Source organism: Corvus moneduloides, chromosome 3 (assembly GCF_009650955.1).
Source record: "Corvus moneduloides isolate bCorMon1 chromosome 3, bCorMon1.pri, whole genome shotgun sequence".
NCBI classification, from domain to species: Eukaryota; Metazoa; Chordata; class Aves; order Passeriformes; family Corvidae; genus Corvus; species Corvus moneduloides.
This window is the reverse complement of record NC_045478.1, coordinates 11,305,408-11,593,765: the sequence shown is the minus strand read 5'-3', so window position 1 is coordinate 11,593,765 and position 288,358 is coordinate 11,305,408. Positions and strand designations below refer to the sequence as shown.

The 288,358-nt window shown below is 39.6% G+C and overlaps 7 protein-coding genes across 16 annotated transcripts; 4 read left to right on the top strand and 3 right to left on the bottom strand.

The window, feature by feature from the left end:
- Window positions 1–28,088: 28,088 nt before the first annotated feature.
- RAD51AP2 (RAD51 associated protein 2) lies at window positions 28,089–37,801 on the bottom strand. The gene is given in 3 exon segments (XM_032104119.1): window positions 28,089–28,830; window positions 31,523–31,603; window positions 33,150–37,801. Coding segments are annotated over 3 exon segments (4,317 nt in total). The 5' UTR covers window positions 37,267–37,801; the 3' UTR covers window positions 28,089–28,711.
- Window positions 37,802–59,277: 21,476 nt separating this feature from the next.
- On the top strand, window positions 59,278–146,213 carry VSNL1 (visinin like 1). Of its 2 annotated transcripts, none has more exons than XM_032104117.1 (4): window positions 59,278–59,457; window positions 99,128–99,294; window positions 144,064–144,279; window positions 145,172–146,213. In XM_032104117.1, the coding sequence occupies exons 2-4, from the start codon at window positions 99,133–99,135 to the stop codon at window positions 145,367–145,369; spliced, it is 576 nt and encodes a 191-aa protein (XP_031960008.1). In that variant the 5' UTR covers window positions 59,278–59,457; window positions 99,128–99,132; the 3' UTR covers window positions 145,370–146,213. The 2 variants fall into 2 exon arrangements, with proteins under 2 accessions (XP_031960008.1, XP_031960009.1); XM_032104118.1 differs by lacking the exon at window positions 59,278–59,457 and adding an exon at window positions 60,338–60,356.
- A 5,416-nt stretch (window positions 146,214–151,629) lies between these two features.
- SMC6 (structural maintenance of chromosomes 6) lies at window positions 151,630–191,626 on the bottom strand. 3 transcript variants are annotated; one of them, XM_032104109.1, is made up of 28 exons: window positions 191,543–191,626; window positions 188,405–188,557; window positions 185,753–185,901; window positions 182,807–182,924; window positions 180,768–180,873; window positions 177,085–177,221; window positions 176,467–176,528; window positions 175,528–175,608; window positions 173,709–173,810; window positions 173,399–173,518; window positions 173,214–173,309; window positions 171,930–172,076; window positions 171,477–171,565; window positions 170,818–170,982; window positions 169,928–170,106; window positions 168,725–168,926; window positions 168,492–168,606; window positions 166,985–167,145; window positions 165,858–165,993; window positions 164,874–164,954; window positions 164,030–164,200; window positions 161,269–161,406; window positions 160,374–160,519; window positions 159,558–159,683; window positions 157,158–157,263; window positions 155,167–155,319; window positions 153,394–153,491; window positions 151,630–152,071 (listed from the first exon to the last, which is right to left on the bottom strand). In XM_032104109.1, the coding sequence occupies exons 3-28, from the start codon at window positions 185,894–185,896 to the stop codon at window positions 151,963–151,965; spliced, it is 3,288 nt and encodes a 1,095-aa protein (XP_031960000.1). In that variant the 5' UTR covers window positions 185,897–185,901; window positions 188,405–188,557; window positions 191,543–191,626; the 3' UTR covers window positions 151,630–151,962. The 3 variants fall into 3 exon arrangements, with proteins under 3 accessions (XP_031960000.1, XP_031960002.1, XP_031960001.1); XM_032104111.1 differs by lacking the exon at window positions 191,543–191,626 and adding an exon at window positions 191,093–191,343; XM_032104110.1 differs by lacking the exon at window positions 191,543–191,626 and adding an exon at window positions 189,761–191,061.
- A 58-nt stretch (window positions 191,627–191,684) lies between these two features.
- On the top strand, window positions 191,685–211,524 carry GEN1 (GEN1 Holliday junction 5' flap endonuclease). 5 transcript variants are annotated; one of them, XM_032104113.1, is made up of 15 exons: window positions 191,685–192,016; window positions 194,699–194,820; window positions 194,908–195,105; window positions 196,264–196,450; window positions 197,826–198,002; window positions 199,141–199,251; window positions 201,201–201,274; window positions 201,765–201,856; window positions 202,678–202,828; window positions 202,946–202,982; window positions 203,079–203,159; window positions 203,949–204,079; window positions 206,922–206,983; window positions 207,513–207,656; window positions 207,881–211,524. In XM_032104113.1, the coding sequence occupies exons 3-15, from the start codon at window positions 194,945–194,947 to the stop codon at window positions 209,278–209,280; spliced, it is 2,808 nt and encodes a 935-aa protein (XP_031960004.1). In that variant the 5' UTR covers window positions 191,685–192,016; window positions 194,699–194,820; window positions 194,908–194,944; the 3' UTR covers window positions 209,281–211,524. The 5 variants fall into 5 exon arrangements, with proteins under 5 accessions (XP_031960004.1, XP_031960005.1, XP_031960006.1 ...); XM_032104114.1 differs by lacking the exon at window positions 194,699–194,820; XM_032104115.1 differs by lacking the exon at window positions 194,699–194,820 and having other exon boundaries at window positions 191,685–192,078.
- Window positions 211,525–226,394: 14,870 nt separating this feature from the next.
- On the top strand, window positions 226,395–228,054 carry MSGN1 (mesogenin 1). The gene has a single exon (XM_032104133.1). It carries the CDS (start codon window positions 226,664–226,666, stop codon window positions 227,177–227,179), a length of 516 nt encoding a protein of 171 aa, XP_031960024.1. The 5' UTR covers window positions 226,395–226,663; the 3' UTR covers window positions 227,180–228,054.
- Window positions 228,055–235,195: 7,141 nt separating this feature from the next.
- On the bottom strand, window positions 235,196–245,547 carry LOC116442266. Its single transcript, XM_032105094.1, has 20 exons — window positions 245,460–245,547; window positions 244,053–244,180; window positions 243,226–243,369; window positions 242,548–242,631; window positions 241,841–242,008; window positions 241,676–241,772; window positions 241,361–241,584; window positions 240,475–240,628; window positions 240,193–240,401; window positions 239,988–240,105; window positions 239,636–239,841; window positions 239,057–239,174; window positions 238,370–238,539; window positions 237,523–237,596; window positions 237,317–237,444; window positions 236,724–236,913; window positions 236,185–236,326; window positions 235,534–235,627; window positions 235,340–235,412; window positions 235,196–235,247 (listed from the first exon to the last, which is right to left on the bottom strand). Exons 1-20 carry the CDS (start codon window positions 245,545–245,547, stop codon window positions 235,196–235,198), a joined length of 2,661 nt encoding a protein of 886 aa, XP_031960985.1.
- Window positions 245,548–265,280: 19,733 nt separating this feature from the next.
- Window positions 265,281–287,547, top strand: KCNS3 (potassium voltage-gated channel modifier subfamily S member 3). 3 transcript variants are annotated; one of them, XM_032104500.1, is made up of 2 exons: window positions 265,281–265,559; window positions 283,531–287,547. In XM_032104500.1, exon 2 carries the CDS (start codon window positions 283,580–283,582, stop codon window positions 285,059–285,061), a length of 1,482 nt encoding a protein of 493 aa, XP_031960391.1. In that variant the 5' UTR covers window positions 265,281–265,559; window positions 283,531–283,579; the 3' UTR covers window positions 285,062–287,547. The 3 variants fall into 3 exon arrangements, with proteins under 3 accessions (XP_031960391.1, XP_031960392.1, XP_031960393.1); XM_032104501.1 differs by lacking the exon at window positions 265,281–265,559 and adding an exon at window positions 266,092–266,114; XM_032104502.1 differs by lacking the exon at window positions 265,281–265,559 and adding an exon at window positions 269,103–269,274.
- Window positions 287,548–288,358: the final 811 nt, after the last annotated feature.

Below are 288,358 nucleotides of genomic sequence, written 5' to 3'. Positions count from 1 at the left end.
GTCAACCTTCCACAAACACAGATAATGCCTTTAAGGATAAAAAACTGAATTATATCATTTCAGATAATGCAATCAATAGCAATGCCCTAGTTCCAATCTTTCATCCTAAAATCCAAGTAATTTTTTTTGTAGTAAAAGACAATGAAAAAACCCCAAGTTGACTGTAAGAATTTTTTAGTCTTGTGGTTTGTTTTCTGACATTATTGACAGAAGAGAATGCCTTAGAAATACCACTGTAGCTGCTGGGCCTGCAGTTGTTTTCCAGATCACCTGGAAAATCAGTAATTGCAGAGCAAACTTCACAGAGAATTAATGGAGATGCTGGCGGTGATGGTGAGGCAGCTGCCAGATATCCACTGTAACCATAACATATGTAAGTGAAACTATTACTGATTATCTATTAATGTGCATAACTGGCAACCAGTTTATTAGATTCAAATATCATAGATAGGAAAAAAAATTTGATAGCCAGGTACAAATTTTTACTAGTTTCTTTCTCTAAAAGTTTGAAAATCTGTAAGATGCTAGCTAAAGAGCTTCTTACTATGATCTATTGTAGTAAAAAGTTTGCAAAAACTTGTGGACAACTTATGGCCATTTTAAGTACATGTTTTCTAAAAAAAAAGGGAATCTGTAGTATCTTTTGCATTTCTATGCCCATCTTGCTCGGTAATATTTTTTGCAATTTCCATGGGAAAAAAAAGAAGAGAAAGCATTATCAGATAAAGCTGAGACCTTCATATCATGCTGGCATAGGGCAAACCAATATCCAAGAAAAAAATCAGAACTAGAGGTAAAGCTGGTAGGTTAACCTAGTTCACCCTTTTTCCTGTGCTACAGGGCAGGAGAAAGGAGAACGGGTGTGGGGGATGAGAGGGAATAGAAAGGAATGTTGCAAAAGCCAGGCAAAGGACTGTATATGCCAAGCACCTGGATCTCAAACATGGATGCAAATAAACAATGTTGTGGGTCTTTTACAGCCTTCCTGAGCTCTAGTTAACAAAACCTTAAAAGCAAACCAAGAAGAGTTTTGACATTCCCAGTGCTTTTCCCTGATGTTAAACTGGAAGAGTTCTTTGAAAAGCTGAAATTTTATGAGGCAGGATCTTTTGAGTTTACACCATGGATGAGGAATTAGCACCTGGCTGTGTTTTTCACTTTTTAACATGCAATGATCAACATATCATTTCTGCTTTAGTACAAGTGCAAATATATGATGAGTATAAACTGAGGTTTCAGAGCAGGAAACTACTACTTACAGCAAAACTGGAGTGAGGGAGTAAGGTGATTCAAAAGCTTCAAATGATAACTCTACGGAAATTAAGAATGGGTATAAAACATAGCCTTTATAAAATCTCCCTGGTTTCACATCTTTTCATGATGTTTAAGAAGTAGTGAATATTTACATATATCTTCACCAAACTGGATTCCAGTATATAGATAACCAGAATGTATCACCATAATTTATTTAGCTGAATCAGTCTTTCTCAAATCACTCTTATCCAACTGCAAATCCCTAAGGACAGGGGCTGTGGTTTCTGCTCCTCATTTACTTCTGCAAGACATAAAATATAGTCCACACACACAATTCTACTACATTTCCCTTCTATTTAGTCTTTTCAGAGGACCACCAAGGTTTTCTTTCCCACTTGTGGTGGCTGTGCACTAATGTTATTTCCCTGGAGTTTGGTGAGTTCTGGGTTGCAGTGGAGTTAGCCAAAAGCCAGACCGTTAATCCCAATGAACTGTTTGAGGGAATCATTTCTCATACGCTCAGACAGTTCCTTCCATTTTTAAAAGACACATTTTAAATGTCTCATGTAATATTTTATTTTCATGCAAAAGATGAAATTTCAGCAAATATAGAGGATCTAATGAAAACCTGCTCTAATTTAACTTAATACACCAAAAGCTCACTAAAAGTTAATTTACTTTTTATCTTAAAGTACTTAGAAGATTTTGGTGTGATTACATAGACTTACATAATGGAAAAAAAAAATCAAATTATATAAGTAAATTACATGTTTATTCTTGCATTTTAGCATACATTGAATCAAAAAAGCAGTTTAAAAGTTTTGGGCTTTTTTTCCAGAAAATACTGGTTTATTTGAAAAGAAACTTTTTTTGCTGGGTTTTTTTCAGCCCTTTCTTTAGGACAATTTTCACAAACAAAAATTTTCATTACACAGCTCACAACATAAAAACCTATACAACACTTAAATTTTTATTTAGTTGAACACTTTTTGGAAATGTTAGAAAATCCACCTTAAGTCAACTGATGTTACATCTACATGAAAGAGGATTTGGGCATGGTGTCTCTTTTTTCCCTTTAGCACAAAATGAAAATAACCTGGATTTAATCATAGTGAGGAACAGGACTCTTTTTGAAACACAAATATTTTGCCAGATGACTTTCCACTGAGACCAATAAGCAACATGAAAAGTTTTAAAGAGGAAATTAATGATATTACAAAAATACACGTATCAATATGTGGAGTGTTTATACTGGGGGAGGATAAGTTTCTCATTCCCTTCACCCATGTAGTGTATTTGTTGTCCATGGAGGATAGTAAGCCAATTGGGATCTCACCACTCTTGCTGACTAGAGATTTTTCCCTTTTAGCCAAAGTTTAAAATGTATCATGGGAGCAAAAGCCTTAGACTTGGGAGTCTACATTTTTCATATATTCACAGTAAAATGGAAAACACTGTATACCTTCAGCTTGAGACAGGCAAATACTGATCAGGTTCTTCCTGTGTCTTTGAGTCAGAGAAGATTTCCACCTGTGCAACATGGAAGTTTCTTGCACTAGGAATGTCACCTCAGAATTTAAATACCCATGACATTGGTATAAATGTTTGAAGAACGTCAGCCAAAAAATTTTATTTCCCATTTTCAGGCTTCTAAAATACAAGTGATTATAGTAGACAGACAACTGAATAATTATTTTACAAACTTTTTGTGCACCTGGGATGCCTAACTACAGAAATTAAATGTATAGCTAAATCAAAGGGAAAATATGGGTTTGGTTTAAGGCTGTTTTCATCCTAACAGCATCAGTATATATCTTTTCTGTGCATTTTATTTACTGAACTGGGCAAAGAATTACCATGTAATGGTTGCTGGGCCATGCAGTCTCATACATACAGATCCATATATACTCTCCCACCTGCAATGGCCAGACCCAGGGCATTGCTTGATTTGCTTGCACAGACATGTCCCAGTCATTCTCAGGATCTCTGTTAGTGGTGAAAATAAAAGCCCAGTAGGTAGCTGTTCTATGCCAATAAGCGGTCTTTGACAGTCAGCACTGCTTTTGTTTAGAAAGATTCTACTCCAAAACTCTGTAGGGGAATAGAAGAGAAACAAATTTGAGCAGAAGCCAGGAGAGGGAACAGACTTCTGCCACCTACGGACACATTAACCTTGTTACAACTCTCTTCTGACTCACTGATGATTGACATATCTTATATTCTAGGATTCCTTTATTACATGGAAATGCATGTCAGAGAAGTTTTTGGAAACAGAGGTCCAGCAAAAGTGCTGCTTTTATGTGTCTGTCCCTCTAGGGCCTCACTCAATACCCGCCTGATTACATTACACATCACATTAGCATGGCAGGTCCTTTCAGGTGAATTGGGATTCTTGCTGTTTACAAATAATTGCAGGAAACCAGGTAGTTCTTAACTTCAGAAGGAAAATAAAATCATCTATCTACCTCGAACACTTACTAATATTTTGCAGCCTCTTCAGAAATTACCTGATTAAAAACCAGGGTATGATAGATATGCCTTTCACCTTTTCATCAAAGTAATGTTCATTCATCCCTTTGAAATCTTCCAGCAGTCCCCTGAGTACAGTACTAGAAAATGAAGGATAGCAGCATGAATCACAGTCAATGTAATCTGAAAAAGACAGCACGGCAAGCTTAGGAATTTTCCTTTTGTTTCAAGCATTTGAACTTCATTTATCCAAAACACAAGGTGACGGACTTGCTGATTTCTTTCAAGGTCTCTTTCAAGGACAAAAGCAAAAGTAAGGGCTTTGGCCTTTAGAAAGGTGTTTATAGTGATACCCCCACCTACTTCTGGTGACCTTTTCAGGAAATTTTTAATCCTGCCTGACACTGATCATGCCGTAATCAAATCTCTCCTGGTGGGAGAGGGTTTTCAAAGTCCTTGCCAGGAGTTCCAGAGACAAACGAGGACTCTCAGCCTTCGCTGCTTCTTGATAGTTGTTTATTAAGTCTTATTAGAGAAAAAGAGTCACTAGCGTGATCCAGACATAGTGCAAAGCAGAGAATGCAGGAGAAAGCCCCCTTATCAAGATTTACACAGCCTTTTAAAGATAAATTAACCAATGGTTACTAAAAATGTACATTATTTTTACTTTTCTACCAATTATTTAGCAACACAGCCAGGAACTGCGGAATTCTTCGTCCAATCATACCAAACTACTTTTACTGCAGAATATGGAGAAGTAGAAGAAGAAGAAGAAGGTTTGGAGAACAACAACAATCCTCCATTTTGATGTTTTTTGCTTTTATCTATTTACTACATTAAAAAACCCAAAACCTCTAAATTTTTCACCCTGTGACAATCTTACATAGTAGTCTATCACCTAATTTACACTAGTGTAGTTTCTAGTTCTTTTCTAAGAGTTGGCAGTTTTTTCCATGGACAGAGGTCAAAAGCTGTGTTGTTCAGGGGGGTGAAACCCCTCAAAACAGGCAGAGAAATATTCTCTGCACTCTGGGTTCCTACACTGCCCAGCCAGGAACTGCTGTGTTTTACATTCACTACCTGGACTTTCTACTTCTTTTTTGCACTGGAGGAATCAGAGCTTTTCTAGGAAGAGTGAGTTGCCACATTTCCATTTCTTTGATGATCATTTGGATGTTTTTCCTTCTCAATTTTCAATTATCTTTCCAGAACATTATTTTAAAAACAAAAGCAGCTTTGTGTGTCTGAAACAAGGGCATTCAAAACTTAAAACTTACTAATTTCTCAGAAGGAAAAATTATTATTAAAAAAATTATCTATTCAAGATTCTGGGTTTGAAGCAATTCTTTGAATAACCATGATATTTTGTTTGGTACCAAATTCACAATAAAAGTGTATGCTTAGATATCAAGGGCATCATGTAAAATGAGAGGGCTTAATTGCTGCACCTTAGTGAAAGTGCATAATATGATGTACCCCAGGACATATGAAAACAAAAATTTCATTATTAAAGAGTGAATCACTTTTCATCTCAGACATTTCCCATCCTTAAAAATAATCATTTGACCTATTTGCTCTAATGCTCATCTCTAGCAACTTCATTTGGCATCCCATTGTATTCATTGCCTTTTTCTACAGGACCTCTATGGCTCTTTTTTCTCTGGCCCATTTTGCTCTGTCTCTAATGTAGTAGATAAAAAAGTAGTAAATAAAGATGGTAGGTTTTATTTTCTTGTTGCCTCTTCTGCCCCTTACTTCCATGCTATGCTCTATTCCTGGGAATAATGATCAATGGTAGTGAGACAGGCTCTCCATTCAAACCCTGGCAATAATGTTTTGTTTATAGCAAAGCTTGCCAAACCCTAATTCATATAAATATCACCTCATCAATTACAATGTTTTCAACTAAGCCCTATAACTCTTCTCCAAGAGCTTTTCTAGTCCCTGATATAGGCAATGAATCTATATGTGTGCTCATGGTGTTATGCAGCTCGCTGCCATTGCTTAAGAAATCCAAGTAATTGATAAAATGGATGAGTTAGACATTATATTTATCTCAGCTGGCTTTAGGCACTTGCAGTGGTTTAGTCAGGAGTTTGGATGCTATACATATCTCCTGAAGTCAACCAGGAAATATAGACATCACTGGAAGCAAATCAACTCAACTACAATTTGAATTATCCTCTGGAAACTCATTTCTGATTCAATGTCTAAATAAGGTTGGATGGATCTGGATTTGTGAGACTATTTGATATATTAATTGGCAAGTTTATTGGGAAAATAAATAAATGAAAGACTAGAGTTCCTCTGTCTCAGTTCTTGAATCACCTTACTTTTTCTGAACGGGATGAGCAAACCCTCCGTGTCAGTGCTTGGGACTCAATGGAAACCTTCCTGACTTAATAAGCAAGAGGCACAGTTTAAAAAAAGAAAAAAGACAAGTTAGCAGCTAATTCTTGTGACAAATAACTTGCAAGGACATAAAAATCACTGAATTATTTATATAAATAATACAGATACATGATTTCACTATTGGATTGATGATTTCAAATACAGAAATAGTTTTATGTCTAGAAAATTCAGTGGGGGGATAATATGTCTAACATATTTTGCATTCAAAATAAATTGTATCTAATTGAAATATTTCACCAGACTTTATCAATTGCAGCCTAAACAAAACTAGACATAGAATATAGTAGACATCCTGCTTTTAGGTTAGAGTTATCTACAGTTTTGCACATATCCAGAACAGAAGTCTAAGGAAGTCCTGTTTCCCACCCAGGGTTGATTCAGAATTAGATTTGGTCCTGCCCTGCTGTAATGCAGCAGACATGATTATGTCCTGTTTAGAGCACATTCAACACATCTGCTCAATATTTAGGGTCTCAAAAATGAATGTATGGCCACTTAGCAAATAAAATCCAAAGAAAAAAACAGTCTGACTTTTTTTATAATGACTTCATTGTATTTGGAGCACTCATGTAAGATAAGCTCAGTTGCCACTTTATCCTAGGAATCTGAATCTCTCACACAACTCAGGCTCTGCTCATTCCTGGAGTCAAGAATGTGACTCTATGCAGAAGAACCTGGACCAAAAAAAGTGCTTGTGAGCAGCAATATCACAGCACTCAACACAGAGTGTGATTTGGCTCCGATCCCAAATCAGGATACATTTCTCAAGTGAGCTCCTAATTCCCCAGCTGAGAGAATTTTTTCTTTATTTTTTTTCCTGCTCTGTTAAAGTGCAATTCGTTTCACTTAAAATCACAGCGGTTTCAGCAAGTAGCACCAATACCTGTCATTCCCAACAGAGTTTGTTCTGCAAATATGCATTTCTTCTAGTGGTGGAAGTCAAATAGGTTGCAGCTGTAGAAGAGTGAAAAAGGAGAAACCCAGTTAGCAGGTCTTTCCTGAGAGTCAGGAGGACTCATCATCTCTGCTGCCACCACCAAGCCAATAGTGGTGTGTGGCAGCAGGAACACTTTTCTTCCTCTGCTCTACTTCAATTTAAACATATAAATATATAAACCAGCTATATGAAACATAATGACATAACACAGAAATCCAACATTGACTCCATCTGTACCCAGTTATGGTTTCAACACCCCACCTATAAAGAGACACCATTTTACAAGTTTAGAATGCTATCTGTGCAAGGGCATGAGAAGTTGTATCATCCAACTTGGACCCAGGGAAATGTATGGTGTAAGTGTCCCTGGGGTCTGTTGGCTGACTGCAAAGAGCTAGAAGGCTGTTCTGTGTGCTCAAAAGATATAAATACAGTTTATACATTCATAAGCAGAAAGATAAATTGTCCTGATGCTACAAACTCTGTGTTGGTTCTATCCCAACACCACCACTTATAAAATCCAATGAGAGTGATGACAGGATTGAATTCAGACTCAAGAGTTTAAAGGATGAAGTTGTGGTTTGGAAATAAAGGTTCCCTTATGTGGCAGAGCTGAGGACACCTGAGAGCAATTAACTCTTCTGAGCCAACTTTAATGTCAGAATGAACACATACCTTGGTATTTACTATGCCAGCACCTAAACGGGTCCCTGGTGGTGAGATAGCATTTACAGGAATCATAAAATGAAGTTTAATGATTCTCAACACTTCCAAGTTAACTGGATCACCTAAAAAAATTAATCTATTTGCAATACATATAACAATGCGATTTTAAAAAATTTCCTTGTATCTTTATGAGCCACGTATAATAAAGTAGGGGAGAGGGAGGAATTCAAGGTCTTTCCTTGCTCTCACAGCAAGGAAGAGTGACCAGCAGCTTATTAGCTCTCCTCACAAGTTCATTAATCCTCACTTGTAACTTCCTGAAGAGAAGGAAGATACACTGTTTTGGTGATGGGAAGCTACTGTCTTTACCATGTTCTTGAATATGAAGTATTGTGCTGCAGCCCACAGAACAACCTCAATTCAAAGATAATCCCTGTTAGAATTGGTCCAGAGGAGGCCACAAAAGTGATCAGAAGGGTAGAACACCTCTCCTGGGAAGACAGGCTGGGAGAGTGGTTCAGCATAAGGAGATGGCTGCAGGGAGACTTTATTGCAGATTTTCACTATACAAAGAGGCTTATAAGAAAGACAGAGACTTTACTTTTTAACAGAGTCTGTAGTGACAGGACAAGGGGCAACATTTTAAAACTGAAAGAAGTTAGATTTAGGTTGGACATAAAGAAGACATTTTTTTGTGATGAGGTTGTTGAAGCACTGGAACATGTTGCCCAGGGAAGTTGTGGATGCCCCATCCCTGGAGTTGTTCAAGGCCAGATTGGATGGGGCCCTGAGCAACCCTAGCTAATAAAAGATAAAAAATAATTATGACAGGGCATTACACTGGATGATCTTTAAGTACCCAAACCATTCTGTGATTCTATGGAAGATCACTGATGTTTATGCAAGTTATACTAGCCTTAGTACTCTTGGAGTGAAGTGTGTATTGCTACTCTGCACGATGGCCTGGAAAACTGCCCTCCTGCAGGGACAGGGATTGCAACACTCCCTCACACGCTGTCCTCTGTACCCCCTACAGGGAGGCCATCTCAGCTAACAGGGAGAAGATACACTTTAGTGGATGGAGTTTGTTCTCTGCTCTGCATGCTAAAACCACACCTTGTAGAGGGAAGATACTGAGGAAAGGCAACAAACACTTCCATCAGATCCATGGACTTGGTGCTTCTCTTCTGTCCCGAAGAAATTTCTTCTAAGGCTATGTGCTGCATCTGTTAAATATTTTTGATGTTTGCAAAGGGGCAAAGTCACTGTTAAGTGCCAAATGAGTGGGTTTGGGTCCTTTTGTTATGTGGTTCTTCCTTCTTCTGTTCAATTCATTTGCCTAATGAATTCCCACCTGTAACTGCTCAAACCTCTCTCTGATGATGTACATCTGGTTGGAATTTGACCTGTGCTAACAGTTTCTTTTCGAACCAGGCAGTGAAATGTGAAACTCTCTTGGCAACTGAATACAAAACCCTGGATGTACAGCCTGGTAATAGGGGTGAAATGAGCCCCTCCCAGACCCATCATCCTGCCACAAAATGAGAGGTGCACCTGTCTTCCTCAGAGCATTTCTTTCAAATTTACCTGGATAAATACTCAAAACACAGGAGCAGCATTGTCTATACAAAATTTTTGCATTTAAAAAGGTATTTTGGTTACATTAACTAAATTAGAAATTTTTCCTGCAGTCAGCTGAGGAAAGTGAGGGACTCCTGCTCTGATTCAGTTTTCAGACCAGTAAAAAACCAGGAGTAATGTAATTCTGCTTATCTTTTGGGCATCAGAAGAGTGGTGATACAATGGCTGAGCCCAGTGAAGTCAGAAGTGATCCTAGAAACCATTTGGTCTATTGATTTTAAATGGGCTTAAAATATCTTTTTAAAAGGGCCTTCTGGATCACTTTCTAAGCAGAGCCAAATTGGAGAGGCCTGCCTGTGCTATTACTTGCAGCAGTCTTGAAGTCTAGTGCCAGGCATTTCAATTCTATCAGTTAAATAACACAGTATGTGCCTGAAATATGTCACTGAACTTATACAGGATGCCAAATAATTTGTGATCTTAAGCATCATCACATTACTACACTACTAATTACACGCTACTATTGCTTTGGTGCATGGCAGTACTTTCCATAAATATAGCTGAAAGCCAGAGCTCTGAAGTACTCAGCTCAATGAGAACAAAAATTGCAAAATCAAAGATCAAACAAAGGTGTTGTTTGCCTGGACTGAAGAGTGAGGTTTCTGGCTAATTTCGAGGCAGTTAAAAAAAATTATATACCTTAATCATATCATGAATAAGGTTAGATATCTGAAGAATTGTTCAGATCTGTACTGAATCTAAGTAGCTTCTAGGTTAATCTGCAGTTCTCCAGCTCATAAGTTCTCAACAGAAGTCCCCAAAATAAGAATATAAAAACTCTGCTCAGAAGCGGGAGGAGCTATCACTCACAGCTCGTAACTAAGTCAAGAGTGGTATTGGCCAAAAAGTCAGACCAAGTTATGGGCCTGATTTTTATTTATTTTTCTTAAAACTTGCCAGTAGTGTCATCATCTGAATAATGATGAATAGGATTGTTTTATCTAAGAGCTGTATCACCTGTGAGCAACCCTACCACTCCAGTGCAGCCTATGTCTGATTTTCTTACCATGGTGTTACCTAGAACATTCCTTGGACCATGGCTCCAGTTCTGTGACAGTCTGGGAATTCAATACTTGTTATTTCCCAGACATGAATTGGATACTTAAGAATATTAATAAGTGCTATACGAGAAGTACCTTAGTTCAGCCACTCTTCTTTCATGTCAGGAATAAAATGTTATAGTAAATCTGCAGATTCAATAAAGAAAGGATAACTTAAATTCCATACATCATAAAATTCATTTATGCTCTCCAGATATGTTTGGGATGATTTAAATAGTAACGACTTTACAATCTTAAAATACTCAGAGGTTTCACTTTGAATTCTGAGATCAATAAAAATTAACGATGTATGGTGCCCCTATAGCCCAGAAGCTTTTGAGACATAATCATCATTAAAAAAGGAAGTCAGAAGTTTACTGAAGGAACTTTAGTAAAACTACCATATCTTACTAACGCAATCTGCTTATCAGCTTCTCACCAAGATTTTAATTTTCTAGAACAAACAAATATATCAATTGCACAATTAATTTCATTTTGGTGATTTTAAATGGCAAGATTAAAACCCAGGCTCAAAGAGAAATCATTTGCAAATTTAACTGCAGAGAGTGAGTGTATCATTAGAGTGTCCTCTAGGCAAAAGAGTCTATCTCGTATCAGCATGATATATGATGCTAAATTGTTGGATTTCAGTTCACAGAAGGTATTCCTCACTTCATTGATGGGTCCTGAGACAAACAGGAGTTCAGTGCATGTTTCATTTTTAATTCTTCCTAGTAAGGATGTGAAACAAATAAAATAAAACTCAATTATAACTGGTAGAATGGGATCTTCCTTTTAAATTACCCCTTCCCACATTAACTGGAGGAGAAACAAGATAACATGATGACTTCATTTAGAAGTACTTTTTGCTATCCAAAGCTTGTCTAGTCGCTGCCAATTCATGGTTGTTTCTGGAGTGACACTTGGTCACTGCTCTCTGCTATATGTTGAAAATGCGTACTCTGTGAGGATGACTTTGGCCTACGTGGGGCTTATGTTTGGGGTTTTTTTCCTTTTTAAATCTGTATCCAGGCACCAGTGTAAAATTTTCTTTACCCCCTGATGTTCTTAAATGCACATCCTTGTATCCTCTGCATTGCAGATGATTGCTGTAGGTATTATTGATTTTAGCTGATGCTGGTGGATTGGTCTGCCTTAGTTCCCAGTACAAGTTAGAGAAATGTCACCCACACCCTGAAAAATACTTGTCATAACATCTCTACATGCATAAATACAGGAAGAACAACTTTTATATCAGCAGTAGTATCAGAAAACACATTCTTCCTCCTCTTTTTTGTATTTTTTTTTGTTGCCTCAGTTTTTGTTATCCTTCTTACCCAGTTTCACATATAACAGTTTCTTAATATGATAAGCCATGCCTAGCATTGAAGAAGTCTGCATTTCAATTAGTCTGCTGTTTAAAATGTTAACACTTTCAGCCTTTTGATTAGATTGGCTTTAGCAATTTTCTTGTGAGCCTGCTGCAACTGCTCATATCTTCAATTAGGAAAACCACTGATAACAGCTATAGCAAAGTGTCTTTTAAAAACTCAGCCAACTTTTCTCAAGGTAGAGGTACTATATATACTTGTGCTGGACATCTGCTTTACCTTGAATTACACTCAAAAGCACAGTTTCGTTTATTGACAGTCTTCATTTTAGATGCTGCTTATCCTTGAAAGAACGAGCAATGTGGGAAGTATGATGTCTCTCAGCATGTGAAACTGAATCAGACTGATCAGCCATTTCTTTCCATAAGAGCAGACACATACATTTTAATTTTCTTTCCCAGCAGACCATGCCAAATGCATTATTATTTTCAGATACATCTAACTCTTAAGCGACCACAAAAATCTCTGCCACACTCAATGTAACTAGCACCTGACTCATGGCAGATATATGGGGCAGAATGCACTTTTCAAAATCCATTCTAAGAAGCTGGCTAAATCTAATCTCTTTTCTTTCTTTTTTTTTTTTCTTTTCCCTCTAAGTGCTAAAAAAAGTACCTCTGTGCATGTCAAGCCACCCTACTGTGAGTAAGTGGATATCAGCTCAGGCCCAAGGTCTCAGAATGAACACACATAGCCCTGGGGGGCCTCTGGGATTTGATCAGCAAAGTTTCTCAGACCATATCGGATGCTGACAGAAGCAAACATCCTGCAAGACACATTTGTTACAGTACTATCTACCTTTTACTCTGCCTTTTCTGTTTAAAGTGGGATGAATTCTCTTTTCAGTAAGAGGTCAAATCTCCATCTCCTAACCACAACAGGTAGCTGTTCCTGAAGTTGAATGAGGATGGAGGATGATATCCTAGTCTTCCCCACTGAAACAGTCTCACCATGAGAAATCCACTCAGATTTCTATAGACCACAGTGTTAATAACATTAAGTAAAATTATGTCTAGGGGATTTGTTTGAAAGCAGACTTTTGTCCTGGTTTACCATCTTACAATTATTTGTGTATTTTTTAATTAAATATGAATCAATTCTAGGAACAAAAACTAGACGCAAAACCATCAGTGGGTCGCTTTGAGTTGAGTGCCTACTTATCAAATTACTTTAAAAATGATAATAACCATTATAAAACCTTCCTTTCTGACCCAGCGAGCTCTGAGAGGAACCTGTCTTCCTACACATAAAAAGGAGCTCCTCAAGGCTGGGAAATCCTCACTGTTACAGTATTTTCAAGCAAGATGAGAAAAGCTGGTTTAAATCTAAGGCAAAAAACCAAATGGGAATGTTCTCATTATCTCAGTTCTGTATTTATGCAGGTGTATATATGCAAAGCTATGTGGCACCACATTTCAATTTACATTTATTGAGCTGGGAGGAAGGTAAGGGTTGGTCTCTGGGATCCTGTCAATGTACCATGACAGTGGTCATGAGCTGTACCTTTCCTCCTTCAGCCCTGCTGCCTACTTTGTGTGGATAAAATATCTGCTGCACGGCTGATTCCAGAAAAAAACTGTGAGAACCTTTTCCCAGGAATGGAACAAAATGGACAATGGTGGTCTGTAAAGCCATGTGAGACATGTGAAACCAAAAAAGAGGGCCAAGACCTTGTCAGCTTTTACTCGCCAGCTCCAGGTGGTTTTGCTTAGCATCATAACTGTTTTGAGTTTGTTCTAATGTAACATTTGACAGGAAACCAGATTTTCTCTGAAAAAAAGAATAACTAATTCTCTTTTGGGGGGAGTTTTTTTGAGGAACCAGGGCATTTGCAAGCCCAAAAAAACAGTTCTGACAAAAGAATATGATGATTCTCTGTAACTGTTAAGTTTCAAAACCTTTTACCTACCTGTCTTAAATTTCTTTCATTATGAGAGAGAATGGATTCAGCAGCACCCAGTGTCCCTGTGACACAGTGAGATTTCAGGCATCATTGCCAGTTCAGCCAGCAGCTCCTGGCATTTGACTAGCTTGGTTAGCAATTCCACAGCACTTACAGAAAAAAGGTAAGTCTGAATAAGCTGATTTGCAAACTTCAAGTCAGCCACCAAAGATATCAAGAAGTTCTGAATCTCAGATGCTGTTTGATTCAAATGAAAATGATCACAAAATCACTTTCTAGATCCAGGACATTGCTCTGCCCAGTGAGAGTGATTAAAATAATAGCAAATTTTTCTCCTGTTCTTTTTGTCTTTCCTATCATTGTTCTTCGTGAATTGGGCATGACAAAACCCTCTGCAGTCTTAGGAAAATCTTCCTGCCAGAACCTTGAAGCCTGATCATGTGCCTGCTCTGCTAAGGAATCTCCCATCTTCTCCCCCTGTGGCAGAATTTCTCCCAGTGTGGTCTCTGCCCCTTCCTCCCTCACCTTCAGAAGTTTTTCCCATCCACAAACCCTCACTATCTCCCCAGGAAAGAGCAACCTCACCCGTCTAGGGAGCTCATTTTGAGGGTGAGAACCATGAAAAGATGAGCTGGAGTCTCCCCTTATATATATATACCAGAGCAAATTATAAATAATGCCTAGGACAAAACGCCAACAAAAAGTAAAATACTATCCATTGCTCTTGGGGTGAAATAGTGATGATACACAAGCTTGAGTTAGCAATCCTTAATCGTCCCCTAGGGTTCAGCTTGAACTTTTAAGAAAAGCTTAAAAACAGCAAGTTGTTCACCATAAATAATAATTTTCTCTTATTTTGAGCCTGAGTTGAAGCCATTCCTCATTATATAATGCTGACATACCCTTTGTGTGCAGAGGTTTCATTTTTTGGCTGAAATGTGAAGTCAGCACAACTTTCTTCCCCAATACTCTTCAATTCCTTGGTTCATTCATTAATTCCTTAATGTTCAAGTGCTACTCCTTTAAATGTAAGGAGTTTGCTGCAGTCTCCTGGCCAAACACCAATTTGGTGCTTGGAAAATTTTTCCCAACTCCACTGGAGTTTCTCTGTGACACAATTCCTTGCTGCCTCCAGCTGCGGCATGGTGCTCTCCACTGCGGCTCACAGTGGGCTGCTCTCCAGGTGTGCTGGTAATTCCTCACAGAAACATAAATTTACAACACTCTGGTGGGAATGTGGATGTGTGTCTGCAGAAGATACAAAGGTTCTAAAAGGTTGTCTTGAAATAAGAGATCTGACAGAGCCAGTAAATCCTACTGCAAATAAGTTTTACAGAAGTAGAAGAAAAAAAATTGGCTTTAATATGTACAGAAAGTTCAGAGGAAAGGTATTCAGTCTTGACACAATTACCTTTTGGCTGACCTTTGCTAGATTTTGGAGAATGAATATTAATGAACCTCCAGCACAAAAGTAATTTAATAAGAAGAACTTATTTAACACAGTCTTTTATTTAACATTGGAAAGCTACTTCCTAGTTACCTCATAAACCTATTTGCTACATTTTAGAGGAAGACCACAAAAGTACATTTAAGGTTAAAATTATAGTGGGGTTTTTGTTTCAGATTATGATAAATTGGGAGCTTCAAATAGAAACAGACTTAAAAGAAATTAAAAATATTTCATTCAAACCCCAATATAGATTTTCATTAAGTTTGGTTTACAAATATTGTACCCTGTGGTCTTTGTAATTTCTAATATTAGTTTCATTTTCTCACTCAAAAAACCAAAATCATAGTATCCCCAAATAATTTTCCACTCAAGATATAATTAGGTGATTCTATTGTTTAAATAGGAATTATCATTAAAAACTTCTGTCATTGTTTCATTATATATTTTTTGTTTTAATTAAAAGAAGAACTAAGAGTTTATAGTTTAATTGCAGCTAATGCTGATTTCAGTCTGTTACAAAATCAGTGAGTGAAGAACATGATGTCTAGAAAGAGGCATCAGTTATTCTGATTAAACATCAGAACAGATGCAAAGCACACAAACTAAACTAGTGGTGTCCTATTGACTTCAAGAGGCCTTGAGAAGACAATCAATAGTATCAATCAGAATTGGGAAGGAATAGCCAAATTAGTTGCTGAATCAAGAAATAGCATTTAAAATGTGTTTAGATGGTTACAGAAAAGTCAAACAATGCCAAGGAATTTGGTAGGTTAACATTTTGATGAGTTGTGTTCCTGTGCTAGAAAAAAACCCTTCTGGTTGTTTTATTTTGTTGATTTTAGAAAAAAAAAATCTTTAAAATTGGAATAAATTTGTCTTCACTACATGGAGAAAGTGTAGAATTTAAAAGACACTTTACAAGAAATGTGTTGGAATTTCTATGGGTTTAAAAACAGTGGATACATTGTCGTACTGCAGACAAAATGATGATTTATACTGACTGTACTGATAAGATCCTTTTTCCTGGCATTTGCTTGTGTGTCCTCACATACTCTCAGAACAATTTCAGGTTCTCAACCTCCATATTACTTTTCAGGAGCAAAACTGAATTTATTCTTATCAAGTAGATTGCATTAGAGTATTAAAGCTGAAAACAAAAACAAGCTTTTTAATCTGCTGTAAAATAACATGTAAGCCACTCATTATCTATATGAAATTGAAAAAAAATTACTTTCATCTTAAATTCAAGACTATTATATGACATAACAGGTGAAAATTTTGGTACAATAACCTGCTGGATGATACCAGCTACCTTCATCTGCTCAATACTATTCATTTCTTATTTTAAACATATGATTTCATGTGGCTGACATCTGCAGATTGCAGATCTGAGAAGAGTGCAGATCTGTGAACAGATGAATAGTTGCAGAATATTCCTCTGTTTTTCTGGGTTTCAATGTTATGCAAAAAAATATTCCAAACACCGTAAGCAGCTTCACATCTGCTCTCAGTTGGGAAGCACAGCCTGACAGGCAGGCAGGACAGCACACTGCTCTCTTTGGCCAAAGAGTACACCCACAGAAAGCACATATCTTTTGGAAGTTTGGCAAATATGTTGAGTTTTACTCTTCAGGAAAGATTAATAAGAGCCTGCTTTTGAAATCATATTTGCCTGGTATTTGTTTTGCCCCCCTTCCTTTTTTTCAGACTAATTGTATGATTCCCTATTCCCAAATCTGTATTGAACAATCTCATCATCTTGTTATTCACAATTTTCAGACAATGTCATTTTTCATGGCAGCAATCCTGTAACTGATATGAAGAAACAGATAAAAATACAGGGAATTCAGTACCCTAAGAAATACAAGTAAGAGCGCGTATTCTGAAAGTTCGCCTTGGTGTGGGTGCCTGAGATAATGTTATGTAAATGTTATCACTATCATATTGTGTTGTGTTTCTCCCAAAGGAAGGATGATCCTCATTCAGAACACAGCCTTGGAGGGTGCCAACATTTCTGGGGCAAAGTCCAGAATTATCCACCTCAGCCTTCTTCAACAGGAGACTGAGGTCATCAGTACAAATAACCACTGTCAGTGATTTGGAGATCATTAAATAGACATCATTAATTCCTTGCTTTTATAGAAAAGAACACTTTCTCCTGGGGTGTCTTAGATTCTTAGATTCAGGAAATTAGCAGAAACATATGCTCTACATGACAAATAAATGAGAGAATAAATAAACCAGTCCATCTCCCTCAGTTTCTAAGGAAGGGTCCAGACTATGAAAGTGCTTATCAAGACATTCCAGCACAGCTAGGAAGTGCTGCAGGAACTGCAGTTGCTGACCCTTTCACCTGGATCACAGCCTGGCAGCTCTCCTAAAACTGGCTTATTAAACTGAGAAAATGACAGAGAAGTTTACAAGTTGTTGATAAAATTGACAGTAGGGATCTTGACAATCAGATCACTTTAATCCCAGTCTTCATAACAAAAAGAATGGTCTAAGACATGACCTTCTGTCTGAAAATAAACAAATTATAATAATTTCAGCAATTTCCAAAAGACCAGTTCAAAATCAGTACAGCTTTCAGCTGTGGATACAAAAACATTTAATACAGGCAAAAGAATAAAAAAGAGTTTAAAAATGTTTTAGTAAAAGTGAAATGAAAAGATAACATCCTTCTGGACAAAAATGATAACAGAGTAAGAAATACAAGGAAGGGAAAAGAGAAGTTGAAGCCAATTTTCTAAATTAATTAAATATAAAGGCAGTGTGAGGGAGAAAGCTTATAATAGACTCAGTTAGTATGATTTCATAGAGGGATATAATCCCAAATGCTGTGGTTTATCACCTGATATTGCTGGACTAAATATAAAAAAGAGGACCTTTACTTCTTTAGACAGCTCAGCTCACGAGAGGGGCAGCTTAAAGGAGAATTCTGCTTCAAAAGACTCTTGACTAGAGGACTTACCTATCAATGCTAAATTTTTTTCCTGTCACTGAAAGGAAAAATAATGCTTCATAATGAGATTTGTTCAGCTGACCCTTCATCACCTTAGTCTAACCATTTGGGTGGGTAAGATGGTGCTGGAAGAAAGCTGTGGTTTGAGCAGTGAAAAAGTGTTGCCTGTGAAAATGGGTTGGACCCCAAATTTCCCCACAGCTTGGGTTGTCAGAAGAGGCAGTTTGGGCAAATAACCTCAAGCAACAAATATCAGAGCATCATGACAGTGAGCAGAAATAGCATGGCTCAGAATATCATCCCCAGTTTAGTTATGGCTAAGCTTAAGAGTTTTTATTCATTTTTTCTACTATCAGACTGAAACAAGGAGAAAGTTTTGGAGACTCTCATTAGTTAAGCACCTATTGCAAACTTTCCAAAATGTTATGTGTCATTATGACACCAAAATCATAACTTTTCTAAGCATATACACTTGGATTTGATTTCTCTGTGGGGTGGATTTCAGTGAAACTGAGACTGAGTACTTAGTTTCACATACTTCACTTACAATTGTCTAAGAACTGATCAGTCAGTAAGGAGTCAATTTTTTATTCAGGAGTCACAACTCATTACTAATATCATCATGTCAGAAACTAATCCTCCTTCAAGAACTGATGCTAACCTGAGATAAAGATGGAGAACAAATTCTCTTGGTACATGCACAGCTCCTGCTCCAGGGGTCACTGTACTCTCTGCACAGTCTGGAACTCAGTGACACAGGAATATAAAAACTACTTTATTACAAACAAAACTGTTTGGAATTATGTTCAACAAGGTCACATGGAGATAACAGCAGTTTCACAAATGTGCACTTAAGAATAGGGATCTCAGAAACTGTATCTCAGAGCAAGGTATGTGACCGCTGCAGTGGCTGTAAAGTTTTCTCATGCAAGTGGTTCCAGTTTCTTCTTCTGCAGCTCTTTCATCTTGTGCAAATATTCATGAAGGAGGAGAATTCATAAGCTGAGAGTGATGTAACAGGTTACACACACACTTATTGAGAAGATAGAACAAGCAGCTGTCAGTTCCTATTAAAATAATTACACAAAGTGGAATGTCTGCAGTCAAATGACTGAGTAAAGATACACCCACACAATGTGACATCTAGAACATGCATCAGGCAGACAGAAGGTGAAGAAGTGATGTTTCTTGAGGGAGGATTTGAATGTAAGCCCTTCATATTCTGTGTAAATGTCCTGATTACTCACTGAGGACAATATTCCTGGCCAGTTTTGCAACTGGTGCTTAACTTTTAGTGACATACTTCTGTTGTTTACTTTTGTTAGCACAATCTCCACTGGAAACAAAATGTTATTCTTGACATTGAATTAAATGTTTCCTTTATCCAGAATGGCTATTTTTCAGTCTTTCATTGCTATGAGAAAAACCTTAAAAATAAATAAATCTACTACAAAAAGAAAATCTTATAAAAACCCCAAAACAACAAAAATCCCTACAATACATACTTTTCAGGTTTGGCTCAGCCACCAATCAAAAAAATAACCTATTGCACAGTCTTAAGAGAGATCACTTTTCCTATAAGGAACCAGTATGACATAAACTGTCAGTAACTCACAGAAGCACTGTAAGAACTGCAACAGTACAAAGGGAGACAAGTGTGGGAGCAACAGATCCAGCATCCTGCCACGGATCCAAAGTCAGTGCCACAACAGACAGCCTGATAGTGTCAGGAGGCAATGGCAGGGTCAGCTTGACAAGCCAGCAGCAGCCCAGCAGCAGCAATGAGCACAGCAAGGATAGATGAGTGAGCAGGAAACAGAAAAAAATAGTAGTTTAAACTTTTAAAAACCCACTGGTTTTTTCCAAAGTAAAGCCAGAAGACAGCAAGCTGCTTACTAACATGGCAATCAAGGGGAATATTTGCAAGGTCATCACCTCCCTGAATTGCAGATGTTAGTGTCAGTGAAACAATATCAACTGTTATCAAATTGGGAAGCCAAGTCTCACCTCCTTTGGTAGTACAGACTAACTGATGATGATAGAAAACCTCTGATACCACAACTTTCCTGAACAAGTTGTTAAGATTTATGACAGATGTCTACACCAGTATTGTCCAATAGTGTCCATCTGCTGTTACGGAGACATTCTTGAGCTGTTTGGAAGAGACTGCCAAGGGCAAAGCCACAAATGGCTCTGTACAGATTCTGGTGCAAACACTGACAGACTCCTACTACTCCTGCTTGTGATTGCCCAGGAAGCATCACATACTTCCCTGTCATATAGACAAGTATCTCCAGGAATCCATAAAGACCATGCCTAGGAATCAGGTTGATTTAGATTTTTTCCCAATATTTTCTTAGCTAGAGAAAAACAGCGTGATACAAAAATATACTAAAGATTTGGCCCTAAAATCGCTCAATAGCCAAACAACCTCCCATTTGACTTCACAATTTAAGAAATCATATTGAAGAGGGACTGTTTTCTCTCTCTTTGGCCCTGTTTTCCTCTCTCTCTTTCCTTGGAAGCTTCAGAAAAATAGGAGCTGTAATAAAATAAGTGGGACTGCATGAAGTATTGCTGTACTTGGGATTACTTTGTGCCCTTAATAACATAGTTCATGCAGGTAAAGATTCACTCTAGAGATAAAAGCAATTAAAATACAATTCCATGTTCAATATTATTAGTTCAGCATTTTAGTAAATGTTAAGATTCCCATAATGAGTCCTAACATTGAACTATTTTTATTCCCTGCATAATCTAATTCCATTAACTTATCTGGAAAATGCAGGAAATACATTATGCTGTTGCTATTGAATGTGAAAATACATTCAGCAGTGCGCAGATGGAAACTTGTTTGTATATATTTCTGGGGCAAAATGAAAGGTAGGTGGAGAATGAATATAGTGAAAGACCTGATACAAGATTGGACTGCTGATTTTTTTAATGGAAATTTTTTAATAGAAGAGCACAAACATGTATTTTTAAAAGCTGGATGAACAAATAGGAATAGCTCTGGGCAGATCTAATCTGCATGGCTTACACTTACAGTATGCATTAGAGTATTCAAGCTGACATTGACCTTGGCAGCACTTACAAAGGAAGAATTTTCACAAGGATGAACATGTTGTGCACTGTCTTCAGTTTTGTGAAGTCTTGAAATTTTTTTCAAATGTTCATTTCTCATGGTTCCAATCTTTGTACCCTATAATTATTTTCAAGCAATAACATACTAAATATATGGGATAAAAGAAGAGCAGTGTAGTGTGGCATGCAAGCGTAATTCAAGCTTTCATCATCTTTTAAAAAAGATCCTCTTCTGAAAAATGTCAATAGAGATCCTCTTCTGAAAATATGTCAAAACATATTTTTCTACAGCTTTCCCCCATCCCCCCAAAAAATTTTTTACATATATATTGATAATGGCAGGGATTTTTAAAAACAAATAATAAAATATACATGTAAAACAGAAACATACATGCAAAAAAGAAAATGAGCATAGAAATATTCACAGACACTTACTTTATAGGAAGCAAAAGCAGAGCTATATTTTAATTCTCATTGCACTTGTCTTATGACTATGGCTGCAAAATCAATATCTTGTTCAAATTCCCTTGGCCATCACACCCCACAGGTCCTTGGGAAATGAAGATTTCTAACACTACTGTTTTTAAGAACCATTCCTGCTCACCATCTCAAAGTTGGGCAACTCAGCACCGCCAGTGTTAGCACAGGCTGACAGAAGCGTTGTGAGGGAAGCACAGTGAGACCATTCCACACCCATCCATGGCCAAGGAATCTCTGTCACAATGGAAGTATTGGACAAGACCAGTAGTTCATGACAGCTGCTCAGTTATAGTGCACGTCTGTGGCACAAGCAAGGTAAGTTCACAGCTTTGGCAAGCACAAGCAGGTAAGTTTTGCTGGAACTAGACTGATTGTGGGGAAGCCCAGCTCTATTTGCTTTCTACTGTAGCGGCAGAACCTCAGAAAATTCCAGCATAAAGAAAGTTATGGAGAGGGAAGAAGTGAGGGGGGAAGAAAGTGAGGCACAAAGAACAAGCTGATATGTTGGATAAGGAACACAAAGAGCTGGCTCAAATGGCACATAAAACATTATTCATTTTCTCAATGAAAGGGTTTCTCCAAAAAGTGTGAGAATGTTTGGAATGGATGAGAAGAATCAAACTCAAGATCCATCACCACACTAATCTATAGGACACTGCATTTGCCATGGACAGTTCTCTGCCTGCTGCATCTCTTCACTCGTGAATCCATCAACATCCTCCTCCAAATAAGCAGAAATATTTTAAAATTGAAAGATTCCTTCATCTATCATGTAGAAATAAACCAAAGATTGCTCTCTTTAAAAACATTTTATTTTAATTTTGCTTCCTTTAAATATCATAGTTACAGGCAATAACTAAAGGTACATTTACAAAATTAAAAAAATTAATTGTAAAACCTCTGGGACAGAAACCAAGTCTTTGTTGCAAGATTTTGCAGCAAACAGTGAGTTGTGAGCAGAGATCCTGGATGCTGTTTGAATACAAACCTAAGAATAACAGAATTTCAGTGCTAGAGAGCACTTTAAACAGCCAGCTCTTCCACCCTTAGCTCCAAGTAACAGATAAAAGAGATTTTTCAACCCTTGCAGTCTGTTGAGAACACTGACTGTGGCACAAGCTTCCCCTCAGTCTCCTCACTGATCAATGGAGAAAGACAGTTCTGTCCCAAAGGCAATTCAAGTTGCCTTAGGGCCTACCTTACTTTACTCACTGGGGTTTCCCAAGTCAATTCAATCTGTTTCCCATCTCTCCACACACATTCATAACCTCTGTTACAATTTCTGAAATCTATCATTGACATTATGGTAAGTTACAGGCTCCAAAATGTCATTGGTAATAAGAATATATTTTGATTGTACTTTAAACATGGTAGGTTATAAATGTGTATATACATACACATACACACATATATATATATTTCCATGCTGATGAACTTATTTTTCACATTTATTTGGTAAGCTTTGCATATTTTTGTATATTTAAGCTTTGACAGAAAGTGCTTTAACAGAGCATTATTCTATGCATCTTTCTTAGTGCATACACTGAATTAATATTGAATTTTCACTATAGCTCCTGGCTAAAAATATTTTCATAATTGAAGGGGCCTTGTAGTGGGAAAATTTTAAATCCTGGAGGACACACTTCCGTGGTGGCATTGGCTCAGATCAAATACCAAATGGTAGCATATATTTTATAAAATAATCGTCTCCTTAATTTTATTACCTCATCAGATCATGATAAACTAATTTTGCTCATGAAATTAACTATGTCAAATTATGTGAATGAATTAATTATGTGAAATTAACTCATTTGTCAATGGACAAATGTTGAAACTAGAGCCATTATTTACATTTTCACCTGAACCATTCTTGACAGAAATAATTTTGAACAAAATTAACTTCATATTCCCAGATATTTTTAAAATGTACTTCTACTTTACCTGAGACTCTGTTTAGAAATGCTCTGGCTCAGCAGGAATACAGCATGTAAAGCGTCCTCAGTGGCTTGGCTAGGTGACAACAGCAGGTACATTCTCCAGTATTCTGTGGGAATAACATGATGGCATGTCTGTGCTGAGAGCAGAGAATTAAAATCCAAACCTAATGTGAACTGTAAGAGCAAAAGTGGAGCTCCTTCCTGACCACATGAAGCTTCTTGGTAAAGTATATTCACAAAGTGTCATGGCACCATCTTCCTTAATGCAGAGCCTTTTGATAGAAACAGTCATTCAAACCCTTTCTCCAAAGCCTTCCCTGAAATTTGGCATCTATTTTGGTTTTGAAACTGTCTTCCAACAGTAAAAGGAGTAGCAGGACTTAATTACCTGTTTCAATTCAATTCCCTGATAGAGAAAATAGCTATACTTCTATATACAGGTGCTGTAATTAAACTGGATTTTAACAATCTTGCATTTGTTCACTCATTAATCGCCCACATTTATCCAAAATACATTGAGAAGAGCAGTTTTAGTTTTGCATCCAGTCATTTGAAAGGCAGACGAAAAAAATTCATTCAATTACTATTTATTAAAAAATCACATGTATTGGTAGATATAATGGAATTCAAGGCTTTCAGTAGGCTATAATAGAATCCTTTTGTATTAAACAAGCCCAAGCTATATCTATTGTTCTAGCAGCTGACATACAATGATTCAGAAATTATATTTAAGCTTTTCTGCATAATTATTAAAGTATAATGACATTTAACATCTGCATTTCTGTTACAGTCAGCATTTGCAAGCTTAGCTAACTCAAAAAACATCACCAGATACCGTGTCTGCAATGGAAAAATTCAAAATCTATACATATTGCTTCGATCAGATATGCAAAGACATATGGCAGGATCTTTGCTTAGCATTTTCCCTTGCACATCCCAAAATCTATGGAATGGTGCCAGCTTCCATTGCTGCTCTGCACAGCTGAGTGCTCTTGTGCTGCTTCCCAGGAGAATGATGTACCTGAGCTTTTCCAGTTGATGGTAGATGAGGAAGCTGAAGCTGGCAGAAGGCCAGGCAGCATTCCCAGTGCCAACCCTTCCTCTGTTATTTAAGATGAGGGCATGTTGTTAGCAGCTCTCTCCAGCTGAATGAGCGTCAGACATAAAGTTTACACAATATCTCAGCTGGACTATTCTACTTCTCTGCATGGTCCAATTTTTGTTGCTCTTTTTGACTTATTGGCTGGTTTTTTGTATTTGGATATTTTCCAGTATCTTTTCCAGGATATTTGGGGACATTCTTGCACAAACTACACCATTAAACACAAGAAGTTTGCTATTGAGTATAAATTCAGTGAATTAAGACTTTATCTCTTGTCCTGAAAAAGTAACCTGTGTACCTGTCTTCTGCAGACAAGAATATTGTAGTATTTTCTTATAAAAGCATCAGATAAAGAGGCATATTTTAAAAACAGGTGAGTTCATTGACTCAAAAATAGGCAAAAATATTCTTCAGTGGATAATGCACTGCATGTGTGTTTGTGAAGGGTTCAGCTTTGCTTTTCCCTGAAATGTCGCTGGCAAGGAATCATTCCAGTGGGTGCAGTATAGCACTCTGGCAAGCTTACTCCTTTCGCCCGCGTGGCTGTTTAGGTGCAGATCTCACACACACACACTCAAGCCAGACAGCTCAGCATTACCAGAGGCAAAGAGTCAGGAGGGCTCTCCTGCATGGCATTTCCACGGACGAGCTCTATTGCACCCCGCCCCGAAGGGAGGCCAGAGACAAAAAAGAGCAGACCATCCACGGTCCAGGGTTTTTATGCAGGAGCGGGGAGCGTATCAGAACCAATGGTCTGAGGGCATGGGAGCTCTGGGGGTATGTAAGGAGACAAGTCAATCAAACAGACCAAGTCTGCACACCACCACAAAGCATGACAGGAGAAGCTTTTCCTTTCTCACCATGAGGTCAGGGGGATTTTCTCAAACCTCAGAATCGGTCCACCAGCAGGCCCTTGCTATTTTGGGGCTCTTTGGCCCCTCTGCCATCATAGCTGCTGGCTCAGTGACCTCAAAAAGTGGAAGGATGATTTGCTGTATAAATAATGTTGGGGTCATTTAATGGAATCTTTCCATGGTATAAGTTCCTGCAGATTTGAGACTAATCTGAGTTTCCAGGCATCCTAAAGTGTAGTGTCAGGCAGAATAAAGTTGCGTAGGTATTTCAAGGAAAAGTTTATTCTTCGGTTTCAGAATTACTTATGTGAATGTTCATTACAGGTACGCATTGGTGGGGTCACATCATCTCCATGCACGACTTTGTATTGATGTAACCAATGTCAGAATGACAAAGGCCATTTTCATGGGCCTGTTGGACATTATTAACTAGGAATCTGAGTTATGAAGCCTCCATACTGGGCATTTAAGGCCTTGACCCCTGGACACTACAAATTTGGATCAGTCTGTGGTGTGGAAGCTGGTGGTAGACACACATGCTCTGGTTGCCATCCTTGCCCTGATCTCTAAAGTTCTGTGTTTAGTGGCTTTTTAAGGTGGTTGAGACCTGGTAACACTGTGCTCTGAACAGTGGGAGCACAGAAGTGCTAGGACAGAAATGATATACCTATTTCCAAGCCATGGACACCAGAGCTGCCCCAGAATTATTAAAAATGCAATGTTTTAAATCTGTTCCCTACGTCATTAATGATCACAGGCCAATTTCAGAAGAGGATATAGGAAAATCACTCTATGGGATAAAGATTGCTCTCTGTGGGGAATGACACAGAGAGCTTTCCCAAAGAATTCATAGAATGTGTTGTAAATGCAGAATTATTACTCCCAAACTGTAAGAAATCCTCCTACTTTAAACATCAGCCTTTACAAATATGAGCTTAAGAAGCTATTGATGAGACATCGTGCCTGACAGCCAGTTCTCGTCTGGCAGCACTCAAGAACTGTTCAGCCAACTGTGAGGACAGAACTCCAGGGGGGCATTCCAATGCCTATAGACCAGGTCTCCTTGCTCTGTCCCAGTACACAATAAACAACACTCAGCTAAAGGATTGTGATCAGTTGCTTCTTGCTGGGATCCAGAGAAACTTTAGCTGATGCTTCTTGCAGAGCACTGAGAAACCAGCATCCCTCTACTGACCCTCAGCTAACATTTAGGGGTTGCTATCATCCATAGGTCCTCAAGCTGCTCCAAAGTGTCACCCTGACCTGTGATGCTGTTACCCTGTCTGAGACAGAGACGTCTGCTACTGATGGTGAAGGTGCAACAAAGTCATCCATCCATGCATCCATGCATCCATGCATCCATGCATGCATGCAACCATGCACCCGTGCATCCATTCATCCATCCATCCATCCATCCATCCATCCTTCCATCCAGTACTGTTCAGCTGCTGTCTCATTTGCATACTCCCAAGGGAGTTGACTAATGGCTCTGCCCTCCTAGGAGCTGCTTCTGAATTTCTGTTCTAGTTATCCATTTTCTTAGCCCTTTAAAATTTTTCCATAAATTAGGTGTACTGATAAAGGAAGGATAATGTCTTGTCCAGAACTATGTTTTCCATTAGTATGGACAGTTTTACACTTGTGTCATCAAATTTTTAGTGGGAAAGTTAGCAACTTTTATTGATTAAAATTATTTTTAAACCAGGTGCACAGAATTTACTATAACTTTCAGACAACCTATGGTCAACAGATCAGTTTAGAAACTCTTATTTTAGAAGCAGCTGTGCCTAGAAACAAATTTTCATCTGAAATTCTTACTCTTTCATGCAAAAGGAATTATGAACCCAATTATAACTCTTTTTTTAGATTTTATTGTTTCATTGATTTCTCTTGATACTGTGGACTGAATTTGCTTCTCTTATTTAGATCCTTATAACATAAACATACTGAGATGCTTGCTATTACATATGATATATTCTGAATGTCACTGATAAAGAACTGAAACAGTGCAATTACTTAGTCTTTGCACTGTTGCCATAGATTCTATGGAATAATTTGTCTGCAGATAAATTCCCCATCAGTTCAGCTTGCTCAGTTTCCTTGTGTCAGCTGCAATCATGTATTATTATTTGTATTGGGGTTTATCATTATTCCATCACTGTTCTGTAACACTTTTTATACTGGAATTCTCATATCCACTGCAGGGTGAAATATGCTCTTTCTAAAAAGCTCTGTGCAATCACAGAGGGCTTAAAGCTTTCTTCTGTATACCTGTTATTAGATTACTCTTGTTCTGACACTTCAGGATTTTTTTTCAGACTTCACTCTGGTTTGTATCTTGCTGTGCTTTTATTCGGTTGAAACTGTCTCTATTCTTTACAACAAAAATATCAGTATAATAACAACTAAGAGATGTTCCTAACCAAGATCTGTATGCTCCAGAGCAGCCCAAGTGTCCCCATTTCTTGAGATACATAATCTCCAGAATTTATGTACTGTTATTTTGCATCCACTTATATACAATGGAATCACTACCCTCAGAATGAGACAATCTGTCTGTAGCCTTTATAGCTTTATTCCTTTCCAACTCTTTGTCTAATGGGACAAGTACATGGAACTGAAAGTACCTCAGAGGAAACAACCTCTGAAGCCGAAAACATAATCTTCTTTTAGCAATCTAAACTTAGCTTCCTGAAATTCTCTTGTACATCACTCTAAACGTTTGTAACAAATCTCTTTAAAAATACTTACTGAGTTTTTAAAACTACACAAACACACAGAGGATTCTAAGGATGTGTGGATGTGACAGAAAATTTCAACTGTATATTTTAATAGATGAAAAATACATGAGAGATTTTATTAATATTACATAAACTTTAGAAGGAATTCACCCTTCCATTAAAACTTCTACTAGTAAACATTGATTATAAATCCCTTTGCTATCAAGTATTCGCAGGAGTATTCCTAAATAAATCACTAGCAAATACTGCAATATTAATATCTAAAAACCCCTTAAACCACAGAGATCAAAGTACCAAAAAAAAAAAAAAAAAATTAACATTAAAACATTTCAACAGTTTTCAAGTAGAGTGATCCCAGATGTGAAGGCTAGTAAAAGAATCCAGTAAGTCATTTCAGATAAGGATGAAGCTTCTTTGGCCGAGCCTTTCTTGACAGCCCAATCCTGATGGGGCCCTTGCACGTTTTCAGAGGCTGTACTCTTATGACATCACGAGACAGAAAGTATCCTATATTTAAAAGAAAGAATAAAAAATGAAAGCAGACCCATAATTCTGTATCATATAGACAAGAATTACATCCTGACAAGATAAAAAAGTTAGACCAATATTCATTAAGCAATCCTTTACTACATCCTATCCCACCGCCATTTTGCTGCAGAGCATCTAATAGATTCTTCTGGGCTGAAAAGGAAATGCTCATGGCTCGGTCATATGCAGATTCCTTCTGATTCCTTCTGAATCCTCAACCCGAGACACTTTCCTAACAGACTGGCAAAGGCATACAAATTAATATTTCAGGACGGAGGGGACTTGGTGAGGTAGATACACTTTAATACTTACAGTTAGTATGAGCAGTTTAGATGCAAAAATCAAAATTTTAGAGCCAGGCACCACTCTACTGGTGATAATAATCATGACGCCTTGCCCTGTGCCATTCATTTTACATAAAGCAGGATAAGAGGATGTCTATTTTCTGATTCACATTCTATTAGGTAAGGTATGCATCATGTAGTGATCTGAAGCATAATTCAGTTATCCTTTAGAAGCTGTTCTGTTTTGCATAAAATAATACTCACTGGGGCAGAATAGAAGACCATGACCTTGTTAACTAGAGATTAGGACAACGACTCATCTGGAAGAAGAGGGGGTCAAATTTCTCAAGATCTTTTCCAGTTCTATTTTGCATTATTCTATAAAATGATGATGCACTGAGCAATTAGCCAGGACATCAAATAGTGAGTGTATAAAAGTGTTATGTATTCAGCTGGTATCCTATGAAAGGGAGAGAAAAAAATTCTCTAAGACTTTTACAAGAATTTTAAACCATGGGATGAGAAAAAAATCCCAAAGTTCTGTTCTTAAGCCAATGATGAGACAGCTGTGCTGCTATGTCTTTTCTAAGACTCCTAAGAGCTAACTGGAAGAGGAATGGCATGCACTGAAAGTCAGTCAAGTGTTATGGGTTTATACATAGCTAGGAAAGCATGGTTGTTAGTCATGGTAAATTGTAAAGCTACTGGAGTATAAATTGTCTTGTCCCATCTAGGTACCTCCTTTCCAAAGCAGTCACAGATTCTGTGACAAGATGTGATGGCCCAGAATCCTACTGAAAAATAGAGAGAGACAGTCACATACCCGCAAAACATCTGACATTAACTCCTATCAGTACAGAAAGTATGGTATTTCCACTGACAAAACCTGGTTTCACAATAACCTCCAAGGCAACATTCAGTGTAAATGGAAGAGAACTGTCTCTGCCAATGTACCTCCTCAAGGAAACACGATACTCAACAGTTTCCTATTCGCTATCAACTGAGAAGGATGATGAGGGGAACATCCAATTTTTTCAGCTTCTTCTACTGTAAGAATATTAGGTTCCTGTTGATTCTGCCAATACTCTGGAAATGAGGTATAAAATGCCCTAGAAATATGCCATTGTCCTAACAACCTGCAAAATTCCTCAGCAATCGTGGGGGGAAAAAAGGAGTCTCACATTGCTAAGGTCTCTTCCCAAACATTTCTGGAAAAGCTCAGATGGGAATATAGAGAACACAGTGTAAGGAAGCAGTGTAAAGGAAATAGAGATAACAGCAATGGAGAAAACATCTGATTTCCTTTGCCCTTGGCCCTGCAGCCCAAAACAGCAAGGTAAAGAAGAAAGGGAAAATGATCCAGGTTCAGTCATAGGAGGAACAATGTTCTACTTAGCAAGCTTCAATTTCATCTGAATAAAATTTCCAAGAAGATGTTAATATTAACCACTGTGGTCTGTTATGCACAGTACAGCATTCTGGAATCTGAATTTCCCTAAGCAATAACATTGTCTACTATGTAAGTCAGAAACTAGAATCCACGTCACAAAAAAATATAAAACAGAGTAATGAAAAAGAGAAAAGAAGTAGAGCAGAATTTTCTGCAACACTTTTGCATTTGGTATATGAAATATTATGACAAGATGACTTAACTTCAGTAAATCGTAGGTGAAAAGAAAGCAGAGGTCATTTGTAACTGAGTATTTCAGTCTCATTATTTCCCAGAATGGCCTGAATGAAGGAAACAATTTTCTGAATTCTGAAACCAGAAAATTGTGTGACAGTTTTAAGAGATGCATTGGGGAATAAAAGTTGAAACATCAGTACATGATTTCACTAAGCAAAACAGAAGTTTATCAACAGACTTTTCATGACAAATTTTTATTATTTCATTTCAGAATAAACGAAATGCCTTGTTTTACTAAGCGTTTCCATATTTTGGAAAAAGTGCCAAAACGTGCTTTTTGAAATCCAATAGATCACTTCACAATATCCTTCTGAATTTCCTTCCACAATGTGTACAAAACTGCAAACCTTCAAAAAAAGTATAACGAATCATGTTCTCCCTGTAGTATAGCTTGGCTATATCACAATGATTGGAGGCGCAAAGATGTTTGTTCCAAATGGCTCCAAAAGAAGCAACAAAGGAAACTCCATGCTGTTAAAGTTCTTTTCTTCTCTCCAAAGAACAAAAATGCTCATCAGCATGACTTGTTCTGTGAACCAAGCTGAAGACAGGACACTTTTCTGGCAAGCTACAATTAAACCAAATGTGATTTCTATAGAGATAGAAATAAAAAAGGAAGAAAACAAATACAAATGTTTGAAAAATAAGTCTATTAGCACTGGGATTTGTGGTATAAATTGCAGAATAATATAAATATTACCTCCTTCTTTCTGTAAATTATAGCTTTGTTCCTTAAAAAGACTGCCTGGATCCCATGTGTATGGATTTCTATAGGCTGCACCTAAATAGTGTTAAAACAAAAACATAAATACAACATTTAAATTTTTTATTTGATTGCTATAAACAAATAACTAAGTTTGTTTCATCTAGTTATTAATTTGTCGTTCTTGTGATTAAAACACGTATGTGCACACTAAAGGTAATATTAACAAAGCTACAAAGTCTCATTCTCAGGGGCTTATCAAAAGCTATTTCTACATCTCATGAAGTTCTCCTTTGCATAGGTGCAATAATGCAGGCTTTAATCCTCTGGCGACATATCAGTTGCTCCACTAGGATCTTCTTATTCCAGACTTAGGCAGATAAGTGATCACTTGCTGAGCCATTTACCCAGTATCTGTTAGGTTTTCATCCTCTGCAAGGCATTCAGGTGTAACTTGCAGCATGTTATATTGTTAAAGCTCTACTGAACAGAATTCCTTCTGGCGTTTTTCTGTGACACTTTAATAATATCTTCCCAAGCACTACTTACCTTCATAACCCCTCTGAAATGTTCACTTTATAAATTTAGAGCCAAATCACTGAGAAATTTAGCTCTGATGACAATTTTGAGATGGCTGTATTTTCATCAGATAATTTACCAAATGTGACCAAAGCATATCCCTTACCAATTTTATTTGCAGCTGTGAGAACTCATTACTTCTGCAAATTGAATTTCAGGTCCAAAATCTGACAAATACACTGTTTGAAGGGTGTCTTAATAATTTACTTATCACATTTGAGCAATTAATAAAAGAAGGTACACCATTCAACTGGTTTTCTTCCCAGTGCCCTTCCTCTACTCATTAAATACCTCTTGATTATGCAGCAAATGGGGTAGGAGACAGAGTTTACAAATCAGATTTCCTCACATACTGTTTGAAGTGAGGATTGGGGTTCTCTAGGGAAAAATTTTAAAAGTGTTAAAACCAGCAGCATCTAAACTTTGAACAAACATAAATATAGTTATATAAGTTATATGGCTTATATAGTTATATTTAAGATCAGGTTGGACAGGGCTCTGAGCAACCTGATCTACTTGCAAATGACCCTGCTCACTGCAGGGGGTTGAATTTGATGACCTGTGAAGATCCCTTCCAACCCAAACTATTCCATGACTCTGAGCTCATTACATCAATTGAAAGGAAACAGTAGTCTCCTTTGGAAACACTGTATTGAGTTTTAATTCTGGCTTTTTCAATGCAATGCATTGGTTCTTCGTTATGTTTTTGACTCTTTTAGGGAATTTAGGGCTCATTATGATGAAATCAAAGACAACATTAATAATCTGTAACAGAATGTGCATTAATACATGTTTGAGCAATCCTGCAGCTGACCAGCTGAATTCTGAGCTACATCTGCTACAGCACAATGTGCAGGTGGCTGCAGTAGTGTGGGGGGGTTTTGCATCTGGCTGCTCACAGGCAAGTACATTTGTCCAACAAAATTTGAACTCCATGAAAACATGGGATTATTTGAGTTGAGAAATACAGCTTTAAATCAAATAAAATATTGCCTAAAATTTAAATTTTCTTAATTCATAAGACAAAGTAATTCCATGTGATTACCTTCTGCAGGTGAATGCAACAATTCTTCCCTTGACCATCCTGAAGTAGAATATTCCTTAGATTCTTTCTGGTCTTCATTTTCATTTAATATCTTTTCATTTAATGAACTTTCATTAATGTCACTTATGTGTTTTCCTTTTGTGGTACCACAGATTGGAGAAGAAATACATATCTTCCTTTGAGAACCCCCTGCCACATTTTCATCTATTCCCTCAGCGTTATTTAATTCCGAGTAAATGTTGGACAAGTTTGTTTCCAAACTAGATACGTTGTTTACATTTTCTTTGCTAATTTCATGAAACATATGTAGCTCTTCTAGTACTAAATCAAATTTTCTCTTCAGTTTGAATTCATCTGTGATTTTATCTTCTAAGGGTAAATACTTATCTTTTACATCTTCAAGGCATCCATTGTTCGTAGTGGATAAAGGCATTTTTAATTCCTCTTCTTCAGCAATGAATGTTTTAGCTTTATCTTCTGAATATGACATAATCAAGTAATTCATCACAGTCTCACATTGACTTTCATTAGTTACATGCATTTGTTCATAATTTCTCTCCTCCTGTTCTTTTACATATTCAAGATGTTTCAAAGTTCCTGGCTCTGAGCTGCCTGTCTTATTTGTCTGTTCATGTCGTCGCAAAGAAAACTGTGCTGTTTCTTTAGCCTGAAATTGCAAGTATGTATCTGTCATGGCAGGACTTCCCGTGGATGGATACTGTACCACGGCAGGAATTGTTTCACTTGCCTTTTGTTTGTCTGCACTTGAGGAACTCCTGCAGTGCCCATCTTCACTTATTTCTCTGTTGACAAAAGAGCTGCTGTCCAATGGCAAAGTGACAGACTGATAAATATTTGAGGAACTAGGAAATAAATTTTCAGAATTTAAATAAGTGTCTTGGTCTTCTACTTTTTTATTTGCTAAATGTGGGCTACAAGTATTTAAATCTTTGCAATTCTCATGTTTGTTTGTTTGTCTATCTAGCAACAGGAGAGAATTATATTTTTCTGTGGTTGCTTTTGGCTGCTCAGACAGGACTAAGACATTGTTTGATTTAATAGGCAAACACTGAATCTCTTTTGAACCAGTGACTGCACTTTCGTCACGAAACTTTTTTCTGATACAACTGTCTTGCTTTACAACTGGGATCTGGTCAAAGTCTTCAGGATCAGTAGCTAGGGGAATTTTTTCATATGTGTCAAAAATGGAAAAGGATCTTTTAGAAAGAAAATTACGATGATTTATTTGCCACTCTTTTGTATTAACACATTTTTCATCAGCATTTATATAACTAAAGCTACCCAAATATTTTTTCATGTTATATGTTACTTCATTAGTGACTTCATTTGTAGAAGTTATGCAAGTTCTATATCGAGTTGGTTTGTGTTTCTTATTTTCATATAAAAAAAAAGGGAAATCTTTATTTAATTCTATATGAAAAAAACTATTAAGACTTATGCTTGGCTTATTCTTCTCCTGCTTTACAGAAGTTACTGATATTTCCTGACTTGTACTTTCCTTATTCACCTTTTCAGATTCCAGTTGGGAATGAGCAGGAAAGTAACTCTGATATCTAAGATTGGCTCCTATCAGATACTGTACTTTTGTGACATTGTAGCAGTAGATCTTGTGTAGTGAAGAACAGTTAGAAAAGCCCTGCAGCAAGATCAGGCATTTAGCAGCTAAAATTTGCTTTTTCATACTGTTTTTGTGACTGATTGACCTCAAACCAGTGCTAAACCCTTCACTCATTCTGGGTAAGAGATGATGTTTCCTGACAAGTCTTCTCTTACATAATCTGCTTTTTTGGTTATGAAAGAGGGCACCTCTTTGTAGGAAAGTGTACTCTTCTTCACCTAAAGTTCTAGAAAAGCATCTTCTCTTGCATCCATTATGTAACTCAAAATCAATGCTTTCCACAAATTTAGAACTTAAAAAGCCTGGATAAGTTTCATTTTCATTAAGAAATCCTGTGGTTTGCCTCAAAGACTCATCCGTGCATGAGTTTAACTGATTTTGCTTTCTGCCACATAAATACCATTTCTCCTCTTGCACAGACTTTCCCTCAGTTGTGAGTAAAGTATTTGTGCTACTGAAAAAGGAAGCAAGAATTGTCTCTAGTACCTCTACCTTCATATGCTTTGAAGTAACAGCCAACAAACACATGAATATTTTATTGTCGTGGTTCCTATTTATAGTGCTCTTTACCAACTCTTGAGCATCACACTGCTCATTTAATATGTCACGGCAATGAGACCAAGGTGTAACACTGTCCTCCTGATATGTGGGCATATCTTCATGGAAAGACTCAGTCCACATCCTGACCCATCCAAACAACATATTTTGAAATGAAAACTTCAATTCGAACATTTTCTTCCCCCTAAATATATTGCAACTCTCTCTCTTATCTGGAAAATCCTGCACAACCTTGCAAGGACAATTACTTTCAAATGCAATATTTTTTGTTACATAACTTCGGAAATCAAGTATTTCCTTTGTGGAGAGTTTTGATTCTGCCTCATACAAACTAATATCTCTGTTGGAATCATGCACACCACAGTGTAGGTTTAACTTATTTTTCTCTAATGCTTCTGTTGTTACTGGAATACTCATCTGTACATTAAATGTTTCCGCATTCTCATTAGTGCTCTTCCTCCCCCTTCTCTGCAAAAGATCATTAGAGCTGACACATTTCTCATTCTGAGCATTTTTAGCACTAATGTAAATGTAAATCTTTGACTTCTGGTCATCATCACCCTCTGAATTCTCCAGCATTTTATCTTTGAAGTCATTTTCAGCAAATATTTTATTACATTCAATGTCAGTGCTGTTGCATCTGAAATAAGTTCCAGATATTTCTCCTTTTGCAAAAGCACTGTGCTCCTGTTTCTTATTTGCTGGGCTATTCTTTTCTTTAAATTCAGAACCAACAGTTGAAGCTCTTACACTTCTTTTATCATTTTTCCTTTTTTGTTTCCCTATCTCAGACATTTTTTGCACACCATGTGTCTGTTTAGATTGCATTAAAGATGGTGTGCTTTCAAAATTCTTCCAATCTGTCTCCCTAAAGTTAGTTGATGATTGTTTACTATTTATTTTATTTGAAATCCTAGGAAATTGAAAATTGGGGATTTCCAGTGGTTGTATACTTTTAAAAGGTTTCAATGCTGGAATAATATACAATGAATTATTTTTTTCTTTATTGTCTCTTTCTGCCGTAGTTTCCTTGTCGCTACTGGAATAATTTTTATCCTCTGCAGAACATACATTTTCCAGAAAATTATTTTTTTTATTTTCTATGCATGGAAACACAGAATTGGTACCACTCAAAAATGGAATTTGAAAAAGCTGGTATTGTTGCCACCTTTTCTTGGAGACTGACTTTTGACTTAACAATTCAGTCTGAAACAAGTGTCTGTTTAAGGATGTACCTGAAGAATTTTGTTTGAGTTCATTATCCCCATTTCTTTTATTATTTTGTTCTGTACTGTTGTTCTGCTGCTCTTGGGGTCGGTTTAGTCCCTGTAGATTTTGACATGTGTCAGCAGCACTCATCACACTGAGCAGCTCTGTTTCAAGGGGCTGTCCACTTACATTCAGAGAAATGCCATCTTCTATAGGACTTTGGTGTTCATTTTCAGGATTCCATTTTTTGGTGGACGGTTCATTTTCTGATACTCTACATGCCAAGCCTTCCTTACTACAAGATTTAGAACAGAAAAACTTTCTCATACAAGTTTTTCTTGCTGTATCACAACTCTGCTTTTCTAATGCCCGGTTGTTTTGTCTTTCTGATAAATAGAGGAGTTCATGTGGTGATGTTTGGTAAATGCTTCCACAGTGTATGCTTTGTTCTAGCTTTTGTTGCTCCTCTTTCTCTCTGCTTTTGTGATCACTTTCTGCTTTAACTCGCTTTGCATACAGGTAATACTCAGTTTCATCTGGTGATGAGGATAAAAATCTTTCGGAATACGTACTTTTCATGGTCACAAAAAATAAGTACTATATTTGCTGAGACAGTCCTGAAAGTTAAAGAAATATTAAAGTTTTAAGCATAAATGATCTCTTAATGATTTCCAAACTGTGTAAGGAAAAGAAAATCAGTAATTCTATCATCTATACATTACCACATTGATATTTGATCTGTATACATTACAGACCTGAGATAAAGGCAGGATCACTAAACAACGTTTAAAGCCAAGATCAAGAACTTAAGATAGAAGTGGTTTACCAAAGTTGTAGATATTTGCAAACATAGAATGGACGATATTTTTGATGTGTTAAAAAGTTAAGTAAATAATTACATTTTTAAATGCATTTGTTACAGAGTATTTTTGCCAAAACCCCCCGAATACTGAGAACAAATGTCAAGAAAGTAATGCCCACTGGTGAACTCCTATAAATCTGAGAACGAATCCTTTAAATTGTTAAAATTTTAATTGTTAGAAGGAATTGCCAGTCTTGTCTTCACTCTCTGATAAGTTGTAAAGTGCAACTGTAGGAAAGTTTATCGAAAGCCCTCAGGTGTGCCAAAACATTGTATCAGGTTTTATCCTCGTATACAAAGAGGCAGTGGTGTTGCAGGCACGAATCTAGGCTGTTACATGTCCTGGTGCTGGTGATGTTTAACGCATGTTTCTTCAAGCTAAGTGCACTCATCAGCTTCATTTTAAAAGTGATCTACCTCGTGTGAATAACATAATTTGAATAAAATTAAATTCTATATAGTGTTTGAGAGGATTTATCACACTTGTAGCAGCCCGGCTCACCAGTGTCTCTAAATAACCCAGTCGCAGCGCAGAGCTGATATCTGACAGCCGACAGGAACATGTTCAAAACCTTTCATTAAGTACATAATTAAGACAATTAATTTTCTTAACCAGGATAATTAATTTTCTTAACCGTGATTCAGCAATCAAGTACTGTTCCTAACTTAACAGGTTTACTTTTTTAATGGCAGAGGAAAATCCACTTTGGCAATGAACACTCCTGTGATTGCGGGAAATACCTGTAAAATTAATCCTCGCGTTCGGGGCTTTTCCGCCTCTCTCAAGGCTTCTCTGACCCTGCCTGAGGTGTTCCCCCCTCGCTGCAGGTGACAGGACTCCCCTGTCCTGTCGCCGAGGTGATTTCTCTCTTGGCAGACACCCACTCTCCTCCCTCTTCTGGGAATTACATGTGAGGGCAGCAGCCTCTCCCTCTCGGTTTGTGCAACCTCTTGTAAGTTTTCCTTTCAAGCCTTCCACAGTGATTGTTTATCCGAGAACCCCGATCCCGTACTGTGGCACTTCCTGGCGGAGTATCCCTCAGGGGCGAGGGGCTCCCCCGCAGCCAAGCTGCCTCCCCCCGCCTCCTCCGCCCTCTCCGGGGGTTGTCTTCTCCCGGGGGTCGGAGTGCCCAGCGTTCCCCTGCCTTCAGAGCACGGGGCGCTGGACTGACCCAGCTGGAAGCCGGGAGGCGCGGGGCAGGATCCTCCCGCCGCCCTCAGGGGGCTCCCGCCGCTGCCGCCGCCCCAGGGCGGGAACAGCCTCGGAGGCGGGAAAATCCCGCCCGTCGTGAGGGGCGGCCCTGTCCCTCTGTCCCTGCGCCCGGGGAAGAGGCCGGCAGCTTCTCCTCGCCCCCGGGCAGCGAGCGGCCAGCTGGGATTCGTGTGCCAAAGGCCGCGAGTCGAGGCGCCTGGCTGCCAAGAGGCTGTGGTTTGGTTGGAAAATCTTTTATTTGTTACCTAAGCAAGGCGTGCCACAGAGAGGAGCGGAGCATCCCGCCGCCGATTATTTCCACAAGCGAGATGTGTTTTTCCAAACTCCCTAATTCCAAAAGTATGAGATCTTGCGTGAGTAAAAGGTTATGCCTGCGTTCCTTTCCAGGGCAGCCATTGCTTCCCTGACCTTCCTTTTCACCGCAGCAAACGCTGATCCAGCCAAGGACTTTATTCCCAAAATAAACAGTATCCATATAGCTCCGGGCCTTTGAAACAGACATTTCCTCTCCAAACACTGGAATGCCCAAAACGTTATTTTTCAAAGTTTGTGCTAAACTAGCAGGTCACTGTAATACCATTACAGATGGGCAATAAAAATAGAAACATCCTGAGGGCCTGTTGCTGCAAATATATGGGGTTTTTTTAAGGTTTGTCATCCATACTACAGTGAACAAATCTACTGAAGCCCAACAGATCCATTGTTCCTGGAAGTGAATGTTACACACAGGAATTGTATAGAACTGAGCCTTAAAATAGCTTTCTCTTCAATATTGCTGCTTTTATAAGCAAAGATAGCCAAATAGCTGCTTCTAATACTTAAAAATATTACTAATTAATCAATCTTTAGTTAACAAGATATAGTTCCTACTAAATCAAGATTACATACAAATCTTAAAATACTCAAAATCCCATATGGAATGAAGGTCATCATACAAACCAGAAATAGGATTTTAGGGTACGTAAGAGAAATTCACCCTGCCACTTATGTTTTCTACTCCTCAGCACTGGATTAGCATCTAGGAACTATTCCTGACGCAAAGTATTGTATTTCTCTGAACAGAAATCCTTTAGGTTTCACCACTGTTTCTAACATATTCTGAACTATTTCCCCCTCTCCCATCTGCCTACAGTCCCTTAGTACATTTGGTGGGTTGCAAGTTAACAGCAGCCAGTCTAAAATTACTCAAGTGTTTGACCAGTTAAACCAACCAGAATCACATGAAAATAAAGAAAACTGCCTTTTCTTGCATCTACACAGCTATTAATCAAGATTGTTTATTAAACCCAATCCAGCTGTTCCACATCCATGGCTTACTTTGTAGTATATAACTTAGACATCCAGCATAAACTGACAGACTTCCACTGGAGCATATCCTACATGCTCTGCACTTTCCAATTTGCAACTCATGAAGATTTATTTGTAACACTTGTTTACTGATAATACAAATTGGATGCAGCATATTTTTGGTAATGGAGTAGAAAAAAGGACATAATTGCTTTCCCCACTACTTGGTTCGATAATATATTAATAGGATGTAAACACCATGTTTTCATTGTAGAATTTTGCTATTTTCCAACTGTTAGTTTCTTTCAACTCTTATACTGCGTTTGCAAGTTGATGAAATGGGTTGTAGAGCAGTCTCTTGACAAAGTCATCAAAGAAGTTTTGGATACTGATGCAGCAACCAATTCTCAGAACTATTCCTCCTCTTCAACCCATAATTTAAAACTCTTACAAAAGGTTTTGCAGCTCTCATTATTTTTTTTATTCTTTTTTCTTTTTATTGAAAACTAGAAGAGAAAAAACATTGCAAAATAGTTAAAAAGAAAGGTCAGGAATAAATTTTGTTAAATTAATTTAAATATCCACAAAGACAGCACCAAAATGAATTATGGTATTCAATGTGACCCATAAGACACTAAAATCTGACAATCTTGATTTGTCAAGTGAAACAGTGCAATTTGGCTCAAGTCCTTTGTCTCAGTTTAGCTGTGCTGGCTTAATGACTGCAGCCTTGTGCTTAGAATTCCTTGTGAGTAAACTGCCTTTTCAGAACCTGAAATTTCAAGGCTGAAGGACTGTTGTAATCCATCATGTTTGTATCCTGCACTGTAATGCTAATATTTCCACCCTGAAAGTAGCTCACCTCATAACACTGATTCGTCAAAGGTCATAATTAATATTCTAAAGAGAATTTACTGTTTGACTAGGAAAAGTTTCAATTTGATACTAGTCTTATGAACAGGATATTGGTCATTAACCATATGAAGTTGCATTTCACAAATTACCTTTTTGGTCGTCTTACTGATATGTCACATAACCACCACTATTATTAAGTAATTATTAAAAGTATTCATTAAAAAGTTGGGGTGTGAAAATACTTTCAATCCTTTCTGTCACAACTGCTCTGTCTGCAGCCTTAATGCACATATTTCCTATGTATCCGTGTAATTTTGAAATAGCTTAAATAAAAGCTTCAGTCCTTCCTTTTGTCCCAGAGTATTCCACATTGTCCCCAACAACTAATAGTGACAAACTTATTTATTGCTAATAAGCTTTTTATTTGGTATAGTAAAGGTAAAACCTCAACTTTACCCAATGTACTTTAAATCATAAGGGAGCTAATTTTTTTCTGTATGAATTGCATGTATTAATTGCATATTCCCAACAGAGTACCCATACTGATTAAGAAAGAAAAAACATCACGCAGAAGGTACTCAGTGTTATGATCAGCTTCTATGTGTATGCAAGAAACAGTCCTGGAGTGAGTCAGTGATAAGTTAATCTTTCCAAGCTGGGCCTGGAATAAAACTGCCCTGAGAATCACAGACTCTCTGAAAAGTTATTTAGTACAAGATTACTAAGAGCTCAGTAGCATTTCTCGAGATGCTATTATTTTAATATTTCGTCCCCTTTTCGTTTTTGCTCCTGCCTTTATAAACTCTTTTATGACCAACACAAAGTAGCTCTCATGAAAGAAGGAAGCTGCTCCATAAATCTTTTTTTTTCTTGTAGCCCCATACAGAGCTAAATTGAAAGAAAAATACTGTTGTAAAACAAAGAGGTTTTAAAATTATGTAAAATATGATTTAAAAGGTGAAGATAGGACGAGATTTTCCCCCATGCAGCATTTTACATTATTCCATTTGAATTTTAACTTCCAATTTATTGTCCTATCTCACAAGATCTTCCTACAGTTTTTCTGTTGTTGTTTTTCTTCCTGTAGTTCTCATTTTTACTCCTCTCAGTAAGTCCGTATCATCAGCAAACTTTGTGGTCTTGCTATGAATTCCCCTATCCAAATAATTTTTGGATGCGTTGAATTCCCTTCTGGACTAGAACTGGGACATACAAATAAAATTACTCTTCCAGAAGCTTGACACAACCAAAGTACAGTACTTTTTCTATATAATTGAATTATGGAACAAAGGGTATGAAGAGATTCAGAAGGCGCTGTGTCTAAAGCTGAGAGTAACAGGGAAGTACAAGACAAAGCCCCCTCTTCAACTTTCCAGAAAGGGGCCAGCACCTTCTTCTCCCTGCACTGGTCTTCACTGTTGCCTGACTACCACGATGACCAGCTCTGATTTCCACTGGGAACAGACTTTTGTGTTGCTTTCAAAGGGAGTTCTTTTACATCTTAATAGATATGAAAAGAACATGTTTAAAAGGTGTTTAGGAACTTAAGCCAGTTCTATTTAACTGTAGAGTGAATCATACCCCTCCATGACCCCTTTATTTTGTCCACTGCAGTGAAGTCACTGCTTGACTGCCTTGTCCTACTCATTTGACAGCTGACAAGTTGAATAAAAACTGCTGTTTATTGAACTTGATATTTTGGACACATTGTCTTTCACCTGATACACTGCTTGATCATACCACTCCATTGCTGTCACCATATCATTCTCTGTTATATTGAGTCCCTGTACATCTCAAAGTTGTTTTCATTTTCCAGCTGAAATACCTTGTTTGTAGTTTAGTTACAAAACAGAAGAAGCAAAAAAAGGCTATTTGTATACAGAGCACTAAACAGAGAGATACAAATGTTCTGCATCAAATTTTATCTGTTACTATCCATCTTCTTCATAAAGGGCAGTGAAAATAGTTCTGCCTGCCAGACAGTTCAAAACCTCTTTGTTGAAAATCTGCAGTGCTGCTGAATTCAGGTCACACACATCTAAAGGCACTGAGATGTAGTGTTCTTTTTTTCATGCTAGCAGGGCAATTAACTCAGTCCATATGATTCCTAATCCTATTTTACTTTTGCTCTAGATACTGCATAGAACATACAGGCTTTGGAAAGGACCTCTGGAGATCATCTGGACCCCTCTGCTCAGAGCAGAGCCAGGTTTCAAGTTGCATCTTACTTCAGTCCTTCATCAGGCTGCTCGAGCCTTTTCTAGTCAAGATCTGAATATTTCTAGGGTTAGAGATTCCTCAGTGCCTCTGGAGTGCTTGCTAGAAAAAGCTGGTTATACTGATAAATTTTAAGTAATCTGTCTTCCCTTTTCTACTGTTGCTGTCTTCTTTTACTCTATGCTGATCACATATAGACTAACTAAACGATGTGTAATACGAGTGACACACATAGTTCTTCACTCAGGCTTATAGAATTACATATTTCTGATAAAAAAGTTTCAGAATAACAGATTGCATTTTAAAAATAGCTCCTTTTCTTTAAACATGTCATGAAGATGTAAAATATCTGGACTTCTTATTTTTCTCTTCAATACTCTTTACAGCTAAGAAGTTATGTTTCAGAATGAAATAGTAAAGCTCAGTGTTAGCCATATCTGCTTATCAGTAGTTTTTCATCCCCTTGGAAATAAGCCTGGTTAACAACAAACACAGTGCCGCTTCCACCATTGCTAACCCGGGTGTACTGTAGAAGTTGTAGGGCTTAGCTGCTCAAGCAACTTCTCAGACAAGTGGAAGCATTTAAGAGGCGATACAGTAATGCAGAAACTCTCAGGAAGTACAGTTTATGTTGAGAGGTCTGCAGTGTAAAAGCTAAGTATGAGCTGTACCCACAAAACGTTCCTCCAAGGCATATAATCACAGTGCAAAATATCCATGGGACAGCGGAGTAGTTTCACAAAGTACTCTTCCTCACATCCATCGACCTCAGTTTCTGTATAAGAAAAGGACAATGAACATAGATACTCTACTGCCTTAAGGCAGTAAAAGCATTGCAGGTTAATGACTTGGGTCCCCGAACTCTCACAAAAAGGTATTTGGCAAAAGTGTATTATGTATCATTTCATGCTAGTTTGGGGCTGTATCAAAAGCAGGAAAATAATAAACTCTTCTAGTTCTCTTATCAGGGGAATTCTGAAGTCTTGTTCAGCCACTTCCCATCTAGCTTCTTAAAATTATCCAGATTATAATACCTGCTTTGTTGGCAAGAACAGATGAAAATTAAGTGTGCAAGATGAAAGTGCCTTTTGAAGGAGAATATAAAAAAATGAAGTGCACTTTTGAGGTGTGTGTATTTAGTTTACCTTTGAGCATCAAACTTCATATGAAAACAAACTGATGAGCTTGACAAAGCCTTTATCTGTTCTCTCACTGGCGTTACAAACTCAATGCCCATTATACAGGTTGAATATCAACCCTTCTTTAAATCTTTTAAAGATTTTTGAATGAGTTCTTCCTGGCCTTTTTGATCACTCCTGTTTGAAATTTCCTCAAAAATTTCTCTCTTCAGTGACAAAAAGAAGATATGTCGATCTTTCAGCAGACAGAACAGCACAATGGTACATTTTGTTCTCATGATAGAAAGTTTTGACTTTCAAAACAATTGGCTGGAATTTGAAGAGCATGCTACTCCCTGGAAATGTTTCAGTGGGAGCTTCCATTACATATTAGCATCCCACAAGTTCTTCAAAATTAAAATCTCTTATTTGGACTACAGAAACTGTTTCCTGTAATGGGATTACAATTGAAGAAATTGTATTTCTTACCAAAATCTCTACTCCCATTTATTCACATCCATAGTCCATGGCTAAAGCTCTCCTCCAGACACATGTTCCTTTGTTCCTATATATTAGCAATGACAAATATGTTCTGAATTCTTTAATTTGGTGCTTACACTGTAAGGGAACAGGCACACTTTAACTGATAGATGCATTATTTTTCTTTTTTATTTTCCCACAGCTTCCTGATATAATACAGAGTATTAGTTGTGGGCATAAAATGTGAGCATAAAACACATTCAGTAAAGTACATCTTTTAATGAATTTAATATGGAACCATTGGAAATATATTATGGCCTGCTGGAATAAATTATCTACTGCATTTAAAATTATGACTAAAAGATGAATGATGCAAATGAAATTGACAAAGTTGAAACTCCCTTAACTTCCATAAGCAGGAATACTGTTGATAGTATTTGAGGAAACTGTAGGTTATAATGATGAAATACTCTAAATGGCTCAAAATCAAAATCCAAATATTTTTCCCTGTGAAAGCACAATTCAAAAATAATCTGTCAATAATAAAATTTTGACCCCTTGTGCAGGATTAGTAAGGTGAAACCAAATGACTTGAAACATTTTTTCCAGATCAATTTTAGACATAGTGAATGGCACTTTTCTCTTAGCATCTTTTAAAGTTATCTTGATATGAATAAGATTGTCTGATTATAATAACATATATAAAAATATTTTAGATCAAAATGCATATTTTAATTTGTTAGTATGCAAGACTGAAAAGTCTAGGTGTCTTTGGGTGACACCAGAACACTAGGAAAAATTAATAACATGGTACATTAAAGAATGGGAATGATGATAAAGATTGCTATGTGACCATTAATATGAGAAATCGTTTACCTGTTGAAAACAAATACAAAATAAATAAAAATAAATAAAATCTATTTTCATTTTTAGGAAGTGAATAGTGTAAAATACCGGTGATACAACATAAAAAAAATCCATGATTCTTTGGTTTTATTTCTTTAAAGCAATCTTTTCAACAACCAGACAATAGGTTGTTATAAAAAAAAAATCACTGCCTCTTTCTCATTATCTTGAAAAAATAGAAGCCCTTTGTTCTTGTGTTTTCATGTAGAAGATGCTTTCCTATATATATACCATGAAATCACAGCGCAGCTACAGTGTTAATTTATACACATCTCTTTATTTACAAAGATCTTCTCCACAAACACAGAAAAACACTGGAAGACAGAAAAAGTTGCTGAACTAGACAAAGACAGGGATAAAATGTCCAGTCATCACCACTCAGTTCTGCTCATCTGTTGAGCAGGCTGGTTAGGAGTATAGTTTCCAATGGGAGTATACTTTCCTGTGATCCCAGGCATTCCTGGCACTGCTGTAAATTGCCAGAGCATTGTGTCTCTCTTCAGCAAGTCCCAGGAATCAGGTGGCACGTACAGGTAGGTAGGCTGCTCCTCTCCACTCTTTCACAGCATGCAGTGATTTGATATAGCTGAAGGTCAACACTATAAATGAGACATCCTAGCAACCGGTAAATGGCTTCCACACTGACTGCCTGCTAAAACAACTGCTACACTGCTTTGATTTAATAAGCAGTTCACTTTTAAATTCAGCAATTATTCTTTCTAATCTATTTTAATCTATTCAGGTGCAGCTAGTTTGAAAGAGACAAAATTTCATTAATACTCATGGTATGAATAGAGATCTGTTAATTATGTAAAATAGAATCTCCCTTTTAAATGTTTTTCATGGTCTCAGGAAAAAAAAATGGGTGGAGGAAACACAGGAAGAATTTAATGTTCTTTTTTCAAGTATATGAATCAGAAATGTATTTGTTGAATAAAAGCGTTAGGGGGATAAAATGCTTTAAGAACATGGAACTTTTTCTCGGGGTTCATACTGAACAACTGCAAAATGAAATAGCTTCTGGCTCCTGCTTGGCTCAGTCTTAAACATGGTCAACTATTAACATCAGAAAGACTGTAGGCATTTTTTCTAAAGTATCTTGTAAACTGATCATCACTGGTCTCACATAAAAGATTGACCAATTACATATCTGCTGGCTTTATACCTGTATGAAATTATCATATCTATTTTTGTATATCACAGTCATGTACATTTATACAATTTTATATGAGGCATTCTTATGTGTAAACACAGGTATACATTAAAAATGACACTTCAGTAAGTCTTTAAAAAACCTCCATTTCAACCGTGGATAGAAATTAAGAAGACTCAACATGAGGAAAGAAAGCTGATTAAATATCTATGAAATAGCTCAAATGTCCTTTAAAGCATCTGTGAAACAGCTCAGATATTTTGTTAAACATCAACAAATTGGTAAAAGAGACCAATCCACAGGAAAGCTAATTCCTAGGAAGGCCTATTCCAAATACTCAGCTGCCTAAGAACAACTAAGAGGCAGGTAAGTAGTCAATTAAAAAATTTCTAAACAAATTTTGTAAAGAAGACAAATCATTTAACACATTAAATTTGGCAGTAAATAATGTAGCTTTAATGTGTATGTGTGTGTGTGTGTGTAGTTGCATATACACACAAAAATTATGTATATACATTAACCCACATTTAAACAGCTTGGCATATTTTGTGATTCCACGATTCTCTGAACTCATGAGACAAATTTCTCAAGAGAAGCAACAGAATCTCAGTTACAGTACTGCTCATATTAAATCAAATGGGACAAAACACTTCCTAGGACTTTCATTAGTTTGAAATGGCATCAGAGTTAAGGATCATGAATGCATTTGCTTTGTAAAGACAAATAATCTAGAACACCATATGACATTAAAACCTAACCCACCACTTTCTTACGACATTGCCACTGAAAGGGATCATTCTGGTACTAAGCAAAGCTGTAAACTCTGGGCCCTTTCACTGTGTAGCTAATTATCACCTCACTTCTGTAATTTAAAAGTTAAATGTCCAATGTGGGAGATTCTCATCTCGGTGGTGATTCCTCTAAGACTCTGAGACTGAAAAGATACATTGACTTGTGGTGATATGTCCCCAGCTACAGAGAAAATGTAAAATGACTTGCAATAATGGCAATCTCTTTATAATAAAGATTAAATTAAGTACAATTATATTCACCTAAACTTCTGAAATATCAACATGCTGTAGGTCCAATAGGTAAAACTTCATTTCAACTATTATCCATTTCTTACTAAGTTTATCTAAAATTTAAGATTAAAACCAGAGTACTGATTAAGAGATTATTAGATTCAAATGTTGGCACATGGACTGGATCTCCCTATGTGTTCTAAAATACATTATGGCTGCAGAAGATGAAATATAATCTAAATTAATGCAAATCCAACAGTGAAACAACTGGGTCAGTGGTGTAGGTCCCACAGATTTGAGCACCAGGACTGCCATTTTTACAATTAACAATATTTCTTGTCAGTCTGAAAACTACAGGGTGCTTTTCATGTAACCTAATTTAGGACATCTGCATCTGAGCTAACCACTCAAGGTTCCCTTTATAGCCAGTGGGAAAAAATAAGCAGTTCTGGGCTGACATTAAATATCAAGTGATTTAAATATTAAGACTGAGATAAAAGATTAAAAATGCCTGTTTGTTTCAACTGACTATACTGGCAAGACAGTGTGTCTAAATGAAAATACAGAGGGCTACTCCAATGTCTAAATGTCTAAATTCAGCTAAGTGAATCTTAGCCAAGGTACCTGCAATTAGATGGTAATCATTCAAGAAATTGGTAAACTTGCTTCAGAAAAGGCTGAAGAGAAAATAATGTGAGAAAAGATGGTGCAATGAACTGCATTGCAGAATTCGAGGTCATGAACTTTTAAAAAATTTGCATATAGGAAGCTGTTGGATCAGGCGCTAAATAAATTTGGACTCAGGCATGCATTAGCATGACTATACTATTGCTGGAACCTAAGTAAACTCATTCAGGATGAGGTGTCTGTCTGGAATAACATTATGGAGCACAGACATGTCTTCATACAACAATAGAATGGTTTGTGTTGGAAAACACATAAAAGGTCACCTAGTTCCAATCCGTCTGCCATGAGTGGGGACACCTTCTATTAGACGAGGTTGCTCAGAGCTGCATCCAACCTGGCCTTGAACAGTTCCAGGGATGGGGAACTCACAGCTTCTCCGGCAATATCTACCAGTGCCTCAACACCCTCATAGTATAGTATCTCTTCTTAATTTAAATCAAAACCGAAATCAAAATCAAAATCAAAATCGAAATCAAAATCTTTCCTCTTTTAGTTTAAAAACTGTTCTTGCCTGTCCTTTCACTATTTGCCTGTGTAAAAAGTCACTCTCCCTCTTTTTTATAAGTCCCCTTTAAGTACTAGAAGCCCACAGTGAGGTGTCCCTGGAGCCGAGCCTCGCCTCGCCTCCCCTCCCCTCCCCTCCCCTCCCCATTCATTTATTGACTGCTAACCAAAAGTTAAGCTGTCACTTTTCCAGTACGCAAGCTCAGCAGGATCACAAGGGGAAACGTTATCTTCACTGAGACTAACGCTTCCAACAAACCTTTAGGCTGAGCCACCCAGGCTTCCTCTTGAGTTTCCAGATTGTGTATGCCTGCAGAATCACTCAACTCAGAAATGAGAGCAGAACATGCTCTGCATTTATTAGTGGACAGCTCTTCAGAGCAAAAGGAATGAGGAACTGCATCCCTCCTCTATCTTGTGCCTTCTTAAGACTAGTTAGGAGCTCAGGAATTGTACGTTGCAATCAGCTTCTGGAAAGCTCATGATTAAGATACTGAAGAAAGGTGAAGATGGGATCTCTTACCGTGAGTGCCACATGAGCACATACACATCCATGTGTGTGTGCATACAGCCTAACAATTTATTGCAAACTACAGTAAAATAAAAAGAACAGATTTAAATTGCTTTGCTGTGTTTACAGATCTACTCAGTTCTTCTTGTCTAGTTATTTCAAAATTATTTGCACTCTCAGATTATTAACTGGGAAGATACTAGCTCTTCTAACTTAGAACAGCATTCCAGGTAAACCATTCTGTTTATCAAATTATTTTTTAAATTACCCAAGGTGAGGGATGACAAGCTTATTATAAAGATATTTTTCAGCTACTCATCCAATACTTCTGATCTGGAGAGACAAATTACTGCTCAAAAACTCAGGACTGTTGAGTCTAAGGAACCTGAAGGTACCCAAGTCCATAAAATCTGATGAGATGCATCCACAGATCTGGAGAGAACTGGTGGCTGAAGTGGCTAAGCATCTTATTTGAGAAGTGGTGACAGTCCAGTGAAGTTCCCACTGACTGGGAAAGGGAAAGCCATAAACCCCTTTTCTAAAGAGCAGGGGGAAAGGAAGGGACAGGCAAAATCAAAGCATTTGACTCTTTCCTGCATGATATTGTGTCTCTAAATTGGGCACACGTGGATTTTATAGATAGACCACTTGGTAGAACTGGATGAATGGTCACACTATAAGAGCTGTCATCAATGGCTCAGTGTCCAAGCGGACACCAATGGAGGAGAGGAACAAGTGGTGTTCCCAAGGGATCAGTATTGGGACCACTGCTCTTTAATGTTTTTGTCAGCAAGATGGACAGTGGGATTGAGTGCAGCCTCAGCCAGTTTGCCAATGACACCAGGATGTGTGGTGTGATCGACACATTGGAGGGAAGGGATGCCATCCAGAGGGGCCCTGACATGCTTGAGAACTGGGCCTGTGCAAAACATATGAAGTTCAACAAGGCCAAGTGCAAGGTCCTGTATCTGGTTTGGGGCAATCCCAAGCACAAATATGGGCTGAGTGGAGAATGGATTTAGAGCAGCCTTGAGGAGAAGGACTTGAGGGTGTTAGTGGATGAGAAGTTTGACATGATGCAAGAATGTGCACTTGCAGCCCAGAAAGCCAAATGTGTCTTGGGCTGCATCAAAACATCGCAGGCAGCAGGGTGAGGAGGTGATTCTCACCCTGTATTCTGCTATTGTGAGATCCCACCTGGAGTACCATGTCCAGTTCTGGGGCATAAGAAGGACATAGATCTGTTGAAGTGAGTCCAGAGGAGACCATGAAGATGCTCAGAGGAGCACCTCTTCTATGGAGACAGGTTGAGAGAGTTGGGGCTGTTCAACTTGGAGAAGAGAAGGCTCTGGAGTGAACTTAGGGCACCTTCCAGTACCCAAAGGATGCTCCCTACAAGGGAGTTGAAGAGGTACTTTTTACCAGGGCATGTAGTGATAGGACAAGGGGGAGTAGCTTTAAACTGAAAGAGAACAGGTTTGCATTAGTTAAAAGCAAGAAATTCTTTGCTCTGTTGGTGGTGAGGCACTGGAACAGGTTGCCCAGAGAGGTTGTGGACTCTTCCCATCCCTGGAAGTGTTCAAGGCCAGGCTGGATGGGGCTTTGAGCAACCTCATCTAGTGGAAGGTGTCCTCCCATGGCAGAGGTGAGATCCCTTCCAGTCCACACCTTTCTCTGATTCTATGATTACCTGAAGTAAAGTACACTCAACATTTCCCAAGACCCTGTTATATCTGATTAAAAGACATTGTAAATAATGGTAAATTAAAATACCTAGTCTAAGGCCTTTATTAGTTTCTAGATTTTTTAAAATTCATCCAACTCAACATGCTTTCAATTTTTTGCTGTTCCTGCTGTGATACAGTGTTGTGTTACAATGTACTTCCCAGTTAGCGGCAGCCTGCAATCATATAATAGAGAACTAGGGGCAATCTTATTTTCACAGTGAGTTGATTTCAAACTAATGTAACTAACTCAATGATTTTTGGTTCACTTCTGTCCTGGGGTGACGTTATGAAGCCGCTGTATTCCTTAACCGTCTGCTCAATGCCCAAGGATGCTGTGCCTTTCGGATGGACCTGGGGGGCGGAGCCACGGCACTGAGTGCGGGGCAGCTGAACGGCTCAGCCCAAGGGCTCGGGGGCTCTGGGGGGTCTGGGCAGGGCTCGGGAGGGAGTGTGCCAGGAGCGCTGTGCTGCTTTTCTGGGTTTCTTTTGTGTTCCAGCTAGCTGGGAAAAGGTTCTGTTGGGGTTTTTTTGTTGTTCTTTTTTCCCTTCCATTCCCCTTGCCTCACTGCCTCCCTTCCCTCCTCGCTGGTCCGGGGAGCCTGCGGGGGCAGCCCCGGCGGGCCCGCGGAATGGCCCCGGCTGGTCCGAGCCTGGGGGTCTGTTCCCTCTCTGGGAAGCTGTTGTATTTTGAGGGGTTCTTTTTATCCTGTTCTACCCTGTTTTGTTTGCGTTAATAAACAGTTTGGTTTCTTTTTCCCACTTTCACTTCTTGTGATCCGTTTGTCTCATTGACGGAGGAAAAGGGGAAGCCCTTTTCCCTTCGGAGGAGACTCTCACTCTGGAGTGTTTCCTCCTGAAGTTTTGCCTCAAAAATGAGACAACTTCCCAAAATACAGACACTGATGGGCTCATTATTGAACAAAACAGCACCTGAGAATGACTTGAAGTATGATGACCAGAACATTAGATACAACATAGAAAATAATTATGGCGACAAAAATCATGATCATTCAGAGTCTGAAAATTGGAGGAAAATTATTCATACAGTGTACAGTGCTATAAAACATGAAATAAACTACCAATTTTTTAAAAAAAATAAGTAAATAGCCATGTTGAAAATTAAAGAAAAATACGCACACAGCAAACATTTATTATTGCTATATTATACCTAATTTGGATAACCTAGCAAGTATGTGAATATTTTTCAATAACCTCCAGAGACACAGATATCTCAGACAGCCACAGACTAATAAATATAACTAGAGGAGTTTAGAATGCTTATTTGAGACAGCAGTTTTGTAAAGTATCTGCTACATTTGTTTAAAATGTTCTGTCTTGCTACATATTTATTTGTTTATGACAGCCACACCAGACTGTTCCTCCTTTCGCTTTGTTTACTTTTCCATCAGTGCTGAACAAGTCACAAGAGCAAGTAAAAATATTAAAATTCTCTTTCTCTTACATGATAAGATACATACATAAGACAATAATCCATATATTAAATTTAAAATATAATGTGTACGCAGCTACCCTTTCTTACTTTTTGGTAGAACCATCCTCTGGGAGTTAGCAGCTGTTCTGGAAGAGGGTAAGTACCCCTGGTAAGGGGCTGCTCAGTGCAGCAGAGAGCATGGGACATTCCAGGGATGAAGCAGTAAATAGTCATGCAGGATGGTCAGACAGGGACCCGAGGCAAATATCAGAATGGATGGAAATGTAACAATAAGGGCTACCCACAGGGCTTCAAAAGGGAATAGGAGTTATTCAGGAAGGCCCAGGGAAGAAGAAACACTTCAGACAGAGTCTGATGTTTGGCTAAACCATCTAGGATGGTTCTCACAGGTAAATGATCTTCAAGCACATCAAGCTTTAGGAGGTTGGTTCTGAGAACACCAACACTCCTCATCTTCCCCTCTTCATCCTCCCACATCAAATAAATAAACCAATACCCAGGTGCTCCCTGAGGTCTGACTTTGGGGAAAGGCCCATGAATTCTGTAACAAGTATACATGGTGACAGGATATGCTACAGAACACTTGTTTTTAAGCTTAACTTTTTTTTTTCATCCAATAGAAAAGAATTAGTACAGTTAGCTCAGTATTAATATCTTATATTTTTTATATTATGTATTTTAATAAATATTTATAAATTATCATTTTCAATGTTACTTCAAATTAATATGCTGATATTACACAGCTCTGTTTTAGTGTGGCAGTACATTTTTCACCACTGAATGTGAAAAATGGGTTCTAGACAAATGATATGGGTAAATATTTTTTTCACATATCTAAAACTTAGTTAAATGTAGAACTCACTTCAACAGGAAGTTACAGAAATCACAGATATAAATTCCTTAATAATGACAAACTCATTACTAAGTAATTCATCGGTACCTGTTAAGCGTCATGATCCAAACGTGTACTCCAGCTCTGCATGTTCCTTAACTTGAAACTACTACAAAGAGAGGGGTTCTTGTAAAAGAAACATTGTGTAACTGCTTTGCTTTTGATAAGATTTTCTTAAGCTGATATCTCTGATACCTGCTACAAGACTGGAGGCTGTATTTTGGGGAGACAAGCAGCAGCAGGATTTTGACAAATAGAGATGTTGGCAATTAGAAAGGTGTGGGCAGAGGACTTATGTTAGGGGTTAACAGATGCAGAAAAAGATGCCCTAGCATTAGAGATGGAGAGATTTCATTGCAACGGGAATTATGAAATAAGTTTTCAATGTTTTGTTTAACATCTATTTTCTCTGATGGTTCTTTTCTGTCTGTTGGTTCTGAACTGATTTTATGTCCAGTAGCCCACTTTCTGAGATGCATCTCCACTCTTAGCAGTACATCCTGCTCTTGCGATTATGGTCCAAGAGTGCTGATTCACTGCTGTTTTCTCAAACCAAATCATATTAAAAAGTATTACCTCTGAAATAAAGACTATTATACAAAGTCATCATGTCTCACAGTGCAGTTTAATTACACAAACTACTTATGTATCCACCAAGTTGTGAGTATATTTTGTCCATAAGCAAGTAAACAGTCTGCTTATTCTCCATCTACCCTTCCCACCATTTTTTCGTAGAAAATACACTCATACCACAGCACTGAAGTGTATTATTAATCATACAGATCTGTATGACAAACATTAATAATAAAAATAATAACACAAATGACAAGCTGAGTAAAATAATCAAAAAAGAAAGGTTAGGTAGCATCTTGTTTGCTTTGATATGTGCTGCTTAAACTAAGAATTCCATTATTAATAAATCTGCTAACCTAGCTGCAATTTGTGGCTTTTTCCTCTGTTTTTATTTCATGATTTGCTATTATTTCTACAGTTGTGTTCCAATTTTTCCATGTCAACATTATAATATTTTAGCTAAGAACAATTACTCGCAGATCAAATAAGCAAACGAAGCCCTGTTGGAACATCTCAAGAGCACATGACCAGCGTGACTTCACAGGAATTATTTTGTGTATGTATAAGTTCTGCCTTGAGCTAAATGGCAGAGGAAGGCTATGTTTAGGACATTTGCAGAAAATGAAATGCTTCTAAGTTTTGTCATTCCTATCCTTCTAAACACCCATTATTTACTCGAAGCTTATATTTCTCAGGTCCAGAAGATCAACCTTTTATTTCTGCTTGAGCAAATGCCTCACTTAAGAAGAACAACTGGAACAGCTTCTGTGGGAAGCAGCCTACTAGAATGAAACTTGGCCTCATGCCATTTAGCTTTAGACATTTCATTTAGGTGCCTGAACTTACATATTTCTTTTCTTGACTCTTGCTAGCCAGGTTCCCAGCCTGAATCACCCTATAACAGCTTCTTTGTATTTTCATTGACATGAAAGGAAATGCAAGCAAATAGACAAGTATTTAGCTATCAAATGTAGGATCTAAAGTTAGGCATTGCACACACTCCCCAGTTGTGACTGTATTATACAACATTGGAGATGATGTTACATAAATGGTATTTTCTTTGCATTTCATTCCATGAGCCTAAGAAATTGAAGAGTAATAAATGCTCCCATTAATGAAAAGACTGAATTATAATTTATTTGGTTTGACACAAACAAAGGTGATCTCCACATAAGAAATCAATACATTTCATAAAGAAGAAAAATTGCATTTTTTAGTAAAGTACATTTTGTTTTATCTATATTCTTAGGGGCATTATTTTAAAAATGAATGAGAGATGAAAGTGGAAGATAATACACATATAAAAATGTCATTTTCATATAATTATATATAGCACATTAAAGAAGCAAGACAATCTATAGTCATTTTGAAAGTGATAAAATCATCCATGCTCATTGTTTGCTGTTGAGCATCAAGAATCTCACCCTTTTCTAACTGCAGTGTGTTGCAGCAGCTTCGTTTAATCACAGAGCCTTGAAGCAGCTCCCTTCTGCCAATCCCTGCAGCCGCATTGCTGCTTTCAGCTCCCCATCTAACAGACAAGTACATCTCAGTGTGCAAAAACTGTACCAGGGGAACACAGAAGGGAAAAAGGAAATCATTCCTTCAAAAGGCCTGGCAGAACATAAAGCATACAGCTAGAGATATAGATATAGACTCAAATTCCTTCTAATTATATTTTTTCTGCTGTTGATTCTCGTAAAATATATACATAAGTATATTCTTAGCAAGTATTGAGCATAAGAGAGGGGAAAATGCAAACCCCAGAATGGTATTCTGCATTTAAACTGGTGTCTGCAAAACAGGAGATCATGCTAAATTAAAAAAAAACCAAAAGCAACAACTCATTACCAGTAAGCCACCTGCTGAGATAGTGAGTCCTCTCAGAGACTACTGTATCTTTTATTATTGAATTTTCTACTCTGAAGCAAAGAAGGGAGAGAAAAAAGGAGATGAGGATCCTCAGTTTCATTAGATTTTGAATTTCCCTCTGGAGATGCCTATCTATCTCCCTTGACAAGATCAGAGTCTTAGGGCCTCACTTGGCTTCTTTCAAAGGTATAAGCAGAACGTTTAGGAGATTCAAAGCCTAAAGGAGACCCATGCAAGCCATGGAAGACTGTAAAAGGAGCAACCACCCACATTGTTATGCTATTCATTCATAAGCTAAGAATTCTTATATTTACACTGTTCATTCTGATGGTAAAATAAAAGATATACACTTTCAATAGAAAACTTTGGGTCAGACCTCAACTTGTTTTACATTGCTGTAGCTTCATTATGAGCATCATGTTATTTAGATTAAAAAATCATCTGAAGTCGTAACAATTAGTTGGCAACAATTAGTTTCATTGGAAGAATCCAAAGAACTGTATAGCAAGAAAATGGAAAATTCTACCATTATCTATCTTGAGAAGCAAGTGTAGTGAATGTAATTTTCCACAGTCTAAAATACAATATCATTTGCATAGATAAAAAGTGAATGCTAAGAGGCTGAAAATGCCAGTGATCTGAACTGGTAAACTTTTACACCCAGCTTACAAAAGCCCTCAGGAATTGCATGCAGTGTAGCACAGCACAGTGTAAGATGTTATAATAGCACACTCACTGGTAATGTCATTACCTTTCCAGTGATAACCTCATGAATGGAATCAGAGGTAACTCTTATTAAATTGTTGATCTACACCAGGGCCATTTTTGACAAAGCACTAATAATACAAGTGGAGAGGTTTTATATGTATATAAACTTTTCAAATGGGATTTTGTATTGCATTGTTTCTGTGTTGTAGTACATGTAAAATTTAGTCAGTTTTCTAGAATAATACTGTAGAGTACCTCTTTTTTTGGATGAACATCATGTTTTCAAATGCCTTTGAAAACACAGTCTAAGTAAGCTGATTTGAGATGGAATTACCTAAATGTAGACAGGGGAAGTCTTACATGAAAACACACTACATACTATCTTCTGCTTAATCTACACCTTTTTTGTAGCTGATGGGAATTATGCCACTGAATTAGATAAAACATACTATGACATAGAAAGTCCTATTTAAATGTGTTTTAGCCACTTTTTAAAAAATTCAACCTATAATTTCTGCTTTTTGAGGGTAAGCAAATGTTCAGCTTTTTGCCAAAGATGACCCTGAATGAATGACAAGGAAAGGGGTATCATCTCTAAGTCCCAGTCAGCCAGCAGAAATTCAAGCCTAAGGTAGCTTTCTACCAGCTGCCTGAGATATTGCTACCTGGGCAGCTGTGGAAGATAGCAAAACCCAACTAAGACACCAAGTAAATACCTGGGTTTAGAGCCACCATAGAGCTCTGCACTCCCATAGCTATGCTGCTGCCACTAGAAGAGTTACAAAGATGAGATGAAGTCATGCAGTAACTGCAATATGGACAAAATCAAAATAGGTCACACAGAATTAATGTTGGATTGTGATGGTAAGAGACAAACTTACAAAGAACTGAGCAAGAGACAGAAAATATGAGGGAACAATGTGGTTAAAACTTAGAAGCAGATGTTACAGCACTCTAACTTTCATGCTAGAGATGATTATTAATGATCTGGCAGGCCAAGAAAGCAATGAGGTAGCAAAATAGGAAGATGACAGAAAATAATTTAAATTAATCAGAACAAATAAAACATGAATTTCAGAGATACCCAGTGAAGTGTATCACGTCATGTTTCTTTCTGCTAAGCCTGGAATGTAACTAAATTTTTAGCATTTTCAGGCTGTATTTTTACACATCTAGAAAATAAAAACATGAACTGAAAACAGGGGCGCACTGAGAAATTTAAAAAAAAAAAAAAAAGCATAAAATCATAAAATTGCTGCCTTACACAAAAAAAGTAATTCTGGGAGAAAAATTGGTCCATATTTCCAATCACACGAAGACAACTTATGAATTCAGTTGTCTACATTAGCAAACTGAAAATACTGTCACTTCCTGTACATTTGTACACATCAGCCTGTGTTATAATTTCATTCTTTGGGCATTTCAACAGTAAACGAAGAATTATTTTCATCTATCACTTATTACACAACCTTCATGCTTTTATCTTTCCTTCTGAAATAATGAGCAGATAGTTAAAAACAGGCACGGCGTAATTTACTCTTTTTTATATATGTCATTATTTTGCCTTCCTTTCACCTCCTTGCTGTATCCATCTGCTTTCTGCAATGTTGTGTTTAGGACATGCTAAATATGCTTAATTTATGTAAACAGTCAGTGACAGAACTTGCCATGCATGAAAGTAAACACTAATGTATGTCTCTGCCTTAAAAAGGACCTACAGTTAGTTACATGCTGTGCAGTATCTTGTGAAGGAGCCCTGATCTTTTACTCCTACCACAACAGCAACTACTACAGAGACAGTGACAAAAGCGAGGGCACGGCAGCATCAGCTGGGTGTTATATCGAAGGGCAAGATGAGTTGAATTTCACATGGAAGGGTTGAACGATGTTTTAAATCTAAACTATATAGCATTAACTTCCACGATAGTATGAGAAGCTTGTGGACAAGAGCCACGGTGGAAGCGTGGCTTGCAATGGAAGGTGACGCCTACGCACACGTGTGACAGCTACAGGAGGCTCCGTGCATGGGGCACCAGTGCCATCAACTTGTGCATGAAGGGAGCCATGGGGATCAGCCTCTCCTCCCAGGCAACTGGACATGGGACGACATAGTGTTAAGCTGTGCTAGGGGATGTTTAGGTTGGGCATTAGGAAGAAAATCTTCACAGAAAGGGTGATCAGATATCCGAATGGACTGCTCAGGGAGGTGGTGGAGTCACCATCCCTGGAGGTGTTAAAGAAAAGACGACGTGGCGCTCAGTGCCATGGTCTGGTTGACAAGGTGGTGTTGGGTCAAAGGTTGGACTCTATGATCTCAGAGGTCTTTTCCAACCTAACTGCTTCTGTGATCGCCCCGCGCCGCCCGCACTGCCGGCGCTATCCCCGCACGCAGGGCGCACCATGGTTCCACCAGTGGAGCGAAGGAGCCGCCGAGCGAAGCGCAGCCCGCCGGGCAAGGCACGGACGACGCCGGGCACAGGGAGCCTGCGCTCCACTGCGAGTGTGGCCGAGGCGGCCGCGGTGCCAGCGCCGACCCCCGCCGGGCTCTGCCCCTCTGCCCGCGCCCCCCGCGGGTCCCGGCCCCGCGCCCCGCCCGCCCCGGGGCTTCCCCCGCTCCCGCCCGCGCTCCCCGGCCCCGCGCGCATGCTCGGAGCGCGGGGCGGCGCGCGGGGCGGCGGTCCTGCAGTGCGGGGCGGCGGCGGGCGGCGCGCGGGGCGGAGCGGGGGCGCGCACAGGAGCTGCGGCGCGAGCGGCGGCGGGCGCGCACCGAGGCGGCGCCGCGTGTCCCTCCGGCCCCAGCACCGCGGCGGGACCCCGGGCCCTGCGCCCTCCTCCGCACCGCGGACAGACCCCGCGCCCGCAGTAAGTGCGGGGAGGGACCGGAGGGGGAAGGGGGGGGGGGGGGTTCTGGGCTCCGCACCCGCGAGGTGCGGGCGAGAACCGTCTGCCGGGCTGCCCCGCGCGGAGCTTTTGCTCCAGGGAAGGCGGCGGGATAGAGGCGCAGCGGGGCTGAGGCGAGGGCTGCGCGGCCTCGGCGCTGCTCAGCGCTCGGGGGTCATCCTCACCGGGAAAGTTGGTGTGCGCGGTCCGTGTGCGGGAGTTGTTCCACTGGCGAGATGGAGGGAAATCGTACCCGGAGCGATTTGCGGTTAACTCTTGAGAGATGAGAGACCGAATCCCCCACCGATCCGGATATAAACACTGACAGCATCCAAAGGAAGAGCTGAGCTGTCGCGTAACAATTTGCGCTTGGAAACGCTTTGGTGGAAGCGGTAGTCTTTGGCGTTCGTGTTCCTCTGAAAAGCGATAGCGAAAAGGGCGTGATTTTTTTTCCAGTAGGGAAAGGGGAGGAAAAAAAAAAAAGGGGGGGGGGGGGGGAAAAAAGACCGTCCGAAACCAAGCGCCAGACCAGCTCTCGCAAGGTCATCATCACACCACGGGGGAGGCAAAAGTGCTCCCGATCCATGCGGTCGCTTTATCGCTTTTCTTAATGCCTGTAAGGGATGTTTTTATTTTATCATTTAATTTATTTAACACGCGAGGTGTTTGCAGGTGGGAGCGAGGTAGGTGCGGGGCGGAGGTGCCGCGCTCCTGTTATTTACTAGGGCATCAATCGGAGTGAAGATGGAGGTGGGAGGAGATAACAAAAGCTGGTGTGCGATCCTGGGCATCTCCCACACGAAGGCGTGAGAAGGAGGAGGGAAAGGAGACGGCAGGAGAGAGAATTTCATTTCCAAAGATCAAAACAAAAGGAGGAGCAGGTTGAGGCAGATCGTGAGCAGCCGGGGCGGAAAGCGAGGGAGGAGATTTCCGCGCTGACCCGAGCGGAGCGGAGTGCGGGGGCTCTGCGGGGGCCGGGATGTGCGCGGCCGCGGAGGGAGGGAGGGAGGGAGCGCGGGCGGGGGCTGCCCGACCGGCGCAACTTTGCGCGCCAGCATCGCTTGGAAATGAGCTGCACGCTCCCGGAGAGACGTGCTGTGTGTGTGGGGCGAGGGGAGGAACGCCTGCCGGTATGCTGAGCGCTTCTTCGCCCTCCTTTTCCAGCCCCCCGCCGGGAAGGACTGGATCCTGGCCGCGGGGTGTGGGGGCAGCGCGGTGCCCAGAGCTGCGGCGGGGACGCCCGGGGTGCCGCCCCGGGACACGGCGGCTCAGCGCCGTGCGGGCCGCTGCGGGTTTCCCTGCGGCGGCTGCCAGGAGGGTCCCCAGCACTGCCGCCCTCCCGCACAGCCCGGTCCCCGGGCACCGCGAGTCCCTCGGTCCCCGCCGCTCGTTGCCCTTCGCGGGGCTGCCCGTGCCGCCGGCTCCCCCGGTGCGAGGCTTCCCCCCGCCCGCCCGGGGGTGTCCCCACCCCCCGGAGTCCCCCGCTCTCCCCACTGCCCCCACAAGGGAACGCCTCCCTCCTCCCACCCCAGCCGGGCGGTCCCCTTCCTGCATGAAGCCACTTTCAAGGTTCCCCCCACCCCAGCTTCGCATCCTGTCCCCAATGCCATTAGCCTTTCCTCTGCTGGGTGATCCCCCGGCACCTCCCTGACTTGCCCCAGCCCGGGCTGGCTGCTCCGGGCTCTGGCGTGCGGAGAAACCGTCGGAGATTGGGAGGGGAAGGGGGGGGTTCATCTTACGCAACTGCAGACCCTCCACTTCCCCGCCCCTGGAGGAGCCTGTTCAGGGGCTTTTCGGAGGTGGGACGGGGCTCTCCGCCTTCCTCGGGCGAGGGGCAGCTGGAGCCGGAGCGGGCGGAGCTCCCGCCGCTGCTCAGGTACCGCGCTCCCGAGTCCCGCGCGACCCGGAGCAGTGCAGCAAGGCGGGGAGGGGCCTTACCTGCACCGCCGGGCTTTTCGGCTGACAAGGAAACGTGCAGATAACAGGGCGATGAAAACACCTGCCCTTTTCATTAAAATTGAAAGGTGATTACTTGGGCATTTGAGCTGTAGCTAATTATTAAAAGGCCAAATATATGAATAAATTCCGTGTTCTTGTACAGAAGATGTTAATGTAACAGATGGGTTTAAGAGATACAGGTACTTCTCCCAACAATTCTGCTGGCAAAATATTTTTAGCAATTTTTTATTAGTGTGCCTGTGGATAGCCATTCTCTTCCTTTATACATTGGAAAGTTCAGATCTCAGAGGTATCACCATCTCTTTATGAAGAGTGAAAAGGTGTACATATTTTATAACCAGAATATGATATGCAACAGATTAATCACAGAGAAAAATAAGTGTATATGGAAGCTCAGTCTTTGTAAATATGTAATCACTGTCCCTTTCAGAATGTGTGCTTACTAGTGATTGTTTTTGTGACATGTTTTCGGAGTCATTAGTTTTCACTACTACCCTATTACTTGACAGAGTGCCTTTCCTTTTTAAAGAACATAGTTCATTTAAGAACATCAGTTCGCTTGAAAGATCTTCTGGTACAGTATTCAAGCAGCACAATCCATTTCAGGTTTGTGGACTGTAATCAATTCTAATTAAAACTTTAATTATGTTTTTCTCCATTCAAACAAAGCGTGAAGTAGTCTGGGCTAATGTTGCTGTCAAGGAAAAGTAAGGAAACGTGTTCTTCATCTTGGTTATGTGTTATCCCTGCATTTTAATTAAGGACTGAATCCTTAATCTTGTTATTTAGCCACAAACTTTTATGACATAGGGCTGCAATATTGTACCAGTTTTCTAGGTTTACCTGTCTTCTTGCCCCATACAAAAGTATACTTGCACACAGAATTACACCACTGATTTTTCAACGTGCTCCCTGTTCTGGAACATCCAGCTATTGCCAGCACATCAGCTGTGTCATCAGGCAACATCTACTTTGGAGTATCACAGCGTTATGTAACCCACAACACAGAGCAAATGCCACAGATGTCTCCGCTGCTCTTGGTCCCGTTGTGCGGTTCCCTGTGTGCCTTCCCCTGGTGTATTGTGCCAGAAGAGTCATAGCTGATACAACCCCCCACAGCACCAGCTGGAAAGAAAACTGTGCTCTGGCCAGAATGATGAGGCCAAGTCCACCCGGGATGTGATGGGGCAGGGTAGGGCAGAGCAGAGCAGAGGAAATTAGGCTGGCTGTGCAGGATGGAAGCGGTGCAATGCTGCTGGCTTTAGTGCTGTTTGGAAAGGGCGCCACGTGTCCCAGGGTGCAACATCCTGCTGACTGCAGCATGTCTGGGATCTGGGGGGATCCCGACGTGCCTTCCAGTAGGGTCCTGCTTGGAGATTGCAGCACGATTGTGGTGCTACAGGCCTCTTGACTTTTCTTTCCATATATACACTCATTATAGCTGCAGGAAGGCTCTAAATCTAAGAATATATATTCCCTTAACAAACACATGAACATGGTGAACTTTGTTGTGGGTGGTTCTGTAATTGTTTACATTTCAAGCTGTTGTCCTGCTTCTGTTTTTCAGATTTGGAATTGTAATGTTATGTCTGTCTGCAAAATGGATTCCTAAACTTTTTTGTATTGTATCTGTGCCTGATGCTCCCATTTTAGGTATTCAGTTCTGTCAACTTTTGCAGATTACCGTGGATTTCCAGAACTTTATGTCACTTGGCCAAAAAGTGCTGGCTCATCCTCTAATTGTGAATCAAGCAGCAATGTACACTAATTGAAGATAGAGTTAGAAAATTTAAAATATGGGAGACATATTTGGTTTTAAAGTCCTAGGAATTGAAACACAAAGAACTTACCCTGAGCAGCTGTGCTCCTTGTCTGTGATGTTAAACATTGTCAGCACCGGTCTTCCTCCTTTTGTTTTCAATACGTATAGTTTAACAGTGTGCTTTGGGGCTAAATACTCATTGGAGTGGTCTGTAAAGAAGCTTGTTTCCAGGTGGGTTTGATTGCCCATGGATTCTTTGTTTTCCTTTAATTTTGTCTTATATTAATAGGGAAAAGCAACTGTGTGATCTTCCTGTGTTATTTCTCATGCCTAATTTTGATTCAGACTACTCTGTATTGAGCCTAGACCATTTCATCTGTCTCCATTTTCTTTTGGGTCACTATTACCTGCATTTGCACACCTTTTGCCGTTCTCTACATGTTTGGGATATTTTTTCTTCCTTCGGAGTGTAGTTTTGTTCCGTGTTTTTGTGTGTGTCTTCGGCCTTACCAATTATCTTCTTTGCGGTTTATTTCTTTCTTGGGAAAGACCATGGTTTGCTCCATATCTTCTCTCCATGGCACTGCTGAAAGCACTGTGTGGTACAGGAATGCAGGACCAACAGGGAAGGCTGTGAGCGTTTGCTGTGCTGGAAGATGTAAGGATCCACATGGGCTCCCATCACAGGGCGGCGCTTTCTTACCTCAGCTCCAGCTACTTGTCTTTATTCATAGAGAGAGAATCTTATCTTTTGAATTTTATGCTATTGGTCTGAGAGTAATAGCTATACACCTTTTCAAAGGAAACTAAACAGATGATAAAAGGATACTTGTTCATGGAATACAAAATCTCGGGGTAGTGCTGCAAATCCATATTGCTTTTTAAGTTATAAAGTGTGAAGAATATATATGTGTTCTTTCTTTTTTAACTATGTGGATGTTATCCACAGGGTCTCTGCTTTCAAGAGCTTTTCCACATTTGGATGTGAATGTGACTCAAAGGACAATAATACACATGTAGGAAATTAGGGCAGATTATTAGAAATGGTCTCATAGATGAAAGTTGAAAAAAGTAAGTAGTTTCAAGGAGACAGTTGAAGGAGAAAAAGATAAAAATCACTTGATAGACAAATTCACTGATGTGTTTATAAAAATATCAAGCTGTTTTTCTTTGTGATTATTCCCCTGAGGAAAATAAGGAACAGAATATGTTCTGTAAAATAACTTGTAAAACCACAGCTAATTGAAATAAATAGTGCTCCTTGGGAGTGAAAGGACAACTGCGCTTTTGTTGGACTAAGCATGATGTGTTCTAAAATTATGATATCAAGGACAAAGGAATAAGCGTTACAGATACTATTGAAGATTTTCTCCCTGAAATAAACCCCATGAAGTCATATTTTCAATCCCAGACTGTAAAAATGTAATGGAATGTATTATAACTTTCTCGGTTTCACTCTTCTGAAAAAGCAGGAGTTTGCTATGAGTTTGTCAACAACCTACAAGCTTTGAAGTAATGAGAAGTGATAATTTGAGATTACCAAGTGAATCTTTTAAGATAATTATAATAAAATAATTTGTTAATAGGAAGATAAAGAATTTTAAATTCTTTATCATCACAAAACCATTTGAGGAAGACTGTCTATACAATCCACATTAAAAATGTCTGAATTGATGTGCAGGAAAAAAGATGTAATGGTGATTCTTATAGCTTTTACACTAATGTATATATGAGATACTAAACTTTTTTGTTAAAATGACCTTTAATCACTTTTGGCTTAAAGTAGTTTTAATTTTAAATAATTGATGATTTCAGAGAAGCATCATTGTTTTTATGCAGCACTATTTAATACCAGAAAAAATAATTTTTCTTATTTCTTGTTCACTAACTTAGACTTTCTTGAAGTTCATTTATGAAAAGATTTCAAAACTGACATCCATAATGCTAAGACTTACAAGTGGTGTTGAAATTTTTTTTTGGTCCTGTCAAGGTATTTTCATACAGTACTTAGGCATAAAAAATAGCATAGTTTTGTTTTAACTCCTAATGAGTCAAATTGACCAATATAATAACCAATGGGATTACTTTGGTTGTTCAGACTTTGACTGTACGAGTCAAAATGTGTACTCAGGAAGAAAAGAAGTTGTGACAGTAATTTATAGAGTTTTTAGACTAATAAATATAAGGCTTTAAAATTTTTGATGAAAATTACTTTTATTAGTTTTAACTTCTAGATAAATAGAAAGTTGTATGTTAGAGATGAAAGCCCTTAGATTCATAAATGTTTAAATCTGCAAGGGAGATTAATGAACATTTTAATCATGTCTAGTAGAGGCCATAGCGTTTGACTCAGCGATGCCTCTACTCTCCTGTTCACGAAACACATACAAATTTTGGAGGGGAAAAGAAAATCAGTCTTGATTTAAAGACCATGGAGAATGGAAAATGTAGCTCTGTTCTCTCTGTGCTTTTTAGTAATTAGTTATCCTTGGTCTTAAAATGTCTTGGTTCTGGACTTCACTACAAGTTCTTGAACCAATCAATCCCCAAAGTAGTTGAAAAAAAAAAATCTTAACTAGATCAACTGTTCAGCCAGGTGTGTGTAGAGTACCTATGACTAGATTTTAATATCTAAAAATAATTTCACAAAGATAATATATCACTGATTTTTTTAAATTAAAGTTTAGTGTTCTACTTCATATAAAACATTTTTACTCAAAAGTAGATATTAAATCATTCACTGGAAGATGGAATCAAATAGCAGTGAGGAGACGTGAATATGATCCTTTTTGTGGACTACATTTGAGAGTATATGTGATTTAATTAGACTTTATTCAGAATGGAGTAGTCTAAAATTAGAAAATCTTGTTTATAAAAGCTCTTACAATACAGCATATTTCTCTGTACTCTTATCTGCTATATTTAGAAATACGAAGTAACTAAAGAGTCTTAGAGAATGAAATCTGAGACATTAGTTAGTAGTTAGAATTAAAATGCTTTTGTTTTTTAGTAGAAGTTGGTATATGTAGAGGAAAAAGTTAAGATTTTCTAAAGTTAGTGAAAGTGAACTTTTAACAAGTTTTTAGCACTGAAAATAAAATCAGCTTATATAATGAATAATGCTGCAAAACGTTATTTGTGCAAGTATTAACATCCAGCACATATCCAGTAAATTTCATTATAGTCGATGTTCTTTCATTACACCAGAATATATACTGTATTTTTTAAGCAGTTATTTTTCCTTTCAAGTATACATTTTTTTAAATCATTCAAATGAATACCAACATTAATGAATGTTCTTGAAATTCATGTTTTGAATGGCATAGAAGGCTTTCTGTTTGGAAGTTTGATAGCCTGAAAAGGGATTTTAGTTTGATGCATGAAACATGTGATGATACTAATGACTTTTGCAAACCAGACTGACTTATACAAAAGAACTGCATCTTCAAATGTCCAGCAAAGTTTGACCTTGTATTTTCTGCCTCTTTTATTTATTTTTTTTTTTTTTGATTGGGCCTTTGTTGTCGTGTTGGGGGTTTTTTGTTTGTTGTTTTAATCTGGCTTGGATATGTCTCGTCAACCACAAGTAAGGTTGAACAATGCTCTACAAAGAGCTCCAGTGGACTTGGAATCTGGTCCCTGCCATCCATGCAGAATGAGAAAATTTAGAAGAATAGTATGAAATCAGTATGTTACGTGTTTAACATTGTTAAAACTTTATATCATACATCGTTAAATAAAGAGTCAAATAATCACAAACTGTTTTTTCCATATGCATAAATATTCTTGCCTCCTTCTGTCTGTGAAATCCTAACAATACACCAGTATTATTGAAATGCTGAAGTACTTAACAGAAGTAGCTTCTAAGACTCCATTTTCCTCCTCAGTTATGGTAAGAAGACCACAAAGTAGCCTTGATCATTCTTCATAAATAGGTTTTGTTTGCAAGAGTTGTCCCCCACACTGGGTGAGTTCTTAGCTATTTAGTTCAATGGCTATTGTTTGCTCATTTTAATTCCTGTTTCGGAAAATAGGATGGTTGGAAGGGGCTATGATGTTTTTACATTTTTCTCAAGTGTCTGCCACAAAGAGGTGCTACTGGAACACAGATCAGTAAGTAACACTTTTTTCTACGTGGTTTAAGAGGTGAACATTACTCAGTCAGGCTTCCCACTCTGTTATATGAGAATGTAATCCTGAAGTGTCAACAGGTACTAACTGCCTCATGTCTTATCCTTAGCTTTTACTGATCCCTTTTTTCTTCCCTCTCTGGCTCTGCTTCCTGTCTTTGATTCTTCTCCAGAGGTCTCCTGTTGCCTGAGAGCCTCCCTCTCCCTGATGATACTGGCTATGTGTGTTTAACCATGGTGGATGCCTCCTTCATCTTGCATTTTAGCTGTGGTTTTGTTTTGTTTTTTAAACTGTGAGCTTTATAAAACAAGGATCTGGCCTTTGTATGTGTTCTAGAAAGTACAGCTGTATGTACAGTGCTATAAGGGTAAATACTTTAATTAAAATTCTAACAACATACAAGATATATACTGTACCTACAACCTGTGCAAAAAGATGAGGTGCATGTACAGGGATTTCATAGAGGGGCCAATCCATGTCTGATAGCAGCCACTGGGTTTGCCTCCTGCAGAGCTAATTAGGATACATTCATACACGTTCTGCTTCTGCCCAGTGGGGCTGTTCACAGTGGCAAAGCCAGAGAGTTGGAAGCTGGCTGAAGCACACACTGTTCTCCAGCTGTTGGGCTGTAGTGTAGATACGTCCTAGAATATGTCCTGAACAGCTGGGTTTGTATCTGGATATCTCTAGATATGTACCAGGTGTCTGGTATTTTCAAAAAGAAGTCTATAAGAAGTCACAGCACAATGTAAACAGATGTTGAGTACAGCTGTGTTCTTTCTGTGTGTCTGTCTGCTTTTTTTGTTGAGTTGCTCCCTTCAGTGCCTTAACGCTGTATCGTATTGCAAGACCCAAGATGTTCTTGTGAATCTGTAGAGTAGAAACACAGCTAATGTATTTCTTTTTCTTTTTTTTTTGTTTTTTTCCTGGGTTGTGGAATGTTGGGGTAGGAAGATTCAATATAGGAGACTGAAAATGTTACAATAATTTAGCAAAACATGCTCTGTGGTTTTTATTCCTGCACAGTGCTGTAAATAGTTCTATTGTATATACCTGTCATCTAATGCCATAACATCTACGTTGTCAATTTGCTTAACAAAATCTATCAGTGCAAGTCCTTCAGTTACAAAGCAGTTTGCTTTCTTTAGATGAAAATGAGCTAGAGAACTGTTGGTAAGTTACTTCTGTTGTTCGTGAGATACATTATTTTAGATTATTACCTCCTTCAAATATTTGTAACCAACTGTAGATTTTTTAATAATGTGCAACTATAAATAAATGAAAGCAATGTAACAAGGTTCTGAATTGTTGCATGAGAAATCCATGGTAAATATAAAATTCAAGAGTAATTTTTATTTCAGTGTCAAACAGTCCTATCATTACTTTGTAATGCTGTTTTACTGTTGGTGAAATGCAGCTAGTCAATTTAAATAAAAAAATAACCCTGGAACTTTGTGTGCTTCAAATATATGCAAAATAACTGTCTGACTATGACTTGAGTTTTAGTGGGTGTCTTGCATTGCACAGTCGGCTGAGGAGGAGACAGAGATATTTTTAAAATTGCTCTTTCTTCCATATAAATTGCAAGGTCTTGCAATATGTGACTCATTTCAGCTGCTAACATCTCCCTGTTGCCAACAGGAGTGTATTAGTGAAAACCAATAACAATATATCAATGTCAGCTCATCTCCAGATAAAAGAAAGAGTTCATGAAATGTTCAAGGTTGTTCTGGTGTTATATATAACAGAGATAGCTGGAGATTGTAATTCTTGTATTGCCCAGTAAACCCCACCATTTACTGTTGACAGCATTGATACATTCAGAAGGTCATCAACATCTGAAGCTATGTGAGACAACTAACATATTCCCTTATTTTTGCAACTCTGCATTTTGTCACTCAGTAACTTACAAGGTTCTCAATTCTACAAAGACCTACACAGCAGCTTGCAGCCATTTCAGTCTTGTACTTCTGTTTTCCTTTGAAAATACCTTCAAGAAGACTGCAGAAATTAGCATTTTTTGTTTGTTCTGAAGGAACAGAGTTAGTGGTATTGCTCTGGACACTTGACTAATGAGGTACTCTTGCATAAACAATGAATCTGTGAGAAAGAAACAAACAAAAGCTATCAAATTCATTCAGCTTATAGGAGCAAAGTCACTGTCTGACAATTGTGCTATGCTAGCTTGCCATGCTTCAAAAATTAAATTACAGTAAAAGTGGTTAGACGTGGTTGTACAGTGAAATGTGTGCCATCAGTGGGCAGTGGTGATGCCATGATGATTTTTTGCCTTTTCTTTTATACTCCTGTTACACCTTTTTAGAACTTCTGTATTCTTAGTGCTTTTTGCTCCAAGCCTACATTCTTGGACTTGTTTGTTCAGCTAAGAGACTAAACATTTTAGAACTTCGTAGGTAAGGATCAGTGTGCCCCAGACCCCAAAGTCCTCTCCAGAACATATTCTGTAAACCAAGATAGAACCGTCCAGGGGAAGGTTCCTTGGGGAGGGGGGGGACTCATTCAAGCCTCTCATTGGGGAATCTTTGATAGATATGCTAAGTAGTAAGACCTCTAATGTTAGACCAGATGTATTGTGGGTGTGCATTGTGGTGTGCATTAAGGTGCATTCGACCTGGATGTAGTGCACCTAAGGATCCTTAAAATAAATACCAAGGTAAAATCCTTTTTCCCCTTCTAACCATGTTTGACTCTTGATTTTAAGACCAGGAAAAGGCATCAGTGGCATTAGCAGAGCTGTTGACAAACACTGACATCAGGAAATCTTTAGGAACACATGGAAGGATGGCTTGATGGTCATTATTAAAAATTCCCATTGAGTTAAATGTGAAATGGCGATTTCTGGATCAATCCCATCCTGAAGTAGCTGGACCAAAGTCCAAGGCCATACAAATGTAAGGACTCATTCTGTGAGCTGATCACTGTGATCCCTACTGGAAAAAATTGGATCAAGGAATGGATTTGAATAGTACAAAGTACATACTGAACCACCAAAACACGTCTGTGAGTGACTAGATTTAAATACATGGGGAAATCTGTTGCTTTGAACACGCAGAGTTGACTAGAAATGTAGGTGTTAGTGTTTAGTAAGCTCATAGTCTAAGGAAGATGAGACTCAGGGAAAAGGAGAAGGTGTGATCATGAATCATGTCAAATGCAGGCAAGATCAGATCTGTGAGGATTTCAGTGCTAGGGAGATTAAATTAATCAGGAAGAGGGGAGCGAGGAAAAGGAGTAGGATAACACTTGAAGATAGCAGAAGGCAAAGGTGTCAACATCTAGGAAAGAATGAGGAGTGGAGTCTCACAAAAAGGGTGATTAATATGAAAAGTACTAACAGATTCACCACTTTTTGTGATTTTTTTTAGGTGTTGTGAGAAAACTTTGCAGGGAAAATTTGAATTTGCAGGAAATATTAAATTTAACGATAAATCCATCTGATTCTTGCCACTTTTCTCTGAACTGCTTCTTCAGATGCAATGACAGACAAGCTGTATCAGAACTGTACTAGGGCAGCAGCATCTGAGTTAGGTGCTCAGAGGAAGCCCCTACTGAGCTGCCAGTGACCACCTGAGCTCAGATAACTTACATTGTGTGTCAGATGGGTGGTAGATGTAACTGTTGGAGAAGGGGGAAGAGAATTGAGATGATTTTAAGTCACATACAAGTCCTAAAAATGACCACAGAAACACCCCCAATGCAGGCTCTCTCTGGCAGTGAGCTCTGTGTGGGTGCAGGGGAATTTGCTCATCCGAAGGCATTTGTGACATGAAACTAAGTGGGGAGAAGGATTCAAAAATAAAATGTGAAGTATTTGCATAAGACTTTATATGTTCTTTCATCATATGATTCATTGATCTTATGACTGAACAGCTGCTCTTAAAAATTCTGCTTTTCTGAAGTAAAAACCTGTTTGGAGAGCTGATTTTGAAGTATTTATGTGGTAAGTTGCTCATTGTTTTGCATTTGTATTTATGTGCCATGTAATTTTTCACTGCTGATGTCAGTTTTGAATGGGATCTGACAACTACAGTACTGGCAGATTTATAGAATTTAAGATTATTTCATTCACTTAGTATTACATGATGATGCAGAAGGCAGAAACATACCTTGTCCAAGAGCTTTTAGAGAGTTGATGGCAAAGCAGAGGATGGAATCCCAAACCCTTATTCTCAGAGAACTGTAGACCCTTTTTTACCCATGTGCTTGACCACAGTGCTACAAATGAAGTTCCTATCATGGGAGGAGCTCAGCACAGATAAATTGAAAGTTGTTGTACAAAGCCTCACAAACTTTGTAGTTGTTACAAGCCAAAGTAAAAAACATTTCGCAAATGTGTACATTTTTCACCTCCAAGTATTTCAGTGCCAGACATCGGTTAACACCAGTCTCTGCCTCAAAAGAGTTGTCCATACACTTCTGATATCATTCCCATATTGATGATTGTCTTCGGTCAGAGAGACAAGAAGTTCAAGGCTTGCTGGGAGAGTGACCACATCTGGGGTTTTGAAAGAATGAAGATGCAGGACTAGAAATTTGGATGAAAGCAGTGTCTCATTGGACTTCTGGTGTGGCACTGGTCTACCTTGAGTGAAATATGATGTCTGATTGCCCCAGCACCAGGTGATCTACATTCCTGGCAGCAGGAAGGGGACCATGGCACCATCTTGATCTGAGCTCGCCATCCAGCCCTTCCCAGCCTTTCCTGGCAGGGCTCTATGGTCACATCTGCTAGAAAGGGACGTTTTCGCTGCTGCCTCACTTTCCTATTACCCTTCCTTTTTTTTTTTTTTTTTTGTGGTTTACCTCACCCAAATGACCCTTTTTTCTTTTTCTGGGTGAAGAGGCAAGACCAGCTTTTGATTATCTACCTTGCACGTGGCCACACAAATCCCGGGATATACACAAGACATTAGGCAAGGAGTTCTTTCCAAAAATGAATGTGGCTCTTTGGAGAGTGTAACCTTTTTTGGCAGCAGAACTGGATGGTGTCAGATTAAAATCAGTGTGTAATCATCCCATGGTGCAATGGGAGCAATACAGAGCTGTGATCGTTGTCTGCGTGTGACCTGTTCCTGAGGCTTGTCTTTCCTCTTGGCTCTCTGAGGTACTTGGTAGGAAGTTAAACATTGCAGTTTAGCAATATTGGCAAACCTTATAAATTCTTACAGGAGAAAGTGATTGTGTGTTGTTGATGAAATAAAAATTTAACAACAGTATTAAATCATTAATAATAGGTAATAAAAGTAATAAATATGTATAACTTAAATTTAAATCTTTAGTATCAGCACCAGTTTAACTTTGGAATATTTATGAAGTGGAAATAAGAAGGTATTTACATGTCTCCCAGTTTCCCATGCTTTTGCTGGTGAGATCTGTTGTGTGGTGGTGTGATAATGATGATCCACTTGGACTAAAGCTGATGAGGAATGAACTGCAGAGCATGGACTGGGCTCATTAAGTAGATAGTGAGGAGGTGCACCTCTCTATTATCTCTGGGTTTTAATTACATTGGATTAATTATATTGTATTATTGTATTTACATACATTTGTATGTATTTACATACAGTTCTTATGTCAGTTTTAATTATTAGTTTAGTCATAGTCCTTGAACTATTTTTCCTTTTTAGGTTTTTGCATTAAAAAGTGCAGGTGTCAGCATGCTCATTGCACATGCACACAGGGTTGTCAAAGTAGTATGAACAAAAAGTCCGACCAGTTTCTCACTTGGATTTGAAGTTATCCTTTAGAAAGAGGCATGAGACTGACCCCTGTGCTTTGCACCATACTAAATGGCAAAGCTCTCCTATAATGTACAGCCAAATTCCATTTTAGACAGGCTTTGTAGCTTTTCCCCTTGGACATGTGAAGCATTACCTGGAAATCACTTTGAGTATGAATGAACAGGAATGTGAAGATTTCTCAGTCCAGTGCAGAGAACAGGCATAACTGGTTACATTCTGCTAATCCACGGGCTGTGCCTGAGATTTGTCGCTGCAGTAAGCGTTGGCAGGAGTGGCTGTTACCTGCTCTTGCTTGTTTCAGAGGGGCATGGGTGTGACAATGTAAAGACCAAGACCTGGTAAAAATAGTGTTTTTAGAAGTACTAGAGCAGAAGAAAATAAAAGGTATGTATTTTGTGTGGAATGGTCCATAAGCTGTGTGCTTCCTGTTTTTCCTTTGAAAAATCCCTTATTTCTTTGGTCAACTGTAGGTGATCATTACTTCCCATTTATGATTATGGCAAAATATTTAAAAATGGAGTCACTTGAGCACCAGTCATGCTGGATATAAGCCAATTCAACTCCATCAGGCTCCATCAAGTTGTTAGTAAGTGCTGTCAGCCAAGTCCACATTATGGAAGACAAGAGAAGAAAATCTGCCATGTGTAAGAGTTGGTTGTGCAATTTTTTTTCAGCACATCAAGACTCAGGAGCTCGTACAGCAAATTTTCCACCCTAGGTGTGTAGTCTAGAAGTAGAACTGAAAATTCTGGTTATTTTTCAACAAACTAACTTGCCAGTTTTATTCTGCTCCTGTACCTTCAGACTGTTCAATGGGACTTCTTATCACTCTAAATGAAAAATTTAAATGTATGCTTCAGCTGTGGTGGGACTTTGCTTTGGCTGGAACAGCCCTGCATCCCATGGCTAGCTGAAAGGGCTCAGTCACTTGATACTTCACTTATTTTTTCTGCCAGAAGCACTTTGACAGCACATGCCTTAATGTGTCACTGCAGTATAACTTGTTCCCAGGGGAGCAGATGAACAAGCAGGGAGGAAATGATCATCCTGCCTCTCTTCCCAGGCAGCTTACATCGATTAGTAGGCAAGGCTGCTCCCTGCACTCTGCCATTCCTGCAAGGATTTTCCATATCTATCTTCCACTCAGCCAAAATCAAAACAAGCTGCAAGTAGTGGAGAGGCAGAGTACGGCTGGTGGGAAGCGGCAAGCAGCCCTTCCTATGGTGAGCAGATGAAGTAGCTTTTAAAAAAGATTATGATAGGAATATATTCACTAGCATGAAGCTTACCCAACCTGTCTCAGTTTTTTCTCTTATCAGATGGTTTCTTCTAGTTTTGTGTCAGGTATAATCTCCTGTGCATCTGCATTGCATATATTACCTTATGTCTAGACTGCTTTCGACTGGAATAAATATTTTCTTGGCTGGGGAGTAGGTGGTGTGGAGTGAAGCACAGAGGATGCTGCTGAGGTCCTGTTTCTGCATCTGGTGTGGGCACAGCCAGCCAGCATCAGGTGTCTGCCTTGGGCAGGCAGGAGAGGGCTGTCCTGGGGACAAGCCCAGGAGCTGGGGCAGTCCCAAAATCCAGTGCACAGCTCACCTCAGCACCCACCATTTAGTGACAACTGGCACCTGCCATGAAGATACTCCAAGAGAATGGAAACTTGAAGACAGCACAGACAGGTTGAATGATGACCCATTTTTTTCTAAGATATAAACAACCCACATCGGTCACAAATTATGCCCAGGTCACAAATTTAACCTTGCATTTCCCCAAGGTCTTTGTGAACCTTGGAGGGAAAGTTTCGTGCTCCTCTGAGTCATACACAGGCTATTGTGCCATTACCTCTTCTCTGTAAGTTGGCTCTGGGAGAGCCTAATGTACATTTACCTACTCTATTCATGAAGGAATTTGCAAATCTACCTCCTACATCTGTGCTGAACTTCCATATGGTATAGTATGGAGTATATAAGTTTATGAAGTATTCAGCACCAGTGTGCATAGCTTGTGCGGGGATTTAGGGATCTGTGGGGATTCTTTTAAAGTAGATTTAATTTAATTTAATTTAAATATTTTTTAAAGGATTCTACAGCTCACTGCAGAATCTTTAACTCTTTTCATTATTTTTATGTGGAAATTCTCCTTCCAGTGTGGAATGGTTTGGAGTGGAGCAGACTTTTCCACTAGACCAGGTTTCTCAAAGTCCCATGCAGCCTGGTCTTGAATTCTTCTAGGGATGGGACATCCACAACTTCTATGAGCAACCTGTTTCAGTGCTTCACCACCCTCACGGTAAAGAATTCTGCTACTGGTTATCCATTATAAGAATTAATAAATAATATGAATTTTATTACTGTTAGAATCTAGGTCCATGTATCTTATACCTTCTATAAGGGAGACCTTACAGCAGCCTTCCAGTACCAAAAGGGGTAAAGCTGGAGAAGGAAGTTTTTACAAGGCATGGGGTGATAGGACAAAGGGTAATACTTTAAACTGAAGGAGGGCAGATTTAGATTAGATATTAGCAAGAAATTTTTCACTGTGAGCATGGTAAGAAGATGTAACGTGTTGCCCAGAGAAGTTGTAGATGCCGCCTCCCAGGAAATGTTCAAGGCCAATCTGGATGGGGCTTTGAGCAACCTGATCTAGTGAAGGTTGTCCCTGCCTGTGGCAGGGGTGGGAACTGGATAATCTTTAAGGTCCTTTCCAAGCCAAATTATATGATTCCATGAAAAATGAGAGCCCCCATTTTTGTAGTAAAGTAAATAGCAAAGAGAAGTTCTTCTGTTCCTGATGTTCTTTGGGAAATGCTATTCCAAAATAGTTCTATGTATAAGTACTCTTAGTCGAGGGAATTAACTGGAAACATAACTGTATTAACAGGATGCTTTTCTGAAGAATAAGGAAGGAATGAGAAAGTTATCACCTTGAATTTCTCAGGAATGCCTTTTGTAATTCATATCCACTACCGATTATAATTTGAACTATTGTTCAAGTATAGGCATGTTCATAATGATTGAATCATTTGATGTTGGGGGGAATTACAGAATTACAGAAACTTGAAAAATGCCAGTTACTAAGGCAGTAAAAGTAGTTCTCTATATGTAAGAATAGAAAGCTAAGCATGAGACTGAAACCACAGCTCCATAAATGGTCTTGCTGCACATCATGTTCCTACCCACAAAATCCAGGATGCAATTACCTGGCTTTATTAGGCACAAAAGAAGGGCTGTCCCAGGAAGAAATTACCTCATCCTGAGGCTGGAACTAGGACAAAACTCCCCGATCCTGAGAAAGGTGTATTTACCTTTCTCAGGGTTTCCTTGCTGCTCCTGAGGCAATTGGTGGTTAATTGGTGGTTAACATCTCCATTTTGTCTCAGTGGCGCAATCAGCCTCCGTTCTTTTTCCAAAAGCTCAGCTTTGTCTGAAATGCCACCGTGTGACCCATGGAGCTTGCTGCTGGTAAGCGAAGCTTGATGGACAGCCTACGCTGTTTCCAGGGTGTAGGAAACATTAGGAAATACTGACAACATCAGTGTGATGAAGTAAATAGTATTCTCCAGCTGCTCTTCGTCTTTGAAAACATTACTTTTTATGGCCACAGATTTTTCAGTGGGAAACACTGAATACAGTTCAGGACCAGGCTTTATCTAGGCTTCCACTGGTCCTAACTCCAATAAACTATTTGTTTCTGACAGAAAATCACCCCGGAGTTAGTGCCTAAGTCTCCTGCATTAGAGATCCACATCAGCATTTTTGGTGCAAAAATGACTGTTGCATTACATCTGTATCTAATATCCTATCTCAAGCATAGCATTTGTGGCACATTTAATGGTATTTGGTTATCTAAAAAGTGCTCTGTCAGAGCATACCACAGGTATCTAGGTGGTGGATGTAGTGTTGCTATTTATATCATAGCGCTCTACAAATATTAATAACACTGTGCTTCAGAGTGAGCTATAGCCATAAACCTGTAAAATAGCTCCCCACAGTTCATCTTGATAGTCTGTTGAAATTGGGCTGCTCTGACTATACCCCCTTCAGGCTGACTGCCAATCTCATATTTTATCCTGAAATTCCTCAAGGAGACACTCAAAATAAACACAACACTAGCAACTGCTTGAATTATACTTAAGGCAATAGCAAGCATCGTTTCATAGGTTTCACTTTAGCCTCTCTGTGGCTTTCTTGAAAATCCTTGAAGTTTGACCTTTTGAATACATTTTGCTCTTATTTATCCCCCTGTTGACTACAGTAGGAACTGAATGAGCATAGCTGAGAAGGGAATGGGTATCTCATAGATGCTAACCTGTTAGGACTAAATTATCCCTGTTAGTCCCACATTGCCCGGCACCAGGAGCTTTATACAGTGCATATCTCCTCACTAGCTTGCTTTCAGCAAAAATACAGCTATTAGATTTGCTTTTGAGTTTCCATAGGAGTGGGGGGAAAAAAAAAAAAGCAAGCTAGAAATTACAGTATTATTCCAGGCACCATTTCAGAGATGTTCAGCTTTTTGTTCTGCAAATGCTTTTTCTTTGCTTCTTTTGAAAATAGCTGATCTTGTAATTCACTCTTAAGGACTAAAGGTGATCAAAATAGCCCATCACCAAGGTCAGTGTACCCTTGAATCAGACAGGTTTGCTAATTTTAAACTTCAGTGTTTTTCAGAATGTAGAATGTTTAGCAAGAATAAAAGAGGTAGAATGTGGGATTGGGACAATATGAATGTTCACACACCGCTGCCAATGAAAGCAAAGCTTACAGGTCTAATTTTAGGCTTTTCAGCCTTGGTATTGTTCCTTACAGCACAGTTATTTTCCATATGATACAAAGCACTCCTTTTTTTACAAGTTTTATAAACTGCTTTAGAGAACAAAAGCAAGGACAAAGTGAGTATATGTCATGGTTGAAAGCAAATCAAAGAAGCTTAAGTAAGGCTGAAGTTAGCGATGGTTGTATGCCAGTTCTATATTCAGAGGACAATTCTTTAAGAAAAACAAGAATCTAGAGAAACATGTCGCAAAACCTGGAAGTAGAGGTACACGGTATCTGAACTGGGACCCTTGGCTGTGACTGGATGTGCTTCAACCCATTTGTTTAATTTACACTGTGCTCAGATGCCTAGTAAGTTAGTCCTCTTAAAAAATGTCAAAATGACCTGTGCTGTTTGGAGAAATAGGACTTTCAGGATACTTACCTATCTCTCAGTGCTCCAAACTACACATTGTAGATGCAGTGAGGATGCTACAACTAATTCTTTATGCAACACCAGATAGATAGTGTTTTCTATAGTTAACTTTTACTGATGCATTAGTACAAAACTATTTTATAGAATTATAGAAATAAATTACTGTAGAAATGGTTGTATTCTTTCCTGTAAATTAATTACCAAGGACTGGAACCAGTTGATATTAAGTCATTCCCCATGGAAGTGTCGTCAGCAATGGTATTAACCTGTCAAAAAGACCTTTAAAAATAATTAGGTTAACAAAGTCCCCATTTTTCATCTAAGAGAAGCTTATTAATGGAATGAATATATGACATGGTTCAGAGAAATCGGAGAACATAAAACTCTGTCATTTTTGTTAGTTAATCTGCTGTTTGAAACTGGTTGATAACTGTCCATATTGGCAGAAAGAGTTCCTTGGGAATAGTCTGTGCAGGGGCTGCTGTAATGCTGAGCAGGTATTTTGTCCCAGAAGTTCAGCAAAGGTCCACTGCCTCCTTACTGGGTTTCACCAGGCAGGCAGTGCTGAGGCTGGGGTCATGAGGCTTGGAGCACAGTTTGGCTGAAGGCTCTGCAGTTGTCCCCGAACTGGGAGAGTCATCTCAGTCTGAGCTCTGGGGGTAGAATACTTCTTCATGCCATTCTAGCTGTCTAGGAGTTAAATGTTTAGTCTAAACTAATTGTGTTGACTTTTTTTCTTAATCAAAAAAGAGTAGGCATTTCCAGAGAGCAATTAATCCCAGCCACCTTTTATATATACTTTTAGCATGGAATGAATTACCTCTTGCTGAATTGGGTGCCTGTTTCTCTCCATTGCACACTGGAGCCTTGATGACTAGTTTAGATTAGATATCCAGCTTCTAGTGGCTACCACCCAGGTAGAAATAACCTGGATTAATCAAGTTCCCTGCTACTGACTATAATAACTTCCCTGTTATTATTCTGTGTATGATTTATGGATGCTGTGTTAGAGGAGAAGAATCTTCTCTTGTTTTTCTTTGCAGTAATTTCAAATGGTTTGTAATTAATAGTACGGTTGCTCAGTTTTCTGTTGTTCCTGGTCATATGAATGTTTTAAAAATTGTGGCATTTTTTTTATTTACTGTAATCATTAATAATATTTAAAAAAGCACTTTAATTGATTTTCGTGATGGAACAGGTTAAATTAAAGGCTGGCAGTTGGTTGGTTTTCTGGATTCTGGCCAGCTTCTTGGAGTCGTAAATCAATGTAACTCTTTTCAAGTTAAAGAAAAAAATGCTTCTAAGAAAGTTGGAACACAGATACTGGAATAGGGTGGGAGTGTGACATTAGTGAAGAATAAGCTGATTGTCAAATGGCTTTATTTGGAGGCAGGCACTAATTTGATGGAAACTTCAAGATGGTAATTATTGCTCAGGACTTTCCCATGCATGTCAGATCTAAGATTTTTTTCCCCTTTTTTTTTTTTTTTTTTTTTTTTGGAACCACACCTATATGGCAAGCAGAGCAGAGGAATAAATTGATAAATTGATTGCTCCTCTTAACACTAAAAAAGGTTTTTCCTAGATATTCTGAAAGTGATTTTTTGAGAAGTATAGCTAGCTTTTAAAAGAGAGAGTACAAATGCTAGTGACATGACATCTCTGGCCTCAATGCGTTTTCCGTTTTCATTACATCCTTTGGTCAGGGGTGGACTGGCATCAGCAACAGTCAGGTTCATTTCTGCATTTGTTCCGGGAAAAACAACCAAAACCAGTAAAAGCCTCTACCTCGGCTCTCTCCTTGAGTGTTTTCTCCTCTGACCAGTCTGTGGGGCTTTGGGGTAGTTGGGGATTGCCTGAGTGTGAGGGCAACATTTGTATCAGTCTTGTCCTCCCTGTTGCATCTGCGCCCCCCACCTGTCAATCATGGTGTTCCTTTCATGGCTGTCTTGGGTTTCTTAGGCTTTACACAACATAATTATAAGCTGCATAATTCACTTAGCTTTACAATCTGTTTTTTAACATAAAATGCTCTCCAATATCTTACAGTTTTCAGCATCGTTTAAACATGCTGTGTCCTGCTGCCATGCCTCCCATTCAGCCTCTGCCTCTCTGAATGATGCTGACAGCCCTGCTGGCAGCCTGGGCATGCATCCCTCTCTGTCCTTTGGGAGTGGCTGTGTTATCTTTGTGCCTGGAGATGCCAAGACTGTTTAAATGTCAACAAGATGTTGCCCAGATGAATTCCTCTGTAGTTTAAACAAGCATACCTCTGGTTTTTTTCCATTGTGTATCCACCTTGCATGCTATGAACATCACTGCTCTCGTTGCTTTTGCTGATGAAAAGTCAGATAAGGAAAAGACAGGGTACAGACAAAACACTAGGGGTGATGACAATTGGCATTGGGTGGGGAGTAAGAACCAGATAGGAAGGAAGGAGGAAAGGGAAGTGGGAGAAAGAGTCAGGAGAAACTGGTACAGATTTAGTGGGACTGGCTTGGCAAGCCAGGGAGCCAAAAGTACGGGTAAAGATGGACAAGGTAGAAAGAAGAGAGACAACATGGGCCTGAGATTTACAATCGATTTGCTGTTACCTAAGTGTCTGTCTCCCAGCAGAGCCATGGTAATTCTGTGTAGACATTCTTAATGCTAAGCACGTCTGCATAATAAAACCAGCTTAACCTATATTTATTGTGTGTGTACATATCTATATGTGGTGTTGTTTCTTAGCAACACGTATATTATGAGCCGTACCCTACTCTGTTAATGTGCACTCACAGCTTGGCACTCACAGTCACCCAGGACTAACACTGATATAATACAGGATCATTCACAGTCCTGGCTTTTCTTATGAAGAATCAAATGCCAACCTGAATTTTCACAGGTTCACAGTGGCAGTGTGCAAGAAATTGGGACCTTCAGAATATTAAGAAGTGGTACCACATGAGACAAGGCATGCATTCACAGCCTTATGAAGTTCAGTATGTGGCCTGCTTTGTATGCTGGTGTTGTATTCTTAGAAAGTAAAGGTGACAGAGTTTAAGTTGCATTTTGAGCAGGGAATGCAGCAACTAAATACTTGAGATGAGATTTGCATAGCTATTTAGGTACCTGGTGAGAGTTCTGAAGAGCACTCAAGCTGCCAGAGGGATGCTTGATACATTTACACTGAATATCACCTTGATTTACTTGAACAGAAATGAACCAAGGCAATTAGACAACAGTACCTACATTAGCCAGTAGTCCATACCCATAGAAGCACTTACATGTTTTTGTAAAGCTGGCTCCTTATACCACTTGCCTTGAAGTCTGCATTTTTCCTTTCCAAGATATGCACATTTCTCACCAAAAAAAAAAAAGAATCTCAGATTTTTGTCAGATTTTTGTCAGATTTTTCTAAGTGAGAAAAGAGATTTTTGTTCCCTTTTCTTGAATCTATTTCTTAACACACACCCACTCTCCTCCCTCTTTGCTTGGTCGTAGTAACAGGGCTACTCTGATCAGGAAAGATAAAGATTGTTTTTCACCATGAAAAAGCTGAATACCTGAATACCATTTGTTCTGTACTCTCTTTTGCCTTGGAGATTGAAAAATATTGCTATCAGAAGCCCATCATTTGGAGCCTTGTTCACTTCCAGAGGGCATTCTGTAACAGGTTCTTTTCATACTAAGTCTTTTGGAAGTAGTTCAGGAGAAAAAAAAAAGAAAGGAAAAGAAAAGAAACCCCAAACCCTTCTACAAGTATAACCAGCTCAAACAGTTCTTTGCCTTCTGGCAGGGAATATTTCTTATATCATGTCCTCTGATTTGATTTAGTAGGTGTCCCAAACTCCTGGAAAGTGCCACAATAATTTTTAACATTACTTTGTTTTGTGATGCTGGATTCTGGGGATTTGGGGATTTTTTTGTTACTATTATCTTTTATTCTGATGTTTATCTTTTACCTAAACTGCAGCCTTAATTTCCTTTAACTTTTCTCCTGTGTTGTCACACCAGACAGAATTAACAGCTCTACCAGCACAGCATTTAATGTAAGCAGGGCCTGATCCAACTGCAAACCTGGTAGATTATCTCTTGCTTTCAAACTTTGAATCAAGACCAGGTGCCTATCCAAAAACTGTATTTTTGTTCAATGACAAATATCAGAGATTAATAAGGAATTTGTGTGTGAAATCGTACTTTTTCTACCCTAAATGATCGCTACACTTCTTCCTAAGTTGTTAAAATATGGGACTCTATGAAATATTTATCAAGTTTTTAGCCTTTAATGATAACAACGTTTAAGGCATTTTCTGTCTAGTTTTGAATTTTCCAAGTTATTTGTAGTACTTACATACCCATAATATGGTAAAAGGTAATAGACTTAAAAACAGTTATCATACCTTTTTGCACGTGATGGAGAATGGGAAAAAAAATGAAAAGTATTCATAAATGATTTGTGGAATTGATTAGTGAAGTGAGAAGGTTTGTGTATGATTTGAGATTACCCATAACAATTGGATTTGAATCTGACTATAAATTGCTGCAGCATGATTATGTAATACTAAATATCGGGAATATAAAACATCAGGTGGATTTACTGGCAATAAGAGGAAGGCAATGCCTGTGGGACATTGATGACTATACTCTAACTAGTAGAAAGTGGGAGAGGAAATGGAAATTAATGATGATAGATCTCTGAAATTACCAATTCATATCAAATAGCAGCTAAAATATCTAGGGACTAGTAGGACAGTAGAAACATATTCTGTTTTATAAGTGTGTGGAGCATTCCATCTGTAATTATAGTCACTTGCATGATAAAGAATTAGTAAATTTGTAAAAAGCCTAGAAATAGGGAGTAAAGTTGTTTAGAAATGTGGCGCATAGGCTGGGCAGAGTCTGGCTATTTCGTGCCTGATGAGGAGCAGGTGAATAAGAAATAGTCACTGTTTCTCACAGTGCCAGAAAGAGGGTCACCAATGAAATTATTGTATAACGTTTAATTAAATTATGAAACTGGTTTACACAGGATGTTGTGGAGACCAAGATATAAATGTGGCCAAAAAGGGATCAGACAAATTCAGGAAAGCTTATTTGATCAGTGATTATTAGACATGATAGTCTGGAGAATCAGTGGAGAGAGAACAGCACCTCCAAAGTATGACTCATCCCATCCTAGAAGTATCTTAAATGAACTTGCTGAGTCTCTACCTGGAGATGACTGTGTCTCTGTTGGTCTAAATTACTAGCTTAGTACATACACCAAAATTTGAGAGCATTAAAGCAAGCTGATTTAAATCCCACTGTAGAGGTTATTTTCCTATACTAAAGATATGGGGCATTTTTGCAATTAAAAAAGCTGTGGATGCAATTCAGTGGTGAAAAGGGTGTTTGATTATAAAGAAGTTATTTTCCTATTTGTCAGACATATTTTTGTTCTTTCTTAGCATCAGTTTAATTTGTGTGCTTTATTGCAGAAGTATAATAAATATGAAAGAGATTATATCATCCCCAAAGAGACTATGTCATTCCCAGCCTCTGGAATCATTAGAGAGCACAACCATTTTTATCTTAAACCTTTTTGCCTCCACATTCTCCAGTGATGAGTGAAGTAATCATGAGGTAATGCCAAGGAAGGCAGTGTTTGATATTTCTAGCTTTCCAGATTCTACTGATTTAAATAGTCCAGGGTAGCTGCCAGTGCAGTTCCTGCTTAGTATCATGGTTGGGAATAAAAATATTTCACCCACTGCTGTCTCCTGTCACCTGGGAGTTGCAGCTGCTGTGAAAGGCACAGCCATGTGAAGGCTGTCCAGGCTCTTTGCACTTGCCTGTTACCTCCAACAATTCCCCCTCAATCTGGAGAAATCCTCCTTGATTTGCTTTGGCAAGAGCCTCGAAGTTGTGTCTGCAAATGCAGCTCTGCTATAAAATGAAAGTGTCTTTTTATGGTTACTTTTCCTTTTTTATCCAGCACCTTTGTAGTTCAGTTCCACAGACCTCAACTATTCCCATGGACAATTCAGTGACAGACAGCCCTAAGTTAGGAAAAAACATCCGGTTCCTTGAGAATTAGAGTTATATGTCATGCTTTCCAGGATTTGTAGCCTACAATAATGTCTTTTTCTTGCTAGGTTTTCTAATATAGTTTCTTCAGTGGGTCCTTATCTACCATAGGTGGACAGTGAATCAGAACAAAATTATATTTTCCTAGACAATTTAATGGAACTGTAGGCTCATATTTTAGATTTGCAATTTTGAGACCTTTGGAAAGATTTCTGAGTCAGCTTGTCTGTGCTTAGCAACTTTGATCAATTGCTTTATCCTGGTGGTTGCTAACCTGAAGGAATTCAGGCAACGTTTTTTGTGAATTTCATAATAATTTAAGTATTTATATAGCTTTCATTTGTTTTCCTCCATATTTTTATCTGACTCACCATTGCTTTTTTTTCTGTTTTGTCGAATTTATTACTATGGCCTGTCCCAGAGCTGTTCCTTTGTAGCAGCTTTACAAGTACTTTGCTGAAGGAGTTCTGCATGCACTGATACATCCAAATCAAAAATGTTGCTTGCCTTTTTATGTCATCACTAAAAATATAACTCCTGAACTGTGTGTCCTAGAAAAATAAGCATTTTAGAAAGTGGTCTGAAAAGTAGGCATCTCTTTAAACTAAAAAAGCCCAAAATACAATAAACTTGCTGTCCTTTGCAGGATGAGGCATGGAAGTTGTGTGAAGATGGACAATGTTGTACTACAAATGTGTGGTGTGTTGTATTGGTCTCTTCTCCTCTTTCTTCAGTATAGATTTTATAATTCTTGGCCATGGTAAATGTTACTGAAATTTAGACTGTGTCTCTCTCTCTTTTTTCTTTTTGTATACATTTTATTATTTCACCAGAAAAAAGCATGTTTGCACACACATGTATTCAGCTGAACAATTTATCAGTTTTATTAGCACAGTGACAGCAACCTGTTTTTATAAAAATTTATTCCAGTAGAGCTTTCATTGAAAAACAGTTGGAAGAAATTTTTCCAATTACTTTTAATGTATGAAATGATGAAACTGTGCTGTCCTTTAGCATGGAGGCTTTCTCTCTCTCCCTCTGGCATCTTTTAATAGAAAGACCATATGCTGTGATTCATATTTGAGACCCATGGAATGTTGTATGTTTTACCTTGCTGTCTCGCAGAACTGTTGTCCTGTATAAATGAAGGCAAAACTAGAAGAAACAGCTAACAGCTTTCAGTTGCTGCATAGCTGAGATTTACTGGGTTGTGTTTGTAATTAGTCTTTAGTTATGAAGGACGTACACGAGGCTCAGGGGCTTGCCATTAAGGTCATGAAATAATAATGAGGTTCCTGTACTGGGGACATAGAGTCTCCTCTGAGACAGCCAGCATTCCTTTTGCTTTGTCCTTTTTGCTCATTTTGCAGTTTCTATCAATATTAATGTCAGTGCATTCTTTTTTCCTTTCAATAACCTTGCTAGTAACTCTGTCATCTGTAAAATTACTTACATTTTTCCAGAAAGAAGGGTTTGTGAGGCTCATCTATATTATCTATGAGTGATTTCAAAATGTTGCTACCATTAATTAATGGGGAAAGACCAGGTAATGGTTATATGCATTATTGCTTTTTGATGCTGGGCTTGCCCATGTAATAGAGTCAGTCTGCACTAAAGAACTCATGTTCTCAGTCTGCATTAAAGTCATATTAAAAGTTTAATCAATTTTGTGCTTTATGACAGAAGTTGGATTGGCAGCTCTGGAAAGGGGATCTCCTAGAGGAGGAAGCACAGTTGTCAGTGAATACTCCTAAATTCAGTCCTGGTAGGACCAGTTCAGTTTCACACATTCCCAGCTTTGACCTTTTTGCTCCAATATCCATTAAGGATACCAGTCAAGGTTGAAAAATGAGTTCAGCTGTGATTTGAACCTCTTGTGCATTATTCTATGAAATAGCAGAGGGGACTTGGCAGTGCTGGGTTAATGGCTGGACTCAATGTTCTTAAAGATCTTTTCCAACCTGAATGATTCCGTGGTTCTGCAGTTGGACCTATGCACAGGCACAAAGAGCAGGTGAGTTGGCAGCTCTGTTTTGGGCACTGCTGACACAGCAGCTGGCTGCAGGTGCCCTCTTTGCTGGTTGCAAGTGTGCTTGCTTGAGTGGGCAGGGAGGCTCACAGCTTGTTGTGTCACACAGCAGGGCACAGCAGAGTCAGTGTTAAGCGACATCAGAGACACCTTATTTCCCTCCCAACTTTCAGGTGCTGCCTGCATAGCATAAGTGGGGATTAAGGGAAGGCAGGCATTTTTCATGGACTCAGAGGGACACCCTACAAATAGAAGCTTGATGAATTCATTTCAGTGAGGAAGGTTTCTCTGCAATGATTTTCTCTGCTATAGAAGCAGGGCACTGCGGCCTTCAACTGGTTTGTTAGGTTCACGTTGGTGGTGGGAGTCGGTCCCTTCTCCCAGGTAACAAGTGACAGGGTGAGAGGAAATGGCCTCAAGTTGCATTAGAAGTTTAGATTGGATATGAAGAAAAGTTTCTTCACTCAAAGGGCATCAGACATTGGAATAGGCTGTTCAGGGAAGTAGTGGTGTCACCATTCCTGTAGGTATTCTAAAGGCACAGGGATATGTCACTTGGGGATATGGTTTAGTGGTGAACACAGTGGTGCTGGGGTAACAGTTGGAATTGATCTTAGAGGTTTTTTCCAAGCTAAAGATTCTATGATTCTAAGTTAGCTGCTGAAAGTCTGGATGGTAAAATCTCATTTGGCTGATCCATCTGCTTAAGCAGAGGTGTCTAGTGCCACCTGAAAGGACCTAAGCTCTCTGAGACACCCACATGGGACACCCTGTGTCTCAGCAGCTGAGTCGACTGGAGTGGCTTAAGTCATACCAGTGGGTACTTATTAGGGCATCTCATCCTTGTTACCAACCTGCCTGTTTATAGAGCTAGATTGAAGAAACCAAAATATTATTTCAAATGAGCCATTCAACCGATCTAAGTAAATTTTTTACATTTATTCTAAACATAATATCAAAAGTGATGGAAAAACCTTTCATTTCATAGCAGTGCAAAGAATTTTTATTTGAAAGTTCTACCTTAGGAAGGCATTTTCAGGTTTTCTTCTGTCTTTCTTTCATAGTCAGTGGTACTTCTGATCGAATTTTAAGTACATTTTCCCTGTTCAAGCTGTGTACGTGATTCATCTGTTCACTCGTTTGTATGAGTAACATTTTTGATCAACCCTCAGTGTCCAACTCAAAGGTGTAAAGCCATTGATTTCATTCTGCAGAATTATGATTCATCTTCTCAGTAATATATTTCCTCTGCATTAAATCAGGCTCCATCTGAAGCAGTCACAAGGGACAGTTCTGACGATTCATTTATAATGAATTTGGGGCGAGCGTTGCGCCAATGGATCACTAGCCACAATGATACAAACACTTTATTTTGACTTTGAAAGGTTTTTAGTAAAATAAAAAGCTGTAATCTGCTTTCCTGCTAACCACTCCTGTTAACGTTGGCCATAAGAGAGACGTGGTTTTTAGTAAAGTAGTGTTTAGCCCATAGGTCAAAATGATCTGTTGAAATTAGCTCATGCACAATAGTCAGGGGTGTGCAAAAGCCAGCTAACACTGGAGTCTGGGGTGCTCCTTTTCATGCAGAAGTGGAGTGGAAACAAAGGTTTAAGGTGTGCCTGTATGTGTTAGCTTATATTTATTTCAGTTATCACAACACTATTTATAGACCATGTGCTGATATCACTGCTCAGAGTTTTACTCCATCCTTTGCGAGTCTCAGTTGTCATCACAGGACACAGGAGAATGAACTAGAAGAAGAAGAGACCCTCTCACTGCTGTGTGAGTTGAGAACAGAGAGAAAGCAGTCTGAGCACTGATCTTGGCTGCTGTTATTCCCAGTAGAGACTGGAGGAGGGCCACACCGTGCTCACCATACCTGCTTCTCCCTGAGAATCCAGAGCAGTGAGACAGGGCCTTGCACCCCTGGACATGGCTGCTAAAGGGACTCTGTTGGGTAAATAGGGAGCTGGACATTAGAGATGAGTTGGAGAAATTAATATAGCATTTAGATGGTCAGAGTGAAATTTGTTGCAAAAGAATATTGTATTTAATAATAATAAAAAATATTTTTCTTAGAGACCAGGACTTTACTTGGTTAAGAACTGTAATGAGGGAAAATCAGGAAATGACAAGGGCATAATGAAACAATCCTGAACAGTTTGGTCTCTGCAGTTCAGCTATTTAAAACCATTTTCGTTTGTGGGGGCCTGGAAAAGAGTGGGAAAGAGTTTTTCCACTGCTTTGATGGAAGTAAATAGCATTTTAGGAAGGACTGCATTTGGTACACCAGCATGTTGCACTTGTAATGACATTAATCACACCTGAGTAAGTGTTGTGATGCATAGGAATAACAATCAACTTTGGCAAATGTATGTTTTTCCTAGCGAGTTCAGGAACAATGTTAGGTTATCCACTGCCAATGGGCAAGGTGGGATTTTTCTTGCATCACTTTAAGCATTTAGAAATGCAGTTTCACATCTAAGGAAGTTTACAGGGCTGCCTCTACAAGTGGCAGAAAGAAGGAGATGCTTGCTGATTCATTTTGTCTTAAAATATGCATGCATATATTCATACTGCCTCTTTCAGACATCTCTCTCTGCACGGGGTGATTCACTGACATTTCTGACCATCTCCATTGACTGCAGAGGGACCAAAGAAAACTGACTTTTTAAAAAGCAAAGATTTGATTAATCTACCTTGGCAGAAGGCAGGGCAGTAATTGTTTAAGAGTTGTGATGAGGAATATGGATATAAATGTACTATTAAGTAAAGCCAATGACTTATGAGTTAGAAATGCGATCCTAAAAAGGCACCTGATGGATCCAAACTCAAATTAAAATGAGGCTGGAAGGTGAACAGTGAAAATACTTCTTGGTAAGCATGCTGGCTTAGGGAATTGGGCTTTGCACATATCAAACAGAGGAGTACAGTGACATTTCAAACTAACAATAAAAAAAGTGATAGCAAATAAGAAGACATCCTGTAATTCAAGGGGAGAGAAAGCACACATTAATTTTTTATAGCATTATGAAAGAATAAATGAATATTTATTTACAAACAAATGGAAACTAAGAAAAAGAAATTGCACATATATGTAAATGAAGTCAAGGCAACAGCTAAAGTCTAAAAAACCTTATCCCCAAGCGTGAACATTCAATAATCTTTATCTCAAAGAAAAGCAGCATTTTAGTTGACGCTAGAATTGACACTAGTCTCTACAAATTGACAAAAAAAGCCTGTATCTCAGGCAGAGGAAATGTTGATACAGTTTGGCATAACAAAACTAGATGGATGTTTGCAGTCTACACAAATGCTGTCCCATGGTTCCAGAACACTGGAACATGCTCAGGCAAGCTATAATGTTCAGGCATGCCTTGTCAGTCTTCCCCCCAGAAAGAGATATTTCCAGCAACTATCCCAGAAAAGGTGCAGTACTGAATATTGGATAGATCTCTGAAATACCTAAAATTGTATAAACCACTGTTTCGAAATCCAAGGCTCAGAAAGTGACCTTTGTATAATGCTGATGTGTAATTTGTTCCAGGGGCCACTTTGAAGTAGTAATGTCCAGGAGGTTACAGATTTCTCATCTCCTGAGGGAAAGCCTATTGGAAACCATATTCTAGAATAAAACCTCAGAGAAAGCAATCAAAAACTCTTATATTTCATATAAGGTACAAAACAAATTTGTCACAGCAATCAAGGCTCTGATGTTGGAGCATTCTAGATAATTAGGTGATTGCAATGGTGTTCATCATATGAATTATTAGAGAAAGGTAAATGTTTTGCAGGTATTTTAAGATCATTATTTACAAGGACAAAATTTACTGGACAACAGTCCAGTGAAGAAAATACTCATTCCACTGCTGAAAAACGAGTCTTCCTCCTCAAATCACACCTCCTTGTTACTTACTGATCACCACTGTCAATAGACACTGGACCAATAGCAAAATGAAACTATGGCAACAGATGTACTCACGTATGTGTCTGACATTCAGCATTAATAAACTGATTATTCTCATCAGAAATTAATCACTAAATTCTCTAGAACATATAAATCACAAAATTCTATTGAAATACTGGAAAATAAGTGGGCTTGGAAAAAAATAAACCACAAACAAGTTTGAGTTATGACATATCAAAGCAAAATAACGGAGATAAGGAGGAAGCAAAAATTTTCTCAAGGACAGCTGATCATTCAGAACCTAAGCTTTCTCCAGAAATATGGACACTCCTCCATGTGATCTAAAAGAGCCTGAGAGAAAGAACAAGCAAAGGAAGGATTTTGTCCCTGTCTTTCCAAGTCTAAAACTAGGTGGTAGAGCCTGGAAGCTCTTCTGAGCACTTGTGTCTTGTTGAACAACTCAAGTAAGTCTCAGCTTTACACTATGTCTTCTCATCTGTGTCTGCTTGCAAAGGAGTAAAGGCAGCTATGGCTTTTTGTAAGCAACTTCCCAATCCAAATGAGAAAAGGGGGCAGAAATAAGACCCTGCCATGTCGTTCAGAGCATGTGTCTCCAGGTTTGTTTCTACCAAAGCTGCTGGCTTCAGCACTGGGCTTTGAATAGAGCCCTAGTGTGACTCACAGGGCTGCATCAATGGTGGAGCTACTTGTGGGTCTGGTATTGCCCTTGATTTTCATGTCGAAAATGTAGAGAACACCCTTTTGCTTTATTCCAGACTTACCAGAAAACTAGCACATACTTTTAATGAAATAAACCCAATGTTAACTTTCTAGTCACCTAGAGAAAAAAACCCCTATATATCAGCCATTGTTATGTTAGAGCATCTTCCTGCAAAGGTTTTACCCTTTCAAATGTTTTTTTTATTGCTGGAATCTAATTGAATATCCATCTCATTTCAAATAAAATATAAAAATATATCTCCCTTCTTCTGCTTAAACGTCTTTTCTCCATTTATTATTCAATTTGGTTTGATAATTGCATTCCTTAATGCCATTACTCTCATTTTCCTCCATTTCTTTTACACAGAGAGATTACAGGCCTGAATCTGATATTTGGTAAAGCTAGTAAAGTAATCTGAAATCACTGGATTTATTCCAGTTTTTGTTGTAGTGCCACATAAATCAGAACCTAGCCTATTTTTTTCATCCATAGTTCGAGGTTTATGTTACCAGCAGTAAATCATGACTGCTTCTAATTTCAGTATGGTGTTACACAAATACAGAATCACAGAATGGGTCAGTTTGGAAGGGACCACAGTGGGTTACCTGGTCCTGCTCAAGCAGGGTCATCCCAGAGCACATGGCACAGGATTGTGTCCAGATGGTTCTTGAATATCTCCAGTGAGGGATACTCCACAGCCTCTGGGCAGTCTGTTCCAGTGCTTGGTCACCTGTACAATAAAGAAGTTCTCCTCATACACACATATATGTAAATCCTTATTTTTTGGTCATGGCTGGTTAAAAACCTAGAATAGACCCCTAAGTTTTGTGTGAAGGAGGAAGCATATTAGCTTAGGGTCAGTTTTGTTTCTGGGTAAAGGGAACAACATGGTCCTGAGGTCACTGATGGGCAATATAATAATATGAAACTATATTAACTCTACCTATACCTGATGATCAATTTTCTCCCACAATTACTACTGAAAAGATGCCTGCGTTCATGAATCTCAGAACTGTGGAGGTTGGCAGGGACCTCTGAAGACTGTGTAGTGCTCAGCCCTGCTTAGCAGGGTCAGCTAGAGCAGGGCTGCAGTGCTTGGCATTGCCCAGCCCCGTTTGGCTGTCACTGTTTTGGGTACCTTCAGCCCCTGGTACCTCTGCCAGTGTCTGGCATGCTGCTCTTTGCCTGGCCTTTCTGTCCTGACAGCAGACACCTGGAGGTGGATTGCTTTCATCTTCCACTCCTACAGGTTGTTGTTGCAGCCCTTCTTTCTTGTGGGCAAAGTGCAGGTGTGGAGCTGCTCTGTGTGTGGATGCAGGGGTTCTGAGAAAGGAGTCAGAAGATGGGACTGAGCTGAGTGAGGGAGTTCTTGTCCTGCAGGAGTTTGGAGATCTGCAGATGCCATGACATCATGAAGTAAAGGCCACTGAGGAGGATCAAGTTGGCTGGCCTACAGGAGAGATAATGAAGGGAGAAAGTCCCTTCTAAGCTGACTGACCCTTTTTTCAGAAGGTTTAATCATAGTGTAGGACTTACATCTTGTCAGAATCTTAAGAGCTGGTATCATGCCACAGTGCCAGAACCTCCTCTAAATATCTTCATCTTTTGCATGTATTGGGAGAAAAAAAGGCTTTCCCGAGTAGTTCTACTATGCAAGGTATAGGACAGGTCTCAGCACCATCCCTGTTTCATTGCAAGCTGACTTAAAAATTGTGTTGACAACTGATGTGAAGAAGTGCTTCACTAATTGACTAAGGAAAATATAATTGTATAACAATTTGGGGTGGAAGGGAACTTAAAGGTCATCCAGTCCCAGGCCCCTGCCATGGTCAAGGAACCTTCCCTAGAACAGGTTGCCCACAGCCCCATCAAACCTGGCTTTGAACGCTTTCAGGGACGGGATGTCCACAACTTCTCTGAACAACCTGTTCCAGTGCCCCACCACCATTACTGTAAAAAATGTCTTCCTTATATCCAGGGTAAATCTACCTTCTTTGAATTGAAAACCATTGCCCCTTGTCATGTCATTACAGCCCCTGGTAAAGAGTCCCTCACCATGGGGATGGGAAAATTCCTCTTATTTTCCACACATATAGTTCCTTGGATACTTATTTCCATGGGGCTTTGGGTATGAGGCTGTTGTTTGTTTTGTGCATGAAAGACAGACTTTAGCTCTAAATAACTTCTTCTGTGAAATGATAAATGTATTTGAAGGAAAGAGGCATCTGTGTGGCTTGATAGCCTTTCTATCTATCCTTCATGCTGACATTAGTAGAGAAAAGGCAGTATCTGAAATAGCCTGAAGAGAAAGTAACAATGCTGGGAGTTGTTAGGAGTTATAGTTATCAGCACAAGGCTGGAAATTTGATAAACAGCCTGCTTAAAAATCATGTGAAAATTATTCTGCTATTATAGATTATAGACATAGGTCTCTGCTTTCCCCAGCATTAATTGTTTGGGGTTTTGTTACCTCTATATACATGTGTATGTTGGAGTCTAAACACTGATGTGCCGTTTATAGATTTGCATGGTGTCAAAGATTGCAAAGACGCCCACCACGCTTGCTTGCTCAACGCCTGGATTTCACATGTCATCCCCAGGAGTCAGCACGTTCCTGTGGGAGATTGTGGGCTGGAAGTGGGCAGAGGGGTGGGGATGAACCACAGTTTTCCTTCCAGCCTAATGAATGCCTGCCAGCACAGCTGAGCTGGCAAAGTGAATGTTGTCATTTGCTTCTGGCATAGTCCACACGAGTCATTCCCACTTCCCAAAGCCAGGGAAGACCAAGAAAAACATGTACCATAATAAAAGGTAATTCATTTCATAATAAAGGGAATTCATTTAATGCCCAGACTTCATAAGGCTGCAGAGGTATTGGTTGACTACCAGCTACTTCAGCTCCTGCAGAAATCCTGGGACAGGGAGCCTGTGAACATGGGCAGGTATCAAAGCAGCCAGAGTGCATGGGAATAAGCTGGGGTAGCCCAAATCACTTTGGTGCTTGTGCCCGGTGAATCTTTCTGCACTTCTGGAATAAGTGAGGGGAGGGAGGTGGCTTCAGTCACCAGTACCTCTTCTCCAAATGTTCCCTTGGAGGAGCACTTTTTCTCTCAGCTACACATGGGGGAATTTAGTGGAATTAGGCAGCTACTGTGGATATCAAAAATAGGTGGTGTGACTGCCCCATTTCCCCATGCTTCACAGAATGACAGAATCACCAAGACTGGAGGGGGCCTCCAAAGATGTTCAAGTCCAAGTCCCTTCTCAAGCATGGTCAACTACAGATGATTGCTCAGAGCTGTGTCCAGTTGGGTTTTAAATATCTTCAAGTACAGAGACTCCACAACCTTTCTAGGTAACGTTTCAGTGTTAGATCATCTGCACAGTAAAGAAGTGTTCTCTTACATCAAGACAGAATTTCCTGAATTTGCATTTGTGCCCATTGCCTCTTGTCTCTCTGGGCATCTCTGAGAGGAATCTGGCTCTACCATCTTTGCTCCCCTCGTTGAGTATTTAGACCCACATCGATAAGACCCATGAGGCTTCTCTTCTCCAGGCTGAACAGCCCAGCCCTCTCAGACTTCCTTTGTATGACCTTTGTGGCCCTTTGCTGGACTCCAGTAGGTCCATGTCTGTCTGGCACGGGAGGCCCAGCACTGGGCACAGTGATATGGGGACGGGTGAGAGAGAGGTGTCTCAGCAATGCTGAGCAGAGGGGAAGGGTCACCTCCCTCAATCTGCTGGCAACACTTTTCCTAATGCAACTTGGAAAGAGAATGGGTTTATGTAACTGGGGAAAGTAAGCAAAACAACACAGAGCTGTGTTTTAGGGATGTTGTTGAGCATTGTTGGTGCAGTCTTCTCAGTGGAATTTGGGTCCCTTTTCAGCCCAAATAGGAGATCTTTGGCAGCACTCAGTATACTCTTCCTTAGGAGCAGCCAGAGTTCCATTTGTTTGCACTTGGTCCCATTGAACACTGAGCACATGCCAAGGAGGCTGAAGGGGAATGAGAGGAGGGGAAAGAAGAAGGCTGGGAATGGAGCTGTGTAAGCAACAGTTTGGGGACTCTTTTGAAATCATTAAACAGCAAACAAGATTCAGTAAGTCATGTTTTGCTATTGAAATCAAACTTTTTTTTCTTAGGTCTTTAAATTTTGTTTTGTAAAACTGTGTTTATACTGGCAGTTTACTACTGGCAAGCCAATTTGGAGAGGCAGACCTGATAAACCTGTATGGGAATTGCTGTGAAATATTCTAGGGAAAAAACCTTGCCATTGGCCAGGAGGTTTGGATGATGATCGAGTAGAGAGTGGAGAGCTTTTGAAACAGGACAAACCTGTGGAACACATGATAGCATTGCAGGAAATATATGAAACAAACAATACCAAGTCTTAAAACGAGGAGCTGTCTGGCGTGGGCCTCCTGAGGTCCAGCAGGGCAAAGAGCAGTCAGATCCATCCTCATATTGCCCCTGCCTGCTGCTGGCATATCCTGGACTCCTTCAGGTTGGGGATTGGCTGTTTAATAAAATTCCATCTTTTAAATCTGACTTTCCTATGGACCTGTAAAAGCAGCAATTAAGGTGTTAATTAGTGAAGTATTGGAATAGCCCTAATAAGTATTTCTGAAAAGCAATTTTCTCTGGATAGCTGAGGCCTTTTCAGGCGTTTCAGAAAAGGAATGTGTTTTTAAACTCAGCCTTCATTGCTCTTGCTACTAGTTGCACAACAATAGAGTTTTAGTGCTTTTCTTGATCTCTAATTTGGATTGTGTTGCCCTTGCTAGTGTTAATAAGCATTCTCCTGCCAGAGCAACTCACTGGGAACAGATACCTTATTGATGCTATGTGGCACCCATATACCTGGTTCCTTGGATCATGAATCTCTCCCCCACAATGGTTTGGAATTGAAGCCTGTTGCCTTTTTTTTTTCCTTTCATTATTTTTTTGCCAGAAAACATAACCAAATATGAATAGCAGTGCTTGGATTGTCACATTGCATGATTGGAAATATGGCAGTTGGCAAATTTATAGTTGAAAATGATAAAATTTACTAAACAAAAAAATGCTTGCAAAGTGATCTTTCCTCCTCTTGAAACTTAGTGATTGTGCATCTGTTCTCTCCTGTCTTTTCCTAAGGCATATTTGTAGATTTTCACAAGGAAAAAGCATGCTTGGGAAACTGTGATTGTAAGTTAATTAAAATAGTTTTCATTTTAGAAAACAAAATGTGTTGTCAATAGCATACTCATTGCTAATGAGTGATTGTACTTTTTCAACAATAATAAGAGAGTCAATGAAGCTCTAGAAGATGTTAGGATATGATTAACTAGATAATCTATGTATTTAAGTTTTTATTCCCAAATATGATGGATCTCCCAGAGCCAGAAGTGTGAGTTTATATTTGATAAATATATGAGACTCTTGAGCTTTCTTGCAGATTGTAATTCAATTCCATAAGAAAAGAGCTTTAAAACATGAAGAAAGAATGAGTGCTTCTAATTCCAGGAAAGAAAGCATTGTGACCAGCTTGGTCAGTCTGCTCACTCTGTCCCAAACAGAACCCAGCAGATTATGGATCATGCTGTGCTGGAGCAGCAAATAAGAGTACAGAACCCAGCAGTCACAAATTATACCTTTCTCAAATTCTGGTTTGGTTCTGTGGAAAAAATAGTTTCTGAGAGTGTTTATCAAAATGTCAGCTGTGGTTTCCTTTACTAGAGGTTATTCTGTGGTGAGGTACATCAGAAACGGATGAAAAGTGTTTGGCACGTACTGGACAACCTGTGGCAGACAAGCAACTGCCCAAAATTAGGGATCTGGACCACAGAGGCAAAAAGGTGGTGACTTGTTTCTCTGATTCTGATGACGGGTTATGTGTGGATATGTGTGTCTTTATTCATGTATTCTTACACACATGCAGACCCACTCCATGCTCTGTAGATGTGCTACAGTGGATTATGTTCACATTACTGAAAACAACATAGGCAACTTTGGCAGATAGGGCAGAGATTCACAGTTCTGTACCACCTCTCTGTAGAGGCAGGTCCAAGGGCTGTAAAGCTAACATGGATAAAGATTAAAAAGCTGCTATAACAGAAAAATGCTCAGTCAAAATCACCTGATTTTTGCATATTGAGAATGCTTTTTTTTAATCTGTAAATGTTGTTATGGAGATAGGAATACAGGTGAAGAGTCAAGTAAAAGCATATTTGGCTAAATTAGGAGAGAAAAAATATACCTTTTGAATCTACCTAGGATAGTTACTATAACTGCTGAGTATCTTTAGGGTTTTCTGGGTCCTAAGCAAAGCACCTTATTACTGCAAAAGGTAACAGAATGTAAATAAAAAAGAAAAAAGGGGAAGTAAACATGCCCCATAAAGAATAAAATAAATTTTAAAAAGCATTGTTTCTTGTAAAAGCTGAGTTGGAGCTAACTGCATTCGTATACTTTAGTCTCCATGGGATTTAAATTCAGATTATGCCAAACTGGATCAGTGTCATACGTGAAAAGATGGGGACTTCAGGGATAAGGCTGGGGTAGCTGTTCAGAATACCATAAATCACAAACTCATCATTGAGTCAAAGCAGCAGATTTATGGACATTTGCGTGCACAGTTTCACCTGTGGCAATTAACTGGAAGATTAAACTCTCACGTATTTGTGCTAAGTTTTCCAAAATGTGTGGATGGGAGCTTGGCAGAGCCTCCAAGTAAGTTTAGAGCATGGAGTAAGTTTAGATCAGGGAGGACCATGGCCAAGAGGGAGGGGAGCCATGAGGTGTTTTAGGAACAGACCTGCTGCTGCTGGCAGTACAGCACCAGCGAACGTGTTGGCCACACACAGAGACCAAGAAGAATTTTTAACTTGCACCTGCTCAAGGAATGTTCCCATAAAGGAAATTATATAAATATATTGATTTATTGGAACAGAACAAAGTATGTCCTTCTGAGGAGAAAGAAACTTCTGCTTTGAAATAGGGGAAGATGCCAAAAGCAATAAATTAAAAGGAGGAATGGGTGGTGATATGGACTAGAAATCAATGCATTCAGTGTGGTGCAATCATTAGACACAGATGCTATACTGGAGATAAAAATAAAAATGCAAAACTAGGCTCAGGAAAGAAATTATTCATCGCTTTGCAGTTCTCTACAGGACAGTTAAGTGCTGTCTGTCATCTGATTAAAAAGTAACTGAAAGACATCTGTCATGAAAGAAACTGTAGCAAAATGGGAAAAAGTTAAAGATTAGGTTTTCTCTAAAGTTCTCTCAAAGGATGTCTTTGGTCAAATGTCAAAGAACCTGAAAGTATCTCAAAGGGCCAACATGAGTAGTACTGAAATTACTATTTATCTATACATGCACGCAAATTTTGTGTTTCTGTCTGGTTTATATTTAATACGTTTAAGTGTATACCAAATGTATATAACAAATGCAGTGAATATCTTCAGAGCTAACAGTGATGAAATGTAAGCAGTGATGAAATGTAAACCATCTAATGTTTATCAGCTGTGAATTAAATATATAAATATGCATCTATTTATACATATGTCTGTGTATACATGCATATGTACAAATATATAAGAATTAAATTTATTTTTCCAGTTTGGTTTCATCATTTTTTGTGATCAAGTTTGTGGACTCTTGCATTGCTTCCTCCCAGTGGAATACCTAGCGCTGTATGTTACCAGCCTGTCTGTCCACAGCCTTGGACATGTGAGGAGTAGCTGCTAATGTGGCTGTCATATCAGAAGATATTTTCAAGATGAAGATAAGGAAGAATTCTGTGGACATCCCTGAATCTGTGAATTTTTTTTGTTACATTCAAATAAAATAAAAGTAATCTTTTTCAATCTTACTGTAAAGAAAAGCTGTAAAGTGCCTAATTTTAAGGCAAATGAGTAGTCTGTCTCCAGGCCTTAAGATTCCTAAATGAAAGAAGAATCTTGCCTTTTTGACTATTTTCAGCCTCCAATATTCAAGCATAACTTAGGTGCATGTTCACCAGCGAATCTGTGAAGTTGTGTTTGACTGAAAGCAGCAGTGAATACAAAACAAGTGTTAAGTTCCAGTTACATGGCTAATTCCAGTTTAAAATGTTCACATGTGGCTAATTGTATTCATTTATTTCTTCTTAAGGCAAAATGGGGAAACAAAATAGTAAGCTGGCCCCTGAGGTGATGGAGGATCTGGTGAAGAGCACGGAGTTCAATGAACACGAGCTAAAACAGTGGTACAAAGGATTTCTAAAGGACTGTCCAAGTGGTAGACTGAACCTTGAGGAGTTTCAGCAGCTCTACGTAAAAGTAAGTTGTTTACATTTACTAAGTTATTTGTTAACTTAAAAGTAAGTTATTTGGCTGTAGAAAAAGTTATGAAGTAATATAAAGCAAATATATGGTCCAGAGCTGCTGGTCATTTAGACAAAGGAATAACTTTGCTGGGAGAAGCAATGGTGAAGATGAGGAGATGAGTGGGAAGTGTTACCCTCATCACACCAGTGATTCATGTAACTATAGTGACCAGAACCAAAAGTTTAGAAAAAAAGATGTGATTTATTCACAAGAAATATAATATATTCTCTGCACTCTGAAATTCATGGACCTCGTTCACCTTCAAAGGATGGCCATGGTCCTGTTCAATAAACCATGATTGCTGGACACAATTACAAAAGTGGTGAAGTTTCATGATAGTATGACCTGCAGATAAATTATGCACTGTGCACAAAGGATTTCTTCCATAAATTGTAGGTATTGCCTTTATTTTTTTCCCTGCTGTCACTTCATTCCGGTTTTATTGGGAAAGTAGGCTGATCAGTTTATTTTCTTCTTATTTTTCATTACTTTACCAAGTTCAATGCAGTCTTTTCCTTACATTTATTATGTATCTATTCTGTAACAAGAAGGACATGGGGTAGCATAAAAAGTGTATTCATGTGACAAAGATAATTATATTTTAATTCAAAATTGAGTGTCTGCCTAAAGGTCAGAGACTTCAAAGTAATGTTAATTAGGAGAAATATTGAATGGCAATGATGAGCTGTAGGATCAGAACAGCTTGTAAATACAATGTGAGGTTGAATAAAAATAAAGCAGCCTTTCAAATGTAAGTAATTAATATTGAGCACAATGACAATTTTTGCAGATGAGTGGGACTGTCATTTCCCTCATGTATGCTACTGTTCTTTCCTAAATTTCTTCAGCCTTGAACCAGATCACTTTGCAAATTATTACCTAGACCCTTTTTCTTTCTAATGAACAATTCTAGCAAAAACGTCTAACTGAGCTTACATAAATAAGTTTCTGTCTTCATATTTTAATATTTATTGCTGAAGATGTTGCCTAGCAATCATTCTCTTAAGAAACAAATGAGTTTGTAATGAATTATATTTTCAGATGAAAGAATTTGTAGAGCCTCAGGTATTGTGGTTGTTATTGACTGATAATTTATAAGTCCCATTTTAAACGGTACTCACTGCGCATTTGGCAAGAGCAGACATCCTGTCATTTCTCATACATGTTTCTGGGAAAAGTAAAAGGTCTTTACAAAATTTGTAATAAAGTATGTCAACTCTTCAGAAATCATTGTTTCTTTTTGGAAAATCAGAGTAAAGGTTTTTTTGTTTGCTTATTTTTTGGGGGTTTTTTGTTTGGTTTTTTTTGGTTGATTGGTTTCTTTGTGGTTTTTTTTGTTTGGTTTTTTATTTGGGGTGTTTTTTCTGGGTTGTGGTTTTTTGTTTGTTTGGTTTGGGGTTTGTTTGTTTGTTTGTTTGTTGTTGGGGTTTTTTAATGAATTTTTGTGCTGTGAGAAAAAACATCTTCTGAAAACACGCCAGAACTGCCAGGACTTCCTTCCTTCAAAGGGATGTTTGAAGCGTTCATAGATATTTTACAAGATACTTTACTCATGAAGACATATCAGAGAGTAAATTCAGTATCATGTTTGCAGAGATGGTAGTGCAAAAAATAACATGAAGAGTGCAAGCAGTATTTTGCTCTTGAAATTTGAAGACAGCTTTGTAATCTTACTGAGCTGCAGTATCCGGCTTTTAGCTTTACAGCCTCGTGTATCTTTAGATACGGACATCGAAAATGATTCTGTCCCTTGCTTTGGTAGTTGTGGGGTTTCATTTTTGCGCTGTAATGGCACCACCATATATTTAGTCCCGTTTATTGTCATCCTATATTTAATGTTTATACAGGGCAAAATACTTATTTTGCAGAGGAGAAATATGATTAGCTGTTGTAAATCCAGAGCTTTACTTCTCTCTGTGTCACAGAAATGCTTGTAAAATAATGTCTCTGAGGAGCTCATAGTCTGAGTGTTGGCCTGGTGGCGGCTTCTCTTGTTTAGGACATTCTGTCTGCCCCAGCTGCTGGCTGCAGATAAACCCCCAGATGTGAATTTGATGTTTCCAGGATGAGCCACCAGCAGGAGACCTAAATCATTATGATTACATTTATAGCATTTCAGTTCCCTTAAAGTATATTCAGGGTGAAAATACATGAAGCATGTGTTGATTCATAATTCCTCTGCATGAACTTATTTGGAATGATGACATTTATCTGTTGTTCTGAACTGGATTTTATTGAAGAAGATTTCCATAGATCAATATATTTTGAAAAAAAATACAAGACTTTCCTTCATTTCCAATTTACATTGACCTAAGATGACACTGTTTCTTTGTTCATGAGAGCTGTGTGGTGCATTTTCGTGTGTGTTGATAAAAAGGTGTTGGTCACCTAACTTAGAGGCAAAGAAAACTTTTCTTTTTACTTGCACCCAGTAGAAAATATCCTCAGCTTAAAGATCCAAAACATCTTATATTAGCAAGACTTTGAGGTGAATTTCCTGGTTATCTCCACTTCTCTTCCATCAGAATTGCAGAGTGGGGTGCACAATCTTAGGGCATAGAAACTGTTTGGGTTTTTTTTAATGAAACGTAACTAGATATGTCCTGGGATCACACCTAATGTGTTACTGTATCTAATGCCTGCTAAAAAGCTTGAGTTGGTCTGAAATGGAACCTCCAGAACATATGTGATGTGGATGTCAGGTCCTCAACATGAACCCTTCCAACTCTACATATTTGCATCAATTGTGCTGTGCTGTTTACTGATGTAGATGAAGACTGTATTGACTAAAGGGGGAGTTACTCTAGTTTGGCTTGGAAACATTTGCTATTGAAATTTCCATTATGAATATTAATCATCCAGTGCTTAAAATAAATAGCAGTTACACAAATGGACTTTACAGAAAAATTATTTGCAACACTTTTAGTGGAAGTGTCTATAAAAATATTTAGTCAAGAACACCCCTTTTAAATAAGCATCTAATAGGCAGAAATATACTTTATACTATTGCATATTTAATGATTTCTGCAATATTATAGGTTCATTAAAAATACTGGTCCATTTTTGGGTAGATAGATTCTTCTTGGGATACAAAATATGTGGCAAACTGTTAGGGCTTATGTTTCCCTCCATGGTGCTGAATGAAGTGAATGCTTCAGCAGTTTTTGGAGTAGTTTATTGAAGAGTTGGTTATATACTGCAAGCCCAGAGCCACAAAGAGACCTAAGTACTGAAACACTGAGTTAGCTGTCCTGACAGTCTGCACAGAGCATGGGAGGGGGACAAATCTGTGGATAACCTTCTGAGGAAGCTAAAACTCAAGCCAACATTTTGTAAACAAATGTGCAAAACCACAAGGTATTGCTCAGCATAGCAGCTGGTGCTAAATTCTAAGTTTCTCTGGGGTATATGCATCTATTTTCATATGAGAGTTGCATCTTTCCACTGCAGAAAACTATGTAGAACAGTAGAAAAGGCAAAATCAACTGACTGGAGTCCTTTAACTTTCTCTCTTAAGCGACAAAAATAATGTAATTGTCTTACCTTTATCACAGAAGTTTAAGTACTCCTTAAGCCGTAGAAAACGGAATCAATTAGAGGAAGAGCATTGCCAGCAGGTCGAGGGAGGTGACTGTACCCCTCTTCTCAGCCCTGGTAAGGTGCATCTGGAGAGCTGTGTCCATTTCTGGGCTCCTCAGGACAAGAGAGAGCTGGAGCTCCTGAAGAGGGTCCAGCAGAGGGTGACAAAGATGATGAAGGGACTGAAGCATCTCTGTTATGAGGAAAGGCTGAGGGAGCTGGGCCTGTTCAGCTTTGAGAAGAAATAACTGAGAGGGGACCTCATCAATGTCTATCAGTATCTGAGGGGATGTGTCATGAGGTTGGACCAGGCTCTGCTTCCTGGTACCCAGAAACAGGACAAGAGGCAGAAACTGATGCACAGGAAGTTCCACCTGAATATGAGGAAGAAATTCCTTACTGTGCAGTGACCACACACTGGAACAGATTTCCCAGAGAGGCTGGGGAGTCTCCCTCACCGGAGATATTCCAGAACTCTCTGGATGCAGTTCTGTGCCATGTGCTCTGGGGTGACCCTGCTTGAGTGGAGAGGTTGGACCAGATGACCTACTGGTGTCTTCCAACTTTACCCATTCTGTGAATTATCATGTCTCTGTTTGAATCTGCACTGCCTGCCCTCTCATTTATCTACCTGTGATGAGATATGACCTTCTGGGCTGCTGGAAATATCCCAATTAACCTCTTTTTCTGTAGGAAATAGCATCAGACAAGCTGGAACCTAGAATTTCCTTCTTCAAAGAGAATATCCTAACTGTTAAGCTTAATCCTTACTGGCTGTCTTAATTTTCCTTTTTTCTCTCCTAAAAAGTCCTTAATTCTTTTATCTTGCGTAAAGCTACATTAGCATTGTGGGCAGAGAGCTAAGGAATTAATATACAAAACTGTCATTAAAATAAAATATACCAATAAAAAACTCGTGAGTGTTCCTATCATTCTTCAGGTTTTCTTGCAGTCTAGAGGGCCAAACACATTTTCCTTCAGATCTTTTGAATTCCCTGGGTTTAGATGAATATTCCCTAGAGTGTGTAAGCGTGCATAATCAGTGCTAATATTCACAGGAATTATGCATGTTTATTAAGTGGAAAATAGGCTTCTATATTGTGATACTTCTTGGAACTGGGTCACTGAACATGAGAAGCATATCTCTGCATTAATAGAAACAAGCACCAATGGTCCTTTAACTGGAAGGGTACGGTTAGGAGTGATCGTGATATAATGCTAACATTAAATGAAGTAACTTACTTTGTGAATTTATTGCACCTATATTATTTAGCTATGTTTTGGTGTCTTATAGACAACTTTTAAATGAAGAAAAAAAATAATAAAAAAAATAATGCTATTTCATTAATTAGAATCAAATGTTTTGTCATATTTTTTGCTTCTATCTCACATTTCCGGCCTTGAAGGGAATTGATTTCTAGTCCTTCATTTTAATATGTGTAGAACAAAAGAATCTCAAAAATGTATTGAAATTTAAGTGGGTGTGTTTGCAGCCTCTTTCAAGACAGATTAGCATCTTTCTGAAGATGGCACAGAGCTCCTCAAAATATCAGGTTAGAGCTGGATTTCAGGCTTTCAGTGGCTGTAAAAAAGTAGGATTCCAGAATGGCACAGCTGTGTTTACAGATGTCCCAAACACAGATGCTGCTGTACTGGCAGAAACTGATGTTTCCTGGGATCATTTCTTAACTTGGTGGAGCTGTGCTGGTTTTGTGAGTATGCTTTGGCCACTTAAGCTCTCCCTATAAAAGGAATATTTCTAAGGTATGTTATACCAGTGTTAGGTATATGATGCCAAATATAATGAATATGTTTAGCATATTATACCAATCCTGTGTTACTGTGGAACTACAGTGTGTCTTGAAATAATGTATAAATATGATATATAATTATAAAAAATACTTATCTACCCACACAATGACTTTAGCCTTGTTTCTACCTTCCAGATCACATCTGGTATGCCAGCAGTATTTCTGGACAGTATGACAGGATATTTTCTGGATGTATGACCTGAATTTAACTGCAAAGAAAACATCATATGTATTTATTTATAAAAATGACTCTAAAATTTTTTAAAGTTGGTTAATATTACTGCTGTGTTTCTGAATCTTTCAAACTGATACAGAATAATAAAACTAATACTGTTATTTTAGAAATGTTTGATGCAAACAAATAGAGCAACAAATAGCACTGGTCTGGGGACATCACAATGTGGCTCTGTAAGTGCATATCTAGATAGGGAAATAGGGGCTGGACAGGAATGACAGTAATGTTACTGGCCTCAGTAGAAGTTTTGCTTGTGGGGATTGTAAAACAGTTGATGAGGTAGAGATTCTTAATGTATTCCTTAAGCACTTCATACAAATCTGCACATCTGATACAATTACTGTAAATCATTAGAAAGAAATTCTCTTTTTCATGAGAAGTTCAATGAAGTTCCTATGAAAAGAAAATTAATATAGCAGAATCTAAACAGCAGTGTGCTGAAAAGCAACTGTGCTTGTGGTCCAGCACTATCACTGGGGTGTGCTTTTCAGGATGAGCAATGTGCTTGGTGCTCCAAAGCTGTATTAAAACTGGGCTCTGATAACTTTAAAACCAAAAGAGATTGTAATTGCTTTTCAAACAGAACTTGGCTAAAAAAAAAAGGGCATGGTCTCGTTGCCTGGATGTTTTCCATACAAAACTGCTTTTGGCATTATTCATTTTCTTCTCCTTATAGATATGAATAAGCAGGTGCTGTGCCAAAATGCAGGTCTACTCCTAAACCACATAAAAGGCTTATTATATATTTCAAACAGAAGCTGAGATTGTGCTCCATGAATTTTAAAACAAAGGGCCAGAATGCTTCTCACTTTTAAAACCAAAATCAAACAAACCCCCAAGGCAGTGTTAACTTTGAAGCTGACTGAGCAATTCAGGGAAGGGGAGGATACTGGTAATGTTCCTTTCTGCTGCATTTCTGTCTCTGTGCTTATCCCAGGAAAAATAATGTCTGGACTTAATATCATTTTGTGGAACAGATTTTAAAATCTGTCTTTAGTAAACAGAGCTTTAAAGATCAGCAACCATATTGAAAAACAAAATAGAGTAAATAAACACGGATTCTCATTTAAGCTGCAAAGCAAATTGAAAACAGTAATTTCCAGAAGAGAACCAGCATGCTGGGTAGCAAACAGTTCTGAAAATATGGCTGTAAATCACAACACTGGATACTAGGAGCCTTTAACAATGTGGAATGGAGTCAGTTTAGATTGAAACACTAATCTCAGTGAAGCTAATGGGAATTTTCATTCCTGATCCTTACTTAAGCTCTTAGGACTGTACTGAGCTCCCAAAATTGTTTATCGTTGTGACACCCGAGTGCAGTGAAGTCTGGTGCAAGCTCCATTAACCATTAGTATCCAGTCCTACAAGCTGGATCTGGAGTCTGGAGAGCTCCTCTCATCACGTGCGAAGAATGTGCACACTGGGACCTCTCATTTAAAGGCAACAGTGGTTTAAAAACTAAGTCTGGGGTGGGGGGAAGGGATGAAAGTAAGGGTCCTGAAGCTGGTCAAAAAAGTTTCAAAAGCAAAGAAGGACAAGTCCTTTTCTACTCGCAGTATTATGGCTAGTGGCTAATTTTAAAGGCTAAAATACTTTTTCTTTTTTTTTTTTTTTGCTTCTGTTGCAGAGCATATAATGGCCCATATCCTCCAGACAATCTCCTCTGGAGACTGTAAATCTGGAAAATGAGGAAATCAGACAAATTTAAGAGATGAAATCTAAACAGCTACATCTTAATTGCTCCAAATAGTAGCTTGTGTAGTATCCTGGCTAGTGGAAAGAATCTTCCTAATGCTTGAACAAATCAGTAACATATGCTGACACTGTGTCTGGAAGAGGCAGGAATCATGGTCACATGAATCCAAAAAGCAGTCCAACTGTCTAATGGCATCTCCAGGGCTTACAGAGTTAGCAGATGTGTGGGAATGCAAAGGTTTAGTCCAAACCTCTGATTATTACCAAGTATTGAATCTAACTGTAACTCTGTGGCTATATGTGGTTCTTAGAGGCACTCAAAACTGCCTTGCAATGCATTGAAGAGAGTACATCCAGACAGGACAGGATGATCCAGCCTGGAATGCTTAAAAATATCACCATGTACATGCATGCCCTAGTTTCCACCATAGTCTGATAAAAGAATGCAGGCTGGGTAAGGTTTCCAACAATAACATGCAAATTACTTTCACTTTATCTTTTGTTTTGAAGGAAGATCACCAGTTTCCAAAACTGTCATGCATTTTTATAAGAGACCTTGTTCCTTTACAGCTCACCTTTGATCTATGTTGTACTCCTCCGAGAAATCAAAACAATGAATTTGGGATACTGTGATTATTTCTGAAGCAAAACACTGAATTTATTAATAAGGTTATCTGAAGGGTAGTAAAGGAGTGCTGCAGCTTGGATGGAGAGAGCCACTGCTAACACAAAGAACGAAAGTGCTCCAAGAAAAAAAACTGAACTGTCAGCACCAAGTCCCATAGCTGTTATCGTGTTCAGACCTACTATTTGTTGTAACAATGCTTATTTTACCACTGTTACATAGTCCTCACAGCAGCTATCAAGACTGATCAGAGGTTCGCAACCTCTATACAATCCATTGCAAAAGTCAAGTGTTTCAGACATTTTTCATCCTGAAACTTCTGCTTCCTACCTCCCTTCATCCCGTCTCAGTGCTTTCCTTCTCATTACAAGGAAGAGTATTCACAAAATCAGTGAAAAATCCTTGAGGATGTGCAGGAGAGAGAGAGAATATTGACTGTCTTCTTTCAGAGATCTTCCCTTCTCTTGCAATCAAATAAGATCATCATGAATGGAGCACATAAAATCTCTATATTATGTATGAACAGTTGAAGTGCAAAAAGGTTAAACTTTTTGCTTGATGTTTTTTGCAAAGTCAGGGTTGAAATTACTTCATGGATCAAAATATAAATGTCCTTTACTTCAATTCTTTGTTCTTTTTTCCTACAGAATGTCTTGTCAATGCCTTCCTGGAGTCATACACACACATATCAGTATGGCACTTCTGGCCAGATGTTAAATATCTACTCTAGATCTACACAGGTTTCTGTGCTCTACAGTTAAACTGTGACCATGTCTTAGTGGAAACCTGTATTTTAGATAAAGGATTTTGGATTTTGAGATGGAGATCATCCTTTTAGGATGATACCAGCCTTATTCTGAAGGCTAGTAAGCATGTGTTTTTGTTACTTGAGAGAAAGTGAACTAGGGTCTTTCAGGGATTTCTTCTTGTCACATTTCTTGAACTATAAACATTTCTGTTGGTTTAATATATTAAAAAAAAAGCTGTTTAGTATTACAGGGTTCCTGAAGGAAGCATTAAACCAGGGCACTTCATTTCAGCACTGGAGTGAATTATTGTGATGTAAAGTTTTTTGGTTTTAAATATTGAAGTGCTTTCCTCTAGTATCAAAGTGTGTTTTCAATATCTCACTTGTGCACAAGGCCTGGAGCTGAAAAGAGCATTCTTATTTCATAAGGTATGGGCAGGAACTTGGTGCTCTGAACCGCATTCCTTCACCCCACTGCACCGTCTCTGACTCCATGCCTCACCTTCTCCTTCCTCTTCCCTCACAGGAAACTCATCGGTCCTGCAGAAAGTTAATTTACCTTACTAATATGTACTTGGTGGACAGCTGTGGGTCACTGTAGCTGGGTATGAATCTCTCAAAAATTAAAGGGATGCATTAGAGTGAACCACGGCACTCACAGCCAGGCATTGCTTGTGTCAGCCTGCTCCATCTGCCTGTGGTGTGCTGAGATGGCAAATCACTGTTACCACTGCAACACATGCTGCTGTGGGAAGCTATAGCTGTGCAGGCAATGAAACATCAAGTGCTTTTTCAGGGTACTGTGATATGGAAAAGTCTTTGGGAGCTCAGTGAGTTACCAAGTTAAACACAGTTTTTATTAGCATGTAGACATTAGTTGACATTACAGTCAGATTTCTACTACTAGTAGCCTGAATGTTTCCAGTACCTTGGGATATCAACTTTCTTTTTCTTCAATGAGAGTAAATTTCCATCTTTTCATGTTTAATTAAGGCTCACAGGAATAGACTGTTTGCACTGACAAACCCAATGATTGCTGAATTGAGATGACTTACTGCTACCTGGCATGAGAATTAGGTAGCTATCCTATTTTTATATTCAATCACAAACAAAGCAAAATGAGAAAAACATATGGCTTGGAAGATAAAGTAATAAACACAAGGAAAATCAGACAGGAGAAGATTTTGCCATTTTACTAAAATACATATGAAACATTCTCAGAGAAGTGTGGTGTGAAATCCACCAGGTTAAGGAGTTGTGAAGGTTGGCTGTCTGGTTGCATGTATAGCCCAGAACTTACCATGCAGCTCTAAATAAAATCTCCCTGTAGTCCAGTGAAAGAGCAGTATATACAAAAGTGTAAATCAATACTGCAGTTCACCTCAAAGTGACTATCAATTGGAGATTATTTCCATGTTAACGAAAAAAGGAATTAAAGTTCTTACGTCATTAATTGAAATAAAATTGTATATGGACCTTATCAGCAGCTTTCAGAGGAAATATATTGTTGTAATGCTAGGTTTAGTTTAGCAAGCTGCAGCTTTCCCTGAGCTCAGTGGAGCTGCTTAGGGCAGTGTGAGCATTGTTGCACTCCCGTAGCCCATTCCGGACGGCCCCGCACTCTTGCTCCGGTAGCTCTCAGCCTTACAGCACAGTGACGGCGAAGGAGGCGAGACGGGTCCCTCCCTGAGGGTTTCAGAGGACTTTTAAACACATCTTGTCCCGGTGATCCCCAGAGGCAGAGAGACCTTGTGGTCCCTGCACAGGGGGGTTTTCTCAGGGGCTCAGGGGCGATACATGGGTGGAGTTGGGGTACAGGAACCGATAGGGAGAACCCGAGGGAGTGGCCAGAGCTAGGGGCAGGGGAATGTGGGGAGGAACAATGTGAAAGGCATTTAATAAATGAATCAGTGGGAAATACAACACCACAGTATATTAAATTATGAAGTTATTTCTAGATGGCTCTAGAGGTCCCCTTTCTATCTAGAGGTAGGATATACCCTAGGACTGCTGTTATCCCTTACTAGGAGATTACACACCTCTGAGCGTTCTTATGACTCTTCACAGCTTTCTTTGACAGGTACTGTCTAGTTTGCTCCTCCCTGTCAAACCCATTAGGAGATGGATGAAGCCCTATTCCAAGATATATGAATTCTGGCTGTGTGATTCCTGTCCCTGGTGCTAACACCAGATGCACAGGGACTGATCAAAAGGAACAGTCCTTGAATTTGCTTTTGTGTTTGCAGGCTCCAGCTACTACTACTACTCATGTCCATGTTGGCTGTATCTGTGTCCCTCTTCTAAATACCTTTTCAGTTCTGAAAAACTTTGATTGTGTTGGTGTTTATTACTGCAGCAATTACAGTGCCTAAATTTATGTGTCAGTGCAGGTAATTACAGCTTATATCATTTAACTGAAATGATGGAGTTGTTTAAGAATGGATCAACTAAAACAAGAAATTGTGTTGTGAAAGCCTCACAGGCCATCACAGGTCTGCAGATGAATTTAGGGGATGTACTTCCTCCTAGCATGGATCTGTTTTCACCAGAATAAACTCCAGCCGGCTGTTTTTCATCCAGCTGCTCAGTGCTGGTCTCTGGAAGGTGATGCTGTTTGGATGTGGTCCTGGTGAACTGCAGATGTCCTTAGCTTCCTTCTGAGTCCTTCTATCCACACACACATGCCTTTGCCCTGGCAGGAAAGGATGGAGCTGTTTCTTCTTTGAAATCGCTGCTTCCCACCTACCCTCTGCTTCCCACTTACCTCTCACCCACACCTTGGCAGGTCAGGTGCTGTTCCCTGTGCTCAGTTAGCAATCCTAATTTCATTCAGGAGGAAAACACAAATCCTTCCCTCAGGGTCCAATTTCTACATTTCAGTACAAAGCATCTTCAGCACATTGAGTCATACATTACGTGTGGGTCGGTACACTCGGAACAAACATTATGTACACACATTAAACTTCTTGAGTAGGACAAGTGATTTAGGTGGCAATCACTTCTGAGCTCACAGTTGCTTAGTGGTGACCAAATCCCACAGTTTTCTTGGAGGAATACAGTCACACCATCTCATGTGTATCTAGAGCCACAGAAAGGTACAGCTGAGCATCAGCTTCACAGTAATGATATTGCACAATTGTTTTCATCTCATCTCTTCTGTTGCACATTTGTACAGAACAAGGGATGTCTTAATACTCTATTTATTACTCTTAGAAGTCAAACTTCCCAATATTTTATATTTAAATATTTTAGATATTTATTTATTTTAAAATATAATTTCCATGCATGACATTTGTTTGGTTGTTTGTGTTTTTTGAAAACAAGATAATACTTCAGATAACACCTGGCCTGGGAAAGGTACATTTTCTGGGTTCTGCTACACTGTGGTTCTTAAGAGCCCAGCAAGAAAACTGGGGTTAAAGCCTAGAACATGGTGCTGAAAATTGCAGTTTATAATAGTAATAGTAATATTTAATTGTAAAGTTGCTATATTAGTCCTGGCTTGAAGAAGCAATTATTTATCTGTCGATTAGTTCTTGCTACAATTAAATACAGTATATGACAAGGGAAACCCAACAAATTAGTGGCCTTGAGTTAGAATTGCTTTCTCTGTGCCGCAAATTAGCCCCTGTGGTGTATTAGTCTATCCACTCATTTATTTTTAAGATTCTTTTCCCCAGGAGTTTTTCTGTATAGCAGGAAAATAATGTTTAATGGACCTGAGGTTATTTTCCCAGAGACATAAATTCTGGGATTATTCTAATGCACGGCCAAGAATTGTAGGAGTAAAGATATTTCTGCTTCCTGTATCTACTATCCTGGGGTGTCTTTGAAACATGAAAAATCATGAGAAAGAGCACATGCTCTGAAACAACCTGAAAGGAGACCCTATTTTCTTTCTCAGAAAATTTAGTTTCTCATACAGAAAATTACCAGCAGGTCCACAGAAATATAACTGAGTAATAAAATACTGCTAACAAAAGGTAAATGCTGGTCTTTGTACCCAGCAGTTTCTTTTAAAGCGATGTACCTCGTCGTTACTTGTCTGTAAGAATAATGACATTTTGCCAAAGAAATGAAATCTCTTTCCAAAGGATGGATTGAACACATTCAGTATAAAAATTACATTAACTGGTAGCAAAATTTATTAAAGATACAAGATTCAAAATCACTAATTTGGCACACAAGCTTCTAATAATCCTATAGAAGTGGACTATCTCTGGGAAATTAGCTCTTGAGCTCTATCCATCAGGCAATTATCAGTGGGAGAGAAAAAAACAGCTGTATTCTGGCTCTCCAAGGTTGGAATTTTTTTCTTCACAGGCACAATAAATAGTTTTTGCTAGAAATAAAGAGACTGCCAAATCAACCTATCTGAATAAAAAGTATGTCGTGCTTTACACATGGGAAAAGTGCTCCAGAACAGTTAATCCCTATGAAAACATTATCCCTGGATTATCACCAGTGGTACTTGCCTTCAGGCAGTTTTCAGTTATTTGTTTCCATTTTCTATACATGTACCCAGTGTTTTTATTTCCACGTGACTGTTCATCTCAATCATTTTCTTTGCTCTCATCTATTCTGGGCTCATGCGTGTGCATTTTACATGTTGCCAGAGTACTTTGGGCTATATTTATGTTTCCAGATTCATAGAAGTATTGTTCCACATATAATGCTGTGAAAGCCAGTTTGTATTCCTAAGAGGACCACTGATTTCTGTGGAGTGGCCCATGTCACTGCAAAGTACATCAGTGGATGAGAATATTTTGTGTCTTTTCTCCTTCCCTTTTATGTAGACACGATATAAAAATTCCGTGGTAGTCCTGTATGAGGGTGGTGTGAGTGAGTTCACGTAGCTTGCTGGCTGAAGAAGCCTCACACAGGTTTTATTGCCAGCGTGTTGGTGTAATAGCTGGGTCAAGGGACAGCTGAAGTCGTGTTGCTATGCAGACAGGATGTCTTGGAGCCAAAAGAAAAACAAAGGGAGAAAGAAACTCTTTACAAGAAATGCAGTCCATAGTTACTGTGTGGATCACTTACTGTATAACCAAAGAGAGTGGTAACAGTGCATGTCACACACTGAAGTGGAAACACTATGGTGGAGGGTAAGAGTTTGACCAAAGGGAGGATAGTTCTTTGATATAATCTATAATGGATTAAAAATGTACTTTTTTAAATTACCAGAACTCATTTATTGCATTAAAGCCTCAATTCTTGCTGTCTTGCTATCCTAAATTCAAGAAATGCAATATAATGAAAAAATGTTTTCCTCCTCAAGGAACAAAGTGCCCTCCTTCTTCCAGAAGATGCAGCCTTGTCATCTCCAAACTCCTATACAATCCTGGCTGTCAGGCATGTGGAATCTTCAGATACATCCCCATTTTTTCTTAACCAAAATGTCCTTTTCTTTCCTTCTCAGCCAGCTCCTATCCTCCTTCCCTAGGGCCCTGGCTAGATGAGTGGTGAAGCCTGGTGAGATGTCTGTATCTCTGTCCTTTTCTTCTCCAGCTTTTGAGCTTCTGCAGACTCGGCTTTGTGTCTTCAGCATAATGAGAAGCTTGCTGTTAGTTGTGCTCATTCAGCCTATGATTGGGGCTTGGTCATTTTATTTTAATTTGTCTCTCTCCTTACTTCAAGACAATATCAATCCAATATCAGAAGGCCAACCCAATCCTTTATGCAAAGGAGAACCTTATAGCTGGAAACTTTTCTAACATATAAGTTTACAGACACTGGCAAGATACTGCAGAGCAAGGCAAAATGAATGGGCATAATTAAGTGTTTGTTATTCATTGTTAATGGTGCTGAGAAACACTTCAAGAAAAGGAACTATACAGACTTTTTACTTGACCTAAAATGAAATGTCTCCAGAAAGATTTTTGAAATGCCTTCCTTTTAATCTTTAAACATATAAATTTCTAATTTATAATTCCATAGGTTGGGGGGGGGGGGAATCCTTTGTAAATTTTTAATTTTTTAAACTTTTTTTGCAGTAATGCAAGTTATATACATGGTGATATCAAACAGTACAGGCTTGAGAAATGAAAGTAAATTTAAAAGAGAACAAATTGAGGTTGGGTAAGTGTAAACTTGCTGTAGACTTTGGAAGATTTAAAATTACATTTATTTTTATAAACCGAAGGGTCTTAAAAATTAAGACAGGTGCTGAAGATAATGTTGGCAGGGGGACATTATATAGACAAGCCATTCCATGTTTAAGGTTATACATCTATAATAAAACACATAGTTGTGAGAAGACCTGCACTGCAGAGTTTAGATAAGGTTGTAAATAAACAGATTGAATAACCAATGGTTCTTTTCAAATCCATGAGAGACCTGACACCTGTGGACTAAGGTTTGGCTTGCATTTTACCAGTTTCTTGTTTTATAACAGGTGAAACACTGCAAAAGAATGACAGATGGCCTTATGACTATTTTTTTTTGTGATGAAAATATGGTCACCTCTTTTTGTCTCTTGTATGGAAATTTCTTCTCTCTTGGTAACTCTCACAAGCAAATAATCCATTATCAAGCTGTTCCTGAAGTGATAAACATGGTATCTGGAAGCACAGAGGAGAAGATGCTGGATTGGGCACTCCTGGGAACTCCCATTCAAGCCATTGTGGGTTTTTCAGCTCATTGGCCAAACAAATCAGATTACCACATCTGTTTAGCCAGATGGTCTTTCTAGTGTCATGAAGCAAGTGCAATCAAAATATTATCTATAACTAGCACAAGGATTGTATTGGCAACTTGATGCAGAAAAGGAGTTGCATTGCAGAAAACCCCTATTGGTGGCATTTGATGACAATTTCCTTTTCTAACAGGCAAATGATCTGAGCACCATCTCCAGCCATGGTTTGGGTAGGTGGAAGCCTATCAGGCTGAGTAGAGCTATGGTTGGTTTCTAGATTGCAAGGTGGGAACACTAATCTATTAATATTAGAACCATAGAATCATGGAACTGGTTGAGTTGGAAGGAATCTTGAAGATCATGCAGTTCCAACCTGCCTGCCATGGGTAGGGATGCCATTCACTAGACCAGCTTGCTCAAAGCCTCATCCAACCTGTCCTTGAACACTGCCAGCGATGAGACATCCACAGCTTCTCTGGGCAGCCTGTGCCAGTGCCTCACCACCCTCACAGTAAAGAATTTTTTCCTAACATCTAATCTAAATCTGTTCTTTTTCAGCTTAAAACCATTGTGCCTGTCCTGTCACTATCTGCCCATATAAAAAGTCCTTCTCCCTCCTTTCTATAAGCCTCCTTTAAGGTACTGAAAGGCTGCTATAAGGTCTCCCCAGCATCTTCTCTTCTTCAGGCTGAACAACCCCAATTCTCTCAGCTTGTCCAGCACTCTGAGAACCTTTGTGGCCTCCTGTGGACTTGCTGTTAACACATCCACGTCCTTCCTGTGCTGGAGACCCCAGAGCTGGATGCAGCACTGCAGGTGGGGTCTCATGAGAGCAGAGCAGAGGGGCAGAATCCCCTCCCTTGCCCTGCTGCCCATGGGGCTTTGGATGCAGCCCAGGACACAACTGGCTTTCTGGGCTGTGGAGTCATGTCCAGCTTTTCACATACAAGAACCCCTAAGTTCTTCTCCACAGGGCTGCTCTCAAGGAGTTCTTCTCCTAATCTCTATTCATATCGAGGATTGCCCCAACCCATGTGCAGCACCTTGCACTTGACCTTAATGAACTTCGTGATGTTCTTTTGGGCCCACTTCTCAAGTTTGTCCAGCCCCCTCTGGATAGCATCCCATCCCTCTGTTGTGTCTTCTATTAATCTTGGCTTGACATGCTTGATATATTATCAAATCTTTATTGGTTTATTTATTTTTCCAGCACTTGCCAACAAAAGAGTATTGTGTATATTTTGGGTTCATTAGACTACTTCTCTTTCTTCTCTCCTGCTGGATCCACTCTACAAACATTATTATTATTAGGTCTATCCTACATAATAAAAAAAGAAGGAAACTATATTTCCAGCTAAAAAGAAACTGCATGAGATCCTTTTCCAAATTATCATTTGGTTGATATGGCCTTGTAAGGAAGATTCTCCCAGAGGATGATCAAGCTGTGGTTCACTTCTAAGAATTTGCAGTGACTAGGTATTATGATGGAGCCAATTGAACATTCAAATGTTGTATGACAGTTTTGTATGGTTGATAAAGCGGATTTTATCCCTATAGATCTTGAAAATTCCAGTATTGTAGGAGAAATGCATGGGACTTGGCTACTAGTGGAGAGTAAAGGCACTTTCAGAGGGAAATTATCTCATTACAAGATAGATGTATGAGAGACATGGCAGAAATCATTCTTGGAAAGAACTTACCTACCTGTGTCTAAAGGGTGCCAGTGAGCTGTTAGATGTCTGGAATTGGGGAGAGAAATACAGACCTTGGTAAGAGGTATTTGAGAGAAAAGCAATTTTGCATAATAACAATAATAACTAAAAATTAGTCCCAATTGCAAAATATCATACAGATTTTATAATGTTGTTTGGAACATATAAGCATGTTTTATATCAAGATCTCATAATGTTTTATGAGAATGGTAAAAATCACAGAGATAATCTTACTTCACACATTCTTTATCTTTTTGTTGTTGTTAAATTCAAGGATCCATTGTGATCATTGAAAAGATTTTTCTTCCCCTTTGGTGGAAACAAAATCAAATCCTGTGGACTCAATGGACAAAGGGAAAATGGAAGCTGAGATACATGGAAAAAAGTGTGCTTTTAGGCATTTGTAAACTATTTATTTGCTTAGCTTATAGCATATTCATACTGAAAAAAAATATTGTTTCTGACTTTTTATTAGTTTTGTGATAATTATAATAATTACTTTAAAAGTCAAAACCCAGAAAATTCTAAATGAGACAGTATAATTATAATATATAACCATAATAATGCTTCCTTCCATTCCTCACTTGGGTATTGTGAGGCTTAATTAGTTAATGTTTGTACAGCAGTAAAATGCAAAACACCGTAAAAATATTAAGCATTTTTCCTGTTTCAGTTCTTCAGTATAACCATTTATCTTTCATAAGGTTTTTAAAGGGAATAATTTAAAAAGATCTATGTAAACCAAACTGCATTTTATATCTGTCTTGCTGGGAGATGGAGTGGCAAATCAGCGTTTAATTGCATCAGTATTTCACATGAGCCTGCTGACACTGTGACAATGGATTTGGCCTAGAAATATTTGTTGATTATCATATTTCTGGGCCATGCAACAAAATTAAAGTGTTCTCATGGGAGCCAGAGACACAGCTGATGAAAATGAATAGAAAATGAGTGTCACAAGCTGACAAACCATCATACTTAGAAGGGAGAAAAAAATCACGAATAAATAACATTCAGTGGAAATAAATAAAACCTTTTGTGAAATATTTAGAATAGGAAAATCTGTTATTTCTCCCTTTTCCTGAACAGAGTTCAGTGAAGAAAAACAATCTTGTGCCATGTATAAATATGCAATGTAAAAACAACAAATGGAGCTAGAACTCAGGGAATGTGGCACTGTAGAGTAAAATATCGGGTTTAAAATTATCTTTAGGTCAAAGAAGTCCTGAACAAGATCTGTGTATCAAAATAACTGTTTTACAGACTGTAAGAATCAGTCTGGGTTGGAGGTGGAAATAGACATAAATTAATCTTCAGGAGATTATTTGCACCTCTGGGGATGATGTTCGGGGTCTGTCAGTTAAAATCCAGGGCATTCTCCCACAGATTGTTGATTATTTAGTCACCCTCATCTCTGCCATTGAGTTTCTGCAAAGAGTCAGGGGTTGGGATTAATTGTGCCATCTGAAGGCCAGTTTGTTATTTAGGCTGCGCTAGAGTCAATGGAAAGACAGAGGTAGTTCCTTGGGATTATTCATTTTGTCTGCCTTATACAGAACCACCTTTGTTTCTTTAATAGCTGATGGACCAAAGGAGAGCTCTCAAAGGAATTAATCTGACCATAAATCTTTATTTTTCAAAGAAATTAATGATGCTATGGAAGTGCCATTCTCCTTTCACTATAGAGGGATTCTCATCTTTCATAGCCATCTTTCAGATTTGGACAAATTAGATGCAAATTAGCTAAATTGCATGAGGAGTATGGGCTCACCCCTCAACATGTTACATGCCAGCAATGCAGAAGATGCTGAAGTACATGTAGAAAGGGACCACTCTCATCATTGTCTGTGGTCATTCTCAAGTTCATTTGTTTCAGCTTGGAGACCTTTCTGCTGATGGTGCCATAGAATTAGAAAGCTTGAGTTGTAATCTGCATGTTTCTGTCAGCATAAGGATCTGTCAAATGCAGATTAAAACAGGTATTTTTTTGAGCAAAGGTGGAGTGCTAAGCAGTTGGCTTTGGATCCACATTGACACTTGGTTCAATGCTTTTTAAAATAAGATTTAATGAAAACAGATTTAGATAACAACAAATCCCAGTTCTATAAAGGCGGTGAAAGTTTTGCGGTTGTCTTTCATTAATCCATTCTTTCACCCATTAAATGAAATGGAGAGTGGCCTATTTTACAGGTAATCATATGATGGTTAAAATACTGGAGTAGTCAATATATAAAAGCAATCATAATTAAATATTGACTCTTGCTTTTTTAGCCTCAGTCTCTATTACTTGTGTCAGGCCAATTGGATTTGTATTCAAAACTGTATTTTGCTGGAAAGAATTTTTCTAATCTAATAGTGCCACTTACTCCACTCCCAGACGATTTATAAACATCCGCTTTTAGCAGGCAAAGGCTTTCCACTTTTGTAACCGCGAGAATTTCCATTATTGCATTTACATGTGGCTCAGCTGCTGCTAAGCAACGGGGCTGAGTTACCTGCCAAAGCTTGGAGTTAAATCCCAGATCTGTAAAGAGGATGGATAGAAATACAGATGTATAAGATACTTAAAATAACTAGTGAGGAATGTGTTTTTGGAAATATGTAGAAATGTGGCAGTATAAGAAGAATACAATTCCATTCTAGAAACATGTGAATCAGGGTGATATAATATGTTAGTGAAAGTTTAGAAAATCAATCAATTGATTATATTTTGGTGATGTTTTCTTGAAAACACACTGTGGTCAGATTGGTTTTGCTTTGCCAAACCTTACCAAGAAGTGTTAGGTATATATGCAATGTTGGATAATGGGGAGTAAGGAATAGGGAGAACACCACCAAGAAAATTTAATTTAATTCACATAGTATTTCTACATCACAGAATCATAGAATGGCCTGGGTTGGAAGGGATCTTAAAGATCATCTAGTTCCAACCAAGTTTGGTTCATTGTATGTTGCATAGTGATGTTGCTTCTTCTTTTAGAGACAAATGTATTTATATTTGGGTAAGAAAGGAGTCAGTCTCAAGTGCTTTTCGAAGGCTTGATTGGCTTTCTTTTCCATCGGTGTTTCTGGTCTCGGCTTTGGCTCAGTTGGGTGGGACTGTTTCTAAGAAATGGTTTGGATGTTAGAAATGCTGTTGCAGTTAATGGCTTTAGCATTTTTAAGTCTAAGGGTGCATGATCAGTAGTGTTGTACCAACACAAGGCATACAGATTGTCTTTACCCTGCAAAATAGTCTGCACTGGGGGAGGAGGTGGTGCATGCAGGTGAACGGACCATGAGAATAAATGTGAAGAGTGAAACAGCACCAAGAGCCCCAGAAACCTCAACCAGAGTTCCAGCTGCCTAATTGTCAAGCCTTGGGTAGCAACAGGCAGACTTCAAGGAGACATTTTGAAAAGGAGGAACTGTCCTGCAGTGGGAAGAACACGTAACACTGCTTTCTCCAAAACTGTAATTGGTAACAGGCAAAATCCACTGCTTGAAATGAAGACCCAGTCTTCATTTGTGCCTTGGTACAATGAAGAAAGAGGTACCATGAAGGCTGCAGGACAACTGACAGGCAAATGAATTCTGCAGCAGTGCTGGCATGATGCTAACAGTGGGAAGACAAATTTTTGTAGGACAGAGAAAGTTTTCAACGAGCAAGTTCAAACTGTTTGAGCAGAGAAAGTGACAGATTTTCATTATGTTCAACAGAAGCAGAAGTTCTTTATTCTCCTCTAAAATCTGTTCATATGTTTCCCTAGTTTTGAAGGCATTTTATAATTCCTTAACGCATTCTTTCCTCTAGGATAACACTGTATGCCAAGTAACACATTTAACTGTCTTTATTAAAGCATTTAAGGGAAGTTTCCTACAAAATAGTTACACTTTTCTGCACTTCAGGACACAGTTTGATGAGAATATAAACATCATAAAGTGTCATTTTAGCCAGGCAGCTTATGCAATAAATTCCTAATTCTTTAGTTCCCTTGGTTGTCTTGAAACCAACGTATATACATGCAATCCCTCAGCAATACTGTTGCAAGAGACAAAGCATTTTCACATGTATTGTTTGTACTTTGGTACACACTGTTTTACTAACAAAACTGTTGAAATGAGGCAACAAAACTGTTGTGACATTTGGGGCAAAATATTTAGACTGTGAAAAACAATGAAACAATGCTATGCAGAAATAAAAAAGAGACGCATTTATGGCTGTGCACAATAGGAATAGAACAACTGGATTTGTAGCAGAATTTTTTAAAAATAGGATTAGTTTATTTTTTTGTAATAAAACCACACTGTATTTTTAGAAAAATAAATGGCAAATGACATGGAACAAGTGACATACAAAAATTCAGATTAAATCAATGGGTTAGTCTGACTGAACAATTTTTTTTCTTCAGCACTCAGGTAACCCTGTCCAATTTAACTATATTTCCCCTGTCAGCATCACTAGTATGAAGTCTGAAATGTATCCATTGCTATTTATGTATTTACAGTCTGCTGGGTGAGAGTCAACACTGTGAATTCATTCCTTACCTCTTAGAGGTGTCTGATGGGCTAGGTGGACATCTGTGTACAGATAATCTGGTTGATACCATTTCCTTGACTTTCCAAAGAATATAGCAAAGCCCTTCACCAGATTAAAATTAATGTCCCCTAGATTTTTTATGGAAAAGTTATTGAAACGAGATACGAATTCTCCCTAGAACCACCAAGAACAAGGATATCTCTCTCTACTGAGTGCAGAGGAACTTTGAGAAACAAGTACACCTCAGATAAGCCCAGCCTTTCAACTGCTCATTTTAACATCCGTACAGGGTCTCTAACTGGATTTTCTGGATTCCTGTGCCTTATAATACTTCATTTTTTTTTTTTTACTATATTATGTTGATGCTGTTTTGAAGGGCAATGTATTCTTAGCCTTAACTGTTTTTTTTTTCCTAAGGATATGTTTAAAGCTGTAAGGAGAAGCAATCTCATTTGAAAATCTTACTGCTGTTCTCAGAGCAGTAACTGCTATCTCACAGAGTATGGCTACCTTTTTCTTTTCTCATCTGTATTATGATTCATAAAGGAGGATAACATTACTTCTTGAATGGCAGCGCCTGAAGGTGCCAACCTGAAGTGCTTGGAATAAAGAGATTGTGTCATCAGCACCAGTGGAGAAAAACCATGGGATGAAAAATAAACCTCTAAATATTTTGATTATTCCTCATGCCAGCACTTCCAATGAATGTTCTCACTCCCATGTTTTAACTTAACTGAAGGAATTTGAGCTAATGTATCCAGGGAGAAGGTGAAATACAAGATGGGGCTGAGGATAAATAGGATCATGGGTCAAAAATAAAAGACTTTTAAGTAAAAAAAAGACAAAAACAAAAGAGCCAAAAGTCATGTAGACATAGTGCTTAGGGATGTGATTTAGTCATGGTCTTGCAGAATCAGGTTAATGGTTGGACTCAATGATCTTAAGGGTTTTTCCCCACCTAAACGATTCTATGATTCTAAAAAAAACCACATCTGGATGACATCAGTCAAGGCAACAACTAATCATTCTTTCCAGTAGTACTGTTGCAAATGGAGGAACTGTGTCCTTGGGTTAACATCCAAGAGAATGAATCTGTTAATCCCCCTGATTTTGGATGAGAGCAGACCCTGTATTGCACCTGCTCTGACAGTGGGAAGTTGTGTTTGCCAATGGTTGTGCTGGCAGCTGTGCTCACCATGACCCCAGCTGGGACTCCTCGGGGGACAGGGATTATGTTGTCACTTCTGAACCAGCAGCTTTTGAAGCTGGGACCATAGGGCAGATCCAGAAAAAGCAGGTAGTCTTTATTCCTTTCCTCTTTGAGCTGTCACCCAAAAGTGTCCTTGCAAATTGCTGTTCTGTTTTGAGGGAGTGAGGAACAGAGCTGTGAAGCTGGCAATGCTGCTTCACCTACAGAGAAAATAGGAGCAACCTCCTGCTAAAATAGTCCACTGGTAAAATGGGAGCCATCTACAAATACAAGGAGAAGCCAGAGTCAGATGGACAGTTTTGGTAACAGTCAGACTGGAGGAAACAGTCCAAAATCTGAGATGGTTTCAACTGCCAAAGCAGTCTTTAATTCCTCTGGAGAACCAACCATCACTAGATTAAGATGAAATAAATGATTGGCTGGTCTTCTGAGGCAAATTTTTAACTTATTAAGGATGTCTTCCTCTCACTGGCTTAGTCTTTAAAAGAGATCTTCCTCTTGTGTATAAGAGAACCTTTCTGGCAAAAAGGCTTATTGATGTCAGTGAGCTATCCCTCCACCATGGTGTGCAACCAAGAAAATGTAGTTGTTATTTTCCTTTCCACTGCTAGTGGAGGGCTCAACAGGCTGTGTGTAGTCAATAAACTATGTGAGCAGTGGCTGTTCTGCATGGCAAGCCTTATTTTTTACAAGTCAGAGTCCAGTTTATTACAGCATCTGTGCTTAGGTTTGATTTCTTCTCTCAGCATGAGAGAAGATCATTCTTTGTCTGCCTTTGCCAAGAAAGAGGGACCCAGGATGGATGATTCAGTGGTAAGGTCTATGAGTTAAGCATCCCTCTGTTAGACTTCAGAAGTGAAATCCAGGTGTTGACTGTCTGTCTCAAAGAAATGAAGCACTTCCACAGCAAGAGCTGTGAATTGCTCTGGTGGGCTAATTTGGGAAAAGGAGCGTGACCAGCCTGTATAGATGAAGAGCACTTTTGGGAAGAATTTGTGCAACCAGCGTGTCCACAAGAGATCCTGGGTGTACCAGCATAATAGAGATGTTAAAGAAACAAAAAGTGTACAATTAACCTAACTGGACAAATTCAAGAGGAAATTTTTTTTTCCTTTTTTCTTCACAGAAGGTGTGTTTCTTGGGTGCCTGCTCAGTGGGAGGGTGAGCTCAGTCACTTGAGCCAATATTTTCAGGAGAGAGCTGATTCTCCAATGAAGAATGTCCAGGAAGGTGGGAGGTTTAGATTTAATAGTGCTCCCAGGAAGCATCTGATGACCTGGGCTGAAGATGGCTGTGTCTGTCAGTTTTTGATTCCCGGGATGGAGAACCCTTCTTGGAGATGGGCACCAAAGCAAAATCAAACCTTTCCACAAAAGCCATGTTTCTGTCTCCTCTACAGTCCATAAAGTAGTGCCTTGAAGTGCTGGGGGTTGAGATGCAATCTTACCACCACTGGAAAGTATTATTTCAACTTAGTTTTCTAAGCTCCCATGAAGGTCCCCTTGAGACTTGGTATTGATGTGGCTTTGTCAGTCTCCCTCAACCTCATCTCTCTTATGCTGAGCAAAGGGAGCAATGCTGGGCTGTGCTGTGTCACAGCTGCTGGCCAAGGTCACTGGTTGGCCCTAGAGCTGGTCTGTCATATCTGTCTGGGCAGTATTTGCTGTCTTCTTTCTTTAGGAAATAAAGATCATGTGATTGAGCTGTGTGCATGTTTGCATCTGTCTTTCTGTCTTCTCCTAATGAGTTTTGAGTCTCTGTCCCTGATTCATACAATTAAGACAGAGGACTAAAAGTCTCAAAAAAAAAAAAATATACGAGTTTTATGTAAAAAATATCCACATAATACTCTCACGGAGGAAAGACACCACCATGCACTGAAACCTTCTGATGTATCAGATAATTCACATGGGCACTCAAAAAGATGCAATGATGAGTTTCTCTGAGCCTGATGCTCAAGAGGTTATCTGTCCCCTGTTAGCAAGTTTAATAGCTTGTTCAATATCATACTTAATAATGAGACTAAATTATTAATGATTTCAATAAAGTACTTGATATTAACCAATTAAGATTATGAAGCCTATGGAAGCAATCAAATACTTTTTTCTCTCCCATTATATTAATAATTTAAAACAAGATAAAATGTATTACATTATTTTTGTCTTATCATTATAATTTTAAATTTATTGCTCAAACTATAGTAGGTTATGATTAGTAGCCTTACAAACAGATGGTGAGAAACCTCCACATCTATTATAAGTTTGTAATTCAAGGCTTCAGGTATGCCCTGCAGACTATTTTCATGGCTTTTTAGTTGTGATATATCCTGCAACTCTCCAGTGATGTGATACAGTGATTATGTTCATTGCTTCCAGTCACGAAGCAACAGATGAAGTCCAGTGACTTCTCTCCCCAGTATTCTCCATTGGTGATATCTCGAGCAGCATCACTCGGTTCACTCCCTGATGAACCGTATAGCTTGTCTTAGAAAAAAACTGCTTATAAAAGCAGTAGAATGAGGGCTTAAATAGAAATAGTATTGGCAGGTAATAGCAATAATCACTAGAAACCATGAGCTTGCTAAATGACTTTTGTTGCATGACACCTGAGTTTAATAGGTGCTTTACTACAACACATCAGTTTTTATTAGCAGAGAATAATCCTTTTGCCTTGAATTGACAGACCAACTCTGTCAGTCTCCATGTAAATTCAAGTGGTTGAAAGATTGTGATGAAGGGGACTGGACTCTTTACTGCATCACTTGTCCATTACTGTCACATCACAAGTGTACTTCCCTCTTTGTAAAACTACCCGAATGATCTTTTCTCAGGTTAGATCACTGAAATAATCTTCTTTGTTTCTAATCTGGGATGATAAACTTTAAATGAGGTTTGGGGTGGTAGGGCTTACCATTTGCCTGCTTTTACCAGGTACTGGTGATTGTATTGGAATTAAAAGTCTCTAGAGTTAAGATGTTAATGCCATAAATGATTGATTTATTGTCACTCTTTGGAAATGAGTTTGTCATGCAAGGGAGCTGAAATCTCTCCATTGTAGAGTGAAGGGGACAGGTTCTCAGTTAAAAAAAATATAAACCCAAAACAAAACAAAAAAACCCAAAATAACAACCACAAAAAAGAACAAACAAACAAAAAACCCCAAAACAAAACAAAAAACCCAACCTAAAATGAAGCCTACAAATGAGGGAGGAATAATGCCAAGTCTTGGTGCAGGCGGCAGAACAGCTCTCCGAGGGGAATGACAGCTGCAGAGGTCCCAGCTGCTCCCTGTGGGAAGGTTTTCCTCCTTCCCCGTTCCCTCAGCATTCCTCTGGTTGGCTGTGCAGGACTGATTTTAATAGTCCTGTTAACATCTAAAATGCCATGTTGCTGTTTCACATCAGGTTGGAGTGAGGACTTTTGAGGAAGATAAGTTGTTTTCAGAAAAAACTCCTCAACATGGAGGAGCTCTTGACTACACAGCCTCCCTCTGCTCAGGGACTGGGTGCTCTGGGGACAAGGTTTGCAGAATGAGCTGTATAATCTAGGTCCATATCAGCAGCACAAGTCAGAACGGGGCTGCCAGTTGTAGCACCTTTCAAAATGAAGCACTTTTAAAATGCAAAATGCAAGAAATTTATATACAGGAGACGCTAGATTAAAGTATACTTGAAGTAGTTCCACTTAATGCTGAAAAAGCCTTTGGGATATAATCCCATTTCATCCAACCTGTTTGCAAATTAATTATGCTAAGCAGGCTTTTTAATTACATTGCTTGAAGGAAGAGCAGCAGAACATGTAAATTCCATAAGAGAGAAAGCAAAAAGGTTTCCACTGCCAATTAAGGACCTAAATTCGACAAAGGCAGCTGTAGCATGATGGGGCAGAGTGTGATTATTTTAAATGAAGTCTGGAGAAACTCCCGCATTCCTCATTTTTGTTTTTGTCAATGTCCTGCAGTGTTCAGTTGTTTCACACCGGGCACAACATTTTTCCAAAGTTTTAAGACTTTCCATTATGCAGCTTTTGACAGTGATACAACAGCCTGTATCAAGTTAAAGCACTTGGCTCCTGCTTAGGGTGCAACCCAGGATAATGTCTGATTTACAGCACAGTGGAGGTCTGCACGGTGTGCCCAAGTGTTTCTTGTGAGAAAGCCAACCAAGAAATGCCAGGTACCCCATGTGTGGCATCCACCACCACCATCTAGTGGTTACCTTCCAGCCTGATGGATAGCTGTTTGGAGAGTACTATGAAGAGTTAGCCTGGAAAGTGGGGACTCACCTGGGGGGGGTTATTCTACCTCAATACATTTCTGCATCGTTTATTTTTTCACTCAGTGAAAATATTCAATGAAAAAAACCAGTTCTGTTAGGAAGTCTGTCCCTGTGTCACTGCTGGAGAGGCCATGTGAGTGATCAGTATAGAATGTACAATGTGATACGAAAGAGCACTGTTTTTTATAAGATATTGCTGAATGCAAATACTTGCAAATGTGACTCTTGAATGTCATGTACACAGTTCCAAAAGCAAGTGGAGGAGTTTTAAAAAGAAAACACTTTAAAAAAATCCAAACAAAACCCATGACTCCCTTTTTGGCATGTTTCTTATTCTGAGCAGTTTAAACAGCACTGGTAACTGTGAAGAAGAAGCATATACACGCATCATTTTTAGCTCTCTACTATTCTTTTTCAACACATATTTGATGTGTCATTTTCACAAGCAACCTTCAGACAATCTGACTATTACTTGTGAAAGTACTGTGCTTTATATAATAGCATCAAGAGCACACTGGTCAAGACAGAGCCCAAAATATCCATTCAAAATATCCATAAAATGCTTGAAGAGTCCCTCCAGGTTACAAAAGATTGTGGTCAACTTATTTAACTTTGTCATGTTGGAGTCTAAACTAGGTATACCTTGGGCATCTCCAGCAACCACCACCTGAGAGGAGAGTTCATCCTACCTATTCCAAACATCCTCCTAGTTTAAGAAGAATAATCTCCTGTTGGAGGTGACTGCTTCTCTTCAGTCACTGTTGAGAGAAGCTTGATAGCTAGCTGAGGTGGGACACCTGGGTTTGGGACAGATAAAGTGAGATAAAGTTTGTCCAAAAAACAAAGGCATTAGTGAAAAAGAGAAAAAAATCACAATTTGCTCTTACGAATCAAAGTTGAATTTTTAAACCTGGTCTTTACTAAAAAACCCCACAAAACTAAATAATATTATTTTTTTAGTTAAACATAGAAATCATAGCTTTCTGTTTTGATATGCAATTGGGCGGATTTGTCTTGCAAGCTGTAAAATAATCTCTTCTCTCATTTCCTGAGGTGAATGTTATGTATTTCACATGGGCTTTGGAAATTCAGACCTTTCTCTTACTGTAAAGAAAAGGCTTTGAAAAGGCAGCAATAAAGACTTCTGTTTACTCATCATTTATGGCTGGACCCTTTATTCCAATCATGTGAATTTCAACTTCAACCTCTCCCCACACTATGCTTCTTGACTGGCAAGTTGCTGTGACTCTGACAGGGACCCTGGGCTGAGGGATGGGTCAGTGATATGTGGCCAGGCTGTTTCTGCAGCCCCTGGTGTCCTCTGTAACCCCTTTGAGAGACAGAGTGGGACCAACAGTGCACATCCTAAATTCTTACTGGACCGAGATGTGAAAACTAGTTCCATGTGGGTCCATACTAAGGTCATCTTCTGCACTGTTATCCTCTAGGTTTGTTCAGAGCACCTTCTTCCTTCTCAGTCTCTTTTTTGTGGCCATGGTTTGCTCTCTTCTCTCGTTCCCTGGCTCCATGTGTCTGCCCTCGCATCTGCTGGTCCTGGCTTTGTGCTGCTCTTGTTGGAAGGAGCAGGAAGCAGGCCTGGGCCAGTGTGGACTGGTGGTGTGCTGGCACTTCAGTGGAACCACCAGCTGGGGAGCTGGGCCTTGGTCTGAGTTCAAGGCAGCAGAGTTACCACAGCTCTCTTTGAACTGTTTTTTGCTCTCTTTATCCTCTGTTCACCCACAAAGATTTATTACCCTTGAGATATATCAGATTGACACAAATAGGAAATGAAGCTTTTTGGTAAGGGGGTAGAGATCCTCTGTCAAAGCCCAGTCAGTCCTTGACCTTCCTGCTTAGACTTTTCACAGCATTGCAGTTCTGTTGATATGTTATATTTTGCAGATACCAGTAGCAATTAAACAAAGACCACCATCTCATTCTACATGGCTGCAAGACAGCTGTCAGATATTAATGACTGGAGTTTGCTATGAGCAGACCTGCATTAAAAGTGGTGACTTACATGTGAAAGACTTTGTATCTCATTTCCTCTAGCTATTCACCCCTAGACTTCTTTGAAATGTAATGCTGTTTCCTGGCTTGCTCTTATTAATCATGTTTACCAGTGTCTGCCTACTTTAGTTGGTGAAATGTCTGGGATCGGTGTTTCATGGTTCTCTTTCTTATATCACACACAGTTTCTGCCCATCCTAATTTTTATTCACTCTGGTTATTCTGGTTATCTAGAAACTGGATAAGAAACCAGGAGATCAAAGTTTTCTATATCTAGGTCACTACCAAACATCCAGTGGTGGTCATTAGAGCATACACTTAGCAGCCGATGTAAATTCTTTCAACCCCTTTCCTTGTGGTCACAAAATAAAATGTGCCTTTATTTGATTGGCACTTTTGGTGATTTCAGAGGGTGTTTGCCTAATTAAGAACAAATCTGTGAGCAAGGCATCTATTCAGGATTTGACCCTGGTTTAGTAAGCTGCTTGGTGACTGCTATTGTTTCTGTAAGATGGGAACCAAATAAAGAATCCAGTGTTGAAAAATTAAGATGCTCCAGGCTGTCAGTACAGTTTAGACCCTGCTTCCATTCTGGGGGGAGATTGCTGGTGTGGGGGTCCTACAGAACGCCTGCAGCTGCTCCATGTTTCCAGAGAACACTGAAGAAATAAAGGTTCTAGGCAGAGATCCAAAGCAGGGATGTTGCCAGAGTTCAGTTGCGTTTCAATCCGCTAGCATACAAATTTTCCAGACAGACTGGTTCAGCAATTCAGATGGTCCCACCCCAGCTCCCGGACAAAGCGAGTGAGACACATGACACATACACGTGTAAGAGGCAGCTCTCTGTGCTGCATAGCTACTGCCAGACGCCAAACGCCGTGAAGGAACAGAGAAATGCTTTGAATTTTGTCATGCATGCTTTTGGAGGGAGAGTGATGTTATTAGCAGCGAGGTTGTCTCCTGAAATGGAAATACATAATTCAGTTTGTGGTTCAGTTAGTTCTATCAAAACTTTGTCTTTATTTCTGCTGTCAAAATATATTTAGAAAAAAACCTTCAAGATGAACACAGGAAAGATTAAATTGCTTTTATCGTTTCAAGTTAAACTGAAAAGAGATGATAGTGGAAGGGGCTTTTGAAGGTACAGCCGTGCTGTAGCCTCCTTGCATCCGCTCGCCAGGCAGGGGAGGACATGCCCACAGAATTTTGATGCAAGCTAAGGAACATGGGGGAACCTTCCTTCCTGTGTTGTAACTGTTTCCAGTGAAAATGGTCACTATTTGCAGGGCCCCAGAGCTCTGCCAATTCCCTGAAGCTTCTTGGGATGCTGCCTAGCTTTTAGCAGCCCAGAAGTGTTGAGCAGCATCAGATGCTGAGATGGTATGAAACTGGCCCCCCACTGTGAGAGCTCCTGGAAGGTCCTTCACACTTGATACTCTTCCTCACCTTCGGACAATATTTAAGTAAAGCTGAAAATCTGGCATTAAACAGTGCGATAGAAAGCAACGAGTGGCACAGTATTCAAATGTAAATGACTAAGTAAGTGGCTGGGACTTGTTCAGAAACATAACACAGACATAAAAGCCTCTTAGCTCATCAGTTGGCCTTGGTGTTTGTTTCTAATGCCTAAAACCAAAAACCAACCTTTCCATGGAGAATTTGGAAGAAGATCCAAAGTATTTGGAAACCAAGATCTCACCTGCTTGACATGGAAACTGTAATTCCTGGGCTATTCAGAGCAGCCAGAAATTTGCCTGCCCTCTCAGTATTGTGCTATTTACTTTCATGGCTTGAGAGCTGTAGATGATTCAGATGTGATAATTCTTTCCAATATCCAAATTCAAAAAAATGCTGTTTCTTGTAGCTGTGTTTGGACTTCTCAGTAGTCTTCCTGGGGAGAGTTACGTGCTTCCACACCACTCAGTGTGAATAACAGGTGGCTCCTCCCAATGTCTGTCTGTTGTGTAACTGATGTCTGTATGTTGCATAACTGATTTGCACTGAAACAATGAGCTTTGCACCTTCTGGCATCAGTGCTGGGCATATTGTTCATGTGCTGTTTGATAGCAGCACATGGGCAGCCACCCTGGTGTTCCTGGTATGTGTTACACAGGCTGTGCTTCGCTGGAGACTCAGTCTGCAAATGCAGGATGATCCTTTATCTGGGAATTTGAGTTTTCCTAAACCCTATGTAAAACTAATTCCATGCTGTTTTCACCTGATAGCCCCAAGCAGATGGACCCAAAAAGTAATAAGGTGATAGGTCAGGTATAAAAGCTGGTAGATGGCTTATTTATGTGTGATCTCACAAGCTCGTTTGTTTTGTTGCTTGGCTTTGCAGGTTCTCTGGTGTCCACCCATGTGTGCAGGCTGTGGGATTAGATTGATGCCAGCAAAGCACTTTGGGATCACTCAGAGTTCTGTAGGTGTGAAAACAGCTCTTTTTTAAATTGAAAACCTGTTATTAAGTACACATCTTACAAATTGGTATAGCTGGCTGCATCTGCAGATTGTTGTCTCTCCTGAGACAATGGGAATGTTGATATCTGTCAGGGGAAAAGCACAAACGGGTTTGCTGTGACTAGAAAATGTACATTGCCCTCTTGTGAAAACACAACTCTGCTGCAGCAAGAGAAACAGCCAAGGATACATTTCAGTTGAAAAGTCAACGCATTCTTCCACTCCATAATTATAGCTCATGTTAGTTGTTGCTTTAGACTGACATCTCAGTGTTCTCACAGGACAACACAACCAGATCTTTCCTATTTATGCACACAGGGTAGGAAAAAACCAGCTTTTTTCCCCCTTGGCTCGGCAGTAGTCCTGGATTTTAGTCACTTCATGAGCATGCTGAATTGTGCTGTCATTGCATTGCTGTGACAGCTTCACTTGTATTTCAGCTTCATGACAGGTCTCAAACACATGATGCTGTGGCCTCAAATTGGCATGCCAATCGAGCTTCAGCACCACACTATCCCTTTCTCTGCCTGTAATTTTAGATCAGCACTTGGAGTAGGTAGTTGTAAATTGCAGATATTTATGCATGTTACTGGACATGCAACAGGACTGTCTTGTTTATTGGTAAATCTGGAAGGGCTATAGGTACATCATCAGTTTAAGACAGAATGAGGAAACAGCACTTTATATTTCAGTTGAGAATTAAAATCTTACACTTCACTGAGATATTAATCTATTCAGCCCAAGAAATCACAAAGTTCTCACCTGGAATGGGATTTGGGTCATGCCTGCTGTTGGGCTTTATTACCCACCTTGGGATTTATCACCCCACTAAATTGCAGCATCTCTCTCCACTGAGCAATGAGCATTGAATTAGTGTTTGTTGGGCTAAATGGGACAAACCATTTAAACACATCAACTCACAAAAATATTTTTTTGGCAAACAGTGCTACCAGAAGAAAAGATGGTATATTCCCAGATGAGGGTAGGTCCTGTGGCACCAGTTGGATATAAGGACTTTTCCACAGCTGAGAGGGTGTCATAAATGTAGTGAATACGAGAAGCCAGATATAACATTTTTTAGGGTAGGGCTGGAAAAAGTATTGATGCTGACAGCAGGTAGAAGTGATTAAATTTGAGACCTTCTCTCTCTGCCAGCGGTTGAATTTAGACAATTTTCTTCATGAATAATCCAGACAGCTGTGAAAAATCTACCTTTTTCAGTGCTTGCTTTGAGTGTACGCTCACTGTTTCCCAAATGATGAGAGCCAAAACCTTGACACAAGGAGTCTCCAGCTGGCAGACTTCTGTGAAAATATCATTCAGCTCTGGGAGCTTCCAAAGAGTTGGCAGTCTGCTCATATTCTAAGAGGAGAGACTAAGCTAGTGGAGGTGCAGGCTCTTGCCAACACCTTGTAAGAAAAGAAGAGCAGAGTTACCTCAGAAAGCACTCCCTGATTGACATTCATAAATTTCAGAGAATTCTCTCTCCAGTGTACTTGAACAACCCAAAATACTGCTCCTAACTGCTAATGGTGTCTTCTTGGGTGAGTGCTTAAAATGTTGAATTTGAGAGCTCTGGAGCTGTGGTTTAGGATTTTGCCTTCTTTCTCATGCACTGTCTCTTCCCAGGGTCATAGCAGATGATGCTGCTCAATCTGCCCTGACAGCTGGACTAGGTATCCGCTGAGCTCCATCCCAGGTGCAGCAGGAAGTGCCAGTGTTGTGATTTCTAGTTGGACCCTAGACCCCAGCCTGGCAGATAAGCTTGTCTGTATTTTGACAGCACTAAAAAAGATTGGCACCCACCAGCTTGGTAGGCTATTGTTTTTCTCTAGGCATGTCCTGTCCATATTTAAAGTTTCTTCTCTCCTATTGTTTAACATGGACTGGACACAATTCTCCTGTGTTTCTTGTTCAGTCAGTATTGGTTACTTCCTCAGAGACTGGCTGGTTTGTAGAAGGTCATTTCCTGGGCATATGTCACCCTCAGGTGTTTGAATGTCACTGAAGAAAGATAAAAAGAATTTTGGGATTTCTTTATGAGGCAATCTGCTTGTAACTTTAGTTATGAAGATGTTGCCACCTCTCCATAAAGATCTCATGCTATAAGAAGGGGGAGCTTGCCCTATTTTTATAAGAACATGATCTTATAAAAGTTATAAAAGTTATAAAAGGAGTTGAAGTGCCAGCCCTGTCATATATTTTTAAAGATGTCACAGGGTGTCTCTGTGAAACTCATTGCAATCTAGAGACAGCTGCCATAAGAGAGTGGTTGTTCATTGAATGCCTCTTGCAAATGGATTATTAAATGTTTAGAGTCTTTGACCTCTAAAATCCTTTGATCATCAAGAAAACTCTAAGATAGGAGTGTGTTGAGAAAGGAATGCAATAGAGGAGGAAATTCAGAAAAGTCCCTATGCTGGAGAAGAGGCCTACCTGTTACCTCTGTGGTAACAGCAGACAATTGAGAGAATGCTTTCTTGTTTAATTCTCATCTTCTTGTGACTTTGGTTTTGATATTTTTCATTTGTTTGAGAATTTAACACCTTACTAGAATTAGCCCATTATATTTTATCCTTAATTACATCTGGTGCGAAATGTGAGTCTATCAAGTAAATACAAAATCTGTGTTGTTACTGTGCCTCTAGAAACAACTTGTCTCTAGAGAGCATTATATGCAATCAACTCACGGAGGAGATATGAAAGAACTTGTGGATGCTGGGAACTGGCCTGTATCCCCCAGCTGTAAACTTTAAAAGGACGCTTTGGGAACTGGCTTCACCAAGAACAGTGTTCCTGGGAGGCTCCCTCTTGGCAAGCACAAACTAGAATCCTTTTGGAAAGCAGTTGGTAGTGTAATAGGTTGGCCACAGTTACACAGTTTATTGTTCAACTATTAATGTCTATACACCATTTTAATCATCTTTGTTGACTCTGGGGTACAAGAATATTAAGAATGATACAGGGTACTGCTCTCACAAGATAAGAGAATGAACTTCTCTGAAGGCACACGTGACTAATCAAACCTCCTTTGAGTTCTCACCTCACTACTGTACTGTTTTTGCCATTATTATTTTTATTGTATTCTTGTGTGCTTGCTAAGGACTGATTAGCTGTTGTTGTGTATTCATGAAACCCTGCAATCTGATTTATTTAACACGTTTACCAGAACACTTGGTGGTGGGGGGGGGGGGAACTCAGATCTATTACTCATATTCGTTAATTAGCATGAAAAAGTAAAAGTTGCTCCCCAGTGTGAGATAGTTACTATAATTACAGTGCTGGGCAGTTCAAATTGCATCACTCTACATTTTTGAGCATGTTTTTGAGGTAATGTTTGTTAATGGGAAACGTTGATTATGATACATCCCTCTAGTTACGCTTTGCCATACCTATGAATAGATCTTGTATTTTGCTACTTGCAATTTTATTTAGTTGGACTTCTAAGATTTTAGAGAATTTTTTTTTTTTTTTGTAGCTGATGGGAAAATGTTATATAGATCTGATGTTGAAATGAAATTTCATTCACCACTCCAGTGAAGATGTCAGTTTTACATGTGTCAGGCTCAGAATTTTATGCACAACTGAAGTGGTGTGGGGGTCTTCAGCTGGTCTGGTGCACAGAGGGAAACTTAATCCAAAGGAAAACATGTAGCTACACTAAGCTTCTGTGATAAATAAAGCAGCAAAGAATCAACATCAGGGAAGTGTACTGCTTAAGTGCTTTTTGTTGTGTCTCCTTTCAGATGACTCCTAATTGTGTTATTGAAACTTCAATCACTGTAACGATGTCAAATAGTGCATGCCATGAGATATCCTGGTGTTGGAAGAATGGGCATGGATAGTGGCTTTCTTTTAAGCATGCATATTGATGCTTTTTTTGTGAGCATAGTTTTTCTCACTTTTTAGAAAAAGATAATTTTTAATTGAAGGTAACTCATTCTCTAAAGATTTTAGAATTTATCTTTTACTATCCCTTTTTATGGTCTTACTGCATTCTAGTGTTAAGTTTCTTGCAGACTAAGTATATGAATAATTACAAGATTTTGAAGGAACCAAGAGGCAGGTAAGCCCATAACTGGTTGACTTTTCTGTAACAGAAAAGGTTACTCTACTCATAGTTTTTTTCCATCAGTGGTAGTTTAATCATGGGAAAAAGGAGCTGAAATTCAAAGTTACCATGCACTGAAGGATTTAAGGTTACATCAGTAGGCAAATGCAGGAGAGGAGGCAATCTTGCCTCTCACTTGCAGTGCTTTAAGCCAAAAGGCAGCATGTTCCAGTTTATAGTAATAGGTTTATGGATTTCCCTAAAATGAGCCCTTGTGATCATGTCTGATAACTGGAAGAGGGGCTAAACCCATAGAAAACCTACTGGAAGGAGATAATACAAAGTTACCCTTCCAAGGAAACAGAATATGTGGGTAATTTTCCCTCTCCAAAGATCCAGTTAATGGAATATCACAAAAATCTGCATCCCCCAAGAGGTGATTGGAGTTGATTGGGATAAAATCTGGGAGGAACTCGATTCTGTGTGATGATACTGTCTTTATTATCTGGCCTTTTCCCTAAAAAGGAGACACCTTTGGGAACCATCTAGTACTGAGTATCACTAGTATCAATACCCACTTTTGTCTCCACTGGCTGACCACAGCCAGTACCAGCCCAGCAACAGCATGTGCATGGAGATGGCATCTCTGTGTGAAAGCAGTTGTCCATATGGCCCAAAGGGAGGTTCTCTACATCTCTTTCTACAAGAGAGAAAAGAACACAACTGATAGAAAAAATAAATTGTATATGATGAGGATTTTCCCTTCTTGCACCATTTTAGACAAGGAACAAGAGAGTGATGCTCCTTTTTATTATTTCAGACATCCTTTGAAGGTCTTTGTTCAAGACCTCTTCCCATTAGGGGATCTGCTCTGTGAGTCTGAAGCCAAGGAGGCAGTGTACCTGGGAGCTGCAATTGTTTGAATCCCTGTGATTTGTTGTAGACCTGCCTGTACAGCTTCTTAATTCCCAGAAGGTGACCCAATGGGTTGCACCATTCCTGTCTTCTTTCCCACCCTTGTGAAAATCCTTTCTAGTCACAAATAAAAGTCTTCCAGCCTCCTTGCTCTGTCTTTTCCTCTTTCTTACATGTTGAGGTTTAGGTGTTGTCCAAATGCTGCTCAACCAAGATTCCCAGATACTGTGACTATCAATAACAGCAATAATAGTAGTTATCCATGGGGAACTGCAAATGTGCACAATGCTTCACGTAAATAAAAGTGGGTTTTTTGGACATCAGTGAGTTCAACAGTATTGTCTCATTTCTAAATAAGAACTCATTTAGTCCACCCCCTTGAGGAATGTTTCTCTATAGGTATACAGATATAGATTCTCTAGGTATATATAGATATATATATCTATAGATGCATGATTCTTTGCACCAGAAGGCTGGTATTTCAAGGTTTTTGTATCCTGTTGGGCTTGTAAGTCTTGGCACTGACCTTTGAAAGGGTTTATGTTATTAGAGAAGGATAGATATGGAAGAAAATACATTATCTTGGAAAGCTGTCTTCTTAAAACTGTACTGTGGTAAAAGAGTCTTTTTTTGTTATAAGTATCAATAAGAACAGAATTGGAAGAGTTACAGAGGGATGAATCTCATAGGTAAGGCTGTACAGAATTTTCAGAAGGATGCCTGCAAACCTGTCTGCTCTCAGCTTCATTGCAGAGGAAAAGCTTTGAGACAGACCTTGGAGCAATTTAAAATGCAGGCCTGATTTTAAATGATTCAAAACCTCATTTCAGTACAGCTCCTCTGTGAGCTGCTGGATTGCTTTCAAACTCAGCACTGAAAATAAAAGTCAATAGGATATACCTAGGGACAGCAGGGAAAAAATGACCACACCAAGATGTTGCCCACCTGCCTCTTCTCTATTATATCAACTACTGCCACTATTGCTGCCATCCTTCCCAACTCTCCCCTTTGACTTCGGGGTCCGTTCCATTCCCTTACCTCTCCTCCCTTTTGGGAAGTATCAGTTCTCTGAAAGGCCCAGCTACAGCCATTTTCCTTCTCTTTCTGCATTTTCCTTTCTGAAGTACCGGGCTATAACAACTCCATATGTAGATGAATTTTAGGAGTACACATTACATAAGTATATGAGACAATCAGATATTTCAGGCACAAGTATTTTTTCTGCAGTTCCATCTGTATATTCATGAGATGGTTGTCTCAGACTTTAGTGACTCGTGTTTCAAATCCCTTTTTGGCTGGAAATGGCACTTACTGATGCTTCTGTAGTCCTGTTCTTTTGGGAAATTTGCACTAAGGGCTTCACAACACAGCAGGCATAGCATTCAAGTTAATACTCTGAACCTTGGGAACTAAAACTCAATGGGAAAATAAAGTCTCTTTCAGAAATGAGAAGAAGTCAGATGATCTTTACTAGAGCAAGAAAAAAAAGGAGGGGAAAAAAACCAAGGAAACATCCCAGTGTATTCTGCATTTGGTATGTTCCCAGATTCCTAGAGAGATAACACAGTGTCAAGGAAAAGGAAGCTGTAATTAGGCTGGGACATAGCCACAATACAGCAGGATCCTGATAGCCCTGTGCTGTCGCTGACCTTGGGGTAGTGGAAGACTGTGCCAAACTGAAAATAAATAAAGTGTTCCAGTGCTGCTGCTCAGTTAAGGAAGATCAAAGAGAAATAACATTTAATCAGTGATAGTTGTGGCGTTAAGCACTAGCAATACTAATTGTTTTGACATGAACTCTCCCTGATTTTTTTTTTTATTATTGTTAGCACTGTGTAATAGCTGAGCTGCTAGTGTATTGACCTATAGCACTACCACAGCTCAATTAAGTTCCTTATTGTCCAAATCTAATCAGAGAAAAGCTGGGATTGAAAATCGATTCATTTCCTGCTAGTTAATGACTAATTCCCCACAAATGTGAATATAAAGATTAACTTTTCAAGTTGAATGTTTTTTTAGAGGTAGACTCTGCCAGATGGGTGTTTGTGAAGAAGAAGCATGGATTCTATTTTCCTATCCATCTTCCTCCAATCTCTTGGTTTATTCTTGATTTTTAGTCTCCATTTATCTTAGTCTGTGGTTGTGCTTGTTCTCTGGTCTCTTAATTCATGCCTCATGCAATTGCCAGGAACTGGTATTGATAATTCATGGTCAGCTCCTAAATTCTCAAATATTACTTCTCCATGTTCTTCAAATTAGCATTTCTATGGTGTTTAGAAACACCTGCAGGACAGAGCAGTTTAGTCATTAACCATAATGTAAGGGCTAGTTGCAGTGTTTGGAGGTCTGGGTGAGACACAAACTCTTTGCTGATCCCACTTCAGCCTGTACAAGTTGTGAATTTTACAGGTGAACAGAAGAATTTACATTTCTTGCCTCATCTAAATACTTTTTCTTTATGTAAAGAACTAAGCTGTTTATAAGCCTCCCCATGTGTCTCTGCATGCACACGTGTTCACAGCATTAAAGCTGCTGAGCAGAGACATGAGCAAACATCCATGAGGTTTGGCAGCTCTCCCCAGTTCTTGCCAGCTCTGTGACTTCCACTGCTGCAGCATCTGAAATTATCACAAAGCTTCTGTATTTATCCTCCCAGTGCACCTCTGAGGTGGGGACAGCTCACAGATTTACACATTGAGACCCAAGTCCTGGATCCAAAGAGACATTTAGACTGGTCTTTGGTAGTTCACAAGGTTATCTTCTCCACAGACTCAGCCCCGTGGCTCAGCTGCTGCTAGACCTACAGACCCACATCTGTGGATGGTGCCCACTCCTTGGGACCCTCTGGCAGGCTGAAGCCAGGCGGCTGGAGGCAGTTTCCTATGTGGGCTATTTCTACCTTACACTGCAGATGTGCTGGAGAGTGCAGCAGTCAGATCTCTTCCAGAACAAGGACAGATGCGTGGCTGTGTGTTTTTGTGCTGCCCTGGTTATGTCCTTGTTACATTAGTTTTCATTTTTTAACAAAGAGGTGGTGGCAGGGACAGGCTACAGCCCTGCAGGTCACCCTGGTACCAGAGTGGCACAGCCTTCCTGACAGGTCCTGACAGTCACAGCCTGGACACCTCTTCTCCTTCTCATGCCATAACATATGAAGTACAAGAGTACAATGCATTGTAGTAACTTTCAATTATTTTATTTCTAAAGGAGACAACTAAAGAGTAATCTTTTTTCTTATCCCATCAACTTCTGTGTTTGTGCTGCTGGCAGGAACCCAGAACTTCATCTTCTTGGAAAATCAAGGAGCAACTTGCTCCCCATCATCACAGGCATCCTCCCCAGTGACCTTGGTTCTGAGGAGCTGTAAGACCAGGCTAGACTAGCAGCTATCAGCATCTGGGTTCAACTTTAAGAGTTTGCTGTTAAAAAATACCTGTCTGAGCTTCCAAAAGCAGCCAAACATTCTTATTCTCAAAGTGCTCATGTTCTCCATTGACAAACTTAACCTGGATGCCTAGCAGACTTATAAAATAAAACCCTAATAAAGCAGGTAAGAAGGGTAAGTAAATCCTTCCTAAAGCCTAACAGCATCAATTGTTTAATGCTTGGCTTGTTTTTATTTGCTGCCCCTTGACAACGCTTGTGCTGCTTCTTGCACTGGCTGTGCCCCCTCATTCCCTTCTCTCCTTCAGGAGCTGGTAGTGCTGAGCCCCAAAGGGGGCATCTCCTCTGACAGGGGAATCAGCAGCTGCTTCTTCCCTCTTCTCCAAGCCTGAGATTAAGAAGCCCTGTGCCATCTTCTGCTTTCCCACTTCGTGTTCTGTGCTCCAGCTCCCATCCCAGCTCTGGAAGCTGTGACCTTACATCAGTGACCAAGTTGTCACCTGGGCATGTGTAGGCAGTGTGCCCTGCTTTCTGTACACTAGTGTAATTCTGCTTTTCTCTATTTTATAGCAGAATTTCTGTTTTAATAGAAATGCATCTCAATATCCCATGATAAAATATCATATGGAAAACAAAGCACCACTCAGGCCAGTCTATAGGTTCACTCCACCCCATCCTATGGGGCTGGATGGAGAGATCTTTTGTTTCCCAACCCCTCCCAATCACTGGGGAATTTTGGGGAAGTTGATTTTGCATTTTTTTCTTTATGTTTTAGCCATATGGTAAAGTTTTAGCCATATGCTTTAGCATATGCTTTATGCTTTTGCAATAATTCCCTCCCAAAGATGATCTGAATTAATTGATCACTGAGTTGCCTGTGAACAGCGTCACTTCAAAGAGGCTAAAGCAGCTGCAGCCAAGTAGATAAATATTTCCAGGTATTTGACCAGTTTCTCCGAGGATTATGTACAATTTGTAGGTGTTATTCGCTAGATATTCTGATTCCAGGATTGCTTGAATGATAATCCTCTCATACAAAATTTAGAAGCAGATTAAGGGAATTTTTTTAATCTTCCTTTTTCATTTCCTAATTGGCAGCTGACTGCAGAGATAACATTTTGTCCACACCCCAGCATATTGATCTAACTGGTTAGAAAATACACAGACCAAGCAAGAGATGAATCCTAGAATGGTTTGGGTTGAAAGGGACCTTAAAGATCATCTAGTTCCAACCTCCTGGATTGGGCAGGTATGCCTTTCTCTAGACCAGAGAGACCTTTCACTAGATGAGACTAGAGAAGCAGAAACAAAGGAATGAACAGTGTTGGGTCACCCATGGAACTGGCTGGTATATTTTGTCTTGATTTTTAGATGAAAAGGGTAAATCAGGAGACAATGCTGGTGCATAGAGTGTCCTTTTCAGTGGTAGGTTGTTGCTTTCATATGTAGGTTGATCACCTGGTCAAGGGTTTGCAGAGAACACTGAAGGCTGAAGGCGTACCTGAAAATCCCAGTTGTGTTTCTTTACTTTTTTCTGAAATATTCACTGAGCTCATGCCAGAGGCAGACTAAACCACCCTCCTCATATTCCCTCTGACAAAAAGTGGGTGTTTGTCTTCCAGAGATCCCTGTCTCCCATTGCCACTTTGTTACACCACTTGGCTTAGACTACTCTGAAAGTAGTTAAAGCCTGTGCCTTTATACTTGGCTAAGGCCTCACTGTATTTCAATAGTCAAAAAATGTTTTACCAGAGCTGGCTTCTTTTGCTCTGTAATTGTTTTAGTTTTCTTTTACTTCATGTCTTATTTATTAATAGTTTCAAAACAGGCCAATGGAAATCTTCAAGTAGGTTCTTAAACAAGTTTTGACAATGTTTTTGAGTTGTTCTGAGCTAAAAATAATACAAATCAGCAGGTACAGACTGGAAAACAGTGCCTTCAGTCCCTAAATGACCTTTTACTGCTTTTGCTCCCTACAGAAAGACAAATAGAAAAAAAAAATTTAAGAAAAGGTAACAGTTCCGTACGAGGCTGTAAAGGCCAAGGCTTAGCTCTGAGCAGTGCCACTGTCTTCTTCACCTCAGAAGAGAAAAAATCATGGACTTGTCTGTGATAAAAAAATTAGAAGGATATTTTTTTCCCTGCTACATGAGGCTAATGGTGTGACCAGCAAAGAGGTAGTCACAGCTTGCTGATGCTTCTCCAGTGGGAGACCAAAAAATATGTTCCAGAATAACTTAAAAATGGTCTTCATCATCTCCAGCCACTAACCCATCCCAATTCCCCTCTTTGTTTTTGGACTCTTACATGTTTTTGGGTGTCTGACACTTCTTCCCTTTTTGGGTAGGTGTGCTTTTTCATTGTAATTTAGTTCTTTGGTCTCACCAGTATGTTTGCACCATTCACCTGTGTTTTGGCTTTATGGGCAGTGAAAAGAAGAGTCCCAGTTCCCTCCAGCTATTTACCTTTCTTTTACAGAGACTGTAGAGTGACAGTCATAGGAGCAGAGATCAGGCAGCATCCTCAGCAACAGTCAGCTCCAAGCAAAAATACTTGGAAGACCGTAAAATTTTGAAGTGTTTCATTCTGTAACACGTACATCACAGGATAGTCATCAGCACCGATTTAAAAAGCAAAAGATTTGTCCTTTCAGCTTTGAACAGCCAGCAGACTCTCAAGAATAAAAGGTGGGGGACATGGAATTCATGGTGAAATACAGGCCATGAGAGCCATTTCTTAACCTCTCAGCAGTGGATTGGAGAAGTGTACATTGATTTATACATACACATAAAATTAAATATCACCTATGTTAACATTTGCAGCTGGTACACGAGTTGGAGGGGGAGGTAAATCACGGAGAAGAGGAAGCAGTGAGGATTTTTGATAACATGCAAATAACATTCAAGTTTTGGATAACATTCACAATCTTTGTTCTGACCCTGAATGCAGGGCTGTGAGCCCAAGGAGTCTTCCCATGGAGGGAGCTCTCTTTGCTTTGACAAAAAGTTGAGGCTGTCACTAGAAGAACAATTGAGCAAAGTCTGGTAACTGCAGTCACTGCAATCCTGAGTTGTATCAGAGAACCCAAATATCTTTGTATCTGTTGATGAGCCCAATCATGATCATATTTAAAGACCAAAGAGCAGAAAGTACAGAAGGCTGCAGCAGTATCTCGAGGTATTTACAGCTCCATCAGTTTTGATTATTAAAACAGAAACAGGACTAGGGTTGAGTACAGGCACAGAGGTTACATTTTCAGGAGGAGACAATACCAAATGCTCTTTCAGCTATTGGAGAAGGGGTGTAGAAGCAGTGGGCAGATGCTCACCCTTACAAAGCCAAGTGAGAAAATCACAACTTCAACAGAGATATTAACCTGAATAAATTACCATTGGAGTGGGTGCGGCATCCTGCTCACTTGATGCCTCCACAGCATATTCAAATATCTTCCCAAAAAGGTACTTGGGAAGTGAGACAGGCATATTTGATACCACTTCTGGGATAATACAGCAATTTGTACCCCTTTAGGAGTAATTAACAACGGAAATATTGTGAATGGATGGAGTTGGGCAAAATTTAACCCTGCTCTCTCTTTTGGGGTGAAAAGGAGGATTTTGCAATGACTGTAATGCTACTGAGCCAGAGAAGCAATTCTAGCAGTCCTATTCAGCAACGCAAATGCTATCTACAATGGTGTCTGAAAAGCTGGTATCAAGGAAAACAGAAAGTTGAAAGAACACTTTCAGGTTGGGACCCCTGTGGGCAACACAGCAGTGGCTCCTGACATGACCCACAAAGCCACATAGTGCAAGCAGCTGGCTGAGCTCTCAGTTTTGCATTTTAAAGCCAAGACACAGCTCTGGATGGGGAAATGGAAAATTGTAAAATGCAGCCCCACTTAAGCTGCCACTGAAGACCTTCCTTCAAACTTACATTATAAATGCAGTACTTACTAAGAATTGGAATTTTTAAAAGCACAAAATAAGCTGGCTCTCCCATGAGGAGTAACACATGTTTATATTTTAGGAGCAGGAAAACCTCCATGAAGTTTTGCTGGGAATATAGAAACAAACATTGTTTGTGTATGGTCCCGGCACTGCAATAGGACTTCAGCACTGGTTTAAAACCCCCTTTCTTTAGGGGTGTGTTTTCTTGAGCCTGGCCCACAGAAAGAACAACTACCGGCTCAAATGTCTTAAACCATATACTTCCTGAGGGGAAAATATATCAGCTGAAAACCTACATGTTATGGTCATTTCAAATATTTTGTGAAGCTACAGTCAGTTAGTGTTCACTGCTAATGGATATTAAACATGAAAAGCATTGCACTGTATCGTTTAACTGAGTCTCTCTTCTCATGTACTTGAGTGTTGGTTGGCAGAACAGAACATATGTTCATAAGGGGTTTTTATGTTATGTGTGGCTTTTTTTTTTTTTTTTTAAATAAATGAAGTTATATAACAACAATCCCACACATACACTTGGTTGCAACATGTCAAGGGCTAGTTAAAATTCTCTTAGAATGCACCCTGGCTGCTGTATTTCATAGTCAGAGAACATTACACACAATCTGCCATTTACAACCAACTTAAGATTCACCTAGTTAATTTCGCTTTCAAGCAGCTTTATATATATTTCTGTTATGGCTTGTGGAAACCTGAGAGATTTTTGTAGAAATAAGTTTTTAATAATTATTCCAGTGTAACTGTTAGGGAACCTTACACTGCAGATCCTCAGTTTCCCACAAAGCTCATCAGCCACTCTTCATAAATGTCTCACTTTGGTGTTTTGCAGGCAGGTATACAGCTCTCTCCTTTGCATTTACACAGTTCTATATATTATTTTATTTTGCAGTTCTTTCCATATGGAGATGCTTCTAAGTTTGCCCAGCATGCCTTCCGAACCTTTGATAAAAACGGAGATGGGACTATCGACTTCAGAGAGTTCATTTGTGCCCTGTCCATCACCTCACGAGGCAGTTTTGAGCAAAAGCTGAACTGGGCCTTCAACATGTACGACTTGGATGGTGATGGTAAAATTACAAGAGTGGAAATGCTGGAAATTATAGAGGTGAGATCCATATGACATTCAAAAACATCACAACATTAATAAAATTTGATTCCTTCTTCACACAGAGTTGAGATTTTAGGCTCACCAGAGGCTGTACAGTACATTAAATGCACATTGCACACATTAATCCTGCACTGACAGGTGCCCAAGTGGTACAAGCACACTAACATGTTAATAGATGTAATCTTGGAGAATTGCAAAGAGTACATATGTGCATATAAGCTTTTAAATATCCAGAGATTTTTTTTTTTCCCTGATGAATGGATTAACCATAAGAACAGCCTGGCACAGGATTTACAAAGCCAATCTCAAAGTCATTTGACACCCATGAAATTACTGGACTGTAGCTCAAGTCGCTGAAGCCTTACTGGAGATTAACTTCAGATGATTACAGAAATTTACAGGGATAACAACACACTATTTTAAGTGTGCTCTCACAGATGGGCTTTAAGATGACCACAACATATAAGAGGAAGGATAAAGTTCACCTCCTTCATCATCTGCTGGCAACTTGACACAGTAGTTAACATCAGATTGTGCCCACATGTACACACAGAAACCTATTTAAAGGTGATGACTTCTAAAATTAATTATTCAGAATTTATGTGAAATATTTCAACTAAACAATTGATCGAGAGAGTAAGTCACAAGAGTTTTACAGGAAGACAAAGAAATTCATTCTGGGCTGCAAAATGTAAGCAAAATAAACCTACATCTAAACAAAGTAAAATATATTCCTCGTTGTTTTAAGTCTCTGGACACTGGATTTTGAAAAAAAACCCAAAAAAAACCCAACCAAAAAAATCTTTGCAATCATTTTGTTGTTAGAATATCACATAAAAAAATTAGATTGAATTTCATGCTGAATTTTCCATTTGGTTTCTTTCCAAAGGCCATCTACAAAATGGTGGGCACTGTGATAATGATGAAAATGAACGAGGATGGTCTGACGCCTGAACAGCGGGTAGACAAGATCTTCAGTAAGATGGATAAGAACAAAGACGATCAGATCACACTGGATGAGTTCAAAGAAGCTGCAAAGAGTGATCCGTCCATTGTATTACTCCTGCAGTGTGACATTCAAAAATGAGCTGATGTACGACGCGTCATAGACTGCACAGAAGTTTAATGTTCCATTCAGTTTGCAGCTATTTCCACACACACAAAAATTTGCTTGGACTACCTATAAATGGACTTGCTTCTTGTGTTTGAAACACTTGTGTGCATGAGAATGTCATTTGCTAAAGAATTTTAAAAGTATATATTATAAAAATAAACTGCCACAACGTGATGTGTGCAATGTCATTTCATAACAATCCTCTTCCTCTGAAGCCTGTGCAGCAGGCCTGTGCTGCAGTGAATTATATTATTTATTGTTCATGTTTTACTGATGCTAGCTCTGTGTCTCCTAGACTGAGTAATGTTAGTGACACTGAATTCCCATGGTAATGTTAACTGTTTATTATAAATCATGTCACCATTCTGCTGTAAAGTAGTACTGGACAGACAGAAGTGAAGAGCTCCTCGGCTCCCGAGTCTGATCCACACGTGCTTGTATTGTCAGTGGATATAAATGTACTTCATTTGCATGCCTTTTAGGTTTGCCTTAATTCTTACCTCATTTGCATCCCTTCAATCTGGAAAGAGCTATGTCAGAGGAATGCAGTATATTAAAAAAAAGAAAATCCTGATAAAATTAACCCTTTAATTAAGAATATATATAAATATATATATATATAATGTTTAAAATATTGTTTTATTGCAAGTTTAAAGGTTTTATTGGAAGTGTATTGATCTTTGCCAGAATTTTCAAAAGCTTCCACAGAGGTTGCAATATATATGTCACAAAATAAATTTATAACATTTGACCTTTTCCCCTAATTCTTATTTCATGTCTTCAGCATGGTAATAAAAAAAAAAAAAAGTTAAATCTCTTTAATTATCTTTCACTGTACACTGGGAAATATGTATTTCATTATTGAAGCATGAAGAAAAAAACTACTTTGCACTCACTCACTAGAAGAGTCATATTATACAAAACCAAAAGTTGTAGTTCTTGTATTTAGGGATGGAGCAGCTGTTGATGCTGTAAGATGCTATTGCTAAGATTTACCAGCACACCTACTAGACCCGTGCTGCTTTTTAAGCTGTGCAGGTCAAATACAGCTTATTTTCTTGGCCTAAACCTGGTTTTTAAGTGTATTTCCCTCCTGAAGTAAGAGACTTTCCTCTTACCATATGACACTAAACTACTCTGTGTTTAATATAAACAGACACGTTGTTAAAAATCACTACTGATAAATTAAGCATGAAGTATGATGATAAAGGAGGGATAGTGAGGAGAATCAACTTCCTCCACAATTCTATGTGCCCAAATCAAGTTTCTCTCTATCCTGTGACAAGTTCTACACACCCTTGGGAAAGACTGAAGAACTATCAGACTGCAGAAATTGCAGATAAAACTTTCCTATGCCCCATTTCCCTGACGCTTTAAACAGTTAGTTGCTTGCTGGATTTAAAAAAAAAAAAAAAGCAATCTGAACATCCTACAATTGCATGTTTGATATTTCTTTCTTACCTTATGAAGAAATGAGACCGTACTTTTAATAGCTAAAAATCAAACAATAAAACATGACACAAACCAAATCATTCTCTGTATTTTCAAATTTAAAAAGTGAAGCTCATCTTAAAATTAAAGGGAAAAGAAAACAAGCAACAAAAAACAGTTTTACACAGTTTGCTAAGAGCTGTTGTGGGGAGGATCATAGAATCAATTGCTGCCACAACCACAGCCATCCTCTCATTTTTGCTTCGTATTCCAAACAAACAGCAAAAGCAGAAATATCAACTGCATTTTCTAATACCAGAATTCTACTTAGACTACACAGGTCTTAGCAAATTAGGGAGGGATATAATTCATGCATTTGGCCGTAACTTAAAGCACACATTCTAGAAATTACATACTTCTGAGAATGATATGCCCACAATGAATACTTCTCAGATTTGCTGCCTCTGGTTTACATGTATGAGAAGCAATACCTCATTCGATGTTTCCCTGAACCTTGAAGTTATGGACAGGCTGGACAGGCTCCATTTACTTCAGTGCAGCATTAAGCAATACACTGCCATCCAAAATGGCTGACAACTCAAACACAGTCAAATTCAAAAACTTTATGTCAGCACTGCAATCTTCTCTCTAGACAGCCCCTATAGCAAACTCTATATTAAAAGAACCAGGCATATGATAGTTTTGAGACCTTAGTAGGATCACTGCAAAAATAAGTGCATCCATGCAAGGGCTTCAGTAATTGCTTATTCAGAATTAATCCTCCACCATGAAAATATGCTTACAATAATTATACAGTCAGGAACATATCCTCATCAAGTACAGGGTAGATTAGATACAATGTACTGATTTGAACCAAAGACCAGAATTGTTGCCACCTCCTCCAGTATTTCAAGTAGGTCTGTAAAACCTTGGGAGAAAGCTGAAGTGTTAGCTCAGTAGGAATGCACTAATTTTCCTTAAGCTTTTTTCTCCACACAACTCATTATAGAAGTACTAATGAGGATAAATGCTTTACTCTTTACTGCCTCTGCACTCTTGCTTTTTTTTTTTTTTTGGATGCTGAAGAAAATCAGGATAAATAATGCAATGCCATTCTATCATCTGTCTGAAAAATACTCCAAATTCATCATAAAATCAAGTCAAGCTAAACATGTGGCTCATGATCATGTCCTAGAATCAAAGAATGGTTTAGGTTGGAAGGGACCTTAAAGATGATCCAGTTCCAGCCCCCCTGCAGGGACACCTTCTACTAAAACAGGTTGCCCAGGGCCCCATCCCGCCTGATCTTGAGCACTTCCAGAGATGGGATGTCCATAACTTCTTTGGGCAACCTATTCCAGCATCTCATCACCTTCACAATAAAGAATTTATTCCTAATATCTAATCTAAATCTATTATCTGTCAGTTTAAAGTTGCTCATCCTTGTCCTGTCACACCAAACCTTGCAGAATGTCCCCCTTCAGCTCTCTTGTAGCTCCTTTAAGTACTGGAAGGTGCTATGAGGTCTTTCTGGAGCCTTCTCCAGGCTCAACAGACACAACTCTCAGTTTGTCTCCACAGCAGAGGTGCTCCAGCCCTTGGAGCATCTTTGTGGCCTCCTCTGAACCTGCTCCAACAGGTCCATGCACTTGCTACGCTGAGGACACCAGACATGGATGCAGTACTCCAGCTGGGATCTCACAACTGCAGAGTGGTAGAATCACGTCCCTTGACCTGCTGGTTCCAGACAAGTTTTGCCAAGTATGCAATTTACAAGGTGCCCCCCAGTATCTTCACATAAGTCTAAAGGTGTAAGTACCTTGAATTACAGGATTATAGAATTGTTCATGTTGGTAAGGAACTTCCTAGATCTCTTGCCCAGCTTCCTGCTTGAAGGAGATGCAGGAGTCTATTCAATAGACTCCAAAAACTTCCAAGGACACAGATTTTACAGCCTGTTTGCATAACATGCTCAAATGCCTCTTATCTTCATCATGAACAATCCCTCCTCCTGGTTAACTCAGCCAGAACCTCCCCACTTCAGTCAGTGGCCACTGTTTCTTGCACCACACACATCAGCAAAAATCCCGTGTCCTCTTTTGTCAGTAACCTCCTCACAGCTGCCAGGAGTCTGCCTGTTACCCTGGGTGTTCCGAGGTCTGCCAATAGAGGCAAACAGAGTCAGCATCTGGTGAAGAGCACAAAAAGATCCCTTCAGCCCCAGAAGGTGTGCTGTGGTTGAGGAGCTGTGTCCAGGTGAAGGGGCTACAGGAGGAAGTGAACAGGCTGCGTAGTATTTGAGTGAAAAAGCAAGAGATAGGTTATTTACAGAGATGCCACAGTCTCAAGATTCTCAGGAGTCTCAAACCTCCATTGTAGTGGAGAAGCAGGTGGACTCAGAACCCTGCACAGTAATTAGTGAAGGGGTTTTAATCAAGGGTCTGTCCAAGACAAAGGCTGGAAGCAGGTCACTCCACATACCAGGAGGAGGTTCCTCCTCCTTCTGAAAACAAGTAGGACTGGAACTTTCTACAACAGGCATGAGGCTCTGGAAAAAGGCCAGACAATTGATGAGGTGGGCAAAGGTCCTTCTGGGACAGAGGGGCCTCCTAAAGCAACACCTCCTGCACACCACATCAAGACCTCCTCTGTTAACAGGAAAAGAAAGGTAGCTGTAATAGGAAACTCCCTTTTAAGGGGAATGGAGGGCCTGATATGCAGACCAGACTCACCTCACAGGGAATTCTGATGACTTCCAGGGGCACAAATAAGAAACATTACTGGAAAACTCTCCAGTCTATTAAGGCCCTCTGATTACCATACACTATTGGTTGTTCTAAGTGGCAGCGACAAAACAACAAAGAGAATTCTGAGGGCAATCAAAAGAGACTTGAGGGCCTTGGGTTGAAGGTTGAAGGATCAGAAGCACATGTAGCAATTCCCACAATCCTTTTGGTAACAAGGAATAATATTGACAGGAATAGGCAGATCCACCAGGTCAACACATGGCTCCAAGGCTGATGTAAGCAAAAACAAAATTGGTTTTTTTACCATGGGATGATCTATTCAACACCTGCTCTACAGACACCTGATGAGATGCACCTGTCTCAGAGAGGAAACTAGCACAGGAGCCACCAGGGCTCACTGACAGAACTTTAAACCAGCTTGGAAAGGGGAAAGGGACAAAACCAGGCTTACCAGTGGGGAGCAATGGGATGGTGTGCCAGAACTTGAGAAAATGAGCACTAACGGGATCCCTCCATCTCCTTCAGGTTTGTTGGCTGCAAAGCACCACACCCAAAATGTTTCTACACTAATGCACACAGCATGAGGAACAAACAAGACCATCTCAAGCCTTTGGCCCAGTCCCAGAGATTTGATATCACTGACTAAGTGACACTGTGTGGGGTAAGTCCTACGATTGGAGTGCTCTGTTGGACGGTTACAGGTTCAGAGGGATGGGCAGGGCAGATGTGGAATGGGGTAGCATTGTACGTCACGGAAGGGATGTAATGTATGGAGCCCACAGCTGGCAATGGCACCATTGAAAGTCTCTAAGTAAGAATCAAAGGACACACAAAAAATGTAGGTGTCATCTTAGGAGTCTACTACAGACCTCCTGGCCAGGACGATGACACTGACAAATGGTTCTCTGAGGAACTAAGGGACACTTCCAGCTTAACTGCTGTTCTCCTTATGAGGGACTTCAACTTGCCAGAGATCAACTGGGAACATCATCGAGCTGATGGGTCCCTTCCAACTCACCATTTTTTATGGTTCTATGATTCTACGAAGTGTATTTCCTTCAACTCTTACCTAGCTTCCATATTTTAAAGAAACATAGAAGTTTAATACTGTGCTGTGACTGAAAACAAATTAAGGTACAAAGTCAAGTTAAAACTTACACTGTAATAAGGTTTTATTGAGGAACTTCTATTCACTAAAAAAGTGCAGAAACTGCTGAATGTTTTTCTCTGAGTAGTCTCAATGGCTTTTGTAGCTGCGTAACATCAAACAACAATAAAAAATCCACCAAAACAACAACAAAAAAGAAAAGCAGCTGGACTCTAAAAAATGATTTTTTTTGAAGAGCTGCCAACAATTTCAAGTTCCTGGAGAAAAAAAGAACAGGAGAGAAAAAAAGGTTAATTTGAGGGACTTTGAAAAATCTGGTTCTTCTTTCTCCCTCTTATCCCCAATAAATGCTTGCAATATCTAAATATATCAAGTTTAAGTGCTCTAGTCCCAGGGAGATGTGGGAGGGGAGGAAAGGCAGGGAGACCCAACAAAACACAGGGCTACAATGCTGTACAAAAGTTACCATATTATTTCCCAAAATTCTTATTCTACTTCCTTCCCATATATTGGAAAGACTTGTGTCTATTTAGTTTATCATAATAAAATGAACATTTAGAGACATATTCTATACCTTGGAACTCAAGAGTGTGCAAGAACTAGTCTACTGGAACTAAGAAACTAGGTTTATAATGACACAGCTTGCTAGGTTTTGTAAGCTCATGTCCAAAGACACTCATACTCTTTAGGAAAGGAATGAAAGGACTTTTTTTCCCACCAAGATAACATACTACAAATAAATTTTTCCCTTTTCTAATTATGAAACTATAAGTTCTAATAGTTTCTCATGTTCAGCTACTGTGGTTTCACTGGAAAATAAATGAAACACATTTTACTGCATGTATTAATTAGCACACATTTAAGAAATAAAGCATAGCTAGGAAGAAGATATTTTTAACTTAATGCTAATTTAAGTGTGTAGAGACACTAAAACATTACCACAAGTATTAGTTCAAACGGTTTATTAAAATATTACTTCATAGTTATACAAAATATATTTCATTTTTCAAGAAGAAAAAACAGAGTAACAGATAAAAAAATTCTATAGTTGGTAGCTAAAAATATCAACAGAACATTCAAAATTTTCTCCTCATCCAAACTGTGCTTATTCTTGTTCTGTGCACACAGTAATCCTTTAAAAAATTATTAATAACAATACAGAAATATCTTCCTGAGACTATCTAACAAATCATCATCTTTTTCAGCATCAGGAAGCAATAATTTTACACATATTATTCTACATTTGTCTTCAATATTATACCATATTCATACAGAGATACTTATTGATCTTCATCTCTGTTATTCCTATTTTGGAAATTCAATATTCTTTGGTCTCTTGGAGGGTCTGGCATGCGGAGGATTCGAATATGGGGACTCATAGGCAGAGAACTAAAAATAAAGGATGCATCATTTAAACAGTGTTTCTTCTCCACAAATTTTAGTATTTCCATTTAATTCTTTACATTACATATTTTCCTTTGAATAACTCCATCTTTTTCCTTTGACAGTCTTAAAAAACAGTAACATGGGGCGAAGTTTGGACTTCACTGAACTGATCCTGGACCCTGACTTCAGTAAAAGCTTGAGGTAAAGACAAGCAGTCATTTCAATCATGTGATTTCTAACAATTAGACAGCCTTAATTAGAGAAAATGTTCTTTTATGAAAACCTCCAAATGAACATATGATGGAATACAAATAAGGACTTGCCTTACAGATCCTGAAGTAGCACACACTATACACACATGTAATCAATCACATTGTACTAAGAATGAGCAAAGTTATTAAGCACACATTTAGTCAGGCTTCTTCACTGATTATCCTAAATGGATTTTTCCTGAAGTTGCTCCCGTATTTTTGTTAAATTAAGTGTTTGCTGAACATGAAACATGTAACAATATAACAAAACCAAACTGAACTTGAATTATTAGATTTTTCAACAGTAGCCATACAAAAAGTCCTGTATGTTTATCGGTTTCAGAAAATCTCCACAGAACCATTTCCACTGAAGTAACACCAGATACCACTACTCTACTTTTTATATACTGTAGTGAGGGAAGACAATTAGGAATAAATCAATCAAGTTCATTTTGAAGACTGCTTTAATTACCCTCTTCAGACTTCACTGGTTACTGGGTTAATAGAGAGGAGCTGGCTGCACAAGGTTAGACACATGACTGTCCCCTTAAGCTGGGAGTGGCTCTACCAAGGATTTATATGGGGGTTTTGAAAGAATTTTGAACCACTACATCAAATGTTCAAAAAATGGTGCAAGTTATGAGTCTCTAGATTGGCAATATTAAAATCAATAAAATAAAATCAACTCAAAAGACAAACACCTTGAAAGTATTGTAGCATTAATAGAAAAAAATTCTGTCTTTTGTTATATTTGGAAGGGGAAAGGGACATACAGGGCTCTAAGCTAAGAAGCTCCTGTTTAACAAAATAAAACATTTCAAAATGTTGTTTTATTTCAGATAAACTGATTCAAATCCCACTGAATTACAATAATGTAAGCAAGGGTAAAAAAAAACCTATTTAAAAAATCCTTTAAATTCACAGAACCATCAGTAATTAACTACTTAATTGTTTATGTTCTACTGCTACAAACAGCAGAATTTCTTTCTCCTCGTACTTAACTTTTTCAAGTTACACTCCTTGCAAGAGAACTCCCTTGCAATTCTTGTATCCTGAAATAAAACACAGTATTACCTCATGGTCAGGGGGGTGAACAAAATGAACTGTCGATGCCTCTGAAAGTCAGCCCTCTCCAGAATCATGTCAATGGCAATTCTTCTGTTAACCATGTCCTAAAGACAAAACATTTGTCAGGTAGTGATACTGACAGCAATAAATACACTAGAAAATATGATTCTAGAAAACCTACCAGAATTAATTGCTATACAGTCAAGGTTAGCTACAGAAAAATAACCAAATAATACTAATAAAAGCTAAGAAAAACTGGGTAAACATAAGGGTTAAATTCTAAAGGCTACAAATTATAGTCTGGGAAATTCTTAAACTGTACTTTTAAGTATACATGGGCAATGGAAGGCTCCTATCAGAACAATCACACACTCATCTACTCACAGTGTTTTTCTATCAGCTTTGATGTACATACAGTACTTCTTTACTGAGTATGCTGAGATGAACTTATTTTAGCAGAATAATGTTTCCTGTAAAATCCTGACTCAAAAATCACCTGAAAGAATTTAGGGGCTCCATGAAACCTCTGCTATGATATCATGGAGCTTGTTTTTATTAGGATTATTACTGTTACTATCATTATTGCTATTTTGAATGTAACCTTACGCATTAGGCTTACTGAGAAGGATGTGCAACAGGAAGCTTTTATTAGCAAGGACTAACAAAGTTCTGATGCTGTGCAGTGTTCCTCATGAAACCAGAGATCTCCCACAAAAATACACCGTGGAGTCCTCGTGTGGTGGGGATCTGTGATTACGCCAAGAGTAACCACAGAACGCGTGGACAATAAGGCTGCACTTACTGGCACTGCGGTGGACAGACAAATTGTGTGGAATTATTTATGGAACAGATGGCATGCAAGTTCTTTGCAAGGCCTACAGTTCTGAGTATCCACCCTTTTCAGGAAAGATGGGTAAATTTCTTCACAACTAACTTTTTTTAAAAGAGGATCTATGATTTGAAAGTCGGCTGAAAAATGACTGCTTCACTACCTTCACTACCTACTGTCCTTTTTGCAATTCTTTAATATAAACTATATTATCTTTGTTCCCTTTAGGTGAATCCTAGCAAATAAATGATTGATGAGGAAGGGACAGTGAGGCAAAATTAAATAAGCCAGTATCAAATCTTTGTCTCATAGAAATAAATGTTTTCTCAAACTCGTACCACCCTGCATATTAATAAGTAGGAAATAAATCTTAAAAAAAAAAAGAAAATAAATTTCAGAATGGGTTAGTGGCCTGTACAGGGAAGCTGTACACAAAGGTATTATTTATCAGTTTTAGATACCCTTAGTATTTATTGTTCATTATTCTGCATTTCAGCATCTTGGAAACTGCTACTAGCTGAAGTCTGTTTCTATAAAATGAGTAGCAACAGTGAACTCAATTGCTGCATTTGCTCTGAAAAAACCCCACAATGATCTCAAAATTGGCAGAAATCAAAGCACATGCCAAGCCCAGACTGTCACAGCAATATGCAGAGTCAACCTCTGACAAACACAGTAATAGCTGAACAAAGGTTTGAGCATGTAAATTAACAGAAATGCTCCTATTTCTCCATACCAACTTCAGAAACAAAATAAGCTTCAAAAGTCACCAAAGTCAACAAGATCCCTAACAGATTTTGTTTTGGGGATTTTGATTTTGGTTTGGGGGCTTTTTATACTTTACAGTAACTACAGTGGTTTTAAATCTAAGCAAATCAAGTAACAACCCAACGATTTCACTAATTTATACACATCAGAATGGGAGACGTAGTTTTAAGTTTAAACTATACCATGTAGACATCAAATTCATCCATGCATCTGAAAGGAGATTCAGAAATGTTCCACAGAGAAAGAATGAAACAAACTGTGGAGAAGGAACGTTCACCTCCTGATAGGGATCTCAGATCACTACGGGAAGCTTTTTCTTCTTCTCGAGGCTGAACCTTTAAATAAAAATATTGGAGCGATTTTTATATCTGAGATGAAGCCATACTAACAGAATCATAATTCTAACAGCAAACACATTAGAAATGAACAGATAGAGATCACTTGAAAACCATTTTCTGCATTTCACTGCAACTGCCATTCCGGAATGCAATGGCTCCTAACCATTTAGTAACACATTTCTAGGATGACTGAAACTTCCTCTATCACAGTCATACACACTGAACAGATTGAATGACTCTGTCAGTGTTTTGTTATACAAATCTCTATTTTCAATAGCTCTTAAACGATGTTTAATAAATGTCAACCAGTGTAGTTACATTACAGTAAAATCCAGTGGTTACCAGCTACAGTAAAAAAGCAGGTGATTGATTTACAGCAGAATTTTAAAGGAGGAAGAGATTTTTTTATGTGGAATACATGAAACATTGTGAACAGCCATTTGGTTACATTGATTATGATGACATCTTGTGGCACTCCTTCTGTAACATGCAACTTGGGCATTTTCTTGCCCTGCTAATTACATTACCTTTAACAAGTTAAGCAGGCAAATAAGGATTATTTTGAAGAGGGATCTTTTTTTGCAGGGAACCGTTTTCTTTTTACAACTTACATTCCTTGACTAAATACAGATCCTTGCTGTGAGATACCTGAGACATCAGCTGTTAAAAAAAATATATTCTGATAAAGTCAAGTAATGACTTGATATTTTATGGACTGAATTTAGTTCTTCAGATACATATGCTTCACCTGTCTAGTTAGGACTGCAACATGTATTTATGTTGTCACTGCACATTTTTCCTCTTAATCCCTAAAACGAAGTCTCCCACAGAAAAAAAGCTAATAAATCCATGACAAAACTTTTTGGGATGTGTGTTAAAAGGTACACAGAAAAAAACCGTATCGAAACTTTCATGCATAAAGTTGTTCAAATAACAGCTAGAGCCACTATACAATCACACAAATACTGGTGAACTTCCTATCAATGAAACAGGAGTGAGTTATTTTGAAAGACTGACTAGGATGACTCACTACTTAAGTTCTTATTATTGGCATAAAACAACAACCCACATTTTTTCTTTGTAATCTAGCAACCTGCCCATTTAAAATGGCAATGTTTCTGTTCTTCCTTGTTTTCAACAACATCCTACTGTCACCAAACAGGACAAAAGAAACTTATCCAACACTGATTTGATGTGAATAAGCAGACACTTCTTCGTTCAGGCTTTTGGAAACTCCTCCAATGTGTTCCGCTCAACAGATGAAATCCAGCCATTTTTATATACTTTTTCTTCTGAATCATTGTTACGTAAGTACTTTTACATACTATGCATAATATGCCTGCTCCTTAAATTTAACCTTTACAATGACTGGTTTTGTTAGTCATATAACTTCATCAATATTCTTATCCTAAAACAATCATTGGTCGTCTCTACTGTGGTCCACTGATTGGAATCCTTGATATTCAAACCAAGATGGGAAGGGTAGGGGGGTTTCCAACCAGCATAACTGGTGTGCATGACGGTCTCCATAATGTCTTGACCAAAACATAGGAAGTCCAGTAACTTCTTGGTGAGGTTCCTGTGGTTGCATATTTCAAACACAACACTCCTAACATTTCTATACCTTATACTTCACAATTTTCTACTGGTAATCATAACTAACTCTTTTATATGATTGATTACTTGATCAGAATATTTGTAACACTACAATTAAGCTATCACATTTTGGAGAGGGAATTATTCTATCATTTGCAATGCATTTCTAGCATCTGAGACTAAAACAAATAATAATTCATTATGTATTATGGTAATTGAAGTAATATAAAATAACTTACTGTTATGGAAAGTGTCTCATTCTTGTGATCAAAAATTATATTTCCAGAGCAACCTCGAACACGTAGTAGGTGCTCAAAATGGAGTTTGCATTGCATAGAAAGGCTCCTTAAATCAAGCAAATAAACATTAGGGCAGCAAGATTAAAAATACATGAAAAAGCAACAACAGGTTTTCATCAACAGTCCCACATCATTAAGTATTAAGCCCTGCTCCACTAACGACATTCTCCCAAAATCAATTATGCTCTCAAGTGGGTGACATTAAACATACTGGAGAGAATCACTGACACAAAGTAAGAATGTAAGAAATCCAGATGTACAGCTTTGAATTTTCTAAAATTTTATTTTAACAGATTGGTGTGAGAGACTGAAATGGTCAACATTTTAAACATTCCTACAATCACTGAAAGGACTTTTGCCCACTGTAGCAAATTGCAGAGAAACAGCTGTTCATGTTCGACCACCAAAGCCCAAGTATACCTACTAACAGGAATTCAAACTGTGATGGGAACCTGAGATAAGATAAAGGGGATAATATTGTCCAGCCAACACAGGTGTGGGGAGAAGAATGTATCCACAAGTGATACTGGAAGAGAGACTCAGATGCTGATGGTTCAAACATTCAGGGGCCAAGCTGCTGATGTGCAAAGTACCCAGAGGGCAAGCACAGCCCACCTCAGGCTACAGCTGGTGTTGAAGGAGGTAAGGAAAGAGGCAAATCCTGGAGGCGGGTCCTGTCTTTTTGTCCTTACTCAGGTGAACTCAGCTGTGATTACTTCCCTGCCAGAAGTACTGGGCCATCCACAGTAGCCTGAAGGTGGTTAATCTCTGCTGATGGGCCATACTGGACTCAACTGCACTGACATCATAGACAGCTGTATCATCCTAGAAGGTGTCAAAGACTCCCAAAGTGCCCTGTGATCCACAACACTACATCATCCAGTCTGAAACTCCCCACCCCAGGGGAGGTATCTGGACATTCCCAGCTGAGCCTGGGTGAATATAAACCCAAGACAGTCTGTGTTCTGGGCATTTCTTTCACCATCTGACAGACCCAGTCTGTAACAGCAGCTTCAACCAACACTGAAGTTGCAAAAACCAAATCTTGTTGTAAAGCCTATGGGTTGGGTGATCTTCCTGTTCTTATCCTTTCCTTCTCTTTCTTATACATTTTCTTTAGCAATATTTTTATGCTTTTATGTTGTCATAATACTATGGATTGCAACAACAAAAATGGCTATATACCCGTTTTTTGCCATGCAACCAAATTTTTCTAAAAATAAATGCTACATATATATATAGAGATATATACAGACAAACACCAATTTAGTGTTGTTTCACTCCAATGTGCCCCAAGGGATCTATCAACAAGAACCTAGGCTACCCTCGCCTTCTGGGGTGGGTTGTAACAAGTGGGAGCTTTCTACAGAGCCTCAACAGAAAATTACCACATTCCACTGCTTCCCTATTCAGTACCAGGAGTGCAAAGTAACAAGTTGGCATGGCCTTTACTAGATTCTGGGAATTAAAGAATATTGTGTATTAATTTCTCTGTCCACCCCCCTCCCCCTCAATTCTAGCATATCCTAGACCATACACGACAGTTCCTTCAAGAAAGAACTGTGGTTCTTTAACATGTCCGAAGGTGGAATTCATTCTTAAACTTGGCCACTAGGACTAAGATTCAATGTGACATATGTGGGAACCAAAAAGCAAGCATTGCATTTGGAAGGTAAATCTTGCCCACTATTATATCTGTACTTCTATCTGCAAAGGTTGGGATTCTCCTCATAATCACCATTTGTCACGATCATACTGGGACCTCCCCCAAATGCACATCAAAAAGTACAAAAAGCAGAGACAATCAAAATATCCTGCAATTTCTGTTAAAGGAAATAATAAAGTGCTGCAATAGAAAACAGACCAGTCCTTCTGAAGGAAGGCAACAACAAAATCTTCATGGATAGGTATAGGATACTAAGGGACTGAAGCAAGACAGAAGGGGTGTACACCCACTAATGGAGAAGAAGATGTCGAATTACAGAATCTGAATCAGGATCTTCAAATTTTTTTCATCATAGGGCGGAGGAAAAGTATTTGGCCCACAATGAAATTATAGGAGCTCAGCACCACTAATTATAATCAATTAAAATGAGTAACAGCCCAGATTATTTCAAGTCCATGTATGTTGCTGGTATTTTACTGACCAAAACCAGCACTCAAACACAACTGCCTTGGATGAAGGCAACACAATTGAGGCCTTTGGGTTGAAGCAAAATACACCACACTGCTTTTCCAGCTGTCAGTCCAGGCTGCCTCTAAACTGCCAGGCATGGTAACATTGAAACTGGGAGCAAGCTTAGGTTAAAAAGATTGTTGTGAACAGAGCCTTAAACCCACCTTAAGAATTGACGATACACTTTGAGCCTCTCTGTCATTACTTCATCCAGCACTGCAATAAATCTCTTCAAATTCTTTACTTTATTGCTTGCATCCTCGTATCTTTCCCTTGCATAACGAAATTGCCTGTTTTAATTAACAGAAAAGTTAGGAGCCATATGCATTACATTAAAACTGAGCTATTGTTGTAAATGCTGAGAATAATTTTGATAATCAAAATATTCAAATGAAAACTTTCTTGTGATGATTTATGTTAAAGCTAAAAGCATTTGATGAGTCAAGTAAGACACTGCTGACAATTAAAATGTGGACAAAAATTAAATCTTAATTCTATTTATAATTCTTTTGAAAATAAACTCTTTCACCAAGGAGAACGAATGACCGGGTTCCCCATGTTCACAAATATCTGAGGGGAGTGCTTCCTTGACATCCACTGAAGTCAAAACCTCAAGGAACTGCCTAACTTGTGCATTAGTTATTCAAACTAGAATTATGCTTAATACTCAATGCATCACAAAACAATGGCAAGTTAAATTTGTGTAGTCATAACTGGGATACTTCAAGAGAGTATCTGATTATTGGTAACATCATATACATAGCACAGATGCTGCTTAAAATCACTGGAAGGTGTTTCAGGACTCCTAAATCTGTTCAGTACTGGTTGGCTGAGGATTAGTACAACACATTTCCACACCTTCATACATAGCTTAAGTACTAAAAACACACATAAATACATAGTGAGTCAGTAAGAAAACTCTTCTTTCCCCTCTCTTTCCCAACCTACCTGAACTGTTTTAGACAGTAAAGATGACTTACTGTATTATTTCTTCTCTGTTTCCACGGCGACTGCTTTCTGAATTTATCTTCTCTCTCAAGCGATTCATTTCTGCATCGAGACTTTTAACAGTTCTGGTGACCATGATGCGCTCTGAGAAGATTTGCCTTGCTTTTGCCATTTTTTCCTAAAGGAATGTTTGAAACTCAAAGAATTGTCATATTTTTCAAAAATCTGTTTAGTCTTCACAACAAATACTTTATGCTACAGAAGAACATGGACTACAAGCAAGAACAGCATTTTTGTGTTGTTCTTTCTGTTTTCATTACAGCAAACCCAGTTAACAATTTTATTGACAACACTTATACATGGGTAGTTATTTCAGTGCCAAGAACTGAAATATTCAAGATTTTTATACAATCACAGTTATTTAGCTAACGCAGATAAATAAGGAACCAAAATCACCATATTTAAATAGGGCAGTCTTCCAAAAGTCTTTGCAGATGTGATTTCAGAGTTGGTTAATAAAGCTTGATTGGGTAAGTCTTCAAAAGATCAGATATGGGGTCTGTACAAGGAAAAACCTACCATCCAAGAAACCAAAACAATATTGTTCAATTTAGCTTAAACCCAAAATTTTAACTAATTTTAATTTTCTCATTGCAAAAGATGGAAGAAATGGTCCTAGATGGATGAACCCTAATTTATCTGTCAAGACAGAAATGGTGTCCTGTCAGAAAAAAAGAGGCCTCGATTCACTTACACAAAATTACTTTACTTGCTTTACATAGTCAAACACAGCTGAGAGAATACTCACTGTAGCTGAGTATATTAATACCGTCTGTATGTTATACAAGTGGAATGAATTATTATTAAATATTAGAAGAATCAGGACCATCTGACTTCAATAGCTAAAAAAACCTCCACCACACGTACCTCTAATTCATTTCCTTTGGCAACTAGCAAATCTTTGTGCTTATTTATGCAAGCCACGTGCTCTCTCTGTTTGTCTTCATAGTGCTGCAAACGCCGTTTACTGTTTTCCACTTCTGACTCAGCCTGGTTTAATTCAGCCTGTTTGGAACAAATCACGATGTGAGCTGGTTGGGGTGGATTCCTGAGAATCTCTCTAGTGTTTACTGACATACCACAGGTTGCTCTAACTTAGCTTGCTTTCAGTAACACTAATCCTCCTAGAGTCTGGGATTCTTAACAGCAGTTTATTGAGAAAGTCTATGCTCAATTCTGACAAGAAATAAATACATGCAATCATTTTAGGAATTATATCCTGAGGTGATATTTTCATTTTTAAAAAAAAGCTATGCTTTCTCCTAAAGCTCAGAAAACTGCATTTACTTTTTACACTACATTCTATCTGGAACTTCTGATGCCTGTGTGACATCAGCCAGAACTGCATTTCTGTGTGAAAATTCAGTGTCTGCTATACCTATAATATAAAATCATAGGTTGGAATAGACCTTTAAGAACATTAAGTCCAACCATCAACCCAACACCACCACCATATACACCACTAAACCATGTCCTCCAGTACAACACCCATACATTTTTTGAATGCTTCCAGGGATGGTGATAAAACCACTTGCCTGGGAAGTTTGTTCCAATGGTTTACAACCCTTTCCATGAATTTTTTTTTCCCAATATCTAAACTAAACCTCCTCTGGTGCAATTTGAAGCCATTTCCTCTCCTCCTGTCACTTGTCGTCTGGGAGAAGAGACTAAGCCCTAACCTTACTACAACCTCTTTTCAGGTAGTTGTAGAGACTGGTAAGACCCCCGCTGAGCCTCCTTTTCTCCAGGCTAAACAGCTCCAGCTCCCTCAGCTGCTCCTCACAGGAATTGTGCTCCAGACCCTTCACCACCAATCTCTATACTATGTAAGTATTGATAGTATTGAAGTGATGTATCTTTCCAGAGAAGCAAAGAGGTATAAAGAATGACACGAATTAGGACATAATTTTCTTCCTCATCCCTGTCAACTAGATGGCTTGTCTAAATGATGCCATGCCATGAAGATTTTTGCCTTTTCTTTTATACCTGTTATACCTTTTACAACTTCTGTATTCCTGGTGCTTTTTGCCTACATTCTTGGACTTGTTTGTCAAGCTAAGAGACTAAACATTTTAGAAGCTTCGTAGCTAGGGATCAGTGTGCCCCAGACCCCAAGGTCCTCTCCAGAACATATTCTGTAAACCAAGATAGAACCATCCAGGGGGAAGGTTCCTTGGGGAGGGGGGGCTCACTTGAGCCTCTCATTGGGGAATCTTTGATAGATATGCTAATTAGTAAAACCTATAATGTTATACCCACTGTTGGGGGGGAGGAAGAGAGACACAGAGACACAGGGAAAGAGAGAGATAGACTCGGCGGGGTGCATCTCGATGCATATGACCTGGACATGTACACCTAAGGATCCTTAAAAATAAATACCAAGGTAAAATCTCTTTTCCCCGTCTAACCGTGTATGCCTCTTGATTTTAAGACCAGGAAAAGGCATTATCAACAAAGGAAAATAAAAACCACCAAATCAAACAGAAAAAAACCCAACAAAAAAAACCTCAAAACCCCCAAAACAACAAACAAGAAAACCAAAAATCACCAACAGTAACAGATGCTCTTACTTTTTTCTAGTCCTATATTAAAACCACAAATTGATGTGTATCAGCAGCTCATTAAACAACTGTAGAACACTTAACACATCTGATTTAAAACCTTTTCAGAAATTTCAGTGCTGCCCTCGATTGTGTTCAGTACTCTAAATAACAAGCAATAATGTTTTCATATTCTGAATAATCTATTCTCTTTCCTTGCACAGTGGTTGTTTTAAAATAGATAATTATCTCTAGAACTTCCATATAAGATACATTAGAACTAACACATTCATCTGTTGCTTTCCTGACCTATTTAATTACTCTTTTTGTTTGCTCTTTTAGTTTGGGCTGACTACATAGCAATATACAGTTTAAGTGAGACATGTAAGAGATTCCCATATCTTTTTTCTTCATTTCATCATTCTAGAAGTTTACAATACTATAAACATCCTGGACTCTTATTTCTGTTTTCTATGTTCAAACTATGAGTTCTTCTTGCCAATGTGAGACTGTCTTCCTTTTGCCAATACCAAATTTTGCATGTTACCATTCTGCTATTTATCTTAAGTCTTGCTATTTCTCTGCCATTTCCAGGTGCCTTCTGTAGTCTTGAATAATTAAAACTACGTACTGGTACCTTCTGTGATTATGTAACTTCATAGAATAACAACCACTTCATATAGAACTTCAAATGCTATTTTGAGAAATGAACAGTTATGAACATTCTTAGCCAAGGTTTCTTAGAAACAAACAAGTAAAAACAACAAATGTGATGCACGAGAAAGGAAAGTAAAGGAAACTGTTTTTCCTTCCTTTTCAGTCCATGACTAAAGATACCTGGAGATGAACTCTCTTTAAACATAAAATACTACAGTGACTACACTTAACAATCAATATCACCTTCAAAATATTGCCAAGCTTATTTTCCAATATGCATTAGATGAAATTCTCCATTTCCATTTTATAGGTAGACCTTAAGTGTATCAGGAAACAGCAAGTTCCTTTCTCCTGCCTCACCTCTTCTTAACCTCATTCACCTTGACACACAAATGAAACAAATCAAAAATACAATATGAAATTATTGTTACCTTAATTGGGCCAGCAATTTCTTCTACTTGATGAATTTTTTCTTTCACTTCTTCTAATTGTTTTTCAGCTGCTTGGAGACTATTTTCCAGTTCTTCCATTTTTCTGCTTTGCAGCTGCATGTCTTGTTTTACAGATTCCATCCTACTCTTATTTTCTTCAACTTCATCTTGCTGTCAAAATGTATTAAAGTTAAGAATAATAAAAGGAGACACATTTGTAAACTACTGTACCAGATTTTTGTTTTACTATCACTGTTAGGGTACGGTATTACATGAAGTACTCTATAACTCTAGTAAGAATAGGAGCAGCTCAATGTAATTGTCACTAAAGCCCAAAGGAAGAGACTTATAGATCTTGTAGGATCTAAATCAAACTGCAAAATAAAACTGAAACTTCATATTTATGTGACTGAAAATTAAGAGGATTTTATTTGGGAGTTGTGATGAAAAGACTGAAAAAGAACAAGGTAACTTCCCTCTGGATTTGTAGCCCATATACATCCAATACACAATGGAATTCAGGAAGAATAAGTGGATTGTGGTTGTCTCCTAGAAAATGACACCATTCCTAATGAATTATCATCATAAATACTTTCTGATTCAAAAAGAAAAATATTGCAAAACCTGGGGAAAATTTTTTTAAATCACTCAAATCACTAATTAAATCAAATACAAATAAATAAACACTACAAATAAATAAAATCATTCCATTTACAGAAATGTTTAGAATTATGGAGAGTGTTACATTCTTCACTATTCAACTTTGCTTATTTCAAAACATTGCTAACATTAAAAGACATTATTTCATATGCTGATTAGACATAATTGGATAATCTATTCTTACTAATATATGGACATCTGCTGACTGGTGTTCTTCTATGTTTTCAAGATCTGCTATTTCTGCATTTGCTGTTCTTACTTTTATCTGAGAAGAAAAAGAAAATACATGTTCTGAAGCTTAACTAAAGAGAAAAGTTCACATTTGTTCATTTAGGTCATCACAGGAAAGAAGATACTTGTATTTTTTAGTTTTGTTAATGACTAACGAGACACAATTCTTCACACCCACCGATGGAATTCATTTTCATAAGCTATAACTTCCTCTGAAAGTCATGCACTTCAATGAATTAAGTTGCTGTATTTCCATTCAAAATGTCAATTGAATAAAATACATTTTATTTTTTCTTCTCATATTTATCTTCTGCATTTCAGACCACATGCCAGGCTTTTTGCTGCTTCTTACTTGTAATTGACTGAATATAACCTTACATAGTATGTATTAGCTTACACTGTCTACCTGGAGCACCACTGCCCACCACAAATATATATACCAGAGACCACAGAAAGGAGGCTAACAGTTGTAAAGTGGTTTATAAAGAAATTAAGAATACTTAATGAAGAAATATTCAGCATATCAAGATTGGTTAAGAATATACTGGAAGAGCATGAAGATAAACAAGATTCTGGGAATGAAGAGGCAAGGCTCAACAGAAATAAAGGAGGGAAAGCATTTCATGATGCAAGTGTCTCTTCTGTGCAACAACTTACTACTAGTGTCAAAAAAAGCAGTAGAAATTAGTAAGATTTAGCACAAGGTGAGAGAAAGATACCAAACAGAAACAACAGCATATGCTAGGATTGATGTGGTCTCTATCATTCTGTCCTCAATTGTAAGAGTATACTACAAAAATAAATAACACTAAAGCAAACAACAAAAGTAAGGACAAACATTAAAAACTATCAGGCATTCCAAACAGATTGCAGAAGTCAAAGTAAAATAGGGAAAGACTGAGGAGTTTCTACAAACTAACACTGTACCTATTTTTACCTGTAGCTGTTTTTGGTGTCGTCGATGACCATAAAGATGATCTTCATTTTGCCTAATCTCATTTTCAATGGAATATAAACGTTGCTGAGATGCTGTCAACTGTGCCCTTTTGTTTTCAATTTCTCCATCCAAGTGACTTTATAAACAAAGTGATATTGAGATATTACATACTACACAGATATTATTTGTGACACACATACAGAAATACACAAATAGAAATTACATGCATGACAAGACAAAGGGTAAAAATGTACTCCTTTTTAACTAGCCTACATCATTCCCCCATAGCAAAATTGGTAATGGAATGCCTGTAACACTTTGAAAGTTAAAATAATCTTTGAGTGAAGTTCATTATATATTGACATGAACCACGTACACTTAACTGACATATTTAAAACTTTTGAGTTTATAGAAATAAACTTTAACATTCAATTCAGTTTATACTATCAGCTATTAATACTAAAATTACTTAGTATGTCTCTAATATAATCTGGGCCTCAAAATGAACGTATTCTACTGTCATGAATTTCCTTGGTGACAGTTCAAGTTTGTAATCTTTGAAGTGCATTTTGCTTTTTATCTGCCGTTTTGAAAGCAAGTAGAGAAAAAAGCCCTAAAATTATAAAAGGTGAGGGAATTCTCAGAGATACCTACCATGAATGAAATCAAAAGCCTGAGGAAATACAGATGCAAAGTTTGAAACCAGTAGGAGGAGGATGTGTGCTAACGTCAGTTTGAATAGTCAGGCTTCCCTTGCAGTAAACTATGACACCACTGTTCAAGTATTGTATTTTTAAAGAAACAGCTTTGACTCCATACTCTTTTTCACCAAGCATAAACTAAAAAAGAAAGTAGCTGGATTTCATCGAGCATTGAGCACAGAAAATCCCTACTTGGTGACTAAGATCTACATGCCACAAGCTAACTAGATACAATGAAAGTTTGTCCCTGTCACAGAAAGGCACTGAAATTAAGAGATTTTCTGGAGTTCTCAAAAAAGGAAGTGTAAATCTCAGAAAGAAAACTGAGAGACTAGAGTAGTGTAAATGCAACTAGACAAATAAGCAGTTCCACTATTCATGCCAACAAGTGCACTTTTTACAAACACAACATTGCAAGATGCTAACCTGATTTCTGCTTCAACATCTTGACTTAGGAACCTGGGTCTAACAAAACTGGAAGAGTAATAGCGTCTTTCAAACACTTGATCACCTTCAGCAGTGAAAGCTTCTCTGCAGTTTTTTGGGGGCTGATTGCACTGCATGACTTCACGAGCCTTACGGCTATTCTGAAAAACACAAGGGCCTTATAATACCAGCAGAAAAGCAACCATAATTAAAGATAAGAATTCAAAAGTTGTCTAGTTGTTTTCACCCAGAAATAATTCCATTTCTAAATGAAAAGAAATACAGTAATGAAAGAATGTGAAAATTATCTATAATGTCAAGAATCTACTTTTCTTAGTTGTGTAAGACACTTATGTTCTCAAGAACTCATTAAGTTTAGTTGGTCATTTAGTTGTGAAGTCTGTAGCCTAATCAGTCCCTTATAATTTGCCTTACGGAAAAAAAATCACTAACCAGAAGGCTACTATGCACAGGTATATTCAACTGTCAAAATCAGAATAAACATACAGGAAACAAGCTTCCAAAGCAAGGTATGAAGTACATCAAACACTATTCAGTTAAAGTTCAGGGAAACATATTGGTAAAAAACCCCCAACACTGACAGTGCCAGACTAAGTGGTCACAAGTGGCTTTGTCCAAGGTAACTATGTTATCCATTCCAAAGTATCAATTTTTCCACAGAATACCTCTTTCAGATTCAGTTGAAATTGTTCAGGTAGGGCTCAAAGACAGTAACATTATGAAAATCACTGCTTAGTTCAGGCAGAGGGGGAAGAACGATCCTGACATTCCTGCCATGAGAAAAGCCTATGAAGTTCAGCTGTTATGTAACCCATTCAGTGACAGCCATGCTTGATAAACAGTCAGCTCTGCATTAGACAGAGCATGAACTGCCTCTTTCCAGTAGGAATGTCAGAGGATAAACTGGAACAAGAGATTTTGGAGAAAAATAAAATTCACAAAAAGTAAGCATCATTAGTTCTGCTTGCTTAGACAATACCCTGCCTTCTCTGTATAAAAACATATACACCTTATTTTTATCTTTGAACATTTTACCTGTAATCTTATCTGCAGGAGCTGGTATCTTCAGTACTAACAAAAAATCAAAAATCAATTAAGATCAGAAATCAGATAGTGTCAGAAAACTTGGCTACCAGCTGCTAGGTACGACCGGTAGGGGCTGTTTGCAAATTTTGCTAACACCCAGACTACCCAAAACTGACACATCCTGAACCCACCAATTAACAGAGACATGAGAGAGAGCCAGCAGTCAGGAGGCTGATTACACACACATGGACTATCTAGACTGGGAAACGAAACCACTAGAGGCCCAGAAAGGTAGTGGCAAACAATCCAGAAACAAACAGGAAAGGTCCTGAAACACATTGGGCAAAGAGCAGAGCGAAACTCACTCTATTTCTTTTATCCATTACAGACACTACCATTGAAGGTGTCATATATGCTCCACATGTTTCTTTAAAGATCAACAGGGAGCATAAAGCCTTACTTTAATCAGCAGGATTGTTTCTATACCCCTCATATCGATCAAACAATTGGCAACCACTGGATCATCTATTTCCAAAGCTGTCAGAACTGATGGGAATTCTGGATGACGAACAGCTCTGAAGAAAAAAAAACACCATTCATAAAACTCACATGAGATTCTCCAAAACAAAAAAATTTACAAATAGTTCTTTTCAACCATCAAGACTACGCAATACAATTCAAAACATAACTTACCTCTGACTAGTATCATAAATTTTATTCTGAAATTTATTTACAATTATTTGAGGTCTATGTCCACGGGCAAAATATTTTGACATCAGAAACTGAAGAGTTCTTTCATCACTATGATTATCACAGCAAAATGCTTGAAGTAGGCCTTTTAAACAGGATTCGATAGCCAAGATCAGTTCAGGATCTTTTGGATGAATCAAAGCACCTAAATAAACATAAGAGGCAAGGCTTTAGGTGCTGTGTTCCATGACAAAACATTCAGTAGAGCACTTTTACCACTCAAGGTTCTTGTTTTGTTGTATTGCAGGTTTTTCTAAGAGTCTAAAGTAAACCTTTCTTACAGGTAGAAAAAAAATTAAGAAGTTGACTGGAAGTTAAAAGACTCTACAACAGACCTGAGAACACAAACATATAATTTCTCTGCCTAGAAACACCTACACATGGTTGGAGGCCTATATTTTCTTCCATTAGGGTACCAATTTTACGGCAGCTTAGCAGAATTGTATCAGGGCAAAGATAGCTTATCAACAATTTAGTTCTTTAAGGATGAAGGCAGTGGAACAACTATACTGAAAATAAAACAGACATGAAGATTTCCATTATATCACCTGTCTTCAGTAGCATGTGTTGGCACATTCTTACCCTGCAGTAAATGCTGTGTACTTTACATCCAGAATATGCTGAAACCTTTCCTTCCATTCACAAACTGAAAATAGCAGCCACTGTCAGAGCTGGACAAAAGACAAATAAAAGCCACCTTTCCAAGAAAATCTCAATTGAGTCTGTCTTGAGTTGCCCCACACAAAACATCTCAAGTTTGACAAACCTACAAGTCAGCCACTGGACATTTCGAACATAATCTGTCCATGACATGGACAGTGCTTGAGGAACAAGCAGTCAAAGCACAGTAGTCTGATGCTTTGAGGGTGTGGGGGAGTCAGAGGGATGCACTGAAAGTTTACCATTGTAAAATACCTCATCAAAAACAGCTGGAAAATGGGGAAAGCCAGTACCCGTTACTGAGTGCATGACAGTAGCATGACAAAGATAACCTACCAGGATAAAACCTATAGTCCAGGAAGTACAGAAGAAAAAAGTACATCTGAAGCTCCTTAAAGAACAAAGTTTTCCTAAAAGACCACTATTTACATTAGCAGCCATACAAAAAAATCCCATGAGAAAATATGTTTCAGCAGTTATGCCTACCTAAAGGTCCAAGAGGTTTCTTTTTAAAGCGTCCTTGCTTATGGGCCATTTCAATTGCTTCAAGAAATGCTGGTATATGGGGTCCAAATCTTTTCAAAGTATTTGTTTTACTGTCTTTCAGGTCTCTCAGCTGTTTCTGCTTGGCATCCAGTGCTTGTTGCACATCACTGTTTTCTCTCCTAAGATAACAGATTTTTTTTCTGTAGTTATAGAGCCTTAAGTGCACTAAAATAATTATAAAGCCTTGTTTTTCAGTTACTAATAGCATAGTGTATCGATATGTCAGTAGTTCAATAAAAAGCTAGGTACACACATGCAATACTTTTATAGTTTCAAGAAACGTAAGACAAAAATCCAAGAGAGAAAATTACTACTTTGCAACAGTTTTACAAGACTTCTTTATTTCTAACAAATCATAGTAAATTTATTTTATTTCTAATTACGTGCTTCAATTTCACTGTCTTCAAAGATCTTCAACAAAACACACAGTAAGCATTAGTTACAATAATTGATAAAAGGCATTTAAACTAATACATCAGGTGCAATAAGGAAGAATTCTCACATTCTTTAAGACAATAAATGACATTGCCATAATCCCCTCTGGTAATCATTGTTCAGGTTTCCAAATCAAAGTCAGAGTCCTTTGTTTTTCTATCTTGGGTATGGGCTAAATTGGTATTTGAACCACTTTGCCTCAAAACCTCTGTGAATCTGCCTCAACTATAGAAGCAATAATTACTCCTAAGTGTATCTATTCTCTATCATGTGAAAAAGAAACTGGAGCCTAATACCTCAGGGATCACAGGTACATAAGAAGCGATACATACAAGAAGGGATTCTCTCTAACCTGAAACAGAGGTAAACAATTACATTCAAAAAGCATAACTTACTTGAGTCTAGAATGTTCTTCCCTACACTTAGATATAGCCTGCTGAAACTGATCCACCTGCTGATCAATCATTATTTCTTCATCATGGAATGCCTTTAACTGTTCCCTTAAGTATGCAATTCTCCTTTGTCTTTCCAATTTTTCAGGCTCTGAAACCTGATTAGCACTAGAAAAGAACATACTTCCATGTTTTAAAACCATACTGATGATTTACAAGTGACATGAACTTTATTATTTGAAGATTTACACATCAGTTACATTTAAGATTCTGTTAACTTGCAAGATCTACATAAAAATAATGCCCATTTTATTTTCTCTTTTAAAATTTTCTAATCACATGTAACTCTTCCCAGTTACATTCCTATTGCATTTAGTTTAAGACATATTTGGTTTGCACTATCATGGAAGATAGAGAATGTCTATTAACACAAAAAAAAAAAAAAAAAAGCACTTTTGCTACCCAATTGCCTCTTTACATTCTAGCCAAAATCTTGGTATGCAAAGATGCAGATCAGAAATATTCAAATATTTAACTGGCCCTGCTAAAGACTAAATAAGTATTTTCTATTACTGCAGGTTTTCTCATTAATCAGAAAAGCTCACTTCTTTTTTACCTGCACCTTAATAAACATACACCATAATCACTGTATCTGTATTTACCAGCTTTTCAGTTCTTCAATTCGTTTACATAGCTGTTCATTGTCTTTTCCCAGACGTTTTAACTCTGTTTTGGAACGATTATAAACTATCTATGAAGAAAATAGGATACATTAGTTTAAAAAATAGAAGAAATAATTTCCAAAAGAACTACAGTTTTGAGCAAATACTGAACTGCACCAAACCAGAGAAACATAACTTGATTTACAATAATTACATAAATGTATTTACTTTAACCTAAGCTTAAACTTAACACTGTTTAGTAACTAAGTAAAGATACAAATGCCAGGCCCTCGAACAGACACTACTTCCAGACAGGCAGGAAATTGCACTTGTTTTGAACCCCACTATGGACTCAAAAAGCCAAGATACAGGTGTAGAAGTACAGATGGGTAGAGCATGGACAAGTTTAAAGCCTTAAATTGGTATGAACTTTGAAAGGCTTTTTTTGCCTACCTCAGTTTCATTGACTGCTTTTCTTTTTGCCTGCACTTCAGCCTTCAAAGAAATACACTGAGGATGAAGGGCTTGTGCTTCTTCACTTACGGTTATCAATTTGTCTTGTATTGCTTTGTACTTTTTTTCTGCTTCATTCACTTTTACCTTTGGTGAAAAAAACAAAATGATACACAAGTAGTAATAAAACAAAATTTTCTCCAAAACCTCTTAATGTTACAGGACAAATATCTCTCAAAAGAATCCATCTGACATGTCTCAGTTGTTGGAGTTTTGTTGGGTTTAAAAAAATAAAGCAAGTCACTGCCACTATGGATATTCTAAGATGAAAACTCATAAATGTTCATTTTTGGGAAATCAAGAGACTACCAAATCTGTGAATTAGCAACCTTTTTTTTCTATCTCAATGTTTACTCAAACACAGGACTCTTAACACAATAGGGCCAAGCACCACGATATCAAAAGAAGTGAAATCAGCATCTGGACAATGTTCCTTCATCTCTACATAGACATGTTGACCATAATGCAAAAATGCCTCAATTGCAAAACAAGTATTTCTTAAAATAAAGAAAAAAAAACATAAAAACATTTTTTAAAAAACAAAAATGAGTGCTAACAAAGGAAGTTTGGAGGAGTTTTAATGGATTGAAAAGTTTTGGGGCTGTTCAGCCTGGAGAAGTGAAAGTTGCACAAAGACCTCACAGCAGCCTTCCAGTATCTGAAGGGGAGCCTACAAGGAAGCTGGAGAGGGACTCTTCATTATCTGTGCTGATAGGACAGGGAATAATGGGTTTAAACTGAAAGAGGGGAAATTAGGTTAGATACATGGAATGAATTCTTTCCTGTGAGGGTGGTGAGGCACTGGCACAGGTTGCCCAGAGAAGCTGTTGATGCCTCCTCACCCCTGGGAGTATTCACTGCCAGGTGGGATGGGGCTTTGAGCAGTCTGATCCAGTGGAAGGTGTCCCTGCCCACATCAGGGAGGTTGGAACTGGATGACTTTAAGGCCTCCTCCAACCCAAACTATTCTATGAGTCTAGATTCAAAATAATGATGACCGTTACTCTGCAAAAAATCTTTCATATGCAACTCTGAATGTATGACAAAATTATTCTTTCTTGCTACCTACAGAAGTCCTAAGAACTATCCCAAAACTTCCAGAGGTCTGCTGAAATTATTGATCTTTCCTAAAGTCAGTGATACCCAAGAAAACCTACACGACAGAGCTCTGACTTGGGAGGTGACTACAACTAGAGCGATACATAGTTTAGCCCATATACATACCTGCCATTCTTCTACCTTCTGAAGGAACTCTGTATTTCCTTCTTCAGCTCTGACACCTTCTTTAAGCAGCTCTATTTCTTTTTCCATCTCACTCACCTAAAGAGAAGCCTATATTAGCATGTCCACAGCAGACTGGGAATGAAGTACATTTCATATGAACAAACATATTTTAGTAACACATTTACCACTGCCCACGCCATCTGATGTTTCAAATCTTTGAGACGACTTTGCATGTCATTCACGAATGCAATGCTTTTGAAAATTTCCTTCTTTTCCAAATAAACCTGCTTAAGTTCTTCAAGACGCTTAAAAAAGAAAACAGGGATTCAATCATTACTGCAAAAAGCTGCGATAAAATATGAAATTTTGGAAAGATTTGGGTTTTTTGAAATTTAATGCCACTGAGACTTAATAAAACCAAAACTACGCCATTTAACTCCTATACTTCCTTCAGTGCTCAGATCTGTTCTAAGAATTACTTAAATTTTTACATACCTCTTCCCCTTGTTCTATCTGAACACGGGTATTTTTTTTAGTTTTCCCAATAAATGAATAATCTTCTTTCATTTGTTCCAGCTGAGTTGCCTTCATAAAAAACTAAAAAGGAATAAAAAGATGCAGATGTGAGATTAGCACCTTATCTAAGTGGACTTTGAATAATTATGACAGAAAGACCATTCATCCCAACATCTCTGCATGCTGAATGATACCCAAAGTGAAAAACTGGTCAGGTTGTGGTGGTACAACTTCCACCCCCTCCTTGGGCCACAATGTGATATTTGAAATGTGTGTTAGGCCCCAGCCTTGACAAACAGAAGCTGGGCTCTGCTTCTCTCCAGCTTATCAGAAACACTCTCTGCTCCCAGGAACTTAAAATGTCTGACCCAGAGTCTGCTGTGAGAGACTGACCTCCCACCCCAGGGGGACATGGCCAGACATGCCCACCCAGCCTGAGCATGTACACCCATGGGACTCTGTGCCTTCTGGGGGGACCTTCACCACCGAGAGACCAGCTGGAGAGGATCAACCAACATCGTTGGGATCCACGGAGTGGTGATAGTTTCCTTATTCTGTCCCTGTCACTCTTTCTGTCCCCCCCACCAATTTTCTACTTCTTTCTTTTTCTTTCTTTCTTTCTTTCTTTTCTTTCTTTCTTTTCTTTCTTTCTTTTCCTTCTTTCTTTCTTTCTTTTTCTTTCTTTTCTTTCTTTCTTTTCTTTCTTTCTTTCTGTCTTTCTTTCTTTCTGTCTCTCTCTCTCTCATATTTACCATCAAATAAAACCCTTACTATTGTCACTGGCATATGGTCTCGTTTGCACCTTAATTTGGGCAGAGGCATTTCTAAGAACCTTAAAACTGGATCATAACAGATGGGGAAGAGAATCAGAAAAGTAAAAGCAAGAAAACACATGGGTTGAGATAAAAAGTTTAATAAAGCAAAAGCAGCACACACAAGCCAAGCAAAATAAGGAATTCATTCATCACTTCCCGGGGCAGGCAGGTGTTCAGCCATCCCCAGGAAAGCAGGGCCTCATCATGCCTAACAGTGACTTAGCAAGACAAATGCATCATTCAAGAAGTCCCCAAATTTCTTCTTTTTCCCCCAGCTCTATATGCTGAGCATGATGCCATATGGACTGGGATACCCTTCTGTCAGTTGGGGTCATCTGTCCTGGATGCGACCCCTCCCAGCTCCCTGTGCACCCCCAGTCTCCTTGATGGTGGGGTGGAAAAAGAAGCAGAAAAAGCCTTGACTCTGTGTAAGCCCTGCTCAGCAGTTACAAACCCCGCAGTAATGAAAATATCTCCACATTATCAATACTGTTTTCAGCACAAATACACAACATAACCCTATATAAGCTGCCATGAAGAAAATTTACTCTAATCCAGCCCAAACCAGCAGAGTCATGCTCAGAAATAAAAACAGGTAAGAGAGGGTTTAGGGGGATTAGCCACCTTTTTCTTTGGAACTGGTTGGGTGTCAGTCCAGCAATGGAGGTGGTGAGTGATTGCCTTTGCATCTCTTACTTAGTTTCACTTTCTTTCTCCCTCCTTCCAGCTTTCCCTTCAGTTTTTAAACAATTTTTATCTCATTCCTCTAATTTTTTTTTTACTTTTACTCTTCATTTCCCATTCACCCATCCCAAGCTTGGGGGCAGCACAGAAGGGAAGTGAGCATGTGGTTGTGCAGTATTTAGCTGCTTACTTGAGTTAGCCTAAAACAGGTTATTAAAATTAAGGAATTTGAATTTTTTTTTCCAAATACCCTAAAAATCAGTACTTTCATGTTTTCTATGTTAAATTGTTTTTCTTACCTTGTACTTGTCACCTTCATTTTTAGTCTGTAAAAACTGTTTACTCATCTCTTGGGTTAAAACAGACACAGGATTATCTACCTGCAAAAAGAAATCATTTTCATTTTATTTTAATTACAACTTACCATGTAACTGCAAATCCATGAAAGTAAGCACTCTTTTCCAGTCCTGCAACTTAGTAATAAGCTAAGGTTCAGAAATCAAACTTTCTAATTCTCTCCCATCTTCAAAAAAACCAAAACATAACAAACAAAACCAGTAACAAACAGAAAATTTAAAAATCCAATTATATCAACTACATAATAGAACCACAGCAAGGACAACTAAAGAACTGCTTCCAAGAGGATACGTGACTTCTATAAAAACAGTACCTGTAAGTTCCATTTATTTTAAAAAATCAGCATTAGAAATTCTTGTTGTATCAAAGTATGGCAATAAATGCAATGAATTGACCCATATATTCTTACAGACATTGTCACAAAATAAAATCAATACATACTAACCGAAGTTTATATTATTTGACATTCTAAGTATGTTGAATATTTTAAACTTCACATGCACTGCCTGATCTTTTATTGATCACTTAGTAGTAAAATCACATTCAAATTTCTGAAACAGCTAGACCTGAAATAATGAGCAGAAAAAACTCTCCAGATAAAAAAGAAACCTATATATGTCACGACTTTTATCAACAGGACACACGACTCACAGCTCACAGATGACAGCAAACACTTATCTGTCTGGGACAGAATCCTATTCTGCATTGTATGAGGTACAAATTTCAATTTTCCTTTTGCTGATGCATTTGATTTAAATAACACAGAAGAGGTAAAACTCTCTCCTTTAAGGAATGGCACATTTCTTTTTAATTCAAAAATTATAATATCACATGCCAATATCTTCTTAAATTGCACAGAATTTAAACACTACAAAAACTACCTGTATATTAAAGTGATCCAGTATTCCTATGAGTTCCTCTTTCTTTGAAGAAATTATGGCCCCTAGTGGTAAAAAAAGAAAGGAAAAATATCAATAGATTGAAAGTAAAGAGACATACAGTGCCCCACTCTTTTGTTCAATGTGGAAAATGTAAAAAATGAGATTAATATTTTTGTAACAGACTTAGTCCTAAATGAGAAACACTGGTTAGAGGTTTTCTTCATTATTTTTTCTATGTATTTGCATTTGAACATGAAGACTTCTAACTGAAGTCCTTCTTTGACTCATAAACCCCCTGTGACAGAATTTAGACCTATCAGCAAATTCAATAAACCTCAAAAAAGACTAAAAACTATGTTCAGCCTCATCACACAAGCAGATTTTTGTAAAAACAAATACATAATGTAAATCCTGACATGCTAAATAATACATATCAATAAATATATAATGCTTTTGACATACTAAAATGTTCTTAATCTGGGATAAAGACAAAAAAATGGACATCATCATCATCCTTGAATGATTTTATGAAATTACTTTACTAACACCAAGGCATTCAAAGCCATGAACACGTTTAGAGAACTTCTAAGACTGAGAACAAAGCAAACTATCACCAACCACATTTGCTTTTCAGTTTGTAAGTTCTGCTTCCATCCTGATTAATGTGCTGATTCACAGTAATAGAGGCACCATACGATTCTGGTTTAAATGCATCTCTACCTTGGTTCCGCAAAGTTATGGAAATATCTGCAGAACTAAAAAAAACCAAAAAATAATAAAAAAGACAACTGAAATTAATTTCAAATCTATAAACAACAACAAAAATCAGAACGTTTTAATTTTCCATACAAATTGTCATGTGTCCTAAAGGTCACAAATGCAAGTCAGTCATTGTACCAGTCAGAAGAACACATATTTATCTGGTTTGAGCCAAAACAGCATTAGAAACTTTGCTGGTTTAAAACCCAGCAGGAAAAGTAAACCCACTCAAGCTACCTTTTTTTCTCCACCCCCTTCCCACAGTGGAGGAATCAATAGGAGAGATTATAAAAAGGAATCACAATTTACTGCAAAATCTCGAAACCAAAACAATATTAATAAGAGTGTACAAAACAGAGTGCTTTACCCACAGAAGGGTATTCACCACCAAACAAACAAAAATGCTTCCCCAAGACAGCGCCTGGCATGGTTTCCTGACAAACACAAAATGGCAACTGGTCCCTTGCTGGGCCATGTGGTGCCTGAGAAAACAACAGCACCTATGTCTGGGATGCTCATGGCTTAACTTTCCCGTTCCCTAGCCCGAAAACAATGGAAAAACAAAAGCTGGTGAGACCTGACAGGTCTCTGAAACAGGTCAGGGGACCCTTTTCCTGAGCCTGACTGTGCAAGAGCAGGCCTGGAGTGCTCAGCGGTTCCGGCAGCGGTGGTGCTGCACTGCTGCTGCAGCGGCTGCGGTGGCTCCGGTGGCTGCCGCAGTCATGGCAGCTGTGGCTGGGGCTCCACACAGCTTGGCTGGGCTCCACTCCGTGCCGCTGCTGTTCCCTCCCTTTTCTTCTTCTCCAAGTGGCATCTCGGGCTTGCCAGCGCTGTCTTTCAGCACCAAACCAGAAAAGCTGTGGCTCGGAGGAACAGGAAGGGACTGTGTCTTGGGGTGATTTTATGATGACACTCGACTCCTGATCGTCTGCTTTATGCCCAGAAATGGCTGCTGCATCTTTAAGGTGGGTCCGGGGGAGGGCCGGGAGCCTTGCGGCCTCCTCTGCGGCCTTGGTTCAAAGTCTCACTCCCGGCGTGCTCAGTGCAGGGAGATCGGCGGTTACTTTCATGCTTAGCTAACTCGCAGATTAAGTAGATTTTTAGTAGATTAAGCAAGCAGTTTCCTTTTTTCTCCCTCTCTACCTTTCCCTGGACTGAAGCAGCAATCCTCTGGTGGGGTTTTTTTTTTTGGTTTGTTTTTATTCTTGAAATGTTTTGTCTTGGTTTTGATACGACACCAGATAATCACTGAGACCAGCAGGGACCACTCCAGCCAGCCTGAGACCTCAGGAAAAGCTGAACCAACAAGATAAAGGACACCAAAATCCAGCAGTTTCACCTGGTGCGAGGAGGAGACCAATGGCAGAGGTTCAACTGGTTCCCATCTGCTTTGAATGAGCTGCTGAATGAAATCTTTTTTTCCCTGCCCTGAGACAAAAGCCATCCGCCATTTTGTCCCCCCTTTGCCACATGGCCAGCCTGTTTATTTCCTCCCCTGGCATTGTGAGGTTTTTTTGTTCTGCTGTGGGTGGGTTGTGTATGTGTGTGTGTGGGTTAAGGTTCTGAAAGTTCAATATCTAGTATTTATTCAATTTTTTTTTAGTGCCATGTGGGCACTTTGTTAATAAACAAGGTTTTTTTCACTTTCACCCACTGGTATTCATTTTTCTCACTGGGAAAAGGGATTACTGAAGTCCTTCTCTTTAGAAGAGACACTCATTCCAGAGTGTTTTCTCCTAAACCTGTCTCTAAACTGAGACAGACTGCCAGTGGCAGAGACGGGCAAAGTCTGCCAGGCTGACCCTGAAACCTACACACCCCCTGTCTCAAGCCTGGCAAATGCAAAAGCTGGTGGCTGTTCCACATTTGGTCCCAGCTTCCTCGTGCTGACACCATGGCCCTGCCATGACGTGGGTGGTATGGAATCAGACATTGCCAGAAACTCCAGCCCTTTTCTCCACAACCATGACAGACATACTGCTGCCATACAGTGACTGCTTGCTCCTCCTATGCTTCAGCTATATCATGAGCCAAAAGCAAATATTTGTGAGGGATTTCCTCCACCTTCCCTTCCCATCTGAGTGCCCTCCTTTTACATTGCAGAATCAAACTGCTTTTCGGTAGTTCTCCTTTTTTCAAACTGGGTTCTGAATAAAACAGTTGCCTGGCTTCTACAGCCTAACCAAAGTAATCTACAGCAGAACGCTTAAGGGATTCTTCTAGAAAAGAGGAGATATGATTTCAGTTCCAAATTCTAACTTCCTGTTTCTCAAGTGAGTGCTGAAACATTAACTTAATATACACAAGGCAAGTACTGCCAACAATTTTACTCTAAGCACCTCTGAAAGTAAAAGCCTGGGACTCTGAATAACAGCTTTATGTAAATGTAAACTCCTAAACCTCCTATCTTTTTACTGGTTTCTCTAAACATGTTATCCCCACTCTCACAGCAGACATTAATCCATTTCTTGCATGTTTAAGTTCCCAGCCATCGGTCAAGGTCTTTATATTGTATATTCACTCATGACACCAGAAAGACTGAAAAATAATTAATCTCACTGCTTGCAAAACAATGATAACTAGTTCCCTATAATTTTTTTCTAGTGCACTCCATCTTTCTGTAGGATATCCAATGACAGAGTTGAAGTAAGACACGAGAGCAGGCAATACAGAGGACATAACACTGTGTTAGCTAGTTCAGTGTCCCAGTTTCAAGGGACAGAATTAATTTTCTTGCCATTACTGTGAGGGGCAGAGCCTGGAGCCATGTGAGTGCTGTTATTCTATGCCTCACACATCATCACTGGGGGCACAGCTTCAGCTGGAAGAGAAGGGGAACACGAAGTGGAACTGCCACCATTCTGTTCCTTTTGTCCCAGGAAAGTGGGCAGTGAAGGAAGCAGTGGGGTGGCTCCAGTCCCACCATGGGCTTTGTGCATCATGGTTTTTCTTGTCTCGGGCTTGGGGAGGGAGTGTGGGTGCAGATGATTTGTCCATCATTGTTTCTTCTTTTCACAACACGGGCATGGACACTTCCATTCGCCATTTTCTTCTTTGTCTCAGGAGCTACATGGATCAGGCTGTGGTGCAGCCACCTTGAGTCAGACTCAGTGAGTATTTTTGCATGTAATCACCCTCTTTTATACATTGTTGTTATCAGTATTGTTGCTGTGTTTGTTTTCCTTATCTCATTGCTGACTTTATTCAGCAAATTTTTATCTCAACCCATAACCTCTACCTTTATCCCTCTCTTACTGGAGTGGAAAGAGAGCAGCTGTTTGGAGTTTAATTTCCAGTTGGTTTCAAACCACAACATTCAGAAATAATGGTATACTACTAGTAAAACTTCTAAGGCTTTTTGTTTTCAGGGTTTGGGGATTTTTTTGTGAGGGGAGCATATTGTTTAAATATGGTCTCTTCAATGTTATGCTTTTTATTCAAGTCCAGTGGCAGAAGAGGCAGGAAATTAGGGTAAACAGAAAACTCAGCTAACCTGAATGACAATCACTGAACTACAAATGCAACTTTAAAGTTTTACTTACGTCTCTCCTTTTTGAATAAACATTTTTAATGAGGAGCCTCTGTTAGTTGCAGTGGCTTTTCCACCAAGTCCAACAATTAGTGCAGTTAATACAGAACTTTTCCCACCTGTAATCGAAGCATTGAACTTGTTTAAAGAGAAGCTATTGTAACTTTTACTCCAGTTCACCTGTATTACAGTTTTTTGACTTCTTATATATTCATGCATTAGAAGTCCAAATTCAGTCCTTATTGAACATATAAAAGAACAATAATGCTAGAAAAGTATCTGTCATTTTCAAGGCTCTTCCTAAAAAAAACCCAACATGCTGAGCCAAACTTCTGTTATTTCTATTTAGCAATTTGCATTCAACAACATGTCCTAGGTCAGAAGGAAGTAATTTCCTTTACTTTATAAGCATACTGAAAACATGTATACAACAAAAGAAATCAATCACACATTACCATTTCTCTAACTATCTATTTTAAGCTCTCTTTCAAAATTTATGTTTAATTTTTTTAATTCTTTCTCCAGAGGAAGGGAGCTTGTATAAATAGGTATGACTCCCTTTTTCTGTAACAGTTTCTATGTGCCATACTGTCCTGGGTTACCTGCAATAGAGTTCCTCTTCTTCTTAGTAGCTTGTACAGGTCTGTGTTTTGGGTTCATCAGGAGAATAACGCTGGTAACAGGCACATGTTTTGGTTGTTCCTAAGTAGGACTTATCAATGTCTCATGCTCTGCCAGTGATGTGCACAAGAAGACAGGAGGGAGCATGGCCAGGAGAGCTGACCCAAACTGGCCAAAGGGATATTCCATACAATAGCATGTCATGCCCAGTGCATAAACTGGGGGATGTTGTCCAGGAGCCACTGATTGCTGCCCAGGGATGGGCTGGTTGTGAGCAACTCTATTATGCATAACTTGTTTCTCCGGGGTTTTACTCCTCTCTTTCCTTCTGCTTTTCATTATAATTATTATTATATTTTATTTTATTTCAATTATTAAACTGTTCTTACCCCAAATCACGGATTTTACCTTCTTCTGGTTCTCCTTACCATCTCATTGGGGCACACGGGGAAGTGAGTGGCTGTACAGTATTTAGTTGCCAAAAGGGATTAAATGACAACAGTCCTTTCCAGCACCCAATGGGGGGCTCCAAGGGTTGAGGTAATTGACCAGAGTACATTAAAACAAACTTGCTGTAAGCATTCATTATATTAGTTTAATAGCTGCTGATCACAATGCTGATTTATTTGCTCTCAGAGTTGTGCTGGTTCCCAGAGCTGCATTACGTAACATCTTCCTTGTAGCACACGCTCCCTGTTTTTGCGTTTATCACCTTTGGGGCCTGGGCTAAAGGTTATCATTTTGAAGTACTCTGTAATGCTGGCTGATATATGACATGACAAGACAGGACATGGCAGGACATGGCAGGACCGCTGGCCGCGGAACTCGCCGGGTCCGCGCACTCGGCGCCACCGTCACCGCTGGGCTGCCGGAGCCATCTAGCGGCAACTGCTCACAATTACACCTTGTACCCCTCCTCCTTCGGGAGACAACCTAGTATGGAGACATCCTCCCCCTTCTCCAGGTTAACTACAACAGCTTTTGAAAACCGTGAATATCCTTGGAAGCAGGATGTTGCTGAATGTGGTTCAGATGTCGTTTAGAATTAAGCAACTATTAGCAGGACTTCAACCCCCCATTACAAGCACTGTGGTTCCTCCAAACTCAGTGATGGGAACTGCAGGCACTTGGACAATTACTGCGCATTTAATAATAAACATAGAAGTACATTTAGTTCAAATAAAAAATTATGTATTATTTAGCTATGACAATATTTATATTCACATAATCTTTCGCAAAAATCTCCAAATTTAAGACCTAACTCACCAGCCTTTAACTACTAGGATAGACCTGTGTGGTACCTAATTTCAAAAGTGAATCCTTGTCCATGCCTAAAAGATTGCTAGCGGCTCTTTTTCAAATAAAAATAACATCTTCTATATTATTAACAGAAGTGTTCTTTGACAAAAACACTATGCAATTAATACTTACTTCCATTGGTTCCAATAACAAAATTGAGATTTGATCCAAACTGAAACGGCCCCAAATTTGAATGGCACATGAAGTTCTTCAGCTGGATACTTTCAATTATCCCAACTTCACCGTCAGGCTAAAGAATGAGCAATTAAAACTCAAGTTATGTACGCATTTTAATGAGATTAAATTAATATATTTTAAATGCAAAGAGCATTAAAATGACAGTATGATATAAAACATCAGTTGCTACAAGCCACAAGGAAGCAGAAGGGTTTCATGACACTGTGTAAAGTTGCTTGCTATAGAGCAGTTATGCAGAAAAAATACAAAGAAAACAGTTACCAAAGCTCATCCCTCACACAGAGTAACTTCCAGTTCTACCTATTACTAACTTATCATCAATACAATATAAAATATTAAGAGAATAGATCTACACAGTTGGCTGATCAAGTTAAAGCATGTTATTAAGGGCATTGTCCAAATGTCTTGTAAATACTGACAGGCTTGGGGCACCAATCACCTCTCTAGGAAGCTGTACTGCCTTTGGGTGGCAAGGTTATGGTAGCAGGGGCAGGAAGCTACAGGGGTGGCTTCTGTTATTTTATGATCGGCTATTATAACCTGCCAGAAGCTTCCCTGTGTCTGACAGAGCCAATCTCAGCCACCCCCAAGACAGACCCACTGCTGGCCAAGGTTGAGCCCATCTGCAACAGTGGTAGTGCCTCTGGGCTAGGAGTTAGGAAAGGGAAATTGCAATTTCAGCAAGCACAGCCAGAGAAGAGAGGAGGGAGAATATGTGAGAGGAACAGCTCTGCAGACACCAAGGTCAGTGAAGGAGGGGCAGGAGGTGCTCCAGGCATCAGAGCAGAGAGCCACCTGCAGCCTGCAGAGAGCACCATGCTGGAGCAAGTGGATTCCTAAAGGAGGCTGTGACTCTGTGGGAAGCCTACACTGGAGCAGGCTTCTGGCAGGATATGTGGCATATGGAGAGAAGAGCCCACACTGGAGCAGGCTTGCTGGCAGGACTTGTGACCCCATGGGGGACCCACACTGGAGCAGGCTGTTCCTGAGGGACTGTATCCTGAGGAAGGGATGCACACTGGAGCACAGAACAAGTGGGAGTCCTCCCTCTTCAGAAGAAGGAATGGCAGAGACAACATGTAATGAGCTGACTGCAGCCCCCATCCCCAGTCCTCCTGTGCTGCTGCAGGGAGGAGGTAAATTGGGAGTGAAGATGAGCCAAGAAGGGGTAGAGGGAAGGTGTTTTAAGATTTGGGTTTATTTCTCATTATCTCTCAAATCCTGATTTGATTGTTAATAAATTAATTTAATTTTCCCAAGCTGAGTCTGTTTTGCCCATGACAATCACTGGGAAGTGATCTCTCCCTGCCCTTAGCAATGAGCTTTTTCTTCTATTTTCTCTCCCCTGCTGTAAGAGACGGTCTGACGATCCCTCATCTGCCTCACGATCATCACCAAGGACAGAGACTGAACACAGGAGTCCTGGCCTGGCTGAGGTGGGATGTCTGCCCACTGTTGCCTGCAGGTGAGCCCGCTGGGAACTGGTACCCAGTTCCTGAGGAAATTAGTGCGGGTCACGGTGGACTGCGCCGTTCTTGCTGCCCAGGCAGGAAGGACTGTGCTGAAGCGGAAGGGAATGACCTGTCCTGTACACCTGTCCTGTACCTGTTTCCCAAAGCAACGGGCCTCATAACACTGGCTGTAGATTTCCCCACCTCTTGGGGAAAAGGGGGAGATGAGGAGATACAGCTAGAAAGCAGAAGCGAGAGCACTGCTAAACTCATGCCAGAAGTAGACCCGCTAACGCTGCTAGGCTGCAAACCATGGCAGGCAGTACTGCCTATGAAAGGCATGCTTGGTATGTACCTGTGATAGTCAGTGCTAGCTTCTAGTTTCACAATGTTATTACAAAACATAGATATGGTCTTCGCCAGTTGCCCCTCGCTTCTGAAAAGGACTATAAAGGGACTTTCTGAAATAACTGAGGTGAGGTCTCCCCACAGAAAGAAGACAAATCTATTGGCAGAAGGCCACGAGGACTTTGTCTCATCCGTTGGTAGCTATTCCCACCCCCCCAGCTTCTTCCTCTCTACTCTTTTACTTTGTTTTTCTTTATCTCTCTGACTCTGTCTCTCCTCTATCGCATTGCCGTGTTGTGGGCACTTAATAAAGGAGCACTGTTTTGATTAAGACTGAAATTCCTTGTGTCCTTTTGCACTCTGAGATCTATAAATGAACCAGCATGACCCTCGCTTGTATTAGCAGATCGTGACAGCTGCCCAGGTGAGGAGGGCAGTGACAGAGTGGTTTTGGTGAACACATGGCATCCAGAAAGGTTCAACGCCCAGAGAAGCCTGGTCCAGTGTCTTTACCACTAGTAAAGAAACATAAATACACAGGACAGTATTTGCAATTTCAAAAATTATTTTTTAAAAATCCTCCATCAAATTAAAATTCAACTACTAAAAGAAAAGCAGAAAAAAATAATATTCCTGTTTTCAAGTTTCTTTTCCATCAAAATTTGCATTTCAAACACTAGATTTTTTTAGACATCTGAAAGTGTCAGCTATGCAAAACAAACAAATATTTGGCACTTCTTTTAGTAAATAATTAGTTTTCTAAATATTTTCTCAGCTTTTACTACAAGCATAAATTAAATACACCATAGTTCTATCAAAATCCATTTCCTTCATTTACTTGACAACTTCAGTAGTATTCCTTGTACAAAGCCAGAATATTGTTATTTTATGATCGACTATTATAACTAGATGACACAGAAGAAATAAGTTAAGAATAACCTCATGCAGAAGTCCTCATCGCAGATAGTATCCCTAGTTTCTTTTATCTTTGTTCTACTGAAGCCTACATCCAAGACATTTATTTCAATAAGGACAGAACTTTTCTTGTATCCTCATCCCTGTGACTCTGTAAACTACTTACCGACTGTGAAGAGGCACTACCACTAGCTGAGAACTCTAAAGTTTCTTCTTCGTTAGGCTCATCACTAAGTCTATGTGTGTATTCTTTTCTCTGCCTTTTCTGGGATCCACGATTTGAAACACTTTCTTCCTTTCTCTTACCCATGAGTACTGAAAAACGAAAGTAATGAAATACTATGTTTCAGTCTTCTAGATGACAACATACTTACAGGTAATAGCACCGACATACCAAAATATTTACTTTGGTAAAACAATTATTAAAATCACAGCAAACTTTGCAACAAATACTTTTCCAGAACTGAAATCTCGGTAATTTAAGCCTATGCTTACCATGAAAGAGTTGCATCAAAACAAAAGAAACACAGCTTCATTATTCTAATCAAGTTGAATTTGTTGATTAAAAATAAAATCAACCTTGATTCTGTTTTCCTTAGTACATTAGACTTTGGAATACTTGCTAGAATTGTTTTCGGTTAGCAATGGACTTGAAGATTAGCGGTAAAAAGTACCTAACTAACATAGTATGATCAGCAGCATCAATACAGGTTTCATTGAAGTCAGCTGCACAGGCAAAAAGAAAGTGTATTAATTATTTGTGGTTGAAAAAAGCCAAGAAAATTAATATGCAGAACACATAAAAGTAGACTAAAGGAAAATTCAGATTCATAGCACTGTGCTGTTTCTTACACACAAGGTAGTATAATGCGATCGCAGTAAACAAAACGCTCCTAATAAAGGATAACTATTCTCTCTACATAGAGGACATACGTATAAATTTCCTCTACAAATCAATAAATAACACACAGACTTCTGCACTAATAGGACTGGTCCGAAACAAATCTTGCAGAAGTAACAAGCCTTACTAAAAACATATAAAAATCTCGTATTTTCTGTAACCGTAAGCTTATGGCATGGTTTTATTCCCTTGGAAGTACATACTACATTCTTCATACCTAGAGGCCCAAAGCCCCACACAAAACACAGAGCTTGACATACTTATCCAAAGCAGAAGCAAGGTGCTATTTATACAAATGCAATACACAATCCTTTTATTTGTTAGTAGTTAAGTCAGCTACTGGTAAGTATCCAAAACAGGCTAAAACTGACATCTGTTGCACAGTTTTCCAACATCCACACTTTTCTGAAATGGATTATGTTCTCCTACTCAACTTTGTTTACTGGAATTTAATCTAGAACCCCCTTCTAAGAAAGATGGCAACCAACTTTAATGCACATCACCAGTTTGAGCAAAATTCAGAGGCATTAAATGTACTTAACATTCACTTCTATAGAAAGATCACTGCATGACACATGGCCTAAGAATAGGTTGCTTATTTTTAAAAATAAATTAGTAAAAATATAATTTTTTTTAAAAAGTGTGTGGGGTGCAGGAAAGATTGACCAGCACTAGAGACATAGCATGCCCAAAGTTCGTAACACATGTCTAAATACACTGGGGGTTTGGAGACCAGAACACTCCTAATCATGGATACAAGTGATGATAACAAGCAAGCACTCCGTGTCCCACAGGACAGATGGGATGATCCAGGAGAGAAGACATACAGGTCAGCCTAACTGCTCCTAACACAATCTGCTGGATCCCAGAGGGAGGTGACACGGTCTGTGAGAAAGCTGGGTGGGTCAGCACAGCGGGTCCAGCTGTGCAGTTCACAGCCTCAGGACCCTGTGGGGCCCCCTTGTTAAAGCCCTCAGGCCCTCCTGGAGCTTCTAAGTGGGTCTTGCTCCACATTCTCTCCGTAAATGTTTTACAATTAGTTACTTGGAGAATCTACAGAGAACTCAATTAAATAAAGACTGCTGAAGTACAACTTTAGTCATAAGAACTCATGCTGCAATGGAGGGGAGCAGTGCTTCTTCCCTCTGTCTCACCCCCCGAGTCCAAGCACCTCTTTACACAACAAAATAATAAATCATCTCAAGGCTCTGAGTCTATCAAAAAGTAATGCAGGAAGAAACTTCTTTCTTTTAATGTTAGTTAGGTGAGTTCCCCAACCACTTCACCATGCAGATCTGTATGCTTGGGTCATTGTGGAGAAAAAGATGCTTCTCTGAGAAGTTTCCTTGTGTCAGCCTAGTCTTCTGGTCAATCTGTTGCCTGATTTCAACTGATGGGAGGTCAGACAGCTCATACTACCAAGAGTCACAGAGAAGAGTATTTACTATAAGAGATACAAGAGACATTAAAATTTCCTACATCCTTACAAAGAATATCTAATTTCTATTCTATATATTTGTCGACTGCTTTATAAAAGACAGTGTCTTATGATCCCCTCATTAATTTTCTATGACACAGCATCTAAAAGATAAAAAAAAATCAGTATTAATCCCTTTCCATTATGTGCAATGAACAAAATTCAAAGCAAATGCAGAAATGCAGTAAACTTCCCATCTGACACTGTCACAATAATTTTGCATGGCAGGGATTTCTTTATCAAATATTAGAGGAGGAAGAGGAGGAGGACAATGATGATTATTACTGGTGATGATGATTATTATTATTACTATTTCTATTACAATGATGATGCCCGTAAAGTATTTACAGCAGAACTGTCATATCCACTTTATGTTACGTAGTTCAATATCACACATAGAAATCAAGGAGCAAATACACTTCATGATTCAGCTTACATACCTTTTTCTATACTACTCTTGGTTTACTATAAAAACATGCCTTCATGCCCAAATTACTCAGACCAGCAAACAGTCACTTGCAAGCTCTTGGCATCCATCACTCAAATATGAAGACAAGTATTCATCGAATCTGCTGTTCCATTAAAATCTTTCTCTAAAAAGAAGGGAAAACATAAGCTTTTAATGTTGTAATTAATAACATCCAAACTAAAGATGAGGGCTATGAGTTCCATTGCTATACTACTTGAATATTTAAGGAAAAGGGAGTATAAGAGTAGAAAACAGAATGAAATAATCTCATGTAATCTAACTGTGAAGAAGGCAAAAGACAGAACAGTCTGCACCTCAGAACTCCTGAAGAGCTAGTACTGCAAACAAAACTTAACTACAAGCAAACTGTAGTAAGTAGCCTCAGAAATTAGGACAAATATCAGTGGATGCAACACCTTCCCTGAGTACAAAAAAGCCAAAAGGAGCAAGAAACTGACCACAGCCACAAGGAACCCATTAATAATATTTTACAAGAAACAAGGGTTTAAAAGGCACAGGAAGAAATAATCAACCTTTAAAAAATAAATACATCGAAAATGACACATATTTGAATTTTACTTTTGAATCATCTTAATATTTTTGACAAGAAAAGTCCTTTTTTTACATTATCTGCTCCCACAACTCTTGCAGCAAGACACCCCTAATTTCTTTCATTAATTTTTAACTGACAAAATCGTTGCTTTCAGTCTCAGCACTACTCACCCTAATTTTAACAGTCTGGGAATAACTATTCAAGACAAAGAAAAGCAGCTGATCCAACCTATCTAACGGTTATTAAAGTATGCAATACTATACTGGAAACAATTAAACTGGCAAAAACATACATCAATGCATATTAAAATATGTAATAGATTACTAAGAAGCCAACAATGGTCATTATTGACAAATGTTAACAAAGGATTTTTTTAACGGACCAGGCATCATATTCAAAAACTGAAGTATAAAATATACTTCAGTATATTGCAATAAAAAGTAGGACTATGTTAACAGAAATTTGTGATGACAGAGTCAATAATTCAAACTAGAATCCAACTGTCACTCAGGAAGAGAAATCAAGAGTACTGATTTAATAAAGAAAATAAACTTCACTATCATGGAACATAAGAGAATACAGTTAGAAATAAAAACTGTTCCTATAATTGGGAGCAAATAAAGGCAAGACATTCAATTACAAAAACAATCAAAGAATCCCTGCAAATTATGACAAATTATGCATATAATGAGAGCACGAAAGAAAAATGCAAGCCCCAAATGTCCTGTATAAAACTACAAAGACTGCTGCATGTTATAGTAGAAAAGTACTTACCCTGTACACATGAAAAGATAGGAAGGCAGAGGCTGCATCCACTGATGTTCACCCATGTTCCAACTTTATCAATGGCCTATCTTTCCACAGTATTCACTGCAATGGAGTTCCACAACTGTTTCCCTTTTCCCCACCTGGCTGGTCACAGCTGGCCTCATCCAGAGGTGACAGATCCAACCTGCTGTCACCAAACCCATACCAATGGCTTTCTAGCAGCCTTCACTGGCCTGGTGTAAGGTAAGAAGGTGTTCCCATCTTGTGGGACATCCATTTTAAACACCCTGGACTGAGCCCAGCTATAACCCTGCCTTTCATCCAGCTGGCAAAACAGAGGTAAAGCAAAGACACCAGAACAGACCTATGGCAGGATGAACACAAGGTATAGGAAGAAGCAAAGGGTAGAAGAGGAAGAAAATACTTGAGATCTTTAGCTGATGTATAGCACGCTACATTTAACAATCACAAAAATTTCAATAAAATTACAAATTAACACTAGCAGTTAATAATAATGAAAGCAGTACAACACTATCTGTTGTACTTAAAGGGGAGATATTCCAGAGGGCTGAAGTCAGAAGCCCAGCCTCATACACAGGCGTGGGGCGCTCTACATTTTTTGGGACTATCCAAGCCAGATGTTCCACATTAGGCTACATGTCCGACGTTCACGACTCCTCTCCTAATATACTTGCAGCCAGTGCATAAGCCTATACAATCCCATCTAAACACTGGAAAAGCACTGCCTGACCCACAGCATCACAGAAATGGGTAAGGCTGGAAGGAAGTACAGGGGGTCATCTGGTCCAACCTCCCTGCTCAAGCAGGGTCATCCCAGAGCACGTGGCACAGGATTGTGTCCAGGCGGTTCTTGAGTATCTCCAGTAAGGGAGACTCCACAGGCTCTCTGGGCAATCTGTTCCAGTTCATGGTCACCTGCACGGTAAAGATATTCCTCCTCATGTTCAGGTGGAACTTTCTGTACATCAGTTTCTGCCTGTTGCCCCTCGTCTTATTGCTCGGCACCACCAAGGAGAGCCTGGTCCATCCTCTTGACACGCTCCCTTTACTTAGAGAGATTGAGGTCCCCTCTCAGTAATCTTTTCTCGAAGCTGAACAGGCCTAACTCCCTCACCCTTTTCCTCATAAAGAGACATGATTCAGTCCCTTAATCATCTTTCACAGCCCTCCACTGGACCCGCTCCAGGAGCTCCATCACTCCATCTCTCCCTTGTACTGAAGAGCCCAGAACTGCACTGCGGCACAGAGGGCAGCTCCGCCTCCTCTACGGACAACGAAAACGAAAGAGGGGCAGAAATCCCCCGAGTCCACGATTACCTGTTGCTTTTACCAACACCGCACGGCCCGGAAGGATCCCCCACTCCCTAGAAAAGAGACACTGGTCCCTTGGCGGCGGGGACGCCCGGGCGGCCGCCGCTCCTGCTCTCCGCCGGCAGAGGTGGGCACCCGGGGGGAGCGCTCACACCCGGTGGGGCACCCAAGCTAGGCAGCGGGTGACAAACGCCAGCTCCGGCCGCTAACTGGCCCCGCAGAGCCACCTGCGACAGCAACCCTGGCGCCGGGCCGGGAGCAGCGGGAGGAGCGGGTGGCAGCCGTTGCTCCGCCTTGCGGCCGCCAGGCCGCCCCCTCTCCCTCCCAGCTGTCCAGACAGCGGGTGCGCGCCCGGACAGCGTCCGCCAGGACGCTCGCCAGGACGCTCGCCCGGCACGGGTCACCCGTCCCTTCTCTCCCCTCCCTTCGCCCCTCGCCTGCTCCGCGCCGCGTTACCTGGGACAGCTCCCGATCCCTGCACGGCGGGGCGAACGGGGCGGGACGAGCCGCAACGGGCGGAAGAGCGGCCGCCGCGAGCGCGGCGCCTGCGCGCTCCGGTCCCGCGGGGCCCGTTTCCGTGCGCGCGCCATTTTCGGGTGTGGGGGGGCGGAGCCGTCGCTCCTGTAGAGCGGGTCCGACCGAGCTCGGCGGCCTCGCACCGGGCTGTGAGTCCCAGCTCGTCCCAGCGGAGGCGGACCCGCTCCCGAGCCGAGGCTGAGCACCCCGCGGGGAGCTCGGGCACGCCTGTTCCTGTGGGCGCGGTGCGCGGGGAGCGCTGGCGCAGCGGGGCGGGAGCTTCAAACGCTGCGCGCGGGGAGCCCGCGCGTCCGGGCGCTTCGTGCTCGGGCTTGTGTTCATCCAGCGGGAAAAATCCGTAGGCGTTTGAGGAGGAAGCTGCAGATGCTGGAGCACGCCACTGCTGTCCTTTGGGTGCGCAGGTTTATTGGCAAAGCTGTGCTGGGGTAGCGCCGAAAGAGAGAGGAGGAGAGTTGGTAAAAACGTCTGGGCTTTCGTGTTTCCTCAGCCGTGTTTTTCCTTCTCCTCTTCTCTTTTCTTCCGCCTGTTTTTCCTCCTTTTTAAAGGCCTCCGGGTGAGACGTAAAGCATATGCATGGCGGTCTTTGCAAATTACCTTGGCAATGTGTGAAAGTATCTTTGTATGAATTGAATTTCAGCGTTAAATGCTTTCTGTAGTTATTTTTAAGTAACTGGCTTTTCTGGCTGTGTAAAAAACTTAGTAGAGCAGAATGTAGTCCTAAAACACGATATAAAACATAAAAGCTTTATAGCTTTAGCATATTCTGATCTAAAGAGACATTGAGAAGGTTTTGTAGGGGGGTGTTAATGTTTACTGTTAATGATCTTCAGTAATTTCTAATCATATGAAAATAAATCAAGTTCAGTCTTGCTTCTGTGGAAGTTGGCATCTCTTTGGGGTTGGAGTCTTGTGGTGAACGAAGTTCGTAAATAAAGTCTGAGTACACAGATCATTCATATTAAGAGTAGTTGAGCTATTTGTATTCAGAATCCGAATTTAAGTATTTTACAAAATAGACTCAAAGATAGCGAAGACTGGTAGGTCTTGGCAGGCTTTCATAACTCACCCTTAGATATATATTCAATGGGATATGAGAAACTTAAGTCCTCAAATAGCTATACTTTATTACAATGAAAAAGTCGGCCATTTTTTTTTTCAACTTACATACTTTTTTAAAATTTGTAATCTAATGGAATGTAGGGTGTTTGCAGTGTATTTGTCTATCCCGTTAACTGCCATGTGACACTCCATAACAATATTTAGAAACTAAAACTAACACAGTTGTTTTTTAAGAAATTGTATTGATGCAGACTGGCAGAAACCAAATGATAACACCAAAAAGGCAACTCCCTTTTTTGTTAGGTGTTCTCTCAGTGAAGCTGAGTCGTCTTCTTATTATTGTCTTCTTCTTATTGTGCTTGCCTTTTGGGAAGGTTTGGATGGGTATCTCCCCTGTGCATCAGGGAAATTGTTCATCCTGGACTTCAAGAAATTGTATTTGTATGCTTACTTTGTATTTTTAACTTATTGTATGGCTTGATGTATAACAACAAAAGCAATCCATTATGCTCTGTATGCATACAACTACAATGAGGTTGAGTGATTGTAGTAAAGAAATGGATTAGAGGCCTAAATTCTGTTGAAAGTAAATCTTAGCATGAGGACTTGGTTTAAAAACAACCTGGAATTGAATAGCTGCCTTGCTTTAAAGCCAAATTAGAGTATTAAAGAATGCGCCCTCCAAAGGCTGGCTGTTCTGACAGACTGTGGTGTTAAATATGAGCGACCACACAGTGGATTAGCTCCTCATGTGTCTTGAGCAGATCTCTGAGAGCAGGTATGTCATCTAGTCTGATTTATTCAAAGGAGCATTTTAGTTTATCTGAGTGTACAGTAGTGTCAAAATCACAAAGAAAAAACATTCCATGTTTTGTTTGATTTTTATATTCTAGTTTTGGGGGAGAAGAGAGAAAATAAATAAGCATGAGACAAACTTTGTACAGTAAGACAGTGCAGGAATTAATTGGTATTGTGAGGGGAGAAAGCAGAGTATATACTAGAGGCCTTGTGTAAAACCGGCAAGGTGTGAAAACCAGAAGAGTAAGGAAAACAGAAGAAATTGAGTGCATTAATGGGGTACCATGGAGAGTGGAGCTGTATAAGTAAAGTTAAGTAAGGTAAAGAAATATACTGCGTAGTGGGTGTATGTTTTCGACTAGCATGCATTATAGGTAGGGCTAGTTGCACGATACCAAAATTGACACAATAAAACATAGGCACTGGTGTTTCTCTCCAATCACAGTGTTACAAATGTCAAAACTTCTGTTCGAAGGGACAGTCAGAGGTCATCATGTTGTGTTGGCCCAATCCTGTTTAAGGGCTCTGTGATTGCCTGAAGTAGTAAATTTGGGTTCTGTGCCTGCCTTAAGTATATAATTTGTTCAGAAACATAACAATTTTCTGATGAATGTTGATATCCCTGGATAAGAAAGAGGTGCGCCATCCTGAGCCAGGCGTGCATGTTGGGTTTGTTGGGTGGAGCTATTCCCCAGGCATCCAGGGCCAGAATAAAGTAATGCCTTCTTACTGGTACTACGTTGGAGTTCTCGTCCCAAATTTCAGTGCCAATCACTGCTGATTCCCTGCTCAGAGAGGCTTCCACCAGCATTGGACTAAAGCAGTAGGACAGTATGCCAGCTGGATGCTAAAAATGTCTGCAACCTGTGAGCAGCCACTGCAATACCGTCATTCTTTTCTGAACTCCGGCTTGAATTTCCCCAGCCAGAATCTCTGGGTCTTGACCCTTCTTGTATCATCTTGGAATGCAAGGAAAGTTTAAATTCTGTTGTCATTGTAAATATTCCTCAAATAGCTGTAAGCTACTTCTGTTTGAACAGAAAATTTTAATGTGAATCCTACCTCAAATCAGGAAGTAATTCCTTCAAGAATCCAGTGTTTTTTAAATTAAACTTGGGTTGTGTGTATGTAAGGGACACATGAAACTTGGAAATTAGTATTTCTTCATTGTTTATTTTTTTTCTTTTCCTCAACCGAGTTTTTTTTTTTTCTGTTCAGCTTACTAGTAATGCAACTGTTCAATCCAAAGAAGGTATTTAGTAATAAACTATCTGTGAACTGGAGTCACTGCACTTAGAAGACTTGGTTGCAAGTGTTCTTGGATAATAAAAGTAGAACTGGTAATGACAAACATATTTATTTTCAGAACCTCACATTCATAATACTTCATGTCATATTCTGAAACTTATTTTGTTTGGTCTTCACAGCTAAAATCTGCATTCTGACAACAAGGAAGCTGAAACTATGGGAGTGACTTATCTGTGGCAAATCCTTGAGCCTGTGAGACAGCCTGTCAACCTGAGTAGTCTCAGAGGGAAAACACTTGCTGTTGATTTAAGCTTGTGGGTTTGTGAAGCACAGACTGTTAAAAAGATGATTGGAGTAGTTACCAAGCCACATCTCAGGTATGATATCCATATAAATTTTTCGAGCCAAAAGTCTTGGAGGTGTATATTTTAAATATGCTACTTACTCGAAAGAGTTCTAAGAGTAGCTCTGAAATTCAGATGACTGGTGTTTTGATTCAGTTATTACTTGTGCTACATATGTAAAGCGTTTGAAGTTCATTCTGAGTTGACTGCCATGTTGAATTAAATATGTTTAAGTCATTCTTCAGGCATTTGACCAATCTTGAAGAAAATGTATATTTTTAATTTAAATTACTCACCCAAGGAATGAGCATATCTAAGTATCTATAACTTCAACTGCTGTTTTCCACATACAGTGCTGACAAAAATGAAAATATACATCAATTTTCATCAGTGCATTTTTTTTGAGAATTTGTGTTTTCGAGTAACTTAGTGTATGGATTGATTTTTTACATCATTTGTGAAAATAGAACTAACCTCAAAAGACCAGCTTACTGTTTTTTGCCAGTAGTAACTGTAAAATTAAATCTAGAGTAATCGTCTCTCTATGTTAGTCAAAGAGATATAAATGTTTGATCTACTCCTTTTGAAAGGGTGATACTGGAATTACTGGTGAAAGCATATGCTGTTTGATATGACTTCTGTTAATTTTACTGTTGTAGTCCAAATATTTATTACTGCAGCCTTGTAAAATCCCACCCATCTGTGGTGCTGTTTTGCATATGAAATAAACTGGCATGGTAATGGTATCTGTAAGTCTGTCCAATACCACAGCATTCAGGCACCCCTTCAGATGTACCTGTATTGATAGATTTGGGACTAATATTTGATATAAAAGAATCAATGTAAATATGTGTTTGGAAGCAGATTTTGGATATTGAATGTTTTTTTATTAAGCCTTTTAAGTTTGCTTACGTCTTTATGCCCAGAAAAGATCTTTCCTGTCCTTTAGTGGTATTTTCTTGGGATTTTGTAAAGCTGCTAGAATTTCATAGTATGACAACTTCAACCAAAGACAGGAATATAGATCAAGGCTTTGTTTAGCTTGGGGGTGAGAAAACCATAAGAGGTGAAGACAATGCTAGGATTTTTCCAGAGGTAGGCTCAGGAAAATATAAGGGATATAAGGAAAATGTCTGAAGAAATCAGGCTTTACAAATAGTACAGCTTATGGAACACTTTGCTTTATTGCAGAAACCTATTTTTTCGGTTCTCTTTCTTTACATCAATGGGAATTAAACTAGTGTTTGTCATGGAAGGAGAGGCCCCCAGGTTGAAAGCAGACACCATGAGCAAGAGGAATGAGATGCGCTATGGACCTTCAAAGAAAGTTGGAGCTGCAAGAACAGGGAGATCTTTATTTAAAGCCATGTTAAAAGAGGTGAGGAACTGAGTGTTTAAGTATTTTTATTGTGATAGAAAGAAATCTTAACCAAATTAAATACAGGAACCTGAAATAATTAGTAGCATTTGTTACAACCCTTCCCTGAAGGCCAGGTAACTGCGGTTCTTGTTAATAGATCCCGATCCTTTGGGGCAGATTAGGGTGAAATGACACTGAAAGACTGGTCTGTACATCTTTTACGTTGAGCCAGTTGTGTAAGGGAGGAAATCAGAACGATAAAAAGCATTATCCCACCTCACAGGATCTATTTATTTTTGGCCTCACCCAGCTCAAAAACCAGCTTGTTGCTAAACAAAGGTTGGTTTGTTGTGGTCATCCTCCCACGGTGAGTGTGCCCCCCTTCTGTCATACGGGATCAGAGATTTCACCCGCACACACCCAAAAACTCTCCTCTTCAGCTGGGGGGTGCAAACCTGGCCTCAGCACAGCACCTGCTGCTTTTGCAAATGGCCAATTGTTTGAGTCATTAACCCCTAACGTTTTGGTCTCTCACAGCTTTATTCACAGCAAATGTAAACAATATTTTGAGGTTTGAAGGAATGTGCACCTTTGAAGGCAGGCCTCACAGTATCTATTAAGTGTTGTAGAAGAGAAACAGTGTCAGAATAATTTTCTCATTCAACATGTTCCCATGCATGTTGTGCTGTTGTGACTGACAACCATAATTGAGCATTTATTGCAAAATTTAACTTTACTGTGTTTTTATGGTGTTGATATCCATACTTCTTTGTATCCTCCCACTTCCATTAACCATTTTTGTCTATTCAGAATTTTATGAAGTGGAATTTATGGATATTCAGGGCTTCACTACACTGTATATACCAATTCATGTTTATTCTTAAATTCTAAAAAATTATTTTCTCTGAAATTTGTAAGTATGTATTGATGTGTCTTATACAGTGCCCCAGTCTTGGTAGGATGACAGCATCATACTTTAGTGCTTGATATTCTTGGGGAGTTTGGCACCTGTTGGAAGATGTCTGTTCTGGCTCAGCATTACTTCTTGACTGAGCAGCATTGCTTCACAAAGATAAATACTCCTTTGCTACACTTCTTCTGAAAACATCCTGAATATCTATTTACAATGAAAAGGTTTTTGTGAAGGGGTGCCCATTAATCATGCTGTGTTCAAGTCCTGTAGTTAATACTTAGCTCTTTGTGCACATTTACTTTTCATTGTTACAAGAAACTAAACTTTTTTGCTGAATTAGTGCTTTCATTGATGTAGTGTTACATAGGCAGTGCAACACTAGCAGTTTTTTTATGCACTTGTGTCTGAGAAAATGCATGCTAATAACTGAATTTAATAGCTCAGCATTCAGTGTCTTTCCTTTTGTCTTCCTTCTTTTAGTGTCTTGAACTGCTGGAGTGTTTAGGTGTCCCTTGGGTTCAAGCAGCTGGAGAAGCAGAGGCAATGTGTGCATACCTAAATGCAAAAGGACATGTTGATGGCTGCATTACCAATGATGGAGATGTTTTCTTGTATGGAGCTCTAACAGTTTATAGGAACTTTGCCATGAATGCTAAGGTAATGTACCTCACCCTGTTCCCGTCCTTGCTATAGACTCATTATAGAAACATAAACAGAAAGAAAGGGACTTGAAAAAAAATGCTTAGATGTTATTAAACTTACCTTACAGTAGCTGGGTTTGTTTAAAATAAATTTGATTCATTGGTAATTCTTGTATTGGCTAGGAGAGCAAAACGACCGAGACCAGGGTAATATTGCCTGTGTTTGTAGTACCCTGTGGTGTCTCTCATAAAGCTAAATAGCAAACTTTTCCTGTTTCCTTCTTTACAGTGGAGAAGTTGAGTGAAGTAGTTGCTTCTTAGAAATTTTACCCTTAGGTCATATGGGAGTGGTCAGCCTCCTGGGTCTAATTAATGTTCCCATACTTGCATCTTACAGGTTCATTTTAATATGAATATACTTGTAATTAATTCTGTTCATCCCTATTGAACATGAATAGGGTAGGGATTGTACATCAATTGTTGTGGTCATTCAAAAACCTAAATAATTTATGGCCTTGAGCTGAAGTGTTCATTTGTTAAGAATACAATTTTCCAGAACTGGTGAAAGGCTAGCCCAAATTTCTGTAATTTATAGTGTTCATCTAAAAGACTTGTTGAGAAAATACTTCAGAGATATGAGAAAATCAATAGAACAAAAGAAGTGCACTACAAATTTTTAAAAAAACTACTAACTCTTTAAAAAATAGTTAAAGTTGATGGAAGGTTATTTGCTTTAGAGACACCATGTTTGAGTTCTTCCTTGACCTGGTTCCTTCATTCCGCCTCTTTGCAATTTATCACCAACAATGAAGGCAAGCACAGTCTTTCAGCTGTACTTAGTTACTTATATAAATAAGCATAAAACAATAATTTGTGAGTGTGTGCCTGTCAGGGTCATCTGTTCTAGAAAAATGGATCACTTTGGGTTGTTGGTTTGTGTGGGGATTTTTTTTGTCATTTTTGAGGAAGAGGCGATGGCCTATGTTTTGATTCATGTTAATCAAGTTTTCATTTTGGTTTTGAGTCCCTCTACCCTTCAAAGATTCCTTTGGTGTGCGTGAATAGGGGTGAGTAAGCAATCACAACTGAACGTGACTCAGGACAGTTCCTTCCCTGATGTAACAGAAATAACGTGCAATAAATTTCTCTTGCAGGATCCGCATCTTGACTGTTACACAATGTCCTCTATTAAGGAGAAACTTGGTTGTGACAGAGAATCTTTGATTGGGCTAGGAGTTCTTCTGGGCTGTGATTATCTTCCAAAGGTAAGCAATATAATTATTTTCTATTAGGTGCTTACACTGTCTTGAAAAACAACAAAGTGTATCAAGGGGGATGCGTGTGCTGGCAAAGCTGTATGCAATGCCAGATTACTGAGATCCAGTAGAATATGTGTAGTAAGTCGCTGTAAATTCTATTTGTGAAAGGCTAAAGATACTCAAAATGGTTCATGAACATCAGTCTTTCTAAGACTGTTTTGTATTGTTCCAAACCTTTCTTATAATGGAAGTGAAGGCAAAAGTTCAGATGCTGATTACATTGAGCCAGAGTGTGAGAACTCCATTGTTTGTGAGGATGCTTTGTAACAAATCATATACAAGTGCATCCCTGGCAGAGTAGCTGTGGAAAATGAGAAAAAATGGCTTTGTCTGTGCTGTTTGGAGGACTTAGTAGTGATGGTTTTGAGCTATAGTTATTAGTAAAGGCGGTTCTGGATGCAATTTGGATGTATTCCTGTTCCATTGTTTGTAAATATATAATTTACAAACAATTAGAAGTCATCTTTGAAAGTCTCTCTAATTAATCGAGAGGAATCTCACTCATTACTTCTCCCCTTTTTTCTTTCTTTCTTTCCTGTAAACTCTTGAATTCTTTTTTGAGACTTTGAACAGAAGCTATTGTAATGCTATTTGAAAGGGAAAAGAAGTGGGATGAAACTTGATTTCCGTACACTTTATCATGTAGTGACTTCAGGCAGTGGTTGCTCCCAGTCAGGCTTACAGTGGATATCTAGTTATTCTTAAGTAATTGTGTCCCAGTTTGATAAAACTGTCCTTTAAACAACTGATACTGCTGGAAAAACACACACCTTTCATTATTTTTGCAGGGACGTTTGTTTTGGGTTTTTTTTTTTAAATTTTGCTTCTGTTATAGGAATCTTTAAATAGTTTGTTACTACTGTGTAAAGAGAGGGAGTAAAAAAAAACAGTGGATAATCAGTGGTTATTGTGCCAAAGCTGCTCCTGGAATGCCAGGTTCTTATATAGTCCTAAAGTGTCACAATTATGTCAGATAGGTCCTTTGAGTTATTGCAGCTCAGCAAAGTAGATGAAGACAGAAACTTATAAGGAAAGCTGAATTACAGGAGTGCTTTGGGAATGGAGACTGGAAGAACAGGTAAATGAGAATATCATGCTATAATTGCACTTATTTTGTTGAAAATACATCAAAACAATGCTTTCCTTGCAGAAGCTGAATATCTGATTCTACTTGAATGACTGACTGTAGTCCAATGAGGACTTGGTTTGGAATGTAGATTTATTTTCTGTGGTTGCATGTATTCAGTTCTGCCATTACAGCTGAACAAGTATAGATCTATTTGTAATGATGATGTAGGAAGTACACTCAATACAATCTTTATATATACTGTAATATATATGCTTTACTGATTCTTGGCAAAATAGGGTAAAGATGGAAAGAAGAGCTGGAAAGCAGTATGTGTGTTTTACATCATAGACTGAATTTGGGTCAGAAGGCACCTCTGAAATTCACTTAGTCCAACTCCCCTGTACTGAGCAGGGACATCTTCAGTTAAACCAGGTCACTCAGAGCCCCATTCCAACCTGACCTTTGAATGTTTCCAGAATGGGGCATCCACCACCTCTCTGGGCAACCTGTGCCAGTGTTTCACCACTTCACTGTAACTTCTCTAGTCTGAATCTTCAATTTTATTACTACTTTCTCCTTCTTTCTTTGCCTTGTTTTATCTAGGGTGCTATTGAGCATAAGAACAGCTTGTGTGTTACACTGGCAGTACAACTGTAATTTGTCGCCTTCTCTGCCCTTAGAACTTGGTCAAAAATATTTTTCTCAATTTATTTTCAACATCTGGAATCACTTTTTGTCATTTCTCTACATAATGTTATAAAGATGTTTTTTGTGCAAATATGTATATTTTGTTTGTAATTAAATAATGTTTTGTGTTTCTCTGTAGGGGGTTCCAGGAGTTGGGAAGGAACAAGCTTTAAAGTTAGTTGAAACTCTGCGAGGTCAAAACTTACTGCAAAGGTAAAATGGAAAGTTACATAAGTACATTTTTATTTAAAGACTAAGTAGTATGTACTTCAGCTCCAGGACAATATTTGTAATACTTTAATTTAAGGGTGATATTACCACATTCCTTACCTTGTGTTTGCTAAAGGAGTTGGGTGTTTTGCTCAGCAAGTCTTTTTACTTGTTTTAAACATCAGCTGGCTCCTAGCTCTTTACCTAGCAGGTATATGTTGATATATTGGAGTGAAAGTTGTAGGGACTGATGAGAAACTTTTAATTGGGTTGTGAATAAGGATTTGAGATACCAAGTGCTTTCTGTGTTTGTTATCATAATGTGTGTGTCAATACTAGAAATCCAATATAGTGTACTTAAAAGAACCCTGTTTCATAGGTTGGAAAACTGTTTCTTGGGTAGATGCTTGAGAAGTATAAAGAGATTATTTTTCAGTGTTTCAAATGTGAAAGTTAAAAATATTTCTTGATCCTTTTAACATCATCCTTTTAGGTTTGAGCAGTGGAAGGAACAATTTCAGTGTGATGATAATCCACCTTTGGTTGTTAAAAGGGTAATTCACTGTTCAGAGTGCCATCATCCAGGTCAGTGTGAAAAGAGTTGAGTTGTACTTTTAGCCTAATTGTTTACTTTTTGTTATAGGGTGAGGGTGATGGATTTTCTTTGTTTTATTGGGTTGTGGGGTTTTTTACTACTAGAAATAAAAATGCTTTTCAGCTTCCATCTTCACATTTTCAATGTTGTATATATGTACCCTTATATTAACACTTTTAAGGCTTGGGTCTACTTTTTTTCAAATGTGAAACTAGTTGGCAGCAGATGGAACGTTATCACAATGCTGTTGTGGGATCCCAGATATTTACCTTCTTAATATGATCAGTAAAGAAAGCATGTTATACTCTATACTGCTCAGCAGCTATTTCTTTTGTTGCCTGAATTGGTCCTACATCAAGAGAACCTAATCTCATTAGCATTGATGAGGTTTGCAGCAGTGTTTTCTTAAAAAGAAATTAATCCCAAGGGCCTTCATTTTGGTATCATCTCTTTGATCAGTGAACTCATTCAAACCCATCATTTGGCAAAGGAGAAGCGTGATTCAAATATATTACTTACATGTGTTTTCCAGGTTATCAGACGTTACTTCTGTAGTTTTTAGATAATAACTTGTCAGCTTAAGATCTGGAACTGTTGAGGGAAAAAGTCTTCAGAAAAATAGAAGCCTGCATGTCGTTTTCAGTTTTTACTGTAGATCCACAAATGCAGCTAATGCACTCAGATCTGCTTACAACTGCTATTCACATCGGATTCATACGTGTTCTGAGCTTTATATTTGTGATACTGACTTTATAGGTTTGGAGATTTTGGAAAGCCCTTTTCTCCTCACTTCGTGTGTCTGTTGCTACAGGATCTTACAAGGAACATGAGCACAATGGATGTAAATTCTGTGAAACTGTGAGATGCTGCAAACCCAGTGACTCCAAACACTGCTGCCCTTGTGCATGGCATCAGTTGGAGCGAGTGAAACAAGCAAATGCAGTGGAGGACAGTATCAGAAAGTAGGAATGGCCTGAAAATTTAACTGCTTTTCCCTGCATTTGTGTGCAGGGTGAGCATTTATATTCTACATTTTTCCCATTTGCCTTCAGTACCTAACACATTTGTTTTACCTGCAGAAAAGCCAAGAGTTGTGAGGGCTTTCCATTCTCTGAGGTAACAAACAAGCCTACTTAAATTTTTTTAATCGATTAGTTGAAATTTCAGTTTTCTGCCCTTTCCTAAGCTGTCTCTTTTATGTTTTATCTCAAGGTTATCCAAGAGTTTCTTGTAAACAAGAACAAATTGATCAGCATAAAGGAATGTCGAAGGCCAAATTTATTGTCCTTTCAGGTATATAACAAAATATTGGATATTCTGCTTTGTAGCCTTTTGTTTATTACTAAGGAAGGCATCTGTGATAATTGTGATATTCATTGGTAATTTTACTTTAAATAAGACTTAAAGAATCTTGCTACAATATCTTTGTATACCTCACTGTTCTGAAAGCCTAAAATTGAAGACTTTGGAAAAAATCATTTGCTGTAAATAGGTGGATAGAAAAGTGGAATGAAGAGAAAGCTCATTTGTGTTTGTTTTTCATTGTCCAATATATTACTAGAAGGGGGTGAGGGTATTAATATATGCACATTAGCATTGTTTTCTAGGAAGACTTTTTACTTGGTTTTATTGGCAAAATCAGATCCCTTACAGTGTTTCATTTTTTGGGATTGATGGCAGTGTAAGAGTTATGGGTAGTATAGTAGACCACAGTTAAACAGTGTGGCTTTAATGAGAGTCCATGTTCATTCTCTCACATGTGAAATCTCTAACTTTCACAGCTCCTTGCAGAGCTGATGTGAGTCTGACAAGGTGTTTAACAACTGTCTTATCCCTTCTGCTGCCACCACACAACTGTTCCCTTGGCTTGTTACTGACAGCTGATGAATGTGCCCTGGTAGGGATGGCTGTTCCCTCCCTTGGCAGTGAGGTATCATTGGGCATTACACTAATGTATAAAAGCACCCCAGGTATTTTAATTATTTATTCTGGTGTCCCAACTACATAACTGTCTAAGCATGATATCTAACAAAATAAAGAAAGGTTTAAAGTTTGTTTTTGGGTTTTTTTGTATATGAACAGATATTTGCTTCAGAAAAAATGGAATGGACCAAACATTATGCTTGTAAGAAGCTGTTAGGACTGTTGACATGTTATGATATGATCCAGAGAAAATCTGGATACATTGACTCAAAGCAGCTGCAGGCAATACGGTAATGTAGCTTGATTACTTGAACTTAATATGTTTACTTCTGCTGACAGAGCAAAACCACAAGGTTTTTTTCCATCTTTGTTTCAACCTTTCTGCTTGTTTTGAATAGAGGTTAAAAATTCACATCAGTGCACCAATCCTACTACTGCTGCACAAAGTAATAAATACATAGAGAAGTTTCCTTTCATTCTAACTGGCAGTGCTTGTGTTCTATGCTTGCTCCTTGTTCCTCTTCCTTGGATCTGCCTAGGTCCTCTGCTCAGGTTCTTAGCAGAAGTTTAATTCAATTCTGTGTCTCAAAGTAAGAGCTCAGGCTTAGAAATGAGCATCTGCAGATTCAGTCATAGTCTCTGATTGCTTATCAGACCTACCAGCTGTCATTGTATTATGTGTCAAAAACAACATTTCATTGAGGACTGCTGCATTTAGGAATGTAAAAATGGCCAAGTATACTGTTAGTAAAAATGGACATGCAGGGGAAAAAAGGAAGATAAGCATGTAATTATGTTCTCCCAGAATAATAATTCCCACCATCCAGGTTTCTGTTACTCAGGAATTTTCTGAGTTGTAATTAGTATTTTCTTATTCTATCAGCCCTCAATGTAATTTATTTTTTTAATGATCTAATCTTTTCTTAAACTTAAGTAAACTTCTAGAATCTATAGTATCTCTTAGCAGATCTGAACTTCACTGTGTGAAGGGAATTGTGACTTTAACTTTATCTGATGGTTTCATTTCTCAAATGAAACCCAAATTCCCTCTGCTCCCTTAATTCTTTTGTTGGAACAAGGTTAGTAGTTTTTCCATGCTGGTCAAGATTTTTAGACATTAATTGTAGGAGGACAGGAGGACAGTCAATAGTGGTGTGATAGTATCTCTTCTGGGTTGATGCATCATAGTCTTGAATTATTACTTCCAGAGATGCTGTTCTATTCAGCGTTACCTTTCAAAAGAATGGGGAGACTGGTTGGGGGATGCTTTTTAAATAGATTGGCAAGATAAATTACCAGCATTTACCTCGATGAATGAACTCATTGGCATTCTCTGTTTATAACACTTTTTAGTGTCTCAAGAGTTTAAAAGACAATGCGTACTCTCAAAGATTTCTTTTGTTAACAAGTGTTTAAAAATGCAGTAAGGGTTCAGCAGGATCAGCATGATCCTACTCTTCACACACAGGAACCTACTAAACTGGGATGTAGATAGTCTTTAGAAAAATCTCATAGTGGCTGTCCCTGGTCAGTTCAAGTTCTCTCTCTCCTCATGTTCTCACACAAAAGATATAAATGACCCTTTCTGGTCATTCAAAAAATTACTGTCCAGGGCCACAGCTTTCTCTGCCATTAGTATCTTAAAATCAGAGAATCATTTAATTTGGAGAAGTCCAACCATTAACCTGACACTGACAAGTCCATCACTAAACCATGTCCCTCAGTGCCACATCTACACATCTCTGGGGATGGTGGTTCAACCACTTCCCTGGGCAGTTTGTTCCAATGTTTGACAGCCCTCTCCGTGAAGAAATTGTTCTTACTATCCAATCCAGTCCTCCCCTGGTACAGCTTAGGCCGTTTCCTTTGTCTTATCACTTGTACTTGAGAGAAGAGACTGACCCCCACCTGGCTGCAACCTCCTTTCAGGCAGTTGCAGAGTGCCGTAAGGTGCCCCTGGACTAAACACCTCCAGCTTCCTCAGCTGCTCCTTTCATACTTGTGCTCCAGACCCTTCATCACTTCCATTGTCCTTCCCTGCACGCACTTCAGCCCCTCCAGTACCACCCCTTCTTGTGGTGAGGGGCCCAGAAATGGACACAGGATTTGAGGTGTGGCCTCACCAGTGCCACCAAGTACAGGGGGACTGTCACTGCCCTGGTCCCGCTGGCCACACTATTGCTGATACAGGCCAGGTGCCATTGGCCTTCTTGGCCACTTCAGCACACCTGGCTCGTGTTCAGCTGCTGTTGACCAACACCTCCAGATCCTTTTCCTCTTGGCCACTTTCCAGCCACTCTTCCCCAGCCTTTAGCACTGCAGGGGTTGTTGTGACCCAAGGGTGAGACCTGGCACTTGGCCTTGTTGAACCTCACACCATTGGCCTCAGCAGCAATCCAGCCTGTCCAGATCCTTCTGCAGACCCTTCCTGCCCTCCAGCAGATCAACACTCCCACTCAACTTGGTGTCATCTGTGAACTGGCTGAGGGTGACCTTGATCCCCTCATCCAGATCGCTGATAAAGACATTAAATAAGACTGGCCCCAGTATTGAGCCCTGGGGAGCCCCATCAGTGATTGGCCTCCAGCTGGAGGTAACTCCACTCACCACCCTTCTCTGGGCCTTACCATCCAAACAGTTCTTAACCCAGTGCACCTATCCCAGCCATGAGCAGCCAGTTTCCTCCGGAGAAAGCTGTGGGAAATGGCATCAAATGTTTTACTAAAGTCTAGGCAGATGACATCCACAGCCTTTCCCTTATCCCCTTGAGTGGGTCACCCAGTCAAAGAAGGAGATCAGGTTGGTCAAGCAGGATCTGTGTTTCAGGCAGGTCGGGTGAAGATACTAAACCTGATGTTTGTAGAAGTCTGCATTATGTTTGTCTGTTACAGAAGCGCTTTTTTATTTTGTGTAAATGGTCTTATGAGTGTTAAAAGAAATAAAAATGTTTCAGTGCTCAAGTCTGTAGTCCAAATTTCACTGTATACAGAGTAGTATATTTTTTTAAAAGGTGTAGTAATCTCAGCTTCACAAGAAGATTTTTTTCTCTGAATCATTCCAAATTAGAATATTGAAATATGTTTGTATTCAAGTCTAGATTTCAATCATTTAATGGACTTTCTCTTCTTACAGGATTGTTAAGACACGTATTAAAAATGGAATTCCTTGTTTTGAAATTGAATGGCAAAAACCAGGTGGGTCTGATTTCTGTGTACATTATGGGACAAAACAGTTCATAGAAAAAGGTAAAATCAAGCTTTAAAGAGGACAAGAGTTTGGCAGCACTCTGAGGCAGTAAAATGTGGGTGAGATTGGAAACTTCTCTGGAAACAACAGAAAATGTGCATCAAATTTCACATACCCTGAAAGTAAAAGCAATGCTTTAAAGAGGAAAAAAAAGCACCTAGAAAGCAAGGGTCTCAGTCTTCAGCTACTTTTTCTGGTACATGTTAATAAGATCTGAACTGTGTATTTCATACTTTATTTCACTATTTACCTGAAGCTGTCACTATTTACTAGCTAGAAAATTTTCTATGCTGCCAGACTCCTCCCTGTAGTGTGTCCATTTGTACCAGGACACTGGCAGGAAGAAAAAGACTTCACTTGTAGGTAAATCTCAATTATCATACCATTCTTTGTACTCAAATCTGTGCTGTTTGGTTTTTCATTCCCTGCTTTGATGTGTGTATATTCATATCAAAAGTACATTCATTATTTTTTCAGAACATTATGTTGATCCAGAAGATGAGCCTGTGGAGTTGTTTGTAGTCACAGTAGAAGAAGAGTCTTTGTTTCAGGCTGCTTATCCTGATATTGTTGCCCTCTATCAAGAGGAAAAGTCAGAAGTTCTTCAGAAGAAACAGAAAAGTAAGTCCAGAAGCTTATTTCTTATGAATTTTTGGGTCTTGCCAGAATGCAAAAAAGCAGAAAACATTTCTTCCACTCCTGAACAATATCCTGCCAAAACAAGATGAGGTCGTGATACCTTGCAAGGACTATGCTTTAATCTTACTATTCTATACTTTAGCACTAAGAAACTTGAACTGTGATTTATGTGCTATTCAAAGTGCACTTTTTATTTTTTTTTTCAGAAAGGAAAAACAGACCAGAAGGAAAGGAATTACCAAATGCTTGTGATGAAGTTACCAATCTTCTGTCTCAAATTAATTTAAAGCCGACAAACAGAATTCTTCCTGTGAAACACTCCATGTCAAATACAAAAGCTCCCTCAGAAGACCAGACCCAGCAGAGAAGTACTGGATCAAAAGATGCAGCATTAGCTGCAGCTTCCTGCCTAACAGCAGTTCACATGCCAGCATCAGCTGCTCTTGCTGACTCATCTGTGCCCTCACAAAGCACTAAATATTCAGAGATATCATCCTCTGTACCAGCTGGTCTGCAGCTGAGCAGTACTGATGGGAAAGGAACCTCCTTCAGCACTTCACTAGCCCGTGGGGGTGATGACCATGATCCAGCAGTTGACTTAACCACATGCATAAAACACTCACATCCACTAGGTCATGAAACAGTAAGAAATAGCTCAGAATATTCTGATGTTACACAGTCTGATATGCATTCAGGTAGTGAAGATGATTTGTTTTCAAATGATGCTATGGGACAACTTCAGGAGTGGTCTTTAAGTGAGCGAATACTGAAGAAGGCTCCCATTCCCTCACAGCCTTTGTCTGAAGATGTAACGCAACTGGCGTCTTTGAAATGTTTTAAACAAACAAAAGAAACATTGCATCTGGGTAGGAATTACGTCTCTTCCTCATGTCAGTTAAATAAACCAGTGCAGGACAGTAAAAATGTTCTCTCAGAAAACTCTGCAAGTGAATCCAGCGTGCATATCTATCCAGATGAGTACAAAAAAGCTGACATCCTGGCTGAAATGGTGCAAAAAGGCCCTTACATAAGCAGTTCAACATCTCTAGCCTTCAGTGGGCGAACAACAGAGACACTTCTTCCTGGGTGTGACATGCTTCCAGCATCTCAAAAGCCAGCAGATGCAACTGGCTGTCACATTAAAGAAGCTTGTATTGAAACTACTTGGAAAGCTTCTTCTAAAAAGAGTGTCTGTCAGAACAGATGCTCTTCTAGCGAAGACAGTGATGAGGGGCACGTGGATAAAATCCTGATTTATGAGCAGCAGAAAAGGCAACTGAACCCTGCCCAGTTTAAAAAATGTTTTACAAAGAAATGGAGTAGTGTTGTTACTAGCAAAAGGACAAACAGTGACTCAGCCCTTACAATTAAGGGGAAGAAGAAAACTACCAGTTTAAAGAAAGATGTTAATAGCTTCTCAGTTCAGGTATCTCCAAAACCATCCTCTGTACAGGAAGTTAATTGTTCCCAAAGTCCAGAGCAACCAGTTGAGAGATTGGGTTCTGATCCCACACAGCAAGACAAAAGGGCTGTTCTGAATTATGCATGGGCAGACAGTCCCCTTCCCCTGTCTGAAAGACTGAAAGGAAGACTCAAAATCAATTAGGCTTTCCATAAAATAGATTATGATAACAATTAATTATCAGTTAACTATCGGTTAACTGTCAGTTCTTGAAGAGTTCTTTCCTGAAGTTTCTGCAGTATGCTCTATCAATTTTATGTGGACACAGTTTTGATGAATAGGAAGTGCTGTCACTGGAGCTGAAGTTTGAAACTATCATGTTAACAAAAGTACCAAACAGTTGATTGTAGGCAAGTAGCAGTTATTCTGGCCGTATTTACATTCTGAACTTGATACATAAGCATCAGGATACAATATGCAAGGATGAGGGAGATTTATTTAAGAAATAAGGGTATTTTTCCCAACCAATTGTGAGGATTTTGTGTACAGCTATTAGTCTTGCTTATAAACACACTTGCTAGAATAGTGCCTACAGTGCTGTTGGATACTCTAAATAAGACAAAGTGATGCAGCATTTTTAACTGAAATTCTCCATTCTGCTCCACTAACTTAATTTTTGCAAATTTTGAAATGGGTTTTGAAATCCTGTGTTTCTGGTTGTATTGACAATCTCTGAAGAACCAAGTAGAGACACACAGCAGATGTGACTTGCACAGTAGCTAAATTTGCATCTCCCATGCCCCATAATAAGCTGTTCTTTGGGGGTGTGCCTCTTCCAAAGGGTGGAATAAACCATGAAAAGATACTCTGGTTTTATAGCTATCATATCTAAGGAGATTTGATGACTGTTTTAATTAATCAGTTACAGTTTAAGGCATTTTTTCTTAAAGAAGGTTGAAATCCCATCTAACTTGCACTTCAATTCATAACAGAGTGAAAGTTAAGTTACAGAAAAATCTAATTATCATATTGCAAATTCTTTGAATAATATCATGTAAATGTTTGGGGTTTTTTTAAAAGAGGAGACCTGAGTACAATTATAGTTTTGAAGGTGCTCTTCCTGCCTCTTTATTATAGAAGCAATCTCTGTTCATACACCAAAAAAAGTTGTCTTCAACTGCCTGTTGAAGGAATGCCTCCTTGTCTATATTTCTTTGTAACTCTTTCTGTGCACCAGCCAGAAGGAAGATGGCTCTTGCCAAGATATATTGTTAACAAGAGAAAAAGTATTGGAAACTTATTTTCAGTTTTGGAGATGGTCTTTCGTTTGTGGAGACTCTAAAGCACCCAGCTGGAAGAATAGTATTGTGAAGGAGAGTAAGAGTCACCTGGGAACTGGAAATAGAGAGATTCATAGCATGACAGAATGGTTTGGGTTGGAAGGGACCTGAAAATCATCTAGTTCCAACCCCCATGCCATGGGCAGGGAGCCATTCCTTATCAGAGAGATCTGAGTGGGGGGGTATTTTGTGGAAAAGCATTGTTCTCAGTTATGTATAATTTTTTTTTTCTTGCTGATGATTTTGAATACTGAAAGTTGAAATCAAGAGTTTAAATTTTCATTAATAAAGATGCCAACATCACATGAACAGCCTAAATTTTGTTCCGTCCCAGGGTATGGGAATGTGCTCTTTTGTTGGGAGATCATTCAATTTCACCCACAATGTGGAGATATCTGTGGTTTAGAGCTTTCTTTAGAACTGGGCAGCGAGAGTAGTTTTTGGAGGGAATTTTCTTTGCTTTCCAAATCTGCTTGGGATGACTGCTTTAAAGGATGAGGAGATGAAAATACTGTGCCAGAATTATGACTAGTTCATCTTTTGTGGATGATTGTAGTCAGAAATGAGATATATTAAGGACTGCAGAGGAAAAAATGTTATGTTGCTGATTTTTCCTACTAATTAATCTGGTTTCACAAGTCCAGTTCAAGCATGAAAAGCAGAAAATTTTCAATTTTTTTCATATGGAATGCATCCAAATTTTGTGCCAGTTTCCTGCCACTAGAGAAGCAGCAACAGATGTGAAAAAACAACTGTGTATGATGCTCCCTCTATTTAGGCTGTAGCTACTCATTGCAGAAAATAAAAACATTTATCATTGGGGGTGACTATTGCTTGAATTAAACTTGTGATTCATTACAGAAGGGTAATTAAAGTTTTTAAAGTGTTTTGGTTTCTCATCTTTATGTAATTTACTCAGTCTAAGGATTAGGGATGATTTTTCTTTGGAGCTTTTTACTCTGCTGACTGCTTTGCAACATCTCACACTTGTGAGAATGATGTTTAAATAAATTGAGGGGGTTTAAGGTAACTTTCTTCTGCAGGGAATATTTCTACAGGATTATGTTAAACTGCCTGTAAGAATAAATCAATTGATGCATCAACCTCATGAGCCTGAACAGATTTTCATTTATCATCTTTCCTGATCTGTCTGAATTGACTTTACCAGGTGCTTCATAAAAAGGAATAAAAGTGTACCTACTATGGAGGTGAGGCAGGTAAGGGGCTCATCGTTCTTGAAGTAGTTTTCTGAAAGGTTTTCTGCACAACTACTGTCCCAGCCCGAGTACTTTACCTGATTTGTCACTCCACATGCCGGCATCCCTCTAGCTTGAATGATGCTCACAGAGATACAGAGCAGAGCTGTAGGTTCTATCTTAGTGGTATAAATACCATTATTTCCACTTATAAACAGTATTAAACATTAAATGCAGCTCATTTGTTTAGCATATCTTGACAAAGACAACTGTTTACTTGGCTTTGTTTAGGATTGTAGCTCACTATTTCAGGTCCACAATCACCAAGAAAGGAAAATAAATGCTGTTTACATGGAATACATACATAGAGAGCTAGAAAAAAAAAAATTAAAAGACCATCTCTCGATGTCTCTGTATCCCACTCACATTTTCCCATTGGTAGAGAGTACTGAAATACTTATCCACGTGTGAACCTGCTTAACAAACACAAAAATTTGACAAATGCAATAAATCTTTTGCTAGTTAGCCAAGAAATTTCCTAATTTGAGAAGGGGATTATTTAACTTTTAGGATCTGCACAGCTTTGGCTCTTATTTAAAGGAAGACGCTTGGAAATGGAGTGGCAAAAGAGACTAATGGCAGCTGTTAGTTGAGACAAGATACTCTTTTCATGTCTAAAAAGGTGTCAGGCCCTGCCATATTATAACAGCAGATAAAAGGAAACTGCAGTTGGAATATTACTGGGAGTTGTTGTAAACCCAAGTGCTACTGACAAAACCGTAAACTCGGTGCTAGATTTAGCGCTTTTTCCTTCAGGAAACAAAACACTTTAACTGTTTCAAGAAAACAAAATTACAATGGGTGACAGAACCACTCTGCACAGTTCTGCTCATGAATCCTGCACTGTAGCTACTATCAGTACTGAATTTAAGATTAATCCACATATGAAACTTTAAAAGCTCTTTAAACCCAAGCCTTGTCTCCACCCCTGCCCCAATTTCCCTTGACCAAGTTCAGAGGTTTTGTCACCTCAGAGACTGAGCATAACTGAAGAAAGGGACCTACCTTTGAAAATCTTGTTCATTAAAAACAGCTACCCCTACTAAAATACCTAATGGATATTTAATTTTCATTACCTGCCTGAATAAAAATCAATTAAGGAGAAGTTGTTAATCAGGAATATTTTTAATGCTAACATAGTGTAGAAATAAATCTACATTAGTATTTGTTATTTTAATATCTTATTTTAAACTGCAATTTGCTCTGCTAGAGCACCTCTGCAGCCAAGCTTGAAGCCCAGTTAGCTGTCCCACCAAATATTTTTAACAAAGGTTGGATCTGTGGTAAATTTTGGGTGTTCTTTGGCACATGGTAGAAGGAACTGTGAGTGTGGTCTGGTTGGATAATTTCCTGGGCAAACTAGATGAACTCTTACATGCTGGCTTCTTCCCCCATCCCAACGTCCCAGTGTTGGCCTGGCAGTGACACCACATAATAACAGACAGACAGGATAAGCCCAACCCTAGAAACAGTCCCAGTTTTATCTGCTGCAAGAACATGAAATTTTTGGCCCTGTTTGAGGATGAGTTCAGGCTGTCTTCTAGTCCAGCAGAAATGCCAGGTCCCAGAGCAGCTTTAGCCTTTAAGCCTCTCTGTCTCTCAGCCCACTGCAATGAGCTGTAAACATTTTCTTTGAACCTTCTGCACTAGAGAGTTAAATTTGCTGCTTGATCTACATCTGTGTGGGAAAGAGCCCTGAACTTGGTCTCAGAATCCCCAAAACCTGGGGTTTAATGGAACAAAGGGCTTCAAGAGTGACAGCCACATGCATACCTACTGTATAGGTATAGGGGCTGTATAGGACTATATCTCCAGACTAATGTACTGCTAGTTTTTCTAATTATTGAATGGCTTCTTTGCCAAATCAGACCTGCCAGTTAGAAATGTGGAATATAGTCTGATTTCTGCTAATTAGTGCCATGCCTTCCTGATGGAAAGAAATTGGCAGTGGCTCTGCTAACAGTCTGCTGGGCAGCCAGCTCACATGGGCTTCCCTGAGCTGTGATGTGGGTTGTCTTTGGCTGTCAGTCACACCAAACAATACGGTGGGTGCAGGAGGGGTACGTGAGTATGTAAAAGTGTTGCCTTCTCAAAAAACTGAGAAAGGTGATGCTGATATTGCAGAGAAGTTTAGGAAATACAGCAGAAGAGCAGGAAATACTACAGTGGGGTGGCATAGGGCATATATGAATCCTGAATTCCCGAGCACTTGTGTTGCCAGATTTGGTACAACTCCCTGGGAAAGCCTAAGGCATGCAGATCAGCAACTCTGCCTTTGTACAAACCCAGCCAAACTGTTGTCCTCCCTGTGTATGGCTCCTACAACAATTTTAAGTGCAGCATGCACAGCCCAACATCTACTCCTGCTTTTCTATTGCCTTTTAACCTGAAAAATACGAGCTTTTACAGCATGGTTTCTGTATTTATTATTTATCATGAGATGTGTGAGATTTGTAGGTGTCCTTCCTATCAAGTCCAAGGGAAGGTGTTGGGTTTGTGCTCACACATCTCCAAGCAGAAATACACCTTTGTTCTGGTGTCTACTGAAATGCCATCATCAAAGAGGATGTCCCTTCATTTCCATTCCTAAAAATCCCTAATCTTCTTGCAGATTGCTTAGAATTTGCAAGAAAGATATTTAGGAAAAGTTGTAGCCTCGTGATTTTTGTTTGTTATTTGTAAAGAAATACTGTTTTCAGTTGATGGCATATTATTATTTTCCCCCAGTATTACAGTCAGTTGCTACCTGTTACGGCTTTTGGTATGGTAATGGTAAAACTCATAGAATATGTTGTTCTGCTATTCTGTTTAAGAATATTCATTTTAGCAATACCAGAAGAAAAAACTACAATAATCACATAGATAAGAGGTTATCGTGGTTTGACGCAGAGATTCTGAGAAATAATAATGAAAGCAAGCAGAATGAACAGTGGCATTTTCTATTTGGGGTTGGTGGTGGGCTTTTTCAGCTTCAAAGGCCAAGTTTCTATTTACCAAACAAACCTTTATCCAGAACCTTCTACTCCAGAACCTTCCACATTGTAATCTCTGGTGTTAGTGGTTTGGAAAGTGGACTGAAAACTATTTTGTAATAATCCACTGATTTCTGTATAATAACCTAGCATATTTAATAAAAATTTTTTAAAAGGCCACTAATTCTTTGCTTGTTCTGTTATCTACAGCTCACCACTGAGGTCTTACAGACAGAATGTTCCTCTCCCAACGATGATAAGCCGAAGCATATAACTGTAAAATGGGCATGTGGCTCTGGCATTGAAAATGTTTGAATTTTTACAGAGAACTGAACAAATCCATCAAGAATATTATATTCAAATAATAGTGGTGTGTATCTTGCAAAAACTTCTTTGTCATAATATATCTACCTTGTAAGATAACAGCAATTTAAGTGCAGGATTTTTTTTCTTTTCTATTACAAAACCAAACAGTTTGTGCTGGGAAGCCATAAGTTACAGATTCAGAAAAAAATGCTATCAACAGTCATTAGTGTTTTTCAATGGCCAGGCTACTCTCACCACAGAAGCCAAAGACTTGGAACTGCGTTGAGATGTCAGTGAACAGGGAGATTTCAAAGCTGTAGGGTCCTCATCCATTGTGAGAAAGAAACAAGCCTGACACTGCAGAAAATTCCTGGGCAGCACAGAAGAAAGTAGATTACACACTATCTAAGAACAGGAAAGGCATCCCATTTCTTCGAAGCCTGCAAACCTTGAGGAAACTCACAAACTGTCAGGCCGACGGATTTATTACAGGCCTGCAACCGGGTTGCATGTGAAGGACTGAACAGAGATTCTCACACTAATATAAGTACTGTCTTAACTCTGCAATAAACAGATTCATTTTGCTCTCAGCTTGTGAGTCTTGCATTCATATGTCACAATCCATGTGGGTGTCCATATGACCTTGTACAGCCCTCTTGTATGGAAATCTTACAACCTTGTTACTCACCCTGGGGAAAAGACCTGAGTTTGTATCTGTGATTAACTGCTGTTATAACTTGGAATATAACCCATGTAAGTGACTGTGGCAGGATGAATGTGTCAGAGGGGGAATATATTAAAAATCTGACCAACAGAAGAGCCAGTGAGGTACAAAGTGCTGATGGTGGAGGATAGAAGTTACCAGCACAGATTTCTGGGAAGTCTCACCAGACCCACACGAGGACACCTTCTGAAAACACTTACAGAGCTCAGGGTCCCCAGCCAGCTCCCCTCAGACACTACCTTGTCCAACCCAATCAAGAGCTTTCTGAAAGCAGCCTATCCTCTTTCAAGTTCCAAATAAAGTTCCCTTAACAAAGCCTCTCTGCAGATGATCATTTAAGAAAATACAGTGCTAGGATTTTCTCTTATAAATAAAGTATATTGCGATTTATAAACTCTGGGGTTTATAACTCTTGCTCTTCTAGTCAATTAGATTGTTCAAATATTCTATTACATCACTGAAACTATCCATAAAAAAACCCCAAGACATAGTACCTCTTAGGAAAGTAATTATGTTTGCAGAATGACAGCCAAAAGTAAAGATGGGTACAGCATCTATCTGGAGAACACACAGTTTAGGAAGTGCACATTAAAAAATTCCCCTAAATGAGATTCAAGTTGAGAAGCCAGTTGATAATTGCTATTATATCAATCACAGTAGCTCATAGTTTGGCAATGAAAAGGAGTGGTTTATTTTAAGTGCTCTTTTATTAATCTATTGTCACAGATCTCACTTTAATAGCAACATTTCGTGATCACATATTTTATTTATGGATAATTTGAAGAATCTGTTATGCAGATATTCGGATTAGCGGGCTATCAAACCATTAGCCAAATAAATCTAAAGGTAATAAAACTCACAGGAAGATAGATGGCTTTCTTTTTCTTGTTCTTTTCAGCTAATTCAGGCTAATTTAAGCCTTTCACAGAATGGTGATAATGAAGGATTTGTTCTCAGCAGCGTTATGGAAGGTGATTTACATTTGAAAGTTTGACACATTTATAGGCCTTTGATCTTTTCCCCTCAGCGCTTGTGCCCCTGGCCAGACACCTACATGCACATTTTGCCAGGTGGAAGATCTTGGAGCAAAAGCAGCTCTGAGAGTCACTCTGAAGATGTACACTAGAAAAAAATAATTAAACTATTTGTGTCCAAAAAGTATTTTATTGCTGAATTTGAGTTGTCTTTATATAACACTAGAAATAAATACATTGAGACATCTTTTATTAGAGTTTATTTTAAATTAGAGAAAGTCCTAACGGAAAATTTTAAAGAATACAGTCTGATGGCTCACTAGCTATTAAGATTGGCTTCTTCTATAGGTTTGAATTTATTATTGAAAGGACCTTCTTGCTGCAGGACACTTGAAGAATTTTGATGCCAAGTAAACCCGAGAAAAGACTGTGGCAGCCATGGATCCACTTATTAAATATTATTTATATTTTTGTTTTGCTGAAAACGCCCAAAAAATTAACTCTCTGGTCAAGAGAGCTATCTTTGGGTTGAAAGAGGAAGCCTTGAAAAAAAAATCAGGGTGTTACTGGCACCATGAGCATGTGCAAGCATAATCAAACACACAACCCTAGGATACATAAAATATGTTCTTAATATTTACTATTTGACCCGAAAATAAATAGGGAGTCTAAGGATTCAGTAGGAATATAGCTGAGTATTTGAAACAGGGCTATTGTATTCCTCATGATTCTTTAAAATTCCATGTAACTTGCTGATTCTTCTGCTGGATCATAATGATGAATTCCAGGTGTGTGAGCCAGTGCCTCATTTCATTCTCGTCTCAGATTTGATTCCTCAAGTAGTCTGAGTTCACTAATTAAAAATCCCCTGGATGAAATTCCTTCCTGTGCCATTAGCAAATGATATTTCTACAGACTGAGGTTTTCCTCTGAAAGAATATAAGGCTTGGTAGGTTCCTTGGAGGAGGACAGCCAGTCCGATCTCAGGAAAACTCCAAGGATGGAGGTGTCTGGCCAAATAGCCTCAGGCTCTGGGTTTTATTTGGGAGGATGCGGCTCACCACCCCAGAATACTCGGTCTTTTTAAAGCTGTGTAATGAGTATTGATTAGCCATTGTCTGGAGTACACTGGAAGCAGCAGGGACTATGTAAATGTTAGCTTACTTTGGATGCACATCAGTAGGGAAGCCCCAATAGCCCTTCTGAGTCCCTGGGGATTTTTTTTTTCCTCCCTCTCCTTTAAAAGATGCTCCTTCAATCTAAGAGTTAACTTCACGCTGAATGTACTTGAAAATTCAGTTCCCGGTACATTTTGTTCTTCAAAAGAGAACGCCATCCATCTGTGTTACTTTGCTTTCAACTCATCACAGAATGTCAGATAAGAGCCGAGAGACTGATGAATGCGCGTCCCAGCCTGACAGGGCAGGTCAATGTCAGGGAAATCAACGTTTTCCTCTTTTTTTCTTTTTTTTTTCCTTTTTTTTTTTTTTTTTCTTCTTTGTTTTTATTTTTGCTACAACCCATTTGCCACTATTTACTATAGAGAATCACTTCTCTGGAAGCCCAACTGGTTTTAAGCAGTATCAACTGGAGAATTTAGATTTAATTGCTTGCTATTTCCGTCTCCATTTTATACAGTCTTTAAGCTGACCGCTGTGGTGGGCACTATAGAGATCTCTGCAGAGAGGTAATCCCTGACCTGACACAGCCTGGATCCGATGAAGGGAGAGATTTGGGGGAGCAAGAGCAGAAGATAGAGTCTCTTTGTGATCATGCAGGTCAGTGGCAGGGCTAGAAGGGGACACTGGTGACCTGATTTCCTGTCCTGATTGTGCTGTCTCTACAGACAGTGCTTTACTGTTTTCCCTGAATTGCAGCAAACTGGATCCTAAGAGAGTGGAGTTGCAGCCAGGACCAGCTGCCTCCTGGATTTGCATACCTGCTGTTGTGAGATCTACCTGCTTATTCATGCATGCACCGCTTTTACACATCCCAATTACCATTAACTAAGCAGGAACTCAGGCAGGGTGCAAAACAGATGTCTTTGTTTCTTCACAGTGATGGGGACAGCAGCACACAGCTAAATGGGCTCTCAAAATGAAGGCAATCTAAGGGTTTGATTGGTAATCCTTTTTTCCCTCTAGTTCTACATTTTACTTTCTTTTTGTTTGACCTGATAGATTCGTAAGTTTGACTTAATGGCCCATACATAAGTATTCCTGGTAGGAGTTTAGGTTTTTTACTTTCTTTTGTGTTTAAAAATAGAAATAAAAATAATATAATAGTTTTCTGAACAGCAATGACCTAAAGTAAATTATTTTTTTCAAATTTACAACCTTAACTGAGTCCCTATCTGTAAGTATATACTATAATTATATAACTACTTGATAAGCTGTGCTTAGAACTGCCTGAAAAACCTGTTTCAAGTGGATAATTGTTTCCTTCTTCTAACGTTGACTATATCCATGCAACTGAGTAGATACAGATGTATGATTTATATGAGCAGGGGATGTCAAGAAAAGGCATTGTTTTCTACTGCCGATACCAAGAAGAATCAAAAAGAGTGAGACGCAGAAAATGAAGTGGATGAAACCTTAAAGAAAGAGAGAGAGTGAGAGAGAGAGAGAGAAATTAAATGATAAAGAAGAAAAGGAATAATATTTAGTGATAGATGGGACAAGCTAGGGGTAGAAAAATTGATAAGAGGTGGAAAATAAAAGTTGATCATGAGGTAGAGAGAAGGAGCAGGGTCTTCAGTGGTAGAGAACACAGACCTCTGCACTATGACCTTGTAACCCAAACACAACTGTCCAAAAATCTAATCAAGCAGGAAAAATATCTGTGTCTTCTATCACCAGCAGGAAACCTATAGAGCATCACTGAAAGGTCAAAGGATTTTAAGACTCAGAAATTGTGTTTGCTGCCTCTTTCTTTCAGTGTGAACTCCTGCAAAGAGCTTGGTTACTCTTCTTTTCACCTCCTATCAGGTAGTTGCAGGCAGTGATAAGGCCTGCCCTGGGCAGACCCAGCTCCCTTGCCCTCTGCCCACACACCACATTCGCTGGTCCCCTGGCCAGCTTGGTGACCCTTCCCTGGACTTGCTCCAGTGTTTCAACCCACCAGACTTCCCCAGTCTTCTGAGAAGCTGCCTCCTGGATTATCTCCCTGAGCCTGTGCTGCTCAGGGAGATTATCCCCACAGCACAGGGATTTGCCTTTGCTTTCTTTGCACATCCCAAGGCTGCTCCCAGATAATTTTCTCCAGTCCCTCTGATGAAAGCTCTGCTCTTCAAGAGATTAACCACTACCCACATTTCAATACCATTTGAAAACCTTTGCATATGCAGCATTACCTATAAAAAATGTGAACAATTTTACTCAAATATATTCATGGGACTGTTTTAAGACTGAGTGTAATTCAGTAGGCAAAATTAATGGACGCATCCTGAGCAAATGCAAAAAAAATCCCCAAATTAACACCCCTTTCAGATTCTGCCTGAAGGACAGACTTGGTATTTTTTGATGGGATTGAATGTGATGAAAATTAAGATTTAGCAACTTGCCAAGAAATTTGTGATTGCAGTTTGAAGTCAATGGCCCCCACCCGCTGGCTAACCACGTGCCCTGAAAGGTGCTCAAACAGACACACAGGATTTTATTTCAGAGTGTAAAATATGTAAGTGCTAAATAAAATGTTTAATCTAACACTTGTATGTTGTCTCTTATCCAGACTATTGATCCATTTTATAATTATTAAACTGAACTGCAGGCTGTGCCCAGAGCATAACTTCATTTAGCACGGAGATGAAACATGGCTTCTGTCAGCAGCACAGAGAAATTCAGCACATCAGTGCTAGGATGTGGGGGAGGAAGAAATGAGCAGTTACTGATGAGGAGGTTCAGTGGACAAAAAGCAACAGCCTGAGCTGAAGTATAATCAAAGCAACTGAAAAACAGCTCCCTTCACAAACAGCCAGCTTCAGCTCTGCAACTCGACTACAAATAGTCACAACTGAGCTTTTAATGCAATTTCCCTGGCTATTGGAATTTCTTATAAGATTTACCTAGTTTTGGAAAATTCATCATGTTGCAAAATGAATGCATGAAAACCCATTTTAATATCTGAAAAGCAAGAGTACAAACCTTAGGTGCTATTGCAGTTTTTTAATAAGGCCTGTGAAACCACTGTTACACATGGTTCATCCCACCGTCCATGGGACAGAAGAAGAAACACTTGGGGATAAAATATATTGTACTTCACAATTTATTAAATTTGAATGTATGCTTTTGGATAGGGAAGGAGACATTGCTGATCTTGAAATATTTGCAACAGGTAACCCTCCACATCTCCCATGAAAAACTGAGATATATCCACTCCATTACAGCAGACAGCAGTTTTTAAAACTAAAAGTGAAAGCTGATATAATTAAGCTGCACTAAGTGATGATAGAGTTCTCCTGCAGAAACAGCTTCTATTATTTTGATAATATCTGTTACTTCTCATTTCTGAGCAAAATGAATCTTATTAGGCTCTCCTTCCCCCCCCAGCTTTGCCCTTTCCTTCTGGCTGAAGTAGCCAGTGGACATTAAAGACCAACCACACAGTCAAACCTCCTTTCAACTTCTGTTAACAGGGGTATTAAAAAGACATTCCTAAATATCAGCTGAAAACCACTAGGTAATAAACTCTCTACTTAAAAGGTGGGTAGGTGTAAATTCCACATGTAGGGCTTTTCATCTGGGAAGCCAGTTGCTTGGAGATCAGATGTTTTAAATGAATTGCAGACCTGATGTCACTTGTCAGTCGATGGAGGCTGACACTATTTGGAGGATCAAATACCTGACATTTGAGGATGTAAAGCAAATAGATAAGTCTGATCCTGCCAGGCTAACACACCAGAGAGATGCTTGTTCACTATGCAAAGCTCTGAAGAAATCAGTGATACTCACTTGACTGTTTCTTCTTCATGAGCAGGGTCCAGTCTGGACATCTTGGAGTTGAGAACATTGAAGGTTTTAAATGTTTATGGCAGGATTTTTTAACAGCACTAGAACCAGCCTAATTCTGGTCTTACTAGAAATTGATAAAAATATTATCTCTTGTGCTAGCCACAGGTTTGCTTGGCCAAAGATGGTCTAATTGTTTAATAACGATTAGACATCCAATTTACACTTCATTTTTAATGATTGTAGTAAGGGTTTTGGGCTCCTTCTCTTAGGGCTGGACTAAGAAATTGTCCTTGTTCTCTTACTGCCTTCCTTCTGTCTGGGAATTGTAAGTGGCTATGCATCTGCATTCTTTGGCATATTGACCTCAAAAAAACCCCCAAAGATATGGATTTGTTGACCAGCTTGCTTATTTAGAAGTATTATTTGTTTCAGTTGAGGTTAGACCCAGATTAAATGTTCTTCCACAAGTAGGAAGGAAGCTTCAAAGTCTAAAAATTCTAAAAAAAAAATTCTTCTTTCCAAATTGAGGCAAAACCTTAAAAAGGAGAGAATCATTGTCTGGTGGTTAATGTGACTCTGGATAACAAATGTGGTGGATCCTTTCCTTCCTTTATTGCTGGCTTGGGTGTAAACAGAGGTGTTCAACACTGTTTTTCAGAAGTGTCGAACACCTGCTGCGTCTGCTGAAGTTAGTGAGACCTGCAGCTGCTTGCCCACATTTTATATGTGGCGATTGACTCCTCGTCCAGGATGGCCACAGCCACCTCTGCAGCGAGCAGGCAGCTTTGCAGCCAATACTTGGGAAACCTCTTGTAAAGTAGGAGGTGAAGTGACTTTAAAAGCTTTTGGGAGATGTATTTTTTTTTTTCACTTTCCAAGCTTTAAAATGAGGCTGTATCATCCAAGTGCTCTACAAGGATATTACTGAGCTGCTTCTTGTAAAAAATAAGCCTAGACTTCTGTCCTAATTATAAAGGAGGCTGACTGTGATGGGATTAGTGTTATTTAAACACATTTATCCATGTTTACCCTGTTTCAGCCTGCATTCTTCCCAGCTAACATAATTTTTTTTGCTCACTGTCTGTTTCTCCTACCAAAATCACACTCTGGTGGAAATACATTCTAATACAGAAAGAAAGATTAGATCAGTTGTAAATTACTGTACACAAAAATGCATTTTTCTACCATACGTAATTGTGGCATATTATCTGGATTTCTTACTTTAAAAATTTTCTATGCCATGGGTAGTTTGAGTTTTTTCAAATGGAAATTTTTTTTCTCCTTTTATGCATCTATGTTCCTGTAATGGATTCAAAAATATGAGCAGGGAACATTTAATTCTAAAGGAGATGAAGATTGAGATGTTAGCCTTTGTACTGCAGAATAGATTATTGAAACGGAAATCCAAACTACTGGTCAAGAAGAAAATGCCTTATCCTTTTTTGCCAGTTCATATTTCATTGGTGTTAGCCTTGTATCTCACTTTCCTTCAATGTTGTGACATTATTAATGGACAAAAAGGAAATTCCTAAAATTTGCAGGAGGCAGAATAAAATAAAGATTGCAAAACTTCTTTTTTTTTTCTTTTGCTGTGAATTTACTGTCTAAGAAGAGGCCACCTGAAATACTAGACTTTCTTAGCACTTTAATGAGAGCACCCAATTGTCATAGGGTATAGAAAAATAAACCTGGTATCCAGCCTGTAGCCTTGCATTCCTCTGTATGATACTTTTTAAAGTGTTACAACACTAAGAACTGTTCTCATTGATTTTTGCCGGTTATAATTGTCTCTACTTTGCCAGATAATTTCCTAAGTGAGGATTCTCATACTTGTGGGTGCAAATGTCCAAATCTAACTAATCCAAGAACAGCTACATACCATGAGACTCTACTGACTTATGCAGGCTGTGGATCGCACCAGGATCATGGAGAGATATTACACAGCTTCCCAATTCAGCCAAAACTGAGGCACACTTCATTTGAGTTTGTTTAGGGAACCGGGGGCCTGTGGCTAGAAATGGGTGGCAAGTTTTCCAAACAGAACCTCTGTCTGCATCTCCAACAGCAGAGCAAACAGGGCCACAGCCCCTTCTTTGGCTCTGAAGATGTGTTGTGGCAACTCTTGCTTTAGCCTGGGGAAACCCTTTGCCCACCCCTGTGCCCTCGGTGGCCTCTCCTCGACCACAGTCAGGCAGTGTTTGGGACATAAATAGGTGTGTCCAAGCTAAAACAGTGTCAGGGAGCACGATGGTCATAAAAAGAATGCACAACAACTGCAAGGCATTAACCCCATATTATCTATTAATATAGAAAAGCCTGTAATTTTCTCTTGCTTGTGTAACAGTTTACGAGAGCATAAGCTTATAAGAGCCAGTGATTTTTCATGCAACAAGAGCAGTCGTCTACATACTCTCATATCCTGCCTTGGTTGCTCTAAATATTTACTCATAAGATATAAGAAAAGATATAGCTATTGCTATAATTTGCATTCCTCTTCCCTGCCTAACCTCAGCGGAATCCCAATATATAAAAGAACATAGAGATGAAATCAGAATGTGTTCATCTGCTATTCACAGCAAAAATCTGTACAAAATCTTGGACATGCACAAAATCTTTTCCTCCCTTGGTGTCTGAGCAACACTTTCTATGATTTACCCAGAAATTAACTGGTGAAGTACATTATTTACAGTCAGCAAACAAGTGACTTGTTGAAGTTTTTGCTTCTAAATTTGACTGCATTAAATTACCATTTTGTTCCAAAATGAAAATTGCTGCGCAGAACAGTTTTATATGTGCTCACTATGAGTATTTTTAATATATTTATATATTACAAATACATACATTATGTACATGTAGACATGTATATATACATATATACAGACATATATTTGGAAGCTTCTTTTTTCTTTTCACACCCTGACAAAAGTTCTTCCTCTTCCAGCTCCACCCCCTGATATTTTTCTATTTGTAGTCTTTTAACTGTTGTGATAACAGGAAAAACAGAAAAAAGACTGACATGAAATAAGAGCAGGGGACCTGACAAATGGAAAAGACACTATAAACAGAAATATGGGCAGGAAAAAGGAAAAAGAGTGGGACACAGCAAGTTCCCTATTTATGCAAAATTAGACCTTGTGTCTAACTTATGACATTGTGACCATTGTCTTGGTACTCAATGAAACCATTCAGATCACTGAAGTCACAGAAAATACCTGTCCTTCATATTTCTTAATTTTAGTTTTTAGTAGACATCTCTGCTTCTTAGGACTGTTTCAGGTCATTTTCCTTAAAGAAGGACCAAAGAAGAGCTCAGAAAATGATGGGGTAACCATAAAACAGAAAGCAATTGTGTCTGTGGGAGCTGTGCCCTGAGTTCTTGTGGGAGGTAGATGTCATGATAGTCAAACTATCTCAGTCCAGGCTGAAATGCAAAAATCCTTTACTTTTTGGTACTTTTTCAGAATAAAATCAGTAAGCGTCCCATAAGCTGCCTCTTAACGTTTTGATAACAAACTCATAAAAACTCACAAAAGCTTTCCAGTAACTATGCTGAGTATTGGATTGGGTCTTTTCTGTGTGGTTGTAGTGAAGATTTCACAAAAAGAAGTGGCATGTTCCAGAAAATCTCAGCATGCTTTGGCTCTGTGCCATTCAGAGGCATTCCCTGCCTTTATTTGGAGTGGATTATGGAGCACACAGAGATCGTTACACAGGAGGAAACTCTAAAATAAATCCTGGTTTGATTTTTCCTCTAGGTTGACACTTTCTCACCTTCTTTTTATTATGTATTAGATTTTGCTTCCATTATGTGTCAACACAAAGTCATGGCTGGGAGCTGAGCTGCTCAACAGCTGCAGAGCTCAGGAGTTTTGGACAGTTTTCCTGGCTCTCCTAATGCTTTGTTGTGTGATTTGGGGAAAGGTCCTCCTTGCCTCCACTTATCCATTTTCCCCACAGTAATAGAGAACATTAGTCATCATTGTGAGCTGTACTGAAGTATAGAGATAAAAAGTGCTTGTTATTAATGATATTAATTTATTAAGTTACACATTTTCACTTGAACTGTGTAACATACAACACGGTTGCATTGAGTCTGGCTGGAAAAGGGGTTTTTTTGGCAGAAGAACAGATTCCTAGAAGTAGAAAATTTTACAGAAGTAGCTTCTAGTCTTCTCTAACACATATATAATCTGTATATTACTTTGAATTAAATTTCTATGTAAAACATTTATCTCGACCCAAATCTTATACACTGCATATTTGATTTCTTAAATCTTTCTTTTTAATTACATTTTCTTATTTTTTAATGGGACTTTGATCTTGTTTACAATTACAAATTTCCTTTTTGATTTCCTTTTTTGATGTTTTAAAGTAGCAAATAGAGCTACAAACTGCACAGGAATGCATTGCAGTTCTTTCCTCCTTTCACGTGTTGAAAACCAAAATGATCCTGTTGCATTCTCATGAGAAGGGAAATCCACAGAGCCACAACACTCACAAAATCCAAACAAACCATCTTTGACTTTCACAATTAAGATGCAGATAAGAGACTACCTCAGCAGCAGTGAGCATGGATCACATATTCACATATTCACTGCTGTAGTGCCATCACATTCAGTTACCCAGAAATCAGGGCTTGACAGCGTAAATTTAAGGTTTGTCTCAGCAACCTATAAATGCTAGATCTGTAAATTGTTTTGTAAAATGGTTAATTTTCTTTTTCCTCTCTCACCACTTTTATCCCCAGTGCAACACTCAATGTAGATGCACCGCCTTAATTGGTTTAGTTGCAAGAAGATAATCTTTTTTTCTCCCTTTCTTGCTGTTGCCTGTTAGCTTAAAGGCTTTTTAGCTGAAGGTTGATAATTATCACTGAGAAGAAACTAGCACATCAGGAGTTCATTTTCTATCTTAGCACTTCTGGTGCTCCTTTGAACTCCTCGCACCAAACCCGTGTTCCCACTCTGTCACTTTCCTCCCTCCATCATAAAAAGGTCTCGGCAGCCGGCGGCTCCAGCCTTTGCTGGTGGACAGAGGGCATTGCTTCTCCCCAGTGCTCCTCCAGCATGGACAAATTGCACGAGACATTGATAAACATGGAAGATGCTTTGGGTTCGGAACACTCCGCCTGCTTATCATCCTGGGACTGGAAAAGCTCTGCTGGGTCTTTCGAGCTGCACCCCATCTCGCCCCCGCACAGCTTGTCCCCGACGCCCTCCTTCGAGTCCTACTCCTCGTCCCCTTGTCCGGCGGCCGCAGAGACCCCCTATGGCAGCGGCGGCAGCGGCCTGGTGGGATACGGCCTGGTGGACTTCCCCCCCGCCTACCTGCCCAGCCCCGGGCAGGCCCGGCTGCCCAAGGGCACCAAGGTGCGGATGTCTGCCCAGCGCAGGAGGAAGGCCAGCGAGAGGGAGAAGCTGCGCATGAGGACCTTGGCCGACGCGCTCCACACGCTGCGCAATTACCTGCCCCCCATCTACAGCCAGCGGGGCCAGCCCCTCACCAAAATCCAGACCCTGAAGTACACCATCAAGTACATTAGCGAACTGACCGAGCTCCTCAACAGCGTCAAGCGGGTGTAGAGCCCGCTGGGAGCAGCCGCCGTGGCACGCTCAGGGTCTTTACAAACAAAAAACCATCGAAATTTCTTCCTCGTCGTGCAGTGGGGCAGGGTGTGAGAGAAGGACAGCGCAAGGGAAGGGGAGCCACCGCTGTACGTGGGACGCAATGCTGGAAGGTGATGTAGGATTGCCTGAAAACCTGAGCTGCAGGTTGCTGAGACAGAAGCCTTGCTCTTTGCCTTTTTTTAATTTTACTTTTTTTTCTAAATAAGCTTTTGAGAAATATTAAACCTAGTCTGATACAAAAGTAAAAAAAAAAGCCAACTGATCTTCCTAGGATTTACATATCACTGTTCTGACTGATCTTATTTTATAAGGACAATAGTAAATCCATAGGTGTTAAACTGCATTTTAAAAAAATGACAACAACTTTGTAAGAATACTAAGTGTATTGAGTTGTAGGCACTTTAATAATAGGATAAGGAAGAACATGTATTTAGTTCAAGTATTGTCTATTTATCCATGTTTCCACTGTACCTAGAAATCAAGAAAATAAGTAATAGTGAGAACATCTTTGCATGTAAACAAATAAATATCAGTGTCATAGTCTGTATCCTGTATTATAAATCTGATTGATAGATAAGTAAAATCTAGTGATGACTGCTAAATATTGCAAATGGAATATAAGCAAACAGACATTTTGTATAGATAAATTGCTGTTAACTCCTCTCTTTATTAATATATACAGAAGTATATAATTTTTCTGTATTTAATGTGTAAAAAAACCCTTCTTCAATGCTGATAAATGATGAAAGGCATTTGTACATCAAATTTCTTGAAGAAATAAGAGTAGGTTGAGATATCCTACTCTGACATTAAATAAATTGATTCAGGTTTCACAAAGATGTAAAGTTTTATTCTCAAGGTGTACTGAAATCTAGGAGGGCTCTGGTAATCATGCCATTTTATTAAACCTGTTATTTTATTTAGTCATCAGAGCAGCTGTTTCCTGCAGCCAGGCCCAGTCCTGTAACACACACACACACACACACAAAAAACACTTCCAAAAAAAAAAAAAAGAACCAAAACAACTGAAGATGTAGTTTTGATCTTTAATTACTTTGACTTTCAGCTGGTAGGCACCACAGCACCAGAACTATGTACTGCTTTGTAAATCTCATTGCCTGATTCATAAGACTTAACCTATGAAGCAAACCAGAGAGGAGCAAACCTCACTCGTGGGGAGCTAATTAAGTCATATTAACGTTTTCTGCTGGGGAAGATGTAAGGCATAAAGACAGCAGCAGCTAGAAGGTAACAGATTTGTCTCCCCACAGATCACCATGTCTGTGTGGGGCAGATGGTTTAAGTTTGTGTATAAATCCTGTAGCAGAGCATTGCAAAGCTAAAACTTTATTGCATCCTCTTTTTTTTTTTCCTTCCCTCTGTTTGTTGGAAAAATACAATCATCTTTGTACATTTTTTCTTCCAAGGATCAGCCTAAGCTGATTCAGTGCTCCTCTCACATGGTATGTGCATATTGGGGCAATCAGAATGAAATCCAGCACTATCCCAAAAAAGCAACTACCCTCAAATTTATGCAACTTGCACTGACACTCAGATGTAACCACATTTAAGCCTATCCTATATGCTTCTGTTTGTACTTAACCCATGTTAGATTTGTTACAGGCTTTAGTGTTTCAGCAAGAATAGAAACAGAAAAATCTTTTAAAGACCTATAAAATTGTCAAATTCAAGATATGAGGTGGCAACACTAATGTCAGCAGAGCATTCCTCAGTGTAAGTCTGTGCAGCTGATCCAGATTTGAGCAGATTTGCCACATAGCGAAGGTCAATCTGGATCTATTTTGCAAAGGATTGACACAATACCCATGGGACTTTGCACAGAACCATAACTGAAAGCTTGCTCCTGCATTCTTTCTCAAAGACCCAAAAGTCTATTTGTGGGAAGACTTTTAACCTTGTGCTTTAAATGTTCCACACCTGAAACTACAGGTAGAGACTATGATCTGCAGCTATGGCAACCCACAGCATCATGAGTAAAGCAGAGAAACAAGGAGTTAAAAGGATCTGCTTTCATTGTTACTTTATTTATGACCTTGGCTGGTCATCCAACATTGCTGCCTCAGTTTACCCATCTGCAAACAAAAACTGATAACTGATCTTCTGCTGACAAAGCTGAGCACTGCTGTATGGAGAAAGTGTCCCAGGAGCTGGTACCCTGCACCTTTGAGGAGTGGCTCAGTCAGAATTTCCCATCACCCCCATAAAAGAGGGAGGTAAAGACTCTGAGCTAGCTAGGCTGTAACTTTTTAGGTGCTGGGGGAGTTCCTCTGTCTCCTTGCAAGTCCAAGGTGGAGCTCTAGGTAATCACCAAGGCAAGGCTGTGAGCCTCAGAAGAACATTGTACTGCCTTTGTGTCAGTGAACCAGACCTTGGCTGTGCCTACTCCCTGGCCCCAGCATTCCAGGGACCACTGCCCCAGGCTCTGGTAAGACAGGACTGCCTCACAGCTGACCTTGGGGAAAGAGCTGCACTAAATCACTGTGCCACGGTGGGGCCAAAGCCCACATCCACAATGCAGATAGTTTATTAGAATAGGTTGTACTCATGCACTCCTTTCACCTGTGTGGGGGGTGGGAGCAACTTAGGTGCGAGAAGGTGTGGATAGGAGGAAGAAGTAGGTTTAGTACCTGTCTGTGACTGAGGTTTCCCAGGATAAGTCAGGTTTGTTCCTCCCCTCCCAGAAAGAAATGAATTCTTGCTTTGCCTAACATAAAGCATCTCTATAAGCCCCACCTTTTGTAATTCTTCCCCCCACTTGGCATACATATTTTGCTGATCCAGAGAAAATTATCAGAACTACTGTATTCACAGTACAGAACAGCACAAGGCCTGCTGCTATTAGATGTTGGATTTCATTACTCTCAATAAAATTGAATACAGTTAAGGTTCATCCTCTTTTTCCTTTAGGCCCAGGAGTTTAAGATATCCAAGCAACATGAAAGAGATCAAGCTCCCCACTTAGGGCTATGAGATCTAACATTCAGGACTGTAAGGTCCATAAAGCTGTAGTGAATTCCGACAGCAGCACCACAACAGTCTGTAGAAGAGAGGCAAAAATTTGAACCTCAGTCTGAAAAAGTTGCACAAGTCACAGAAGTAGAGAACATATCTCACATAAAAGCACCTTCTCTCAACACAGTATATTAAAAGTAAACACATAAATAAAGCTAAAACAGCTGAAAGGCTATGGCGGAAAAAATAAATTCCACTCTAAGGGATAAAGTTGTTTATCATTCTAAAAAGACACAGGAAAGGGAACTGGGGTTAGTCCTACACAATAAAATTAACTCTTCTGTCCCCAAGAGCTCACCCTTTTGCAGGTTAGCACATCACTGAAATTCTTTCTAAAGAAATTAGTTAATTGAAATAGATTTTACAACTTCAGGAAAAGCCTTGAGATACAGAAGCCTGGCAACTCGGTTGAACTACTACTCCTTCACTCTTGGTTTACTGATAAGGTGATTACCATCAGTTGCTGCACATAAGTACATTTTTTGCCTTTTAAACAAGTATTTCTGGACTTAAAGACATACACTTTTCACTGAGCCAGAGAGAAACAGCCCAGAAGCAGGCTGAGAGCAAGAGAAATGAGCACGTGGCACCAAAACAGGTGAGATGACAGGACCCCACCAGCTGCTTCCTGAGCTGTTCTTCATGCTCAGAGTTGTGCCCTTGCCTCCTCTCTGAGTGAATTGCTGAGGGGGAACCAGGCGTAACCACAGAGTGCTAAAAGTTTCAGAAGCCAGGGAAAAGAGTGATTTCAGCCCCATGTCCACCCTAAATCTTTTATTATGGAAGGAAAAGGCAGGGCAGAGGAGGCAGTTACATATAATGGATTTTGTACCAGTTAACTCCTTTGGTGCCATGAGCCAGGCACTTGGTGCTGCTGGAGGGAGCAGTTCCTGGTACCAACTAGAATAGGCTCTGGGTTTCTTTTTCTATCTCAGGGACCAGAGGCTGTTCTGGGGCAGCTGGGCAGATATCATACTGCTCTATTTAGCAGGAGGCACAGAAATGCAGAGGAGGAGGCCTTGCAGGTAGGGCACTAGCCCAGGATTCAGGAGGCTTGACAGCCTCACACAGCACCATGGGCTTTCCACCTGAATCGAGGAGCATGACTACTTCTCTGCCTACTCTGTACAAAGGATGCAGCAGTGTTGTCTGCCAGCAGCAGCAATACCTAGACATAGACCCTGAGGAGAGCAAGGAGGCCAAATCCCCTCTTGAGGGTAAGGATAAGTACCTTGGAGAGAATATTCCCCAGTGCTTAAAGGCTCACACGTGGAAGAAACTCCTTAGGCAAGCCCCAGCTCTGTAATCCACAGAGCTCACACCCCCCCCCCACCCCCAAAGCAGAGGGGAGCCTGGGGCCGCCCGCACACACACAGGGCTTTGAAATTCTATGCTGAGGAGCACCATGTAGGTGCCAAGAGGTTTTATGGTAACACATTTGGGCTGCACATAGGTGTGCTAGGGACAAAGAAATCCTCCTGCAAATGGGCTTCAGCCAGTTCCTTGGGAGAGCTGCTTATCTGGGAGCTGCCATATCCCCTCTGACTAGGGAAGCCAGGAGCTATCTTTCTAACTCTGCCTAACAGTAGCTAAAAAATACCCCACAAGAGCATAAATACACCCCCAGCTTTCAAGGAGCCAGTGTCTGACTGACTTTCTCTCCCCAACTTATCTGTCATGCAACCACAAATCCTCTTACTGCCTTTAACAGGCAGGAAACCGGAAAGAGGATTCACAGATCCCAATAAAGCTGTCTGTTTCTAATGAGTTACAGAAGCTGGGTCTTTCTGAACCCTCTTCCCTGATCGAGCCCCTGACTTTTTGCTTCTTTATACACCAACATCAGCCCAGGCTTGCTCTCTTACAGTACTTGATGTCATGATAAGGAGAGACCCACCTTATTTATGCTTTAAAGCATTCCTTTCGAAGCACATGGCCTTCTAACATTCTAGCTAACACTGTCTTTAGGTGTTTCTGGGCTCACAGGCACAAATAAAAGCAGAAATGATATGGAAGTGGCTGTCTAAAGACTCAAATAGACTTTTGGCAGAAGCCAAGGCTTGAACTTCTTTAAGCTTTCCACATCATTAGAGCATTGTCAGAACATGTTTTGCTCTGGATTTAGGTGCATAGCATTTACTGAAGACATTGACATTTAAAAGAAAACGCAAAGGAACATGCCAAGGAGAGAAAATTAATTGGGACAAAAAAAGTAAATGTCAATTTTCTTAGTTTTTCAGTATTAATAGCAAATTGTTGCTGCTTTAAGTCACAAAAACAGTAGAGTTTTAAAATACTAGCTGTCATTGAATATATAGAAAAAAAAAAAAGATTTCTGCCTTTCTATCAGTGACCAAATATAATGAGGTTACTTATTAGCACTGACTTAACATTTATTTGAAATGTAAATAACTATCTACAGTACATTTCTGTTATTGTTCCTATTTTCCTATAAAAACAAATCACAGCAGACTTCTCTTTTCCCTTACACTTTTGTCATTCACCTGTTGAAATTGCAGAAGACATTAAGCATAAACAAAGAAGATTGATCTTCTTTCAACTTGTGTTAACAGGGATATAAAAATAACATCCCAAATACCAGGGGAAAAGCATGTGGTCATAAAATATCCACTTAAAAGGCAAAGAGGTGTTGATAAAACACTTGAAGATTTTTTTTCTCTTTTATATATATAACCAGGAAGGCAGTTCCTGATTTTTAGTATAAACAGACACCTCTGAGGTAGAGAGAATACTACTGTCATGTCTTTAAAAGATTTTACTGATATTCAAATGGATTTTGTGTATCTCACAGGCTGCTGGAACATATGACAAGAAGCTTTATATAAATCCTTGTCCAACCATGGAGGGAATGTCCTTGAATTTTCCCACATATCAGAAAGGTTCATAGATAAGATGATATCTCATCCCAAAATGGCACTAAACAAAGCTTTTAGAAGAGCTGAAGAGTAGAGCCACAGTGAACCTGGACATCACCTTGCTTTTCTACAACTCTTAAAATTCCATCAACAGATAAAGCATCTCAAGGTGTTGACTAAGCTTATGAAAATAAATGAAGGTGTCTTAGACAAGATTGTAAAGACCAAATTTCTATGCCTGATGATGTCCTTGAGTCTTGGTTTGAAGAGAAAAACTGAAAACCCTGGAAGCCACAACCAAGACAGGGTTAACAGTACTGAAATAGGCTGCCCAGCTTCAGGCTAGGTTCTCACAGCAGTCTCTAATTGTTGCACTTTTCCCCCACACAAATCTAAGAAAGAAGGTGGCTCAGGCTGCTCAAGGCAGCCTGTGCTGTGCTGGTAGAGCACTGTCATGGGAAATGAAGATTGCCACTCACTCAGCTGGAGAAAACTCCCCATTTCTTGGGGAGACAGTCAGCATGATGTAAGACACAGGGAAATCACCACACCACCTAAAGTGCCCATGGTTGTGTTCTCTTAGGTGGAAAACCCTGGCAGCGCATTAGAGGTGTCTCCCTTGATTTCTCAATAGGTTTTTTCTGCAGACTGAGCATTACCCAGTCCTCAGCCCACAGGGTTAATGCAGGGGAAAGCACTGGGCATCAAGTCATTGACTTGACAAATCTGCTGTGAGGTGTTCTGCATTTTCCTGCTATTTCCATTTTGATATTCCTCAATATCACAGCTCCACGGCTTTAGTCTTCATCTACAACAGGAGTAGCAAAATGAATCCTTCATCACAATAACATTCTCTACTGGAAAACAGTCTTGATATATTCCTCATCATGAGGCCCACACGGATTTTTCCAGAAACAGCAGTAAGACATCTACTACAGATATGCTTAGCAGGCATACTGGAAGGCAAACAAGTCTTACAAACATGAGCTGCAATTACAGCACAAACTGTTTAGTGGGATCTCTGTACAGGTAACAACAGAGATAGCTGGAGTTGAAAAGATGTGTCTCACAAAGTGCAAATAGGTTCACAAAATACTTTCTTGCTCAAGTTAGCCTTCACTGAAATTTCTGCTGTATAATTCTCTTTAATCTAAAATTAAAAAGCAGACACCCATTGTTGTATATTTACCCTTAAGGGATCATGATTCATGCTAAGCAGTAGCTTTCATTAGAACAGGAAAATACAACATTGAATCCAAACTGTTTTCACACTACTGTTCAGACACAAAGAAGAAATCGAGAAAATTTTACCCATTAAAAAAATCCAAAACAAAACACACACAGGAAAATCTGACAGGAACCCCCTAAGCATCACATTCTCTAGCAAGGAAGAATCCTTAACACTTTGCAGATAGAGTCCATGTAATAGTAATAATGACAATACAAGTCTTCACTAAAAGATTGTTTCCATTTAGGCTGACAGCATACTCAGCTAAGCAGTCACTGATGCTACTTCTGAGTGGTTTCAGCCACCTAGGGAAGGCAACTTGACATTGCAAGGCCACAACACTCCTGCAAGAATCACAGTTTACAGCTTTCCTGTCAGCAGCCACTGCAGGATCAAGGATGTTCATCCCCATCTTACTTAAAAAAAAACTCACTTTCTTTTACTGACTTTAAGCTCCTTGCAGTCCTTTGTTCATACTGAAGCTTAAAAAAAAAAAAACCCTCAAAGTGATTTACAATTAAGTTCACACCTGTTGCCATCTTCCTCCCCTACCCCAAAACAGATGCTTCTAACTGCAAAGTAACACAAGTTTCAGACATGTTAGCTAAGCAGATTAGGTCAGATGAACAAAGAGTTTAATGCTGTAGAGGAACAGAGAAGAACAACACTAATTTAACTTAGAGTTACACCCAATAGTGGTTAGCTGACCCTTTTTTCGGTAGACACTGCCAATCTATTTTTCCTGTAGATACTGCAGAAACAGATCTACTTAATTTACTTTACTTGTGAATCTAGGCTGAAGGCTATGCTTGCTTAGGCCACCCAGCTGCAACTTCATAAACCAAAGTAGTTCTTGTTTAGTCTGTCAGAAGTCAGTGCATTCAATCTGCAGGGAGAAGAGAAGTACACACAAGTCCGTTATATTGCAGCAGCAGTACACTTGGTGTTCCAGTAGTATAATTTAAGATTGACACCAACCTCTCCTGATTGTTTTTCTTCCTAACAAGCACTGGTCCAGAAGACACTTGCCCATGTGGATGTGCAGTGTGGGCTGTAAGACATTTCAGCTTTTAAGTCCCTGCACAGCATATTCTAGGACTAGAATTCTGAGACCTGACACCACTCATTGCTGAGCAAGACTCAAGAGACTTGAGACATGTCTCTTTTCTTACCAAGTCTGTGTCCAGGATTGCATCTCCTTGGACAAAAAGCATCTAAAGGCTGTTGCTTAGTGTTGCAGATCACCACACTGCAGTGGAAATACAACTACAAGACAAGAATACTTAGATTAGGGAAGTCTTATTTGGAACCCCATGTATACCGACCCCAAAGGATATGAAGGTTGTAGCAAGGTGGGGGGTGGCCTCTTCTCCCAGGCAACTAGTGACAGGACAAGGGGAAAACGGCCTCAAATTGCACCAGGTTGGATATTAGGTAAAAGTTTTTTCACTGAAACAGTGGTAAAGCATTGGAACAACACCCAAGGAAAGTGGTGGAATCACTATCCCTGGAAGTGTTCAAATGATGAGTAGATGCAGCACTTGACAATACTATTTGGTGGGCATGACGGTAATCAAAGATTGGACTTTAAGATCTTGGAGGTCTGTTCCAACCTGAATGAGTCTATAATTTTGTTCTATGAACCAAACACAAGTGCCTGGTCTTTATGTCCCCTGCCAGAGTGCTATTCCTTCAAGGAGGTGTCCAATAGCCCCAGGCAGCATGTGGCCAGCTGAGCCCTTACACAGCATTGGCTGCATGCACCACCCCGGGCTTGCATGTCAGGACTGCTATCGGCTCAAGATAGAACAGAGACATCTCACCTGCTCTTGTAACAGAGATGTGCCCTGGACAAAGGCGAACATCCTCACTTCAAATCTCTTTAGGTGCTGAGGAAATTTTGCTCTGAGGCTGTAATTAACTTTGTGGAAGACAGTTCTGTAGGAGTCTTTGTTGTTTTCACACCTGTTTGGGAAAGTGAGAGAAAATGTATTTAATCTAAACCTTCAACCAGATCTTCAAACACAACAAAGAGGTAAAATACTGAGGAGCTTCCCCCTCCGTTTTCCTTGGGCCATAGGGGAATGAATAGGGTCTCCCCAGTTCATGATCCCTCCCTTTGGCCACAGTCAGGGTTGCTTGTTTTTTCTTTCCAGCCAGAACTGTTAGCTAGAAGCACTTCTGGCCACTCACATGACCTGCCGCCCCCAGAAGGCACAGCCACTGTGCTGACACCAACATGTGCCCCACAGCCTAGCAGCAATTGCATCCAAGATGACTTCTACCTCTTCCCCTTTCTTCCCACCTGAGGTACAGCACCTTGTGCTGAGCAGTTACCAAACAGGAGAGAAGTCCTCCTCACCCATGTATGAGGATGTGCCACTGTGGAAGGCTGTCCTGGCTTTGGGAGTTTGTAGCCCAACAGTTATCCAGGTTTAGGTCCAGTCTTGCATCTTTAGGCTGGAGCAGCTCCACTTCAAAATACAGGGCCTCCCTCAGGTATTTTACCACAGGATATTCTGATTCCTGGTAGGGCTCTGAATAGGATTTCTCTGCAAGATAGTACTGATATTAGGGCTTCTTCTTTATGGAGTAAGTATTCATGAACTTCCTGCTTCACTCCTTTTCCCACTACCATTTGCTCTAGCACTGTAATAGTAAAACGTGGGACAGCATATGAATGTCAAGAAATGGGGATAGAATGGCAAGAAAGCAAAATCAGCAATGAAAGCAAAAATCTCAACTATATTCCTTGGCTCTGAGGATCCAGAAGTGAGACACTCCTTCTGCAAAAATGCATTAGAGTAAGATTTTAATTCAAAATTGTCTCAATATAGATACTGAGAAGGGAAAAATCAAGGCCACTCCAGTCAGGGTGAGTGTTTGGTTCAGGCTTCAGTCAGCCCTTTCTACTGGCAGAGGCATCATCTTACAGTAGTAACTCATAAATGTTACCTTTGAAAAGCTTCAATGAAAGAGTGAGACAGCCAAACCCTGGTTTAATACTGGGTGGTGGGCTCTTCTTAGATTCATATCTGGCATCAACTGTCTGCTCGACTGCATACGAGCAGAGAAATTTCAGTCTGAGAAAATAGGTTTAGCATTAGATTTTTTACAACAAAAATAACATGTACAAGCTTTTTATGGGGAATGACACTTACTGGTATATGGGTGTATCATTGCCAGGTCTGAAATAGAGTACCTCGTTTTCATACGTCATAGTTGTGCCGTTGAACTGAAAGGTGTACATCATTACAAACAAGAGAGTCCCATTAGAGTCTGATTTGTGTTTGGCACAATGTCTACGTCCCTCCACTTGACTGGAAGATTGCACTGAGCAGAGTATGCTTAGAAATGGCCAGAAATTACCAGCCAGCAGACCAATGCCCACTGAACTAAAGCTGACCACAGCTAACAGCTATGACATGGTCAAAAAGAAAGTTTATTAGCTTGAATATGACAGAACACCCTAGAAAGGGAGTGCATGGGTCCTGAGAAAAACAGCTGTGTCTGTTTACTGAATCAGTTAGTAGAATGAGATGCAACAATGCAGAAGTAAGCTGCATTTATTGTGATCTGAATTTAGGCATGTTCTGATTTTTTGTTATTTTGTCTGTTTTCTATTTGTACAGTATTTGGTGGAGGAACAGTACCCACACCAGTCTTTGGCTACATAGTCGTTAGCAACATCCAGCCAGCTTCTGCAAGGCATACAAGTATATCTCACCAGCATTAATTTGCATTCAAGCCCACTACTGAACAATTCAGAAGTGTCAAACAGAAGGCTAGTTTCAGAAAGCACCTCTGACCTTGAAAAAAACCACTCTTACAAAATAAGAACTTTTTCTCAACCAAACTTAGTAAGCTCAGAAAAAGAGTATAGACGTACTACTGTGCTGGTTTCAGCTATGACTTCCATGTAGCTTCTGCTCACCTCTGAACCTCTGCCAGGTCTAGCAATAAACCCTACCCCAATGCAGAGTAAAATTCATGTGACTAAGTCCTTACCTTTCTACTTGTTCCACAAGTGTTCACATTGAACTTGAAGGTTGCAGTCTTCTCTGTCAGCAGACTGGGTTTGCACTGTCTGTCCCTCAAGACAAGCAGAGCAGTGTCCAGGTCTTCATCACCTACCAGTTTTATTGCTGTAATAATCACAGTGCCATTGGGCAGGCACTCTGAAAGAGAAATATATATTTTCAGAAATATCAGGATTCAAGCTGCTTTTGTAGCCTAACAACAAAGATGTTCTGCATGGATTTGTTGAAAAGTTCTTTTAGCAGCTCACAAGGAGCTCTCACCCTCTTCAAAGGGATTTTTCTAGCCAAGATAGTCAGTAGACATAATACTGAAGAATAGCTTTAGAATGACTAATTTATATGCTGATTCTCCCCACATTCCACCAAATCCCCCCACCTCATTCAACTCTCAAAATAACCACAAAAACTCTTTAAAAAAGCTTCTTGATTTTGGAGGTGTGAGGGGAAGTAGTCTTTCCCACCTCGCTCCCCCATTCCCGTACTAGGCAGCATAGTCACTCCAATATTTAATTTGGCTTGCCTTGTGGCATATTAACTGGTAGGATACCTGACAAGCAAATCGAGTGCCATAGAACTCTAAAATCTAGAAACATTTCAGAATGCATGACTTAGTTTTGCAACTCAAATAGCATTAACAGCCCCAACATGCTATTACGTATTAGCTCTGAAGGTGAAAATATGCAGGAGACTGAGAAATCCCTCCTCTGAGCCAAGGTGAGGCCATCCTTCAAGGTCAAGTAGAATGAAGCCTTTATTGCAGAGGTATGAAAGCCCTAGAGATAACAATCACAGGTTAAACAAGAGAATAAACACAACCTGTTCAACTAAAGCATTCAAAATCAAAGAGGGCAGGTTATCACAAACCAAAGGTAATGATGCTTGAGCAAAGTCAAACCCACAGGATGTATCTTTTGAATCCAGAAGCTCACACAGTGAGCTTTTTCAGTTGTTTTGCAATAGAACTCACTACAAACTGCATTGCATGTATAATTGTCATTAAAGATGCTCAGCCTTAAAGTAAATGCAGAATATGTTTCTTTCTTTCCTTGCCCATTTCTGCCAAAATTAACCAAGGAAAAAATAAGTTTTCTTACAAGGGCAGAAAACAATCCTCCATCACACCTTTGAAGCCTGTCTCAAAGAAGTTTTATTTTGCTTTCAAGAATATAGTGTGTCATGTTGACATCTCACAGCTAGAACATGTCTTTCAATTGCTACACGTTGGCAGCCTTACCTCATAGTTCACGTGGGAAGAAAGGAAAGGGACAGAGATTGCCAGGTGAGTGCCATTGTCCCTCAGACTGTAGTTGTACTTCTGTGCACCCTCTGGGGTCAAGTGCCAGTCTGAGATGAAAGGTAGCCAGTTTTGGTCCACATTCCCATGACTGATAATGAGATGAAGGTTCCTCCCATCACAAAACCCTCTTGCACTGGGCAGTACTGCAAAACAGCCGAGACTCAGCCAGCTGCCATTGGTTTAATACAGCCCCTTGGGACTGGCAGTATCCCTGGCTGAAATTAATCCAGTTCACAGCAGAGTTCACAGCCAGCTTGGTACAGTTTTGCTCAAGTTCCACAAAGTTTACCTGCATCTTTCACAGCTGACAGTGCAATGACTGGGATGACAAAGGTCTCACTTGATGGATGGGTGACGAATGTGAGCGTGACATTCAGGGTGTATGCTCTCATGGCCTCTCTCATGTACTAGGAAAATCATATTTAGACAGGAAAAATCACCAAGTGATATCATCATTTCTATACTGTGGGATGCTGCAGTGTCTTAGTACACACCTCTTTTTTAACACTTGGTGCATCAAGTGGGATTTGAATTACATATGCTTGACTTCCATTAGTGTATCTGGCCCTGTGTATTAGGTAGCCATGCTGAACAACTTCAGGTACAGCCACAGCAACCCCCTCAATGGTTAAGTTCACAAGTTCAACATCTGGGAGGAATGTTCCCACTGTCACATTCATTAGCCTTGCACTCAGATTTAAATCTGAAAAGGAAAAATAGCATTAAGCTCTTAACAGTACCAAAACCTTTGGTAAATTTGATGTTCAGCTACTTACTATTTGTTATAGAAACTTCTACTTGTTCAAATGGTGTCTCTATTTCCTTGATGATAGTATGTTTGGTTAGCCCCCATTTGCTGTCTTCCCACTGGTGTTCCAAGAACAGGTTGATGCTGTATTTTGCCCCAAGCTGTCCATTGCTCACAGAAGTCTAGAATTTCAAGTCAGCACACTTTAGTATGGCATGATTTTGCATTAAAGTTGTTGGATCATTTCAAGGTCAGCTAAAACTACAGTGCCAACCAATTGCCCTTTCTACTAAGGAATCCTGAGCTCTTGTATCCCTGCTTAGATTATCGCAATACTTCCTTTGGAAAATTATCTCCCACTCCCCAAGTTTCAAAGCAGCAGGGCACTATTTCACAGTGAAAGGGCTGCTCCTGCAACTTCAGTAGAAGTGCAGTTGCTACATTTGCCCAGGACTCAGTCCACACCAAACAACTGGATTTACATGTGTAGTCTCAGCCCATCCCAAGAGCACATGGTCTGCTGGACTAATGGGTTATTCCTATTCTTTTTAGTGGTCTCTGTAAAATACAACAGAACCCATGCATGCTTTACAGTCCAGTTAGAGCTGTCTCTAAGGAGCATACATCAGGACTAATAGATGAATGCTCCGTGTTAACCTGAGGAAATCACAAATCAATGGCTCTGTGGAGGATTCTGTCTGTGTTTGCAAGAAAAGAAATTCTTCATAAAGTGGTGATTTCAAAAGCTATCTTTAGTCAGGACTTCTGGAGTTTTTAACAAACCTTTTGTTCTCCCTCATTCCCATCTTTCATTTGAAAGGAACAAAATGAAGAAATATTCCTCATCAGAAAACAAACAAACAAACAAAAACCCCGGAATATTGCTTGCCTCACACCTAATAGAAGTCACTGACCTTGTAATAACCACCTTCTGCACCTATTGGAATCTTCACCATAATTGCATTTAATTCATTCAACAACACATATTTCCTGGAAGCCATTTCCTTGGCAGAGAGTTTGCGTAGATCCACACCAGCTTCCACAAGCACATCCTTAAAGCTAGTCACGCCAGCAGAGAGAGGTGGAATATACTTTGGGACAGTCCAGGTGATTGTTTTGTTCGCGTAGTCCACACCATCTTAGGGGCAAGGCACGAAAGCTGTCAGCTCATTAGTCATGAGTCTATCCCTGTACATTTTGGCACTGGAGAAGGGTACCACCCTCCTTACCTACAGGACATGCCACACCAGTATCCACCATCAGGATCACCCACTGGTATTTGTAAAATGTACTTGACCTCAGCACAGAAAAGGTAATTCCCTGATCCTGTAGGAAGACACCTGGTTACACCTGCACAGCCTGGCAGCTTGCTGGGCCAGAAGGAGCACACCAACCTTGACCAGCTGAACTTGGGCAGCACTGTGTGGCACTCGCAGCAGAACCCTGGAGTCTGTGGTGTTGAGTCCATAGCCTGCACTCCAAGCATTGCTCACAAGCAGAGCCCTTTTTTCTTCTGGCTGATGAAACACTACCTGCCATATTGAGGCTTCTTCTCCTTTTGCCTACTCAGTGAAATTCATCAATAGTTTAAATATGATGTTCAAAGTAACGAGTTTACTACATCGAATGATTTACTGTACTGAATTTCCCAGCAGTTTTGTTCCCCTACTTTAAATTTTGCTAGCGGGCTACCCTTCCAGCTTTTCCCACCTCACGCATACAGAAAACTTTTCATATTAAGGGCATCAGAGAATAACTAATGGCACTAACTGTGCTGCTGCAGACTCTGCACATAGAGAGTCCAAGAAGAAAAAAGCCTCTTCACTGTTCTTTTCTGGGCCATGGGGTCTTGAAGTTTTGGGTTTTTTTGCACAGTCCCTTGCCTGGGGAAGACTTGATTTCTTTCTTGGAGACACAGCCTACAGACAGCTGTCTGTACATCTAATTTACAAAAACATACTAAAACCACTTAGTACAGAAGTTCTTCTACTCCTACTTAGGAATAAACACTTTTTGAAAGTACTGTGTGGTTATAGAATAGAAGGATGGTTGGGCCAGAGGTAGCACTAGCTTTTATTAGGAAGAAAACCAATAGTTTTACCTCTGGAAAGACAAAAGTCCAGTCCTCAGGTTCATCTTGAACAAAGTCTTTTATAGTCTGTGGAACCTCCCTCCTGACAGAAACCTGAAGGGAAAAAGCATCTATAAGGGGTTTGTGGATAGCACTTGTTTCCTTGTCTTCAACACTCTACAGGCCTTTTCCAAGGGAAACCAGCATTTCCTAGATGGAGATGTCACCATGCCTGGTGCTTTACCTATAGTCTGCTTGACTTCAGTTTCTTTTTATTTTCCACCTTTCTAATTTCTATTTCCAGTTAAGACCAGAAGTTTATTCTTGACTCCCATGTCCTCTTCCAAAGGGAGTCCATTTCCCCTTCTGCACTCCTCCCCAGCAAATTCAGCAGGGAAAATTCCCTCAGGAAGCATACCTCTCTGTTGTCTCAAATAAGATTTGTTGGGGCAACATTCAGTGGGTTCAATCCATGAGCTTAACCCTTTGATTACCTTTTCACAGCCTGATTAGCTATTAGTGCTAATATAGGTTTACAGTCATAATATAAATGTATCACTCAAGATGCATAGTGTGCACTCACTCATGAGCTGCTCATGGTGGGGCAGTCTGAAGCTGCTTAGATTCTAGGAATATGTATTAGAAACAATCTAGGAGTATCTTGCAGTACTTACCTCCTTATTTTAGCACTGTCCCATAAGTACTCACCTCCATGTAGTTACTTCCACATATTAACTCTCTGGGGCTCCACGGACCATAGTGGCAACTTGCACTTTTCAGATGAGTTGTAGCATTGCTCATATCAGAAGTAGGAGATGCTTTGATTTGTATAGTTACTGTGAACACATCTTTCTGCATGGACAAAGGGAGCATTTGCTCGTTAGACTGATTTTTCCCTAGTTGGGCATCACCTATCCTTGTGACCCAAAAGTAAATTACAAAACACACCCACCAGCCTCTGTACAGAAGAGCAACTCCATACTGAAGCATTATCACTTTCAACTTCATTAACTATACAAGATATATGCATGTAGGTGTATATATACACAGCAACATAAATACTTTGGGCAGCAGGTTTGTTCCTTCTGCACAGCCCCAGAAGTGTACAATAAGAAAAAAACAGACCAAACAGACCTAAGCTATAGCTGATTTTGTGTTTGATGACATAGTAGCAGTGAGCCACATACCAAAGCTTGAGTTTTTACCCTGATGTGTTTCCAGACACTAAATATTGTTAGGGCAGAGTGCAACATGGCTGCCAGATAGAATTCCCTATAGTTATCCACAAGAAAGTAGTTGCCCTTCAAGGGCACTTGTGATATACTTCATGTGCTCATCTGTAGGCCATCCAAATGACAGTAGCATGGAATATTCTCAGACCTCTGGATACATTAGAAGAGAAAGAAATTATTTTCTGCTAATAAATACGCAAGACATTATGACATGTCAGTTAATGCCCATCAATAATTTGGTCATTTCTCACATAAAGTCAGTGTACAAGAGCACTGTAGTCAAAGTGTCTGTCACAGACTTACCTCTAAGCAAGAATGGCAGCTCAGTGCAGAAGCACGGAACTCGATGCTACCCCAGGAGCTGTAAGTTACTGTATAGCCACACTGTGCTGCCATGGCCTCATCGAGCTCCCAGGCTGTGCCAGACTGATCTACAGACAAATAAACATCAAAGAGCTGTATTAACAAGTGCAATTCCTGCTCTGCAAACTCCTTGAGAAACCTGCTCTGATACAGCCCAGCTGCATCCCCTGGGCTCAGAGAATTGCAAAGTGAGGAAAGGGCTGTGATAGAGTCTACAGAAAGAAAGAAAGGTAAGATTACCAGCACACTGGGACAGGGAACAATTGCAGCTGAAGGACTGAAGACAGAAAAAACCCTAAAACCACCAACATGGAAAGATGTTAAATCCTAAAGGGGGATCAGTAAGCACAGAACAGTCAGATGGGTCATCAGTGTCAAAGTTGCCAGGATTGACAGATGGCAACAGCAACATGCGGACACTGACCTGTGGCTGGCACAGGTTCACATTTCTCTGATGCCTGCCCAGCAGAGTCTCTTCAGGAGACAATCTGCCAGGATGGTGAACACACTAAAGATTAGCTTGGATGTTTTCAGTATGCAAAAACCATTTTTATGATTTTGAGCTTTCTGTTGTTTTGTGTTTTAGTTGTTTTGGGGTTTTTCCTTCCAAAAATAATTGCTTTATGGTGTAAGATATATGTATCTCAGCTGCAAAGTGTCTCTGTGTATGACTGAAGATGCCTGAGCAAAGAGCACATTTTAAGTAGGTTTTGACACAAGTTTAACCTTCTAGAAAAATGGATGGCATAGAGACCTTTTTCAAGGCCAAATTTACATTTTATACATTTTACAGCAGGTGTTTATAGCCCAAAATCAATATCACTGTGCCCTTCCAGGGCATTCTGGGATGCTTTTCACAGAAACACACCATTTGCTGGCTACTAAGTCCATAGCTAGAGGGCCCAGCTAGTTTTTCTTAAACTTCATTAAGTATATGCCTCCACCAAGCTGAAGCCAAGAAGGTGAAAAGCCACTAGAGCAAAAATAAGTAATGTAGTGACAGCTCCAGCTAGTGAATTTTCAGAGTAGTGTGTACAGTTACTATAAAACATTCTTATCACAAAGAAAATCCACTAGCTTTAACATGCCTAGAAGCTACCATGTACACTTCAATTTGAGCCCAAATATAGCAAAATCAAGTCTAATCATGGCTAAGTTACCAAAATACAACTCTATAGTATAGATTATATGGAAATCAAGGTAGAAGCTATCTTTACTTACAATGAAATCCAACCTACTAAGCTCTATAATAGTAGAATAATCCAGGGAATTCTAGTATAGAAGCACCTCAGAGAATTTTAAACGTTTCACTGTGTGTAATTCTCTCGTTCTTCTACATCAACTTACCAACAACAGAAAGAGATAAGTGTTTGTTCTCAAAGTATTCTGCACTCAGCGTTATCCTCAGAAGGTTTCCCAAGCACTCTGAACTCATGGGTCCTGTGTTGGATACATTGGAAGGCTGGTAAGGAGGGGACTGAAAATAAGATACAAACAAATGTGCTACTTCCCAGATTGCTTTATAAAGTCAGTGTTATGACAGTCATACATCTCTGGTCAGGAGGTGTGACAGGCTGTGTTTATACTGGCAGTAATTCCAGGGGGAAATCCAGCCCCCAAATTAGTATCCTAGTAGTAACAGTGTCTGATTATTCGGCAATGCTACCTGCAACAACCAGTCATGGAAATAGGATTTTGGAACAGGGTCAAAAAGGTACTACATTGGCTGCCCCAATGTGAACATCCCAGATAAAATAAAACAGAATATGAAAGTCCCACACACTCCTGAAAAGAGAAAAAACTCCAACCCTATAAACCAAAAAAAATCCCGACCAATAAATCCCTACAAACAGACCACGAAATAAACAGAAACCTCCACCTTTACCCCTCTATTCATAAGAAGAGCCCAAAGTCAGTTTGGGTGGGGAGCAGCCACATAAGCTGTCCATCAGCCTACCCTGGTCACTTGCCCAAGTACTGGTACCAGAAGGCAGCTGGCTCATGCTGGGAAAGGACCACCCAGGAGCAAAGGTGATGGCTTGAGAAGCTCCAGTCCCAAGATATCACCCCAGCATACACCAGGCTATGGCTCCCAAACCTCTTACAAGCAGGAGGCAGGTACAAACTGTCCTATGTGTAGGTCTAGAGACCAGAGGCGGCTTCTAATTTGACACGAACTTCTAATAAATGGGGTTGGTTGCTTCAAATAGGAGTTTGTATGGCATCATGAGCTAACACCAACTAGACCTTTTACAATAATGGTATGTTTTAAGACCTGAGAGGATTCTTTTTCCTAGAGGGTTCAGCACTGTAGCCTGAATTTAACTAGTGATGCAATTCCCACATCAGAGATGATCACACTAAGGAGAATCAGACAGATGCTGGGGAGCATGACCCTGTTCCACCCATACTCCAAGCTACCAACTAGATTCAGTGCAGAAGCTATATAATTGCTCCAAGCTGGATAAAACCTTCTCCAGTATCTATTTACTTTGATCTTTGGGAATTGCTAATGTGTTTTATACAGGACCCACTGTGAGCAGGGCAGACAGCCCTAGAAACACCTCTCTGCACCTGCTGCTCCAGGACCAGCTCTGTTTTTTAAGGAAGCACTTTTGGCTAAGATTATTGTTTCCTCTTAGTCAAATCACTGATATCTTTATACTTTGTCCTGGTTTTGGCTGGGTTAGAGCTCATTTTTTTCCTAATAGCTAGTACAGAGCTGTATTTTGGATTCAGGGCAAGAATTATGTTGATAACACACTGAAGTTTTGGTTGTTGCTGAGCAGTGTTTAGCACCGAGTCAAAGACTTTCCAAGTGGCTCATGCTGTGTCAGGGAGGAGGTGCACAAGAAGCCAGGAGGTAGCACGGGGGGGACACCTGACTTGAACTGGCCAAAAGTATATTCCATACAATAGAGTGTCATGCCCTACATGTAAAGTGGGGGGCGTTGGCTGGGAGACACCAATCCCTGCTCGGGGACAGACTGAGCATCAGTCTTGATGAGCAACTGTACTGTGCATCACAAATTTTTCTTGCATTTTATAATTTTAAAAATTAAAATTGTGATGATAATTATTATTATCATATTTTACTTAGTGCACATTATTAAAATATTGTTCTCAATCCACAAGCCTTTTCCTGAGTCTCCTCCCCATTCCACTGGGAACAGGGAATAAGCAAACAGCTGCCTGGTACTTAGCTGCCAGCTGAGTTAACATATGATAGCTCTTACATGCTGTATGGTGACTAACAACAACTACACTCAAGAAAATAAGAATAAAGTCCTTATTGATTCATCAGTACTTGTCACCAGAATGAGGAAAGGTAGAAACATTTGCTTAATATAGTGACACGTAAATTTAAAGAGTGCAGTTTCCAACAAATCCCTGTATGTTTAAATTTTCTCAGAAAAACATGCAGGTAAGGCTGCCACAAGAGCTTCAGACTCTTCTGAAATACACACATAAGCCTAGCTATCACCCATGGAAAAGCCTGGAAACTGATGTGAAATCAGTTTCTAGCAGCATTACCTGGTTTCTCTTGAGTCCGTACTTCAGAGAATAATATTCCTATTAGGAATAACCTGTAAGAGAAGACAGGAATTAGGAGCAATTTCAACTTTGAAAACATGATAACAAATTTCTTGCTCAGAAAGTTCTCATCAGAATATTAAACTAGTCTTAAGTTTAGAGCAACAGCTCCAGACTAGGAAATTAGAAAATGGGATCTCATTAGTCATCACTAGAGAGTCAGGGAAGGTAAACCAGAAAAGTCAATATATTTAATATCTTAAGTAAGATCATTTATATTTAGCAGCCAAAGAGCTCTCACCTCTGCACCAGGTTCAGCTCCATTGCTCAGCCTCTAAGTGCTTTTTCCTTTACAGCACCACACAAAAATCTCCTTTCTCAGATTTGCATAGAAATCAAAACCTTTCTAGCACTGGGTTAAATAGAAAGGCTGCCACCTTTATACTGATGAAACCCTTTTTCAGCTGTTTATCCTTCTAATTATGAACCTGTAATTCACATCACCTGATTATTTGCTTTACTGATTAAATCTGCTCCTACTTTGGTTCCTAGGTCTGTCTATGTCTGTCAGCTCCTAACTTTCAGGTTCTCAAGGCTCATTTGGTTAGAGCAGGGTGCTAGTAATGCCCGGGTTGTGGGTTTGATCCCTCTATGGGCCATTCACCTAAGAGCTGGACTTGACAACCCTTGTGGGTCCCTTCCAAGTCAGAGTATTCTGTGAAACTGGCACCGTTCTGGTAAAGCATGAGGTAATCCATTGTTTTGCAGCTCCTGTGCTCTTATGTGCTGGGTTGACCCTGGCTGGATGCCAAGTGTCCTCCTCAGCTGGAGAGAAAATGTAAGGAAAGGCTCAGGGGTCAAGACAATGACAGGGAAAGATCAGTCACCAGTGACTGTCATGGGAAAAACACTTGACTTGGGGAAATTAGTCTAGTTTACTGCTGATCAAATCAATACAGAATAATGAAAAATAAAAACTAGATTAAAAGCACTTAAAAGTCTTAAAAGCACTTTCCCCCTATCCATTCCTTCTTCCTGCACTCCACTTACTCCCCACCAGCAGCACAGGGGGACAAAGAATGGTGGCTGCAGCCATTCCTTCCTCTTCAGGGGAGGACTCCTCACACTCTTCCCCTGCTCCAGTGTGGAGTCTCTCCCACAGAAAACTGTCCTCCACAAACCTTTACAATGTGAGTCCTTCCCACAGGCCGCAGCTCTTCACAAACAGTTCCAGTGTGCATCCCTCCCATGGCATGCAGTCCTTCAGGAACTGCCTGCTCCAGCATGGGTCCCCCACAGGGTCACAAGTCCTGCCAGCAAACATGCTCCAGTGTGGGCTCCTGGGGTCCTGGGTCCTGCCAGGAGCCTGCTCCAGCAGAGGCTTCCCACAGAGTCACAGCCTCCTTCAGACATCCACCAGCTCTGGTGAAGGATCCTCCTGCAGGTGGATCTCTGTGATCCCATGGACCTCCAGGGGCATGGCTGCCTCACCATGGTCTGCACCATGGTCTGCAGGGGAATCTCTGCTCTGGTGCTTGGAGCACCTCCTGCCTCTCCTTCTGCACTGACCCTGGGTCTGCAGGTCTGTTGCTCTCAAGTTCTCTCTGCTCTCTCCTGGCTGCAGTTCCATAGGGCTTTTTTTTCCCCCTTCCTAACTCTGTTATCTCAGAGATGCTGTCATCATCCCTGATCGGCTCAGCCTTGGCCAGCGGTGAGTCTGTCTGTCTGTCCTGGAGCTGGCTGGTATCGGGTGTTGGACATGGGGGAAGCTTCTGGCAACTTTTCGCAGAAGCCACCCCTATAGTCCCCCTGCTATGAAAATCTTGCTACCCAAAGCCAACTCACTGTGCCTCCTCCGCAAAGGATTAAAATACAGTTTTAAGGCAATTGGATTAAAAAAATAGGAACTGTTAACCTTTACGATTAGAGGTCAAAACTAACTGTAAAAGGGAGCGTGCTGGAGACTGATGGGCATCACAAATTAAATGAAGAACTGTCTAATTGGGTGACCTGTAGGACACCTAGAGCAGAAATTATGCTCAAATTTGAAGAAAATTAACCCAAAAACTGTGGAGGAATGAATCTGACTACAAATAGATCTGAGGAAAGGACCCTGCCTTTGCTGCATGCTGAAGGTGGAGAAGTTAGACCCTGGGCCCTGAGTCTGGCTCAGTGACAGTTTCCCACCACATGAGCAGGAGTGCACTCTGGTCACCGTGAGTGACGGGTGGGAGCGGGATGTTCCTGGAGCTGCTGAGCTGAGCTGCTGATTCTCAGAGCATGGCCAGGTCACATAGCATGCAAAGGGGTTATTGTGGAGTCTATTCACATTGTCTCTAAGTGCTGAGCACCACTGCTGCTTGGCAGTGGTTCCTAAGGAGTGCTTAGAGCTGCCTGCATCCCTCTCTCACTGAGTTTAATATCGAAGCTAACCTTATACTGGGGATTATTCTGTCCTAGGCTTATTTCTGTGATTTTTGGGGTTTGCTCCTCCCTTTGCCCGTGAGAAGGCTGCCCGAGCCGCAGAGCTGGAGGATTTATTTGTAATTAAGCCCGATGTCCTGGAGAGGGAGCCGGAGGATCGCCCAGCTGCTCCCTCCGCTCCCGGCACCTTCCCGGGAGCGCAGCCCGGGCGGCGGCTGCTGTTCAGGGTTCGTTCTTAAACCCAACAAAGATTGCACAGGATCGTTTTAAACTGGCGTGTATTTGTGCAGCTGTCACGGGACACCTACTGAACCCCTCCCACATCTTCAAGAGTATAAAAAAACTTAATTGAATGTGAAATCCTAAGTTTGACATGCTCCAAAATGTTTTAGATTTTACTCCAGAAACAAGTGTTATTCCCAACTGGTTTGTGTTGCAGTTGTTTCCTTCTGAAATTCCCTATATGATACATTTTTAACTTTAGAGGGAGTTTTCCTGAGAAGCACTATCCACCAAGGATATTATATAAATAATGGGTTCTAATAATAAATAAGCCCGTGATCAGGCAGTCAGGGCTTAAATATTGGATATCATGACCCTGTTTATTATTGTTGGAGCTGAGACCATTTGAGTTATGGATTTATTTTGCTGTGCAGTGTGCTTTTACAATATTACAGAAAGGTTATTCAATTTTTCCAGAACTTGATTTTAGGTACCACCAAAGAACTGCCTGAGATTTCATCTAGTTTGTGTCAACTCAACATTTGAAGATCTGCACTGTTGACAAGCACATCACAAGTAATGGTAACCTTGGCCCATGGCAGTGTCAAGATTGCTTATGCTTTTCCATCCCAAGCAGATTCCAGCCATGTTTCCCTTAATTCTTCAATCTGCCACTACTCACATGCAGGCTGAGATTATAGGGCAAAATGGAATTCTAGAGGTGTTTTAGTCACTCCTTGGAGTTTAAACAGTATCACAATAATTAAAAACCATTTACTGGAATGAAAGTAGTAGTAGTTCTGCTACAGCACAGCCTTATCACAGTGTTATTGAAAGCATCACCCATCCAGTTTACCCACACAGTCACTCTCAGTGACTCTTTGTTTCCTTATTTTTCTTTTTTTTTACCCATCAGTTGTAGATTAATTTCTATACACTTTTATGTTTCTGGGTTGTGGAAGAGAGAAAGAAGTCTTGTCTGTCACAGTTTTATTTGATAAAGATTAAGTGAAAGGCTTTAGTCAAACTATACAGCCAAAATGTCCAGTAACAGAAAAAGAATTCCTTTTGGCCTTCCAATCAGTATCAGGGCAAGAAGAGGAAGAAAGGAGGTAGTGTTATGCACACTCTCAGTGCTAACAACTATGTACAGGGTATTTTAATGTTACCAGCCTTTCAGCTGATAACTGACAGCTCTCCCACAGCAAGCAGGTGAGCAAGAAGGAAAAAAGGAGGTCCATGCAATCTAATATGGCTGTTAATTATACCTTGAAAGCTATTTCCCCTACATGCAAAAGTGCATACTAAATTAACATCAAAGATAACTCTGTGCTAATAGGAATAGTTAAAGTGTGTAGCCGGTGAGCCTATAGTACAGGGGACAAATAAGGTTGACTGGTGAAACAGTTCCTGGTACCAGAGACTCCTCCCTAGGTTATGGTGACCAAAGAGGCATCTCCCAGGAAGCTTTGCTTTGTCATGTAAGTGTATCCCTGTTCTGTTTCCCTGATTGGCCCTGATTCCCCTGTCTGTCCCTAATCTAGAAGGTTGGCAATATAAAAGTGAGAGAGATTTTGCAGTCTTACTCTTATAAAGTGACCTTTGTAAAATGTCCACTAGGAAATGCATCACTCGTTGTCTTCATAGGGTTGCAATGCAAAATAAGATATACAAACTACTACTCCATCTGTCTCTCTCTGTTAACTCCTCCTCCCACGAATCTGCTCCTAGACAGTGTGTTTATGTGCTAGCCTAATTCAAATATTTTCCATGTAAAAAAAAGTGGGGAGACAGAAAACATACAGTCCATCTGTAAGTGATATCTGCAAGAGCAGACACATTAGATAGAATGAGGCCATTAACTAAAACTCAGCAACTTATGCTGGGCTGTCTCTGCTGCAAGACATGCCTCTTCTGGGGATATGAATTATTTCCTAAATCATCACTGACTTGATTTGCAGTGAAGCACAGTCCTGCTGTGGGAGTGCAGTAGTTCTAAGACCTCGGAGAGTCAGGAAAATGCCTGTCTCAGAGTTATGGTGGTTTTCTTTGAGCTCCCCTGCAGCCCAGAGCAGTAGGTATGATGATTGATAGCATTTAAAAAGACAGAGATCCTGAATTAAAGCTTTAGAAGGCAGGCTATGGCAGTCCTTTCTTCCCTGAAGAGGGAATAGCAGGATGTCTGAAGCAAGCCTCCCCTCAAGAGTGTTGGTCACAACCATATCGTCCTGTGAAGGGCATCGTGGTTTGCACACAGAGCGCGCATGAAGCCATGGCATCATCTCTCCTTCTTCCTACTCATGCTTTCATCTCCTTCAACTTGGTGCTCCAGGGGCAGTGGATGTCCTCCCCAGAACCAGTACCATAACCTAAGGAGTTATGTATGAATTTGCCTGTGATTGAAAATACCAGTCTCAAAGTTTGTCTGCATCAATAAAACTGAGGCAAGTTAAGCCAAAGGGTTTCACCAGGAAGTAATTTGGCCTTTCAAGCCTAGATGGGATTCGAGAATAGGAATTTATGTGCAGTGGAGAGCAGTGTGTGAAAATGCCTGGAACCAAATGCAAAGCAATTTAGATTACTGTGATAGCACAAAAGCGCTTTGTGTAGACGATTTAAGACATCTGCCCATGGTCCAGGCATCTGTGTGCAATGAATACCAGTTCTGAGCTGGCTCTTTATTTATCATTCAGTAATGTCCATTAATAATTGCTGCCCCCATACAACCCTCTCTTTGTCTGTATGTAGTTATATATGGTTACTTGATGACTGTAATAAACAAGGAAAGAATGACTCGTTCTTAAATTGAAAATACAATCTATGATCTAGTTCTATTTCAAATATAGACAAACACATTTTACTCTTCTGTCCCATTCTCTCTCTTTGTCTATATTTAAAGATGCTATTGCACATTTATATCCCTCAAAGTAATGGACACATAAAGTAGCTCCTGTCATACAGGTGGGTCACACAAAGAGAATCTTTTTGTATTTTTAGCTCATCTTCAATCCTCCTTCTCTTCAGACAGATTTATTTTCCTTGGTGACTATCAATAGTTCTCTGGATTTATACTCATATTTCACTGATTTGGAATCTTTATTTATGTAGAGTCTTGGAGACCTTGCAATATCTTTTACTTCTCTAGTGAGTAAGTCTTCGGTGCTGCAAGAAGGTAGGAAATTTTCTCTGGTGTGCAACCATATACCAGTACTAATTCGACTTTGTAGCAACAGAGATAGCAAGTGAAAATAGTGTGTAATCACCTACAAATAAACTGATTTGTTCCATCTGTTCAAGTAATTCCGTTTCTTCTTAGCAGTTCCAATGAAGCAATACATAAGCAAGAGAAATCTTCCCAGAGCATCTTCATAAAATTTAACTTGTAAGTCTAATGGTAATTTATTTAAATACACTTTTATGCTTATTTATTGAAGTCTAATGTTTAATGCTGCAGTCTTGAATGAACAACAATCTGATCCTCTTTGATTTTGGTGGGTTTTGGATTAGGCTCTCAAAGTTTGGAGGATGTGTTCCCAGCACACTGTAATCAGTGAAAAAGTTGGTTTTAATGATTGATTTATTTTAAAAATTTGAATAATTTAAATCACTGTATTCAATTTCACCAGTGTTTATCTGTATTGCGGTGCTTATAGAACTCCATATTGCTTCTGGGGAGTACAGAAGTTTAAATTCAGATGATGCATCTCCTGTTCCTGGAACTGGCAGCTGTTCAGAGTTAAGTTAAAGGTTTCACAGCATTTCACACGATGGTTACAAAACAATTCTGTCTTTTCCTTCTTCTATGGAAACAGATTCTAATAATAAAAGCCAAATGATGAATGACCTTTATGCAGGACCATGAGACATATGGATAAGGTCTGGGAATATCCCCATCTTGTCCAATGGATAATGTAAGGAGCCAGTCTCAAATATGGAGACTACCCTGTGAATAAGGCCAGAATGGCAGAATGGTCCTAACCTCCAACTGAACTCCAGAGAATATGGGAAAAACTTTGCTAATGAAAAGCTGTATTGGGTCTTCCAAACCCTTCTTCCGTTTTTTTCCCCTCTTCATCTTGAGCAATAAGACAAACCAGGAATAATTGCACTGAATTAGAAAGTTATACTGAGATTTGAGCATCCTGCAGATTTTCTAAGTGATCTTGGAAGTCTCATTAGACACCAATACCTGCATTTATAAGACCCGGTTAATAATGTTTCACAGTACTGTAAAGAAAGATACAAAAAAAGTTTGTGAACTGCTCATACACTACAAAATACGTGCACAAAAATGGCCAGGTAAGAATGGAAGATCGTTTGTGATCTACAATAACATCAGTATTTTAAATTAAATCAATCTAGATTTACACTGCCTTTGGGTGAATACAGGGAAAATTTGCTCTAGATTATGTATTTTACAGGAAAGAGAAATATTTGTGGCCTAATGAGATACTGGTCACATCTGTTCTGTGTTTCACATACTCTATTGATTTCACAATAAATGTCATTGAACATTCATTAGTTTCAGTCAAAAAACGGCATTGTGTCCTGGTAATAAGTTTGACATTTGTTTTACTCCAAAATAGAGATAAAGAGCAGAAATAATGAAATACTTAGCAGAAGAGAAAGTTCAAAAGAACTGAACTTCAGTCTGGAGAGAAAAAGAATTCAGAAGGAATTCAATTGAGAAGAATCTCGTGGCTCTTCTTCAGGTTGCCTTGATGTTGGGCCAAAATCTCTTGTGGTTCTGGATATCATTTTAAGATTATAGATGAAATGTCTTTAGGATTGGACTTGCTGATCGTAAAGGTCTTTTCCAGTCTAAATGATTCTATGACTCTGTGATCTCATCTCTTTCCACAGCAGGCCAAATTCCCTTGCCAGACTTCCCCAGCTGCAATGCTCTCTGGTGTCTTAATGGGTAACAGTCTGTCCTGCAGCGTGGAAGTTGTTGCATGGCAAGAGACTCCTCTCCATAGAGAGAAATTAAAGATATTCCATAACTGAACCACAGCTCCCACAGGGTACCATGGTAGCTGATGACAGAATGCCAATACCAAAGATTTCAGAATTCCATGGATGCTTTGTAGTTTGGCAGTGTCCTGGTTCTGGCAAGGACAGAGCTAATTTTTGCAGTAGCCAGGAGGGAGCACGGCCAAGACTCGGAGGTTATTCATTTCACATCACTGTTGGGAGCAGGGAAAGGGAGTCTCTTCCCAGTCTCTTCTGGTCAAGTAAACGTGGCAGGGGGAGCTGTGGAGTAATGTTGGTTACAAGGTGGAAGGAGCAGCTGGGGTAGTGTGGCTGCAGTCAAGTCAGACTGCACTGGGAAAGGGGGAGGCTCCAGATCACTTGCAGTACGTTGATATCATCATATGAGGGTGATGCCTTAGGTTTTAACTTTCATATTTTTCAAATCACTGTACTGCTTAGTGTATGACTCTGAAGTTTCTTGTAGCCTGTTAATTTCTGCTCTCTTGTGCTAGGGAGACATAACAAAGCCTCTCCAGGCCTGCTCTTCAAGGACACCCAGACCCTCCTAGGCCCAAAAAGTATAAACCAAAGAGCCTCTAAGGGGGGCAAGTGGAGGGGAACTTACATCATTAAACTGAAGCTTTAATTGGAGAATTAACTCTAATATGCAAATGAACCAAACCTATAAAAGTGTGAAGAACTCGTGACCTGTTGTCCATCTTGGGGTCCATCTTGGCAGTAGCCTCTGGCTCCCCAGGGGGTACCTCTGAAGGCCTTTCAAATAAATACCTACCTTTATTCCCTTACTCCTGTCTAGTTTCTGTGTCTAGGAGGCCTCTCAAAGCATCACGGCAACACCAAAAAAGAAGTTTTTGAGAAAGGGGAGAAGATAATCCAGATTCTCCTGAAGGCCAGTTTTGCCATAAAGCAAAGTAAGGTCAAGGGACTACCCTAGGAAATTCAGTTTTTAGGAGTAAAATGGCAGGATGGATGTCACCAGATTCCAAAAGATGTGGTCAATGAAATAGCAGCTATGTCATCACCAACCAGCAAATAGGAAATACAAGCTTTCCCAGGTGCTGAGGATTTTTGGAGGATGCATATTCTGGAGTCAGATTGTAAGCCCTATCATGTGAAATGGGAGAACAATTTTAAACGGGGTCCTGAACAACAATAAGCTTTTGAACAAATTAAATAGGAGATTGTTCATGCAGTAGCCCTGCTGTGGTTTCACCCCAGCCAGAAGCCAAGCCCCTCGCAGCTGTGTGCTCACTCCCCCATCAGTGAGACTGGGGAGAGAATCAGAAGGGTAAAAGCTGGAAAACTTGTGGATTGAGATAAAATGAGTTTAATAGGGAAAACAAGAGCCACATGCACAAACAAAGCAAAACAAGGAATTAATTCACTGCTTCCCAAGGGCAAGCAGGCATCCAGACATCTCCAGGAGAGCAAGGCCCCATCACGGTAACAGTGACTTGGGAATACAAACTCCATCACTACAAACATCCCCCCCTTTCCTCCTTCTTTCTCCTTTTTATATACTAAGCACAATACCATGTGGTCTGAAATAACCCTTTAGTCAGGGTCACCTGTCCTGGCTGTGTCTCCTCACACCCTCCCATGTACTCCTGGCCCCCTTGACATCATGGCAGTACAAAAAGCAGGAAAGGCCTTGGGTCTGTGTAAGCCTTGCTCAGTAATAACAAAAACATCTTTATATTATCAACCCTGTGCTCAGCACGAATCCAAAACAGCCCCATACCAGCCACTGTGAAGAAAGTTAACTCCACCCCAGCCCAAACCAGCACATTCCACTTCTTATTCCATACCATTTTCATCATGCCCAGGTCCCACATTGTTCAATACAACTTCATTACCCACCCCCCATCTCATCCTTTGAGTGTCACAGTCTCCTTCAGGCATCCACCTGCTCTGGCAGGGGACTCTCCATGGACTGCAGGTGGATCTCTGCTCCATCGTGGACTCATTCATGTTATGGTCCCTTCAGCTCAAGTTCACACTGGAGTTCCAGCCTGCCCAGTACAGCTGCACTGAAAGAACAGCAATGCCCTGGCCATCTGCCAGCCCAGGAGTACTTCCTTGGTTTTTTGTGGTAGCATTGCTGTGCCCTAAACAACATACAAATATGCCGTTCTGGATTTTATACATATTAGAGGCAAGACTACTACAGTAAAATAAAACCGTGTTACAGTTGGTGATATGGCTTAATTTTACATAAGGTGAGGGGATCCCCATTCAATACTGTGGTTAAAGAGTAGCACTCTGACATCAGTATTGGAGTAATGACGGAGCTTTCAAAGCTATCCACCAGCCTGATAATACTGCATGTTAATCCAGATGATGTCCCAGGACAGATTTCAGAGCTTCTGTGTATAGCAACTGAATCCTGTGTTTGCAAAGCCATTTGCTTTAAACTCCTTTGCAGTCTCTTTATAGCTCAGCATTGGGAAGAAACGCTGATGTTTAGTTTCTTTCAATATGCTTTGAATGTCTTCATCTCCTTAAGGTGATAAGTGGAAGTGGGTTTTTTTTAATCTCATGCAGTCAATGAGCAGTGTCTGGTGTCTGGTAAGTATTAATAAAAATAACAGGTTCTGCTGGAACTACTTTAACTCAGATACCTGGAAAAATCCAAGTGTTATAGGGATCATCCAAATACTTTTCACACACTTGTAGGGTATGAAAGCTTATGTTTTGATACTGTGCTAGAACCCTCATAATTCATTCAGATAAATATTTTACTGAGTTCTGTACTATTTATTGCATTTGTACAGGGGGGTGCTACAGTGCCATTAAACCTAAGCTCACAGTAGGATTCATCTATCTTTCCATTAAGGAATCAGGTTGCTCCATAGCTGTTTTATTGTTGGCCTGCCTGTTTTGACTTTGGTAAGACCAGTCTCATCAGACGCACTGCTTGCATCTATGTTTGTCTAGTGCTTCCACACTCAAACTGTGCATATAAATAGATGTTTGTTGTTGAAGGGAGCAGTTCTTAAAGCACCTGATTCTAATCAGTATAAGAAATTGGTTATAGCATTAAAAGTGCTTTTGATCATGGTAACAAATCACAGTTTCCTTTGTGCAAATGTTAAATGGTGCTACTTTAAATTGGAGGCTTTCCACATTTACTTGTGGGGGTATTCTTAAAAATCTCAGAAGTTTATGAGCCCATAAATCCCTGTACTTTGTACGCCAAAATTGTAGGCAATCCTTTAGACAATCATTTTCAAACCAGCTCCAAAAAACCCACTCAAAAAACCATTATAATTTTTTGCTCCCCCAAACTCTCTAATGAAAGAATGTTCCAGACCTTTATTTCATTGGCATTTGGAAATGTTCTAGTTTTTATCCAGACTGGGTTCTTGACCAGTTTATATTGATTTTTTTCTTGTACCAGTACAACTGGTGAGTCCAATTTACTCTTATTCACCTCCTGGTTTTTGCCTCATTTTCAAAAGGAGAATTCATACTGCAACTCTTCGTTTTGTGGACTGAAGCACCCTAGTCTTTCTCATCCTATTTTACACTAGATTCTTCATTTGTCTGAACATCCTAGTAGCATATTTTTCTGTGATAAAGATGACTAGAACACAGATGAGGTTTCACCAGAGCTGTGCAAAATGATATGAAGGTTAATCTCTGCTGAAGATACCTTGGGGTTTTAATGATTTTGTTCTGTTGATGGCTCATAGCCATGTGGTGACCAGTTACCGTGATGACACCGTTTCTTTTGAGTCTAAACTCTGAGCAGATGGGTTCCCTAGAAGGCCTTTCTCCTTACTGCTGGATTTGAACTGCTGGATTGGAAATAGCTCCCACGTTCAAGCAGCACAAAACTGTATCATGTTGTATGCCCTGTTAATAAAGCTCTATATGAAATGTAACTTGATCGCATTTAAAAAGGGACAGACAGGCTCCACAAAAAAATCATGTGCACTGTGAAAAGTGAGCCAATCATAAGCACTATTAACCACCAGTATGGCCTGTGTCCTGCTTAGTCATTCCTTGCTGGGAATTCGACCTGACATGAGTTTTAAGCTGGGGTTTCAGAGATGTTAATATCCTGGGTTCAGGGAGATTTCTGGGGAGACTATAGAGCATAATGCAACAGATTATATTGCTGTTTGATGGAAAATTAGAAAGCAGCCAAATAAGACTTTGGCAAAGCAGAGTAAGACATCCCATTTAATGCAGTTTCTCCACTCAACATCTGCATTTTTACCCTGTTTGTAGATACAGTGATGAGGATGGTTATCAATTCTTTTGAGGGGAGAACAAGCATTCCTTCTTGAATGCCAGTGTTTCTTCTTTTGTCATCAAGAACATGTTAGTGTCTCATCCGCAATGAGCTGTGCAGTCATTTTGTTGATGCTGCCTTTTTTGGAGAGTGCTTCTTGCACAACTGCTAAATCACAAAAAAAAAAATAGTCATGTAAATATCCTTTGTCTTAACCAGAAATAGATTTGCCTGTTCTTTAATCACATAGAATGTGATTCCCTTTACATTACATTTAATTCTTTGATTTTAGGTTCGTAGCCCCAACCATTAGGCTTAAACTTGCCCTGTACTCAATCACATGAAGATGAACATTCCCCCAGAAAAACAATTCTTCTTATTAGGTGCATGTTTAAGATACACAGAATACATCAAACCACTTGTCACTGATAAAAAAAAAAAGTCCTGTTTATCTTAGGCTGAAAACCTAGACTTCGAATGGATGCAAATTGGCGAACTTCTCATTTTGCTAAGATTCTGTATCTCTAGAACTGAAAGAGCTCTGTATTGAACCTCTTTGGAACTCATATAGCAGTGGTGTCAGTGGCCTGCATCTATCAATTCTTCAGAATAGAAACTTTTCAAAATGGGGACAAAAATCTTTCCTTTTAGTGGTCATTTCTTTTCCCCCAGAACACAGTAAGTAAACAAAGGATGGAAATGAAAATGTAGTAGTCCCTTCATGTGCTCCAAAGATTTTTTTTGGCTAACCCAGCCCAACAAGAATGTCATGATTTCTTTCATTATTCATGAGAAGAGCAAGGTAGAATGCTTTCAGATGTAAATACCCCTCCATCTCAATGATCGCTGCTTTATGCCAGTATAGCAATATTGATTCCTGGCCCATTTTTCTCTGAAGTACTGAAGAAAATCTTTGCAATCCTATTTTTCACCCACACAGGTGGTGACAGAAAGTCAGAGAAATGGACATGTCAAGGACTTTGGAGCTGAACAGAAATGCAAAATAATGAAAAATCCCTAAAAGGAATGAAAAGAAACTAGAACTAGTAGAAAAGGTATTATAGGTTTGAAGAGAAATAGAAGAAAATAATTAAGGAAAATTGAAACACTGCAGTAGCTTTAATATTACTCTCTTCATTTTAGTATTATCTTTCCTTCCAAACCCTTCTATAACCCTTGCCTTCAGTTCCTTCTATAGCCCTGTCTTACTCAATCTTCAGAATTTCCTCCTTTGTACTTAACTGTATCCCAACTACCCAAATGAAATTATGTACCTGGACTGCGGTTCCTTAGGGACTACCTTAGTAATGCTGAATAGTAATGGAGTTGAAAATGGAGAAGAAAGACAGCAAAGGAGAAATGAAAAAATAAAGATAAAAAAGGTTGAAGAAAGAAGGCCCCACCTTCTGGTGTAGCTTCCTAAGCACACCCACCCACTCCTTTCCCTGCCAAAAACTTGTAGGAGAAATTAAATATTACATACAAGCCATTATCACCATCCTTTATAGACATCCTTTCCTTATTGAAAGACCTTGTCTTCTTTTACCTCAGGAACTATGTTTTCCCATTATTTTTTTTAAAAAGGCACAGCTAGGTAAACTTCAGTGTATTTGTTGTAAACAAGAATTCAGCTGTGATGGCCAAGCCAGGTTACATATCCAAAGTGTAATTACTGTGGTGGTAACCTGTGTAATGAGAGATGCTGCATTCAGCATTTCCACAGGAGTTGTAGTTTATATATTGTGCGTCCAAGGCCCTACTTTAGACACATCCTGCTACAGGTCATGTTGTAATTTCAGGTTGGTTTGAGTTAGACAAGGTACCAGGAATTTCCTACCTGCCTCGCTGAGTGATTCAGTAATTTACTGTCCATCTTCTGTTAACAAGGTTCTGTGTTTTCACACAGAAGGTTCTATGTTTTCATAATTAATGGAAAACATCATTTTCAGAAATGCAGTATGCTTAATGCACATGTATATTTGACTTCTCTTTCTAAGAACTGTGTCAATAGCCTGGTAACCAGGGAGCTGACACTGATAAATTTCTTACCTTCTGCTAAATTGAAGATCTGTTATGGTTCACATATTCCTAGCAACATTTTCAGATGCTTTTAAATTAAAATGCAGTATTCTACTCTGACTATTCATACTTTACTACCAAACTCAGCATTAAAAAATAGTAAAAAAACTCCAGAGCTCTAAGCTCTGTTCCTGGCTCTGCAGCAGATGCAGTGTTTCCTGAAGTTACTGGGTTATGCTGCCTCATAAATCCTTTAAAACCCTTTGACTTTTTTCTGGTAATAATTTTTATTATTAGAAATATTCTATTTAGTGAATTGAAGGCACTATGTTGCATTATATGAAGTTATTTTCTCAGGATAATTAAGGAGAGGCCCTGCCATTCACAGATAAAGTTTATCTTCTTGAACTGAATAAAAAGAATTGAAAATTCCCACTGACTTTCTTAAATCAAAAGAGCATAGGACAGTCCCCAGGTCTGGAATACAAAAGTAAGCACAAGAGGGCTCAGTTTCCAATCTACCTCTCGCCCGTGACAATGCAAAAACATAATACTGCAGCAGTAGTTCCTCTGATTTGCATGAGAGGCAAGACTAAGCTTTTGGAGCTAGTGCAAACCCCATGTAAAACTCAGTTGAACGAGACAGTTTTCATCCAGCCAGGCTGCAAATGAAACCCAGAGTCCTGCACTGAGGCACATGTAAGTCAATGGGAGTGTGAAAAACTGTGATTTGTATGTGGTTTTGTGCCCCAAGTGGAAACCCGTGTGCTGGCTGCTGTGATGGCCATGGATGGGAACCAGCAAGCACTGCAGGGGCTGCAAGTGGTGTTGCAGTCCCTGTCCTATGTCCCCTCTTGCAGGCTGGAATGGGTGGGATTGCAGCAGGCAGAGTTAGAGCAGATTCAGCTCTCACTGACAGAAGAATTGCCTTTCTAATCACCTTTTTTTTTCCTTTTTCCTCAAGAAAGTACCTGAGGCTGAGTTACTCTAAATTTGTCCCACTTAAATTTGTCCCAGCTTAAATTATGAGCATTTCTTCAGGAAGAACATTGAGTCCATTTGCCTTTAATAGGGTCCCCCTGGTGTAACTGCTGGCAGAATTTGGTTGGATGAAGGCAATTCAGGGAAGAAAACAAATAGTGAGGATAATGGCCAGCCCCTAGGGATGGAAACGTTACACAAACACGACAAACACATGCACAACAGTGCTCAGGCAGGGTATTGTTGTTTCCAGTTTAGATTAGCCAGTGGCAGCTTGACTTTGGATAGGCCCACTGTGTGCTTTAAAGAGCCATAAAAAGGATGTAAGCCATTTTATGGGGGGGTCACAATCCCTTCTGATGTAGCCATATGTTCACTCCTTCAAACTTCTCACTCCATTCATTCCATTGGTGAAAATCCTCTTATCTAAAGAGGAATTTAAAACAACAGTTTTGTCTTGAGTTAACTGATTACCAGCAACTTTGAAGGAGTTAATATTTTAAAAGACTAATGTGGACACTTTGTAATGATTTTTCCCAAATACAAATATTTCTAGTTGACCCTTGGCTAGAGCACAAGATATTATGAGCCAGCCTTATGTATGCCACTTTCCCTAACAGTCTTTGTCTCACAGTCCTTTTAAGCTAGTGAGCAACAGTTAAAACCCTTTTGCAATATTATAAACCACTGCAGTGCAATGAAGATGATGGTGTTATAGCTTAGATTTCAACTCTTTTCCTCACTGCCAGGAACTAGGCTCGTGCCCACCATAAACAGCTGCCAGCAAGTTTTTCTGCATCAGGAAGATAGAAATGACCTCTTTCCTTTTCCAGATGATTGAGTCAAGCAAATTCCAGGGCATGTTTTAAAATGAAGTTGCTAAAACCTGCCAAAAAAACACAAGTCAGCCCTCCATGTAAAAGCATGATCATGGCTCAGGGGAGTTGCTGTGTTTTAGAGGAAGCATGTGAAAAACTGCTTTGAAAAGGGAAGATGTTTCTTCAGACATCTTAGTGCTCATGCAATGCTTATGTGAAAAGAAGCCATGATGCATCAAATACAAAAATAAACACAATTCCTACATCTTGTGATATTTCTTGATGCAGACAAAATAGAGAAGATGCCTGGGTCTGCAGAACACTGGGAGGAGAGAACTGGCTTTTCTAAATGTGCTGCCCTCAGGGGACTGAGTCTGTTGTTTAGAAAAGAGCAATGCAAGATCATGCTGATGTAAGGAGCTCTAAGTTATGATAATGCAGATTGCAGCTTGACAGCCTTGATGAGAAGCCAAGACAGCATGTTTCTGCCCTCCCTACCGTGCAGAGCAGCACCATGGGACGTATCCAGTGCCCACAATAGGCACTGAGGACAGCCACCAGTGTCACCAGGCGTGTTGACATAGGCAATAAGCCTACCATTTCCCCCTCTGTCACTACAGATGTCACTGTGTGCTACAGAAATGTGTGTGTCCTTGCTGCCCAGGCAGCTGCAGCTCACCTTCCTGGGCAATTTTCAGCAGCTCACTTTCTTGCCTGTGATGGCTGAGGTTGTGTAACCATCTGATGGGCTGCTGTGCTGCAGTGTAATTTCCAAAAGTCAGTAACAATATTTCTGCAGGATCTTTCAAATTTTATGCTGAAATCTCCAAATGACCCATTAAGATGACCTCATTTGTCTTCAGGAAGTATTCTGTTCACATTCTTGTATTTGAGCAGTTCTGACGAACTCACTTTGCACTCAGTGCATGGCTTTGTCACAAACTTTCTGTAACTAAACGTTGTTCTGTACTCCTGGTTAATTATGGTTTTTGAAAAAGACGTGTAGTATAAATGCATATTGCTGTGCACAGCATTGAAGGGTTGATGTAATACCTGGAAAAGACATATTCTGCAGTGATTAAAACTTCTGTGATTAAAGAAAGAGAAATGTGATAAATATTAATTAATGCTATTATACCTCATAGCACGTAATAAAAATAATCCTTTCTGCCCAGCAATATTATCTTAAGGGGATGACAGTAAACAAAATCAGAGAGAAATGTATTCTCTTAGGATCCTCTCTGTCCTCAGTCTTCACAACTGACAACTCTTATAAGACTAAACAATTATTACCAAAAACACAACAGCATAGTAAGGATTTGTGTTGCCTCAAAAACGTTGAATTCGTTGAATTCTTCTTCTTAAAATATGTAATGAATTCTAAAAATACCCACCACAAATAAATCTGCCCCCAAAACAGAGGAGAATTTTATGCAGTATTTGTGTAAGACTTTTTTTCAAGGTAAAATTGATTAGGAAAAAATTGGAAGAAATAGTTACGAAACAGATTTTTTTTTTTCCCTAATTGTGCTTATGGTCATGATGATGATGTTTTAGAGTACTTCTTCTTAGTGAAAAGTTTTGAGAAGTTTGGCAAAAGTGCAGAAAATACATTGTGTCAAAATTTGTAGTGAAGGAATAAACCTCCACGTTCGGTGTCGGCAGTTTTCAAAAGGACATCACTGAAACAGACGAAATGTTTAATTGCGGAAGGCTGTCGCAGCTGTGCTTTGGAGTTACACTGGGAGCTGGCCTGGCTTCCCATTGCCCTCTGCCTTTAACTCGGGCAGAACTCAGCCCTGATACAGCCAGACAACTACTCTGGGGCATAACACGGAAAACAAGTTACTTCCCTCTGCAGCGTGTGGGGTACGCTCCGCATCTCAGGCTGTACCGCCCGGAAATCAAGCTGCGTATGTGCCGCTTCAGCAGAGCGGCGCTGGGAATCAATGGCAGATCAATCCCTTCGGGCTGGCAACTCCGCGCAGTGCCGGCCCCGGCGCCGCACAAAAGCAGGACGGTGGGAGCCCCGCAGCCCAGAGTGCGGCCAGGGCGGCAGGGGCAGCGCTCGCTCCTCCGCGCTGCCGCAGCCCTGGCTGGGAGGCGGCCTCGCCAGCCCGCTCCGCCCCGGCAGCATCGCCCCTCGGGACGGGCTGCCCCCCTCCCGCGCCTTCCCCGAGCCCCAGGAGAGCGGGGACTACCTAGAGGTGCCTGGTAGGTGCCTACGCAAGGGAGCGGCGCAGCCAGGTCCCCACGCGTGCTCCGGGCACGGGATCGGGGGTTGCGGGACTCCCCGAGGGAGCTGAGCGGGACTTGCCCGGGCGCGGGGAGACCCCGCGGGTGCTGTGCGGGTCCGACAGGCAAAGTGCGGGAACCCTCGGGGAGAGAAGGGGAACCTTGCGGGTGGGATCCCCTGCAGCCACGGAGCAGCATCCCCGGGGCGTAGAGCGGGACTTGTGGGGAACGCTGACCGCCCGGGCATGACCGGCGCGGTGCCCCCCGGAGGTAAGGCGGCACCGCTCAGGCACGGTGCGGAACCACGGGGAGCGGAGCGGGACCCCGAGGGCGCTGCGGGACCCCAGGGGCGGAGGCAGCGCCCGTCCCGCTCCGCGCCGGGACGGGAGCGGGGCGCGGGGCCGGGGGATGCCCGGGGCCGGGGAGGGGACTCGCCTGAGCCCGCCTGCGCCGCCTGCGTTCCCCTCCCACCTCGGGCGGCCCCGCGGAGCCGGGCGGAGCGCGGCGGGGCGGCCGGCGGCGGCCGCGGCTCAGGTAGGCAGCGCTGCCCCGGCCCGCGGCTGCGCGGCTCGGCGGGGGCAGCGCGGAGTCCGGCGCGGTGCCGGGGGTGCGGTGTCTTCTCCATGCGTTTTGCGGGGCAAACAGTCGGGGGAGGAGGAGGAGGAAGAAGAAGAGGGGGGGCAGGGGATGCCGCCTAGGACAGGGGGAGCCTCGGCGGGCTTCGCTGCTCCGCCGAACTCTTGCCGTGACCCGTCCGGCTCGGGACGTGCAGCCGCCCTCCGCTCCCCGAAGGGAGGAGGCTCCGGAGCGGGGACGCGAGCACCGCTCTGGCCCTCGGAGGGACCGCGTCCTGCCGAGCTCTCCGCGGCTGCTTTGTAATGGCCTATGCGGGAGCGGATCAATAGCGATGCCTCTGAGTCCTTTCGCATTGCAGAGCTCTGCCTTGTCTTTTAGAAACTCGTTTAGATTAAAAAGTAAACTAGATTTAAGTAGCAGTGGCTACCGTAATGGCAACAGTAGCCTCTGTCGCTAAGGTTATGTGGGAGAAGTTTCTTCACTCGGCGTGTTCAATTTAAAGTAGACTTAACTACGCTGGGAATAGTTAACCAGATTTTAGAACTAAGTGGATTTTGAAGGAGCTTTCTCTTTCTAGAAATGATTTTTTAATGTACATCTGTAGGACAGTGAACATTCTCTTTGCTTATTTTCTGGATTTTCTTGCCTGCGAGATGGCTCTGTGTCAGTACTATTTTTCATTTGCCTAATGCAAAACACAGCTGCTGGTTGTTCTGGGAGCTGAACTCAGCGTGTCTGCTGGGCAAGGTAGACCTCAAGATCTGAGCAGCGGCAGTGTATTGATTCCATTAGCGGAATTTACAGATCTATGGACAGATTCCTGTTGACACAGTCACTTTCCCAGAATTAAAGTTCTCCTCCGAGCTCCTGTCGCTGGTCTAGGCCAATAGATGGCATAAGGCACTCAGGCTAACGTCCTAAGGGGACAGAGGGAGCAAGAATACCTTTTTTACAGGAGCCAGGAGCTTCAGAGGGGATGTGTGAGTCAAGTTCTGGGTGTCTGACTTGGGACACCTTGGGCAGATCTCATTTTCAGAGAAATGTCCTGGACCACTCATTCTTGTTTTCCTCAGTCACAACTGCAGCATTTCCCAAAATCCTTCTCTCCTCTAATCGGTTAGGGTTAAATCACCTACAGTTTTGGGAGGATTTGATCTGAGTTGATATCCTAAGCCACGAAGTAGAGGTGGCTTTTCAGCTTTGCAAGGTGTATTCAATATCTGCTGCTGGGGGGAAGTTGCCCATTGCAGCAGTGTTGAAATCAGTAATCATTTGGGGGAATAAAAGACAATTGGCTTATAAGGAAGGCATTTTTTAGTTTCTGTATCTAAATTTCTGTTGAGATAGCACTGTGGATAGACAAAACTGATTTTATGTCCTGAAATTGTGTAAATTATTTGAATACAGGTAGGTAGCTAAATGATGATAAAAGAACTTTAACTGACAGTAATCATACCTAGCTTTTACAAGGGTGCTTCTTAGCTGTAGGTTTCAAAACAGTTCTTTTTAAAAAAGAGGCGCAGTATCATTAGATTTTTTTTTTTTCAATTTCAGGAATTAAAATATGGGGAAGGTCCAGAAATAATATCAGATTTTTTAAATCAAAGTTCTTTACTTGTCCGTTAGATCTGCTTTATACAGTCTGGACAGATTTGTTTAAGTGGGTCTTGCAATTAAAAAAGAGTAAATCCATATATATTCATAGCAGAGGACATTAAAGCTCTTTTTTTAGAGACCTTCTTCCTTATCTATAAATGTCTGTCTTGTTACCTGTCTCAGCACTAAGGCAACCCACAGAAACTGTAGCAGCCCTTCAACTTCCTATTTGTGAGTGTGGGCAAAAGAAAATCAATGAACAGCTTTCAGCTGAGCTGATGGAAACTCCAGTGTGACCCCTAGCATTATTCCTGGGACAGGTGAGGTCAGATGTTTTACTAAAATGTCCTTTGTAGAAACAGAGAGCTCCTGAAGGAGAAGCAGTTCTTTGCTCACCCGCTCTAGGACTTAGCAACTTTCCCAGGGCAAGAAGAATAAAACCACCTTAAACCTGAAAAGATGATAAATCAGTATTTAGCCACCAGTATCACCTTAGTTGTGCAATTACAGCCATAGGCAGGATAAAATCAACTACTAACACTCAGTGCCAAGACCATTCAGCCTCAATGCAAAACAAGGTTCAGCAGTGACTGAGCTGAGCTGCAGAGGCACCTTAAACCTGCGTGGAGAGTGGAGGCAGCCGGGCTTTCCCCACTCAGCACCGGTGCATCTGCCAGAGGTGTGCTTTTTGTTCTGACTGAGCCCCCAGTCCTGCCTCGGTGCTGGGATCACTGCAGAGACTGCTGCCGTGGCTGCCTGCTGTTGGCATCCCCGTCCCTGCCAGCTGGGCAAGCTGAGCCCACATGCTCTCAGGTGAAATAAGTGCTGCTTAACAAGGAGGGCGTATGAAGGACAGGGTATGGTGTGAATCAGGGTCAGAGGTAGAAGGAGACTGTGTCCTGTTGGGCAGCCTGACCTTCACCTTGGTTACTTGAAAACAGGTTGAGATCATGCTTTCTGTCTCATCTCCTGGAGTCCCTGTCTAAGCCCATTTGTTTGCAGCCTGTCTCCTGTCCCAAGGCTCTTGATTTAAGGAACTTGTTTACTTCCTATGGAGGCACATATATTAAAAATCTGCCCAAGGCTAATGACTAGAAACAAGGCTCAGGTCTCTAAACTCGCATCATTCTCTGCCTTGCAAACTTTCAGTTGTAGGACATCTGCCAACGACACATAATAAAACAGAGCTCATGAATAAATAAAATATATTCCACTAATCTGTGGATATTTTCTTTGTATCTTGCCTTTGCCCCATCCCTTTGTTTTTATTTCTTGCTTTTCATCTATTTTTTTATTTCTGTTAAGCCTTGCCTTTTAATTTATGGCATCATCTTATTTTCTTCCTGTGTTGCCTCTTTACTTTCTGAGGGGAAAGCACCCCAAGAAAACCAGGCAGGATCCTGTCAGTGCCATTGCCTGGTTCTGTGTGGAGGACCAAATCCTCAGATGACAGAAACTGTCCTTGACCTGTTCCAGACAATGGTTCTGCACCAGTTAATGCCAGGGGATCATCTGCTTCAAGGTACTACCTCACTATGTTTCTCCATTCTTTACCGTTTTTTCTTTTACATACCTCATTTCCTTCTGATGCTTTCCATTTTCACATATTTTACTGATTCTTCTTTCCTTAATACTGTACTTTCCATTTTATGTGAATGTGTTCTGCTCATCTTGTCTCATTCATAATGTGCCTGAAGTCCTAACAGCACTGTGTTAAACGGCTGTCATCTGTCATTTGTGGCTCATTTTTCTTGTAAGGGAGTTGTATGTGACAGTTGCTTGTAATGGTTTACTTTTGTTTTTCATTCTGTTTTAGGATAGATGAGTTCTAAAATGTTTGTCTTTCTTGCAGAGGGAGATGGTGTTGATCATGTTGGTCCTTAGTTTCTGAGGGAGCTCATTCCACAGTAATTTTCAAGATACATCTGTCTTCTGGGAAGATGAACTTTATCATTTATATTAGAAGGTCCCATTGTGTTCACTATTCTTGTTTTGCTTAGTTTGCTGTGGATTTGGGGCCATTTGCTGTGTTACAGGTAAAGCCTGAGACCTTGGTTTACATGCACTGCTCAGGTAAGTCTGGAGTAAACATCGTGGTCTCTGTGTGCTGGTAATGTTGATACAAAGTTTCATTGAAGGGTTCACTAATTTTGCTCTCTCTAAATTGTTTCCATCACTGATGTCTGTCTGATGGGTATTCCCAATGTCCTTGATCATAGCACAAATTTCTGTTCTCCATCTTTTTATTCATAAACTCTCCAGCTCATCTTCCTGCCCTTCACACTAAGATGTCTTATCCATTCTTCCTTCCCATCCCTGACAGCTGAGTGGGGACTGAGGTGAGATGTCTTGGTTTACCAGCTCTCATACCTGCTGAGGAATTTCTGGGAGGGGGCTCCAGGGGAGGCCACTGTGGCTCAGCCCTTCTGACTCCCTTTTGTTCAGAGCAGCCATGTGCCCTGGCTGCAGACATCAGTTGGACCTCAGCTTGCTCAGTGTCTGTTGCCATCTCCTCCAGGTAGGTTTATGTCTTAAAAGTTGATCTTGGGCAGCGAGAGCTGCTGGATTGTGAATCCAGACTCAATCCACGTGCAGATAGACAGCCTGGCACCATCCTCCCCTCTGCCAGCAGCAGCAAGAGATGTTGTCCCTTCTTGCCTTGTGAGGTGTTGTACTGTGTGAGTGCTCTGGAGATGCACCTGTGCAGCTGGAGCTGTGTGTGCTCTGAACAGGACTATATTAGGGTAAAGGCTAAGAAATTAACTTCTCTTTTTTCCTTCTTTTTGAAATTTTTTGCTCTTATCAGGCTGCCAGTAAAAACCAGCAAAGTCCACATGGACAAAATGGAGTGTGGCTTGTTTAAGGAGAGGAGGATAGGTTATTTATGAGCTGAGCCAGAATTTTCTTCCCCCTTTTTCTTCTTTTTTTACATTTTTGTCCTTTGTTCATCAACTTGGACAACCAGTTTAGATGCCAACTGATATATTAAAAATAGTTTAATTCTTCCATGTGTTTATTCATTCTAGCCCAGAGCTACTCTAATGAGAGGCTCAGAGCCCAACCTGTGCAGAGGATTGCTTGCTTTCTCTTTTGGTTGTCACTAAAAGCAAAGATAGAGACTTCATGAACTTGGGAATGTTGAAGTAGAGCACTTTGACCTGCTACATGACATTGAAAAGGTCACATCTCAAGTCTCAGGTTTGGCTTCCAAAGCATGGTGCTCAAGGCATCGGCCTCACAGCGCTTAATAAAGTGCTATGAGATTTATGGACAAAAACTATCTCGTATGTCAATCTTGTAAAACTTAGTATTGGCAGTTTTCTGCCCCATATAGGAGGAGTCTCATATTTCTGTTTTTTATTCTTCGAGCCTAACAAATTGATTGCTGATGTTCATGTAAGTACAGGCAGGTTATCTGTGGGAGGCAGATAACCAACTCAGGAAAAATCTATGATCGCTTCGATTTGCATAGATTTGCATAGAGGAGTTAAGACACAGCCTGGACAGTTTCATAAAAATTGGAAGCACTTCTGATTGCTCTGCTGTGCTCCTTGCTTCTCTTCTACCTCCTCTCCTTCAGCAGACAAGAGCTGTTGCTGCTTCCAGCAGTGTAAACTGCTGTGAAGGCTTCGGCTCTAAAACCTTGGTACCACAGTGGGGTGTGTTACTGAGAGCAAGGGGTTTCTCACTCCTTATTTCAGTGAGAGAAGAATATAAACCTTATAGTTTGTGAGATGCAATTATAAATCTACAATATTAATTTTGTGGACAATTGCTGTCAATCAATATGGTTAAAACCAAGACTGGTGGAAGACTGGGTATGTCCCAAGGAAGTCTCCTTTTTATTGAAGGCTTTGTTCTATCATATATATATATATATAATTCTTCAGTTCAATCAGTTACTGCTGATTTAATTAGATTACAATTCCAAAGCTGCTTTGAAATTTTATGAACTCCATTTATTGCCAGTTGAGAGAAGAGCAAATAGAGCCATAAGTTAGGTTTTCATTTTGAAAACAGCTCACTCATTACTGCAGCACAAATGTAAATTAGTCCTCCACGGCTTAGCTGTAGCTAGTGACAAGCAGTGAATGATGGTTTCAACATGACATTTTAGGGGCAGACACCTTTTCCCTTGAATAAGCTGCTGAACATGATGCTGCCTTGTATATTCTTCTTAAGCTAAGAAGATCTGTGTGTCTTCCTGTCCAGTGCGATGTTTGCTCTGAAAAGGACAGCCAGCATGGATCAATACTGCTCTTTTAACTCACCCATGAAATTGCTAAAAGCTTGAGCTGGACAAGGAGGATAGAATGAGTTCTTGGTGATATTTTAGCTTAGTTCTATTAGTCTGGAAACAGTAATGTTGTTTATGTTCTCATTGTAAGCTGTCCTTTTCAGGGAGTCATGATTTTGTTTTACAGTTTGCTCTACGTTCGGCCAGGCAGAAAGAAGTTTTTCCCACTTTGATCAATTTTTTATAATGACAGAAAAGAACAAAAGAGAGGACAAATTAGCTCATAGTATGTTTGGTGCTCAAATAAGAGTTATTGTGGATTCATATTGAAACCTGTGAATCCTGAAAATGAGAAAAGCTTAATCTGCAGGCACTTGCTGCTAGGCAAAGTGCTTGTTCCTGGCTGCTTCATCCATTTCCTGACTATGAAGGCAGCCTTTTCTGAGGCCTTCTGCAACTGCTAGAGGGAGGGGATGTGTTTCAGTCTTCTTAAGCTATCACTTTGGAGCTGAGCAAAAGCCCCAGTTTGAGGCAATACTCAAGCACAATTTTATTCATTAGCTTGTAAGAAGTCCAACATGACTTGAAAAGACTCCTTTTGATTGTGTGTATTCAACTCTATCTGAAAACTTTGGACCAAGTCTCTGAAAAATTTGGACCAAGTCTCATCTGGCACCTCTAAAAGTTCCTGGCTCTGAGACTTGGGTCTTAGGCAATCAGACATGTTTCTCTTCGTGATAAATATTACTTATTTCAGATGATATCAAGGGTTTATGTATTCAGATACAACGTCTGGGGACTGTGGGAAAACTGCCTCACAAATGAAATGAGAGGCCAAAGTTGTCATTTTCCTCTCCAGAGTTTTACTGAGCACATACTGAAGTACTTCATCCAAAAGAAGACAGAAAGAAAAAAACATCATTTCAATTATCTTCTTTTTCTTCTGTAGAGAGTTGTAGATTAGCACTACCCTTAAGACCAAACAAGTTTTTGCCTACAGTGATGTTCAGTGGTCCTTTGCTTCAAGCAGCAGCTTATAAAGGGAAACTACCAACTACATCCAAATATGTATTGCTCTTAGTTTCTTCCAGTGCACTGCATATGCTTAATTAACTCTAATTCTTGGAAGACATGTAGTCAGGATCTCAGATCTTCCTTTGGACCTCTTGGTATGTGTTGCCTTCAAAATCCCTGGGGCTCATTGTGGGAGTTTATTAATCTATCTAGCAGAAGTTTAGCCCAGGTAAAAATCTAAGAAAACCCTTCTCCTGTTAAAGTCTTTCGCAAAACATCTGCTAATTTTGTGGGATTGGATTTATGCAGCCACACTCCTTCATTTTTCCTCTCTGGATATTTGTGTGGGTGATTTTAAACATTGGAAAAATATATTTGTAAAAATAAGGTGGGAGAAGGAAGGGGACAAAGGGCTGGATTCTGACCTGAAATTTCTTCTAATCTGTTTGGGCTTTGTATCTGTTCCAAACTTTCTGTCGTTGGAAGACAATAGCGAAAATTGCACCAGAGTAATTTTATAAGGTCTGACACTGAGTTGATTAAATGGCTGTGTTGTTATGGGCTGTGCAAACACATGAATTAGCCAGAATCCAGCCCACACACATAGCACCTCCAGTACCTTACAAATTGTGCCAATGTGTGGTATTGTTTGCATGTGTAAATCCAGGTGATAGTGTCTACTCAACACTTCCTGGAAAAACAGTGGGTAATTATACTGACAGGTGCTGAAATGAATTGCACTGGTTAGGACTGATGCTTGTTTTGTGAAAAAACTTATTTGCTGGCTCTTCCTTTTTGTGTGCAAAGACAATGCCTCAGCTTCTTCTATGAATATTCAATTGAACAGTGGTGCAGTGATGCAATTCTATATCTTAACCTGTCATGTACTCACTTCACACATTTTCTGGCAAATGTCCTTTCTGCTGAGTGCTTTGTGGGGACAACCAAGTTGAAATCATCAGGGAAAATACCTTTGTTTTTTAAGGACTGAAATGTCTAATAATACTCTGATACACTGATGGGATGCTGTTTTAAGGGCTGTCAGCATCCTGCAGAAACTCCATCTGGGATGAAGCAACCCCATGCAACAGTGTGGGGGCTGATTGAATGGAGAGCAGCTCTGTAGAGAAGGATATGGGCATTGTGATAGGCAGCATGTAGAACACAAGTGAGCACTGTGCCCTCGCAGTGAAGGCCAGCTGCATCCTGGACTTTATTAGCAAGCCTATAGCCAGCAGGTCCACAGAAGGAGTCACTGAACCCAAACTGGAACAAAAGAGTGTCTAACTAGGCTTTAGGAGAAATATTTTCACTGTAAGAGGGGCTGACTGGACCATTTTACCAGAGAGTTTGGGAAATTTTGGAGATGTTAAAAAAATCAATTTGCCCTAACAGACTTCTTTAACTGAACCAGCTTTGAACACTGGGTAGGACAAAGGGACCTCCAAAGGATCTTTTCACCACAAATTAGTTTGTGATGCTACCTGGAAAGTCAAGAGTTTGACTGGTGTAACTAAACAGGGTCCAGTGTAGGAGCAGTGAGCATGTACCAAAATCTGAGTGCTCCAAGAAATGGAGGTTTCTGGAGGCCTCCGTGTGGGTAAGGTTTGCACCGTGGCTCTGAACCCTACATCTCTTGCAGATATTTTCTCCAGCTGCCTCCACATATCCTTCCTTAGCCTGTGGTCTCATGTCATGCATACTAGCACATTGTAAAAGTTACTCGGATGCTTTGAAAGTGAATGTTGGACCACGGCCGACTGCAGAACTTGGATGTAAGTGAGGTTTGGAGCTCTGCTTCAGAGTTGTCTTGGGTCAAGAGGATTTATATTGAACAACACAGATTCCTTTAGTGAGATTAACATGCTGCAAACACAAATATTTTTACAGGTTTGCAGTTAAAGGTTTCGCTCAAAATATCCACAATAACAATTGCTTGTGCTCTTGTTGCCTGAGAGACTCTGAATATCTTGGAGAACTTCACTGTGGTAAAGAAAACCTTTGTTTATCTCTGAAATTAATAGAATTTTTCCAAAACATAAAATAATAAATACAATGTAACTTTATCTACTCAGACTGCCAAGTAAAATTAAATATATAGCAAAGGAAGGAACTGAAATGTTGTGGAGAATTTGTAAATAGCCTGTTTCTGCTGTCCGTCCTCAGTGACTCCATCCCATTCCAAATCTGCTCTAAGTGTACACATTCAAGGGCCTGAACTGCAGCATGCTTAAGTAGATGTTAGGAAAATAATTTTGAGAGAACAAGGGCATTCAAGCACTGGACCAGATTCCACAACCTCTCTGGATAGGCTTTATCATGGGACATTAAATAAATCTCTGCCAAAAATTGCCTAGAAGTAGCTGATCCTGCCTTGAGGTGGTGGAGGAATTGAATTATATTACTCTTCAAGGTCCACTCTAAACCTATTTTCTGTATTCAATAGTATATTACTAACGTAAGCATCTTATTTATAAATGAATAAAAAACTACAACCAATAGGCTGAGGTAACACCCAGGACAGTATTGTAGGCAGAGGTTTTTTTTTTTTTTTTCAAGCAGTTTATCCTGAAGCCAAGACTTTGCAGAATAAAGCTGTAATGGATTCAAAAGTTATGTGTAGCCAGGTGAGTGGCTTAGCCCTGTGCTCTGCAGCTGAATTGCCCTTTTAGCTCTTCTGCTCCTGTGGCTGCTGCTAGTGAAGGTGTGGTTGATAGCACAGGTAGGACTGATTTCAGATCTCCTAACAGTTTTTTCTGCTATAATGTGTTACAACATAATCCTGGTGTTTATGTTCATATGTCTCTTCCCAGTTTAAGGAGCAAAAATCCTACTTCATGGGGTGCATAGATTTTACATTGTTCAGAGCAACTTTTTCACCCAGCAAAACTGACTGTTGTGATTGGACTTTGTGTCCTTTAAAAATATTACCTTGCTTCCAAAAATGAAAAAATTGAAAACAAAAAACAGGGATAAGAAGTGGGAAGAGATGATCTCGGAACAGAAGTGATCAACAGTTCTGCCATCTATACTAGGAATTGGAGGACAATTCATCAGACTCCAATTAGGAAATGGAGGATGGACAAATGAATGGAAAACTTTAAGTATCAGATCAGTCTTCTTTGCAGTGAGTTAAATCTTAATTTTAACACTGTGTACCCCTTCCACAAGAGATAAGAATATTCTGAATTCCACCAGGGTCTGCATTATTTTCCTAAAAATGGAAGAGTTATGGCTCAGTGTGGGGATAATTTGCCACTGTGCAGAGGCTTGTGAACCATTAACACTCTCCTTAGAAACTTAGGAAAGTCTTCAACGGTTCATGGCCCTGTGTATTAGAGAAATTGTTCATCCCTCTATGTTAGGCCTGGAGGATTTGTGGTGGGATAGATGGGGCAGTTTCTCACCTCTGCCATCATAGCCCCTTGATACAACCATGGACATTGAAACTGCACTGTAAATACAGGAATAGTATTTAAATTTTCTATGCTAGATAAATATGTGGGGGTTTTGTCTTTTTTTTTAATTAGCTGCTAAAGGACTGGTCTGTCAGAATATATTTGACTGCTGGCTCTGAGCCCATATGTCTCAGGGTAGCAGTACCTGGAGTGGTGTGGATAGCTATTGAGGAGACTGTGAAGTGGGTAATGGTGTGAGAGGGATGTGGGCTTGTTTGTAGGCAGCTGATCTGCTGTGTGACTTCAGGGACACTGCTCTCTGTGTCTGGATATCTGCATCATTTTACTTGCTTAGGTAGGTAACCTTTCAAAACCAAACTACCTCTGTAAGTGAATTACAGTTTCACCAAGGATCTTAGATGCTAGACTAATCAGTGAAGGGAGAATGCAGAATTATTTTTAATAAGTATATTAGTATATTTTTATTCTGCATCACTTTTATCTATATGGAAGCGTCTGATGTTGGCATCATGTATAGGATGTTTTTGACAACTAGTGGTACCACAAATTACCCCAGTAATTGTGATGATAGGATTTTATGTTTGTTGTGATCACTGGAGAAGTACTTGAATGGAAACAATGGGGAACTCAGTGGAAAATGGGGTACAAAATATTACTTTATGGAAGTGATCCATTGAAATTGCCCTCTCTGCAGAGGTACCTAGACCTATAAGTTACAATGTCCACTTCAGATAGTACTTCATGATTTGAAGCTTTACTCTTGATGGGTGCCATTAAGATGACCTGTCAAACAAGATTATTGCCAAAATAACCTGGAGAGAAACAATTTCTTTTACCATCAAACCACAGCAATGCTGGCCTGCTTGTAACAACGTCTTTGGTATCTTCTCAAATATTTCTGTGAACTTCAGCCATTGGGACTGTACAACTCAGGGAAGTGCTTAATGTGGTCAGCTGTCTGAGCTGTCTGTAGAACAGGTATTGTAACTGCAGCATTCTAACTGTGCTTAGATGGTGGGGATTTATGGGGAGGTTTTCAAGCAAGCACATTTTAATCTGTCACTTCCACTTAATTGTGGATAATGATCTTTTAATTTATATGAACAGAATATAAATTGCAGAGCCTTTGGGAACATTGCAAGCTGCAAGCCTTGTTAACTCTCGTAATGTGTGTTATCTCCACGAGCTTTTCAAGTCAGAGAGAGAATAACTTTTTTTTTTTCTTTTTTTTCACTTTAATCATTTTACAAGGTGACATTCTGATAACTGGGTGGTATTAGATGTTGCTACTTGTTCTTTATGTATATGAGAAAGCAATTCAGATCACAAACTGCATTCCCAAGGAAGCTTCTGTCATGTGGAAGCTACAGCTGGTGTGTTTTCCCTTGCCCCTTTCTCATACCCAACCCTTGGCATGTACTCAGTCCTCACCAGCATCCTCACAGTGGAAGTAGCAGAATTTCACTTTGGGAGGATTCATTTTAGCTTGTATTAGTCTCATGGAAGTTACACACCTTATGGTACTACTCCTACAGGCTGCTTATCTAGTCAGGGCAGAGATGGACCCCATCTCTGGTGATTCGCCCCCAAAAACCTGTGCCTCAGATAAGTGGTGTGAACCACGGCCTGCAGGTGCTTGTTCTTCTATTCTTGCTTGTGTTCTTTTACTCTCAGTTGTAGCAAACTGTAATAAACTTCATTTATTCCTTATCATTCTTTTGGAGGAGGTGTTTTGGGGGTTTTTTTAACCCCCTGTATTTGAAGATCATTTTTCCACAGGTGCAAATATTTAGATAATTTTACATTTGAATGTCAGCAATGCTTCTAACAGCTATTGTTGTTTCCAAATGATGAGCATCTCTTTCTGATCTTCATTGTATTGCAAAGCTGCACAAACATTTGGCACAAGTTCAGTTTCTAAAACAGCCTGGGGCCAGTAGAATTGTACTGGAGGGAACATAGCCAAAAAGCTTACATGGGAGTAACATCAGAACAAAATTTGGCCTGGATATTTCAACTCAAACTTTATTTACCTTTGGTCTTCTGGGAGGTTGTACTGAATCCATTTAAAAAGAAATGTAGTTGCATAATTCTATTATTTTCATGGCATTTTAATGCAATATGCTGCACAAAAGATAGTACTGCCAATGGAATACAAAAAAATAAATTACAGCTGAGAAAATAATTTAGCTGATGAATTTATCCTCTTTGCCTCACAGAATATCCATAACCACAGAGTGGTTTCTTCAGATGGTCTTGCTATTTGTGTTAGATGACTTTTTAAAGTTAACTTCTGCCTCCATAGTCTGTGAATGACTTAACGATTAACTTTGCTATGTCAAGTATTACAAAGGAGAGTTGTATGTTGCAGCTTATATCACAGTGAAAGAGGCCGTGCCAAGTAATATTACCTTACATTTTTCCTGGCTTAATTGTGTTTGCCAAAGCATTTATTACTGCCCAGCTGACAGACAACAGCTTAAGTCATCCTAACTGAATTTCAGTCCAAATCGCTAATTGTGATTGATCAAGTAAATTATATATGCATTTAAATGTTTTTCTCTGCTCAGTGAGTCAGAAAGTGTAGACAGTACTTCTAGGTCGTGCATCAGACAAGTATTTGCCCTATAATGAGTGGAGAAATTCAAACACTTAAAAAATCAGTGAAGTGTTGATCCTGAGCTGAAGGTTGTTAGGGTTTGTTATCCACAGCATTTTAGAAGTACTTAGGTGTCAAAAGCTGCACGTGTGTAGCTTGGATGATTTGTAGAAGCTCTTAACTGTCGGGAAATTAACAGAAGTTAGAGCCCAGGTGTTTGTCTGCATCATTAGGAGACAAAATATGGTTCCTGGGCATGGCTGAGTGCCAAAGTAAGATTCTTTAGACGGAATTTGCTCATTACTGAATTGTCTGAATTGGGAGCCCTGAAATGGAAATCTACCAAGATCATCAGATTCCTTGGGAAAAAATGATTTTGAGCTCTGGAAATACTTTGTAGACTTACCGAGATTTGCGTGCCCTTTCAGGTTCATGTCAGTGTTATATCCCTTGTGACTTCACTGTGAGCAGGACTAGGCCCTTTTATTTACATTCCTTCAATTTAGAGGAAACCATGCTAAAATGTGAACTTAGTCTTGAGAGGTTCATGGAGTGCAGCTGTGCAGGAAGCAGGAGGTGAGGCTAAGACACCATAACCATGAAGGAAACTCATAGAAAATCTATAGGCATGTGGTTTGAGTATTTTTAGCAGCAGAGCACAACAGCTGTGAACCAGGTCAACTTTCTTTCTATTGTGCCTGGATAATCACAGATTAATGCTAATAAAAATGAAACTGCCCCCGTCTGGAGTTACCTGTAGCCAAGGTGGTACCATGCTCAAAGATACAACACATGAAAAAAGATGTTCTGAAGCTTGTGGTGTAGGACCTCACAGAGAATGGGCACTTTGTGTAGATACTGGGCAAAACATAACTGAGAAAGAGAAACTTTGCTGACAAATAAATGTGTAGTAGGGCAATCTACATGGTCACTAAAAATCTCTTAGTCGTTTGTTCCACAAGAGGTTGGAAACCACAGCACTTTGGGGTATGCTGTACATCTGTGGCATAGCTGTCTCAAAGGAACTGTATATGCAAGCTGTCTCCCTGACTCCCCCTTTGAGAGCTTTAGGGATTTCACAGCGTGCTAAAAGCCCAGAAATTTTCAACTTCCCTTCCTAGACAGACAATGGGCCTGTGGCCTCACCAACAATGTGTGACTGCAGAAGCACTGGCTAGAGCCCATCTCCAAATTAGACTGGGAAGAGTTAGATCCTGTCATTTTGTTTTTTTATTCTAATGTTTGTATCCTTTTCACACAGCTTTCCTTATTACTAGCTTTTATTTAGCCCTGAAGCTTAACATTTGGAACTTCTATTTGTTGGGTTTTTTTATCTTGGAAAATAATGTTCATTCTTCCAGTAAGCATTTTTCTTCTGTGTCTTGTTTCATTTTCTATTCTATATGAGTTCTTACCCAGTAGCTCACTGAAACAACTAAAACAATTAAAGCAAACAAGTAACAAACATCTGGTATGTGTTTATTTGCTCTCCTATACTCTCTCCAGGGCAAGAATTGTGTGATTTGGAATGGTTACCAATTTATGTTATCTATATCTGCAGAAGATCAAAGAGGTTAATGTTGCACTTCAAGTTGAGATTTTCAAAGTTTGTGGTAGCTTTGTGTTCTTAGGATGTTCATGACACAGGCCTTGGCACTCCAGGAAAACATAATTTCTAGCTGAGCAGAGTTTTACCCTTGAGGAAAAACGTTTCCTGAGTGAGTAAAGGGTTTCCTTGAGCGGAGAGCATGCTGTGCTGAGACAGAAGTTGTCATCAGTACTCATTGCCCTGTGGCTTGAATCACTTGTTAAAATGACACAAATTGTTCTGATGGTACTTGGCACAACAATGTCCTGGTCCATGGCTCAGGAATCAAGGTCTCTGCAAGTCAAACAAGACATACTTCAGATGATGAAGCTCCTCTTGACATAGTTACCGTGAATCTTTCTTGTACGTTCTTTCTGTAACCTAAAAATCTCTTAATAGTAGTAATACATTAAGCAGGTTCCAGATCATGGTCTTTCTAAGCAAGATCCACTTTCTCTCTGTATTTTGCACAAATACAGTACCCTCAAAATAAAGGAGTAAATTATTGCTCACTGAATTTATTATACAAAACAATTTCATGGAGGCACCATTATGAATATCATCTGCATAATCAATATGGTTTTATATTGCTGTCTCAACAGTAAGTCAGTCTAGTGTACTAAGAATTTGCTGAGCACTAAGGTCTTGCTTTAGTTCTTTCTGGGTAAAACTTGCTTTGTATTTGGCATTACTTGTCATGGTGAAAAGAGCCCCCAGATTGGACAAGGGGTAATGGCTTTAAGCTGAGTAAGGGTAGATATAGGTTGGATATTAGGAAGAAATTCTTTACTGTGAAGGTGGTGAGGCACTGGCAGAGGTTTCCCAGAGAAGCTGTGGATGTCTCATCCCTGAGAGAGTTCAAGGCTTCAAGGCTGGGTTGGATGGGCCTCTGAGCCACCTGGTCTTGTGGAGGGTGTCCCTGGCCACGTCAGGGAAGGTTGGAATGAAAAGATCTTTCAGGTCCCCTCTGACCCTAACCATTCTGTTGTTCTATGACTCTGTGGTCTGAGATCTTGCCTGGTTTTTATAGTGCTCACTAACACTGCCAGTGTTCTCATGTTAATGAATTGCTAGAAGTGGAGATTTTATTGACTAAAATGAATCAATAGCTAGAGGTTTTTTGACTTCCAGTCACCCCAATCCAGATTTATGATTTTTTTTATTTATAGTGGTATAAAACAGAGCTTGGCTCTAGATCATGAGTGAAGTGTGGTAATGTTTTTTAGATGAATCTTGCTGCCCTTCTTCTGTGAGGAGAGATCAGTGCTCTTATTTTATGTCTTAATGATTTCTAAAAACTGAAGCCTTGGGAAATGTCTGGATCAACTGTGTCTTACAACCATTCTGTTAGCTAGTAAATACCTGCCTTCAAACTAAATCTTAAGGTGCAAAATCCTTTCAATATTGTCGTGGTTTAATCTCAGCCAGCAGCTCAACCCCACGCTCACTCCCCTGCAGTGGGATGGGGCAGAGAACCAGAGGGGTAAAATGAGAAAACTTGTGGGTTGAGATAAAATAGGTAAAGCAAAAGCCACACATACAAGCAAAGAAAACAAGGAATTCATTCACCCCTTCCCATGGGCAGGCAGGTGTTCAGCCATCCCCAGGAGAGCAGGGTTCCATCACATTTAATGGTGGCTTGGGGAGACAAACACCATCACTCTGAGTGTCCCACTCCTTTCTCTCTTCTTCCCCCAGCCCTACATGCTGACCATGACACCATATGATGTCATCTCTTAGGACAGGAGAATTTTGATACTATCTTATCAAATTTAAAATGAATTGATTTCCATATTGAATTGAAATAAATTATCTTAGTTTACATCAATTAACGTTTAAATGTCAGAGATCAAAAAAATTTACTCTCCTCATGATCTGAAGTTAGATATAATCTGATGGCAAGTTTTGGCTTGACAACAACTCCTTGGAAGGAAAGCAAGAAGGCAGTTCTGTAAAGGTTAACTTACTAGTAACTATAACTCCCTTTTGAATTCAGTTTCAGCTGAATTTATAGTAAAATACGGAAACATTTAAACATCCTTCTGTCCATCTGAAGGTGTCCACAGTTATTTGTTGAGGAAAAATTACTGTGGAAGTTCCATCTCTGAAAGCTTCTGTTTCCAGAAATGACACTTCAGCACCAACTTCTCAGCATTGCTTCAGTGGTTGTAGCTATGCTGTGGCAGAATAGGAATTGCTTCTGGAACTGACCAAGGTTGTAAGAGGGTTGTGATGCTTCAGGTGAGTAGGAAGGCAGATTGAAAAATACCTGAGGCAGTGCAGATACCCAAATATGTACTACAGCATTCTGAAGTCAGGAATTGGAAAGCTTCAAATGCAGTTTTGATATGTTTTCAAGAACACAGAATGCCCTTGTGTGGATTACCCTAGAAGTAAATAAATTGATATGTCAACAGAAGTAATTGCTGTTCACATTCAAACAAATAACATTGGAAGTAGTGGATTGTAAATTGCAACATCATATAAATTAATACAACTCTTCTGAAACTGTGATTGAGAGAAACCTGCTCAAAAGTTTTGCCCTAAATATTTTGATTGATTGACATGTTCTCTTTAAATTTAAGATTTTTTGCATCATTGAAGTACATGGATTTCATGACTATTAATATCATTGTGATAGTAGAACAGAGACCGACTTGTAGATGAATTCAGCATTCTTCCTTCACCCTGGTAAAAAGGAGACCTAAACCAGAACCTACTGCTTTCAAATTTGCTAAAGCTGTAAACCAAACTGATTTAAAACTACACCTGTGAAATGCTGAATAAGGGTATTCATAATTTAATTTCTTTTTTTGTTTGTTTTGTTACAGCATCTCACAGTAACTGGAGATGGAGAAAACAATGTGTCACAAGAGCAAGACTGAATTAAATGCTCTAACAATATCTTATGTTCTTTTCAGGTTCAATGTAATCTCATTGGGCAACAGCAGTGGAACTCATCTGTCCAAAATGGTTTATGGTGAATTTTTCCACAGACCTGGCAAAGACGCAGAGCTTATAAATTTGAATGTGGGTGGCTTTAAGCAGTCAGTGGATCAAAGCACCTTGCTCCGATTTCCCCATACCAGACTGGGAAAACTTCTCAAATGCCATTCAGAAGAGGCCATTCTAGAACTTTGTGATGATTATAGTGTGGCAGACAAGGAATATTACTTTGACAGGAATCCTTCCTTGTTCCGATATGTTCTGAATTTTTATTATACGGGCAAACTTCACGTTATGGAAGAACTTTGTGTCTTTTCCTTCTGCCAGGAAATAGAGTACTGGGGGATAAATGAGCTGTTTATTGATTCCTGCTGCAGCAATCGGTACCAAGAACGGAAAGAGGAAGGTCCTGATAAAGACTGGGAGCAGAAGAGCAATGACAGTATAGACTCCTCCAATGAAGAGTCATCCATATTTGATAAAGAGCTAGAAAAGTTTGACAATCTGTGTTTTGGTGAAATAAGAAAGAAGATCTGGGTTAGAATGGAAAATCCTGCATACTGCTTGTCTGCCAAGTTAATTGCCGTGTCATCCCTGAGTGTTGTTCTGGCATCAATTGTGGCCATGTGCATTCACAGCATGCCAGAATTTCAAAGGCTGGATGCCAATGACAGGGAGATTGGAGACCCTGTGCTGGAAGCTGTGGAGATTACGTGCATCATCTGGTTTACTGCTGAGCTAGTGATCAGGCTCTTCACCGCTCCAAGTCAAAGGAAGTTCTGGAAGAAACCACTGAACATCATTGATTTTGTCTCTATTATCCCATTTTATGCCACACTGGCTGTGGACACGAAGGAAGAAGAAAGTGAAGATATTGAGAACATGGGGAAAGTGGTTCAGATCCTGCGGTTAATGAGGATATTTCGCATCCTGAAACTGGCCAGGCACTCTGTAGGGCTGCGGTCTTTGGGCGCCACGTTGAGACACAGCTATCAAGAAGTTGGACTTCTGCTTTTGTTTTTGTCAGTTGGGATTTCTATTTTTTCGGTGCTTGTCTACTCAGTGGAGAAGGATGATGACTCGTCAGAACTGCAGAGCATCCCTGTTTGCTGGTGGTGGGCAACCATCAGCATGACCACTGTTGGTTATGGGGACACTTACCCAGTCACACTTGCTGGAAAGCTGCTTGGCACCCTCTGCATTATCTGTGGGATACTGGTGGTAGCACTTCCAATCACCATTATTTTCAATAAGTTTTCTAAGTACTACCAAAAGCAAAAAGCCATTGATAGAGACCAGTGCAACAATGATCGCAAGGAGAAAAGCAATGACCTCCCCTATTTTAACATTAGGGATATTTATGCAAAAAAGATGCACTCCTTCATTTCTAGCCTTTCTTCAGTAGGAATTGTAGTCAGCGACCAAGATTCAACAGATGCCTCCAGTATCCAAGATATGGAGGATGTTTATAACACAGTATCTTTAGAGAATGGTACAGGAAAATGAGTTGAATCACGATCACTTCTCTTTATTTCTCTTCTGATTCCCAGTAAATGTGGACCTACAAACTTCAGTGAATTCATTAAGAGCAGTCGATTCTCAGGGTACTTAACTCTCAGCCATATTTGGACATTCTTTGCTCTGAGGATGCCATAAAAGCTTCATTGTTTATATGAGGCTTTAAAATATGCCTCATATAGTGGTTTAGTTTTTAAACAACTAATGTTATGCATTTTTGGGGAAAAAAGTTGGGAAAGCAGTTTTAATTGTGAGATAAGTTTGTTTTGTGGGTGTTGTTGTTTGATTTGTTTCTTGTTTTTTCCCCTGAAGCATTCTGATACCTTACACAGAATTTGCTTTTATAATTTGCTGCTCTTCAGGTAGAGGTATATTACAAATATATAAGAACTATTGCACAAGTTAGTGAAGTTTTTACCTGCAAATACATTAGATAAAAGAAGAAATTGTGTACATGTAAAACTGTGCTCACTAACACATTTATGTAATTTTAGATTTGGGAACCCATTTCCTAAGCTGGGGCAGAGAATATCTTGGTACATATTGTTTCTACTCCATGGAAGCATAATATTTAATAATTTCTTTCCAAAAGCACAATACATTTTTAGTTTGTTAAAAAAAATGATTCCCATCGTGCCTATATTTTTCCTAGGATCCAGCCATGGCCAAGCTCTGTCAGGTCCTAAAGGGTTTAAATCATAAGTCCCAGGATGAAGTGTCTGGTGTAGGCAGGATATGAGCTTCTTGTACCATTTAGCCACCTCTCCTGCCATTGTGACCCTGACCAATTCTGGTGCCTGGAGGGGATCCTGTTGTGATTAAGGCCACCCTGGTGGCTTCCCCAGAGACTTTGATTTGTGGGCACTAAAGCAAACATCTGTGGTGATCTTCAGAAGTTATTGCTCCCTACTGCCAGTGCTGCTCCTTGCTGGGAGTTGCTGCCTCAGTGGTAGGAGCAGTGTGAGCAGCACCTCAGCTGCTCTGGGTCTCTGTCCAGGGCTGTAGTGCCAAGCAGTGGAGTTGTCAGGACGAGCTCTTCTCTGCCATATGTTGCCCACCAGAGATGTAGGGTGGGCACTGCAAGTGGGCACCTGTATTGAAACTATTACAGTTCATTTTTCTATAGCTCATCTGCTGGTGGTGGCAGCTTTCCTGGTGTGTGCTATGGGCTGGAGCAGTGCTCACTGCTTGGCAGAGTCCTGCAGTTCTGTGTTCCCCTCCTCTCCAGGGATTTCTTAAGCAGCCAGCTAACTCTGCTGTGTTTCAAACAGAATCTTCTAGGGCTATTTAAAAGGAAAGCCAGTCCTTGAGCTTAGCATAGAGCAGTGCTGGGGAAGCTCAAGGACCTTATATTGTTAAGTGGACCTTATAGTCCATAGTGTTTCTGAACACTCATATTCTTTCATTTGTCTGGTGACTAAATTAGATGCTGGGCAACAGAGAATTGAAGGCACTGTGATGTCAATATTTTCCTTAAAGAGAGGTTTGACTATTTTATTTTTTTTAATATTATTGGGTCAAATACAGCAGCCTGTACTGAGTTTCTGTTCAAGAAGATCAAACTCTGTAGGAACTGACTTCAAAACTGAGTAAGATGCCAGAAGATGGTAATTGATTTTAGCCACTGCAGAAGCTTGATTTTTCATGTGCCTGCCAGATTTTCTACTGCAAAATACATTAAGTAAGTAGCTGAGGTGCACTTAAATTTACTGAGGCACAGAGCTATAACCTCTTTCTGAGATGGAGAAACAAAAAGAACAGGATCAACCTATACATTGTAAAGATGTGTCCCTCAGGACTGCTATGCATCAATATAGTGATGTGGGACTTAAAGAAAATATTTTGAGCTTTGGAGAAACCTCAAAATTTGACTTGTTACTTGCTGACTGTTGTAAGGGTATGTGATGCTTCACAATTAAAGATAATTCTTCCCATGGTTAGTGTAGGAATGCCAAAAGGGAAAGTAAGCCCAAATGTTATTTGTTCTTACTCAACAATTAATATTAAAAAGATGCAATGACACAAAATATTAAATATGTATGTGCATATGAATCTAATAGGAACCAGCAGAATAACAGCAAAAAAGTTACTCTCTGTCCAAAGAAAACCTCTTGGTGGTCTCCATATAAAGATATATTACATTGCCACTGAAAATCAAAAGCAATGAAAAATATTATAATGCAACAAAACCTGCAAGGAAGTGTATTAAATAGTTGAAAAAGCGCTACTGAAAAATTTCATTTTGTGTATGAGGCATTACTCAAGGATCACAGAATACACAACTTTGTGGATTAAATTTTACTGACTGGTAATTTGTCATAAAATTGATAAGCTTTTGATCGAACTCATGAATCAGTCTTAAGGCTGTTACATTGTTTAAGTTCCTCTGACTTTTTTAATGCATTGATACAGCTTGCAGCAAAGTGAGATATATGTTTTGGAACACATCAGAAAGTAAAGTATATATCCATGTATCATTCAGTGTACTCTATTTTGATTTCTGTGATGAGATCTTGGCCTTTTTCAAATCAGTTGTATCTTAAAAATGGTTTTCTTGTATCCTTAGCTCTTTGCTGGAATAAATCCAGCACCTTGATTTCACACAGGCATAACTGGGAGCAGGATGTGAGCTGTGTTTCCTGCCAAAAGATACTCCTCTCAAGGCAGAACTGCAGTGCTGTGACATGCACTGGTGCTAGAGAGTGTCACAAGCCTTGAGTGCCAGGAGGAAGCGGATAAGAGCAAAGATTGAGATACTGCACATTCTAGGGGATTATTTCTTGAATTTGTCTTCTTCCTTGGTCTACAGTGGCATATTGTTGATTTGTGATATCAATGTCAACAGAAGGTATATTGGATATTGTTTTTGTTTTCCTGAACCACATGTTTTTTGCTTTAAAAATGCTTCACCATCCAGCTGCTCTGCTTCAGACACCAAAGCACAGAGAAGATTACTGTTCAGGCATGCATCCCATTTTGTATGGGAGAGATTTGTTTGTTTTTGTACAAAAAAATTTAGTGGCATGTTGTTGCTTTCTTTTTATTGATGCCAAACTCTTCCCTTTTGATATCCAGTATTTCCACAGGAGCATCCATCTTTGCATGGTTTTCTCTAGTGTATAATGGGAAGGCAGCACTGCACTGTATTGCAGTTCCCTGTTTGAGAGGCTTCCAATTGGCAGGGGTATCACCCCACTGCCCACAGCTCCTGCCTTCCTGGGACCAATTTTTGGGATGTGTTAGTAAGAGGTTAAGTAGAGGAAAAAGTCCAGTGTAAAGGAATTG

Excerpts from the sequence above, each read along its gene's own strand:
- KCNS3 (XM_032104500.1), top strand. The coding sequence starts at position 283,580 with ATGGTTTATGGTGAATTTTTCCACAGACCTGGCAAAGACGCAGAGCTT.
- GEN1 (XM_032104114.1), top strand. The coding sequence starts at position 194,945 with ATGGGAGTGACTTATCTGTGGCAAATCCTTGAGCCTGTGAGACAGCCT. Across the intron at positions 199,252-201,200 it reads GCTGTGATTATCTTCCAAAG|GGGGTTCCAGGAGTTGGGAA; the intron begins GTAAGCAATATA and ends GTTTCTCTGTAG. Across the intron at positions 202,829-202,945 it reads GTGGAGGACAGTATCAGAAA|AAAAGCCAAGAGTTGTGAGG; the intron begins GTAGGAATGGCC and ends TTTTACCTGCAG.
- LOC116442266 (XM_032105094.1), bottom strand. The coding sequence starts at position 245,547 with ATGAGTTCAGAGTGCTTGGGAAACCTTCTGAGGATAACGCTGAGTGCA. Across the intron at positions 240,629-241,360 it reads CAGAAGGTGGTTATTACAAG|ACTTCTGTGAGCAATGGACA; the intron begins GTCAGTGACTTC and ends TTGAAATTCTAG. Across the intron at positions 239,842-239,987 it reads GTCAGCTGTGAAAGATGCAG|TACTGCCCAGTGCAAGAGGG; the intron begins GTAAACTTTGTG and ends GCTGTTTTGCAG.
- SMC6 (XM_032104109.1), bottom strand. The coding sequence starts at position 185,896 with ATGGGTAAGAGAAAGGAAGAAAGTGTTTCAAATCGTGGATCCCAGAAA. Across the intron at positions 173,519-173,708 it reads AGATAGAACAAGGGGAAGAG|CGTCTTGAAGAACTTAAGCA; the intron begins GTATGTAAAAAT and ends TTCTTTTTTAAG. Across the intron at positions 157,264-159,557 it reads GTGTATCGTCAATTCTTAAG|GAGCCTTTCTATGCAATGCA; the intron begins GTGGGTTTAAGG and ends GCTTGATTTAAG.
- MSGN1 (XM_032104133.1), top strand. The coding sequence starts at position 226,664 with ATGGACAAATTGCACGAGACATTGATAAACATGGAAGATGCTTTGGGT.
- VSNL1 (XM_032104117.1), top strand. The coding sequence starts at position 99,133 with ATGGGGAAACAAAATAGTAAGCTGGCCCCTGAGGTGATGGAGGATCTG. Across the intron at positions 99,295-144,063 it reads TTCAGCAGCTCTACGTAAAA|TTCTTTCCATATGGAGATGC; the intron begins GTAAGTTGTTTA and ends TTTATTTTGCAG. Across the intron at positions 144,280-145,171 it reads AAATGCTGGAAATTATAGAG|GCCATCTACAAAATGGTGGG; the intron begins GTGAGATCCATA and ends TTCTTTCCAAAG.